The sequence below is a fragment of the Pseudorca crassidens genome, chromosome 7 (assembly GCF_039906515.1).
Source record: "Pseudorca crassidens isolate mPseCra1 chromosome 7, mPseCra1.hap1, whole genome shotgun sequence".
In the NCBI taxonomy this organism is placed as follows: domain Eukaryota; kingdom Metazoa; phylum Chordata; class Mammalia; order Artiodactyla; family Delphinidae; genus Pseudorca; species Pseudorca crassidens.
Window position 1 is genome coordinate 85,230,412 of NC_090302.1, and position 243,793 is coordinate 85,474,204.

Here is a 243,793-nt window from a genome sequence, read left to right on the forward strand (position 1 = left end):
ATGGAACACTCTCACAAAATACATGTTACACAGAATACACATGTCAAAGAACTGAATCCCATGGGACACAGATTGGAAATAGAAATCTATAACAATAAAAAACAAGCAACCCAGTTTTAAAAATGGGCCAAAGACCTTAAAGACACCTCACCAAAGAAGATATGCATTAACGTGTATGCACTACTATACATAAACTAGACAATCAACAAGAACCTACTGTATAGTACAGGGAACTCTACTCAATATTCTATAATAACCTATCTGGGAAAAGAATCTGAAAAAGAATGGATATATATGTATGTATAGCTGAATCACTTTGCTGTACATCTGAAACTAACACAACATTGTAAATCAACTATACTCCAATATAAAATAAAAAATTAAATAAAAAAAAGAAGATATGTAGGTGGCAAATAAGCATATGAAAAGACATCTGCATGATTTGTCATCCGGGAAATGTAAATTAAAACAACGAGATACCACTACACACCTATTAGAATGGCCAAAATTCAAAACACTGACGACACCAGATGCTGGTGAGGATATGGGACAGCAGGAACTCTCATTCACTGCTGCTTCAAACGCAAGATGGTACAGCCACTTTGGAAGACAGTTTAGAAGTTTCTTACAAACCTAACCAGGATACAGCAACCACGTTCTTTAGTATTTACCTCCCCAAATTGTAAACTTAACGTCTACACAAGCAACTGCCTATGGACGTTTCTAGCAACTTTATTCATAATTGCCAAAACTTGGAAGAAACCAAGATGTCCTCAGTAGGTGATGAATAAACAAACTGTGTCACATGCAGACAATGAACTTACTCAGTGCTAAAAAGAAGTGAGCTATCCGGCCATGACGAGACGTGGAGGAAAGTTAAAAACACATTCTTAAGTGAAAGAAGCCAATCTGAAAAGGGTACATACTGTATGATTCCACATATGTGACACTCTGGAAAAGACAAAAACTATGAAGACAGTAAAATGATCGGTGGTTGCCAGGGATTAGGGGTGGGGGAGGGAAGGATGAATATTCAAAGCACAAAGGATTTTTAGGGCAGTGAAACTAGTCTGTATGACACTATAATGGTAGATACATGTCATTATCAATTTGTCCAAACCCACAGAATGTACAACACCAAGAGTGAACGCTAATGTAAGCTATGGGCTTTGGGTGATGATGATGTATCAATACAGGTTCATCAACGTGACAAAGGTACCACTTTGGTGCAGGATGTTGATGATGTTGATAATAGGGGAAATTGTGCATGTGAGGGGCAGGAACTCTATGGGAAATCTCTGTACCTTCCCCTAAACTTTCCCCTCAATTAATCTGCTCTAAAAAATAAAGTCTATTAAAAAAAGTAACCCAGTCAGGCGTGCATTACACATCAGTGGAATCTGGTCCACACACATATTTTGTTTGCTACATTACCTACTTACATTTCCTGTCTGGTACAAAGCTTCATTTAAAAAAGAGAGAGAGAAATTGGCATTGAGAGCTATTATGTGACTTGCACAAGGCCCCATGGTGGTGTTCATGGCACAGTGAGTGGCGGAACCCAGGTCTCCTCAACGCCAGTCTTGCGCTTCTTCTGCAAAGTGCTACCTTACAGAAGCTTCCTTGTCTGTATCCTGAAACCCTCAGAAAGACAGGTGAACAGTTTAGAACAATGTCACAACTAATATTGAGAGGAAAAAATTAGGAGCCTAAAATGTAACCTACTTAAATGTGGCCAAATATAAATAATCTTTAAAGGGATGAAAGAAAAATGCCTTATGGTTTTAAAAGTGTCAAAATTGTTCAAATACATAAAGATGATCACAAGAAGAATTTGCAATCACTAACCAATTCCATAAGGATTTCTGGTCTTTTTTTTTTTTTTTTTTTTTTTTTTTTTTTTTTTGCTGCACTGCGTGGCTTGTGGAATCTTAGTTCCCAGACCAGGGACTGAACCCTCGAGCTAGGCAGTGAAAGCGTGGAGTCCTAACTACTGGACGGCCAGGGAATTCCCTCTGGTCTACTTTTTAACCACACAAATCTATTATTTCTCCTTAAGAACTGGTGTACTTCCACCCAATCCTTACCTTGAAAAAGCAGACATTTCAAAAAATCATGGCTGAATGCAGTATTTGGAAAATGATCTGATTTAGTCAAACATGTATAAGACCCTCAGCTCCCACTTTTCCTCTTTTCACATGGAAGTTCTTGCATTCCATACTGCCTGACAGTAACCTAACGACCCGTTTCCATTTGTGTCCTTTTATCATTTTTAAGTTTGATTCCTTCTTCAATGGCTTTAATCATTTTAAACATTCTTATTTTACAACCTCTATCCAATTGTCCCATTAACTAAAATTCTGGGGAGAGAAGTTATTCCCGACATCGATGAAGTCTAGTGGTTCCTAGTTCTGTTGTACTGGTTCCTTGAGGGTTCTACAGTTTTCAATTATGAGCTCATCTTCAGTGGAGTTTGGGTACCCTTCCTGGGGTGAGATGAAGGCAGGTCTCTCCAGAGGAGTTTACCAGCTCAGGACTACTTTCCTGACGTAGGTGATTCTGGACCAACATAAAGTGTCAATTTTAAACTCAATTCCATGTGAGGAGGAGACCTGATGTTACAAATTCTCAAACACCTTGTGGCAGATCAGTATTTGTCATCAACCCATATTAATGGGTGAGTTTTTATCCAGTCCAACTCTTACTGAAGGTTCAATCTCTTAAAGAGTTTATCTAAAACTGCCCAAAGTCTCAACTCCTGTCCCACTTGAGTATTAAAAATCCCAACCCCTTATATTCCTGAGCCTGACACCCATCCCCAGTGCTGTCAGGATCCACTTGTACCTTAATTTATTCTTGTGGTTGTATCTTTCTTACTTTCTTTCAGGTACAGATGTGCATTTAAATGATGTTATTAGTGTTTCGAATACCTCACAGCTAGAGGGTTTTAGGGTTTCTTGTTCACCATACAGCCAAGTTCAAAATGCCCTTTAGCTTTCACTGCACGGCTTCTGTTAGAGAACAAGGGAACAGCTCAGGCTGGTCAGATTATGTTATACACCTTTCTTGATAACTCTATTACAATACATAAAACTACTATTATAAGTTCAAAGTTTTCCAATGAACTGGAAAATGCTGTTGTGTATTCTTTTCTGGGAGTTTTCCTTATATTTCACAATAAACAGAATTTGTAAATAAATTGAGGAAGCAGCAAACAGTGAATGGGAGAGATTTTTGGTCACACTTGAGATTCTTAAAAAAATACTTCTCTGTGTAGCAGCCATTGATGTCAGCAAGTAACACATGTTCATAACCTCATACCATCCTTTGAAGCAGCACTGATGAATTTCAAAGCTTCTTGTTGCTTTAAGGAACTTTTCTAAGAGAGAAAGGGGAATCAGCTCAAACCTTCTTGGACAGATATTGGAAATTTGGCCCATGCCAATTATCCCCCAATGTCCTTCCAAACTCTAAGAAGATAAGCACAATTATTGTTGATGAACTGTTTAATTAATGTATATATTATTCGGCATACTACTTTAACTAGAATTTATGATACTACAAAGTTGCATTTTATGTGATATACATATGTATACGCACGTGTATCTATAACAGTGCAGTGCTGTGGTGATACCTGCAGTGCATTTATGCCCATTTTATTAGGCTTGGAGCATAATTTTACTCTTTTGAATTTTCACGGAGTTATTGTCGCTGAGCCTTGGCTTTTATGACATATTTTTGTTTACTGCCATAGTTTTTCCTTAGTCAGTAGTACAACCTCCAATTATTGCATTCTTTCCATGAAAAAGCGCTATACGTTTACACCATGGGCTTCATGATGCTCTAGTTTCCTGGAATGCATTTTGGTTAAAAGCAAAAATTGTTTGTATATCAGAACATGATTGTAGGTAATTAATTACACCAAAAGGCAATTAGTCCAGGAAAAAATTTCACTGTGTGCCTAGTACCATGCTTTTTTAGTACTAGCTTTTTGAGATATTCTAAAAGATATAAAACATGGACCTCTAACTCTCAAGGGGCCTACAAGTATTTTAAAAGCTTATATAAATCAAATACCTAATCAAATATTTGCAAAACATTTGATTTTGCAAATCAAATGGACAAAACCCATTTTTAAAAAGATGTATTTAAGACATACTTAAGTCAATTAAAGTGTAATATTTTTTTTTGGTCACGCTCTGCAGCACGCAGGATCTTAGTTCCCCAACCAGCGATTGAACCCATGTTCCCTGCAGTGGAAGTGACGAATTCTAACAAATGGACTGCCACGGAATTCCCCCAAAATGTAAATTTTTCTTTAATGTATGAAAGAATCTAGTTAATATTTGAAAAATTAATTACCTTTGCAAAAAGTTAGGATAGGATGGCGGGTTGGGAATCTATGTTTTTTAAACATGAAGATAGTGAGGTAGACTGGAGAGATGGGAGTGGTGTGGAGGTCTGCAGAAGAGGTGGGAAATGCATTTTCAACTATTGTGTCTTTTTTATTGCATAACCTTGATTAGTAACTACTCTCATTGATTGTGGCTGGAGAGCTCCACTGGGGGGATTTCTTCTAGGAAACTTAAGCAGGAAATTTCAGAAAAACCAAGTAGATCCTTTCTTTAAGAGGATTCTACAGAAATATAAAACGTGGCTACTTCTTAGTCATTATTCCCTGGGTTTGTCTTATTCATCATTATCCTTACCATTCAATAAATAATTAAATCAATGAGTGAACATTAAATTACTAGAAGTACTTCTGAATTCCCAGGAGGTTATAAACCCAGTGTAGTGTTCTTAAGTGGTATTTCCTCAGAAATTTTCATCATCCGACATTTCTTAAAATTAAAAGAAAATGGTAGAAATACTTAAACAACAAATTAAATTAAGCCCATTCTTCTTTTTTTTTTTTTTTTTTTTTTTTTGCAGTACGTGGGCCTCTCACTCTTGTGGTCTCTCCCGTTGTGGAGCACAGGCTCCGGACGCGCAGGCTCAGCGGCCATGGCTCAGGGGTCCAGCCGCTCCGCAGCATGTGGGATCCTCCTGGACCGGGGCACGAACCCGTGTCCCCTGCATCGGCAGGCGGACTCTCAACCACTGCACCACCAGGGAAGCCCAAGCCCATTATTCTTATACAGTTTTTTGAAAAGAATATATTTGGACTTATTAAGTCTAAACGAAAAACATCAATTTTCTATAGGTGTGCAAATTTATGAGAATACAGCACTGAAAGGGTCAAAGATTATTGCTTTATTTGCAAATCTTCAGACTGACAAAACCCTCTGGAAAAATTTATGATGTTTGTCTTTTTTAAAAAGAAATGTTTCTATAAACCCTAACAAACTGCTATGAATAAGGCTGTAAATCACTTCACTGGCTTGAGTAATGGGACTTGTATTTCATGAAATCATGCCAAGAAACCTGGAGGCTTTCATTAATATTGAATTTCCTGTAATATTTAATATCTCTGTGTCCCCCAAAAAGACAAATTTTGATACTGACCCAAAACACTTTTACCATAATTTTTTTCTGAAAGGAAAATAAATAGAAATCAATGATATTGTCTGATGGTTTTAAAGAGGTTCATTAGTTACCAAAAGAGAAAAAAAAGTTAGAAGCAGTAGAAAATAAATAGAACTACCTTCACTAAATCAATGTGGCTGTAGGTTTAGATTTTATCTGTAATTATGATTTGTACATCCAGTTCTAATGGATGAATAATGTTGACTTCCTTCTGGACGACTTTTCTTTCAGTCTTGCTTTAAGTTTGTTTTGACAAAACGGAAACTCTGTTGAATGTTCCACTCTTCCCCTTCCCCATTATATCCAAATGGATATAATCCCAATTATATCGATTTTATGCAAATAGGGAAATGTTGTAGAATCTGGTAGCTATCTGCACTAAAAATCCAATAGCAGGAGCTCTGTGGAGAGAGAAGCGTACGTGTTATATGAATGCTACATTTGCATTTAATAGTAAAATAAGCGACATGTACAGTGCTTAGAGACAGCTCTGTGTACCTCTAGTTAGGAACCTGGCTGACATTCTGGGCCATGAGTTTTATGAGTGCTGCTCAGTGTTACCAATCTTTTGCTTCAGGTAGTGTCTGAACCTAAAAGAAATTGGGCCAGGAATAAAAGAAATCAGGCTAAGGACCAAAGCATCTGTATCCCCAGATGTTTATAATCTCCTGTGGCCTTTCAGACACTGGTCAGTGATTTGTATGTGTTTATTCACATACCTCTTGGGTTTTTTTTTACAAAGGATTTAATGAGGGTTAGCGATGCATTCGATACCACAGGATACAATAAATAAAAATTGGAAAGAAACTGAGTCGGAGGGAAAGTAGGTGTAGACAAGTAGGCAAAATCCATGCCATGGGGTCTTAAACTCTGGGTCCCATACTCCAGTGCAGAGGACCAGGCAGGTAATGTCAAGCCCTAATCTTTAAACCCATGAGCTACAAAAAGGCTGTGAGTCTGGTACAATGGCAGGAGAAGGCGTCGGAGAGGTGCTTCAAACAGCTCACAGCTCAGAAGGAGTTGTGTAATATGCATTTGATATTTTGTTTGTGAATATTCAATTCTGTTACAGAAAACAAGAAAATAAATGAGATGGATGAAACTCACGAGATTTGTTAAGCATGGAGAGGAAGTTAGTAACCTATTAGACCAAGAAGACAGCAGATATTTATGATGCACTATACATACAGGATACACATAAGGCACTCAATATTCATGAGGTCTTAATTCACCACTCATTGGTGGTACCCATTCTGACTCCAAGAAACACAAGTAAAACCCATAGCTACTCAGCAGACTAATTGGCAATCTATAGCTACTGGCGAGGCATACCTGCCCCTCTGTATTTGCTTGAGTTAATATGCTTCTGTTCTCAAGAGTTCTGCCCCTAGCACTCTCCTTTTTAGTCCTTCATCCTGTTCCTAAATGGCCTCATCTACTCTCATGCTTGAAGCTCCTCTGGTGTACACCAAAATTACCCTCGACCATCCCATAGGTACCCAACTCCACCTGCACATTATCTAGATGCCCCATGGGCACCTCAGACTTCATATCTCCCGGACTGACCTCATCTTCTCTTTCCCCAAACAGCTTGTCCGTCTGTATTTCAGCCCACATAGCAGCAATATCTACCTAATCACTCAATCAAAAATTTGGATACTGCCCTGACTCTGTCCTTTTCCTCTAGTACCAAGTCCTGTGATTTCTACCTCATTAAAGTTTCTCATTGTTTTTCTCTACCCACCATCTCCAAGGATGTGCCAGATTAGCACTAATCACACTGGGTATCAAAGAGTCTTCAGAACCAAGACCTAAGTGCCGAGCACAATGGACAGGACTGCAAAGATCTCCCTTGGTTTACCTCTCCGCTCTCCTCCAAGTCCTGGACACAGTGCAAAAGACGCTTCCCCTCTCTACTCTTACCCCTTGACATTTCACTGACTGAATTCGGATTACTTACAGATTCCTGAACGAGCCATTATCTCTCACATCCACGACTCCATCCTCACTGTTTTCCTCTCTCTAGATGTCCTTCTCTCCCACCTCTACAACCCCACAGTCCACCACCCCATCATCCACCATTTTATTCTGTTAACTCTTAGTCTTCTTTTGCATGTTTTAGTGGGACTGTCAACTCCTCCAGAAAACTCCCCTGGAACCCCAGGCTCACCCCTATCATCATCCTCCATCCCTGGCCTTTATCTGAATTAAGTGCCCTCCCTTCGTGTTTCCACAGCAGTCTGTCAGGGCTGCAGAGGAAGGAGATGGCACACTCAAATTAGGATGATTCAAGGAGGTGTGGGAGAGGTGCAGGGGAGCCATAAGGGACGGGGCAGGAACCCCAGGTTAGTAACATGGAGCTGCCACCAACCCTAGGTCTGAAGAGACTAGGGGAGAGAGTGGTTACCAACACCTGGACAGAGAAAGTCACGTAGAAGAGTTTATCTGGTGAGGAGCCTTTGTTTGATAGTGACCAAGGCAAACCTGCAGTGAGAAAAGCATGACAATAATTACCCTGGCCTCATTCTTCTCCCTTCTCCTTGACGCCATGCCACGTTCCCCGCTGGCCAAACCAACCTGCAGCCAGAACATAAGGAAATGAGTTAAAATAATCTTACAGCTCAGCCTGCAGACCTGTAGGGGTGGAGAAGGATAGAAAATACATCTAGAGAAATAAATGGATTATATCTAGCACAACCACACTTTAATAGAATTGTCTCTTTGTTCTTTAGTCTCCATCACTAGACTGAGTTACTCGAGGACCGAGAATGTTTTATTTATCTTTGCATCCTTAGTATCTAATATGTATTAGACAATAAAAGCTTATTCAGCGAATATGGCAAATTGGCCATAACTTGGAGGATTACATTTTCTGATCTTGCCACTTGCTTTCTCACTCTGGAAAATGGAGAACAGAGTGAGCTCTACAATTTTCATTGTCTGACAAAAAAGAAACATCATTTGGTCAGGAGTAATGAGTTCTCTTAGCACTCGGTGCTGAGAGGAATTAGAGTCAATCATGTGACTGTCTACCTAAGAGGCACTCAACTGCATAATGGGCAATATCTTCAACATGGAAAGCACAGGTGCAGAAACATTCTTCATGGGGTCATTTAAAAATATTAGCCCTTGATAAAAGCCAAAGGCATGTTATTAAAAAGTAATCCAAAGGTGAACTGAGCTAGTGTGTTCCACTCTGATTAATCTTAGAACATCTTGCCCAAGAAATGGTTAAGCCTTAGACTTCAAACCTGACCCACTAAAAAACTCCAGTCCTCTCTGGATTCTCTCATCTCTCGTCAGCCAATAGATGAAAAGGATCAACTGAGAAACTCAATGCACTGAGGAGTCATGGATCCATTAGAGGGCAGAAGCCTGGGTCCCTGAATGACTAGGTGGAGTGGAGCCCTTTCTCTAATCTCTGCAAACCTCTGTGCTGAGAGCAAGAAATAAGCCTTAAATGTGTCAAACCTCTGAGATCTGTGGAGTTTTATAGCAGCAGTTATTTTACCCTGACTAGTGCAGTTATAAAATAATGTCCTAAATTCTATACTGGAGTCTGTTTTAAATGTTATCACCATTATTATCATAAGCCATAGTCCATATCATATTCAATTTCTTTTCATGGAAGTCCTTTCCAGCTTGAATCTCATAATATCAGGATTATAGTATTGTCTTCCATAGGAGAAAAGTCTCTCAGAGCTCTTCTTGCTTGGACTATGATAGAAAATATAACACCAACATTCTGATGTATTTTATAATGTAAAAAGCCCTGTTTCATGCATTATCGTTTAGAATCTCCCAGCAACTCTGAGGAATACACTCTATTATTATCCTCATTTTGCAGGTGGTGAAACTGAGACTAAGAAAGATAAAGTGGAGAAAACAATTTACAGAGTTGTTTGAAGATAAAGCAAGAGGATAATTTAGTCTGCCTGGCATTTGGTACATGTTAAGAATTAAGTTTTCTTACATGTTATCTATTGCCTCGTAATAAACCACCCCAAAATAATGACTTAGAACAGCAGCAATCATTTACTCTGCCAGCAGAATTGGGGCTGTGGAGACACAAATAGCTGTGGGTGGGGGTAGGGTGGAACAGCTGGCTTCCTTGGGCTTCTCTCTTTCTGTGGTCTCTCCACATGGTCTCTCCACATGGCAGCCCCAGGGTAACCATGGCAGCTGAAGGCTTCCCGAGTGAGTGGAGAGAACAAGAGCAAGAGAGCAAGCAAGAGAAAAAAAAAGCGAGAGAGAGAAAGAGAACGTTAGGCAGAAGCTCTAACACGTTATGACCCAGCCTCAGAAGGATATCACACTGTGTCACTTCTACTACATTTTCTTAGAATCAAGCCACTACAGACAACTCATATTCACAGGGAGGAGAATTAGACTCTGCTTCTTCATTGAATTTGGGGGCACATTTCCTTCTCTAAAACGTTTTCCTGAATGAGTACAGACATGAAGCTAACAGGTAAGGGACACAGCCAGGGTCATTCACGGCTAGGGTTAAATGGTTCCACCACTATTAGATCCAAATGTGTGACTGCCAAGCCCCTGCTCTTTTTCACTACTCCAGAAAATCTCCTGTGATCAGCATGTCGAATAGGGAAGACATACTAGTCCCCAAACAGAGGCAGTTCTTCTCATTGCCTTGGAAAGCACACTTAAACATGTATTTTGCAGGAAAATATTACCCTTAAAGCAGTCATCCATAAGCACTTTCCAAGTATCTGTGTTTTTAATCTTCCGCCAACAGATGTATTCATTTGCATTTCCCCTAGATGAACCACGTTTTTTTGTTATTTTTGACTGTATATCTCACCTCTCAAGATCCTTTTGTATTAATTCTCAAACCCATCACTAAGGTTGATGCCGCCACCCAATTTGGAATCTTCCCTTGATTCCATGATCATGAATGTGTGCCCTTCCTGTGGGCCATTGAACAAAATGTTCTTTAAGAGGAGGGTCTGACGTAAAATCTGAGGGGCATTCTTTTTTTTTTTTAATCTCCCAAGAATTTCTATTGAACTAAAGAGAGTTTAAACCATCTCATTTTAGAAAATCTGGAAATTTGAACGATGACATGGATCTGAAATCTCAGAGCGTTCACATACCGGTTTTTGTCACTCTCAGCAGTAAGGCAAATTTCCCTATAGGAGCTTTTCTCTGTTTAGGGATCCCCAGCAGTCCCTATGGGGAAACATCCTTTTTGTTCCCCCTGAACCCCAGGGCTTGGTGGGGGCCTGGGGTAAGAAGTAAAGAGAATGGATAAGGGTCTCCAGTGTAGACCAGCACAGTCCACAGGAATATAACTGTAAGCCACATAGGTACCATATTTTCTAGTATCTGCATTTTAAAAAGTAAAAAGCGAAATTAATTTTAATAATATATTTCATTTAACCCAATATGTACAAAATACTATCATTTGAACATGCATTTCATATTAATATAAAAAACATTCAAGGGATTTTTTCATCCTTATTTCCATACCAAGTCTTGGAATCCCATGTGTATTTGACACTTCTTGCACACCTCATTCCGGACTAACCACATTTCAACTCATCAATGGACAATACTGCACTGGACTGCACACATCAACCCTTCGTTTCTGTTGCTGCATTGGGCCTCTGAGACCTCAAATCTTTCTTCTCTGGTTTCATACCTTCTTACAGTTCAGATCTCAGCTCAAAACACCTATCCTGAACAGAAATCCCTTCTAATGCTGTCCATTCCCGCCCGCCCTGTCATTCTCTATCCCGTTACCCTGCAGTATTGTCTCCATGGAACCAATCCCTTCTAAAATGATCTCATTTATTCGTTTACATATTGATTGTCTAGCTTCTCCACCAGAATGTAAGTTTCAAGAGGGCAGGGATTTTTTTTTAAACCTATTATGGTCTCTGTGATTCTCCGGTGCCGAGCACCGTGCCTGGACCACGCGGGGCGCTCAGGACACCTCTGCAGGATGAAGGAATCTCATTTCTCTGGAGCCCCGCCGAAGGGGGCAGCGTAGCAGCGTGTCACAGGTGGGGCGCCCATGTTGCGCGCGGCCGCGCTGGCTGAGCTCCTGGCGCGGGTGTGGGGTGAGTGGGTGTGTGCGGGGGTGTGCGCGGTAGAGCGCGCCAGCGAGCCCAGAGCGCCGAGCGGGGAGGAGCAGCCAGCGCCGCGCAGCACCCGCAGCGCCGGCCCGGCCGGGCAGCTCGGAGGTGGGTGGGCCGTGTCGCCAGCCCGCCCGCGGGGTCCCCATTGGCCGCCTGCCGGCCGCCCTCCGCCCGGAAGGCGGCGAGGAGCCGAGGGGCTGCTCCGGAGCAGGAGCGGGAGAGCCCGGCCGAGCCGACGCCGGACGGACGCGCGGGGTCCGCGCCCCCACTCGCTGCCTCCCTGCGCTCCCGCGGCCGCCCCGCTTGTCCCCGGCGCTGGCGCCTACCGTCGACCAACGACAGCGCCCCGGAGAGACCCGGGCAGCTCCCGGGCGCCCGGGTGAGTGGCCGCTCGCGGCTCCCCGTCTCCTCCCGGGCCCCGCCGCCTGCTTTTGCTTTCACGGCCGCGGCGCGGCGGGGTTGGCCCGGGCAGCGCCCAGGGCAACCGGGAAGGCCGAGGCGGGGTACACTTGACTGAGGGGAAAAGGGGAATGGCAGCCAGGAGATGACCCCAGCCCCGCGGGCCGGGTGGGAACAGGTGGCGCGGGCCGGGCGCTTTGTGTCGGGACGCGGAGACCGGGAGCGGGCGGCCGCGCCTCCCTCGGCCGCTCCCTTCCCTCCCTTGCTCCCCCGGGCGGCCGCACGCCGGGTCGGCCGGGTAACGGAGCTGGAGTCGCCAGGAATGTGCCTCTGGGGACTGTTTGGCTCGTGGGAGGAGAGAAGGTGGCTGAGGCGGCCGGGGAGGTGCGGGAGCCGAGAGGTGGCGCGGGGGCTGCACCGCCGCTCCAGGCAGGAGAGGGATGCTTCCAGCTAGGCGCGTTCGGCCCCGGCGAGGGCTTCATTCTTCCGCTGCGCCCCTGGAGGTGGGGAGCTGGGTGGGCGTGTGTGCAGAGAAAGGGGAGGCGGGGAGGCCAGCCACTTCCGGAGCGGGTTCTGATCCGTGCCGAGCGCCCTGCTTTCGGGGACGCGGACCTTGGGGTGCGGTTGTGCCCGGCCCCACGCGTGCGCCGGCGATGCGGGGCTGGGGGCGTCCCTGGCCCGGGTTTAACAAAGAGTGCTGCTCTCTACCCGGCGGGGTGCGGCAACTCCGGAGAGGTGGTCTTCAGCGAGCGAGTCTTAGCCCTCGGGAGGGGTACTTCGTTTTTGGGTTGTCATTTTATTGTTGTTATTGCCTTTTTTTTTTTTAAAAGGACTGTTGACTGATGCATGAGGGGCCCACGGAGGCGCAGGAGCGGTGGTGATGGTTTGGGAAGCGGAGCTGAAGTGCGCTGGGCTTCCGTGAGGCGTGACAGTTTATCATGACCGTGTTCAGGCAGGAAAACGTGGATGATTACTACGACACCGGCGAGGAACTTGGCAGGTACTGGGGGTGCCGGAAGCGCACGTTTCTGGGTTGTGGGAATGCACAGTACTGCGGGCAGTGGGCGGTAAACAAATGCAGTTTGAATTCAGGCGTCTCCCTCGTCCTTCCAGGAGATGTGCAAATTATAGAGAAAAGAGTTAACTAACCCAGCAAGGACTAGGGACCGGAAATAAACTACCTAAAACAAGGAGCTGGCGGTGGAGAAGCTATTTCAGTGTTAGATTATGATGCAGAGTGTATTGATCAAGACCCCTGGACAAGAATAGATTTAGTTGTCTGCAGTAACGCTTGTCAGCTTTTGCCCTTCTGAGACAGTGAGGCAAAAGCTGAGATATAGTTGAAACTGGAGTTAGCTCCAGTTAACTGTGAGTTAGCCCTTATGTGTACAGAGAGTACAAACTAATTCATAGGCTTTTAAAGGCTTAATACTTTCCCTCTTTTGGAATTTTCAGAATAACATGCACAAGTATCCGTAGGTCACACATGGAGACTTGCCAGATGTTGATGTTGGGTTTGGATTTTGAAACTTCCTTGAACCAGGAGTTTAATTACCCAGTTGGTGTCAGTGGTTGCTTTGGTTTCATTCACGATGTTAAATTTTTAACACGTCCCTAGTTGAGAGTCTAATATGGCTATCTGGGTTCAGAGCATACTTCCATTGCTGCAGGAGCTGTGATTCTGAATGTGAAGCCTTTCAGTGCCAGGTGAACAAAGAATGATTTCTTTGGGGGCCTCTAAGGGCTGGATGGGTTTCCCCTTGACTGGGGATTTGACAGGGTGTGTTATGCTCTGGTCTAACTTGAGCAGAAAACCCAGTTTTCACACCTAAATTTAAATTCAACATAAGAAATTTGACTGCAGTGTATTTGTATCGTGAGTCAAGTAGACAAAAGGATCTTTAAACCAACAAAAAAGTATGTATTTACTTACATGTGTATCAAAATATGTATTTTTCCGTATACACCTGATGTCCTGATTCAGTGCTTCCTGTTTCCCCATGAAAAGGAAATTCAAAACTACCCACACCCTAGATGACCTTGTGAGAATTGTGAAAGTTGAGTTTAACTAAAATTTTTTCAAGTTCAAGTAGTAGTTCAGAACAAAAGCAATTTTTAAAAAGATACTGTATCAAAATATTTCTGTATACATTTAGTATGGCTTCAGAACATCACTGGGAACTTGTGCTTGGGGGAGCTTACTACATATTGGAGATTTACTGAGTGAATAAGTAAGAAGGAAAGCTCTCAAAAATATTTCATGGATATGTTTAATGTTAAGGTTTAAGGGTATGTTGTTGAAATACTTGGTTTAACTAGAATTAACTAGAATTAAGTGACTTTATTCCTGTGGTTTTTAGCAAGATGAGTGGTACGTGGTGTTTTCCTTTGGGAGCAGGGGAAAAAGGCAAAAAAGTATGTTTAAATTCTATTTGTGTAGGGTGGCCTGATTATATGAATTCCCTTATAAAGAAAGATGATTAAAAGTAGGTGAGATGATTGCTTTATAGATTAAGTATGTTGACCTTATTTTCATTAAGATCTTTTGGTAGAATTATGTGTTATGAGAAGGAAAAATAATGAGGCCTCCCTGTGGCTGGCGGGGGAGTTTGTGATCTTTATTTCGTGGGTGGGATGACAGGCTCTCTGCCTCTGCGCTGGAGAGCAGTTTGCTCATTTGTCACTAGATTTTGCTTTGATTTTGGCTCATTCTACATTTCTGTGTATAATTTTCTCCCCACTGTGCAAGACTAATTGACAAATTGTTTATTGAATAATTTAATTTGTGTGACCTGTGAATTTGAAAGAAGTGCTTTGACAAACTGGGAGTTGGGAATTTTTAAAAATAAAGTATCCATGCCGATCTGTCTGATAGGTCTTTTTCTTTTGTTTAAAAATGCAGTAAATGGTTGATTTTTTTATTTCAATGTGTTTTTCGAGTCCTGTGAATTTTATGTCTGCCAGGAAATAGCCACTTCCTGAAAACAGATCCTGGCATAAGATGGACATATAGGAAAGATGCTGCTTCTTGTGTCACTGAGAGAAGATTGGGAGTAGAGGCAGGAGCTTAGTAGTGGCAAATGAAAATGGGCAGATGTTTAACACAAAAGCAAGCTTGTTCTAAGCAGTGAGTTATAAACAAACCAACATCTATGATTTAAAACTTCATCCACATATCTTTAGCAGTAATCTACACAATAACTACTCACTTACTTTATAAATGGTCTAAGACAAAGTCCATAGAGGAGGGAGGATGGGTTTTTAAACAAGTAGGATATAGTATTTTGATTATTACTATTGTTACTTTACTTATAGGAAAACAGAAAGTGTGTGTGTACAAGGGTGAGAGTGTGTGTGTGTGTGTGTGTGTGTGTGTCTATGTATATTAGTGTGTGTACTGCCCAGGTGTACTGTAAAAGCTGTCAACTCTAAAGAACTTTATAAAGTATTATGATTATTTGTAGTAGTGATAGAGCAGACAGACCACTGGACAGATATTCTGGTCCAAAATTGGCCCTAGAACTTGCTAGCTGCATAACCTTGAATAGGTCACTTACCATCTCTGACCCTCAGGATCTTCATCTATAAAACGAGAGACCTAGTGCTTATTTCATGGCTGTTGTGAATACCAAGTAAAAGAATTTTATCAGCCGTCAAGAGTTAAACAAATATAGATATCATCAGCAGGACTGGTTGAGACATGTGAGTATTCCAGGCATGCTAATAACTTGGTTTGCAACTTGATATTCTTTTTTCTGTTTACCAATTTGGGGAAGGGAGGTCCTGTGGGAAAAGGGTCATGGGGGAGACCCATTGCTGACAGCCCTTGGCCTCTCCACTCTGATTCTGAATAATGCAGCTCTGGCCTTGAACTTGCACACCCTTCAAGTAGAAACAAGTCCCTGCAGTGAAAAGGACTGTCATGGTTAGAATATTGTTTGGTGACCTGTGTTGACTTCAGGAGGCCCTTTGGGTTTCACCCTCTATCCCAGGAGGTAGAACGAAGAACTGCTTCTGTCACATGTAGTGGTTTCTGGGAGGGGTTCTTTTAAATGCGGATTTCTCCATGTGCTGTTACACTGGGTCATTTTAATGCCCCAGGTGCCTTAGCATCTCTTATCAGTTGGCACTCGGGGCAGCTGAAGGCCAGCTTGTCCCACCATCGCGCTCCAGTTACATCCCTGGCTGTGGTTCAGCCTAACCTGCGAGCCTTCTTGGCACCTCTGTGAACACCGCCTTCCTGAGAACTGGCCTTCTTTCTCTTACACTGTCTGACCTTATGTGATCTGAAGACCTGGGTCCCACCTCCTGAATAAATCTCTCCACAATGATCTCTCCCTTTCAGAAGCCAAATGACTTGCTCTCTGAAGCACTCCACTGGTCATGACCCCAGACTGCCCCGTCCATGCTCCATCCTTGCTTTGTGTTGTTAATATTCTTGTATGACTCCATGTAGCCGGCTTAAAAGTTCCTTCAGGGTGCGCTGTGGGCTCTTTTCTCCCCTGTGGGTGTGCAATGTGCTGTATCATTCTGGGCAAAAGTTTCATCGATGCCTGAATCGGCAAATGCAGGCCGGCAGGTACAATACTGAGACCAGAATGGGGATTTGAGATGCAAATGCTGATGCGGGTGCTGAGGCCGATGGAGAGGGGGTATGTAGCGTGGGACAGCCCGGCCCCCTCCTTTGGGAAGTGGGGAGACACCTACCTTTGCAGGATGCTATACGAATTAGAGGCAGTGGCTGTAAACATCTCACACATAGTCGCTGCCTCAGATATTATTTATTTATTTTTTTTTTGCGGTACGCGGGCCTCTCCCTGTTGTGGCCTCTCCCGTTGTGGAGCGCAGGCTCCGGACGCACAGGCTCAGCGGCCATGGCTCACGGGCCCAGCCGCTCCGCAGCATGTGGGATCTTCCCGGACCGGGGCACGAACCCGTGTCCCCTGCATCGGCAGGCGCACTCTCAACCACTGCGCCACCAGGGAAGCCCAGATATTAATCTTAATAACCTCTTTTCCCCGTTACAGCATTTACCACAACGCACACTCATTACTTGTTGGATTATCTACTTTCGCCACAGCTTGTCACAGGGTTGTGACCTTGGACTTGCTTGTCATTTTTCATCTCTTATGCCTAATGAGGTGCATGACGTAGGTGCTCAATAAATGCTGACGGATTGAATAAATGGATTAATATTTGTAAGGCACCATGAGTACACACACACATGCACCTATATATGGTTACCTGTAAATGGCCCTCAATGAGTGATGACTCTGGTGGGGGTGAACTTAGGATATTGAAGGCTGCAGCTCAGCAAAATAAAAGCTGTTTTTCCTTTTGCGTTCTGTGGCTAAGGTGCACAGCAGCCAGCATATCCAAGCACAAGATCAGTTTTAAACAAAACAAAGTGGAGCATTAAGTATTCTACATTTGTTTGGATGGTTGCTGGAAGCTAATAATTTAAAGTTAAAACACTCTCATTTTGGCATAAAATCCAGAGGCATTTTAATTGACGTGAGGAATTGTAATAAACCCTGACAGTCTGAGTACATCTTTCTGTTGGTTTACTGTGAACTGCAGGAATCAGTCCTAAGACTGGCAATCCCGTGGGGATGGGAGAGGGAGAGACTTCCCAGCGTGTTTTCTCCTTGGAAGCGGGACTCGCAGGCTCACAAGGTTGACTAGTGAGATCATCCTGTAGGACCTCCCTGAATGTGAGTTTTCTCTTCTCATTTCTGCTTCTGTGTGCCCTCAGCTGTTTCCTCTGATGGGAAAGGCTGCAAAGGTTTAAGAGAGATAAAGTTCAAATATATGTATTAGAGGTAACAATCAGGGATTTTAAAATTTTGTGCATTCTAGCATACGAAGGGAGGGCACGGTGACAGTAGTGAGGGGCAGTTGGGTTGAATGCTTGCTTGCCAGCACTGGGAATGCGCCTCCGGACCACCTGGGGATGTAGAAATTAGGTTCACTGGGACCTGGCGGGACATACCATCAGGAACGTAGGCTATGGAGGCGCTAATTGATGGGGAAGCCAGGGAACGTTGAAGCGGCCTTTTTGGTCCTCCTGTGCCCTTTTACCCTAGGCTTGTGTCTCACCCAGCTGCTTAGGAACCTAAAGGCCCCATAGCGTTGGCAGGCCCCTGCAAAGCTGTGAAAAACACAGTAAGCTTACAGAGATGCGTGGTCAGGTGAATCTCAGTAATTGCAATACAGGGTTGTATCAGAAGAGGTGACATTATCAGACGTATCCTGTGGTCTCCCAGCAAAGTTGTAACCCCAGAAAGGTAGAGACCATTTCCTTCAGGCATTGGGGTGGGGGTGTGTGGATACCTTCAGAGGTGGTGTGGTGGGGGAATGACGGGGGAGCGACAAGGTCAAGATTAGGTGGTCTGACCTCTGGGACACCCTGTAGGGGAATGAATTATGAACTTTCACCCCCAATTCTACAGTTGCAATGTGTACCTAACCTAACCTAATCAGGCATTTTATATGCATGAAATAAAGCATGATTTTAATGGAAACATATTTCTGATCAGGAGACAAAGAATGCCACCTGCTGGTAGAGGGGAGGGGCTTTTGTTGGTGAAGGGTAGCCCGGGACCCTTGGGCACTTAGACCTAGAAGAAGCTGAGCAGTCAGTGAGTCCTTCCTTCTTGTTTCATCCCATCAGTCCTTAGGTCAAGTGGCTTTCTCAAGGTAGCTGGCTACCAGGTAGCAAGAGATGGACCTAGACTCCCGAGCAGGACTGTTTTCATTATATTCTTCACACTACTTAGGATTTGGCAATTCTCATTTTTTTAGAAGCCAGATAATGTTGATATCGAACAGAAGTGATTTGGGCAGGCATCTCGTGCCTATCCATCTTAATACGTGCTTGGAGGGGATGGTCAGGAGTAACTAGTAACCGCTTCATGGTGGGTTTCCATTTTCACCCCATGAAGAGGCTGACGCTTGAGTTCAGAACTCTCGTGGGCACTTGACAACACACGTGACCTTCTTGCCTTTTCCAAATGGCTCGTGCCCCACAGTTATGAATGGTGCTAGTACGTGCCGTAGTCTTACCCAAGTGCCAAAGTGCATAATTTAGCTTTTTAGAAAGTTCACAGAACACTTTCATCGTTATTTAACCTTTGAGTCATGGAATGTATAAGAGTCGTGGCTCTGCCCAGTAGGCCACCCCACTAAAAGACAGTTTCTCATTTCATTAAGTGGCCCTAGTCTGTCTGGTTTAAGGCTGGGGTGTGATTGTTTGAGGCTTTATGTGGAAGGTGATACTTAATTGTTTTGCTTTGGTTTGCTGTGGTAAGTGATCACAACAGAATGCATCAACCCTCGGACTTGAGAGAGATTATGTGGCAGTATAATTATTTATAATATATCCAGTCTATCACTTTGTTTACATTCTAAATTAATTCCTGTAAATGTACAGTTAGGAGAGAGTAGAGGAAAAAATGACTGACCTTTGGTTTTTCTACATCATCTAACACAAATGGGTTTAAAAATAACTCTGTCGGGCTTCCCTGGTGGCGCAGTGGTTGAGAGTCTGCCTGCCGATGCAGGGGACGCGGGTTCGTGCCCCGGTCCGGGAGGATCCCACATGCCGCGGGGCGGCTGAGCCCCTGAGCCATGGCCGCTGAGCCTGCGCGTCTGGAGCCTGTGCTCCGCGGTGGGAGGGGCCACAGCGGTGAGAGGCCCGCGTACCGCAAAAAAAAAAAAAAAAACAAACACAAAACTTTGTCTAACTAGTACATCTTCCTTAGGTAAAACAGAAAGTGTCATATGCCCATTCTAGGTTTAATGTACTAAAAGGATTTTTACAGGGAAGGAGTCTGAAACCTGAAATAGTTGGTCTTATTTTCAATCCCAGTCCAGAACAAAACAAAACCAGTCATGTGCTGGTAACTAATCTCTGGTGATAACTGACAGGTGTGATCCTTAGTGACTCTTGTTTATCGCTTCTGTCTTTTGGAGGTGACGTTGAGAGCTCGTGTGGCTTACAGACCACACTGCCGTCATTTAAGTATAATGTTGCTAACCTCTGAGGCGTGACCACGGGGCTTTCCCCTATGTCCTACCTGTCGGCATTCCAATTGTCAACTGGAGAAATTTTATTCAGTACTATAATGTATTGATACATTCAGAGATGTCAGGAGGGGAAGGAGGTGGGGAGAAAGTTGTTGATTTTTCCCTTTATCAAGCATTCAACTTTGGATGAGGAATGTAATGTTTGAGCAAATGAATGCTGTGAACTGCCGATCTCTGGTGTTTGAAAGGTTTATATTGATGGTGCTTATATTCATAAGCCGGATGGCTTTCAGCTGGGAAATTTAGCTCTGTGTGTGGACTCTTGTGGGACACATTCTATTTTCGGTCAAAACTGTCTGATTACTCTTTCTTAGATATAATGTGATGAATGGGGCTGATTTTCAGATATCTCCAGTACAGTTGATATAGTATGTTTTCACGTATAAGGAATGAGTGAATTTCCATTTTTTTTTCCATTGTTAGTTTTTTCTGTAGTTCATTGTTTTCTACTTTTGAAACCATGCAACCCTTCCCTTTTTAACTTGTAAGAATTGTCAGGATTTTCGAGACCTTACTTTGGTCCTCCATGCCCTTGTCCCTGGCCCCCCAGTGTGGAATTTTCCAGTTGCAAAAGAAGTGTAGGAGAGGTAATCAGTACCTTTTTTTTGGTCCCATCATGAAGAGGGTCAGATTTCCCTCTGAACTGCCTGTCTCTATGTCCGCCTAGCAACTCATACCACCGTCTACGACCAGGCTGTATATGCAGGAGAGTAGGTACGACTCAGGTGATAGGACAAGATAGTGACAGAGGGATACGTTGGCACATAGATGGAGTGGCTTGGGGGAGAAGAGGTCAGTAGTTAGTGCTGATTCTGTTTTAATGTTTCCTCCCTCCTTTGAGAAGTTCTTCTAAATCGTTTTGCCTCCTCTGGGTAGAGCGCAATTTATTTCTTTTTTTTCCATCTGTGGTTTATGGGTAAGTGGCAGAAATATGTGTCTCTGGGAGAGTGATGAAAGACTGCAACCTTTTGAGTGTAATATTTAATAGACTGAGAATTGCAAGCTGCTTCCCTTTACAAAAACAAAGCTATGGGCACTGTAGGTATACGAATACTGTAGAGAATAGACTTTTCACAGCTAACTGCTGAGCTGGAAATGCTGAATTGCACCTGACACCCGGAAGAGCTGTCCTGAGAAATTTGGTAAGCCAAAAAAAGCTAAGAAGTTATTTGTTATCTTAAAAATACTATTTTACTGGTACATAAATCAGTGTAATTGAAGCCAGATCCTGCCAAGGGGTTTCTGATGTACACTTGGAATGTGAATATAGAAAGTTGTCTTTCTAAATGTTGTCCTTGCCCATCAGAGTATCTAGAATCAGCGTGTGAACTGCTGTTTGTAATGCCAGAAACTTCTACCAAAATCCTCAGGAGCTCCCCTGTCTTTGGATAATCACAGGTTTATTTCCTTCCCCTTTCGTGGCCGGCTTACACTTCTCTGCAGACCATAATTGCAGTGGCACCCGTGTGCTCGGGACAAGGCCTGGCTGATGTAAGGCACCTCTGCTCTTGTTTTCTCCCTAATGTCTCTATTTCCACATTGAACAATCGGAGTGGAGGAGAATCCTCACCTGTCATCCCATTTGGTGGAGAACTTATAAAATGACTGCTTGAGACCTTGTTCTAGGAATTTCTTTGCCATGTAATTCAAACTAGCTTTGGAATGGAGGGAAGATATTTACAGTTCCCCGTTTAGAATGGATAAGGTTTGAGCACCTGGCCGATATCCCCCCTCAGGAGCTTCAGGAAGCTGATTCAATTGTTTGGGAGAGGAAGTGAATTAGAACAAGTGGAATATTTTCCAGGGTGAAGCTTTATCGGTCTTGCTTTCCTCCCCACCCCTCCCATGGCACACAGAGATAGGAAAGCTTGGCAAATACGGCAGTGGACAGGCAAGGTAAGTCGAGGTGGTGTAGAAGCATGAAGTCCCTCGGTTTTGCTAAACATGCTTCGGGCACTGAATGAGTGTATCCGGTTTTATTAATGTTACCAATTAATATGGACCGTCCTTTGTAGGCCTGCTCTTCAGAGGCAACATTCTCTTTCATGCAGATAATTAAAAACATTAAAAAAAAAACTTTTGCACCCACAGGGCAAGGTCAGGCAGAGCAACGGCGGAGCAGGACCCCGCGTCCCGGCGGGTCTGGGCTCCCAACATTCCCGAGTCTCTGGCGCCCCTTCCCCGCACCCTCGCCTGACCTCGCGCCCCAATGTGCCCTTTGACCCCATCCAAAAAAGTGTTCTGAACCAAGCCGCCGACGGAGGAGGGGCCCACAGCGACCTGAGGGACCGCTCTGCTGTGCAAACGCTGCGGCGCAGCCGGGCGCCCGCTCGGGGAGGCGGCGGGGAGGCTGCAGGGCCTCGGCCCCTGGCGCAGCCTGCCCTCCGCCCTTCGCCCTTCGCCCTCCACCCGCGGGGCCGGGGTCCTGACCGACCCACGCGCCCAGGCCTGCTGGAGGAGCAACGCGGCGGCGCCGAGGCCGGTGTCCTCGCCGACCCCGAGCCTCCTCCCCTCCGGCCCAGGCTGGGTGGGTGGCAAAAAAAATTTTTTTAATTAAAAAAATTATCTGTATTAGAGACAAGTTTTAACCTGGAGAACTAAAAAGCGAATGCAAAGTGAGCTGGCCTGTTTCGGCCTGCAGGCTTCTGTGGAGCACGTCCACAGCTAGTCGTGCAGATTCTCTCTTTTATTTCCTATATCCCTTAACAATGTGCGGTAAATAACTGGGCACTTGGTATTATTTTACACTTGGCTTGTACACGTGATTCTTGGCTCTCTCTGAATTGTGAGTTTTCTGAGAGTAGAAAACATGGCTTTTTGTGTCTCTTACATGGGGTGGGATTCAGCTAAGCCCACAGGAGGCTTTGTTTATTTGCCTTATGAAGGTACGTGTCCAGAAATTAGAATGTGGTTCAGAGCTTTTGACCCAAATCCCTGACTCCACAGTGCACTAGCTGTTGCCTTGGGAAAGTCACTTGACTTCTGTGAGACTCAGTTTTCTCATCTGTGAAATCGGGATAATAAGCATACCTCCCTCGTAAGGTTGTTGTGAAGACACACGTAATGCGTGTAAGGCACTTGGCCCAGTAGCAGGCACACTCTAAGTGCTGGAGAAGGGGCCGCTGTTTAATAAGACAGATAGCGCAGGAGAGACTGAACATATGCTTCTGGATCCTTGTCACCGGGGTCCTGCCTTTTTCTGTTAGTTCCTCATTTCCCCACCCAGGTTCTGACCTGGTCTCCCAGGGGCAGGGTGGGGGTGACGGCCCTCTTCTCCTCAATTCCATCCTTCCTCCTTCTCTTCTTTTCTCCTCTGTCTCTCTCCCCATCTTTGGCTCAGCCTGCGGGGTGGGCTCATTCTACCAAGTTTGACGTCGTTCATGTGATCTGCCCTTCTAGCTGCCTGTTCTGGCTGGCTCGGGCCCAGGACTCGGTTTATGTGCTGGGCTCCCTGGTGGGTCCGCCCAGTAGCGTGGTCAATGATTTGCAGAGCTCCTGAGAAACAAGTTAGCCAGGAATTTAGCCGTGCATTTGAAAGCGGGCTGCTGGAGATGGGGCTTACAGGGATGCCATTGCCAAAGTGCACCCAGACGCCCCTGGAAGAGGGAGGGAGGAGCTCATGTCAAGGAGGGTCTATTAAGATGGGAAAACATGCTTTCAGGGAAGCCAGGACAACTAAAAGCTGAACAACAGCCGGGAGAGAGCTGCTCGGAAATGCTCAGAGGGACGGTCATCCTGGCGTCATTAAGAGCCTGAGGTATGTCAGCACACAAATTTATGTTTTAACAGGGTGTACTGTAACTTCCCGAAAAGTCAATTTCATTTTTCTAGCTGCTTTTTAAATGAAAAAACTGTCTTAAGCAGCCCAATAAGAGACTAGGAATTTGATCAGATGAACAAATCATTGATTTTTCTTACAGATCTTTATGGAAGAAGGGATCTGAATGAGTGTGTGAGTTCCATTCTGAGATGAACTTGCTGCAGAAGGCAAGACATACGGCAGGTCTGAGCCTCCGTTCAGTTCTGACACGTACTGATTTCAGATGTGAAAATAAGTGTTTGGCCAAGCCAGAATTGCCTGTGCCAAGAAAAGCCTATTAGGTTGGTGGCTGAAAGGCTGAATTGTTAGGATTTACTTAATGGCGAGGTTCTGCCAGCTGCTGGGAGTGAATGCCCACTTAGGCATTTGAGTGCATCCTTGTTCCCTGGACTGGGGGCCCATGTGTTCAAGGAGCATGGCGGTCGCACCAGAGGCCCCTTTAAAGGATGCTTCCTTATTCTTTGGGCCATTGAGCAGAGATATCTGTAGTTTATAAAAGTGACATTAGATGCTCACAAATTTGCAAAGGAAAATGCCCAGAAATTGGGTTTATAAGGTAAATTCAAGAGAAATATCAGGGAGTTGACAATGCTAACTATAAACAGGCAACATAAATAGACCGTTAAACAGAAGTGTCGTGTGAACTGTGATATCCATCCATCACATATTCATTCGTCCAGGGTTGATTGGACTTCTGAATGATAGGGCACTGGCTGGGGTGTCAGGCAGCACCGTTTATCTCAGCAAGTTCCTAACCAAGTAGGGCAGACAGACTTTATACAACCAATGATAATAGAAAACCTAAATAAGGAGTGAGAGGAATTCAGTATGAAAAACTGTTTCTGGAGTTCAGGCGAGAAGAGGCCATTCTGACTTGGAGGGTTCATTCATTTATTCACTCATTCATTCAGATTCTTGTGGGGACAGAAAAACATAAGCAGGTGGGTGCCTGAGCGGATATGTGTGTGCGCACGTGTCTGCCCATTTATTCCCTGGAAGAAATTGGAACTCAGACATGAAGGAGGAGACAAGGGCACTAAGATTTACTGGGAACCCATTTTAGACCAGGGGCTGGAGGGAGGTATTTAATCCACATTTTACAGGTGAGAAAACTGAGGTTCGGAAAGACATTGGCCTTGGATAATGTGTTTAAGATGGTGGAGGCAACCATTGGACACCCAAAATTGCTAAGTCACGACTGGAGATTGGGTGATGGGTGGTAGGGTTTACTCTGTGACCTGTTTCTCTGCCCTGTCATGGAAGCGAGAAGTTTAAAGAACTTTAAAACATCCAGCACAGTGCCTGGCTCATACAATGTGTTCAATATATGTCTCCTTCCTTTTTTTAAAAAAAATTAATTTAATTTATTTATTTATTTATTTTTTACTGGGTTGGGTCTTTGTTGCTATGTGCAGGCTTTCTCTGGTTGCATCGAGCGGGGGCTACTCTTTGTTGGAGTGCGTGGGGTTCTCATTGCAGTGGCTTCTCTTGTTGCAGAGCACGGACTCTAGGTGCGCAGGCTTCAGTAGTTGTGTCACACGGGCTCAGTAGCTGTGGCTCGTGGGCTCTAGAACACAGGCTCAGTAGTTGTGGCTCATGGGCTTAGTTGCTCCGCGGCATATGGGATCTTCCCAGGCCAGGGCTCAAGCCTGTGTCCCCTGCATTGGCAGGAGGATTCTTAACCACTGCACCACCAGCGAAGCCCGATGTTTCCTTCCTTTAAACTGAAAGTTCTCAACCTTGGTACTAGTGACATTTTGGTAGAGATGATTCTTTGTGGTTGTGGGATGTTTAACAGCATCCCTGGCTTCTGCCCTCTGGATGCTAGTAACATCTGCCCCAGCCCATTGAGAACCACTGGGCTACAGTATCAGGACAGGGAAGTGTTAACAAATGGACCTAGGGGTTGGAGCGGGTAGTAGGCAAGGAAGATCCTGCACCCAGTGAGCAAAGAAAGTGCCCCTGAAGGAAGGTATTGACCTTGGGTGTCCAGAGCTTAGGAAGGAAGAGAGCAGGATGCAGATGGTGTGAGCCAGAGGTCTGAGGCAGGTGTTGTCTTAGTCTGGCTTTTATGTACTGTCCCTGGAGTGGGTGTGTCTGCTGTTTCCCAGAGGCGTGGGGTGGCACTGACAATGAGTAAGACCTGGAGAGACTTCCGGATGTCGCTTGTCCAGTGTAGTAGCCACCCATGACCAACATCGGAGTTTCTGCCTTGCCCCATCCTGCTGAGCAGGCTTCTCTGAGTCATGGCTCGGCTGGGTCCCCATCACTGCCAGACTTCAGTCCACCCTCCTGTCTCCTAAGGGGGGCCTTCTGCTGCGATCTCCACGACTCTGTTTTTAACCTGCTGAATAGCTTTGTGTGTGTGTTTTTTTAATGCTGATTTCTATTTTTTAGTCAAAGCTAGATAACTCCTTGCTTTTTATTCGCTTTTCATTCTCTTAGGCCCCAGATCTTGCCTCTCCAGCAGGCTGGATGGCATAGCATGCTGTGTGACTGTGGGGAACCCATATAGCTTAGTTATTGCCTCCAATATCCCCTCTTCCAGCAGGGGGCTTTTAAAGGTGAAAAGTCAGGTCTCAGGATGTGGCAGGAGGTGTGAAGAGTGCCCTCTCCCAGCTCCCTGGGGGAGGGGCACTTATACAGAAGTCACCTGGGGAAGCTTGTCAGTGGTGGAGGGTGTGAAAGGACAGGGGCTGATTTGGAGGGCACGGTGGGGAAGGGAAATGGGTCAAGCAGGGTGCTGGCAACAAATGTGTCCACTCCTCTTCCCTGGTGACACAGTGGCACCTGCCAATGCAGGGAACACGGGTTCGAGCCCTGGTCTGGGAAGATCCCACGTGCCGCAGAGCAACTAAGCCCATGTGCCACAACTACTGAGCCCGCGTGCCACAACTACTGAAGCCCGCACACCTAGAGCCCGTGCTCCGCACCAAGAGAAGCCACCGCATTGAGAACATGCGCACTGCAACGAAGAGTAGCCCCCGCTCGCTGCAACCAGAGAAAGCCCGCACGTGCAGCAACGAAGACCCAACACAGCCAAAAATAAATAAATAAAATTAAAAAAAAAAGAAATGAGTCCACTCCTGATGGTCAAGGTGAAGGACGGCCAAGTACACACAGTCTGGGAAGCTGATACTGTGCCTAGGGCTGAGCTGGGGCCACTGAGGAGGGCCTTCAGCACATATGCCACTTCGGGGAAGACACACCCTGACCTCTCCCTCCTCCTTTCTGCCAGTGCCTCCTCTTACCCCCCCCCCCGCCCCCCAGGGAGCAGGATATGGGGCAGCCTCCAGCTGGGCAGAGAACGGTGAAGAACAGATTGGGGGTGGGGTGGGGAGGGTGGGTGGACAGATGGAGGAGATGGAGAGTAACCAGGAGAGGGGTGTCCACTAGTGACAGCTGTGAAATAGCACTGGGTTTGCCATGGAACTGCTCCCCTCTGTTGGTGCAGGTGATCAGAATCTGTACTCTCAGTGTGCAGGGTCCTCCTCCCTACTCTGAATACTGGATTTATATTCCATTTTTCCCAGGAAGTCACTCCTGACCATCGCCTTTCAAAATGTTCCCTCCTCTTGCAAACTCCTGGATATTTCCTCTTTGGCACAGTCATCCAGCATTTAGACTCTCCATGTTGCATTGCTGGCCGTCCCTGCCTGTGTGTGTGTGTGTGTGTGTGTGTGTATCTGTGTTTATCTTCCCTAGATTGTAAGCCCCTTAAGGTGTCATAGTTCTTTTGTTCCCAGCATCTTGCACAGAGAAAGTATTCCAGAAATGCCTGTTGTCTTAATTGGTCATATTACAATATTCTGAAATGAAGGACTGTACCATAGTTCCTATGAGTTTTAAAGGTGGATAAGTAATCACTAAAAAGTTCCTTAAGATGCATAGTATGTTTTCATCCTTGGAATAGCCCTGGGTAGCGACAGCCCTGTAAAGGTCCAGAGTGGGTCCCAGTTTCAACTGCTAGCTGGAGAGTAGGATATGGACAAAACGGCTATATCCTTTCCATTGTATAATTTCCATTGCAGAAATCCTGATGATTTCCCCCAAATCTATTGGTACTTTTTTTTTTTTTTTTAACCATGTTACCTATTCTCATTGTCTGATTTTAAAGTCTGGGGGAGTCTAGTGGGAATACACTGTGGTTGACCCCCTTTCAGTTACTGAAGGGAAAGGTACTCGAGGCAATAGGCACCAGCGGTTGATGTGCCCATGTCACAGCTAGCGTGGTTCTTAGAGAAAGCAGCACGTGTTTGTGCTGAGTCTGTGAACAGAGCCTCTACAGCACAACTGTTTGCCCTGGAATATTTGCAGTTTAAAAGTGAAAACCACGGGACTTGATGTTAAACCTTTCTGTAGTCGGCAGTCTCTTCAGTAACATCAAGTTTGCTCTCTTTTTTTTTACGATGCTGGAAAACTGGGGCTTCAGAAAGCAAAAAGGAAGTCTGAGTATAGAATTGACTTCTTCCCCAGTAAATTTTAATTGATTCTAGTGCGAGTAGAAAGGTGTATCATGTGTTCTTAAAAGATAGGATTTAATTATGATTTAAAATTAATTCTCTAGAAAGTGCTGGAGTTGCACCCAGAGAGAAAAAACAGAGGGCTCTGGTAGAATCCTGTAAACGGATTGATGGGAAAGTGGGCTCCTGCTGCTGAGGGTTTGGGAGCGTTGCCAGCCTTACGACAAGGTGTCAGTTAGCCTTCCCACTCAGGGAGCAAGTGGAGGGACTGCCAGCTTGGGGGAGCCCTGCTCTGAGGGGGCAGGGACATCTGGAGCCAGAGCAGTTTCCAAGGCGGTGCAGCTCTTGTTTCTCGGGTAGCATTCCTTCTTGTGGTAATAAAGAGGTTACAGGCGAGAAGACAGCTGCTCGAAAGCCAAGGACAGTTGTTGCGAACAGGTATTTAAAAATCAGCCACCGTGGGATGGGAAGAATCAGGATGTTGGAGACAACTGGGGTTCAACTTTATGGCTTGAAGTTTCTTTTTTGACCCTTGAAGGCAGGTGGGAAGTGGTTGTTTTATGCTTCTTTTTCAGATTGGGAAACCAGAGTTTAGAGAAGTTAATCTCAAGGTAGCAGAGTTCAATTCAGTGTGAATTGAAATGTGTGTATGTGTGTATATACTTACATACATATATATATATATACACATATATATAATGTACACATGTATATGTACAGCATACATACATTTATTGTAAATTTTACTAATGTAAAGGATGTGTAACAATTTACAAATAATCACAAAATATCCATATTCATTATTATAAATTCCGTATATATAGCCAGAATGCGTTTGTTAATTTTTGCTGTGGTCAACCTGTGCTTGATGATGTTTTGACAAATGGAGAGGCGTCCCCATCTGCTAATTCTTTTCCCAATAAATTGATTGCCACCCGATCTGGCATGTGATCTACTGTCCAACGATTTCTCACCCTTGTACAAATTATATTCAGTAAATTGAACCCTCTTTCAACTTCAGCACTGCTGATCGCAGTAGTGCTATCTTTTTTGCTTTTGGTGTCATTGCCGGGATTGGGACATTGTTGGATTCTGTATTCTTTAACAGTGGCTATGTGTAACACGCAGCTCACAAAGTTTCTGCAAAATGAGCAGTAGGCTCTCATGAGCAGCACGGACTGGCTGGAGCGCTTCCCCAGCTCCGTGTTTAAGCAGTTGTCTGAGAAGGCAACTGCTTACCTGTCTTACTCACTGCTGAGCCCAGTTCCAAGGCTGGTGCCAGATGTGTGCTTGGAGACTCAGAAAGTGTTGTTCACATGGATGAGTGAGACTTCAAAGCTGGAACCAGCAGCCAGTTCATGGGACTTCAGTTTGCACCCCATGAGGACAAGGTCCTTGCTGGACAGTGAGGGAGCTCAGGAAGGAAGAGGCACCAGAGACCATCTCCACCGTCAGAACTGCCTGACAGAGCCCTGCCTTCTGGTGGGATGTTAGCGCTCGGGCAGTGACACAAAGAAGAGGAGAGAGGACAGCATCTCCTTCTGTGTCCCTTTCTTCCAGCTTTATTAAGTCTGGCACTTTTCTTCCCCATCTTCTAGGGAAGGCAGGGCCTTCTTGTCTACCAGTGTAGGGACTTGCCCTAGTCACCAGTACCCGATGCGGGTAACCAGTTATGGGGAACAAGAGACATATAGATCCCTTTACATCTTCTAAAATGAAATGGGTCACACCTTTCACGCAACACAGACGTCAGAGAGAACATGCAGGGAAAGTCGTGCCCCTCCTTCTGTCTTCCAGCTACCAGCTCCTCAGCTTCTTGGGGATCCTTCCAGGTAGAGCCTGTGCATATTTCAGTCAGTAAGCTTATGCATATTTTCCTGTTTTTACTGAGATCGTATCATGTTATATGCATTGTTCTACACTTGGTTTTTTTCACCTCACAACATATTTTGAAAATCATCCCATTACTGCAGAAAGAGAAAGGCTTCTTTCTGTTCTTTGAGTTTACCGTAATTTATTTAACTCTCTCCCTATCTATGAACTTTTAGGGTTCGTTTCTAATTTTTTATTACAAATAATTCTTCAGTGAATAGTTTTGTATAAAAGGTTGAAATTATCTGTAGGATAAATTCCCAAAAGTGAAATAGCTGGGTCAGAGGGTATGAGCATTTGTCATTCTGGTAGATATCGCCAAGTTGCTCTTCACAGGAGATAAGCCAGTTTACAACCCAACGACCCAAAATTGAGAGAGCTGATTTCTCTACCTTCTTTTAAAACTTCTGAGTGCATTCTATTTTGATAGGTGTGGTTTCATTAATTTTTTTTTTTTTTTTGACCCCGCTGCATGGCTTGCAGGATCTTAGTTCCGCAACCAGCGACTGAACCCAGGCCACAGCAATGAAAGCGCCAAGTCCTAACCACTGAACCGCCAGGGAATTCCCTCATTAATTTTTAAATATGAATGAGTATAAGCTTCTCTTCATGTGTTTAAGAACTATTTGTCTTTGCTGTGAACTTTCAGTTCATACTATTTGCTCATGTTTCAATAACTTTTTAGACCTCTATTAATTTGTAGGAACTCATTATATATTAAAAATTGCTTTATGCCTGTGGCATGATTTAGACATCTTATCTCTAGGTTGTTCTTTGTCTTTTGACTTTGTTTCTGGTCTTTCCCCCCCATGGATATGTTTTTCTGTATTATAGTAAAATATACATAAAATAAAATATACCATTTTAACCATTTTTAAGTGTACAGTTTAGTGGTATTAAGTACATTCACATTGGTTATGCACCACAATCCAGCTCCAGAACATTTTCATCATCCCAAGTGGATATTTTTTTATTTTATTTATTTATTTTTGGCTGCTTTGTGTCTCGTGGCGCACGGGCTTAGTTGCTCCACGGCATGTGGGATCTTCCCGGACCAGGGCTTGAACCCGTGTCCCCTGCACTGGCAGGCGGATTCTTAACCACTGCGCCACCAGGGAAGCCCGGATATTTTTTTAAAGTAGTCAAATTTATCAAAATTTTTTCATCTTTTTTAGGTTTTGTATCACATTTAGAAAGTCTCTGCTCATTTTGAGTTCATTAAAAAATATTTTCTGTAGTTTCTTCTAGTACTTTTATGGTTTAGTACTTATGTTTAAATTCTGTCATCCATGTGGAATTCCTTTGGGTATGAAGTGTGAGGTATGACTCCAAGTGTACTTTTTCCAGATAGGGAGCTCCTTGGTTGCCATTTGGCCATCAAACAGGTTTGAGGACTAGCTAGATTCGGTTCTTGGGAGCTATAGGGAAGCAGCAGAGGAAGCCACTTTGAGCCATCCATGTGAGCGTGGGAGACTTCAAAGTTAAGCCTGACCTAGACTGAGGAAATTGAATTGTAGGAAACTATGAACTCCTAGGTATTTATGTTTGCTATCCTCAAAGAAAAAAATCACAGACATGCTAGTCAGTACTTTGAATTTGCTGAAAGACAGTCTGTTCCCCCTGACAGAGGTGGATAGGATATGTACAGCACACAGGACAGAACTTCTGGCTCTTAGGCAAGGCCATCCTGCAGGACGAGCAGTTTGTACCCTGCCGAAGGCTCTGCAGCAGGCTGAGAAGGGGTGGGGTCAGGACTGTAGTCCAGCTGATGCTCTGGAAGAGGGGGCACGTGTTTCGCAAAGGCTCCAAGTAGGCCAGAGGTGCCCTAACACTAGAACTCAGTGTCCCAGGTCTCTAGACCCACTGGCAAGCACCCTTTTGGATCCTCCCAGGCTCCTCGAGTGGAGGATCAAGGAGCATCCCTCACGTTCCAGGTGGACTGGGCTGTGGTTCGGTGCCCTCACTCTCAGAGTAACTAGGCAGGGCCTGGGGTCATTGGAGCCCCCTGGCTGGTTATCTCAGGCTGCAAGAAGCATAGATATCCTTTCTATATGGTCCATGAGGTGGGATAGAAAGGTTGGGAAGCACAGACTTGACCTCTTGAACTTGCATCTTTCTCAGAAGCCTGCAGGTGGAGCTGGGGTGAGTTTCCTGCCAGAACCACCTCCTCACAGAATTCCAGGGGACACCAGTCACAGACATTCACATCCAAGCTGTATGAATGGTGTGCCCTGCAGTCTCCCCAGGGTCCCATTTTATCCCGTGGAAGCCTGTGGTGGCCCAGTGGAAGCAATTGGGGTGGATGAATGTCTTTCTATATGTGGGGGTGAGTTCCAGGACTTTCTGCATCTCTGTTTTTCACTGTGCTTAACTCAAAAATGAGTTGAATTAATGAACGATGTGATGTCAACTTCCAGAAAAACCTGTGGTATTTCTTTTTTTTGTGTGTGTGTGTGTGTGCGGTATTTCTTTTGCAAAGCAGCCAAAGCAGCAGGTTGGGAACTCTGGTCTACCTCCCCCTTCCCCTGTGAGCTCTCCAAGGCCTGGCACTGGGGCATCTCCGTTTTGCCCAGCTCCTCTCTCTAGACCTGACTCCTACTGGATGCTTGAAAGTTTGAGGAGCTTAATTACCTGTCCCTGTTGCTCCCACCACGGGGTGAGAAGTCAGTTGCTCCGAAGGACACAGCCAGTCAGTTGAGCCACCAATGTACAGAGAGATGCAAGTTTGGTTTTATGTTTTATTTTATTTTTATTTATTTTTAACTTTTAATTTTATCTTGGAGTATAGGCAATTAACAATGTTGTGATAGTTTCAGGTGCACAGCAGAGGGACTCAGCCATATGTATACGTGTATCCATTCTCCCCCAGTAAGTTTGTTTTTAAATATTAAAGTGGAACTCACCTAGAAACAGCAAATATTTAAATTCTTTGTTGGGTTTTGCTCTTTTTCCTGGTTACTACTAGATTTTTTTGTGGGGGGGCCTTTTTTTTCAGATATAGTTTGCATGCAGTAACATTAGACTTTATATTGTACAGCGTTATGAGTTTTAACAAATACATATTGTCATGTAACCGCCACTGCAACCAAGGTACAGTAGTTTTGTAATCCCCTCAAATTTCCTTGTGCCTCTTGTAGTTACCACCCCCACCGTCCCCAGCATCTGACCACTATTTATCAGTTTTCTGTTCCTCTCTAGTCTCTCCTTTTCGAGAATGCTATAGAAATGGAATCATAGCATGTGTACCTTTTAAGTCTGGGTAGCATAATGCATTTGACATTCATCCAAGTTGTTGCTATATCAGTCATCCCTTTGTATTGCTGAGTAGTACCCTGTCCTATGAACATGCCACAGTGTATCCATTCACCAACTGAAGGACATCTGGGGTTTTCCAGTGTTAGCATTTTGACTCCATTTGCTAGTGGGTGGGAAGCTTTCTAGAGGATCACTGTGGTCCTAACCAAGTATGTTTGGTATCTTTTTCGAAGACATTCCCCAAGACACTGCTGTGTAATTGTGCACTGAATGGTCCTTTAAGGTGATGGTAATGGTGGTGTCACTGCCCAAATCTGGTTGACATCTCACCATTCAGCCATCCTTAATTGTTCTCTGCTGTTCTCTGACACGCCTTCTTTGATGTTGAGGCCAATTAGAAATGTTATAAAGGCATTTCTCTGAAAAACTCAGAACCCAAACTAAACCACCTCCATATGCTGTTTTCTGCTTCAAAGGCAGTGAGCAGCTAGTTCGACACAATTCCTTCCCATAAGAACAGAGAAGACTCTTGGCAGTGGGGCCAAGGAGGAGGGGATGGAAAGAACCACCTGAACAGAGCACACTGGTCTCGGGCAGGCTGTGAAAGTGGATGCCTGAAGGGTGGAGGGCCAAAGGCCATGTTAGTTGTCTGTGCTTACTTAGCTGATGGAACAAACAGTCCACAAACATTCTGTGAGACCAAAGCCTAGTAGTAGGCGGCTGCACACTCAAGCGAGGAGAGCTGGGGTCTACATACTTCACTGATACGTTGTTTCATTTGGGGCAACCCTCTGCCTCTCTAGGTCTTGATCTCCCAGTGACTGAAAAAAATCCGAGAAGGGAATTGAGGAAACTCATCTTTTGACCTTGACTTGTGTGCTCTTGAGCATTGTGTGTCCTTGGGTGGGTCACCTACCCTCCAGTTCCTCTTTGCTAGAATGAGGGGCTTGGAGGGGATGGGCCTCCTGGGTCTCTGACACTGATCTCACCCTCTCAGAGCCCAGCACATACTGGCTCTTTGCATCTGCTGGGTCTGCAAGTCCAGAAGCAACAGCTCGGTACCACAGGGAAGCCCCCGCTGCCATCACTGCTCACCAGTCATGGCGGTGGGGGGAACGCTCTGTTGTAGGACAAGCCTGGGCTGGCCAAGCCCCCCTAGCAGAGTGCAGAGAGAGCTTGCTCCCCCTGGGAACTTCCCTGGAAGCTTCTCTGCTGCGTTCTGAATCCAGGCCTATAAGGAAGGTGATCTGGCAAAAGATCCCCAGAGCCTTTGAAAATCCCTTTTATAGATGTGCATGCAATACTGTCTTCCAAAACACAAACTTCATGTTTTCTTTGGGTCATTTCCAAACACTGAGCTTTTTTTTGAGCTGTCACTGGCTGAATTATTGGGACTTACCTCAGGTGGTTATTTCACATCCTCCTCTTCTCGCAAGTGACATTTAAAATACTTCTCCTTTGATAGCACGCGATGTTAAGCCAGGAAAAAATCCAAGGACTGGAAGGGATCTTCTGGCTGAGGTCTTATCTGCAAGTGATCGTTTGTCGACTGGAATGCAGAAACCGCGAGTCCTCCTTTGCTGCTGCGTTCTAGTGACTTTGAAGTGGAAAGTTAGATTTCAGAAGCACTCCCAGTGCGCTGTGCAGGCCACATTATTTCATACTCCTGTATGCATAGGTAGTTTGAATTTATCATATACGTTCATCAACATAGTAAGCCACATTTGTGCAGAGAATGCCGGTGACACTAACACGAACGTGCCGTGTAAGCCTAATATCCAGATGGTTGAACACTGTTCTACATTAATCATTCTTCCGAGTACTTCAGCAATATATGGGCGCTTTATCCATTTAAGCTTATTGTTGGAATGCGATGTCTATTCCCTCTTCCTGGGATGCTCTTCCCCCCAAGAGTCACATGTTAACCCTCACCTGCTTCAGCGTTTGCTCAAGTGTAACTTTCTCAACGAAGCCAAACTTTACCACCCTATTAAAATCACCTCTCACCCCACACTGTACCCCATTTTCTGCCCTACTTCTCCCCCAGCACTTAGCACTTTCTAACATACTACTAACATAACCTTACCTTTTTAAAGTTAAGGATGTTCTTTATTCTGTGACTCTTTGGGCAGAGATCTTTGTCTCTTTTGTCCTAGGCATCTAGAACAGTACCTGCCTGACACATAGTAGGTGCTCAGTAAAAAGTGATGGAGTGAATGCATGCATGAATGGGGGGATGAATGGCATAGTTATTTGGTTATTTGTTTGTTTTAATTTCTTGACCGCAGAGCTGGAGGGAAGGCCCAGGTTGCATTGGAGGAGACCGAGCTTTAACACCACATGGGCTGCAGCCCATATCCCTTTTCCTGCTGGATAACTGACTACATTGAGGCTGCCTGGAGCAAGGAAGCTGCCAGCCCCAGAGGCTTAGGCTGGCCCGGGAGAGCCCAGGAGGAGGGGTCCTGGTCGCCTGCCCCTTAGTGCAGGGCAGATCCCCTCTGTTGCACTGGGATCTGGTCTCCTGCTGTAAGTTTCTTCCTTGTTGCCTCTGGCCCTTTAAATTTGGGGTTTTATGAGAATATCTGGGGTGGTGGAGTATCTGATGTCTCCTTCACTTCTCAGAACTCCTGCTTCCTCATCTGCAAAATAGGATCCTAAGAACTGCCTTAGAGATCTGTGTACATTAAATGAAAGAATGTCCATAGCTTCTTACTGCAGTGCTGTCATTAATTTTTAAGCTCACTGCTCCCTCCCTGCTACCATCCGTATTTAGAATTAAAAAGCACAGCCTAATCTTGCCCTCCTGTTTTCCCCAACAAGAACCTATATGGTTTCTCTAAAATGCAAATCAAAATTACAGTGAGGTATCACCTCATACTGGTCAGAATGGCCATCATCAAAAAATCTACAAACAATAAATGCTGGAGAGTGTGTGGAGAAAAGGGAACTCTCTTGCACTGGTGGTGGGAATATAAATTGATACAGCCACTATGGAGAACAGTATGGAGGGTCCTTAAAAAACTAAAAATAGAACTACCATACAACCCAGCAATCCCACTACTGGGCATATACCCTGAGAAAACCATAATTCAGAGAGAGTCATGTACCACAATATTCATTGCAGCTCTATTTACAATAGCCAAGACGTGGAAGCAACCTAAGTGTCCCTCGACAGATGAATGGATAAAGAAGATGTGGCACATATATACAATGGAATATTGCTCAACCATAAAAAGAAATGAAATTGAGTTATTTGTAGTGAGGTGGATGGACCTAGAGTCTGTCATACAGAGTGAAGTAAGTCAGAAACAGAAAAACAAATACTGTATGCTAACACAAATATATGGAATCTAAAAAAGAAAATGGTTCTGATGAACCTAGGGGCAGGGCAGGAATAAAGATGCAGACGTAGAGAATGGACTTGAGGACACGGGGAGGGGGAAGGGTAAGCTGGGATGAAGTGAGAGTGTGGCATGGACATATACACACTAACAAATGTGAAATAGATAGCCAGTGGGAAGCAGCTACATAGCACAGGGAGATCAGCTCGGTGCTTTGTGACCACCTAGAGGGGTGAGATAGGGAGGGTGGGAGGGAGACACGAGAGGGAGGGGATATGGGGATATATGTATACGTATAGCTGATTCACTTTGTCATAAAGCAGAAACTAACACACCATTGTAAAGCAATTATACTCCAATAAAGGTGTTTTTTTTAAAATATGTATATATATAAGCGCCTTTTCAAAAAAAAAAAAGGAACTTACATGGTTTCTCTTGTGTTCTGTTATTCTTCCATTCAGCATAACTTATGCCATAGCAACATGGCATTTTCCAGAATGTGAGAAATAGCTGAACGTTGAGACTGTCACTTTTGTGCAGTTGTCAGAGATCTAGGAGAAGCAGTTGAGAGCTCTTTTGACTTTGAGCATCAACCTCAGAGACCCTGTGTTACCAACATAGGTTGTGTTATCAGTTCCTGCCTTTAGTCTTTTAAAGGTAGCTTGATTTTCAGTCTGCAAGTTGATTTCAAGTTTGTTTTGTATGTACAATGTACATTCAGCACATTAACAGCCTCGATCTCTCTGAGGGTCAGATAATAGGTCTGCTTTTCTGCACCCATTTTGAAGTTAGCAGAGACAGTTAATAGGCAGCTGCGTGCCCTCCCTTTTAGTTTTAATAACGGACGATAAGTTCTTTCATCCACTGTATTTCTTCGAAAATTCCAGAGCAGTTTTCCTCTATTTGAGGAATATTAATGTGGCTCTTTAAAAAGATAAACATGTTATTTCATTTCTAAACTCGACTTTCCAATGGAATTCTGGCATTCGGGGACAGCCTGGATGAACTGGGTTGGGTGTTGCTACATGAAAAAGATGTGCAGTGGGGAGCCTTCGTGGCCAGTGGGAAAGGACATCCAAGGATATCTCTAAGGGGCCCTTTTGAAGGTCAGGCTCCCTGGAACAAAGATACTCATTGGGCCCAGATCCGTGACCTCTTCATATTCATGCAGATCTCCCCTTCAAATAAGTAATTTCCTTCCCCAGGGGGACAGAGCAGCCGTGAACCAAGGATTAGCATCAGGCCTTTTAAAGATAGAGACCGATGAATTTAAGAAATGCTTACCCTTTAGAAAGTCAAGTAGAGACATAGATATATTTTAAAGTATCTGTCTATCTAACCCTCTCCCTCAAAGGAGACGGAGAGGGAGGGAAGAAAGCCAGAGAGTGCGAGAGAAAGCTAGAGAGAGGTGCATTTGTGGAGGAGATGGGGGAAGGGAGGAGAGGGAGAGAAGAGACAGAACCATTTTTTAGGGAAGATATCGTCTGATAGTTCTGGGTTGCACGCAGTGGGTTTGGTTCCGTGTGCTTCTCGTTTGCACCCCATGATGGATCGTGGCTTGTTCACAAGTCCTCTTGTGCACGGTCCCCTCCGAGTGGAGGGCTGTGCCCCATGCCCTCTGCTGGAGTGCATTACTGGGCCACCAGCCTCCAGCCTGTTGTTCAAAGAAGAAACAATATTTGAAAGCTGGCCTGATTTTTTTTTTTCCCGTTGGGCTTTCCTGCATTTTCTTTACTGAGCATGTAATACGTTGTATTATAATTGGGGAAAACAGAATAAATAGCAAAAAGAAGGGTCATGAGGTGAGACCATCTGAAGGCTTTGTAAGTTGTTAAGAGGGAGAGGTGGGGCGAGGACACAGTCACTGGGCAGCAAAGACTGGTGGGTTTCAGGCCAGTGCAAACCTCTGCAAGATTAGTGACCCAGGACGAGTAGAAAAAAGTCATCACTTCTGTTTAATGCTAAGAAAAAGCCACCCCCTCTCTGGCAGAGGGCATGGAATCCTTCAGGATTTCATACAGGACTAGATATTACGTATAGTTTTAAAAGCTAGTTACCTGAAAATTAAACTGTTATTGTTTTCTCTGACTTACAGGAGAGTTACAGAATATTGGAGTGAGGAAGTGGGGGGGAGGGGCCTGAAAGATGGGTATCAGTTCAGAGCAATCCCCTGGACTCTCTTATTTCTGCAGTTCTCCCCCTGTGCGTCCCGTGGGCATTTGCCCCATGATCTGTTACAGGTAGTGCTGAGAGTGTTCCTGGCTCTTGATTTTCCTTTTTCGAGGCACCATCTCATATTCCAGAACGGGCTTTAGTGCTGTGCTGGGCCTGCTCTCTGTCTGGCCACATGGGCATTAATGACACCCTTTGAGCTCCTCCTATTTTTAAGCCCTTATATGCCATGGATAACTGGGGCCAGAAGTGGCCAGGGTACTGTGGTTTATATCAGGGGTCACAAAAGATGACGTGAAGGACAAGTCTGGCCCAACGCCTTTTTGTCCAGCCCACAGGCTAAGAATGGTTTTCAAATTTTTAAATGATTGGAAAAAGTCAAAAGAAGATAATATTTTGTGACATGTAAGAATTATATGAGATTCACATTTCAATATCCACACATAAAGATTTATTGGAACACAGCCTCACCCATTCTTTTACATTTGGTCTACGGCTGCTCTCATGCTATAGAGTTGCGTCGCTGTGGCAGAGATCTGGAGCCCTTGAAGCTGAAAATACTTACTATCTAGCCGTTTACAGAAAAAGGTTTTCAATCCCTAGTTTACATCATTGGGCTGTGCATGTTGTACTGTTGTCCTGTTGTTTAAATTTTGAGATCTGAAATGTATTAAATTAATCCCACTTACATTATAATGTAACATTTTTGTTTTGACAGCACTTTTCATGCCCCCTATAAAAATCTGAAAATGCCAGACAATGACTCAATGTTGAAACTGTTGAATACACAGAGCCAGGTGTCCATAACTGAACGCTCTGATGCTTTAAGAGAAGAAAACCCTCATCCCTCCTTTTCCAGCCCCTTCTTTTTTCCCAACATGTTATTATGAAAAATTTCAAATATGCAGAGAAGCTGATGGAATATGCAGAGAAATTTACTATGCAGTGAACACTGATATGCCCACCACTGAGATTCTGCATTTGCTTAACATTTTGCTTTATTTCCTCTATCCTATATCTATCCATCAGTGTACCTTATTTTCAATGCATTTTAAAATAAGTTGCATATGTTACTACATTTCAACTATGGGTTACTTTTATTTCCACTGTTGATGAGGCATAACCAGGAGGGTGTGGAATGTTTTCATTCTCAGAATGGAATAAAAGGGAGGTGGTAAAAGCAGATAGGAGCAAACAGGAAGAGATAATGTAATTAAAGCCTGGGTTTAAAAAAAAAATACATGTGTTTGTGTGTGTTTGTATGCGCACACACACATTGTAAAATTGTGTGTGCATATACATGTGTGTGTGTATATGTATGTATGTCTACATATAAAATAAAGGACAAAAATTGTCCCTAAAGTAATGGAATCTTAGGGAAGCTTATTCAGAGGCAGCTGCTGGGAAAGAACTATGTGTAGCTGTGCCCGGACACCAGGACAGTGTTGTGAAATTAAAGATGCCAGAGACAAGGCCATGCTGAGTGTCTAAACTGGGGGCAGATGTGTTTTAAGGAAGGAAACACGTGGCCACCTGGGTAGCCCTGTTTCTAGCCAGGCCACGTGGCACCGCCAGGGCAGCCTCGACTTCCCTGCCCTTCGCTGGCGTGTCCTCTAGAAGCCTGAGCTCTCCTGAAGTTGTAGTTGTGTTGCAGTTCTGCCCGAACCTATTTGGCTGTGCTTTAGGAGAGCATCCGAGGAGTGGGACGAGGCAGGAAAAGTGGTGTCTGTGTGTTCCAGGCGGCTTCAGATGGGTTGAGCGCTACCTTCAGGATCAGAAGCCAGCCAGTCCAGAATGTGCTTGTGTCTACGTGTGCAAGCAGCACTCTGGGGAGCAGAGCCGGGTGCCTGGGGGAAAGTCTGAAGTGCATTAGGCAACCTGCTACCTGAAGGACCAGTGAGGAAACATTATCAGAGAAGCCCTTTAGGACAGGAACAATTAATCTTTAACTAACTCATTATGTCCATTCATTTTCTCACAGGCTTCTCGGCTCCCTGTCCTGACGGCCTATTTAAATGCGTTTGCATAGCGCTTTACAAATTTTAAAGCACTTTTCATGGGTGGTATTAGCCATCACTATGATCATGTGGGGGTTATTATCCCAATTTCTTAGGAGAATTTTTTTTTTTTTCAAATTGATTTGAGTGCTTAGGGAAAATTGTGTAATAAACACTAGAGCCTATTTACCAGTAAATGTATATAGAGCTATACACCACATGTGGCAAAATACAGATGGCTTATTTTGGTAATTGTTTTTTGTTTTTGTTTTAATGCTATAATGCTGTTCCAACTGGTTTGGCTTAGAAGTTTTTTAATTAACAGTTTTTGCCCCTCCCAATCTTTGCTCCCTGAGGGCTCCGGTACGCTGTTGGACATTTAATCGAACCTTCTAAGGCCCTTAACATAATGTTGATCCTCGTGCAGATACTTTGTAATGTTTACTTTAAACTGACTTTGAGTTATTGATAGGATGACTTAGTTTTGATTCCATCTCTGACTCAAGGATCAGCAAAAATAACTTTAGGCACACTCGGTGTTCTTGTCAGTAGATACTATTGTGAACAAGTGAAATACCTTTCTGTTGGTGACCATTATTTCAAAATTATGTTCTTCCTTGTGTTGTATTCTTCCTTGCTTTGTTTTCTATAGTCGATTTGATTTGTGCAAATGTATTTGTTAATATGAAGAATATTTTTTTGGAAGACATGTTATTCAGAAGATTAAGGAGTAAATAAACAGTTCCTGGTTTCAAACAATATTGCAAAGCTATAGTAATCAAAACAGTATGGTACTGACATAAAACAGTTACATAAATCAATGGAATGGAATAGAAAGCCCAGAAATAAACCCACATGTTTATAGTGAATTTTCAACAAAGGAGACAAGACTTTATGAAAGGACAGTCTCTTCAATAAATGGTGTTGGGAAAATAGGATATCCACATGCACAAGGATGAAACTGGACCCCTATCTTACACCATACACAAAATCAACTCAAAATGGGTTAAAGACTTGAATATAACTGCTAGAAGAAAACATAGGGGGTAAGCACCTTGACATCAGTCTTGGCAATTATTTTTTGGATTTGACACCAAAGCAACAATAAACAAGTGGGACTACATCAAACTAAAAAGCTTCTGTACATCAAACGAAATCACTAACAAAATGAAAAGGCAACTTATGGAATGGGAGAAAATACTTGCATATCTAATAAAAGGTTATTATCCAAAATATATAAAGAACTCATATAACTCAATAGCAAAAATACCCAAACAATCTGATTAGAAAATGGGCAGAAGAACTGAATAGACATTTTTCCAAAGAAGACATACAAATGGCTATCAGGTACATGAAAAGATACTCAGCATCACTAATCATCAGGGAAATGCAAATCAAAACCACAATGAGATATCACCTCACACATGTTAGAATGGCTATCATAAAAAAGATAAATGTTGGTGAGGATGTGGAGAAAAGGGAACCCTGCACTGTTGGTAGGAATGTAAATTGGTGCAGCCACTATGGAAAACAGTATGGAGGTTTCTCAAAAATTAAAAAATAGGACCACCATATGATCCAGCAATTCCACTTCTGGGTATATCCAAAGCAGATGAAAACAGGATATCAAAGATATATATGCACCCCCATGTTCATTGCAGCATTATTCATAATAACCCAGATATGGAAACAACCTAAATGTCTCAATGAATAAAGAAGAAGTGGTATAGAATATTATTCAGCCATGAGAAAGAAGGACACCTTGCCATTTGTGACAACATGGACAAACCTTGAGGGCATTATGCTAAATGAAATAAACCAGACACAGAAAGACAAACACTGCATGGTATCACTTATATTATGTGGAATCAAAAAAACTGCCCCCAAAACCCAGTCAAACTCACAGAAAAAGAGATAGAAAAGTGGTTACCAGGGGCTGGGGGCAGAGGAAGATAGGGAGTGGTTGTCAAAAGGGTGCAAACTTTCAGCTACAAGATGAATAAGGTCTGAGGATCTAATGTATAACATGGTGACTATAGTTGATAACACTATATTGCTATTGTATGATTGAAATCCACTAAGGGAGTACACACACACACACACACACACACACAAAAGAATAAATAAAAAATCTTCATCAGCTCTTAGCTGCTGGAAATTGCGTGATGTAAATGATTGGATGACACAGAGACCATATCTCTTTTTCGTGTTCCCTGTGTGTTTCTAGCCCCTGGCTAATCCTCTTGTAATGGCCCCTGTTGTGTTTTCACGTGGTTTACGAACTGCTTTTCCATTAACTCCCCTTTTCTGGGTTTACCTGACTCTGGATTATTGTTTCCTCAACAGCATCAAGCAGAAATCAGCAGAGAGATGCTTGTGAACATGCTGTATCCCCAGTGTTCTTAGATTTATTTTAGTGTTCAATCCTAGGAGCGACATGAAGTTAATTTTTTTGATATTGATTTACATAAAAATTATAAGTCCTAACTTTTGAGCGTGGTTTAAACAAATCCTGTAAATTTGAAACTGGTTCTTCTGTGGGATCAGCATTTTATATTGTAAATTATAGACACTAAGAATAACTTACAAGGAGTTTCAGTTGATCCTAACGTGGAGTTCTCACGTGTTAAGGTCTCCTTTGATGTCAAATATAATGTAATATATTTTTAATGTAATACTGTCTATAAATATGATTTTTTTCTCTAAGCAAGGCTATAGTCTTACCTTAGTTAATTTAGATACATAGTCCTTTAGAATTTTATTTCCCTTTATATCATAACATAATTCACATAATTCAGGATATCTTAGAGTATTTCCAGATCCATAAATTTGCTTCACCAATTCTTTACAAAATTATTAAACTGTTTATTATTTTTAATAAAATAGATGATGATATAGTAAAGATCTTTTGCCTAAGACATACTATTAAGGCAACTTAATATGTTTGTACGTATAGGGAAGAAAAGGGTTGGACATATAAACCAAAGGCCAGTGGTGGTTATCTTTCCGTAGAAAACTGCATTTTGGTGATTTTTGTTTCCCTTTTGCTCATCGGTTTTCTAAAATTTCTACAGTAGATGTTTTACCTAATAAAATGGAACAAAATGATACTTTACTTTTTTTTTTATTATTAATAAAGTCAGTTATACCTGCCCCTCAGCTTTTCTCCCGTCCCAAGTGAGGCAGGACTCACATGAATTTTTTTTTTAAGCTTTATTGAGGTATAATTGACAAAACTTTAAGATATTTAAAGTGGACATCATGGTGATTTGATATACATTGTGAAAGGATCCCTCCCATTTAGTTAGTTCTATCCATCACTTCATGTGTATATGTGTGTGTGTGTATATAATTTTTATATATATATAAATTTTTTAAAGTGAGAACATTTAAATGCTCCTCTCTTAGCACATGTCCATTATACAATACACTGTTATCAATGGCAGTCACCTCAGGGTTCTACCTGGTGTCCTTGACTGCATTCTAGGTTAGGTTACTGCTCAGGTCAGCCCCAGGTGCTGTAGGAGCTCAGGAGTAAGGGTAGTCTGCTGTCACCATGCTGTGGCCTCACTGGCTGAGACATGGGTGTGGAGACAATTTAATTTAATTAAATTGTATTTAGAAAAAATTGATACTGATGAGAGATGAGGTTTTGATGTGTTTTGGAAGTCCTGTTGAGGACATCAGCGTCTCCTGTGATACAGCACTGTCTTACCTCCCCCACTGGACAGGCTGGGGGTCCGGGGAGATGTTCCTGGGTGTGGTAGGGTCTGCGTATATGTGTGTGGTATATGGGATGCATGTGTGTGGGTGTGTGCGTGTGTGTAGTACGTGATGTGTAAGGTGTGTGTCTGTGTGTTCTCGTCAGGAGTAGTGGACGCCATAAAGGATGCGTTCTCACGCTCTGCTAAATGGAGGGAGAAGGGTTTCAGGAAACAGCAGGTGGAATAAAATGTGCAGCTGTAAAGTTAGAAGAAAATGTTGTTGAGGACCAGATTGGTTCTCAGGCCCAAGAAGGAGAAGGGGCATCCTCATAACATCCACCGCTTAAAACTATAAACATCAGATAGAGCCTCAGGCCACCCAGGGGCTGAAATGTGCTCTCATTCACAAAAGCAGTGGCTGCCAGCTTGATCCACAATCCTATAGGAATTACAACTGTTTTACTGGTCCCAAACGCTTTGTAATTCAGCAGATGGCTTGAAGAATTCAGTATCTTCCCATTTTTACTGTAAAGATAAAGGGATTCTAATGAAAGCTAAAGCTACAATCTCAATGTCATTGTTTAAATGAATTCACTAGGACTATAGCTGTGGAATCTTTTTAAAGACATTTTAAGATGTTAATTTCCTATAGAAGTGTAGTATACTAATAACTGAACCAAATAATTACACTAAAGAATGATTTAGGGATCTGCCCTTTTGGAGTACATTTTTTTTAAAAAAAGAATTTTTTCTTTCCTAATTATAAAAGTAATAAATGGTCATTAAAAAAAAAACCCTGAAAGAAAAGAAAAATCACTTATAATCCCCCCCACCCAAAGAGAATCATTGTAAATATTCACTCATTTCCCAATCATAAATGCAGATGTCTGAGGCTGTGTAGGGGTATGTGTATTGGTTTGTTTTGCACGTCTGCAGTTAAAGGCCAATATCTTTCCATTCAACTTAAGATTCTATTATTGTCTCCCTTTAAAAGGCCTTTATCTGAAATCCCCAGTATGTCACAGTTCACACGTCCTGGAGACCTGCTGTTAGAACAAATATTTGAACAGAATTCTTTTAAAATCCTGAAATGTACAAGATACAATATTTAAGCAAGACTGACTTTCTGCCCAGATGTTTTGTTGCTGGCTCATTCTACAGGAATTGCCTATATGACTAAAAATTCATTGTGAGAGATTAAAATAAATAAATAAATAAAAAAACAACAAAACCAACCTTACATCTGATTAATTAAAAATGTTAAATTTACCTATGTTAAAAAAATTAAATTACAAAACAACAATGAATTAGTATAGCTTTATAAACTGTTGGCTTTGTTGTTTTTTGTTTGTTTGTTTTTGTTTTGTTTTGTTTTTTATTGGCTTTGTTGTTTTAATTTTAACAATTTTTAAAATTAGGTGGTTTTGAGTCTTTAGCTGTGATGTCTTTGTACTTGTTAGACAGTAAAGGCCTTTGTACTCTAAACAGTGGGCTAAACACCCTAACTGGATTATATATTGATATATATTTGGAGGCCTTTTATGAAAACTCTTGGTGTTAGCTTAAGTGTCCTAAAAGTGATAAGACTTACATTAAGACAGTTACTGAAGTTCAGGATGTGTAGATTTTATATAGACTTAAGATGTATAGATGTATAGTTTAAGATGTATAGGTTATATGTGCTGGTAAAAGCTAGATGTAACCTTTTCCTGGCTGCTATTAAGTTAGTTTAATAGGAAAAATAATTGTAGTTGATAATAGGCGTATCAGTGTGACCACAGGAACTAATTCTATTATTATACACATTATATGACAATGTAGTGGCTCACTTATCTGTCTCTTTCCTAAACTGTGAGACTCTCAGTGAAACCTGTGTCTTAATCATTTTTTAATTCCTAGGGCTGACATGTACTTGAGATAGAAATAATTGTTGAAATAATGAAAGACCCTCTCTCTGAACTTTCTCTTTACCCAAGTTCATTTGGACTGTGACATACATCCCACAGAAATCTGTTTCAGTTTTCCATGTCGATCTCAACCTCACACAGAAATGAAAGTAATTTGAAAGACTTTCCAGGAGCATTCTCATACTTTCCCACATTTTAATTAAAGTACTCCAGATTTTCAAAAAGAAATAGTAATATTATTATGTGTAAATTATCAGAAGTAGTTAAGTAAAGACAACATCAGGACATTCAAATAGAACATCCTTTTACTAAACATTGAATATTGGTTACTGCTTTTATTCCTCCATCAGCCATTTCTGGTAAATGCTTATATATTCCTGTGTAGTTTATGACCAGCTCAAGTATAAGTGATTCTTCTTCTAACGCTTAAAGAATGATGACAAGAGACAACGAAAGGCAGTAGAGCAAACTGCATGCCACTGGAGGAAACTTGTGACTTTCTGAAAACTTCCTCAAAACACTGTGGTTAACCAATGAAGAAATGCAAAAGGGGAAATGTGAGGTTTATTTTTAAACTGAAGATAGTAGTAAGAAGAGCTAGAACCTCTCAAGAATATATTTTCATTAACTACAATCACACATCACATTCCCACAGGTGCTATCGTGATCTGTAGGGCCATTCCTGTTACTAATGTGATTGATTCATTTTTCTGTTATATATCTATCACATATCTGTGTAGTCCGTATGTATTTATGCTTTTCCTGTTTGTTACAATTGGATTTTGTTGTTTTCAGCAGTTGCTTGTTTCTCAGGTCAGAGAATGTCTTCGCTCATTTTTAAAGTGGTATCGATAACTACACAGAATTAAATGAATTTTTGAAGAAATTGAAATCAGCAGGTTGTTTTAAGGACTACAGCAGTATTTATAAGCCCTTTGCTCTGATAAGAAAGAATCAGGGACTTAGTTAAACTAAAAAAAATAACTTATAGGGTTTGTCAGCAAACTTTTGTACTAATCTGTCCCTTCATAATGATTTAGCTCACTTTAATCCCAGACTAACAATGAAAAATTAATAAGTTGCAAAAATTACTTACTAATAATAATGGGTAGCATTTCCTGAAAACATGAGACAAGTCAAGACAGTGTTAGTGTTTAGCAGTGCTTTCTGCAGATTATCCCACAGTCATCACAACAATCATAAGAGGTTGCTGCTGTTACACCTATTTTACAGATGAGAAAACCGAGGCTTGACAGGTAAAGGGATTTGTCCATGTCACACAGAGAGTAAGGGATAAAGCCAGACTCTGAGCCCAGGTGTGTCTGGCCTCCTAGTCCCAGACCTTGTGCTCCACCCATCATTGCTAACTTTGTCAGCAGTCCAGCATATTAACCTGCAAGCAATGCACATGTCATTGCCTCACCAGACCTACCCTGTGCTGCAGGGGTTGCAGCTAGGTTTTCCTATGCATGTTAATGAGTACTTATCAAGTACCTACCCTGCTGGTTGACTTACATTCAGTGACTTTTTGAAGCCTCGCCAAACCCTATGCAGTTAGAAGGATCATTCCCATTTTAAGGAGGAAGAAACTGGCTTTGTGGCTAAGTCACCAAAAGACAGATGGCCAGTGAGAAGTGAACCCAAGTCTGTCTGAAGTCAAGTGTAACACCCTTGCCGTTGCCCAGGGCTGGCTTCAGAGTCAACGCAGAGCCACTCCTCAAGGCCTTGAAATGATTGGATGCCCTGCACAGGTTTGCTAGCCCTTATCACCACAGAGTTCATTGACAAATACGGGAAATGTTATCAGGATCCTAAATAGATGTTCAAATAACCTGGCGTATTGTTAGCATGTCATTTTATAACTAATTATCCTAATGTGACTGGACAGGTGACAAATCAGAAAATAAATTTTTGTTGCTTCTACCATGAAGCATGTAGACATTTTGTAGGAATTATTTTAATAAATATTTAAAATATGGCATATATTATATAGAACAAGTTAGAGAATGTTAACATAAAAGAGGTTCTTTTTTAAAATTAATTAACTAATTTATTTTTTGGCTGCACTGGGTCTTTGTTGCTGTGTGTGGGCTTTTCTCTAGTTGCAGCAAGCGGAGGCTACTTTTCCTTGCAGTGTGCGGGCTTCTCATTGGGTGGCTTCTCTTGCGGAGCACGGGCTTCAGTAGTTGTGGCCCTCGGGCTCGGTAGTTGTGGCGCACGGGCTTAGTCTGCGGCATGTGGGATCTTCCTGGACCAGGGTTCGAACCCACGCGCCCTGCATTGGCAGGTGGATTCTTAACCACTGCGCCACCAGGGAAGCCCAAAGGAGGTTCTAAAAGTATTATTTAAGGTTGCACATTTATGTGCAAAATATGTAATTCTTGTCTTGATAGTTCTGCTTGTCTAAAACAAATGATCTGATAAGGAACTGATAAGGAACTTAGCCCCGAAGGTGAGGGGGAGGGGCAGGAAACCTTTATAAAAAACAAAATTATGGTGGCCTCCTTAACAGGCATAAGGTTGAATCTTTCTCAATGCTCATCTCTTAAAAATCGCTTTTCATTCAGAAAATTTCCTTTGCTCACCAATTAAATATAACTATTAATCATTTTGAACCCAGTTTCTTTAAAATACACTGTTGTTAATAAATGTTTTCTGGTGGTAGATAAGCGGATTCTGACATAGTTAATAAAAACAACACAATCAGCCTAAATGATTCTAAGGATTATCTTTTCATTTCGTGAGCTTTCTGCGTATTTATCATTTATCCCTATCTGGGTTTTTTTTCCTGCAGTTGCTTTATTAAGCATTGCATTATTTGGTAATACAGATTGTGAGTTGAATGAAGTGGTATAAACTTGGGAAAAATGTAAAGGCCTCACTTAAATATCCAGATTAAATTCAGTATAGTCTTATGTGTTTAGAGTTTGTTTATTGTAACACTGTACCGTAGGTTTAAGGATTGAGGACTTAGAAGATGATTGCAGCCTGAATTAGTGATCTGTCATATTTTAAGCAAACTTGTGATGATATAATAAAGATAGAAGTTGTAAATATATAATCGTCCAGAAGACAGGGGTTCTATCCAAAAAATTATTTCAGATAATGTTTCAGAAGAGGAATATACATGATTAAATATATAAATCTATTGTCTTAGGAAAAATTATACAAGGAACATGATTCATTATCCAAATTTTGAAAAAACAGAAGAAAATTCACCCACAGCTCCACTGTTTCAATAAAACTCTGTCATGATTTTGAGTTAATAAATGCTTGTTGACAATACAGATAAAGCAGTGAGCTCACCAGATTTTCATTTTTAAATATTGCATGTATGAGCAGAGAAAAATTTTATAAATACCTTACTCAAGAATATGTGGTACTTGAGAATCTGAGTGTGTACAGAGGTATGTGTATCCATGTATACATATACGTACACACGTTTCAGGAAATTGTCTAATATTTCTTACAAAACACAATCCACATCTTTATGAAGGTAAGTATTTTTGCATTGTATTTAGTGACCGTATCATTTATTTTTCATAGCAAGATTTGGGTGGTCCCTACAGATGGTGCTCTCCTCCAAGCTCTCCCTGGCAAGGTGGATTCTATATGTTCCACTTCAAACAGGGAAGGCAGGACGACTTGAAAATGTTGAATTTTAAATGAGAGTTTAAGATTGACATAAAGTTAACTTCCCCTCAGGTATCCAAAATGCAGGAAGAAAAAAAGCATTTTTCTCTAGGATGAAATAGAAAAGTGAAGATTTTCATTCAGTCCCTGCCCCACCCCGCTCCCAGCTCCCCCAGGTGGAACTGGCAAAACAGCTCTGCTTTGTGGCAGGTAAACGATTTTCTGCACGTTTGTGGCCCACTCTTGCACCTCGCACACTGTGTGTGTGGGTCTCACACTCCCTAGGTTGCTTTCAGCATCTCACTGCTTGCTTTCAAATCTGCTTCCCATCTGGAAGATATTGTCAGCTACCACTGTACTTCGCAGGCGTGGACAGAACTCCTGAAGAGCAGAGGCTGTCGGACCAGCTGTTGAAGGGCTTACCACCTTTTATTCAGAAAGTCAGAGGCCCCCAGCAGCATGGTCTCCCTGCTTCTCCCCAGAGCAGGCTCCCTGTTGAGATGTTAGGAAGGACTTAGCTTGAGAATGGTTCTTGAACCCACAGCTAAACTATTTATTAATCATCTCAACTCCAGCAGTTACCTGGGATGAATAGATCTTAATGGCTGCTTAATGAAAATATACATAATATAGAGGATTAGACAACCACAAGCAAGAGTCTACGTCATTTATTAGTTTCTTTCCATTTTAGGTGAGTGTGGACCAGACTGAGAAAAATATGCTAGACAGACATCAGTCAGAACATCTAGGATCCAATCCTAGCTTTGCCCCTGCTGGTGACCTTGGGCGAGACGTTCCAGCTGTAAAATAAAGGTGTTTGTGTGATCATCTGACAATTAGGTTTGAGCGACTGCGCATGGTCCTGTAAGATGGACCATTTTGCTGCCTCCCAAAAAAACTATAAAAGAAGAGTTTTGTTTTGGCTTTTTGGTTTGATTTGGTATTTTGTTTTTTTTGCTTTGTTTCTTTTTTTGTTTGTCTTGCAGAACTTACATATCCTCAGTCCTTCCCGCAGCACAGCTGAATAACACACTCCAGCTCTTTGGCTAGGAAATTGATTTTCAGTTAAACAAACTTGAGTTTTCCAGTGGTGAGACTGGGTGTGGTGGGGTGCAGCTGTTTCCAGATGTAGATTTTGTTATTATTCAGGTATGGTGAGGTCAACAGGTCAGGAGACTACTGCCACTGGAAAGGTGGTTTATTACTGACGGTTCCCAAGAGGAGGGGGCACACCACGTTTGGTGGGGGGGCCACCAGGGGAAGCACCGGGTGGTCAGGAGGCAGAAGGACTGAGGGGAAAATGTGGGTAAGAGCCTATATTGTGGTTTCCGCAGAAAGGAATGGGCCAGACTGCCTAGTTTGAGTAGCTTCAGAAGGCCCTGCGGTACAGGAGTGGTCTGAGCTCTCTGATACCTGACCCTGGAGTGAGACTGAGGGATACTGGCCCAGAGTGTGAGGGCCTAATAGCGATGGTCGGGGCGGGGTGGTCTGGGCTCTGGATTGGCTGGTTTGAATATGAAAGGTACACTGGCAGGTGTGTTGTTATCTAAGAACTGCCTAGTCCCGGGAGAGCCGTTCCTTCCTGGGTTGCAAGGTCCTGGAACAGAGCAAAGCATCAGAATATAGAAAATAAAAAGGCATGATTGATGCAGACAGTGTGTTGGTTTGGGATGACAAGAGGCACATCCTTTTTCCCCCTCTTCCACACCCCGCTTCTATGCACCTCGCTTCCTTTCTTCTGCCCTGTTCTCTCTGCCTTCTACCTCATCTCTTTTTGTTTTCCTCGCCCTTCCTTTTACCAGAAGATTCAGACCAAGTCCAAAAACAGCTGCACTGACTAGAGCAATCTGCGTTCTTTTTTACCTTTATAAGTAAAAAATTCACAGGGGGGGTTTAAATACCTGATGTAATGATAATAGCAGTAACAACAACGATAATAAAGCCAAGACCCTCCCTGCCATCTTAGCAGATTTTTACGTAGGAGCCACTGGCTTCCTAGGGAAAAGGCTCCTTTCCTTTTCTAGAGGAGTCCCGTCCAAGAGAGCTCTCTGAATGGAAATCTCTGTATCTGCACTGTGCAGTACGGGAGCCACTGGCCACACATGGCTGTTGAGCATTTGAAAAGTAGCTAGTGAGACTGAGGAGCTGAATTTTTAATTTTAGCTCACCTAAAGTTAAATTTAAATAGCCACCCCAGCTGGTGGCCACAGTGCTGGACAGCACACATGTAAGGACACTCTGCCTGTCGTGTGCCAGGCACTTCACCTGGGGCTCCACCAGATAAGTGCTATTGTACGTTCTGTAGGAAACATTGCGGAAGCACCTAGTCAGTCACTTGCCCAATGTCATACAGCTGGTAAATCGGGATTCACACCCAGGCAGCTTGGCTACAGAGGTCGTGCTTTACCACCACCTCTGCTGAGCCTCCCCTAGCTTTGAGGGGCAGAGTTGCTTTCTAAACATCAGACTTTTTTCTCGTGGGGGCTGAAGTCAGAAGGCTTAGGTTAGAACCCTAGTTCTGCCCCTTAAATAGCTGTGTGATGTGTATGTCACTGAGTATCTGTGAACCTCTGTGTCATCGTATGTAATATAGGAAGGATAATTCTTTCCCCTTGCATTTTTTTTGAGGGGAAGGAGGGTCCTAACATTTTGTTTGCATTTCTCTCTCTCATCATTTTGTGGACTACATTTTTCTTATTGCTGTGTCTGTTCTGCAAAATATAAGCTTGAAAATGTCATCGGTAAAAGGCATTTGGTTATTAAAGAGTTATACTGATTTACATTATTTTTTCCTTTAATACTAAAATGCTGGAATTGCTTCTTTGGTTATACAGGAAAAACTAAACTTACGTATTCAGAATTACCTCGCTTACTCACAGAGGAAAGCATGGCATTGTTCTTATTTGTGTAAGGTTTTCTTTTTAAGTAACTGTCTCTGAGCCAGTTCCCCATATTTGGCTGCCGTCTTGGGGAGCATGGTACTGATTTTCCTCCTGGTGTGCACACTCTGAGGTTCTCCGTTGGAATCTCCCCATCAGGTTTCAGTAGCTGGTTCTGCTTTTCGGAACTTCTGTCAATGCCGCGCCTCCACACGAGGCTATACAGGACACAACTTGTGAGAACTCAGCAGTGAATGTGAATTTAATTTTTATGTGGTTTGTTGGTTTGGGTTATCCTCAGGATTATTAAGAATAGACATCCCTCATAAAAAAAGAATGAAAATTTTGCCATTTGCAACAACACAGATAGACCTGGAGGGTATTATGCTAAATGAGATAAGTCAGACAGAGAAAGACGAACACTATGCTATCACTTATATGTGGAATCTAACAAATACAACAAACTAGTGAAGATAACAAAAAAGAAGCAGACTCACAGATATAGAGAACAAACTAGTGGTTACCAGTGGGGAGAGGGGCAACATAGGGGCAGGAGACTAAGAGGTACAGACTATTATGTATAAAGTAAGCTACAAGGATATATTGTACAACATGGGAATACAGCCAGTATTTTATAATAACTATAAGTGGTGTATAACCTTTAAAAATTGTGAATCGGGGGGCTTCCCTGGTGGCACAGTGGTTGAGAGTCCGCCTGCCGATGCAGGAGACACGGGTTCGTGCCCCGGTCCTGGAAGATCCCACATGCCACAGAGCAACTGAGCCCGTGCTCCACAATGACTGAGCCTGCGCTCTATAGCCCGTAAGCCACAACTACTGAGCCTGCGAGCCACAACTACTGAGCCCACATGCCACAACTACTGAAGCCCACGCACCTAGAGCCTGTGCTCCACAACAAGAGAAGCCACCACAATGAGAAGCCTGTGCACTGCAATGAAGAGTAGAGCCCACTCACCACAACTAGCGAAAGCCCATGTGCAGCAACAAAGACCCAACACAGCCAAAAATGAAAATAAATTAATTAAAAAATTCTGCCCAGAACCCCAACAAATGACTGAAAGAGCCTCCTAGGTTGTTGCATGTGTCAGTACTTTGTTCTGGTTGATGAGTAGTTTTCCATCACAAAAGTAAACTAAAGTTTGCTTAGTCACTGTCCTGTTGGTGGGCACTAGTTCTGGCTGTTGTGACTAAAGCTGCCAGGAACCTTCTTGAGCCAGTCTTTCTGTGGACTTGCGCCTTTGTTTCTCTTGGATGTAGACCTAGTGTGGAATGGATGGCCTATCTCCTTCCAGCTGTAACCTACTGAGATTCAGAAGTAAACCTCTGGGCTTCTGTTTCCATATCTGTGGAATGAAGATTATTAGAGTAAATAAATAATCTTGAAGAAAATAGCTTCCTTCTACATTTCTCTACAATAATAACCAAGAGATGGAGGATTCCCCAGAATGTCAAGTCCTGTCAGCTGTAGGACAGTAACCACAGTAACCTTTGAATATTGGCTCTGCAGACTTGGGGAAAGTGGAAAAACAAGTGAATTTCGTACTTGCCATAAAATGGCTCCTGTAGAATGATTGACATTTGGCCATAAATGTTCCTTAACAGCATAGAAAGTATACAGTGAAATAATAATGAGAAAGTCAGTTTCTACTTGACTAACAATGAGAGTTTCAACAATTATATATAGAATGGATAAACAACAAGGTCCTACTGTATAGCACAGGGAACCGTATTTAATATCCTGTGATAAACCATAATGGAAAGGAATATGAAAAAGAATGTATATATACGTATAACTGAGTCACCTTGCTGTACAGCAGTAATTAACAGAACATGGTAATGCAACTATACTTCAATCAAAAATAAATTTTAAAAAAAGAAAGGCACAGACTGGAAGAAAGTATTACATCATATATAAGTTACAAAGGACTTGTATTCTGAATTTATAAGAACCTTCTACAAATTCAAACAACAATAAAAAGACAATCAGGAAAGAGACTTGAAGAGGTACTACATAGACGAAGTTATCCACATATATGAAAATGTGCTCAAACTCATTCATCCAGACAGTCAGAGGAGAGTCTGAACCCCTGTGTCATCTCAGGGACTTGGGACCAGGAACAAGGATGAGATGCCTCAGCGTCCAGAAGCAGCAATATTCAGGAAGGCAAAGACAGAAAAATATGTGTGTTATATTTTTATATATAATAAAAATAAATAAAAGCCTTTTCAGGGTCGTGCAGAAGAGCCTGGTGCCCAAGGTAGAACTCTTAGAGAGCCTGGGAGGGAGAAGTTGCTCCACCCACAGAGAAGCCAGAGGGGCCGACTCAGGATGGAAGGGTGGATGTTGAAGGGCATTCCTCTCCAGGCCAGAGGACCCCAGCTGGTGGATTCCCCCACCCCCACCCCCATCTGCTGTGGGCAGCAGCCTGAAAGTGTTGCTGGGATACAGTCCAGTTGGGAGGCAGCAATTACAAACCACAGACCCTCCTTCTTAAAAGTGGGTGACATCTTCATGTCCCTTCATTTAGATCCTAGGCCAGGATCTATTGGTCTCACTCTAAAGTTAGTAATGAAGTCCCTAAAGACCCAGTGGCTGAGGGTGTTACTGGGACAGCAGAGCAAAGGGAGGTGGGGAGATAGTCCCCAGGCCTCTGCTGGCAGCTGACGAAGGACAGAGAAGAAGGTGAAGTCCTCCAGAGCTGCAGGGAAACGGGGACAGAGTTCCCTGGGCATCCTTGGGGGCCAGCCCAGCAGGATGTCCCTTGCATCCTGCCATGGGGAAGCAAGCGATCAGCACCCCGCACGCTTCCAAGGCAGCTCAGGTGCCTGATACATCAGCACAGAGAAGCCTTAACGAAACCAGAGGGTGTAGAACCCTGACGGCGGATCTTAAAGATAAGCGTCTGCCTGTACAGTCATCTCCCTGCAGCGATAGACATGCGAGCCTGAAGCTGATGCGGGAGTTTCAGATCCCTCTGTGGGATGACAATCCACAGGCAATCGAGATGAACTGCACTCCAGATAATCTCAGCTGCCAGTAAGCCTGGGGGCTTTGTGATAACCAAGATCAAGTTCTGAGATGACCAGGAGGCCCATGTAACTCTCCCCACAAGCAGCTCACTTTTCAGGCTGCTAGTGACGGAAACGTGATGCTGTCCGGGGTCCACTCTCTGGGCCCCGGCAGGGAGCCCAGGAGCAGGCAGGAGAGCTTGCAGCTGGTGGCCATTCCGAGTGTGGGGACTCGGTCAGATGAGGCTGCCAGACACCGCAGCTCTGGTCAGGGATGCTCAGGGCTTCCTTTCCAACCCTGAGAACGTCCCAGAGGAGAGAAAGGAGGGGAGTGTCGGCCTGAGCGTGGACAGGGACGCTGCCTAAGAAAGAACCTGGCACGCATCAGGGCTTGTGAGACTCTGGGCCCAGCAGACTCATCTTCTTTAGCACCCCCGTAGAAATGGGTGCCAGTAGCATCTCTTTTTGCCAATCACATACAGAAAAATCAACACTACTTTTTTTTGTTCTTTTTAAATTGTGGGAAAATGTACATTCCATAAAATTTACCATTTTAACCATTTTTAAGTGATCGGTTCATTGCCATCAAGTCCATTCACATTGTTGGGCAACCATCACCACCATTCATTCGTCTTCAGAACTTTTTCATCTTCCCAGTGAAAACTCTGTACTCATGAAACACCAACTCCCCATTCCCAACCTTCCTCCTAGCCATTCTACTTTCTGTCTCTGAATCTAAGACTGCTCTTGAGCTCATCCTTGACTTTTTTATTGATACTGCCAACGAAAAAAACTAATCAATAGTTGATCTAAGAAAGAAATGGAAAATTTTATTCAAGCCACCCTGAGGATGCTAACCCAGAAGACAGTCTTTCAGAAATCTCTGAGGACTGCGACCAACCGTTAGAGGTCAAAGCACAGTTATAATAAGTATTTGAGATAAAGGGTTATACATCAAATGACAGTATTGTTGACAGTTTACACAATCCAGGCCTACAAAGCGAGTAGTGGGTCATGGGTCATCTTGGCCTCTTACAGGGTTAAGAACGAAGGTTATCTCCTGAGTAGTTGTGACCCTTGACGAGATTAAGAAGGAATGTTATCTCCTAAGGAGGTCTGGGTAATGCAGATGCACAACACACACTAACAGGGAGGGAGGAGGCCCAAAGAGGCAGAGAAAAATTTTATGTTTAAATTTTTCTCATCTTGCCGTAAACTATGAATTTTATTTCATCAGTACTTAAGTTTCCAGCCAGCCAACTAGGCAAGAAACCAAACAAAACCTCATTCATCAGGTTCTTTGAATATGTTCTTCCTTGATTTTTGTCTGTGACCTAGGAAATTGACACCTACAGAGCAATCTCCGAACCTCCCCCAGCTTTCTGTTCGTCTGCATCTCAATAATCATTACCTAGATGAGATCATCTATTTGTGTGTCCTTCTTTTCCATCTGACTCTGAGCTCCCTGAGAACATGGGCCCTGTCTGATTTGTCCTTGTATCTCCAACACTGAACACTATGTCCAGCACATGGTGCTCAGTATTTATTTATTTATAAATATTCTCCAGGTGAGGGTGACAAGGAGAGGAGGAAGAAAAGGAAGAAGAGAGAGGATGAGGTGTGTAACTTGTGGGCAGAAAGGGGAGGCAGGAAAACATCCCCGTATGTATCTTCCACCAAGTTCTGACATGTTCAAGGGAATAAAAGGAACTGGATCGGGTAAATTTGCTATCGATTAAGTAGACTCTAAGCATTTTGGGGAACTCCTCTGAGAATAGTTGAGAGCTCTATATACTCGTTTCTCAGGAAAATGCCCTCAAATACTCAAACACATAGCCTGCTCACAGACCTGCAGGTCAGAAATCCTGTCCTGAGGCATAAAAAATAGAATTTTTATTTTCATGTAAGTAGTTTAGTTCATAAGGAGCTAGAGATGCATTAAAATTTTACCCTAGGTTTTGCCCTCAATGAGGGCAAGGGAGTCAAAGGAGGATATTCTCAAATGCGGTCACACCGATGCTTTTAAGCGTTCTTGTTGCTGACTACCATTTTGAAAGTGATTATTATTCCCGTCTTGTGCAACGCCTCAAGGCATTTTTTAAAAATATTTATTTATTTATTTTGCAGCACGCGGGATCTTCATTGCTGGGCAGAGCGCGAGGGCTCAGTAGTTGCAGTGCTCCAGCTTAGTTGCCCTGAGGCATGTGGGATCTTAGTTCCCCAGCCAGGGATCAAACCTGTGTCCCCTCCCCTGCATTGGAAGGCGGATTCTTAACCACTGAACCACCAGGGAAGTCCCCCCGCAAGGTCTTTTTTAAGCTCAATAGCAATCATTAATTGAATTAATGATTAAATAATTGTGGAATACTGGAAGCAATAAAAGTAAAATGTAATACCAAAAAAAAAGTCATCTTCATTTCATCTAGAAAATTCAGTTTAAAGAAAAAAATCCTGTCCCTCCAGACATAACAGTGACTAAGCCAGAACACTCCCTCTGACTCAGCGGGCCATTGGGGGGCCCAACCTACCAACTCTGCACACAATCCCCCTCCAACCCCGCACACTGCCTTGACTTAGGGGTGCTCACTTAGCTTCCTCCAGTGGTCCTGTAGTGGGGGCATCCAGGGAGACTCCTGATCTCCATGGCAACCTGGATCCAAGTAAGCAAAGCCCATCAACTGTTCTGGGCTTGCTGACTACTCGGAGGGACAGAGGCAGCTGGTCCCTCCCTGGCTTCCTGCACCACCTCCCCTGGACACCTGGAGCAGGGGGTTTCTGCTTTCAGCTTCAGCTGGTTCTCCAGGAGGTCTTTAAAGAGAAGCCCAGCTGGTGACAAATTCTCTACCAGAACCTGGAGTGCTGTTGTAATGATGCCTCTTTAGATGGGTCAGGGAGCCAAGTGACTTGCTGGAATAGAGGAGGAACTGTGGACCGGCCTCCCAGAGCCGCAGCAAAGCAGATACAGGAGAGCTGTGTGCTCAGGGCAGCCTCACTAGTATAACTTTTAAGGACTTGGGGGTTTACATAGCATCCCTTTTTCTCAGCTAAGTAAGTTCCTTCTTTCTGAACCTCATTGCTCTGAGAAGACCCAGTTTCTGATCTAGCTGTCCCATTCGAGCATTTCCCTAATATAGCATGTGCTTAAGCAGATGTTAAATCAGGAAGCAATTAGATCAGAGCTAAGCCTGGTCTTAACCTTCTAAAGCAATGTATCTGTCCTTCCCTTTAGCCTGTCTCCTGTCTCATGGACACAGGGAGAAGCTGGGACTGATACCCTGGGGTCATCTGGTACTTTCCTTGGGAAATATTAGTAAACAAACAACAAAAACAAAACAAAAAATTTAAGCCCCAAGTTTAAAAAACTAAGCCCTAGAAACACCTTAAAACTTACTGTTAAGCACAAGTATGCAGCGTGCACTATTGTAAAATTACTGGCTAACTAAAAAGTAGGTGAGTTCCATGTCAATATGATGAAGCAGTGCACAGAAAAATTATTATTGAAAGGAATGGAGGTAGTCACGTGCTGCCACTGCGGGAGATACTGTTTTATTCTTAAAAAGACAATTGAGAAAATTAAGTATTGTGAATGAAGGAGCAAGTGCGAATGTGACCATCATAATTACTGCCGAGGAGCAGAGGAAGAGCCATTCATCTCCTTTCTAGTCTTGGTCACTGGGACTCATTGGTGAGGCAGGACCAAAAACAGGAGAAGGCAATTTGGGGTGGACGTTTCATTAACAGCAACTTGTGTGGCCCAGCAGCTGTGAGGGTCGGGCACCGCACCAAGTGCTTTTTCACGTATTATCTCGTTTTAATCCTTGCAGTCCTTGCATATTCATGTTGCGGGTGAGGAGGCTAAGGCAGGGAGCTGGAGGGCTTGCCAGACCTTCCCTGTCAAAGGTGGCAGGGCTGGGTTAAGTGCCCACGTGTGCCCCCACACCCTCTCAGCTACTCACGACGCCCAGCTTGCTCTCTGGCTCACTGATTTACCACCGTATATTGATGGGAAAGCTGCCACACACTGGTCAGCGTTTGGCCCCTGGGGTACCTCGGTGGACAGGACAGCATGACCCCGTGATCTGGTAGGGAGGAGGGTTTGGCGGTGGTGCGGCAGGTAGGGCCACCGTGTTCTCTCGCCGAAACCCAGTGAAGCAACTCCACCGCCCTTCCACAGAGGGCATCCTTGGTCTCTGAGAGGTGAAGTCGTTTGCTCAAGGCCAAGGTATTCGGAACATGATGTGAGGATTCTGGCCCAGGCCTGTGTGGCGCCCAGCCCCTCAGGAGGACGACTTCCAGGCTGAAATGGGGTGCGGTCACCGAGGTAGGGCCCAGAGGCTGGGGGCTTGGGCCTTCTGAGCTGCTTTTCCCGAGGGGCCAGCCCAGAGGTGGAAGCCGGGCGGGCAGAGCTCCTCGGACCTGGTGGTGGAGGTGGATGGAGGACCTTCAGCTTTTCCCGTCTGGCCGGCAGCTGCTCACGCCCTTTATGGGTCAAGGAAAGAGGAAGGTGGAGGCCTGGCCTCTAACCCCATCCTCCCTGAGGCCACTCTGCAGGAAGCCTCCCGGAGGGCCAGCACCTCCCTTCTCGGCCGGGTGGCTTCTCGGAGCTCAGTGTCTGGCTTTGGGAGGCCAGTGGTTTTCAAATCCTCTTTGGTCTCGAGCCCTTTGTTCAAAGCGTGTTACCGGGCAGCCCCACACGTGCCAGGCAGCCCTCTGAGGCACGCGTCGGACTCCTGAGAAGAGTCCAGAAGCCTGGGATCTGCCTTTTCCTCCGTGGCGGGGCCTCGGGAGAATCACCTCTTGTCTTTGTCCTGCCCTCTGTTCACTACATCTGGCCCCTTCCTCATGCTTCTGATGCGCTGTATTCGAGAAGAATATTCGTTTTCCTTCTGTGAGTCAAAGAAGCCTCTTTTGTGAGCTCTAAAGCCATGCAGATTAAGAAATTACAAATTTAAAATAACATTGAGGGACTTCCCTGGTTGCACAGTGGTTAAGACTCTGCCCTCCCAATGCAGGGGGCCTGGGTTCCATCCCTGGTCAGGGAACTAGATCCCACGTGCCTGCCGCAACTCAGAGTTCACATGCCACAACTAAGACCCGGTGCAACCAAATAAAAATAAGTAAATAAATAAATGAATAAATAAATATAAAAAAATAGCGAGTATTCATTGTTGGTTTTTTTTTTTTGGCCATGCTGCACAGCTTGTGGGATCTTAGTTCCCCCACCAGGGGTCAAACCCCGGCCCTTGACAGTGAAAGCACAGAGGCCTAACAACTGGACCGCCAAGGAATTCCCCATGTTCATTGCTCTTATTGACAAACAACTTTAGTCATTAGAGTTTTTTTTCTGTCTCCTACAGAATCCTCCTCTTATTACTTAAACCATTACTTATTGAGAAGTTATCTATTAAGAGAAAAATGTGTTGGGTTTTTAAAAATACCTAATCCTTTAGCCAAGTGGGTCTCTTGGAAGAGCCAGTTATTAATCCTTAGAGCATTTTCCTTCTTTCACTTACCCAACCATGTTCAGTCTTTAATTTTAACTTCAGTGATCAGGATCCTGAGTGAGAGCCCAACGTGGTAACTGGTACTTAGCTCGTCACACGTCCTATCATCTTGCCAGCCTCTTGGAAGCCAAGTGCAGGATACAGGTGATCTGTCTGGCTTCACATCATGGTCACAGAATCTCCCAGGCTGACGTCTTATCTGCACACTGGGTGTCTTGGCCTGTCCATACCGTCCTTGAGGGCTCCTAGGAAGATACTAAACAATATGGGTCGTATCCTTTTGTCATGAGTAAACCAACGGGCAGCATTACAAAATCTGAGAATAAACCCACAGACTAGTGGGAGAAAATAAAACAAGCAAGCCCATAAAATCAAGGGATATATTATAACCGTGAAAAAATCTTAAATAAGTAAAGGAGCTTGGAATCACTTGAATATATGCTCCACATATATAAATGCACACATATATATGTCCACACACATAAACACGTACACAGTAGCAGATAGGCAAGGTGCAAGACGGTCATTGCATGTCGGTGCCCCTCTTGAGGGACATGAACAATTCCTGGTACCAGCTGGTCCCTGGGTGTCTGCTATCTATCCTGCAGAGTCATTGGAGGGAAGGGCTGTGATTAAAGGGGTTCCTGTTGACACGGGCAGCAGTTTTCCTCTGTGGATCCCTCACTTGCCTTGTTGAACAGCCTGCTGGGGCCAAGTGGGGGCTCAGTCAGAGGCTGCTCTGGGCTGCGCCTACCCATGTGGCCTCCCACCTGTGGTCCCCATCCCCTCATTCCCTCTGGTTGGACTCCTGATAGGCAGGTGGGAGAAGGGAGACCAGACCTCCCTGCACCTGGTCACCGTGCCTGGTACCTGGTGGGCCATCTTGGAGGTGCTGTCCATTTCAGTTGTTTAATCAGAATCTGTTACGCTTTCTGTGGATGGGGAAGGTGTACAGATGACTGATTCATGCTCTCTCGCTGCAGGGAGTCCCAAATGTATGTGTGTTTGTGTGCGTTTGTATTCTAGTTGCGCCCTTCCCCAAAATAATACCTAGCATTCATTGAGCTCTTACCATGTGCCTTACAGGTGTGATCTCGTTTACTCCGCTTAACAAGCCTATAAGTTACATGCTAATACTATAACTTATGTATAACATATATATATATGTTAGGTGTAATACATTTTACACGTGAGGAAACTGAGGCAGAGAGAGGTTGTGTGTCATCACTGGTACCCCCCAAGTTCCCAGTGTCCCAGGAAGGCTTCTTCCCATTACTGCATAGTATAGTGTAGTATACAGTAGTGTCTATACCGACGCTGTGCGCTAGAACTTTCTGCAATTATGGAAGTGTTCTGTGCTGTCCATTGTGGTGGCCTAGAGGTTCCTTTTGAACTGAATGGTATTCCACTGAATGTATCTCACATTTTCTTTATCCATTCATCCCCTGATGGATATTTAGGTGCCCTTCCATCTTATCTTTTCTTCCTTTCCCTCCCATTTCCCTCCAAATATAATAGGTAATTAAAATATGTAGACAATTATTGTATTAGATGAGGAGCAGTTTGTGCTTATTTCATATTTTAAGAGCAGCAAGTGCTGAACCTTTATTCTCCCCCCAGCATCACCCCAAGATGTACCAAATGTGTCTGCCAAAAGTGGATTTTTAGTCTAATGAAGCCTCCTATTGACTTTTAATTTCTCTGGGTCATTGACTTTCCATAGAAAAAAGAAATTCCCCTGGTCTGCTTAGGGTATGACCCTGTTCAGATGGTAGTTTGGAGAGGCTCTGCATTGGGGTAATGTTTGGGTATGTTGGGTGACAGTAGTCTTGACCTGTTAAAGAGTTAATTGTTTTTTCCTACAAAAGTGGGGAGGTAAGTGGCCGAGTGTGACATGGTGGCCCCTCGGTGCCATTGGAGACACAGACCCCTGGGTTTCTCCCCTGCCATCCTTAGGGGTCACTGTCATCTGTGAGGTTCCATGGTGGCCACCAAAGCTCCATCCACCATGCCCATGGTTCAGGCAAGAGGATGGGAAGCGTAAAGGGTCCCAGAGGTGCCACCCGAGGCTCTGTCCGCTTATCAGCCAGACTATGTCACACGGTACCCTGGCCCCACCGCCGGAGCATGGGAGGCAAGGCACGTGGCTGCCGTGAATAAAGTTTGATTCTGCTGGGAAGACAGAAGCGGGTGGACATAGGGCAGGCAGCCAGCAGCTCATCTGGTGGCTTCAGCATCCACCCTCTTGGGGTTCAGGCTATGGTACCAAGAATTGGGGGCACAGACCCCTTTCAAATGGCCTGCCCTTGATACTAGAGGCATTTGTCTGCTTCTTTTGCTGCTAGAGCAGGCCAGCTTCCCTTTGTGAGCGCGGGCTCTAAATTCTTCCAAAAATAGAGGAAAAGGGTGTGTTGTATCCCTGTCTGGTTTCTTTGTGCGTCTGGTCACGGAGAAGTGTGGGATAAAGTAGCTGCCTGTGAGGTCTCCTCTGCATGGGTCTGTTTTAAAATTCTTCTGTTTAAATGGGTTTTAAAATGTGAAAGGGGAAAAAAGGGTTGTCCCCTTAAAGAAGTCTCTTTCAGACGATGGTTCATCAGACTGCAGCTTAATAAAGACACTCATTCATAGTGATTAGGTCTTTGTTAGAAAGGATGGGGGAGAGTTTTTGAGGCTGGTTTGCAGAGACTGCGATTGCCCAGATACCCTCGTGGTTTGAGCAGACAGGTAATTTACTCTTCCTCCGCGCTTCACAGGGGGCCTGTGAAGGAAGGGGGCACAGGGAGTGTGGGGATTGTCATAAGTCCTGGCTCCTCGAAGGAGTGAAGTAGGAACAGGGCAGTCAGGGTTCCAGGCCCTACTCTGGAGGGCTCAGCGGGAGTGCTGGGGAGTTTGGGCAGGGTTTCCTTGCTGAGTCGCTGTGAACAGAAGTGGTAGGCTTTGGGCATCCCGGGGCTGGCCTTTGAGGCGATATAGCTGTGGGACCAGAGAAAAGACACCTCTTGGGGAAGCAGGGGAATCTCAAGCCTCGGAACCCTCAGACCAGCTGTATAGAGACAGAAAAGGCAAGTCAGATTCCAGGGGAAAGAAGACAGGCAGGAACTGGCTTCCATACAGTGTATGTACTAGTGTCGGGGGGACAGTCTATGAGTCAGCAATGAGCCCAGGAAAACAGCCGGGTTTCAGACCTGGGTTTGCTACTTACTCTAGGCAAGTGGCTCACTCTTTGCTACTCAGGGTCAGGATTGTGAATGAAATGGCCCCGATGGGCAATACGAATATCCCCTGACCCTATGATCTAGACTTGGGGATGCTGTCAAAGGGGTCAAAGCCAAGATCCCGTGCCAGAGAGGAACTTGATAGGCCGCAAGCTCTCTCCCTTAACCCAGTCACTTCTGTGCGTTTCCTGCAAAGAAAGGAAGTAAAGCAGTTTCCTAAATTCGAGGCAGGCAAGGAGAGAGAAGTAGGAGCAATTAGGCAGAGGGAAGTGAGGAGCACGTAAACTGCTCTAAAACCAGGAGTCATCTTGCTTAAACGGGCTATCACTTTCTTCCTCCCAGCAATTAAGGATACTTACGTGTTCAGCGTAGTTATAGTAAGTTAGGACACGCAAAGTCATGCCGCTGTAACACACAATGCCAATGCCCAGTATGAGTGAGCTGGGGGCTCTGTCTCACACGTCCTGACCACGGGACCAAAGCTCTGCCATCTGAAAAATGACAGTCACATTGGTGAGGGAAGAGGATGTGGCATATTGAGGACTGGCTCTTGAAGCGTTCATCCAAGGCAAGTACTTTGGTGGCCAAAGGAAGTCACATGGCCAAGCCTAACTTGAAGAGCATCGGGGGCGCCCTCCTACCATATCCTGACCGGAAAGGTCCCTGAAATATGTGATGAATAGCACTGCCACAGTAGTTATTTTAATAAAGAGTTACATTTTTACAGAAAAGGGGTCAGGAACTGGGTCATTTGCTAATCCAAGTCCCTACATTATTTATACCTGAAGAAAGCTGAGATTCCCATATAACCTTACCATACCATTTAGCTTAATCTCAAGCACAATGTCCAGAAGGAAATAAATCTTGCCAGGTCTAACCCATAGAATGATAGCTTGTCAGCTGTCCAGATTAGGAGGACGGGTTCAAACCGCGGTCTGCTGTTACTGCCGAGGAAAGACAATTTGCCGTGTATTAAGTTTAAAGGGTGATTTAAAGACGATTCCGCCCAGACGTGATGACTGCTCTGCTTTTTCAGTGGAACCTAAAGCAGGTGCTGACCTCTTAAACTTTTTTACTTCCCTCATGACACATGATGGGATTTGGAGCGAAGGTTGGTAAATGGAGGGAGAGCAACGGTCTCCCTGGAGATTTGCTACTGGTGAATTTCGGGGCACATTCACGTTCTTTGTGAAACGGTCATGTTCTTATTCTGTCGTCTCAACGTTTTTTGTAAGCAAAAGAGACTTTTTATTCTTTATTCACTGGGCCTTTGGGAATTCTCTGCTGATAAATTCCAATTCCTGAGTTTATAATTATGTGTATTTGTGACAGCTTAATAAATCCACATGAATTTGTTAAACACCCACTGTGTGGAGAGAACTATGGGCGTTGCAGTTGGGGCTACAAAGGTAAATAGGATTTCAGGCTACTTGAGTGCTTTTGAATTTAAGGGCCCCGCAGAGAAGGTATAAACTCGTGCCCTAATAATATCTCTTTCCGTTCTGGGGTGCACCGTAATATTCATGGTCGCTAAGGAACCTCTCGGTGACACACCCCCTGGCAGTTTGGCATTGCTGTTCTTCCCTTCCCTTTGAATCAGGACTGGCCCTGTGACTTGTCCTGGCCAACAGAATCCTGCAGAAGGGATGTTGTGACTTCCAAGGCCGGGCCTCGCTCTCTTGGTACACGTCATCCTCACATAAGGGCTCTCTGGGTGACGTCCTGGAGGATGAGAGGCACGTGGAGGGAGGGGCCCAGCTGACGGCCAGCAGGCGCCACCGGACACGTAAGCGAGGCCATCAGCCCCCGCCAATCCCACTGGATTGCAAACAGGTGAATGAGCCCGGATAGCACCATGAGGAGTGGACAACCTGCCCAGTTGAGCCCAGCCCATACTGCAACCATCAGAACCGTGAGCAAGCCAGTTATTGTTATTTGAACTACTAAGCTTGGGGTGGTTTTTGTGCCCAGCGGTTGACCGTTGCCCAGTCCCTGCACTGACCCAGCCAGACCGACCTTCTGGTCATTCTCCAACATGATGTGATTTTTGGCTCCTCCTTGGGCGTGTTGTCCCTTCAGTCTAGAATGCCGCCCCTCACTTCCTTTCTCGGAACTTTCTGTCCTATCTTCAAGATCCAGGTACCTCTCTGAGTTCCCCTGGAGCCCTCGATACACGTGTCTTTTATTGATACTTTCTCTGTTGTCCTGTGGTTCCTTGTTTACAGGTTGGTATCTCCCATTAGATAGATGCTGACCTCCTAGGGGAAGAGGCTGTCCTCTCCTTCACTGACTCCTGGGCCTCTACTCAGATCCTGACACACAGTGGATGTGGCAGTCCATTGGGAGACAAAGTGTGGAGAATAACTCCTTTGTGAGGGTGGGCACTGCACTGGTAGTGGGAACATGGCTGCCGAGTCCTGACTATAACTGGATATCATACAGCAGTGCCTCTCACACTTTAACCATGTGCACGTGATCGCCTGGGATCTTGTTAAAACGCAGGCTCTGATTCAGTAGGTCTGGAGAGGGGCCAAGAGTCTGCATTTTTTTTTTTTTAACATCTTTATTGGAGTGTAATTGCTTTACAATGGCGTGTTAGTTTCTGCTTTATAACAAAGTGAATCAGCTATACATATACATATATCCCCATATCTCCTCTCTCTTGCGTCTCCCTCCCACCCTCCCTATCCCACCCCTCTAGGTGGTCACAAAGCTCCGAGCTGGTCTCCCTGTGCTATGTGGATGCTTCCCACTAGCTATCTATTTTACATTTGCTAGTGTATATATGTCCATGCCACTCTCTCACTTCGTCCCAGCTTACCCTTCCCCCTCCCCATGTCCTCAAGTCCATTCTCTGTGTCTTTATTCCTGTCCTGCCCCTAGGTTCTTCAGAACCCTTCTTTTTTTTTTTAGATTCCATATATGTGTGTTAGCATGCGGTATAAGAGTCTGCATTTCTAACAAGCCCCCGCAGTCCACACTTTGAGTAGCAAGGCCATAAGATAACCCAGGTGCCCAAGAACAACAGTCAGTAGTTACAGAGGTCCTCAGTGGTTCAAAAAAAACAGGGATGAGTCTTTTTTTATTGAAGTACAGTTGATGTACAATATTATATAAGTTACAGGTGTACAGTATAGTGACTCACAAATTTTAAAGGTTTTACTCCATTTATAGCTATTATAGAATGTTGGCTGTATTTCTTGTGTTGTACGATATATCCTTGTAGCTTATTTTATACATAATAGTCTGTACCTCTTAATCCTCTACCCCTCTGTTGCCCCTCCCCACTTCCCTCTCCCCACTGGTAACCACTGGTTTGTTCTTTATATCTGTATCTGTTTCTTTTTGGTTATATCCACTAGTTTGTTATTGATATATTTTTTAGATTCCACATATACGTGATATCATACAGTATTTGTCTTTCTCTGTCTGACTTATTTCGCTTAGCATAAACCTCAAAGTCCATCCATGTTGTTGCAAATGGCAAAATTTCCTTCTTTTTTATGGCTGAGTAGTATTTCATTGTACATTGTACACCACATCTTTATTCATGAATTTGTTGATGGACACTTAATAGGGATGAGCCTTAATAGCAGTGCTGATGGCCGTAGAACACAGAATATGGCAAATAAAGTGAGCTTGATCATTTTGAGGGTGCTCCAATTGAAGAGCAACGGTAGAAGGAGATAAATATTTATTGGGAAAGGAGTGTTCTAAATAAGCTGAGATTTTTAAAGGATCTACCAGAAATAAGGTGGGGAGAATGAACTATATCAGTACTGTTGACTACAGAACTAGCCTAGATTCTGACAGATACTAAATACAGAAACAAAACAAAAAAATTTTGTAGACTGGTGTCCTGAAGAAGAACAAGGATGGGGTAGACACATTAATCGACTTCTTAGAAGGATGAAAGGAAAGCAGTGAACACTGGGGAGCTGGTTATATCAGGCTAACCTTATTTTCTTATTTGAAAAGATGACTGGGCTGCGGGAACAGAGAAGTGTGGTCCTGGCACACAGTGGATTTCAGCAGGGCATTTGACTCCTACCTGGGACACATCCTGTGGTCAATATGGAAAAAGCACGTATGTTTCGAAGTGTACAGTGTGTATGTTTGGAAGTGTACGGTGTGTATGTTTGAAAAGATATTTGTACATTTTGATGACTAGTTGGAAATCAAGACAGCAAGAACGCGGATTGATCAGGTTTACCAATGCAAAGAGAGGTGCCCTAGAATTTGTGCTAGTGTTTCATCTGAAGATATAGTTGGTACTTACGAAATATAGAGTTCCTTCCAAAACAAATTATTAGGAGATTAAAATATACTCTTTCTATTGACACAGCAAGTAAAGGCAAAGTCGAGGGGACTTGAGAAATGCTTGGCGTCCCCCCCCCCCCACCGTGGCTGGTGCCAAGTCAATCTGTAGCTGTTTATTGTCTTGAATATGTACTCAGATTAGCTGTGTAGCAGGCCATCTGCCGTCTCCTCCAGACTCAGTTGATAGGCCCTGGGAAAGGGAAATCCTGCCAAAATGCAAATAACCTACTAAACTGATAATAAAGGGAAGGATAAGGTCTGTGGGGGGATGGGGTAGGAATAAGTGACTGTCTTCTCAGCTCCTCTTTGTCTTTCTTCTGCCTGTATTTCTTCCTGTTAGAGAAAGACCAGGTGTGCCTCAGGAGACCCCGGTCTCAATTGGAGATGCTGGGTCAGACCCGAAGTAATGGGGCAACTAGGAGGCTCAGTTGTAAGACTACGTTCTGCAACCTCCCAAACTAGTCTCTTCGTTTGAACTCAGCAGCTGGCTTGGTTTCCACTGGTCGGCTTGCCGAGGTGGAAGCCCTGGTCAGAGTTGCGCTCTTCCAGGTGAGGGCTGTGGTCTCTGCCCCCAGGGGGCTAGCACCTGGATTCCCCAGGTTGCCTGCCTTCACATTAATTCATGAGCCCAGTCTCTTCTCCCCCCCCGCCCCTGCCCCCAGCTGCCCTGCATAGCGCTCCCACCCAAGCATGATTCAACTGTTCCCAGCAGCAGTCTTGAGCTGATGGGACAGCTGTCATTTACATGCGCCTACTACTTCAGTTTCCAAATACTTTCATATTCACCTTCAGCTCCTTTCAATACTCATAGCCACCCCAGGAAGCTGTCACTAGTCAATTGGAATAGTAATGTTAAAGAAACTAAGGCTCCATCCCAGGAGGAGGTTGTGACCATCTAAGACCTCGTAGCTAAGGAGTAGGAGACCAAAAATGTGAATGCAGATCCTATCCCCAGTTCTGTCACTTTAGGGTGAGTCGTTGAGTAAAGAAGAGTTTGCCAACTCAGATGTCAGCAGGGCCTCTGCTCCTAGCAGCAAATGTGTGAAGCTGACCGGGTACCAGGCAATAGGGAGCAGTGAGGCCTGTGTCCAGCTGGAGAGCACAGGGCCATCCCAAGGGGGCTGCCGTTATTCACCGTGTGATGGTTGTATGTGCGGACTGGGCCAGCACTCCAGCTCTTCCAAGTCTAGGCAATGCTGAGAATTCGTTTTAAAATATTGACGATGGATTCATTTCTTTTCACACTCTGTGGCTCAAACAACAGTCATCCCCACAACCCTCCAGTTTGATCAGTGGATTAAAGTAACATTCCCCGGTGAATGAGGCTTCGCTTCTTTTGAGGGTACTTGCCTTTTAAAAGAGTTTGTTGAAGCAATTTAGTTTCTAATTAATGCAGTCCATGGGGGAGATGTTTTTTCATCCGCGTCACTACCTTCCTGAGCCTGCTTTAAGTCCCTCAGCTTCAACAAATCTTGGCTAAAGAGAGTTTGAAAATGAGATGCAGTATGCATGGCATCACCCCGCAGCTTAACCGTATTGCCCCCATCCAGGGGTCTAAACTCCACAAGGTGGCTGCCCACCAGGGTACAGAAGGGGAGGCTATCTAAACTTACCTTGGGGGATGCACAGAAGTCATTAAAAAAACATTTTCCAAAAATCCTTGGAAAGGGGGAAGGGGACTGTCTAAGCTGTAGTTTATAGTTTGGAACTGTTGCAGAGCAGATCCATTTTTAAATTGCAGTTGTTAATCACCCACGCCCTGTGTTGGAAGGAGGATCTTGCCACAGGAAGGGACTTGGTGTAATCCTGGGCTGAGGTAATGAGCAGACTTAATACTGGGAAAGGAGTTTAGAGGAACATAGAGTCAGCTCCAGAAAGGAAGTGTCAACCTAGCAGGAGTGATTGAAAAAATATGGGGGTTGGGGGGTTCTCTTGATGTAGGGAACGCCTTAGGCCATCTTCATTTTGCATAAGCGGCACCAGTCTGCGTTAGTCTCAGGGGTTCTGGGGGATCTCCTGGGAGCTTTAGAAACCACTGCTACCCAGGCCCAGCCTCCAAGATTAGATTTAACTGGTCCAGGTCTGGTCTAGGCACCTGCATTCTCTACGGCTCCCTGTAACTCTGGTTGAGAACGATTACTCCAGGTTTGGGGGTTTCAGACTTCACAGCATCAAAGAGCCCGGGGGGCTTGTTAACATGGGCATTGCAACGCCTCTCCTGTCCAATGAATAAGAACCTCAGGGAGGCCCTGGACTCTTTATTTTTTAAAGACTCCAGATGATCCTTGACTTAGGTTTTGAGCAGCCCTTTGTAAACCACCCCCTACCTTGTGGGCACCCAAGTACACACACAGAGATGCCATTTGCAACCAATAAATAGAAATACTTTAGTGTCCCACTTTGGCAAGCACTTGAGGTGAAAATAGATCTCCTGAAACAGATGTCAGTTAAGGCACAAAGGCTGTGACTGCCTAACTCCTAACTGCTGGGGAGTGGGGTCAGCGGGGGCAGTGAGGACTGCACCAGGCCGGGCTTCTGGTTAAACTCAGGCGTTCCCTATGAGAGGTCTTCCAGCCCATTGATCTTGTGTCATTTGTAGAAATGGTGGCAAACAGCTGTAAATGCAGGACTGAGAGCTATTTGTCCCCTTGCTTTGTTCTCTTTCAGATTACAGAAAACACTTTTGACCAATAATGTAAACAAAGTTTTACTTATTCTCTTTTGATTCAAAAAATCACCATAAAACACAACTTCAGAAACTCTGAATGTCATGATTTTATAGCTGGCGATATAATATTTGTGTTTCTGGGTCTTAAGTTGTTAGAAGAGCTTATGAAACAAAAGCAGTTTGTTTTTCCCGCATCTGATTCTTACACCCCTCATTTTGAAGTTTGCACTGTGTGTGCAGTGTTGGTCTTTGCATAACTGAGTCACTTGCTAATATAATTTTTGTTGTTCTTTTGTGATAAGAGCAGAATTTCTGTGAGTTGCAGTCCAGGAGACAGAAGGTACAAACACGGCAGATCAAATATCACCTGGGCCTGTATGGACTCCTGACCTCGTTTCCCTCTTGTATCTACAGGATACGCACTTCATTCTGACCGTTTAAGCCTCTCTGTCTACTAGAAACTTCCCTTCTGATTCCAACCTTGTCTAATTATTAACACTCTGAGATACTACTTTTGAGTTGATCAGAAAAGGGGAGAAAACTTGGGTTTAGGACTAATTTTATTACATCTCAAAATGGCTTTGATGGAAATCTGCCGTATGTATCTTTTTATATATCATCAAGTGCTTTGCTTTAACTCCAAGGCTATTACCCTCCAGTTGGGCCATGCTCTTTTCCATTCTTCTTCTTATTTTGTTACGCAAATGAACAGCCAGTTGCACACAGCGTAAATAATACAGGTTTTGTGTGCAGAGCTAGAATTCGTGGGACACCTACAACCAAAGACCTTGCGTGCAGGGAGTGAAAACCCCGCTGAGCATGTCCTCTTCTCAGGAATTTCTTGAAGGAAGGGAATCATCATTTACGGCAGCCACCCTAGGAGATTTTATTCCAAAGACTGAATTTTCTGTTCAAATGTCTGAAATACCTGATTCCCTAGATTTGGGGGACAGAAGAGGGAGAGAAATTACTCAGGAACACATAGGGTGTTGGCTATGCGTCTCAGCGATTTTTTTTTTTTTCATCCTAAGTGTCATTTGCTCAATTTGTTTTCCTTGCTTACATGTGGAACTGACCCCTAAACGTGCTGATAAGAGAAGAATAAGTAAGTAAACACTCCCAAGGTTCGAGGCTGATATAAAAGTCACTTGGTTTCAGTGAACCGGACTGGAACACGAGCCTTTTGTTTGCTGTTGAAAGTTTAGCACTTGAATTTCGGGTTGGGCTGTTCATTTCATTAAGGAAAATGTGGACACCTCATGCCAACTCCTGTTTTCCTTAGTCCCTGAGAATGGAAGGCATTGTGTATTTGGTCCACACACCAAAAAGTGAACAGTGACTTAATTGTGCCCTGGGAACAAAAGCTATTACCTGGGGACAAGATGGGAGACCCCAGGCTTCTGCTCACCCTGCTTCACTCTTTACAAAAGTCAGCGTTGCTGGGAACCCCAGAGCAAATGTTTGCATTGTGGCCACTGTTTGCGTTTGAAACTGTAACCCGTAGAGTGGTTTCTCCTGGTGCTTACAATTGAGAGGAATGTGGCAAAGTGGGGACCAGGCTTATTCGAAGAGATCAGGCATCGGGCCCCAAGTCCCCCGACAAAGACCAGATGTCAAGCAGAAGGGGGAGACCGAAAAGGAAAAAGAGAGAGTTTGGTTCCTCCACTCAATCTGCCTTTTCCTCGCAAAAGCCCCAGTGACACACATTGAAGCTTGCATCAGTCATGTGGCTGCCCATCTGCTTGCCAGCAGTTCAACTTTGGTTAAATCTGTTTAAAAAGCACTTACGCACTGTTCAGTTATAGGCAGGCAACGAGTATGTGCCAGTGTGAGAATTGGGGGGGCATCAGCTTTTCAGGCAGATGGTGGCAGTCCCTTGATTCTTCTGTCACATGCATATGATGACACTGTACCTCCTTGAATGGTGATGTCGGGGTAGGAAGCCTCTTTCCTCCTGAGAGTGCCTAAGGAGTTGGCTTTGCTGTTGGTTAAAGCCAGCACTTTGGTTGATGACCCCGAGTCCCAGGACATTTTGTTTTCTTTTGCCTTTGGAGTATCGGCCAAGACTGAGATTTTGAATGTTTTTTTGGTTCATTGGGGAGAATGTTGACTTGCCAGGGGTTGGGAATAAAGTGTCTCAAGTAAAAAGAGTTGCTTCAGAATTTGAAATTCCTCTTCCCCCAGTGGTTCTCTTGAGTTCTGGTAAATCAAGACCAGTGAATATCACAGCTAATAATAGTGGTAGCAAAAACAAAACTAGAATGTTTTTGACCTTTTATACTATACCATAACATGTATAAGCATTATCACTTATAATCCTTACAATAAGTGGTTCTTATTTTTAGAAATGAAACAAGATGAAAAGCAAGTATTGAGATTGGATCTCAGGACAATGGCTAAATGTGTTATGTTCTCCATGAAATCATGACATCATGGACCTAAGCCAGCATTTCCCAAACTTCGGTGTGTACATGGATCACCTGGGATCTTATTAAAATGCAGATTCCGATTCAGTAGGTGTGGGTGGGGACCGAGAGCTTGCATTCCTAATGAGTGTGATGCTGCAGGTCCGCGGAACACTCTGAGTGGCAAGTTTCTAAGTCAGAGATTGCCAAACCTGGCTGATCGTTGGAATCGCCCGGAGATTCTGGAACACATAGCTTCCCTTCCACCTTTGAGATGCTGATTCTTAAGACCCCAGCCTTACTTTTATAAAATGAGCAAACAGTGGCCCTGAGAGCGGCTGTGATCTATACAAGATCACACGCGAGAATCTAGCCTCCTGGGATCCGGAACACACTTGTTCCTCACACTACCTGTGACTTAACGTTGACTGGTATCACGGGCTGAAATGTGCACCCAAGTTCCCATCTTCTTTCCTTCTTGCCGGATCTGCACAGCTGGCAAACCACCCTGGTTGCCGGGAGGAATGGGCCTCACTTCCCGCCGCATGATCTGAGCTGGTCTTCCTCCCTGGACTGCTTATCGTGTGCTGCACACTTCTCCCAGGTGGCACCACAACTAAGGCTCTGTCTCTGCAAGATGGAAACACTGCTCCCTGAAGAGCTGGTGACACTCGAGTTCTGTCCTTGCACACAGCCGTTTATTAATACGACATCAGGAGGTGATGTGAGGAGGACAGGGGGGCTGGTGCCGGGGCAGTGGGGCTAAGTGGCTCCGAAGGAGGTGTGGTGTGTTTGCAGAGGTGAACAGCGCAGCTGGGGGCTTCTCCGGCATGGCTGCATCATTGCTTCCCATCCCTGACCAGGAAGGCTCAGACTTCTGGAAGTGCTCCCAGCTCTAGCCAGCACCTTATGTAAGCGTCCTGTGGCCTCAGGACCTTCTCTAGTCACTTCTGCACAGCTTCCATCTCCCTAAGTGTCCAGGAACTCAGCAAGCTTATGAAATGGCCCTACAAGATTCACTTCATGCCCCTGATCTCTATGACTCTAACCCAAGCTGACCCTTGATCATTTGGAGTTTTGATGATATTTTCATTACTGAATATTTGTTAGGATTAGTTTTGGCTGCTTGGGTTTGACAGAAAACCCAAAATAATAATGGCTTAAAGAAAATAGGACTTTATTTCTATCTTGTGTAGGAGTCCAGAGCTGCTGTGGCAGCTCTGTAGTATCAAGCACTTTGCCTTCTTTTATGATGTCACTCTGCCAATATGGCTGCACATGCGTCAGCCATCACATCTTCGTTCCATCCAGCAAGAAGAAAGAAGGGCATGCCCTTTCTCATGAAGGACATTCCTTGACGATTGCACCCAATACTTCTGCTCACATCCTGTTCACCAGAATGTAGTTACATGGCCACAGCTAGGTAGTTACATGGCCACAAGGAAGGCTAGGAAATGTAGTCTTTATATCAAGGTGGCCTGATTATCAGCTGAAAATTGATAATTCTAGGACTCAAGACAAAGGAAAGATCAAATATTAGGATAGACAACTGGCCATGCCTCACCAAGGTCTTAAGGTCATTTTCAAACCCAAGTAATGTTTGAATTAGAACCAGATTTTCAGATCGTTGCTTCCAAGCCACTTTATATACCACAGGAGGTTTGAGGTTATGCTGGATCTCTTAGGCATTCCTCCAAGAGGAGCCAGAGCTGGCCATTATACTTTTATTCAATTCATTATGATTTAATAATTTAATTAATTAGGGCTGATGTGGAATGCAGATTTAAGGACAGAGTTGCTGGCAGTAATCAAAGCATTAAGGCAGAAGGCAAGACTCGTAGATTGATAGCATTTCCCCTGATGCCGTCTTCAGCTTGCTAGAACTGCTTGTTCATATGTTTGGAGCTGGGCAAAAAGATTAACTATAACCACGGAAAGAAGAGAAAAATGGACCAAGTCTTAGCACCAGAAGGGATGGTTGTTTTGAGTCAGCATTGGGTGCTTTCTGGGGCATGATAGAACCTGTGAATCTTAAGGAGTGTCTGGGTCCTGAGATCCTTATTTTGTAAAATGAAAGCCCAGATCTAGAAGTACCTGGGATGTCAGTCTTCATGGGGGTTTCAAAGAAGCAGTTTGAGGAGTGGCATCCATATTATTTGAACATTGATAGTTAAATAGATTTCCTCAGATAGTATACGACTGAGTGGGCCATTCTGTGTTTTTTCTAGAATGTTCTGCCTTGTTCTTAGAAAATACCTAGGATAACTTCTGTATAGCCCATAAATGGATGTTAACACCTCACTTCCCCCCCCACCCCTCTTTTTGCCTAACAGCAAACACAAAGTTTTCTCTTTAGAAGAGAATGGCCAAGAGAGGTGGGAAAATAAGAATACATTTCTTAAACCTAATCATTCCAGACAGTTGGAACAAAGCAATCGTCACACAGGTAAAAAGGAGCTCCCCTGACAAGTGGAATCTAGAGCAGAACAGAAGGTGTGGGTAGACCTGGCCAGGCCTTGCAGGGGGAGGCTGTGAATATAGTTACCTCCTGAAACCAAAGTAGGCAAATCACACGTCTTTTACAGATGCTTCCCATGACTTGACGGCTTGCTTTTACCGACTACTCAGGATGTCTGCTTTAGTGTAATGCTCTTTAACATCAGTGTCCGGTGTATTCCAAACTTCAGTGGATTTTGATGGGCTCATTCTTCACAGACATACACATGGAAAATGCGTTTGAATTTGTGCTAAAGGCAGGCTGAGCAGTTGTTTTCTTATACTGAATGCATTGCTGCTTTCCTGTACTAATAACTGTAAGAATTTAAAAACAGCATAATGAGCTCATACATTTGCTCCTGCATTTTCCCCATGTTATATAGGTTATGACTTTTCAGGCAGCATGATACTTGCTTAGAGGAAAGGTTTTATCTAGTAAAATGTGTGTGTGTTCTCCGAGGGAGAAAAGCCAGGACTTGGGCATCTGACAAGCCTTGGCTGCATCTCGACCTCACCCTTCACTAGCTGCCCATCCGTGGCAAATGACCCTGTTTCCCTGGATCTCAGTTTTCATTTTCCTATGATAGAGATGGCCGTGCCTCCTCACAGGAGGATGGCATGAGCTCTAGAGGATGTGAAGGGTCCAGCCCAGTGCCCAGTTCCCTGCAGCTGCTCAGTGAATGGGCGTTTTCTTTCTTTGTTTTGATTTTCTGGACCTATGCCTTCTTTGGAAAAAAAAAAAACCTGCCGGTCAGTGTTTAGAGGAAGAAATAATAATCTGGTTTGTCACTAAAATTTATCTGAGAATCTGCTATGGGACTCAAGGTCCCTGGGGCAAATCCAATAAGCTCTTGCTCTACAGCAGTAGCTCTTGAAGTGTGGTCCTCAGCCCCACAGTATCATCGCCTGGGAAATCATCAGAAATGCAGATTCTCAGGCACCACCGCAGACTTGTCAGTTGGGAACTGGGAGTAGAGCCCAGCAATCTGCGTTTTAACCAGACTTCTGGGTGATTTGAATGTATACTAACCTTTGAGAACCACTCCTCTCTACATCTGGGTTCTCGGACCTTGCTGGACCTGAGAATTCTGAGGTGCATTTTTATTTATTTATTTATTTATTTATTTATTTATTAGATTAATTAATTAATTTACTTTTGGCTGCGTTGGGTCTTTGTTGCTGCGCACAGGCTTTCTCTAGTTCTGGCGAGTGGGGGCTACTCTTCGTTGCAGTGCACAGGCTTCTCATTGCAGTGGCTTCTCTTGTTGCAGAGCATGGGCTCTAGGCACGTGGGCTTCAGTAGTTGTGGCGTGCGGGCTTCAGTAGTTGTGGCTCGCGGGCTCTAGAGCTCAGGCTCAGTAGTTGTGGCGCACAGGTTTAGTTGCTCCATGACATGTGGGATCTTCCCGGACCAGGGCTCGAACCCGTGTCCCCTGCGGTGGCAGGTAGATTCTTAACCACTGCACCACCCCCCACATCCGGCCCCAAGGTGCATTTTTAAATACCTGCGCCTGGGCCCTGATCCCAGAGGTTGTGATGCTGGGAGTCTGGGGTGGAACCCAGACATGGGGACTTTTTAAAGTCTCCCAGGTGATTCCATTGTGTGCCAGGATTAAAAAATTTCTGCTCTAAAGAGTTTCCATCTCATCTTCTCTCTTTCTCCTTCCCTCTTCCCCTCCCCGCCTCCTCTTCTCTCCTCCTTCATCTACTCTTTGGGGTGGGATGCTGGAATTAGGGCAAGAATTGTAACATGAGCTCAGAGGGGCTCACAGGGAGTGGGTGAGATGCTACCCACAGACCACAGAAAATTTCCATTGCCTTTGCCTCATTCCTACAGCCCTCTGCTATGTTTTGATGGAAGTCTTCTGATTTTAAATGTACCACATGCTCGTGTAGAAAGTTTGAAAAAACCTGGGAAACTTTGAAGGAGAAAATGGAAATACCCCATAATCCTATTCCTCCAAGGATCCCATTAAATGTTAACATTTTGCTGTATTAGCCTCCAGTCTTGCACTTATATGTCATGTTTAATATGAAATTAGGATCGTATGTATAGCTGCCTATCTTGCTTTTTTACCTAACATTATATTATGATAATTTTGTATGATATTCTTTGAATTTCAAAGCCAGCATCAAATTGCACTTTGTGGATGTGTTGTAATTGGCTCAGCCATTTCACTCTGGTTAATTCCATTCTTTTTTTTCCAGGATAAGTTCAAATATCCTTGTAAATAAGTCCTTGTTTTTCTGATTATTTCCTTAGGGTAGATTCCTAGAAGTAGACTCACTGAGCCAAAAGTTAAACTTTAAAAGTTCTTGTTACCTAGTTCTAAATTCGTTTCCCAAAAGGGCTGTGCCGTTTTCACTGCTACTCTCTGAAAGTGTTCTGTTTGCTTGTACTTTTGCTAACATTGGTTATTATCTAAACAAACAAAACAAACAAACAAAACTTGTCATTTTGCTGAGGCAGGTGGTCGTGTTCTTGCTGTCTAGCAGCTCTCTGTGGACATGGTCACAGATTTCTAAACACGTGTCTTATCTTCCTCTCGTTCATCTTTTGGATCGTGTTTATCTTTTAACGTCTGACAGCACTGGTTTGGGAATTTTCATCTTATCTTGGGATTTGAGACCATCTGGAATTTCCAACTCTGCTCTCTTATAGCTCCATCCTCACTGTATCTGGGCTTCATCTTCACTGCCTTTGTACCTTTGAACCCATTCATGCCATGCACACCAGCTTACCAGGAAGACACTTAGGACAGTACCCTCAAGAGACCCTTAATAAGTGCTCTGAGATATGACAGCAAAGGGCATACATCAGATTACAGTCAAAGTTAAATTATTGTAGATCATCAACCAAGGTGTAAGTCATCTAATGCAGAAGGACACTGCATCTGCACCCAACACACACACACACACACACACACACACACACACACACACCTTCAAGTGCATTTCTATAGTGCATCATGTAGGGAAGTCTTTTAAGGACCCTCAACTGAAGGAATCAGAGAATTCATTTTCTTGGCCTTCCTTGACAAATGATATTTGCTTGAAGCACCAAATAACTTATACTTGTAGACTTTCCTTTTAAACTGAATGTGCCTTGCTTCAGTGAAGGAAGAGGTCGAGAACATTTCCACTATCCACACTTAACATCGTGCAGCCATCCCAACTTGTAACAATGGCTAAGGCCATGTAGATAAAACCAAGATAACTTGTCTTTAGGTTTGGGACCTCCTAGGAAAGTCTCTGTGCTGGAAGGGTGCTGGTGAAGTCATAAATCATCATTGCTGTAATTCATGAAGCTTCCGGCACCTTCACACCCTAGGTGCTCTACTTTCGGAAATGTAGACAACTACGTGCCAGCTTGAATTCAAGCTTAGAGCATCTGCGGTCTGGGAAGAATAACAGTTAGAGAACCAGCTGATGGTGAATTTCAAGAACTTCGCATTATTTGAGAGGTGGGGAAGTTCAGGAGAGACAAGGGCAGGAAGGATTGAACTCTTCTATTCCAGGGTCAAGGCCACAGGTTTACACATTCTCTTCTATTTGTTTGCAAAGGGATTCCTCTTTTTCAGTTTAGGGAAATCAGATAACTGATGCTGCAGAAACAGACTGATGGCCTTATTTTTATCCCAAAGGATCCTGGATGTCTTCTGTCCTATCCATCCACCCATCCATACATCTACCTACCCACCCATTCAGCCAGCCAGCCAGCCAGCCAGCCACCCATCTACCCACCCATCCATCCATCTACCCACCTACCCATCCATCCATCCACCTACGTACCCATTCAGCCAGCCAGCTACCCACCCAGCCAGCCAGCCACTCAGCCACCCATCTATCCAGCCACCCACCACCCATCCACCCGCTCACCCATCCACCCACTCATCCACCCATACATCCATCCACCCATCTATCTTTCCAATACAAATTTATCGAACACCTACTACTAGAAAGCAGCCACTGTGGTCCATGGTCTTCTGAAGCACTGCAATACTGTACAACACGAGTGTGTGCTGTGTATCCAGAGGCCTAGGAGTGGCCTGGTGTGGACTCACTGGCATATGCAGATTTTTTTTCACTTAAACTGGACATTATGACAAACAAATAGAAAATTAGCCAATAATAAGGCCTAATCTATTCAAAGACAGTAGTTACTGCATGTAAATAGTGATTGAAGGGGCAGGCGGGGAGCAGCTTTAACTGTGGGTAAGAGAACCTCCAGGTTATAGATAGAACTGCCCAGTCTGCTCCTTCTTCCCGACAATTCCTTTTAGTTCCTAATTTAAAAAATAAATAAGTAAGAAGGTCTATGGTTATGTTTAGCTCATTTTACAGGTGTGGTAGGCTTGGATAATGGCCAGCAATGATCTCCTCCTCCTAATCCCTGGAACCTGGTAAAGGGGACTTTGCAGAAATGGCAGTAGGAAACTAACGTGGGGAGTGGGGTGTTCCAGTGCAGAAGCAATCTCAAATATTTTGTCCTCATAAGTATACTTTACTTTTTTATACTACATATCCTAGTTTGGGGTTTGAAAGGTACAGTCTCCATAGCAGATTACACAGGAATGAATTCTATCCTCCATCCCTTTATCTTGGGAGGAATTTTTCGCTCCGAAGTTTAGTTTATTGGATGTTATTGGCACTTACTGTATACAAGGCTAACATAAGAGTAACTACACAGGTTGATACCTGCTCTTGCTTTGCATGACTTTACCACCTGCTCTAAGACTCCCTTCATCTCAGCCCTCCGTGGTGTCCCAGTAGTGATCTGATTGCCCCATAAACGTAGCACATGTATGGCTCTCCCAGGTAGGACTGCAAAGTTAAACTTCTGAAGAGGATTTTGGAAGTTTTAGGGAGAAGCAGTACTCAGTATGGTTCCAACAGTGCGTGAGGACAGGTAATATGAACACATCATCATTATTTCAGTGTGTGGCCTTTATACAACTTGGTGTTGACTCTACTGTAAAATGGAGATGACACAGACCTCTGTGGGATGCTATCCTCACTCCCCCTACTACAAAGTCAGCGGAGAGGTAGAACTACCATATGACCCAGCAATCCCACTACTGGGCATGTACCCTGAGAAAACCATAATTCAAAAAGATACATGCACCCCAATGTTCATTGCAGTGCTATTTACAATAGCCAGGACATGGAAACAACCTAAATGTCCATCAATAGAGGAATTGATAAAGAAGATGTGGTACATATATACAATGGAATATTACTCAGCCATAAAAAGGAATGGAAATTGGTCATTTGTAGAGACGTGGATGGACCTAGAGACTGTCATACAGAGTGAAGTAAGTCAGAAAGAGAAAAACAAATATTGTATATTAATGCATATATATGGAATCTGAAAAAATTGGTATAGACAAAGAAGAAATAGAGACATAGATGTAGAGAACAAATGTATGGATACCAAGAGGGAAAGGGAGGGGTGGGATGAATTGGGAGATTGGGATTGACATATAAACACTATTGATACTATGTATAAAATAGATAACTAATGAGAACCTGCTGTACAGCACAGGGAACTCTACTCAGTGCTCTGTGGTGACCTAAATGGGAAGGAAATCCAAAACAGAGGGGATATATGTATACGTATAGCTGACTCACTTTGCTGTACAGTAGAAACTAATACAACATTGTAAAGCAACTATACACCAATAAATTTTTTTTTTTTTAAAAAAGCAAAGTCAGCAGAGAGGGACTGCATGCCCCAGTCAGAGGTGACCTCTCTGAGTGGTCTCTCTACCCGCTTAGTCTCCTGGACCACTTTTAGACTCATCATCTAAAACCACGATGCAGGCAGTTTCACTCAGCTGTTCAGACCAGCCTCCAAAAACATAGCTTCCTTGCACACCAGCTGTAATCCTTAAATTGCATAGTTTTTGTGCCTTTGTTTCCATTTTTCCTTCTGAGGGGAGGAGTGGGGAATGGCAGTGAGTGGTGGGAGTTACCTTAATCTGTCATTAAAGCTCTTCTGTCTGTAGGCAGATAGACTCAGCTTTGCCAGAGCACAAATCGTGATGATGGAAACAAGCTGTGACTTTTTAAAAAACTTAGATAATTTTTTTTTTTTTTTGGGGGGTACGCGGGCCTCTCACTGTTGTGGCCTCTCCTGTTGCAGAGCCCAGGCTCCGGATGCACAGGGTCAGCGGCCATGGCTCACGGGCCCAGCCACTCCGCGGCATGTGGGATCTTCCTGGACCGGGGCACGAACCCGTGTCCCCTGCATCGGCAAGCGGACTCTCAACCACTGTGCCACCAGGGAAGCCCTTAGCTAATTTTACTTAAACAATATTCTGCAATCAAAATGGATTTAAAATTGTGTAGTTATCCTTATCAATAATAAATAAGCTGATTCCAGGTCCTGTGCTTTCAGTGGTGTTTAAGCCCATTTCCGTTTTGAGATCCACATGTTATTTATGGCTAGGTCAGGGTGGAAATTAGAAGTTGATTCTTCTCCCAATTCCCTCTTGGCCATGTGGACAGTAAGCTGTTGTGGGTCGAAAGCAATGTGCTCACATGACCAGCCTACAAAACAGAGCCAGCCTTAAAACCTGCCTGACTGAACCAGTTTGGAAACTTGGAGAAACTTCCCACAGGGGTAGAGGGTCGTGGCCAGGGAACAAACCAGCAATTCATCTTATGCCCTTCACCTGGAGTAGATCATGTGCCCGGAGGTCATATGTAGTTTTCAACATTTCTTCCGTCTCATTTTCTTTCATTTGAAACTCTGGGCTTAATGTAATAAGAAAATAAGGTAACTGAAATTTTGAACAGGGCCTCACATATAGAGTTCAGTATTCTACCAAAAAATGACTAAACTTTTCAAAAGAAAACTAATTTAGAAGGCCTTCAAAGCTATACACTTAAAACAATCAACTTTATGTTTTCAACGAAGATAGATTTTGTGTTCTGCTGGAATGTGGCCCCTTACCAGGTACGTCCTTCTCCTCTGATTCCCTTCTTAATGAGCTAGAGTATCTAGTGAGATCTGAATGAAGTGTACACAAAGTAAAACTGAAAGAATTGCTACAATCTTGGCAGCTTTTCTGATTGTACCAAATAATTTAAAGCAAAGTGAAGTTGGAGGTATATATGAGTCAGCTCAGGCAGCCATAACAAAATTCCATAGACTGGATGGCTTACACAACAGAGATGTATTTTCTCATAGTTCTGGAGGCTGGAGGTCCAAGAATAGGGTACAGCATGGTTGGATTCTGGTGAGAACTTTCTTCCTGGCTTGAAGATGGCTGCCTTCTCGCTGTGTCTCTTCTTACAAGGGCACTAATCCCATCGTGAGGGCCCCACCCTCATGACCTCATCTAAACCTACTTCTCTCCCAAAGGGTCCAAATTCCACCTCCAAATATCAACATACTGGAAGTTAGGGCTTCAACATATGAATTGGGGGGGACACAAACATTCAACCCTTAATGCGGTGAAATGAGTTAAAACGCTGGACGTGTCATGAAGAAAACAGTAGAGAAACAACAGTCATTAGAGTCTCTGGGACTGTAGCCTTCTGGGGCCCAGTAATGGTGACATTCAGTGACAGTCTTCACTGCTTTTCAGTGTAACGGAAGTATGAGTCCTTAAAATGTAGTCAGGAGTGGCTGGCAAGTTTGTTGAGACTGACATTCTACTTCAGTTGCTTCTCCCTAAATGGGGAGAAAGAGTCCTAGAGATGTAATTCTCAGCCAGGCAAGGGAAGAATAACATTTCATTGTTACAGATTCCCCCCTTTTGTGATATTTTAGGAGAAAAAACTCCCACCAAACTGTGCCTGACACACAGACGGTGCTCAAGAAGTGTTCACTGAGTGAGTGAATGAGTGAATGTATGCATGCAAATAACAATCACCTGGAATTCAGGCAGAGACCCCAGTTTTTCTCAGCATATTTAAACTTGCCATCTGGCAGGAACGCTAAGCACACTGTACATAAATGCCTACGGCAGATTTAGTGAGTCCTGCGTGCTAGGCTTGTTAATTCTTATGACTTTCCCAAGCAAGGGGAAATAATGGATGTCAATACTGTGATCTCTCACAAGTGAGGGAGAAATGAATCAGACCTGTGTTTGAGAAATATGGTGCATAGAGAGGGCAGATGTCAGTGAACATGAAAATCCGGGCCTGCAGGCTTCCCTTTCACTCCTCCCCTGCCATCCTGTCAGCTGCATTAACCTCCCTGTGGATGATGATATAACCATTACCCTGCCTCCTACTTCCTTTGACCCCCTCGTTTCCAGTATCCTCTTCCTCTGCTTCATGGTGTCACCAGAGACTCTACCAATATCTCCATTTCCAAGCAGGCCTTCTCACAGCACCTCCCCCGCTGGCCAGCCCACCCCTTACACCATAGATACTCTTTGGCCTCCTTGGAAACTTGCAGTCATCCACCACTGTTCCATATCCATCACCATTCTTCTCTACTTTAGTCCTTGGGTAGGAGAAGGGGGTAACTGAAATAAATAAGATCATATCCAAAATCAATTTACCGAATAGGGTCAAACTTTTAAAGTTAGCTGAATCATAATCTCTGTGTTTCTCACTGGGGTGGATGTATTTTTGTAGCCTCATGTAGTATGCTGCTTAGAAATCTTGACGTTTGCCTTTTTGGAGCCATAAGACTGTCTACACCAAACAGTGGTTCATGATAGCAGGAATTTGCTAGAGAAGGCTGTACGGAGTCTTAGTAAATGCCTTCAAATGCATAAAAGTTGGTTAAAGCACGCAGGTTGTCCAGTTGACTCCTGTACTCTAAACAGCAATGTACGCTTACAAAGAAGACTATCTTAGGGCACATAAATGAAGAATTGAAAACGTATTCACATAATTTTAAGAAGAATATCCAGAATACCTGGTCTGGGTTGTCAAGAGAATGTTGGTCTCTATTCTTCTTCTAATAAGGTCAGCGGTAATATCTTTATCTTCCAATGGTTAATGTGTTAAATTAGCAATGGTTCACCTCCTAGGGCTTTCACAAGTATCCTTTCCACCTCCCTTCTGTAAATAAAATAATCACGCTATGTCCCAGTTTTATATTATGGCTATAAAATTAGCCTGAAGCGGTGCTGTGTGACACAGTAGCCACCAGCCACTTGTAGCCATAGAGCCCTTGGAGTGTGGCAGTCCCAACTGAGGTGCACTGTGGGTGTCAAGCACACACTGGAGCTCAAGCACCCAAGACAGGGTAAAATAAGTCATAATAATTTTTAATTCTTGATCACATGTTGAAATTATAACGTTTTGATATGTTGAGATAAATAAAATATATTATTAAAGTTAATTATACCTGTTTCTTTTTACTTTTCTTAATGTAGCTACTCAAAAATTTTAAATTGCACATGGGGTTTGCATTTGTGGCTTTTATTATATTTCTGTTGGACAGCTCTGTCTTAAATAAGTCATGTTTTAATTTATAAATGTTTATTGCTTAAAACTTAATTTTATATTTATGTCCTAATTAGGAAGATGACATATTTATTTATAACTATGTAAATATATAAATCTTATATAAATATATAAGATTACATATTTGTAATTCAATTACTGTAGGAAAAAACTATTAGATACATTTCTGGACATATTAATTGACACTGGGACTTAAATAGATTAATGTAAATTGAATTGACCTTAATATAGTTAAATTGCAAGCTTTTAAAGCTTTTTTTATGTGAAATTTTATTCTAAGTATGTTTGCTTAAGAGAGGTTAGAATTCTGGAACTAGTGCAAAGTTCAGTTCCGTTTGCTTTGCCCTGAACCACAAATATTAACTCTTCTGAACCAGTTATATAGTGACATGACACCCAGAATTTTTAAAGTTCATTCAACGTCCTAAAAGTCATTTTCTTCAGTTTGTTTACATATGTCTTTATCATATCCCGTGGACCTAACAATGAAAAACATCTAACATTTTCTTTAATTGGGTTAGTGAATCAAAAATTAACAAGAGAAGCTTGGAATGCCAAGGCCCAAGGCTAAACAAATTAATTCAGCCACCCATTCAGCAAACATTTGCTGAGAGGAAGAGGGAGATGAGGTGTCCTAGCAGGGTTGGAACTCCTCTTCTCCCTCACCATGTAAGGTTCAGGGATTTGTAGACAGACCCAAAGACATAGATTCAAAAGCACACGGTATGTTCTAGTAGCTACAGGTTGCCGAGTTCATCGCTGTCGGGTTTATAGGGACAGAGTTACAGCTAGCTCCCAGGCATGAAGCTTTCCTCAGTGTTCCCTGTCTTCATGGCAGGTAGATGATAATATTTCACATTTACGTTATTAATAATTGAAGAAGAAACAAGGCCAGATCTTTCTCTACTCCCTTTCTATATTAATTTTTTAATGCTTTGTTTACCTACACAGAGCGTGTCTGTGCGTTAGAAAATGTTAATCTTATTTTTCTTGTGCATGATAAATGTTGGTCTTGAATGATCAAAGTCACAATTGTTAGCTTGAGAAATTTGAGGCTTCTTTGACCATAGGTAAACTCGAGTTAGAAACAGCCTCAAACAGCCTCAGTTAGAGTCTTTCCTCCATGGCTGTCCAAGAGATGGACCTATAATTGTCCCAGGGTGAGGTTGCCCCACAGAATGTGACCATCCAGTCACTCCTGAGGCCATGGGGCCAGAAAGATGTCAGAATGATTTTAGTCAAGGACCCAAGGTGTGAAAATTGGCCACTTTTGTTCTCATGCTTTCTGTCTCTTCACCCTGAATATTTCAGTATTTCATAAGTCCAAGTGATTAGCACCTTCCCCACATGCCAAGGTGTTCTGAAGCCATCAGCCTTCATGGGAGATCCACTCAGCAGCCCACGCTCAAGACAGCGTCTCCAGAGCAGGGTGAAAAAGAAATTGCATAAATTTTTCCTTCTCTCATTTCTCTAGTAAGACAGTGTAAGAGCCTTGACATGTGTCTAAGAGATGCAGATGGTTTTAAGCAACAATATTCAATAATAGCACAGGTTTTTCCCACTACCCAAAAGTAGAGCATTCCTATGAAGCCTCTCCCAAGCTGAAATAGCATAAAGTGAAGAGTATCCCCCGCTTTCCAAAAGTTCATTTTATACCACTTTGCTTTTATGAAAAACCTACGTTAGTACCTGTTTTTGCTAACTGCAAGAAATCCAAAGAGTAACAGAAATGTGGTTTTTTTTTCATAAAAGTAAAAATTCTCTTTTCTCCTTAATGCTCTCGTCAGGCAGCTTGTAAGTGGCAAGGCCAGGATTCGAAACCAGGCCCTCTCTTTCCAAAGTTCGAGATACATGATGTCATGCAGATCTGTCTGTCTAGATATTTATTTTAAGTTTTCATTTTGGAAGACTCGAATGGGCTGTTTCTAAATCCTGCTTAAAAGAATTCTTTCCTTCCCTTGTCATCCCCTATTAGAGACTGACCTGAACTTATTAGGGATCTTTGGACATGGACACAGAGGTTTTATTCCCAGCTGTGATATCACTTAAATATTTCCAATTATTAACATTGTATTTGTGTGATAGTATGGAGTGTATAAAACACAATCACATCTTTTTACTTCTTTTTAGTCTTACAACAGTCCTATAAGCTAAGCATCTTTAATCTCAGTTGTGTGTGTGTGTTTTTTAATTTCCCAAATGACCATGCTAAGGCTCAGGAAGGGTACTAAAGTATCAGCGTTCCCACTGTTGCTAGATGGGAGAGTGGGGTCAGCTGCCTCCTGGCTGAGCTCTCTTCCCTCCCCACAATGCATTTCCACTCAGGTTGTTAATACTGTCTGTCACTTTGGAGAGTTAATCTCAAGGTGCAGATGCATAAAATGTGTTTCCAAAGAGAGTCTAGAGAAGTTGATGGAAATATGGATTTGATTTTGAGTTTCAGTCTGGGAAGATCATTAATATAACAGAGATTCAGAAAATGCGTGAAGAAAAAATAGTGTCATAGGATTTCAGGTATACTCAATAATATGTTTTCTTTTAGTTAAGTGAGGAGTATAGCAAGCCAGAGTCTTGATTTCTGCAACCCCTAGAAACAGAGCATCTTAAGGTTGGAAGGAATTTAAGAGACCATCGTCCAACCTCCCACTCATTCTTGGCTGATGGTCTGATTCCTCTTGACAGCTTTTCAGATAGTGACAGTTCTTACGACCAGAAGCAAAACCTCCCTATTGTCCTTGTCCTCCCCCGACTGCCACCTACACTGCCAGCATCTTTCCTACCAAGTGCAAGTGCCCAGCATGAGGCCCAGGCTTGCGCTGAGAGCAGGAGCAATGCACCCCTTCAGCACACTGGGACCAAGTGCATGGTATGGACAGTGAGGTTACACTGTGCTTGTGTCATGTGTGGTCAGATAGAACCATCGTCTGTTTTCTATAAGAACTGCTGTCCCGTGAGGTTCATTTCCTTGAACTTAACTTTAGGGATATCTATTTCTCTTACGAATTTTATTATTCAGCCTGTTGGGATAATTTAGACTCTAGGTTCTGTCAGTAAATACAGCCATTACTTTTAGACTAGTTATTTTAAAATGTGGTAAGTATGCTTTCATCTGATACTCTGAAAAATGTCTAGAACAGCACTAAACTCGAGAGTCTTATGGCCTGCCAAAATCCGCCACATGGTGATTCACCATTTCAGCTACAAAAATGTCATGAAAAATTATGTCACAGGCCCTGCTGAAATCAAAACATTTTCTTGTCTGTAGCATTTCCCATTTCTGCTTGTCTTAGAACCCAGTTGGGACAGTGGGAAAGTTCTTGCTGGTTATGCTATTGATCACTTGCTGTTTTTAATTCATCTGAACGATAACTGATCCTCAGTTTTTGCTGGGTACTAATAACAAGCTAATTGATCTTAGGTAGGGAGTGGGTCCTCTTTTGAACATCAGTTCAGCATCACTCCTTAACATTTGTCCGAGATTACCAGCAATAGAGATTGCTTCTGCCACACTGAGGTTTAACTTTCCCAGACCTGTGGATTGGAATTTCTTTTATTTGTCAAGCCAGACAATCTTTTACCATGTCTTTTCTAAACTCAAGCTTCGGTTCCACTTTACCAGTGTTTTCCCTAAGGGAAGACCATTGACCGTTGACCTCATACATGAAGAAAATGAAAGTTTAAGAGAATTAATTTTGTTTCCTACGTGTCTGTTACACCGTCGACTCTGACCAGCCGTTTGTAGCCCTTTTCTATCCATCGTCTGTTAAGTTTTTGAGGGTTTTTTTCCCCCAAATCTTAGCTCTTTAGGGTTCCTGTTGGGTACATATGAGAGCATGAACCTAACCTCCTCATTTTCCCTTCTTCAGAAATCTGACCTCATGGAGTTTGCAAATTGCATTGGCCTTTCAGGGGCCAGTTACAAATTGCTTAATGACTATGAGCAATTCTTATTTAAAAAATCTTTAGATTGTGCTTCAGTTAGGGGATTTACCCAGTTACCTAAAGTTATAGCCTAAGGCAACTGCTTGGGAAAAGCACTTGGCCCTAAGGAGATCTTAGCCCCAAGGAGACTGGGGGAATTCAGAGAATTGTCAATAGCCCTATGAGAACCGTAATACACCTTTGCTTTTTAAATGAATGTACAAGATCAAATGCACTGATTGCCCCTTTGACAGCTTCTAAGGCAGGTGGGCAGCTCCTGGGGGGCCAGTTGGGACCTAGCACAAGGCTGGAGCCCAGTAAATTTTGGAGAAAAGTAAATGCACATGGACTGCCTAGGGCCAGGAAGTTCCTAAAGCTAATGATGAGACATCTTGTGTGATATTTTAAAATACTGGAACAACTGTTTTTCCATGTCCAGAAGATCAGTGGAAACAATTTAAACAGTTAAGTAGTCAGCATATAAATTTAGGGTGACCTGTAAGGTGATTGAGTCAACATGTATTAATTCCAAAATTGTACTGAATGCAACATGTTGGTCTCTTGGTAATCAGTAGTGGTGTCAGTTTTCAGGAAGGATCCTATATACAAATGTGATATAAACAATATTTTAGAAGTTAATATATTGGTAGATCACTATGAAGGGGATTAAAATTCAGACTCTATAATAGACGATTCTCCTAGTGTTACTTCTTTGTGGTTCTAAATGTCATAAATAGTGGTGTATCTCTCATGGTTGCCTAACAGGTCACAGAGTAGCTAGAAAAATGGGTTCTACTTTTGTGCCATTCACTTGCCTGTTAAGTGGAAAGTTAGTTCCAAATTGTGTATATTGGACTTCTACAGCCACTGTCACCGTGAAGCCACCTAGCCACACTTGAGTCCAGCTGCCCTCCCTTCTCAAGTTGCTCTAGAACCCCCAGAAGTCAGCCCCTAGACCGTAAGGCCTAAACAAGTGGCCTGGAGTGTTGCACATAACCTCTGGTGTGCCCGCCTAGGGCATCACGAGTGTGTTTGTTCCCATTAGATTGTCCGCTGCTCCAGGCCTATAGCCGTGTTTCCTTTGGGCCTCATTACCTGCCCGGAAGTTGTGGATCTTTTTTTTTTTAATATTCTTTTTTTCCTTTTTTTTTTTTAAACCGCACATTTGTTTATTTATTTATTTTTGGCTGTGTTGGGTCTTCGTTTCTGTGCGAGGGCTTTCTCTAGTTGTGGCAAGCGGGGGCCACTCTTCATCGCGGTGCGCGGGCCTTTCACTATCGCGGCCTCTCTTGTTGTGGAGCACAGGCTCCAGACGCACAGGCTCAGTAGTTGTGGCTCACGGGTCTAGTTGCTCCGTGGCATGTGGGATCTTCCCAGACCAGGGCTCGAACCCGTGTCCCCTGCATTAGCAGGCAGATTCTCAACCACTGCGCCACCAGGGAAGCCCGAAGTTGTGGATCTTGAAAGCAAGTAGCCTGGCCCAGGTGTTTCTACGAAACTGCAGATAAGCACAGGCTCTTGATCGGGTGACAAGACAGTGTAGACCTTCCGGGGAGGTGTTCCAGCAGCCTCACTCAGCTCTGTGGAATCCAAGGCCATCAGTGGGGCGGGGGTGGGGTTGCAGAGCCCCTCAGTGCCCCACACTGCAGATGAGGAAGTGGGAGAAGGGTTTCTCACCTGCACCTCTTCAGGGGCCGTTCCAGAAGTTTCCAGCAGACACAGCTTCTGAAGCCCCTGCGCACGATCACTCTGAGTCTCCCTGAATGCAGGTTCCACATTTGCTTAGGAAGCGACATGTCATGAAAAGGCCTTGGGGTTTGAAGCCTCTGCTTCGGGAAGAATCACTTTCATACCTCATACACGTGAATTATTTTTCATTTTCTTTTATGTTTGACCTAAGACCTGCTAAGGGGCACCTGCTCCTCAGAAGTCTCCCTTCCCGGGAGAAGAAACGTCATCCGTGTGTTCGGGCTCTGGGCTGGGCTGTTTACAGCCCTCCCGGCCTCCAGCGATAAGCTTCATGTTTGCTCTGGTCGGGGCGCAGGGGTGAGGTCAGCCCACGTGGCGGGCTTCCAGGGAGTTCTGCTTCCATTGAGGGAATACTCAGCCTTCCCGGGAGCTCTGGTTTCTCTTTAACTTATCATCTTTCAGTTTTATCTGCGTGGCTCTCTCTTCAGGTAACTCCAGCAGTGAATTTCCCTGCCAGCCTCTCCTTGCCTGGCCTGAAGTGACCCCCTCAGTCCTCTACCTGTTTTCTCCTCTCCCCAGACTTCCTCCGGGAGGTGAGTCCCCTCCTGATTCAGAGCCAAGGTGACAGGTCCATAGACATCATGGGAAAGGGCTTGGCCAAGAGCGCTGTGAAAGGACTCCTCCCAGCTAGGCTGATGGCCAGACAGCAATTGGCTGCCTCATTGAGACCTGGGCCTGCGACTTCTGCTGCCCCAGAGAAGGCAAACCCTCAGGAAGCCACTGCCCCAGCTGTATTCAGTGTCCAGAGCCAGACAGGCTCGTGAGCAGTGTCTCCAAAGAGCATCGGTCTATGGCTGCACTAAAAGCCGTGTAATGCCAAGCGTATTTGAATTTCTGTCAAGTCACTCAAGTCCAAACTCTTCACTAATATAGACCCGACTTCCTGGAATAAGATAGAGCTGATTCTTCCCATGACAAAGTGTGACAGAGGGTCCCAAACCTGCTCATGAAAACACGCAGGCAAGTAGTATTTCTACCTAAACTGAGAGGGAAGACATGAAAATAGTCAAACATCTTTGTTCAGCACCTCGAATGCTCCAGAACTGGGCAGAGTACATATGGGAGGGCGGGGGTCATCCCACAGTTCCTATAAGTTACATTTAGTCTATGCAACTCAATACAGTATTTGCGCACTTACAACCCATACCCATCAGATTGCGGAACTGGTCCTTTCTCGTTCCCTGGAGCGTGTTCCCTCATCTTGAACCCTAGCACCTTGCACGAATCTTTCTCTCTGGCTGAGACATAAGGAACTTCAGCTCAGCTCCTCGTTTGTCTTCTCTCTCCCTGTGAAGTTATATGAACCTCCTGCTCCCTTTTTGTTTTTTTCCCCTGAGAACGGCTTGCTGAGTTAAGAACAGATCGTACCTTATGGCCCAGTTACCTTTAGTCCAATAGCTAGAAGGGGATTACATGACAAAGTCAGGATGATCAAATAATGGGATTGGCCCAGGGGGTAGGTTGCTGAGGTTGGAGTGATCAAACAAGGGACGGACCCCTCTGAGTCTCGATGGGACAACCGGAGGGCCCCCTGCAGCTCCAGCTGTCTGGGGCAGGAAGCCCCAGTCGCCAGTCCCCCGATGTGGTCACCATTCATTAAATGGGCGAGCTGACCCTGGAGTGATGCCCTGTCTTTGTAAAGGCATTTGACTCTCCATAAAACTGGATCCACGAGCAATCCTGGTTCCGATGTGGGACTTACTATTTGGAGAAAACATTTGGAGTATTGCTGTTTGTTTTGTCTGGTCCATTGGAGCATTGTTTAGATTGTATTAAATGACACTTTTCCAGTACTTGTTTTCTTCTTTCCTTTCCCTTTTGGCTTTAAAAACAAAACCAAACAGCTCTCAAACACCATGTCTGTGCTCTGAGTTCGGTACCAGGAGTGGTACTGAGCAGAGTGGATAAAGCTCCCCTCAGCCCTCAGCTAGAGCAGGGCACGCACCTGCTCTGCACACCTCCATCACGTAGCACGCGCAGCTCTGTCATAGAGAAATGTATAAAGTCTTGTTAATCCCTGTGGGTTGTAAGTTCCTTAAGTCACAGACCGGATCTGAATCAGGCAAGATGATTAGGCATGAGTAATGCAAACCGAAGGAACTGCACCCAGAACAAGATGTTTTTTCTAGGCTCCTGAAAATCAAGTGCTGGGGGAGGCCATTCAGGACTTACTTTAAGGGCTCCACAGGACCCAGGCTCCTTTCCACCACCACACTCCTCTCAGGGCTGGTGCTCACGGTCCAAGGCGGCGGCGAGGGCTCTACACGTCACCTGTAAATCATCCAGCAGGTATCACTGCGCTCTGCCTTGGAGCTCCCACTCTCCACACCTACTCAGCCTGTTCTCAGTTGCCACGGTAAATACCCAACCCAACTGACAGTCTGAAAGAAAAGGAAAACACAAAATTCCCTGCTGGTCTCCAGTGGCACTGGGCTTCTGTTAGGACCGAGGCCATCATGCGTTTGCCTGTCTCCTGTGAGCAACCCAGACCAGCAGCCAGAAGGAGGCCGGGGAGCCCCAGGTCCGAGGCGGCAGGTGGCCTCCTCTCCCAGGCGTGACTCGGATGGTCCCCACCCTTCTAATAGGCCAGAGCCCCAAAAGGGTCTGGACCCCCATGGACACCTTCATCGAGCTCTGCACTCAGCTCCACCCAGGCCTGTGACTGATATCGTGCCTTAGGAAACACCTCAAAATGCAGCTCTTGGTTGAACAGGAAAAGGAAACGGTGCATTCAGAGTCAGTCCCAGCTCTTTTTTTTTAACCTTTTTATTTTATATTGGAGCGTAGCCGATTAACAGTGTTGTGATAGTTTCAGGTGCACAGCAAAGGGACTCAGTCATACATACACATGTATCCGTTCTCCCCCAAGCTCCTCTCCCATCCGGGCTGCCACATAACACTGAGCAGAGTTCCCCATACTATCTAGTAGGTCCTTGTTGGTCATCCATTTTAAATATAGCAGTGTGTACATGTCAATCCCAAACTCTCTAAATATCCCTTCCCCCATCCTTCCCCCCAGTAACCATAAGTTCCTTCTCTAAGTCTAGTCCCAGCTCTTAAGAAGCTGACCATTAACCGGGAGAGAGGAACAAAGCAAACTTCTATTAGAAAACTGGACTTCACGACAAAAAAGTGGTGAACAGCACCCTCCAACCTGCTGCAGCGCTGAATCCTGTGCCCCGTCTGCTGGGTCCTTCACAACAGAGGCCTGTTGTGACTCTGTTGACCCAGTTTTCCCTAAAAGTGCTTAGCCATGAAACTCTTTCTCCAAGTAGCCTTTTTTTTTTTAATTTTATTGAAGTATAGTTGATTTACAATATTGTGTTAATTTCTGCTGCACAGCAAAGTGACTCAGTTATACATATATATTCTTTTTCATGTTCTTTTCTATAATGGTTTATCACAGGATACTGAATATAGTGTGCTGTGCCATGCAGTAGGACCTTATTGTTTATCCATCCTATATGTAATAGTTTGCATCTGCTAATCCCAGATACGAGCTCCAGAGAACCCACTCTGGGAAATGCTCTTCCAGGTGGATCTCAGACCTTCCCCCTCCAAAGAGGTATCCTGGGGACCAGTGGAGTGAACAAAGGTATCCACTGCTCTCTTTCTGATCTTCCTTATTTCTGAGTCTTCACCTGCTCTGGTTTGCTAATTTCTTAATTATAATGAGGCTGCTCTAGCCACCCGATACTCGGTGTATTTGGTTTCTCTGACCCACTGGCAGCACCACACTTGGGTGGGAAGTGAGACCCTTGCCTGCCCTTGCCATGGGTCCTGGGTCTTGCCCTGTTCTCCTGGACTTCTCTGTGTCCTGTCTTCTGGGAGGATGCTCTCCCCAAGGGGGTGGCCTCTGGTCCGAGCTCCTCTGCCCAGTTTGTGGCTCCCAGCACACCCTCCGGCAGCACTTACGTTCTGCATCTCACTCCTGACTCGCATGTGTTGTCCCGGTTCCTGGGGTGACAGTGCTGCTGTTTATCCCCTTGGCAAACTCTGCTTCTCCCTGTTGGTACCCTGGCAACCTGCTCTGTTTTCTCACTGGTGGGGGAACTGTTGTTCTCCAGATCATGTGCCATTTTAACTGACCCGTGGCAGCAGTTCAAAATAATTTTTGGAGGGTTGTTTTTTTTAATAATAGTGATAAATCACCAGTTTTGTTTTTTTGTAAAAAGTGGTTTCACGGGCTTCCCTGGTGGCACAGTGGTTGAGAGTCCGCCTGCCGATGCAGGGGACACGAGTTCATGCCCCGGTCCGGGAAGATCCCACATGCCGCGGAGCAGCTGGGCCCGTGAGCCATGGCCGCTGAGCCTGCGCGTCCGGAGCCCGTGCCCCGCACGGGAGAGGCCACGATGGTGAGAGGCCCATGTACAGCAAAAAAAAAAAAAAAAAGTGGTTTCGCTTGCTGTCACATGTAGCTAGCTTCTCAAAAGGCAGAAAGAGAGCAGTTTCCAAGTGTGGGCTGCACCGCGGAAACATTCCAAGGGAATTTAACTTGGTGCTGAAGTACCAGGTTCTCATACTGAGTTAGCCGTCATCATATTCTGAAATCTGCACAGCCGGTGGGTTAGGATGGAAGGGGAGGTTTCCACTGAACGAGGACAAAGTGCTTCCTCTTCACCAGAGACCCCTCCAGGTGATGTCACTAGGGGTAGGCCCTGGACGTTCAGAGCAGTCAGGATGGAGATTAGCAGTCATATGTTTACTGGGTCCTGCTGGAGAGTTTGGTTCTTGTGTGTTTCCCAGAGTGGGGACCTGCTTCACCAGAGAGACTGGGAAAGGTAGGTTGGAGATGAGCACAGCTCAGGCAGACATCTGCGAAAGCATTTCAGGGAGATCTTTGGGTTTTGTTGTCATCGGTTTGGGGTTCTGGCACAGAGGTCCCTCGTAAGTGATGCAGCATTTTTCTTGAAAGAGGGGGAATTGCTGCCAAGATGAGAAGCAAAGAACCTGAAAAGTGAGGCCACACGTGCTGATGTAACGAGGGGGCTGTTTGTGGGAGGCCCTACCCCACCCCAGGGGGACCTGCGTTCAGAATGGTCTGGACACTCTCGCTCCTTTCCCAGGCTCTCCCTTTAGGCTCGTCAGCAACACTGGTCACCTTCTGGCACCTCACCTTCTGTACTGAATCCTTTCTTCATGTAGCTTCTGGGATCATCTGTTTAACAAACAAAAATAGTGGCTGTTCCACTTATCCATTGCTGTGGAACAAACACCCCAAAACTTGATAGCTTGAAACAACAATTTTTTATGAGCTCATGCTTCTGTGCGTTGCTTGAGTGTTCTTGCTTGGGGTCTCTCACATGGTAGCACTAAGATGTTGGCTGGGGCTTGAGCCATCTGAAGACTCACCTGGCTGGCCTTTTTTTTTTTTTTTTGAATTTTTAAATTTAATTTAATTTATTTATTTATACAGCAGGTTCTTCTTAGTTATCGATTTTATACATATTAGTGTATACATGTCAATCCCAATCTCCCAATTCATCACACCCCCCCCCCAACTTTCCCCCCTTGGTGTCCATACGTTTGTTCTCTACATCTGTGTCTCTATTTCTGCCCTGCAAACCAGTTCATCTGTACCATTTTTCTAGCTTCCACATATATGCGTTAATATACGATATTTGTTTTTCTCTTTCTGACTTACTTCACTCTGTATGACACTCTCCAGATCCATCCACGTTGCTACAAATGCCCAATTTCGTTCCTTTTTATGGCTGAGTAATATTGCATCGTACATATGTACCACATCTTCTTTATCCATTCGTCTGTCGATGGGCATTTAGGTTGCTTCCATGACCTGGCTATTGTAAATAGTGCTGCAATGAACATTGGGGTGCATGTGTCTTTTTGAATTATGGTTTTCTCTGGGTATATGCCCAGTAGTGGGGTTGCTGGGTCATATGGTAATTCTATTTTTACTTTTTAAGGAACTTCCATACTGTTCTCCATAGTGGCTGTATCAATTTACATTCCCACCAACAGTGCAAGAGGGTTCCCTTTTCTCCACACCCTCTCCAGCGTTTGTTGTTTGCAGATTTTCTGATGATGCCCATTCTGACTGGTGTGAGGCAATACCTCACTGTAGTTCTGATTTGCGTTTCTCTAATGATTAGTGATGTTGAGCATTCTTTCATGTGTTTGTTGGCAGTCTGTATATCTTCTTTGGAGAAATGTCTATTTAGGTCTTCTGCCCATTTCTGGATTGGGTTGTTTGTTTTTTTAATATTGAGCTGCATGAGCTGTTTGTATAATTTGGAGATTAAACCTTTGTCCATTGATTCACTTGCAAATATTTTCTCCCATTCTGAGGGTTGTCTTTTCATCTTATTTGTAGTTTACTTTGCTGGGCAAAAGCTTTTAAGTTTCATTAGGTCCCATTTGTTTATTTTTGTTTTTATTTCCATTACTCTAGGAGGTGGATCAAAAGAGATCCTGTTGTAATTTATGTCAAAGAGTGTTCTTCCTATGTTTTCCTCTAAGACCTTTATCGTGTCCAGTCTTACATTTAGTTCTCTAATCCATTTTGAGTTTATTTTCATGTATGGTGTTAGGGAGTGTTCTAATTTCATTCTTTTACATGTAGCTGTCCAGTTTTTGAAGCACCACTCATTGAAAAGACTGTCTTTTCTCCGTTGTATATTCTTACCTCCTTTATCAAAGATAAGGTAACCATATGTGCATGGGTAATCTCTGGGCTTTCTATCCTGACCCACTGATGTGTATTTTTCTGTCAGTACCATACTGTCTTGATTACTGTAGCTTTGTAGTATAGTCTGAAGTCAGGGAGCCTGATTCCTCCCACTCCGTTTTTCTTTCTCAAGATTACTTTGACTTTTTTGGGTCTTTGGTGTTTCCATACAAATCATGAAATTTTTTGTCCCAGTTCTCTGAAAAATGCTATTGGTAGTTTGATAGGGATTGCAATGAATCTGTAGATTGCTTTGGGTAGTACAGTCATTTTAACAATGTTGATTCTTCCAATCCAAGAACATGGTATATCTCTCCATCTGTGGTATCATCTTTAATTTCTTTCATCAGTGTCTTATAGTTATCTGCATACAGGTCTTTTGTCTCCCTAGGTAGGTTTATTCCTAGGTATTTTACTCTTTTTGTTGCAATGGTAAATGGGAGTGTTTCCTCAATTTCTCTTTCAGATTCTTCATCATTAGTGTATAACAATGCAAGAGATTTCTGTGCATTAATTTTGTATCCTGCTACTTTACCAAATTCATTGATTAGCTCTAGTAGTTTTCTGGTAGCATCTTTAGGATTCTCTATGTATAGTGTCATGTCATCTGCAAACAGTGACAGTTTTATTTCTTCTTTTCTGATTTGGATTCCTTTTATTTCTTTTTCTTCTCTGATTGCTATGTCTAAAACTCCCAAAACTATGTTGAATAATAGTGGTAAGAGTGGACCACCTTGACTTATTCCTGATCTTAGGGTAAATGGTTTCAGTTTTTCACCATTGAGAATGGTGTTGGCTGTGGGTTTGTCATATATGGCCTTTATTATGTTGAGGTAAGTTTCCTCTATGCCTACTTTCTGGAGGGTTTTTATCATAAATCGGTGTTGAATTTTGTCAAAAGCTTTTTCTGCAACTATTGTCGTGATCATATGGTTTTCATCCTTCAATTTGTTAATATGATGTATCACATTGATTGATTTACATATATTGAAGAATCCTTGCATTCCTGGGATAAACCCCACTTGATCATGGTGTATGATCCTTTTAATGTGCTGTTGGATTCTCTTTGCTAGTATTTTGTTGAGGATTTTTGCATCTATGTTCATCAGAGATATTGGCCTGTAGTTTTCTTTCTTTATGACATCTTTGTCTGCTTTTGGTATCAGGGTGATGGTGGCCTCGTAGAATGAGTTTGGGAGTGTTCCTCCCTCTGCTATATTTTGGAAGAGTTTGAGAAGGATGAGTGTTAACTCTTTTCTAAATGCTTGTTAGAATTCACCTGTGAAGCCATCTGATCCTGGACTTTTGTTTGTTGGAAGATTTTTAATCACAGTTTCAATTTCATTACTTGTGACTGCTCTGCTCATATTTTCTATTTCTTCCTGGTCTGTCTTGGAAGTTTATACCTTTCTAAGGATTTGTGCATTTCCTCCAGGTTGTCCATTTTATTGGCATAGAGTTGCTTGTAGTAGTCTCTTAGGGTATTTTGTATCTCAGTGGTGTCTGTTGTAACTTCTCCTTTTCATTTCTAATTTTATTGATTTGAATCCTCTCCCTCCTTTTCTTGATGAGTCTGGCTAATGGTTTATCAATTTTGTTTATCTTCTTGAAGAACCAGCTTTTAGTTTTATTGATCTTTGCTATTGTTTTCTTTGTTTCTATTTCATTTATTTCTGCTCTGATCTTTATGATTTCTTTCCTTCCTCTAACTTTGGGTTTTGTTTGTTCTTCTTTCTCTAGTTCCTTTAGGTGTAAGGTTAGATTGTTTATTAGAGATTTTTCTTGTTTCTTGAGATAGGCTTGTATTGCTATAAACTTCCTTCTTAGAACTGCTTTTGCTGCATCCGATAGGTTTTGGATCATTGTGTTTTCGTTGTAACTGGTCTCTAGGTAATTTTTGATTTCCTCTTTGATTTCTTCAATGATCTCTTCGTTACTTAGTAACATTTTTTGTTTGTTTGTTATTTTCGGTACGCGGGCCTCTCAGTGTTGTGGCCTCTCCCGTTGTGGAGCACAGGCTCCGGACGCACAGGCTTAGCGGCCATGGCTCACGGGCCCATCCGCTCCGCGGCATGTGGGATCGTCCCAGACCGGGGCACGAACCCGTGTCCCGTGCATTGGCAGGCGGACTCTCAACCACTGCACCACCAGGGAAGCCTGAGTAACATATTTTTTAGCGTCCATGTGTTTGTGTTTTTTATGTTGTTTTCCCTGTAATTGATACCTAATCTCATAGCATTGTGGTCAGAAAGATGCTTGATATGATTTCAGTTTTCTTAAATTTACTGAGGCTAGATTTGTGACCCAAGATGTTATCTATCCTGGAGAATGTTCTGTGTGCACTTGAGAAGAAAGTGTAATCTGCTCTTTTTGGATGGAAGGTCCTATTAATATCAATTAAATCTAGCTGGTCTATTGTGTCATTTAAAACTTGTGTTTCCTTATTAAATTTCTGTTCTGATGATCTGTCCATTGGTGTTAAGCGAGGTGTTATAGTCCCCCAGTATTATTGTGTTACTGTCAATTTCCTCTTTTATAGCTGTTAGCAGTTGCCTAATGTATTGAGGTGCTCCTATGTTGGGTACATAATATTTATAATTGTTATATCTTCTTTTTGGATTGATCACTTGATCATTAATTATGGAGTGTCCTTCCTTGTCTCTTGTAACATTCTGTATTTTAAAGTGTATTTTATCTGATATGAGTATTGCTACTCCAGCTTTCTTTTGATTTCCATTTGCATGGAATATCTTTTTCCATCCCCTCACTTTCAGTCTGTATGTGTCCCTAGGTCTGAAGTGGGTCTCTTGTAGACAGCATATATATGGGTCTTGTTTTTGTATCCATTCAGCAAGTCTGTGTCTTTTGGTTGGAGCTTTTAATCCATTCACGTTTAAGGTAATTATTGATATGTATGTTCCTATTACCATTTTCTTAATTGTTTTGGGTTTGTTTTTGCAGGTCCTTTTCTTCTCTTGTGTTTCCCACTTAGAGAAGTTCCTTTAGCATTTGTTGTAGAGCTGGTTTGGTGGTGCTGAATTCTCTTAGCTTTTGCTTGTCTGTAAAGCTTTTGATTTCTCTGTTGAATCTGAATGAGATCCTTGCTGGGTGGAGTAATCTTGGTTGTAGGTTCTTCCCTTTCATCACTTTAAGTATATCATGCCAGTCCCTTCTGGCTTGTAGAGTTTCTGCTGAGAAATCAGCTTTTAATGTTATGGGAGTTCCCTTGTATGTTATTTGTCATTTTTCCCTTGCTGCTTTCAATAATTTTTCTTTGTCTTTAATTGCTGTCAGTTTGACTACTATGTGTCTCAGCATGTTTCTCCTTGAGTTTATCTTGCCTGGGACTCTCTGCGCTTCCTGGACTTGGGTGGCTATTTTCTTTCCCATGTTAAGGCAGTTTTCTACTCCACCTCTTCAAATATTTTCTTGGGTCCTTTCTCTCTCTCTCTTCTCCTTCTGGGACCCCTATAATGTGAATGTTATTGCATTTAATGTTGTCCCAGAGGTCTCTTAGGCTGTCTTCATTTCTTTTCATTCTTTTTTCTCTATTCTGTTCCGTGGCAGTGAATTCCACCAGTCTGTCTTCCAGGTCACTTATCCATTCTTCTACCTCAGTTATTCTGCTGCTGATTGCTTCTAGTGTATTTTTCACTTCTGTTATTGTATTGTTCATCTCTGTTTGTTTGTTCTTTAATTTTTCTAGGTGTTTGTTCTTTAATTCTTCTAGATCTCTGTTAAACATTTCTTGTTTACAAGAAACATTTCACCATCATTATTCTGAATTCTTTTTCTGGAAAGTTGCCCATCTCCACTTCATTTAGTTGTGTTTCTGGGATTTTGTCTTGTTCCTTCATCTGGTACTTAGCCCTCTGCCTTTTATCTTGTCTATCTCTCTGTGAATGTGTTTTTTTTTTCCTCACAGGCTGCAGGATTGTAGTCCTTCTTGCTTCTGATGTCCGTCCTCTGGTGGATAAGTCTATCTAAGAGCCTTGTGCAAGTTTCCTGATGGGAGGGACTGGTGGTGGGTAGAGCTGGGTGTTTCTGTGGTGGACAGAGCTCAGTAAAACTTTAATCTGCTTGTCTGCTGATGGGTGGGGCTGGGTTCCATCCCTGTTGGTTCTTTGGCCTGAGGCGACCCAACACTGGAGCCTAGCCGGCTCTTTGGTGGGGCTAATGGTGGACTGTGGGAGGACTCACGCCAAGGAGTACTTCCCAGAACTTCTGCTGCCAGTGTCCTTGTCCCCATGGTGAGCCACAGCCACCCCTGCCGCCTCTGCAGGCGACCCTCCAACACTAGCAGGTATGTCTGGTTCAGTCTTCTATAGGGTCACTGCTCCTTCCCCTGGGTCCTGATGCACACACTACTTTGTGTGTGCCCTCCAAGAGTGGAGTCTCTGTTTCCCCCAGTCCTATAGAAGTCCTACAATCAAATCCCATTAGCGTTCAAAGTCTGTTTCTCTAGGAATTCCTCCTCCCGTTGCTGGACCTTCAAATTGGGAAGCGTGACGTGGGGCTCAGAACCTTCACTCCAGTGGGTGGACTTCCATGGTATAAGTGTTTTTCAGTTAGTGAGTCACCCACCCAGCAGTTGTGGGATTTTATTTTATTGTGATTGCGCCCCTCCTACCATCTCATTTTGGCTTCTCCTTTGTCTTTGGATGTGGGGTATCTTTTTTGGTGAGTTCCAGTGTCTTCCTGTCAATGATTGTTCAGCAGTTAGTTGTGATTCCAGTGCTCTTGCCAGAGGGAGTGAGTGCACATCCTTCCACTCCGCCATCTTAAACCAATCTCCCGGCTGGCCTTTTAAAGCTAGTGTCAGCCCAGCTGGAGCTATTGACGGGAACACATCCACATGGCCTCTCCAAAGAGCTTGGGCTTCTCCCAGCATGGTGACTCGGTTCCCAGAGGGAGCTCCAAAGAATGTGCATGCTGAGCAACCCAGGCAGAAACCCCAGAATCAACTCTGCCTCATTCTAGTGATCAAGCAACACTCAGATTCCAGGGGACCAAGATGATGGGAGAGGCAGGGCCACACTGCGGAAGAGCACGTGAGATAGAAGATATGGCTGAGGCCTGTTTACAAAATGCAATCTGCTTCCCATCACCTACCCACAGGCTAAAACTTCAGCATACAAACAACTCCACAAGATCCTTTAGGAACCAAGGGGGTAAAAATCAAATAGGTCCCACCCAAAATGAAAATAGCTTTGTTGAGTCCTAATGGGGAAAAAAAATGTAGAGACTTAACACTCAGATTTCAAAGATGTTGGAAAGAAAAATGCCAAGAAGAAATTAGGTGCTGCTTTTCAGCCTCTGAAATACTACCATCTTGGCTTCTTTGAGAAATCTGAAGCTGAGACAGCATACTAATTTTCATTCTTTACATGTGCTTGATGTGCTGCACTCACATGAGTGGCCTTTCATGTTGCCGTTGCCCTTGCACAGATGTGGAAACTGAGGCCGTTGCCCTTGCACAGATGTGGAAACTGAGGCTCAGCCAGTTCCCTGCTTTCCCATGTTGTTGGCAGAGTTGGGGCTGGCATTGCTCCACTCTGGGCAGGGCCATGATTGTGGGGATCCCTCATACCTCCCCCATCACTTCCTCCTCCCTCAGAAATATTATGCAGGCTCTTTCATGCCCCCCTGCCTTGGGTCACGCTCTTCCTGCTCTTGGAAGCGTCCCTCCAACACACACTTTCTTCCTCTCCTGGCTGGAGCCCAGCCTTCAGGACACAGCCTGGGCCTCCTGACCTCACCCTCTCGCCTGGAGTGGCCCTGAGTGGCTATGTCCTGTTTGTGGCCCTTTCCATATTATAGCGTTACATGCTTCTCCCTCCCTTTTTCTATAAACCCTTTGGGGTTTGTATCCCCTGCCATAAACGTGAATTATTATCAAATGTTAACTCATCCTTGAAAAATCTTTTCTGTCACCTCACCTCTTATATAAGACCTGTAATTTCAGTATTCTAGCAGGATTTGAGTCAATGCCACTCTCAGAATGCAGTTCTTCAAGAAAAATAGATGACCCATAAACCAGCACTAAAATTTTGCCACGGGCTTGATATATGAATTCAAAAGTAAAAATTATTTTGTGTTAATTAAAAACCTTTTTGCAAATCTTGGGAGGAAGGGAGAGATGGAACTGATCAGCTGTTTGATTTAATCCAGATCTGTTTCCAGCATTAATGTGGGGAAGTCACAATCATAAATAGTTACCAAAAATAATTTTAACTGTCATATGCACTGGGTAGATACATATTTAAAATCAAAGAAAAAATTACACCCTGTTTTAGTCACTCTTTTTGAATCCGCACCCACCTTCCTTGGTGGGAGCTCATTCAAATGTAGTGTCTGGATCAAGGTCGATGATGAAAATGTCAGGCCCTAGGGTAGGTACCAACCCATAATGTAGAAAAAATTGTCACTCCAGCCAGTTTGCTCTTCATTCTAAATGCAGCATTTTCTCTAACATTGTGTGTCCATCCAGTCTTTCCCCAAGTGAGAGCAAAACTGCCACAGAGAGATAAATTTGAAAACAAAACCTGGGGACTTCCCTGGTGGCGCAGTGGTTAAGAATTCGCCTGCCAGTGCAGGGGACACAGGTTCGATCCCTGGTCCAGGAATATCCCACATGCCGCAGAGCAACTAAGTGCCACAACTACTGAGCCTGCGCTCTAGGGCCCATGTGCCACAACTATGGAGCCCACGTGCTGCAACTACTGAAGCCCATACGCCTACAGCTTGTGTGCCACAAAAAGAGAAGCCACCGCAATAAGAAGCCCACGCATCACAACAAAGGGTAGCACCCACTCGCACACAGCAAACGAAGACCCAACCCAGCCAAAATAAAATAAGATAAAATAAAATAAAATCCTTACTGGATTAAACAAACTTCAACAGGTTTATTTATGTATGTATGTATGTATTATTTTTGGCTGCATGGGGTCTTAGTTGTGGCACGTGGGATCTTCATTGTGGTATGCAGGCTCTTTCGTTGCAGCACGTGGGCTCTTTGTTGCAGCGCACGGGCTTCTCTCTAGTTGTGGCATGCGGGTTTTCTCTCTCTAGTTGAGGCATGCGGGTTTTCTCTCTCTAGTTGAGGTGCACTGGCTCAGTTGCCCTGCAGCATGTTGGATCTTAGTTTCCTGACCAGGGATCGTACCTGCGTCCCCTGCATTGGAAGGCTTTACCACTGGACCACTAGGGAAGTCCCACAATAAGTTTATTTATTTATTTTTTTTGTGGTATGCGGGCCTCTCACTGTTGTGGCCTCTCCCGTTGCAGAGCACAGTCTCCGGACGCGCAGGCTCAGCGGCCATGGCCCACGGGCCCAGCCGCTCCGTGGCATGTGGGATCTTCCCGGACCGGGGCATGAACCTGTGTCACCTGCATCGGCAGGCAGACTCTCAACCACTGCGCCACCAGGGAAGCCCAATAAGTTTATTTTTAATGAGCAGTGAAATATACACAAATGCTTCCCCAACTGTGTGTGATCCTTGTGTGCTGACCTTGAGAATGAAGCTTCTGTGGTTCTTTCTTATTGTTAGTATCATGCTTCCTAAGCACACATACAAACAGGGTTCTCTTTTTATTGAAGAGCCCCTCTGAGCATGTTAAAGCCATGGTTTCAGCTAATTAAAACACTGTCTGAGTTTTCAGTGGGGAGCAGGAGGCTGCATTGCCCAAACTTACTTAACCACAAGGCCCCTCTCTTTGCCTTGCCCTCACAAAACTCTTTCCTGAATGATACTCCAGTCCTGTCTGTGACTTTACGGGAGTGGCTTGTATCTCAGACAAACTGGACACAAGCCCAGCACAGCAACTGTGCTCAGTGAATAGAGCTTTGGAGGCAAATGCACTTGAGTTTGAATTCATTTCTCAATTATGCAATTTACTTGCTGAATGATTTGGGGCAATTTTTAAAATCTCTTTGAGGCTTGGTTTTCTCATTGATAGAAGAGACAGTGATAATGTGAATCTCATAGTTGTGGTTATTAATAAGATAATACGTGTAAAATGCCTTGCATAGCATCCTGGATACAGTTCACTGAGTGACTACAAGGGTACTGTTTAAATTACATATATTGGTAAATTAGACAAAAAAATCACATTGGAAATTAGGTTAGGTGTTTTTATATGAAGCTTTGCTCCTTTTAGCTAAAGTTTTTCTCTCTTTTTTTTTTTTGAGTTTATTTTTGTGTATGGTGTTAGGGAGTGTTCTAATTTCATTATTTTACATGTAGCTGTCCAGTTTACCAAGCACCACTTATTGAAGAGACTGTCTTTTCTCCATTGTATATCCTTGCCTCCTTTGTCATAGATTAGTTGACCATAGGTGTGTGGGTTTTTCTCTGGGCATTCTATCCTGTTCCATTGATCTATATTTCTGTTTTTGTGCCAGTACCATACTGTCTTGATTACTGTAGCTTTGTAGTATAATCTGAAGCCAGGGAGTCTGATTCCTCCAGCTCCATTTTTTTCCCTCAAGACTGCTTTGGCTATTCAGGGTATTTTGTGTCTCCATACAAATTTTAAGATTTTTTGTTCTAGCTCTGTAAAAAATGCCATTGGTAATTTAATAGGGATTGCATTTAATCTGTAGATGGTTTTGGGTAGTATAGTCATTTTCACAATATTAATTCTTCCAATCCAAGAACATGGTATATCTCTCCATCTGTGGTATCATCTTTAATTTCTTTAATCAGTGTCTTATAGTTTTCTGCATACAGGTCTTTTGTCTCCCTAGGTAGGTTTATTCCTAGGTATTTTATTCTTTTTGTTGCAGTGGTAAATGGGAGTGTTTCCTTAATTTCTCTTTCAGATTTTTCATCATTAGTGTATAACAATGCAAGAGATTTCTGTGCATTAATTTTGTATCCTGCAACTTTACCAAATTGATTGATTAGCTCTAGTAGTTTTCTGGTAGCATCTTTAGGATTCTCTATGTATAGTATGTCATCTGCAAACAGTGAGAGTTTTACTTCTTCTTTTCCAATTTGTATTCCCTTTATTTCTTTTTCTTCCCTGACTGCCGTGGCTAGGACTTCCAAAACTATGTTGAATAATAGTAGTGAGAGTGGACATCCTTGTCTTGTTCCTGATCATAGAGGAAATGCTTTCAGTTTTTCACCATTGAGAATGATGTTTGCTCTGGATTTGTCATATATGGCCTTTATTATGTTGAAGTAGGTTCCCTCTATGCCCACTTTCTGGAGAGTTTTTATCATAAATGGGTGTTGAATTTTGTAAAAAGCTTTTACTGCATCTATTGAGATGATCATATGGTTTTTATTCTTCAATCTGTTAATATGGTGTATCACATTGATTGATTTTCATATATTGAAGAATCCTTTCATCCCTGGGATAAATCCCACTTGATCATGGTGTATGATCCTTTTAATGTGTTGTTGGATTCTGTTTGTTAGTATTTTGTTGAGGTTTTTTGCATCTATATTCATCAGTGATAATGGTCTGTAGTTTTCTTTTTTTTGTAGTATCTTTGTCTGGTTTTGTTATCAGGGTGATGGTGGCCTCATAGAATGAGTTTGGAAGTTTTCCTTCCTCTGCAATTTCTTGGAAGAGTTTGAGAAGGCTGGGTATTAGCTCTTCTCTAAATGTTTGATAGAATTCACCTGTGAAGCCATCTGGTCCTGGACTTTTGTTTGTTGGAAGATTTTTAATCACAGTTTCAATTTCATTACTTTTGATTGGTCTGTTCATATTTTCTATTTCTTCCTGGTTCAGTCTTGGAAGGTTATACCTTTCTAAGAATGTGTCCATTTCTTCCAGGTTGTCCATTTTATTGCATTGAGTTGCTTGTAGTAGTCTCTTAGGATGCTTTGTATTTCTGCAGTCTGTTGTAACTTCTCCTTTTTCATTTCTAATTTTAATGATTTGAGTCCTTTCCCTCTTTTTCTTGATTTGTCTAGCTAATGGTTTATCAATTTTGTTTATCTCCTCAGAGAACCAGCTTTTGGTTTTATTGATCTTTACTATTGTTTTCTTTGTTTCTATTTCATTTATTTTTGCTCTGATCTTTATGATTTCTTTCCTTCAACTAACTTTGGGTTTTGTTTGTTCTTCTTTCTCTAGTTCCTTTAGGTGTAATGTTAGATCGTTTATTTGAGATGTTTGTTGTTTCTTGAGGTAGGATTGTATTGCTATCAACTTCCCTCTTAGAACTGCTTTTGCTGCATCCCATAGGTTTTGGATCTTCGTGTTTTCATTGTCATTTGTCTCTAGGTATTTTTTGATTTCCTCTTGGATTTCTTGGTTATTTAGTAACATATTGTTTAGCCTCCATGTGTTTGTGTTTTTTACGGTTTTTTTCCCTGTAATTGATACCTAATCTCATAGCATTGTGGTCAGAAAAGATTCTTGATAATGATTTCAATTTTCTTAAATTTACTGAGGCTTGATTTGTGACCTAAGATGTGATCTATCCTGGAGAATGTTCTGTGTGCACTTGAGAAGAAAGTGTAATCTGCTGTTTTTGGATGGAACGTCCTACAAATATCAATTAAATCTATCTGCTTTATTGTGTCATTTAAAGCTTGTGTTTCCTTATTAATTTTCTGTTTGGATGATCTGTCCATTGGTGTTAAGAGAGGTGTTAAAGTCCCCCAGTATTATTGTGTTACTGTCGATTTCCTCTTTTATAGCTGTTAGCAGTTGCCTAATGTATTGAGGTGCTCCTATGTTGGGTGCATAATATTTATAATTGTTATATCTTCTTTTTGGGTTGATCACCTGATCATTAATTATGGAGTGTCCTTCCTTGTCTCTTGTAAGATTCTGTACTTTAAAGTGTATTTTATCTGATATGAGTATTGCTACTCCAGCTTTCTTTTGATTTCCAATTGCATGGAATATCTTTTTCCATCCCCTCACTTTCAATCTGTATGTGTCCCTAGGTCTGAAGTGGGTCTCTTGTAGACAGCATATATATGGGTCTTATTTTTGTATCCATTCAGCAAGCCTGTGTCTTTTGGTTGGAGCATTTAATCCATTCATGTTTAAGGTACTTATTGATATGTATGTTCTATTACCATTTTCTTAATTGTTTTGGGTTTGTTTTTGCAGGTCCTTTTCTTCTTTTGTGTTTCCCCCTTAGAGAAGTTCCTTTAGCATTTGTTGTAGAGCTGGTTTGGTGGTGCTGAATTCTCTTAGTTTTTGCTTGTCTGTAAAGCTTTTGATTTCTCTGTTGAATCTGAATGAGATCCTTGCTGGGTAGAGTAATCTTGGTTGTAGGTTCTTCCCTTTCATCACTTTAAGTATATTATGCCAGTCCCTTCTGGGTTGTAGAGTGTCTGCTGAGAAATCAGCTGTTAACCTTATGGGAGTTCCCTTGTATGTTTTTTGTTGTTCTTCCCTTGCTGCTTTCAATAATTTTTCTTTCTTTTCTTTTTTTTCAAGATGTTGGGGGTAGGAGTTTAGTCATTTATTTATTTATTTTTGCTGTGTTGGGTCTTCGTTTCTGTGTGAGGGCTTTCTCTAGTTGTAGCAAGCGGGGGCCACTCTTCGTTGTGGTGCGCAGGCCTCTCAGTATCGCGGCCTCTCTTGTTGCAGAGCACAGGCTCCAGACGCACAGGCTCAGTAGTTGGGGCTCACGGGCCTAGTTGCTCCGTGGCATGTGGGATCTTCCCAGACCAGGGCTCAAACCCGTGTCCCCTGCATTAGCAGGCAGATTCTCAACCACTGCACCACCAGGGAAGCCCAATAATTTTTCTTTGTCTTTAATTTTTGCCAATTTGATTACTATGTGTCTCCGTGTGTTTCTCCTTGGGTTTATCTTGCCTGGGACTCTCTGCGCTTCCTGGACTTGGGTGGATATTTCCTTTCCCATGTTAGGGAAGTTTTTGAGTATAATCTCTTGAAATATTTTCTCAGGTCCTTTCTCTCTCTCTTCTCCTTCTGGGACTCCTATAATGCAAACGTTGTTGCGTTTAATGTTGTCCCAGAGGTCTCTTAGGCTGTCTTCATTTCTTTTCATTCTTTTCTCTTTATTCTGTTCTGCAGCAGTGAATTCCACCATTCTGTCTTCCAGGTCACTTATCCGTTCTTCTGCCTCAGTTATTCTGCTATTGATTCCTTCTAGTGTATTTTTCATTTCAGTTATTGTATTGTTCATCTCTGTTTGTTTGTTCTTTAATTTTTCTAGATTTTTGTTAAACATTTCTTGCATCTTCTCGATCTTTGCCTCCATTCTTTTTCCGAGGTGCTGTATCATCTTCACTATTATTATTCTGAATTCTTTTTCTGGAAGATTGCCTATCTCCATTTCATTTAGTTGTTTTTCTGGGGTTTTATCTTGTTCCTACATCTGGCACATAGCCCTCTGCCTTTTCACCTTGTCTATCTTTCTGTGAACGTGGTTTTTGTTCCACAGGATGCAGGATTGTAGTTTTTCTTGCTTCTGCTGTCTGCCCTCTAAGTTTTTCTCTTTTTAATAAAATCTGTGATTATGTATAAAACATATTTTTTTAAGTAGGTAATTCTTTAATGCAAGGGTGGGTCTCCTTCTTTTTATACTCATTTGACCAGTAGAGCTTAATAAATGTTTATTACATTGAAGTGAAAGTTTTCATTTTAAAATGAGTGTGGCTGTCTGTACCTAGTGCAGCAAACTGTCAGTTATTAAATGACGGAATGTTAGTCGAGTTTTTTAAAATGACACACAGTTAATTCTCATTGTGGTATGTTCTATAAATTCATCACAAACACTGAATTAATGGATACTGAACCATTGGTTCTGGAGGACATACAGGGTTAGGTACCGGTGAGCCTCTGGTCACATTTTCATCCACAGATCAATGCATAACCTTGTTTGATGTGTGTTTCTTTTTAAAGGTACCTTATTTAATATATATCGTTGATTCACTAACAGTGAACTCACAGCCAGCACCGCTTATCTAGCACACGTTTTCTCTGTAAGGTGCACCATAGCGTCCATGCTTCTGGACGGCACTTCAAAGCCATGTTTAGGGACCATTTTAAATAGTGAAACCACAAACAAAAAACACAAAATTCAATTTCAAAAAAAACCCAAAACAAAACAAAAAACCATGGCACTAAACAGACTGTAAAGTGGACACTGTTTACAGTGTGAGAGCTGAAAAAGGAAGGCAGAGTGTGGCCTTGCCCGAGCTCAGCTGGGAGCATGCACATCTGGCTATTCAAATCCACAAATGACCACAAAAGTACTGCGAGTATTGATTTTTTCGTTTAAAAATAAATTTTAGGGAGTAAGTGAATTCACAAATATGGATCCCACAAAAATTGAGGGTAGCCTGTACTCTGTTTTGTCAAGTTTAAATGATAATATACAGTGAGTTTTTGCTTTCTAGTGAGGAAGGTACATTCCCCATCCACGGAACCGTCACCACAGCCTGTGTGGGCGTCCTTCACTGAGGAGCCTCGTGTGTTTGTCACGGGAGAGGGGCTGGAGCGACAAGCAGTCCCCCAAGTGGGCAGCAGTGGTGGCCTGGCTTCTCTGTGCGTGCTTACTCTCCTCCTGCCCAGAGCTCACCCTGGAAGCTGGAGCAGGATGTTGCTCTGGGAGCCCACAATTTAAAAGCCCTTGCCACAAAAATCCCAAGCAAATTGTCTTTCAATTGGGGGGGGCTGTTGGAGAAGAGGACTTTCCCCCAGTGTGGCCAAATGCAGGGAGGAATGTGGGCGCGAGGGAGACGGGGGCCAGGCGCCCAGGCAGGGGAGGATGGCAGCAGCAGTTACCAACGGCCCAACTGGAGTTAGGCCTCGCCAAGCAAATCACTGTGTTAGAGAAGAATGTCTTCTCTGAGGAGTCTGTCCTCAGCCTGCTGGTCGCCTGAGGCGGTGGCCCTGTGGAAATGCCCGACGAGCATCACCGTTTCACACCAAGCCCCTCCCTGTGGGCCTTGCATGTGGCTCAGCTGGGACTCCATCCTCGTCCCAGGCGCTGAGTGCAGCCAGCTTCAGGGACCAGGAGTCCTGAGCAGCTCCTCTCCCTCGGGGTGGGGCAGTGAGAAGAAGGGGGACAGGACGCTGTGTTGGAAGGCTGGAGCCAGCCTCCAGATTTAGCAGCAGTTTTACATACTTTAACAGAGTATCGCCCTGCTGTGTGTGTGTTTTGTGTTGCTTTTCCATTTAGGGGTCTCTTCCCCCAGGCAGTCCTGAGAGGTGACATTTTGGGGGTAAATACTGCAGCGCTTTGAGATTTGAGCAACCGTGAGCTAATGACAATAACTCCAGTTTGGGGGACTTCCCTGATGGCGCAGTGGTTAAGGATCTGCCTGCCAATGCAGGGGCACGGGTTCGAGTCCTGGTCCTGGAAGATCCCACAGGCCACGGAGCAACTAAGCCTGTGTGCCACAACTACTGAGCCTGCACTCTAGAGCCCGTGAGCCACAACTACTGAGCCTGCGTGCCACAACTACTGAAGCCCACATGCCTAGAGCCCGTGCTCCACAGCAAGAGAAGCCACCACAGTGAGAAGCACATGCACTGCAAAGAAGAGTAGCCCCCGCTCGCCGCAACTAGAGAAAGCCTGCATGCAGCAATGAAGACCCAATGCAGCCAAAAAGTAAATTAAAAAAAAAACAAAAAATCCTCCAGTTTTGGAAGAAAATGGCTCACAGTTACTGAAGATTTTACTATTGCCAGGAACTGTTCTAACCACTTGACCCATCTTAGCTCATTTATCCCTGCTCCCTCCATCCCAACATCCCTCCCAGGTAGGCACGCTACTGTACCCACTTTACAGGTAAGGAAAGTGAGGCAGAGTGGTTAAGTAGGTTAAGTAAGCCCACAGGTACGCAGCTACTAGGCATTCAAATACAGGCAGTGTGAGCCCCTCGCGGCTCCACGGCTCTATGGAATTACAGTGAGGCAGCTTCAGTTTAGCACCTCTGGTTTTTAGGGTTATAGATTCGGAATTCAAGAGCAGGACATCAGCATTGTGCATGGGCTCCTGGCGGGGCTCTGCACCAAGGGCCTCGGGGATAGAAGATGCACCCGACAGCCCTCGGTCCTGAAGGGATTACGGTCTTGGGAGGGGTGGAAATGGGCAAGAAACAGGAAACAGCAGGTACCACAGAGGGGTATGAGGTTCCCTGTGGACTCAGGGGTGGAGCACTGGTTGGAGCAAGGGAGTGGGGAGGCAGATTGTTCAAGAATTGGCAATAAATAAGGAGAAGTGTCTTTAAAGAGACAGCATTGAGATAAGTCTAAAAGGTGTTTTCCAAAATTGTTCTACACCCTCGTCTGACCCTCTGCAGCCAGGGTTATTCAGAGCACTAGCGTGCTGCCGTGGGGCACTAGAATCACATCCTCTCCTGCGCGGGGGCCTTTCCCACCTGCTGGCCCCTCCTCTCCCACCAGCACCCCTCATGTGGGGACCCTGAAGTGTGAGTGGGGGATCAATGATTTGGTGAGGGGATGGGTTCCAGATGTTTTCGCCGCAAACCTGGGCAACATGGTCAGCTTAGATCTGTGCACACACTACTGGCCTCGACACATAGGACGTTCAGAACCATGCCTGAACCCAGCCCTTAGGGTTGGGAGGCCTGATGCTCTCACTTCCCATAATTAAAAGCATCAAAGGTCAACGTGAAGGGTTTTCCTGGTGGCACAGTGGTTAAGAATCCGCCTGCCAGTGCAGGGGACACGGCTTCGAGCCCTGGTCCGGGAAGATCCCATATGCCGCGGAGCAACTAAGCCCGTGGGCCACAACTACTGAGCCTGTGCTCTAGAGCCCGCGAGCCACAACTTCTGAGCCCGGGTGCCTAGAGCCCGCGCTCCGCAACAGGAGAAGCCACTGCAATGAGAAGCCCGCACACCTCAATGAAGAGTAGCCCCCGCTCGCCACAACTAGAGAAAGCCTGCGCGCAGCAACGAAGACCCAACGCAGCCATAAATAAATAATTTTTTTTTAAAGTTTAGCTTAAAAAAAAAAAGAATGTCCAAAACTTTAAAAAAAAAAGGTCAGCATGGAACATTTGGCAGTGAAAACACATTCGGAATAGTCTTTGAGTTTAGGCTTGCATTCAGCAGGCTTTTGGCTCTTTGCTTTTGTTTTTTAAAGCAGTGATTCAAACCACTGAGTTTGCCTTGAGTCTGCCTTTACAGCCCCCGAGACAAGTGACTGTGACTGCAAGATATGTGCAAGGCCCAGCTCCTGGAAGCATGGGTTGCTATGGGTTGGGGGTCCTGGGCTGGCCCGGGGCCCCTTGAGAGCACTCAGTGGGGACATGGTACTGTCTTTGAGAGGAGAGCGGATACACGCACCACTTCACTGGCCTCTGTAAAGCAGTAACTAACTTTGTTTTGTATTCAGGCTGTTTCTCCTCTTTCCTCCATAAGCCCCATCTCTGCTGCTCACCTCCCACCCCACCCCCCCACCAGAGAGAAAGCCCAGTTCTTCACTCCCCAAAGAAATCAGGAAATGGTTGTAATAAAGTCATAACAGATCCCATGACTCTTTAAGGCTGTGAGTTTACGGGCAATAGGTGCTCAGGTTCCGATGTGATTTATTCTTCAGCTTCTCGGCTATCCTGCTGCAGGGGGAAAGATGGTGTTAATAAGCTGTCATGCAAAAAAATTGACGCTGCTGTAAAAATAATCCTTCATTATGTATTTTCTCTTCACTGGCCTCCCGCTGCCAAAGTAAATGAGTAACGTTTTAAAGTATCGATTCTTTAACATCAAAATATTAACCTTAATTTGATTTTTCTATCTCCCTTTTGTCTTCATGTGAGGAGAATAAAGCTAGCTAGAAATAACTGTGATAATTCTCCACATAGCAGTTCCCTAGAAGGTGCCAAGAAATATACAGGTCCTGTGATGGGTGGATGGGCCCTGGGCACTAGGGTGTTAGGGAGGAAGTGAAGGTGCCGCCATTGACACAGGAAGCATCCTTCCATTACTTTCAGGGTAGCCTACTTGCTTCTCAAGATTTCAGCTGCTTACATAGTCACTTTACTATATTTTGTCAAGCTCTGTTATTATATTCTTTTATATGTGGATAGGAGACTCTGGTTGCTTGCTGTCGAATTTAGGATGCTTTCCTCTGCAAGAAATAAAAAACCCAAATCAAACTGGTTTTAGTGGTAAAGGGAATTTTATTGGCTTACATTGCTGAAAAATCTAAAGGCAGATAACTTCAGGCTAAGGTTGATCCAGCCATTCCACAGTGTTACTGCAGTGTTACTGGTTTCTTTCCTTTTACCAGCTTTGCCTCTACTTTAGATCAAGAGTGGTCATAAGATGACTGGCAGCAGTTTTGGGGGGTCAAAGTGTCTCAGAAAAAATCTTTGTCTCACATTCTCCAAAAGGTCTCATTTAGGTCATGTGACTTATCGGTCCCTGAAGTGTGAACAAAATATACACAGGCAGACTCAGAGACATCACAGGTTCGGTTCCAGACCACGGCAATGCAGCAAATATTACAATAAAGTGAGTCACAGGCATTTTTTGGTTTCCCAATGCATATAAAAGTTATGTTTATACTATGAGTTTGTTAGGTGTGCAATAGCATTTTATCTAAAACAAAACAATGTAGGTACCTTAGTTAAAAAATAATTTATTGCCAAGAAATGCTAACAATCATCTGAGCCTTCAGCGAGTTGTAATCTTTTTTCAGGGATAACATCAAAGGTCACTGATCACAGATAACTATAACAAATATAACAATAATCAAAAAGTTTGAAATATTGCAAGAATTACCAAAATGTGACACAGACACAAAGTGAGCAAATGCTGTTGGAAAAATGGAGCCAACAGACTTACTCAATACTGGGTTACCAGAAACCTTCAAATTGTAAAAATATCTGTGAAGCACGATAAAATGAGGTATACCTGTATTGTTTGTTGTTGTTTTGAGCGTTTCAGTTGACAAATATTGGTGCTAGAAATATGTCATTGAAGGCAGGGCCCTATATATTTTTCTGTTGGTCCCAATCCCTTGCTTTCCTAGACATACAGGATAAGAACAAGGAAATGAGGTCAGACAGGAGGGAGCTCCTTCCTGTGGCCCCTGAATCTGAAATGGGGGAGATGGAGGAGAGCAGAGAAACGGGGGCATATTACCAATTAATAACATTTAATTCAAGAAAATAAATTTTTGTTCTTTGCAACAATGTTCATAAAGAGACAGGCTTAATGGAACTGAAATACAGAAGAAATTTCTCTGGTGAATTTGTTAATTTCCCACAATTTGGACTTTCCTATTTGTAATCCTGTTGTCCTCCCCCCGCCGCCTCCCCCCCCCCCCCACACCACCACCGGCATGGGGCCACATCCTTGCCTAAACCTGGGTTTTAGTGAACAATAAAGGATGTATAAATGACCTGGGACCTCTTCTGCCTTCTCTCTTCAGTGGGCAGTTTGCAGTTGTGAAGAAATGCCGTGAGAAAAGCACCGGTCTACAGTATGCCGCCAAATTCATCAAGAAGAGGAGGACCAAATCCAGCCGGCGGGGCGTGAGCCGAGAGGATATCGAGAGGGAGGTCAGCATCCTGAAGGAGATCCAGCACCCCAACGTCATCACCCTGCACGAGGTTTATGAGAACAAGACGGATGTCATCCTGATCCTGGAACTGTGAGTGCTGTGGCTGGGCGGGGAGGAGGGTGGGCTGCAGGCTTCCCGGCAGCTGGACAGCGCAGTGACCAGCCCCGGAGCCTCGTCAGGGATTGACTTGGCTTTGCCAAGTTCGAGAACTGCAGTGGGTGGTGCGCTGTGAGGCCGGCTGCAGTTATCTGGAGTAATTCTGCAGCAGCTTCCGTTGATGGGGTCCCACTTGATCTGCAGGCGGGTCCCCAATCTTGGGGTTCTTCCTCGTTTGTCTTGAGGTCGTCTGCGTTTTGAGTTTCATGTTAAGCTTTAGGCTTACGTTCTTCCCTCCTGTCATGCTGTTCCTCTGCCTCCCCTGTTTTCCTACTTCTCTTTTTCTCTTTCTTTCTCTATTCTCTTCCCTCTGTCTTACCACACCCCATTTTTAACTGTTGGAACTGTCAACACTCATATGAAAGGGTAAAAGTGAACCAGAATCACTCAGGGTGAGTGATTGTTTTTAAAGCATTTTGCTGATTTTCTCAGGCACACCCTGCCCATCGATGTTATTGTGGGAAACTGTAGCGTGATGTTCTGTGACGCGTCCCCCTGTCCCTGGCCCTCTGCCTGAGGGCCCCACTCCTGGTCATGAGTCCAGCAACATGGGCTGGCAGGAGAGGAGAGGAAGTCGTCAAAAACACGCAACTGGGAGTGTCTCTGGGCTGTTTGGATGGAGGACACACATTAGTACCCTGAGGGCAGAGGGAGGGATGGATGGAGCAATCCTGGGTGGTTCTTAGTGAACCACCCATTTCCTGGAGCCTCGAATTAAGATGTGTCCTTCTGCCAGCCCAGCAGCTCCCCCTATGTGCAGATCTCTTAGGGCTAAGAGGTGATTTTTGAGACCAGGGGAGATGGAAGTGAAGGGAGGTATACAGAGGAAGCCCAGCCTTGGGGGCACTGCACTATGGGGACCTGCGCTTTGCTGTCACAAGGGCCTGGGATGCCCACTGCCTCTTGCCTCACCATTGGGATCTGGGCACATACCTTTATGCGTCTGAGCAACAACCTTCTTAACTATAAATTGGGGTCAATGATACCTACCTCAAAAGGGTTTTGAGGAGATAAATGAGATGAGAACGTAAACATGTCTGGCTCATGGATGTGTTTAATACATGTTTCTGGGAAGTTCTCAACCTCTGCACTAGTGACATATTGGGCTGCATAATCCTTTGTTCAGGGGGCCATCCTGTGTGTTGTAGGATGTTTAGCAACATCTCTGGCTTCTACCCACCAGATAGCATCCTCTTCCCTAGCTGTCACAGCTAAAAATGCCTCCAGACACTTCCACATATCCCCTGGGGGGCAGATTCTTTTCTCCCCCTACCTGCCTCCCCATCTCCCCACCCCCTCCTTGAGAACCACTGCTTTAAAGGAAGAGCAGGGTTTTAAGGGCACGGAGGATTAAGGGGGCCTGCTCAGGGTTCAGCAGAGAAAAGACAGGAATCAGAGTGTAATCCTTTCTATGGCTTTATATGGTGACTTGGAAACCAGACAGAACCAAGATCAAAATCCAGGGCAAATCCTTTACCATCTATCTCTAAGCCTAAATTTCCTCCCTTAAGGCTGTTGTCAGAGACCATGAATGCAAAGTTCCTGGGAAAGAAATTATGTAGATCACAACTGTTTTGCGTTTTCAGAGAATTACCAGGTCACGCGTAGTAAGTCAAGAATATAATTTGCTCCCTTTGTATATCAGAATGTACAAATGATGCCGGGGAGTTACTGCCACCTGCATGTGTATATTCTGGATTCAGCTTCTGTTGACTGACTCCCAGTTCGTAGGTATTTTCCACTAGGTGCATTTATCCTGTGCATAGAATGGATAACATACAGATTTTTTTTACCACTTGATTTAAATTTTTTTAAATTATTATACAGTAAATTTGATGTTGGGGGAGGGTTGTGTAATTCTATGAAAGTTGACACATGTATAGATTTGTGTAACCACCACCCAAATCAGGATTCAGAATAGTCCCATTGCCCCCAAAACTCCCTTGTACTCTCCCCTTCTAGTCACACCCACCTTCTTCCCTCTACTCTCTGGCAATCACTGAGCCATTCTCTATTACTGTAGTTTTGTCTTTTCAAAAATTATATAAGTAGGATTATAAAGTATTCAGTCTTTTGAGACCGACTTCTTTCACTCAACATAATGCTTTTGAGATTTGTGCATGAGTTGTTTGCTCCTTTTTATTGCTGAATAGTATTCCCTTGTGTGGTGTTTGTTTATCTACTCACCCATCGAAGGACATTTGGGTTGTTTCTAATATTTGGTGATCGTGCATACAGCTACCATAAACAGTCATGTGTGTGAACATAAGTTTTCATTTCTTTGGGGTAAATAACACTGAGTGGGTTTGCTGGGCCATGTGGTAAGTGTACATCTAACTCTACAAGCAGTTGCCAAACTGTGTTCTAAAGTGGCTTCACCACTTTACAGCCCTTCCAGCAATGAATGAGCGTTCCAGTTGCTCCATCAACCCTTTGTATTGTCAATATTTGTGTCTAATTGTAGCCATTCTGTTAGGTGGATAGTGGCACACAGCTTTACACAGTTCATTATGTGGAGACCTTGAATAAAAGTTGAGGGGCTTCCCTGGTGGCGCAGCGGTTGAGAGTCCGCCTGCCGATGCAGGGGACACGGGTTCGTGCCCCGGTCTGGGAAGATCCCACATGCCGCGGAGCGGCTGGGCCCGTGAGCCATGGCCGCTGAGCCTGCGCGTCCTGAGCCTGTGCTCTGCAACGGGAGAGGCCACAACAGTGAGAGGCCCGCGTACTGCAAAAAAAAAAAAAAAAAAAAAAAAAAAGTTAGCTCACAAAGAGCAGCTCTTAGGTGGAAGAAGCAGGAGGAATCTTAGAAGATGGCCCCTCCCCCACAGGGTCAGATGCATGTTTGTCTTCCCTGGGTATTTGCTCCTTACAGATTCCAGCATTCCCTGTGAGCTGATTGTCCTAGCCTTTTCACCCACCGGGCATGTGGGGAGTAGTGATGGTTACTTTTATGTGTCAATTGATTGTGCCACAGGGTGTCCCAACATTTGGTTAAACATTATTCTGGGTTGTGTCTTGAGGGTGTTTCTGGATGAGGTTAACATTTGAATCGTAGACTTAGTAAAGCAGATTGCCCTCCCCAATGGGGGTGGGCCTCATCTAATCAGTTGAGGTTCCACATGGAACATAAAAGCTCACCTTACCCTGAATAAAAAGGAATTCCTCCTACCTGATGGCCTTCAAGCAGGGACATTGGCTTTTTCCTATCTTCAGACTGAAACTGATACATTGGCCCTACTGGGTCACCAGCTGGGTTCAGTGGACTCCCCTTGCAGGTCTTGGGACTTGTCAGCCTCCATGATTGCATGCGCCAGTTTCTTAAAATAAATCTCTTTCTCTCTTTATATCTGTACATCCTTTTGGTTTTGTTTCTCTGGAGAACCCTGACTCATACAGTGGTACCAAAGGCTAAGGAGGGAAAGTGCACCCTTGTTTTCACATCACAAGTCTGTCCCATTTTATATCTATATTTACTTTGCCATGAAGAGGTGTTTTCATTTTTAATAGACTATTCAAAATATTAGGTCTGTCCAGGAGAAAGAGTCATCTTTGCCTTTGAGAAAATTATTGTTGTTGTAAATTCTAACAGCTTTAAAGGAAGATTTAGTCATCAGTGACATATTCCATCTCTTCTTTCCTTTCTTAAGAATGCTGGGATACAGTGGTGGTTAAGGAGAGAATAAAATGTAAGAATTTGTCAGAAAATAGCCCTATGACCTAATAGTGGCCCCTTGTCTGTATCCTCTGGTTCAGAAATCTTTAAGTGGATATATTTTTTTGATTTTTTTGCTTTGGGATGAACTCCATGGCAATAGAGCTTCCTTCAGGCTTACTAATGAAGCTTGCTCCCTTGTTGAAACTTCCCTCATTGAAGCCTGTTTCCACGTGGATGTGTGAGTTCTCACTCCCACATCTGGCCCTGTCCTTACCACTGAGACAGAGACCCCAAACTGCCACTCCATGCAGTATTTCATGAGCTGCCCCTAATGATCTGGGCGAGATACAGAAATGATATCTTTTCCGTTCTTTGTACAGAAGCTACTTGGTGTCTGTGTTAAAGGCACAGTTGTCAAATCCTACTCCAGGATTTGACTTAAAATTTCTGTAAACCCTGAAAGTAGTTTTTAAGAATGATATTTCCCCCACATGCTTCTCTGGAAAAGAATCTTTCCACACCTTATCTGCTATTGCAGCTCAGCAGAGCGTATACACAAAGGAAACAAACCTGATGTCTCAAAATCACAATTCCATGTCCTCCACATCCCATCGTTCCATCATGAAGTCATACAAAAATCTCTTTGTTCTGTTACAGCTCACCCGTGCATTGTCACATGGGCAAGCCACTACAAAACTTTGATCTTCAGTGCATGAGTCATTTCATAGCTTGCCCTGTTACCTGGTGAAAAGTGAAGCCAAACAGAGTCAGTGCTAATCAGAGACACTGGCTTCTAGAATTCTGTTCCTAAACTTGCTGCTCAGAAACAGCTAAGTATTTCAAGCTGTGGATAATTTAGGTTCCCTCTGCCCAGACATGGGTCAAACCCAAATGCCTTTAGGGGCTGGACAGGGGATGTAAGTGAGTGAAGTTGGTCTACACAAAGCCTCAGAATCAGGGAGGCATCAGGGAATGGTGGGGACTGTGGCTAACTGAACCCTCAGCCACTCTTCAGTTGATTGTTGCCATGTGGGATTTTGGATCCAGTGTTGCCAGACCCTGCAATCTTTTTCAAGAAAAGTCTGGTATCTAGGTTTTTAATTTTGGCAGTTCATAGTATTCATGAGCAGACAAAATAAAACCTTCCTGAAGGTCACATGTGGCCTTCACAGAACTCCAGATTCTAGCCTGTTTTATGTAAGCAATAAGTATTAGCAGCATGTGATAAATACAGTCAGAGACAGCCCCAAAAGGCTAGCAATTCTGTTGGAAAGGCAAGATACACACTTAGCATTACAAAATGATTTTTTAAATGTCCAGTGTGGTTTAACAGTGGTTCTCAAACTTTGGCGTGCTTCAGAATCTCCTGAAGGCTTGTTAAAATACACATTACTTGGCTGCACTTCCAGAGTTTCTGAATCAGTATGTCTAGGGTAAGGCCCAAGAATTGACATTTTAAACAAATTCCCAGGTGATGCCGATGCTGCTGGTCTAGGGTTCACCTTTTGAGAAGCTGTAGTAGGTTGAATTGTGTCTCCCCCAAAATGATAGGTTGAAGTCCCAACTCCCTTTATCACAAAGTGTCCCCTTATTTGGCAATAGGGTCGTTGCAGATGTCATTAGTTAAGATGAGGTCACACTGGAGTAGAGCGGGCTCCTTATCCCACATGACCTTATAAGAAGAAGGCCATGTGGAGACAGAGACCTGGGGAGAAGGCCCTGTGGAGATGGAGGATTGAAGTGATGCAATAGTAGCATCTACAGGCTACTAGGAGAGAGGCCTGGAACAGATTCCCGTTGGAGCCCTCAGAAGGAACCACAGCCCACACCTTGCTTTCAGACTTCTGGCCTCCAGAGCTGTGAGACAATGAATTTCTGTTGTTTTTAGCCACCCATTGTGTGGTACTTTGTTACAGGAGCCTTAGCAAACCAATACAGAAGCACTAGAATAGAAAACTACCCGTTGCTGGACTGCGAGCCCACTCATGTGTTAACCAAAAACTCTGCGAGCCAGTTCACAACAAAATAAAACACCTAATCATGGTAGTTCTTCCATCAGGCAACCAAGAAACAGTGGGATGCGTGACCCTTCCTCCCTGCAGGAAGCTTGCGCAGAGGAGGGCTGGAGTGGGGTAGGTGATTCTGGGTCTACCTTACGTCAGGAATGGACATCACCCTGTCATGGCCTGCTTCAGGAGGGTCACCTGAGCTTTGGATGACCTGTCTGAAAGGTTACCCTGTTAAGATTTATAAAGTAAACGTCCTAGAATTGCCATGTAAACTTGGCATAGTGGATTGTTCCAAAGAAATCAAGCCAGTTTGGATCTCCAACCTTAAATTTTCCCCTTTATTTGTTCTGCTTGGAATTTAAAGCAGGTCTTTAAGTTAGAGTAGTCTCTCCCCTCTCTCTCTCTCTCTCTCTCTCTCTCTCTCTCGCTCTCTCTCTCTCTCTCTCTCTCTCTCTTTCTCTTTCTCTTTCTCGTAGGAAATTCAGTTTAATTAGTGCAGTATGCAGTGGTTGTAGCCAGGTGCAGGACATGGAATTAATGCACTCTATTTTTATTTATTTAATAAAGTAAATTTTATTACTTTTTTACTGTGGTAGAAAACACATAACATAAAATTGACCATCTTAACCATTTTTAAGTATACAGTTCAGTAGCATAACGTATTCACCTGTGCAACATATCTCCAGAACTTGTTCATCTTGCAAAATGGAAACTCTATACCAATGGAAGAACAACTCTCCTTTTCAGCTCTCTTTCTGACTTTGTCTAAGTTAATAATTTCTGGAATTCAGTTTGTTCATTGCAAACAACTGCCGAGTTGTATTCAGATATTTGTGTAATATTAGATCACTTTATGCGGGATCATTGTTAAGTTGGCTCACTCTCTCGTAGCCAAACGGAGATGCAGACTCATAAGAATATAAATATGATTGTTTCATTGTACATCAGCACAGTGGATGTATGTGGATAGGTTCATGCTTCACTGACAGCAAATCCAGAATTGCGAGGGCCTTTCAAGAAGCAAATGCAGTGATTAAAGTGATGGTTTCAGGGTACCTTAAAAGTGGCAAAGTTGTACTAAGCTGAACACAGTTATAGGGACATAAGTGATGCTGGTAAATGAGGCGTATCTGACGCCAGGGGCCTTTCAGTCTCCCACCCCCATTCTCTGCTGCTCTCCTGGTCCTCACAAGACACAAAAACACATTAAGATTGCTTAAATGCTTTCCTTCCTTCCTTCCTTCCTTTCTTTCTTTCTCCCTCTCTCTCTTTCTTTCTTTCTTTCCTTTTCTTTCTTTCTTTCTTTCTTTCCTTCTTTCTTTCTTTCTTTCTTTCTTTCCTTCTTTCTTTCTTTCTTTCTTTCTTTCTTTCTTTCTTTCCTTCTTTCTTTCTTTCTTTCTTTCTTTCTTTCCTTCCTTCCTTCCTTCCTTTCTTTCTTTCTCCCTCTCTCTCTTTCTTTCTTTCTTTCTTTCTTTCTTTCCTTTTCTTTCTTTCTTTCTTTCTTTCCTTCTTTCTTTCTTTCCTTCTTTCTTTCTTTCTTTCTTTCTTTCTTTCTTTCCTTCTTTCTTTCTTTCCTTCTCTCTTTCTTTCTTTCTTTCTTTCTTTCCTTCCTTCCTTCCCTTCTTTCTTTCTTTCTTTCTTTCTTTCTTTCTTTCTTTCCTTCCTTCCTTCCTTCCTTCCTTTCTTTCTTTCTCCCTCTCTCTCTTTCTTTCTTTCTTTCTTTCTTTCTTTCCTTTTCTTTCTTTCTTTCCTTCTTTCTTTCTCCCTCTCTCTCTTTCTTTCTTTCTTTCTTTCTTTCTTTCTTTCCTTTTCTTTCTTTCTTTCTTTCTTTCTTTCTTTCTTTCCTTCTTTCTTTCTTTCCTTCTTTCTTTCTTTCTTTCTTTCCTTCTTTCTTTCTTTCCTTCTTTCTTTCTTTCTTTCTTTCTTTCTTTCCTTCTTTCTTTCTTTCTTTCCTTCTTTCTTTCCTTCTTTCTTTCTTTCTTTCTTTCTTTCTTTCTTTCTTTCTTTCTTTCTTTCTTTCCTTTTCTTTCTTTCTTTCTTTCCTTCTTTCCTTCTTTCTTTCTTTCTTTCCTTCTTTCTTTCTTTCTTTCTTTCTTTCCTTCTTTCTTTCTTTCCTTCCTTCCTTCCTTCCTTCCTTCCTTCCTTCCTTCTTTGTTTTTCCTTTTTGCTGCTACATTTGTTCTCTCTTCTCTGAGCTCCAGCCAGCTCTTTTTGACTTTCTGAACTTTTGTTTTTATTCACAAAGGTAACTTCAAGAGCTGTTCTGGGTTACACTTTTGGCTTCTGGATCCTCAGATACCTACTATTAGGCAAGAACAGAGAACTGAAATGCATTTGGCAACAGTCACAACAGAATTAAATTTGTGTAGCATAGGTTATTTTCCACTCAGGCATTCTCTCGAGAAATAAAACCCTGTATGTATGTCTTCCCCCATGCTCTTACTTCTTGCTAATTCGGTTGAAGGTGTTTCCTTGGCGTTTATTAAATGGGCATTTTTATTCACTTAAGTGGATTATTTGATTTCCAGATGGTCTTAGAAAAATTGGGACAATGAAAATCATAAAAACAAATCACACGTAGTATCTGTGAGCTCATAGATGTGCAGTTTTTATCATATATTCATAATTTTAATATCTGGCTCGATTTACTCTGTGCTGTATACATAAGTTATAGATAGTGAGTATTTGAAATCTTTGCTTATCTCCAAGAAAGGTGTATAATTGTTAAGGTTTGGTAAACTGGGGTAACACTGCTGCCTGCCAGCCTCAGAGACTTCCATAGCTGCAGTGATGGGCTATTAATCCCTCCTCAGGGACCACAGATTCTACTTTATGATGCTCTGGGGTACTCCAAGCCCCTGGGAACTGTTCACACTTCCTCTTGGAATCTCACAGCCGTGTCACAGATCTCATTCTTCTTCCTGTCTTGGTTAACCATTCTCCTAATCAACACTTCAAGAGCATGCAACAGGTTACTCTGTAGAATTGTGGCTTCAAATGACCCCTCAGGCGTTCTGGTTTCCCCTCTTGCTCTGCTCCCTCTCCTTGCCTCTCTGGTTTCGTCCGTCCGAGGTGGGGGCCATCCTGGACACGATCACAGCCTCGCTGCACTGCTCAGCTTCTTTTCTGCCCCCAGAGCCCAGGTCCCTCCCAGGTCGAGGGCTGCTGGTTTGGTGGTCCACGTTCAGTCCAGACCTTCTGCCTGGCTTGCCTCACGCTACTCATACAGCACCCATGTCTAGGCACACTGCGCCCAGAATTCTGGGGTGTGGTTGGGATCAGCTTCGGGAACAAGAAGCTGGGGGGGACTCCCCCCGAGCCAGTGCCACAGAAGAGAGAGCATCCAGATCACAGGTCATGGGTGGGATTCCCTTATTAGGCTAGTATTTAGAGTAGATCAGTAACAATCTCTCCAGAACATCGATGACTCCCTGGGAGCCTCCCTTCTGCCTCTCGTCATTGAAAAATGTTGTTTAAAGAACAAACAGAAGGTCGAGACCTTCAAGATGGCGGAGGAGTAACACGTGGAGATCACCTTCCTCCCCACAAATACATCAGAAATACATCTACATGTGGAACAACTCCTACAGAACACCTACTGAACGCTGGCAGAAGAGCTCAGACCTCCCAAAAGGCAAGAAACTCCCTACGTACCTGGGTAGGGCAAAAGAAAAAAGAATAAACAGAGACAAAAGGATAGGGACGGGACCTGCACCAGTGGGAGGCAGCTGTGAAGGAGGAAAGGTTTCCACACAATAGAAGCCCCTTCGCGGGTGGAGACTGCGGGTGGCGGAGGGGGGAGCTTCAGAGCCGCGGAGGTGAGCGCCACCACCGGGGTGCGGAGGGCAAAGCGGAGAGATTCCCGCACGGAGGATCGGTATTGACCAGCACTCACCATCCGATAGGCTTGTCTCCCCACCCGCCGGGGCGGGCGGGGCTGCGAGCTGAGGCTTGGGCTTCAGAGGTCAGATCCCAGGGAGAGGACTGGGGTTGGCTGCCTGAACACAGCCTGGAGGGGGCTAGTGCGCCACAGCAAGCTAAGAGGGAGTCCGGGAAAAAGTCTGGACCTGCCTAAGAGTCAAGATATCATTGTTTCGGGGTGCGCGAGGAGAGGGAATTCAGAGCACCACCTAAACGAGCTCCTGAGACGGGCACAAGCCGCGGCTATCAGCGTGTACAACCAGAGACGGGCATGAGACACTAAGGCTGCTGCTGCTGCCACCAAGAAGCCTGTGTGCAAGCACAGGTGACTATCCACACCTCCTCTCCTGGGAGTCTTTGCAGCCCACCACTGCCAGGGTCCCGTGATCCAGGGACAGCTTCCCCGGGAGAACACATGGTGCGCCTCAGGTGCAACGTCCTGCCGGCCTCTGCCGCCGCAGGCTCTCCCCTCATCCGTACCCCTCCCTCCCCCCGGCCTGAGTGAGCCAGAGCCCCACTCAGCTACTTCTTTAACCCCGTCCTATCTGAGCGACAAACAGATGCCCTCAGGCGACCTACACGCGGAGGTGGGGCCAAATCCAAAGCTGAACCCCTGGGAGCTGTGCGAACAAAGAAGAGAAAGGGAAATCTCTCCCAGCAGCCTCAAGAGCAGCAGATTAAATCTCCACAATCAACTTGATGTACCCTGCATCTGTGGAATACCTGAATAGACAACGAATCATCCCAAATTGAGGAGGTGGACTTTGGGAGCAACTGTAGACTTGGGGTTCGCTTTCTGCACCCAATTTATTTCTGGTTTTATGTTTATCTTAGTTTAGTATTTAGAGTTTATTATCCTTGGTAGATTTGTCTATTCATTTGGTTGCTCTCTTCCTTTTTTTTTTTAATATAGATATATATATATATTTTTCTTTTCTCTCTTTTTGTGAGTGTGTATATGTATGCTTCTTTGTGTGATTTTGTCCATATAGCTTTGCTTATGCCATTTATCCTCAGGTTCTATCTGCCCATTTGTTTGTTTTTTTCTTTGTTTGTTTGTTTTTGCAGTATGCGGGCCTCTCACTGTCGTGGACTCTCCCATTGCAGAGCACAGGCTCCAGATGCGCAGGCTCAGCGGCCATGGCTCACGGGCGCAGCCGCTCCGCGGCATGTGGGATCTTCCTGGACCGGGGCACAAACCCGTGTCCCCTGCATTGGCAGGTGGACTCTCAACCACTGTGCCACCAGGGAAGCCCTTTTTTTTTTTTTTTTTAGTATAATTTTTAGCACTTGTTATCATTAGTGGATTTGTTTTTTAGTTTGGGTGCTCTCCTTTCTTTTTTTAAATTACTTTTTAATTTTTTAATAATTTTTAAATTTTTATTTTATTAACTTTATTTTATTTTATTTTATTCTTTCGTTTTTTTCTCCATTTTCTTCTGAGCCATGTGGCTGACAGGGTCTTGCTGCTCCAGCCAGGTGTCAGGCCTGTGCCTCTGAGGTGGGAGAGCCGAGTTTGGCACCAGAAACCTCCCAGTTCCATGTAATATAAAACGGCAAAACCTCTCCCAGAGATCTCCATCTCAATGCTAAGACCCAGCTCCACTCAATGACCAGCAAGCTCCAGTGTTGGACACCCTATGCCAAACAACTAGCAAGACACTAGGAACACTAAAGCACCCATTAGCACAGAGACTGACCAAAATCATAATAAGGTCACAGTTACCCCCAAACCCAACACTGGACGTGGTCCTGCCCACCACAAAGACAGGATCCAGCCTCATTCACCAAAAAGCGGGCACCAGTCCCCTCCACCAGGAAGCCTACACAACCCACTGAACCAACCTTACCCACTGAGGGTAGACACCAAAAACAATGGGAACTACGAACCTGCAGCCTGTGAAAAGGAGACCCCAAACACAGTAAGTTATGCAAAATGAGAAGACACAGAAACACACAGCAGATGAAGGAGCAAGGTAAAAACCCACAAGACCAAACAAATGAAGAGGAAATAGGCAGTCTACCTGAAAAAGAATTCAGATTAATGATAGTAAAGATGATCCAAAATCTTGGAAATAGAATGGAGAAAATATAAGAAATGTTTAACAAGGACCTAGAAGAACTAAAGAGCAAACAAACAATGATGAACAACACAATAAATGCAATTAAAAGTTCTCTAGAAGGAATCAATAGCAGAATAACTGAGGCAGAAGAACGGATAAGTGACCTGGAAGATAAAATAGTGGAAATAACTACCATAGGGCAGAATAAAGAAAAAAGAATGAAAAGAATTGAGGACAGTCTCAGAGACCTCTGGGACAACATAAAATGCACCAACATTCGAATTATAGGGGTACCAGAAAAAGAAGAACAAAGAAAGGGACTGAGAAAATACTTGAAGAGATTATAGTTGTAAACTTCCCTAATATGGGAAAGGAAATAATCAAGTCCAGGAAGCACAGAGTCCCATACAGGATAAATCCAAGGAGAAACATGCCAAGACACATATTAATCAAACTAGCAAAAATTAAATACAAAGAAAAAATATTAAAAGCAGCAAGGGAAGAACAAAAAATAACATAAAAGGGAGTCCCTAAAAGGTTAACAGCTGATCTTTCAGCAGAAACTCTGCAAGCCAGAGGGAGTGGCAGGACATATTTAAAGTGATGAAAGGGAAAAACCTACAACCCAGATTACTCTGCCCAGCAAGGATCTCATTCAGATTCTATGGAGAAATCAAAAGCTTTACAGACAAGCAAAAGCTAAGAGAATTCAGCACCACCAAACCAGCTTTACAACAAATGCTAAAGAAACTTCTCTAGGAATAAAACACAAGACAAGGAAAAGACCTACAGTAACAAACCGAAAACAATTAAGAAAATGGTAATAGGAACATACATATTGATAACTAACTTAAATGTAAATGGATTAAATACTCCAACCAAAAGACATAGACTGGCTGAATGGATACAAAAACAAGACCTGTATATGTCGTGTCTACACGAGACCTACTTCAGACCTAGTGACACATACAGACTGAAAGTGAGAGGATGGAAAAAGATATTCCATGTAAATGGAAATCAAAGGAAAGCTGGAGTAGCAATTCTCATATCAGACAAAATAGACTTTAATATAAAGACTATTAGAAGAGACAAAAAAGGATACTACATAATAATCAAGGGATCAATCCAAGAAGAAGATATAACAATTGTAAATATTTATGTACCCAACATAGGAGCACCTCAATACATAAGGCAAATGCTAACAGCCATAAAAGGGAAAACCAACAGTAACAGAATCAAAGTAGGGGACTTTAACACCCCACTTTTACCAGTGAACAGATCATCCAAAATGAAAATAAATAAGGAAACACAAGCTTTAAATGATACATTAAACAAGATGGACTTAATTGATATTTAAAAAAATTCCATCCAAAAACAACACAATAAACTTTCTTCCCAAGTGCTCATGGAACATTCTCCAGGATAGATCATATCCTGGGTCACAAATCAAGCCGTGGTAAATTTAAGAAAACTGAAATTGTATCAAGTATCTTTTCTGACCACAACACTATGAGACTAGATATCAATTACAGGGAAAAAAATTTGTAAAAAATATAAACACATAGAGGCTAAACAACACTATTAAATAACCGAGAACACTGAAGAAATCAAAGACGAAATCAAAAAATACCTAGAAACAAATGACAATGAAGACCCAAAACCTATGGGATGCAGCAAAAGCAGTTCTAAGAGGGAAGTTTATAGCAACACAGTCCTACCTCAAGAAACAAGAAACATCTCAAATAAAAATCTAACCTTACAGCTAAAGCAATTAGAGAAAGAAGAACATGAAAACCCCATAGTTAGAAGAGGGAAAGAAATCATAAAGATCAGGTCAGAAATAAGTGAAAAAGACATGAAGGAAACAATAGCAAAGACCAGTAAAACTAAAAGCTAGTTATTTGAGAAGATAAACAAAATTGATAAACCATTAGCCAGAATCATCAAGGAAAAAAGGGAGAAGACTCAAATCAATAGAGTTAGAAATGAAAAAGGAGAAATAACAACTGACATGGCAGAAATACAAAGGATCATGAGAGATTACTACAAGCAACTATATGCCAATAAAATGGACAACATGGAAGAAATGGACACATTCTTAGAAAAGCACAACCTTCCAAGACTGAACCAGGAAGAAGTAGAAAATACAGACCAATCACAAGCACTGAAATTCAGACTGTGATTAAAAATCTTCCAACAAACAAAAGCCCAGGACCAGATGGCTTCACAGGTGAATTCTATGAAACATTCAGAAAAGAGCTAACACCTATCCTTCTCAAACTCTTCCAAAATATAGCAGAGGGAGGAACACTCCCAAAATCATTCTATGAGGCCACCATCACCCTGATACCAAAACCAGACAAATATATCACAAAGAAAGAAAACTGCAGGCCAACATCACTGATGAACATAGATGCAAAAATCCTCAACAAAATACTAGCAAAGAGAATCCAACAGCACATTAAAAGGATTATACACCATGATCAAGTGGGGTTTATCCCAGGAATGCAAGGATTCTTCAGTATATGCAAATCAATCAATGTGATAAACCATGTTAAATTGAAGGAGAAAAACCATATGATCTCAATAGATACAGAGAAAGCTTTCGACAAAATTCAACACCCATTTATGATAAAAACCCTCCAGAAAGTAGGCATAGAGGGAACTTTCCTCAACATAATAAAGGCCATATATGACAAACCCACAGCCAACATCGTCCTCAATGGTGAAAAACTGAAAGCATTTCCACTAAGATCAGGAACAAGACAAGGTTGCCCACTCTCACCACTCTTATTCAACATTGTTTTGGAAGTTTTAGCCACAGCAATCAGAGAAGAAAAGGAAATAAAAGGAATCCAAATCGGAGAAGAAGAAGTAAAGCTGTCATAGTTTGCCGATGACATGATACTATACATAGAGACTCCTAAAGATACTACCAGAAAACTACTAGAGCTAATCAGTGAATTTGGTGAAGTTGCAGGATACAAAATTCATGCACAGAAATCTCTTGCACTCCTATACACTAATGAATAAAATACCTAGGAATAAACCTACCTAAGGAGACAAAACACCTGTATGCAGAAAACTATAAGACACTGATTAAAGAAATTAAAGATGATACAAACAGATGGAGAGATATACCATGTTCTTGGATTGGAAGAATGAACATTCTGAAAATGTACTACCCAAAGCAATCTACAGATTCAATGCAATCCCTATCAAACTACCAATGGCATTTTTCACAGAACTAGAAAAAAACATTTCACAATTTGTATGGAAATACAAAAGACCCAAATAGCCAAAACAGTCTTGAGAAAGAAAAACGGAGCTGGAGGAATCAGGGTCCCAGACTTCAGACTATACTACAAAGCTACAGTAATCAAGACAGTATGGTACTGGCACAAAAACAGAAATATAGATCAATGGAACAGGGTAGAAAGTCCAGAGATAAACCCACGCACATATGATCACCTTATTTTTGATAAGGGAGGCAAGAATATACAATGGAGAAAAGACAGTCTCTTCAATAAGTGGTGCTGGGAAAACTGGACAGCTCCATGTAAAAGAATGAAATTAGAATACTCCCTAACACTATACACAAAAATAAATTCAAAATGGCTTAAAGACCTAAATGTAAGGCCTGACACTATAAAACTCTTAGAGGAAAACATAGGCAGAACACTCTATGACATAAATCAGCAAGATCCTTTCTGACCCACCTCCTAGAGAAATGGAGATAAAAACAAAAATAAACAAATGGGAACTAATGAAACTTAAAAGGTTTTTTACAGCAAAGGAAACCATAAACAAGATAAAAAGACAACCCTCAGAATGGGAGAAAATATTTGCAAGTGAAGCAACTGACAAAAGGTTAATCTCCAAAATTTACAAGCAGCTCATGCAGCTCAATATCAAAAAAACAAACAACCTAATCCAAAAATGGGCAGAAGACCTAAATAGACATTTCTCCAAAGAAGATATACAGATTGCCAACGAACAAATGAAAGGATGCTCAACATCACTAATCATTAGAGAAATGCAAATCAAAACTACAACGAGGTATCACCTCACGTCAGTCAGAATGGCCATCATCAAAAAATCTTCAAACAATAAAGGCTGGAGAGGGTGTGGAGAAATGGGAACCCTCTTGCACTGTTGGTGGGAATGTCGATTGATACAGCCACTGTGGAGAACAGTATGGTGGTTCCTTAAAAAACTAAAAATAGAACTACCATACCACCCAGCAATCCTGGCATATACCCTGCGAAAACCATAATTCAAAAAGAGTCAAGTACCACAATGTTCATTGCAGCTCTATTTACAATAGCTAGGACATGGAAGCAACCTAAGTGTCCATTGACAGATGAATGGATAAAGAAGATGTGGAACATATATACAATGGAGTATTACTCAGCCATAAAAAGAAACGAAATTGAGTTATTTGTTGTGAGGTGGATGGACCTAGAGTCTGTCCTGCAGACTGAAGTAAGTCAGAAAGAGAAAAACAAATACCGTATGCTAACACATATATATGGAATCTATAAAAAAAAAAGAAAAAGAAAAAGGTTCTGAATAACCTAGGGGCAGGACAGAAATAAAGACGCAGATGTAGAGAATGGACTTGAGGACACGGAGAGGGGGAAGGGTAAGCTGGGATGAAGTAAGAGAGTGGCATGGACGTATAAATACACTACCAAATGTAAAATAGATAGCTAGTGGGAAGCAGCTGCATAGCCCATGGAGATCAGCTCGGTACTTTGTGACCACCTAGAGGGGTGGGATAGGGAGGGTGGGAGGGAGATGAAAGAGGGAGGAGATATGGGGATATATATATACATATAGCTGATTCAGTTTGTTATACAGCAGAAACTAACACAACATTGTAAAGCAATTATACTCCAATAAAGATGTTTAAAAAAAAAGAACAAACAGAAATAGTTCTAAAAACAACCTTATATTGCTTTTTTCCCTTGTCTTTCCAAGTAACTGAATATTACCTCACTTTCTTATGTTTCTTTCTTTTGTTTTTAATCATGTGTCTAACTTGTTTTCATTATGGTCAAAATCACTCTAAGGCAGAGGAGGAACCTCAGCAGTTGGTATTTGCTTGTTCCATCCTGAAATGTCAGTTTCATTTCCAGCCTCTAAACGAATGTAGTTACCAGTCGTGGCTACAGTGAAACGTGAATGCTGCTATATTGATGAAATTACGTGTAAGTGAAACATGGGCTAAAGGACCTCGTTCTCCCTAGATGACAGAATATTTTCCCCCAATATTTTGATGATAAAATTCAAGTACAATTGATTGTTTCAGAAACACAGGGTAGAATGTTCACTTGTTTTTAGTCATGTGCAGTCGGTGTGGATCTTTCTATATAAACTTCCTTGAGAGAGAGGATAAAGGACAAGAGAGGCTTTCCTTGGAGAAGAAAGAGAAGCTGCACTTCACTGAGTCTTTGGGTCAGTCAGTCTCTGCGGGGCCCCTGCCTTATGTTTTCTCATTTAGTCCTTGGGCACAAGCCCAGGAGGGTGGTATTGTCACCACCCTCCAGATTTGGAAAGCTGTGCCTATCCAATCCTGATAGAGGGATGGGGGATTCTAACTCTCAGACAGCTTCTCAGGGAGGGAAATTTTTTGTTTGAGTCCTGAAGTTCTGCTGAGCCCCTGTAGGACTTAGCCGACAAGGCTAAGCCGTCATCTTTGAGGGTTGCGGGGAGGGTGAATGAAATAAAAGACCATCTTGGAGCAGGGAGGGTGTTCCCGGTCTGCCCCCTCACCCTGTTCCTCATCTAGGGCTGCAGTCACCTTGACCATGACCTTCAAGGGCAGTGATGCTCACATTCCAGTGGCTCTTGAGCCGTATTTGCTCCTCTCAATTTCAAAGCAGTGACTTAGCAGCTTTTGAAAGCCAGTCTGGACCTTGAGAACCTTTCTGTTTCTCTCTTTGTTTCTGTTTCTCCGACAGTCATGTTGTTCTTACCCCCTCATTTCTTTGTATTTCCACGATGTTGGGAGAGAGCAGAAAACGTCCTAGTGTCCCCATGGGAATGAAGGTGTCCAGGGCGGCTTTGTGAGGGCCCTGGTGTGTGTATTTGCCCCCCTCAATGTGTTTCTTTGAGGGCAAGAGCATATCCTGCTTTGGGTCCCACAGCACTTAAGACTGTTCTTGGCCCAATAAATGTATGCAAAGTCCAGATAGAGTCAGAAGAACATCACGATATGATGGAAGGGGTCACGTGTGGCTCAAGAGCCAGCTGACTACTGACGGAGACATTTTTCTTTGTGAGTTGCTGACTGACTTGCTTGGGCTTCAGATAACGTAGTACTCTTTTTTTTTTTTTTTTTTTGCGGTACGCGGGCCTCTCACTGTTGTGGCCTCTCCCGTTGCGGAGCACAGGCTCCGGACGCGCAGGCTCAGCGGCCATGGCTCACGGGCCCAGCCACTCCGCGGCATGTGGGATCTTCCCGGACCGGGGCACGAACCCGTGTCCCCTGCATCGGCCGGCAGACTCTCAACCACTGCGCCACCAGGGAAGCCCAAACGTAGTACTCTTGACTAAGTTTCTTAGAGGGTAAGGAATAAAACCTTGAACCTGAGGGTTTGAGTCAGTCTGGATTCTACCAGAAAGCAGATGGCACACCCAAGCAGGGATATTTGAAGAGCATTTAATAAAAAGACAATTAATAAAGGTGTGTCCAAGGGTTAAAGAAAACAAGTACTGGGAAAGCACCCTGGAACTAGTGAGAGCAAGGTGCTCCCACCACCCTTAGATCTGAAGGGGAGGAGAGGGAGTGACTTAGGAAAGGATAACTTCCTGGAGAGAAGAACCACCTGACCTGAGCTGAGCGCTCAGTAGAGGGACTCGGCCCTTCCTTGGCAACCTGGCAGCGGAAACAGGGTTGATCTCACTCTCCTTCCCTGTTGATGCTGCCTATTGACCAAACCAAACCTGAAGCCAATTGACAAGGGAACCTTTTCATTCAGTCTCAGTGAGCAGCCTCCCTGCACCCAGAAGTGGATGGAGAAGAGTAGAACGTGGACCTGGAGAGGTAAATAGAAAATAATCTTGCTCTGGGTTTAGAGGGGTTTTCTTCTTGATTCTCTAATCCTTTTGACACTAAGTAGTTACAGTCCGAACTTCCTGGCACCCCCTCATGAAATCTGTCCAGACCTGAAAAATACCAGTTTGTCACTGGATGGTTAGGGTCCATTTGATCTCATGCCCTCTTTTTTCAAAGGCTGTGTACCCATCACACATTCGTAAAAAGGAAGTACTTTTTTTGAAGCATGACTCCCTTTTGTTTTCCCCGTTTTTCACTTTATTAAAAACTCTATTGGGGCTTCCCTGGTGGCGCAGTGATTGAGAGTCCGCCTGCCGATGCAGGGGACGCGGGTTCGTGCCCCGGTCCGGGAAGATCCCACATGCCGCGGAGCGGCTGGGCCCGTGAGCCATGGCCGCTGAGCCTTCGCATCCGGAGCCCGTGCTCCGCAAAGGGAGAGGCCACAACAGTGAGAGGCCCGCGTACCGCAAAACAAACAAACAACAACAACAAAAAAAACAACTCTATTGGAGTGATGAGGTGGAGACATGGAGGGCAAGGCTCGAAGTCCTGGCTCTTTGACAGGCGGTAGTTCTCCTTTGCCAGGGTAACTCACCCAGCAGGAGAGTTGTGTTCATCCTGCCTCTCTTACCCCTTGAGTGCTGTGTCCCTCTCTGAAGGGACAGGAGTTGTCTTCATGCTCCTTGTCATCCATGTGTCTAATGGCGGCAGTGGGAAGTATTTCCGTGGAGATGGGAAGCACTCTGTATCTTCTTTCCTGTGATTCTCATTCCCTCTTCAGATCACTTTAATCTACCTTCCATTTCTCTACTTGCCACTGAAAGGACTCTTGCAGAAGCTTTCTAATTCGCAAAATTCTTTAATCTATATACAACCCATGATACTCAACTATCACCTTCCAATATATTGATATCCCTACAGCTATATCTCTCAGTCTCTCTGCAGCCCCACAATTGCTTCTCCAGTTGCCTGTTCAATGTCTACCCAAATGGATCTCCCCAAACTTAACATGTCCTAACTGAACTCATAATCTTGCACTCCCCAATTTACTTCTCCCCTCTCCTTCTCTAGCTCAGTTCGTGGCATCACCACAGTCCTGGTTGCCCAGCCTGGAAACCTTGGCACCACCCTTGCCACTTCCTTCTCCCCTCACTCCCCACTGACCTACACAGCCAATCTTTCATTACATCCTGTGGGGGCTGCTTCTGAAAGAGCTCCTGAATCCCTCTCTTTGTTACCATGCTCATACTTTTTCCCTGGTCCAGGATCTCATTAACTCTCTCCTGAGTTATTACAACATCCTCTAGTTTCTCTTCTGTCCACCTCACCCCCAGATTTATTATACAACAGCTACTTCTCTTGCTTAAAAATCTTTGATGTGAATAAGCATGTGAAAAGATGCTCAATATGTTCATCATTAGGTATTCCTACAAAGCAAAACCACAGTGAGACCACGTCACATCCAGTAGGATGGCCATAATAAAAAAAACACAGACAATATCAAATGTTGGTGGGGTTTTGGAGAAATTGGAACATTCTCCAAAACATAAACATTGCAATGTAATTAAAATGTAATGTAACATAATTACATTGCTAGTGAGAATATAAAGTGGTTCCGCTACTTGGAAAACAATTTAGCCATTCCTCAAAATGTTCAACATAGAGTTACCATATGACTCAACATTTCCACTCCTCAGATTGTACCCAAGAAAAATGGAAATATATGTTCATACAAAAACTTATTCATGAAGTATGTAGCAGCATTATTCACAAGAGCCAAAAAAGTTAAAACAACCCAAATGTCTATCAACTGATAAATGGATAAACAAAAATCTATACAATGGACTGTTATTTGGCAATAAAGAAGGCAGAGGTACTAATACATGCTGCTGTGGATGAATCTTCGAAACATTAAGCTGAGTGACAACAGCCAGGCTCAAAAGACCAGATATCATATGGTTGATGAATATGAAATGTCCAGAATAGGCAAATCTGTAGAGACAGAATGTAGATTAGTGGTTGCCTCAAGAACGTGGGGTATCAGTGGCAGGGAATGAGGAGTGGCTACTAATGGGCATGAAGTGTCTTTTGGGACCATATGAATGTTCTAAAATTAGATTGTAGTGATAACTTCTCAGCTCTGTGAATATAGTAAAAACCATTGAATTGTAGACTTTTTCTTTTTTTTGCGGTACGTGGGCCTCTCACTGCTGGGGCCTCTCCCGTTGCGGAGCACAGACTCCGGACGCGCAGGCTCAGCGGCCATGGCTCACGGACCCAGCCGCTCTGCGGCATGTGGGATCCTCCCGGACCGGGGCACGAACCCGTGTCCCCTGCATCAGCAGGTGGACTCTCAACCACTGCGCCACCAGGGAAGCCCGAATTGTAGACTTTAAAAGAGTCAATTATATAGGAAGTCATATCTCAAGAAAGCTTTAGAAGATATCTTTGATGGCTCCCTCCTGCCTGCAGAATCCATAGAATGGTGTAGGATCTTTGAACCCATGTCCAGTCCCCTCCTTATATCCAGCCACTTCCCCTGCACTCGTTTGCCTGTGCCCCTGATGCATGATTCACAGAGAATCTCTTTCTTTTTCAGATTCTGCCAGGCTTCTAGGCGCCCCCAACCTGTGTTTATGCTGCCCCCTCTGCCTCTCACTCCATACCTTGTCCACCTGGAGAATTCCTACCCATCTGTCAAAGCTCAGCTCACACATCACCCTCTCTCTTTGGCTTTCCTGTCTGCCCCAGTTAGATTTAATTGCTTTCTTCTGTGTGTTTTCGTCGCCTTTGAGAAGTGTGTTGATTATAGTACTTACCATACTATATTTTTTATATATTTGTATATACTTTTATATATATTTTTTGTGTTGTTCCCCTGTAATGGATTGTGAGCTTTCCGGGAGATATGCTAGTGTTTTATTTACTTGTCTTTCCATCTCAAGCCCCTAGAAGAGGGCATAAATACTAGTGCACAGGCAGTGCCCGGTAAAAGCGGCTGAAGTTGAATTCAGTTAAGGAGACTAGCAGGGAGATGCTGATGAACAGCGATGAGTGGCTTTTCTAGCGTTACGACAGTGGGGATGAAAAGAATTAACAAAGCCAAAAGCTGTGCTTCATTTGTGACCTGTGGAAGTTGCCCTCTCTCCTGAGAATAGAGCAGTTTGTCACCTTAGCTAATTTCTATCTTGGGCCTGAATAGGACCATATGTTTAAGCTGGGTGCATGGGATGAGTAAAGAGTAGGATAGAAGGATAGTTGATGGGATTCCGAGGGTCAGGAATTGAGAACCTACAATATGCCTGACATTGTGACGCCAATGACAATCAGAGGTAGGTGGCTAAAATTAAAGCTGCTGATTGTCATTGGCATCTGGTATAATAATCCCATCACATGGCAGGTACTCAATAAACATTTATGCAAATGAAAAAAAGAAAGCTTTTCAGACCATCAAAAGTCACCCTTGCCCATTATAGCATTCTGCATAGAGCTTGCCCTTCTCAAACCGGGGCATGGTCCTAGGCTGACCATGCTGTTGGAAAAGAGATCCAAATCCCATCTTCATCTTTCTTCGAGGTCTCCGGTTGAGGGGGTGACTCTCTGCTCTCAGCCTCCTCTTCCAAGGAGCAGGTTTCAGGCTTCCCTTTCCTTCCCTCCGTTTACCAACCAAGGTGGCCAGTAGGAGGCGCTCAGCTCCACGCCACTCCTCTACCCATGACTCCCCACCTTCTGCCGGTGGCCATGTTTTTGGCGTTCTCAGGGGGAAGCCAAGGTAGGGCATGACCTGAGAGCCTCCCACCTGCTGAGTGACTATCAACTCCCTCATCTTTTCCACCTCCTCCTACTCCAACTCTTATTCCTCTTCCTCAAATCCATCCTCAAACTCAAGGGAAAGACCACTTTGCTCTATACCTATTTAAAATCACAGCTTTCCACATCGCGGGTAGCCTGGCCCACACCGTGCGTACTTCCGATTGGCCGGTGCCACCTATGTGATAGGCCATTGGTCTTTCATCCTGTGAGTTCCAGGTCGTTAGCAATAGTCAGCAGCTTTCGTCTGAGCCCTTCGGGATGGATTGTCATAGAGAATGAAGCTGATCAAGGAGTAGTTGGAGGAGATGGATCCCTGTGCTTCCCCAGATAATAGCCTTGCCTTGTTTGCAACTAGACGAGCCAGAATGATTTTGGAAACAGCCTCCATCTCTGGCTGTTCCAGTGTGGTTTACTTCCCACTGGCCTTCTGTTCTCGCACCAGTTACAATGACCCAGGCTGAAGAGGTGTCTGGCTGCCCGACTTTTCCATTTGCCCCTCTTTTTTTTTTTTTTTTTTTTCTTGCGGTACACGGGCCTCTCACTGTTGTGGCCTCTCCCGTTGCGGAGCACAGGCTCCGGACGCGCAGGCTCAGCGGCCATGGCTCACGGGCCCAGCCGCTCCGCGGCATGTGGGATCTTCCCGGACCGGGGCACGAACCCGTGTCCCCTGCATCGGCAGGCGGACTCCCAACCACTGCGCCACCAGGGAAGCCCTTGCCCCACTTTTGATTGACCTCTGGAGCCATTAAAGTAGAAAGAGGCTTGTCAGATGCTGTGGTCAGTCTTGCTGTTGAGTTTCTCGTGTCGCTTTACGTGAGTACCTTCTTTTGTTGAAGAAATCTGCATGGACATATTGAAAGGAGGGACCAGTCTGTCTTTCAGCGCCTTCTTTACTAGCCCCCAGCCTACAGCAGTACTGCTCATCCCTCGTCATGTGACACTGGTTTGGGGTAAACCGATGAGGCTGTTCGTGGCTGGAGGTGACCATCCTTTAGGTTCAGATGGGCACCTCTGGGCCCCATCCAGACACCTGAAGGCTGGGACCCCTCTACTTCTGTTCCTCTGTACCCCTCCTGTGGTAACCCAGTTGGCAGGCTCGGCCACTGAACTCTGGGACACCATGCCCAGGAGGCTACATGTGGCCTTTCTAGCGAGCTTCTTGCCTGAACCACCTCAGCTGGGATTCCTGCATTCCTGGGCCACCTGTGTCCGGTCTTCCTGCATCTCCTGACCTCCCTAAGCTCCTCAGGGCTGAGCAGTCTTTGTGTGTATCATGTCGCCTCATGTGTATCGCCCTCACTGTCGGCGTGGCATTTCCTGAGGATCCTCCAGACTCTGTCTCTCTCTTGAAATGTAGGGCTGGGACTGTGTGCTCTCCTCAGGATGTGGACGGATGGGCAACCACTTGTCTTCAGGTTTTAAATCCACCGTGCATTCCCAGCACAAGTGGCCGAGGATCTCCTCTGACGCTGGTTCCCTTCCTTGCGTGCTAGCATCTGCTTTTTCTCATCTGAACTTTTTATAATTTCACCCGGAGCCGACACTTTTGACTCTCCCTCTCCATCCTCCCTTTCTTCTTCCCCACCACCCCCATTAGAACAGAGGCCCGGGTGCCCCCAGATCTGGGGCTGCACCTCACCCTAATTCAGAAATGCAAGGTTCTCCAGACGGCATGCTGGGCTCCCAACACGGCCCTTTCTCGCACACTATTCCCTCTCTCCAAGGGCATCCTTCGGTCTCATGGAATTATCGGGAAAGCATGCTGAGCCATTGCTCTACAGAGGTTTTTGTTCTTGCTGTCTTATACCTTTTTCCCTCCTAAACGGATATACTCCATCATTTTTTGTTTCTGGGAGGTTTCTGGAAACTTGAAACTGATTTTATCTATTTGGCATATTTTTATGTTCCCTCCCCCATCCCTTTCTCCTTCCCGTGTCCCTTTACTCCCTAGCCAGTATGGGGGAAAAATGCAAGTAGGGGATCAGAAAATGAGGATGTGCTCAGGGTTGGGGGTGGGAGGGCTGTGGCTTACATGAATCTACTGTAGGTGTGATGAGCACCTAAATAAGACATCCTGCGGCATGATGTGTCACCCCACTGCCTGAGCAGCAGGCCCTGACACCCGAAAAACAGACATCAAGGTTTTCTTCTCCAGAGACCTGCAGTAACAAACCACGTCTCTGAACCGGTACCATATTTTCAAGAGTCGTGATGATTTTGATCTAGTCAGTGGCAGAGGGCAAGTAGATTCTGATTCCCGAAAGAGGAAGAAAGAAACAAAACTGGTTTGGGTTTGTTGGCTTGTTTTGCAAATGCCTCATTATATTCCACATAGAGCTTCTTCAATTTAAAAAAAATAATGAGGGATTTTTTTTAGTACCATGTCCAGCTGAGAACTGAAGCCTCCTGTTTGAAAGTCTGCCTCAGCAAACTGCGGCTCTCTCCTTCGACCTTGAACTTGAGCCTGTGGTCATTTAAGTGAGGGGGTTGGATAATCGTACCCGGGACCACTCGGACTGGAGCACAGTCGCTCATTATACTTTGTCCACAACTACTGCCACCTTCTTAACAGCTGAGTGATGTGGCCTGGCCCTGTGCATCGTGCCTGCTGTATTGATAAATCATGATGCATTTTCTGTTTACCAGTCCAGCATCCTATTTCCATCCTGGATACTGAAAGAAAGTCATAATTCTGCTCTTTCATTCATGAATGAAAGTGACTGCTTTAAAATCTTCATCTCTTCACAGAAGTCATACTTTAACCCAGCTTCACAGATTAGTCCTTCCTGACAATAGAAGACCAGATTTTTGAGGCAAGGGACCTTTTGGGGACCCCAGCTTATTTCCAAATGTATGTCTTTGTACAAGACTGGAATCTTCCTTTTCTTGCCACAGCTGGCAGAGCCAACAAGTTTGGTGCCTCTTGCACAAAGTGTACACCCCTAAAAGCACACAGACCAACTCGCTGTGTACACCCCTAAAAGCACACAGACCAACCATTTCAGGGTTTCTTGCCAGTTACTTCAGTCAGTCATTCTTGAATCATGGAGGTGCCGTGTCCACCGGGATGCAAAGAAACTGAAATGAAATTGTTAATTCTTGAAGAGTTAGAAGACCAGGCAGAGCTGCCCAGGTGTGGTGGTTGCATGGTGGGCTGGAGGGTGGGTTGGGAGTGGAGATGTGAAATGAGCTGGAGCTTGTGTGAAAGTTTCCGAGCACCAAAGCAGAAGGGTTTTTGATGTTTCATGAGCAACTACTTTATGCCATACTCTGCTAAGTGCTTTTCATAGAATCTCATTTAATGAAGAAGCCGCAAAAGTCATCAGCCTCTTTAGAAAGCTCAGCGTTAGGAGCAAACCCCCTAAGATAAGGAAGTAAAACATTTCCCCTATCCCCGGAAGGGAACTCAAGCAGCTGTATTTTCTCTGAATAGTAATTGATATTACTGAGGACTTCTTATGTGTCAGGCATTGAGCTAATTAAGCACACAAAAGCCCAAGGAGGTAGTGTTCTGAGGCCCCATTCTGGGTGTCTTTTGCTGCATAACGAACCACCCCAAAGCTTAACGGCCTAAAATGGCAACAGTCATTTGTTTTGATCATGACCCTCTGATGTGGGCAGGGATCAATGGCGCCAGCTCCTCGCTGCTCCCTGTAGCATCAGCAGGTGACTACTTGGGGCTGGAGGACCCCCTTCTAAGACAGCTCTCTCACTTGACGGGCCAGGTGGTACTGACCGTCAGCTCGGAGTTCAGCCGGGGGTGTTGGCTCTGCTCCACGTGTGCCTGCCTCTCCGCAGAGCGGCTTGGGCTCTCCCACAGCATGGCAACTGGGTTCCAAGGGCAAGAATTCCAAACGGGATGTAGAAACTGTCAGCGTCTTATGACTGACACAACATCACTTCTTTCATCTTCTATCGGTCAAGCACAGAGCATGCTCAGGTTTGAGGCGAGGAGACCGAGGCCACAGCTCTCAGTGGGTAGTGGCAAAAAACGGGCAGCCACCTTTATCATCCACGAGCCCAGAAAGGTTAAGTGCCTTGTCCTGGATCACACAGCTAGCACGTTGACAGGTCCCCTGTGCTCTGCGTCTTCTAGATCCTATGACACTCCCCGAGGTGCCCAGAGCACCTGACGGACCTCAGTCCAGATATCTGTACCTTTTCCTGCCATGAACTGGGCCTGTAGTGTCAATGCCCAGTGAAGCAGATTCTAGAAACATTCCTAAATCACTTCACCTTTGTTTGGAATTGACTTTAAGAACATCCCTGGAGGAATCCTAGGCCTGAGAAGAAAAGACCCAGGGGTACGTGAGAACCATTTTTAGATACGGGAAAGCTGGTTGTGTAGGTCACGGCGTGGCATCTTGTATTGTATTCTGCATCTTGTATTGTTCGTGAGCAGAGCTTGTCAGACTACAGCCGGCGGGCCAAAGCCTGCCACCTGGTTTATGTGTAGCCCTCGAGAAAAAAAATAGTTTGACATTTTTAAATGGTTGAAGAGAAAAGCAAGAAGAATATGTAACAGAGTGAGATAGTTGCAGCAGAGACTGTATAGCACACAAAGCCTCTTACAGAAAAAGTTAGTGGACCTTTGTTCTAGAAGGCAGAGTCAGCACTGTGTTAGCAGAGCTAGATTTCAGGTCCACGTAAGAATTTTCTATCTAGAGCTGTCCACGTGCAGGAACAGCAGCTCTCAGCTGAAGGCCACGCAGGCAGAGGGCTGTGCCTAGGATGCTGCTGTCAGTGGTGTGCTGGTAAATGTGTACCGACCGGCTCTCCAGGGAAGAAAAACCCTGATGTGTAATGTTTGTCTGTTTCTTTGGATCCCACCGTGGTCACAGCTGAAAACCGTGGTCAGTTTTCAGTTCTGACACGATGTCACGAAAGGTGGAGTTGGGAAGAGATGCACATAATCGGCTGCAGGAGTGTTCCAGTTTACCACTGTGATGGGTTCAGGGGATCGATGCTCTATAATGCTGCCCTCAAGTAGCTCCCAATGCGGAGAGCTGCAGGTGTGCAGGGAGGAACAGTAGTGCTGGGAAACCTTTGACATTCCATCTGCCTCTCTGGGCAGCCATCGTTAGCATCTGCAAACGCAAAAAGATTACGTACCGTGCCCTGGATTACACAGCTGCTAAACTCCACCTGCCATTTCCTGCCTCACATTTGGTTTAGAAAATCTTGATTTCTACAAAGAGTGATAGGTTGGACTGCATGCAAGTCGAGAACTTCCGTTTAAGAAAACATCACTTTAAGCAAAGGTAAAATGTAAATGACAGATTGGAAGAAAACATGTGGAATCTTAAGAGATCCAGGCCTAATGTCGAAAGGATGTAAAAAACACCTATCAATCAATTAAAATTAAAAAGACAGTCCAATAGAAAAATGGGCAAAGGGTGTGGACATACAGTGTATACCTACTCAGATACGAAGGGGCTTCCCTGGTGGCGCAGTGGTTGAGAGTCCGCCTGCCGATGCAGGGGACACGTGTTCGTGTCCCGGTTTGGGAAGATCCCACATGCCGCGGAGCGGCTGGGCCCGTGAGCCATGGCCGCTGAGCCTGCGCGTCCGGAGCCTGTGCTCCGCAGGGGGAGAGGCCACAACAGCGAGAGGCCCGCGTACCGCAAAAAAAAAAAAACAAAACAAAAAAAAACGAAAGGCTGATAAACGTAAGAAAGATGATTAGCCTTTCAATATGAAAGAACATCAGCCTCACTACTAAGCAGAGAAATAATGGGATAATAGTGGGATTCATTTATTTCATCCATCAAATTGGCCCAAAGTAATAATACCAAGCAAGTGAGGCTGTGATCAGAGCACATTCGTTGACTGCAGCTGGAAGAACGTAAGTTAAAACGTCCATATACAAAACTAAAGTTCCTTCTATCTCCCCTCCTCCCCAACCTTGGCCCTCTCCCTCCCTCCCTCCCCCACCTCCCCAAAAGTAAAGATGGTCCGAATTCAACTTAATGGTTTTTCAACTTTATGATGGTGCCAAAGCAGTAAGCACTCAGTAGAAACCATACTTCGAAGTTTGAATTTTGATCTTTTCCCAGGGCTGGTGATACGTGGTACAGTCCTCTCCCATGATGCCGGGCAGCTCCCAGTCAGCCACACGAAGGGAGAGGACAGACACTCTACAGGGTACCGCGTTGCCAGCATGTATTGCATATTGTGTTTTATGTTTCAGATCCCATCATGTCTACAAAGTAACCGCTGACCCAGAAATTCCAAATCGGGCCTAGAAAAAAACCTCACATTTTCAGAGGAGGCAGGGACACAAAAAGGTCATCCGCCTTGTAGTTTGCGGTCGTGAAAAATGGGAAACAACCTAAAGCCCCTCGGTCGGGGAATAGCTAAGTATACCCTGATCTAGATATCCCTACGAGCGCCAGGCAGCAGTGAAAAAGAGGACACAGGAGCTCTGTACCAACGGGCATTGCTGAGGTGAGATAGCAAATTCTAGAACGGCTCAGGCAGTCGAGTACCATTTATGTTCTTAAAATGTAGGTGAAAGAATGCTGCGTAGTCCGTAGAACATCCCTAGAAAGTTCCAGGGGCCTATAGACCATAATAGTGTACACAGGTGCTCCTTGACGGATGTTGGGGTTATGTCCTGATAAACCCATTATAAGTTGGAAATGCATGTGATACACCCGACCTCCCGAGCACTGTAGCTTAGCCTGGCCTCCCCTGAACATGCTCAGAGCACTTGCATCAGCCTACAGTTGGGCAGTTGTCTTGAGTTTAAGTTCAAGAGTAATTACCTTCCTCTTCTTCTCACCAGAAGCAGGAGACACAGATGGACATTTTGTAGACATGGTGGGATTTGAAACACAAAATATAATCCACAGTGAATGCTGGCAACATGGTACCTTATAGAGTATTGGTCATTTCCCCTCGTGATCGCATGGTTGCTGCAGCCCGGCAACACGGGAGAGGAGTGTACCAGGTATCACCAGCCCCGGGAAAAGATCAAAGTGCAAATTTCATTTCTACCAAATGCTTATGGCTTTTGCACCATCAGGAAGTTGGAAAATCGTAAGTCAAACTGGCACCATCTGTACTTTTGTGGAGGGTGTAGGGAGGGAGAGGGCCAGGACTGGGGAGAAGGGGAGATAGAAGGAACTTTAGTTTTATATGTGGGTGTTTTAATTTTTCTTAAGGAGAATATATTTATGTATTTCTTGTATAATATTTTCAAGAGACCAAATTAAAGTTCGGTGCTCCCCACATGGAAGGGCTGCTGTGAGGGAATATGCCGTCTCCTTGGCTAAGCCCACATCTACCAGGTTGGCCATGCGGGGACCACTTGGGAGGAGTGTGTGAGTGGTGCTGACTTTGGCCCATGAGCTTGAACTTCCCTTGAGGACTCTCTCTCTCTCACCTCCGTCCAGGCCTCAATGTTCTCTTAACACTTTTGCCTAAGCGAGGAAAAGCTTTTGTCCTTAATTTCCTGTTGCAAGATTGAGGCTGGCCAGGAGCGAGGGCACCAGAGTCACATTAGATGGACCCTATTGGGTTGAGGTTACCAGCACTGCCTTCTGCCCGCCCCTCCCACCTTCCCCCTCAGGGCTCTCATCCCTGCGCCCCTCGGCTGCTCTCAGGCACATCTAGACTCCTCTATGTCTAGACCTAAGGAAACTGGGCCGAGGCACCCTTCCAACTTACCTATTTCATGTCTAGGAACCCACCTCTTCCCCAGATTTTTGGCCCCAGGTATGTCCACCCATTTCAGGAAAACTCTTCTGTTTAACCATAGGCGAATGTGTGGTCTCATTGTACCGTTAGCATGACAGCCACATCAGAAGCCCACACCGTACGATGGCAGCTGGACAAGAGATACACAGAGAGTAGCTTCGAGGGTTTTCCTCGCCTGTAGTTAAGAGGAGTGAAGGCCCAGGATGGCTGCATGGAATATTGACCCGCTGACCATGTAGCAGACACACTCATCCTACATCATATTATCCCCATTCATCCCCAGAGGTAATAATGAACAGTAGGTGTTACTATTCCTATTCTACAAGCAAAGGAACTGTGCCTCAGAAAGTAACTTAACCTATCTGAGGTCAGAGTCCAGACTGAAACCCAGAATGCCTGCCTCCAATGCTTTGTAACCTGAGCCATATTTTTCCTTTAGGGATTTCATTCTAGAAGTCTTCAGAAGTCTTCTCCCTGCTTTTTGCATAACCTCCCAGAGTGAAATGAAAGATCACTTCCCCCATGAATTTTGAGTGCCAGGCATTCTTTTCCTTGAGAATCCCCAGAACTCCTTTTAAGTTGTCGCTTAAATTTGAAGTGAAAACAGACAGAAAATGTGTTTACAGATACGGCTTGCACTAATTCAAGAGGAGGCATGAAGGTTAGGACTCCTTTGATATTATTTATGTGATTTGAGGCAACAGTATATAATCAAAGAATGCTATTCGCAGACTCCTAATCTACTTTGACCTTAAATTCACACCTATTTCATGGATGCAAAAAGGAAGGTATCACATTGCGTCTTTCCTTTGGATTCTCCAGCTTCAGTTTTGCATTCCTCAAAGTCCTCAGTAACCCAGGAAATTTAGAGGGTGAGAGGTGAGAATGTGAAAACCCTTCAGGACTTCCCCTAGATTAACAAGAAAGAGTGTTCAGCAGTTGGTGATGACAATGGAGCATTGGGTTTTAATTTGGGGTTTATTTAGAGGCAGAGCCGAGAAGTGGTTGGGTACTTCCCCTCACACCTTCACAGCACGGTCCACCAGGAGAGTTAGGTTTCAAAGAAGACGCATCTCAAAGTGTTGGGGAAATTACTTCAGGATGGGATCAGATATGCATTTTTCTCCCACATTTTCTGACGTGAATTTAAAAGTTTTTATAATAGTGCATGGATGAACCCTTCCTTCACAGGAGAATCTGAAAGCAAGACTAACAAAAAACATCAGTAGATTCTAATTATCGTCTCTCTCTGTTGCATCCTCTCCTTTTCCTGAGTTGCTTTAGACATCCCGTATGTAATACTTTGTTTGCAGCCTGTGAGCAATTACTACCTGTTATGGTTTGAATTGTGCCCCATGCCCCCAGAAAAAAGAAGATACGGTGAAGCTCTAACCCCCAGTACCTCAGAATGTGACCTTATTTGAAAATAAGGCCTTAGCGGATGTAATCGGGTTAAAATGAGGCCACTAGGGTGGGCCCTTATCCAACCTGACTGGTGTCCTTATATAAAGGGTAAAATTTAGCCATAAACACAGACATGCACAGAGGGAAGATGATGTGAAGAGACACAGAGAGAAGGAAGTCCATGTGCAGGTATAGGATTTGAGGGATGTATCAACAACCAAGGAAAGCCCAAGGTTGCTGGCAAACCACTAAAAGCTGGGAAGAATCAAGGAAGATTCCCCTACAGGCTTCAGAGGGAGCAAGGCAGTGCCGACACCTTGATTTCCAACTTGTAGCTTCCAGAACTGTGAGACCGTAGATTTGTTATCTGAAGCCATACAGTTTGTTCGTGTAGTCCTAGTAAACTAACACAGCTACCTGTACCTAACCCTTATAAAATACACATGTAGGATAAATAAGATTGAGAATTTCTGTTCATCTGTTATAGTCAACGTGGCATTATATTTTCCAAAGATGGCTGCAAGATCAGCCCCTGTCCTACGTGTCTGTCTAGACCCTTGAAATTCCCCCATCAAGAGATGAATTCTAGGGCTTCCCTGGTGGCACAGTGGTTAAGAATCCACCTGCCAATGCAGGGGACACGGGTTCGATCCCTGGTCCAGGAAGATCCCACATGCTGCAGAGCAACTAAGCCCGTGCACCACAACTACTGAGCCTGCGCTCTAGAGCCCACGTGCCACAACTATGGAAGCCCATGCACCTAGAGCTGGTACTCTGCGACAAGAGAAGCCACCGCGATGAGAAGCCCGCACACCGCGGTGAAGAGTAGCCCCTGCTCACCAGAACTAGAGAAAGCCCGTGCACAGCAACAAAGACACAGCGCAGCCAAAAATAAAATAAATACATTTTTAAAAAAAAGAGATGAATTCTAAATCCCCTCCCCTTGAACCTGGATGGGCTGTGACTCCCTTTTGATGTTCTATGACTTCTGAGGCAGCTTCCACCCTGTTTCCTAGAACACTTGCCCTGGAGCCCTGAACTGCCATGTAAATAGTCCACTTGTCTCGAGTCCTCCATGCTGTGAGGAAGCCCATACTACCCCAAATGGAGAGACCACATGGAGACACAAGACTACATGGAGAGAGATACCCAGACAGCCCCTAGATGCTCCAGCAACCCTACGGTTTTGGCTTCAGCCACTATCTGATTGCACCCCCATGACAGACACTGAGCCAGAGCTGCCCAGTCCAACCCTTCCTGGATTCCTGACCCATCAAAGCTTTAAGAGATCACAAAATAATTGACATATTTAAAGCCACTAAGTTCTGGGGAGATTTGTTACACAGCAGTAGATGTCTGGGACAGTTAGTGTACTCTGTGCTTTGCATTAGGTGTTTTCATTTTAATTTAAAAAATGGATTGAATTTTTACTTCTGACTAAATAGTTTTATATTTAGTGAAGACAGACTATAACCACAAAATCTCAATGATTTAATCTAATAGTATTTATTTCTCACTCACTCAAAGTCCAATGTGGATGTTACAGGTTGGGTGGCTCTCCTACAAGCATTGACTCAGGGATCCATATTCCTTCTACCTAATGTCTTTGCTGTCCCCGGTCCTCCTTGGGGTCCTCTGCTGGGTCATCTGTTTTCAGGTAGCCAAAGCGAAAGGGTAGAAAGAGAGTGGAAGATCATGTGAGATGTTTCAGAGGCTGGGTCTGAAAGTGGCACACGTCATTCTGGTCCACGTTGCACTGGCTAGAACTAGTCTCTGACTCAAGGGAGCTGGGAAGTGCAGATTAGCTGTGCACCCAGGAGGAAAAGGTAAGTGTAATGGGAGCATAGCTCTGCTACATTCGCACGCTGGCTGATAGAATCTTATATTATCAGAACTGGAAGGGACATGAGAGATCGGCTTCTCCAAGTGTGGTCCACCAGCATCAGGACCACCTGAGGGACTTGTTAAAATGCAGATTCTGGGGCCCCACCTGCTGAGTCAGAACCTCAGGAAGTGGGTTCTAGCCAGTTGATTTTTGCCAAATCCCCCCCAGTTCTTGTTATGTACACTAAGGTTAGAGAGTCGCTTACCAGTTCAACCCTGTCACTGTACAGATAGCAAAGTTGAGGTCCAGAGACAGGACATGACCTCCATACTTTCCTTCCAGCTACTCACAACCTGAGGCCAGAGCTGGAGTTGGGGACCTGTGTGCTGAGGCCCATCCAGTCCTCTTGCCACGCCCCTCCCAGGGTTCTGCATCACAGCTGGCCAGGACCCCGATGGTGTGCCCTGGCAGAGCGTACTCGGTTACTGAATTGTAGCCTTGGCCCCCAATTCAACAACCACACATACTTGCTCTGAGACACCAACAGGGAAATCCAGCCCAGTGTGGTAGAATCACAGTGTTTTCCTTGAAAAGTCTCATCAGTTTATAACCCAGAGTCCCCTGCAGTTTAGATTATGACCAGATCTAGTCCAGAATCAAGTCCTGTTATATCTTGGACATTCCTAGCAAGAGTCGGGGACCCGGAATAGTGTTTTAATATCGAAATTGGAATCCTATAATAATTTCTCTTATGTCACTCTGCAGGCCTACCTTATCTTTAAAGCTGTAATGTGTCCTAATGACATTCTGATATAGCTAGCTTGTAGGGGAGGCCTTGGTGGTAATGAAAGGCATGGAGAGGAGAGGGAAACTTCATATTTTCCAGAGCTCTTGATGAAAACAGCCAATGCTTATTAGCATGCATTCCACACAATTTCCATGATGATGCTATAATTTAAAACACTGACTGAAAGACCTAATAAAGGAGGTGAAACTAGCTTTCTAAATTTGCTGAACAAATTGCTCATCTCTCCCTCCATCAATCTTCCTTCTCTTGAGCAAAATGTAAAATTTGGAACAAAGAGTGAAGATACTAGGGTTTTGACTGATCTTTTTGTTAACAGTATTCTGCTGTGTGGCAGCTGCATTGTAAGCATTCGAGTTCTGATTCTAAGCATGTATGTGAAAGTTCCCATGAAAAAAAATCTTCAAGTCACTGTCTACCTTCTGAGTTTGGGGGACAAACGGGGGTAAATTAACAAAGGATACTTATCACGCTCCCCATCCTTTGCTGAAATTACTTAGTTTCAATTACTTTGATTAATCACTGAAGATTTTGTAAGCAGCTAAAACATCTGCCTTCCCATATTGGCGTGAAGGAGAATGAGAATCTAGATAAGACCTTCAGGGCATCAGGAAACCGGTGATGGTTCCAGGCCCAGTGAGATGGGGGGTGTCCTTACCCTCCTGATGTCTAGCTGAACGATTTGGCTCCCAGCACAAGCTCATCGCACAAGCGATGGTGTGGACCTCATCGTGAACAGCACGGGATTTGCCCAGGGCCTGCGAGCAGGGTAGATGGAGAAAATCAGAGATGACGCCTGCCTCCTTCCCCTCAGTTGTGATCAGGCACTGCCACTTTGCAGTCTGGCCCCTCACTCCAGGGGCTCCAGGGTTGTTCCCAGTTATCACTTCTCTTGTCAGGAAGCACTGTTGGAGTTAAGTTACTCGGGACAGGAAGACTGGACAGGGCACGAGGTGGCCAGCCTGTAGAAAGGCAAACCTGATCTTTGACTGAACTGAGTAAACAGACCCAGTCAAGATGGTGAGTGTTCTGGTCAGCTATTGCTGCATAACAAACTACCCCCAAATTTAGTGGAGGGTAGGGTGGGTTCTCTGGGAAGCAGACTCTGAGCTGGAGAAGAGCATGCAGGATGTTCCTTAAGAACTACTCTTAGAATGTTCCTTAAGAACTACTCTTAGAATCAAGTCTTCCAAGGGAGAAGAAGCAGTAGGAGTGGGCAGAGAAAGTCATGCTGCCTTGTAGCTCACTGACAGCCCCGGCTGGCCCAACAGAGTCCTGGAGCCAGAATGACTCTTGAGAGTTGCCCCACATTAGGCTGAGATGACCTGGCTTTTATATCAAGGGTGCGCAAACTGGCATGTCTTACAAATCAGGTGGCCACCTCTCTTTGTAAATAAAGTTTTACTGGAACACAGTTCCACCTCTTCGTTTACGTACGATCTAAGGCTGCTTTCACGCTGCTTGCGTAGAGCTGAGTAGTTGTGACAGAAGCTGCATGGCCCAGGAAGCCTAAACTATTTAATATCTTGCCATTTCTAGAAGTGAGTCGACCTCAGCTTTATGTTTCCACAGAAGTCATTGGCTGTGGGCTTCCAGGGAAAGGACAAGACCTTGGGCAGTGGCTGTGCAGCAGAGGTGAGCCCTGCTGGATGAGGGCTGAGGGCTGTGCTGCTTCCACGCCCAGCACTGGGGACAGCAGGTCCTTCCTCAAGGGGAATGTGTGCTGTGCTCATGGTGTCCACCACAGTGGATTAAAATGACCGTTGCATTAGGTGGGTCAGGAACTCTGGAAGGGCTCAGATGGACAGTCTGACCTCCATGGCCTCATCTGGGCTGGAGGGTTCACTGCGAAGATTCCCTCCTCATTCAGTGCTCCTTTGTCTCTTTCTCTCTTTGTGGGGCATCTCATCTGGGGGTTCTCCATGCCACGGTGTGGTTTCAGGATCATCACACTTCTTACAGGAGGGACTCAAGAGGCAGGATGTGGAAGCCCTGGGCCCATGAAAGAGCATACCGGAGATGACACAGCATCACTCTGCTGAGTCTTATTGGCCAAAGCTATGATGGGGCCCATCCAGATTCAAGGGGATGGAGCCCCAGATGCAAGGTCACAGCACAGAGCAGGGGCGGGAAGTGCTGTTGCACCGTCTTTGGAAAATCCACAGTGCCTCAGTTGGCCGGGTCTCGGAGCTGTTTGAGCACATCCTTCCCACCTCCACAGTCGCCATCATCACGAGGGGGGCTTGAAATGACCATGGTGGGAATAGGACACCTCGGGGATGGGCTTTGCCCCAGCCCAACCCCAGAGAGCCGGTTGTTAAGTATGGCCCAGCACACCATGGCTGCCGTGGTCGGGGCAGCGGGGGTTACGATTTGAAGCAAGGCAAGAAGAAAGACAGCAGTACTGATTGATTGCCGAGGCACTCAACATATCCTGGGACATCAGAACAACTCTAGGGGGTGTCTCTTATTTCACAAAAAAGGAATCCCAGGTGTGGCGAGATTGGGTAACTGGGCAGGATTCGAACCGGGCTCTCCTCACCCTCCGCCAGGTCTCAGGAAGATGAAATAGGCTCCTTGTCACGGGCCTGAGGGAAGCTCAGGTTGGGCGAGAGGGAGGAGAGCCAGCCAGAGAAGGAAGGGGAGCAAAGGCCTGGCCGGGGCAGCCGTGAGGTTCCTGGGAAGGACTCAGGCCTCCACCTCGGGCCCAGCTGTGTGGGCACTGGAAGATTCGCCCCAACTCCTAGCAACCAAACCCCAGCCCTTTCTTATTGTCAGGAAACTTATCAATGTTTTAAAGGCACAAGCAGGCTGTGTGAGCAAGGGGGAGTGGGGAAGCCACTGAAGGGGAGGCAAAGAGAGGAAAGGCCGACACCATATTTACAGGAGCATCTGTAATGCTCCCCTGACCGGAAGTACAGTGGTTAAGCCAGACCAATGGACTTGAAAGGGGGAGAGGGGAGAAGCAGGGCAGGAAGGGGACTTTCATGATGGAGCCCGCCCTTAGGCAGGTGGCATGGATTCTTCCTTTATAACAGTACCGGTTCCACTGACTGGGCCTCAGCCTAAAGCTAGACCTGCTTGCCACGGGCTTTACGTGTATTTATTATCATTAGTCCTCAAAACCCTCAGAGGAATGGGTCCTATGATTCCCATTTGATAAGAAAACGAGGCTCAGCAAGAAGGAGTAACCTTCTGGCCACAGAATCAAGGTTGGCGTTGGATGTGCCAGCCCTGGACCATCTCCCCACCGTGCGGCCGCGATGCCACAGTTTACCTAAGGAATGGCCGCGCGGGCCAGAGAGCAGAGAAGCAAACGGATGATAGAGCGTCTTTCTCAGCGTTAGTTGGTTCACAACTTCCCATTTTTTCCTTCTTTCTGTTCCCTAGCGTTGAAAGATTCCCTCTCCCTGTTTTGTTGGTTTTAAGAGGAATAAAGAAGACAAAATGTGCGACGCAAAGGGCTGCACGGAGTTGGTCAGGGAGCCAGTGCAGGGGCGCAAGGCCGAGGGCGGTGAGGCTGGGACGGTGCGTTGGTGGAGGGGCGTTGCTGCATCAGCTGCAGGCCTCTGCCCCCCAGGCAAGGCTCAGGCTCTGTGGCAGAAACGCTCTTGGGCCCCGGGAGGTGGAGGAGTCCCTTCGCCCTCCCCTCCGGATAAACATCCTGAATTTAAATATCAGAGGGAGGCCTTGCAGCGGGAGGATGCAATTAAGGCTTCCGAAAACTGATCCTCAGTTTTTCGTGTGCTAAGAATCACCTGGGGTGCTTGTTTAAAATGCTGCCTTCCTGGTCCCCACTCTTAGAAACTCATGCAGCAGGTTGGACGTGAGGCCCAGGGTCCGCATATTGAAAACACCCCAAGCAATTCTGGTGCCAGGAGATCCTGAGCCAGGCTAAGAAAAACACCCACTTGGAGGGTGATGGTGCAGGATCTGAAACTCTTCTTTTACAAAAATAGCTTTTTTGTCATTATAATTTCATCTCAAGGACACCAGTTTTCTTATTCTGGATGTAGATGTGGTAGGTATGTTTATGGAGCTGTCTTGCTGAAAGAAAGATTATGCACATATGGTTATGTGCATAATTGCAGTTAATTATTATGTTGTGAACATATGGTTAAACTCGATAAAGATTAACTTATAAAAACTCTTATTAAAAGTTCCCTGTTATTTGCCATGAATCAGTACCATGGATTTTTTTAGGGGAGTGTGTTCATTTATCCACTTAATTAAAAGTTTTTTCATTCTTGCTGCGTGGCTGGCCCTGTGCAAGGATGGGGAGACTGCGCGCAGTGGGCCAGCAGCCGGGAGCTGACCGCTGCCCTCTAGGGCTTTACAGTCTGGCCAGGGAGACAGATTCATCAAATCCCCAACAACCACGGGCATTTCGATTTTGTGTATGTTTATTCTTATTTGTTAAGGTGTTTGTTAAGTTCATTACTAAATGTGATTTTTATAAACGTAGAAGTATTTACATATATACAAATACAAAGCATACAAACAAAAAATCCTTGTCAGGCCATATATTGTGATTTGTGTTTTAAAAAAAATTGGCTAATACAGAGATTTTGAATTTTCCAGGTGTCTCTCTTTGGGCTAGGAAGATATAGTCTATAAATTCTATACAAAGTTGGATTGTAGTTTTTTTTTAATCAGTGAGTTAAGACTTCCTCTCTAAACATGTTTAATTAAGATGTCTGAAGGATGCATTAATTTTTTTCCCCATCACATTTCTACTCTCTCCCCTATTTGTGAACCTAGCACATTAGGAAAGCAGTACCCAAGTGCTTTCAAGCACAAATGGACCTGAATGCAGAATTCTTATCCAACAGGGAGAAGCACAGAGAATTCTGATTCCTTGCTTAGCAGTTTCAGCATGTCCTCAATGCTATTTTCTTGCCAGACACTTGAGCGTGCAAATCATCTATGAGAGAACAAATCAATATGAGACAGAACTGTCATCAATAACGTCTGCCTCTTGATTTTCAGTGTTGCAGGTGGTGAACTCTTTGACTTCTTAGCTGAAAAGGAATCTCTGACTGAAGAGGAAGCAACTGAATTTCTCAAACAAATTCTTAATGGTGTTTACTACCTGCATTCCCTTCAGATTGCCCACTTTGATCTCAAGGTATGTTGCTTGGTGTGAATCAGATAAAAGCTTACACGTACCACAGCATTCGCTGTCTGCTAAGAAAAACTGAGGGCGTCCCAAAGAGATACACATTTTTTTCCTAGAGGGGTTTAACCAATGAAATTATCAATATAAATCAGCAAGTGTATAATGCGTGCCTACTACAGGAATTCCTAACCAATGTGTGAGATAGAGGCTTAAGATTAATGATTACATTTGAGAATTCTTGGGGAAGAATCAAGGGGTCTTACCAGCCAGGTCTCTAAGAAAGGGGGCTGCTGTTGGTTATGGGGTATTTTCAACCTAGAGTACCCATTGGCTGCCCAGTTTCCCTCCCCTTCTGGCTACAAGGCATATATGATGGAAGGTGTCTTGATCTCTACTCTCCCTCTTGATGCAAAGCCTTCTGGGCTGACTCAGTCTCTGGCAATCAATCAAACCAAACTCTGAGACTGGCTAATTGTGGTCTTTGCTTGGCTGGAGGCAAGGCATTATCGGACATAAAAAGGCACATCCTACTCCCATCCATCACAGAGGTGATGGTCTCTCTGAGAGGGGAAGATATACATATGAGCAACAGAAGTGGCAATGTAAGATTCAGGTACAATCCGAGGCAGCGAGAAGATTATCACAAAAAGTGTGGGGTTGATTGCCAAGTGAGTGATTCAGACCATTGGAGCTAGGATAGATGTAAGAGAAGGGAAGATTTTCTCCATACTTACTGTAGCAGAGCCGTCAAGACCCCATCTGGATCCCCCAACACTCACTAACACACACCCCAAAGACTGCTGCTGGGAGCTGGAAATGCCAAAGAGTAAATGCCTACTGAAGCAGCTCTTAGCAGTGCAGCTGGGGAGAAGGTGGATAAATACCCCAACTCCCTCGTGCTTCAGTTGAAAAATTCTGAGTGCTGCCCATTCTCCCCAAGTCCTCCAAAGGGATTGTGCTCCAGTCACTCCTACCTTGATAAGACACTTTGTATCAGCTTCCTTCCTTCTGTTTCCTGTCTCCCCATTCCTCTACCAAGTATTCCCTGGAGTCGCCTCCTACATCAGCTGCTTGCATCCAAATCCATGTCACAGGTCTGCTCCTGGGAGAATCTAAACCAAGACATTTATTTTTCCTAGTGTTCTCTTGCAACTACTCTTTCATCCCTACGTTTTGGTTGTTTTTTCAGGGAAGAGGAAGAACTACCTGCCATCTTGTCTTCAGCATAACATATGATAGGGTTTTTTTTAATTGTGGAAAAATAAACATAATATAAAATTTACCATTTTAACCATTTCAAAGTATGCAGTTAAGTGACATTAAGTATATTCACATTGTTGTACAACCGTCACAGCCATCTATTTCTGGAAATTATTGATCTTCCCAAACTGAAACTATGTACCCATTAAACACTAACTCCCCAACCCTCCTACCCCCAGCTGCTAGCATCCACTATTCTACTTTCTGTCACTATGATTTTGCGTATTCTAGGTATTTCATGTAAGTGGAATCACGCACTATTTCTCCTTTTGTGACTGACTTATTTCAGTTCACATAGTGTCTTCAGGGTTCATGCATATTGTAGCGCATGTCAGAATTTCCTTTCTTTCTCAGGCTGAATGGTATTCCATTGTATGGATAGACCACGTTTTGTTTATCCATTCATCTGATGGGCATCATGTTATTTCCACCTATGAACATTGCTGTACTATTTTTCTTTTTTTTAAAGCCTGAAAACATAATGCTTTTGGATAGAAATGTTCCCAAACCTCGGATCAAGATCATCGACTTTGGGTTGGCCCATAAAATTGACTTTGGAAATGAATTCAAGAACATATTTGGGACACCAGAGTTTGTTGGTAAGTTTTCTTATTCCTGTGGTCATTCATTTCTCATAAACATTATGCTGGCAAAATTCACCCTGCTGCAGCATCATTTCCCTGGTACATGTTTCTGGTTTATACATGAAGATTAGAATCTGTTGGTTCACTTTCTTCCCTAACTAAATGTGCGTTCATTTCCTCTTAGCTCCTGAGATAGTCAACTATGAACCTCTTGGTCTTGAGGCAGACATGTGGTAAGGAGCATGTTCTTGATGTTGTCACCTTTCTGATTTATTTTACTATTCTTCTGATGTTGTTTTTCTTTTTATTTTGTGTCTAGGAGTATTGGGGTAATAACCTATATTCTGTAAGTACCCAAATCCACAGCTCATGTTCTTTTCCTTTTTCTTTGAGACCGTATGTTTTACTGACCATTCTATGTGTCGTGTTGATCAGTTCAGCTTATGTATGCTTTTTTTTTTTTTTTTTTTTTTTGCGGTACGTGGGCCTCTCACTGTTGTGCCTCTCCTGTTGCGGAGCACAGGCTCCGGACGCGCAGGCTCAGCGGCCATGGGTCACGGGCCCAGCCGCTCCGCGGCATGTGGGATCTTCCCGGACTGGGGCACGAACCCGTGTCCCCTGCATCGGCAGGCGGACTCTCAACCACTGCGCCACCAGGGAAGCCCTATGCTTTTTAAACATATTCATTTTACACCTCCACAACATGTTTAGTTTATACTAATGAAACATTTTCTCCTAATTTGAAATGAGTCATCAGAAACTGCAGCATAATCACTGAAAGAAAGCATGGCTGTCTATTACTGCTGAGAAAATAGGAAAGGCTTTCTTTTTCTTTTTTTTAAACTACTAAATGCTGTTCTAAATTAACTGTCCTTTGCATTAAGCTGAAGCTTTTGTGCATGACAATTAAATGGCCTATAAAATGTAACTGAATTCTAAAGTGACCGCTCAAGCACCAGATTATAATGTTATTCCTCACTCCCTTTATCAGATATTGTAGGAACAGAATGACAACACAAGAGGGACTTACTCACGTTCTGTGCCCTGTTTTATTAACAGCCTAAGTGGGGCATCCCCATTTCTTGGAGACACTAAACAAGAAACGTTAGCGAACGTATCTGCTGTCAACTACGAATTTGAGGAAGAATACTTCAGTAATACCAGTGCCCTAGCCAAAGATTTCATAAGAAGACTCCTCGTCAAGGATCCAAAGTGAGTGTCCATTATACCCGAAAGGTGCCCAGCTGTGGCCTCAGCTAGACGAGAGCACCTGTCCTGTGCACATGGCCACGTTTATGTGACCCTGGTTGTTTCCTCCTGGCAAAGAGAAGCATGCTGTGTGAAACGCTTCAGAAAATGCAGGCAGGGCCCTTTGTACCTGCTCAGTCAGCCCCTGCGGGCACAGTGAAATAATCACACAAAGTCTGATGTTGTTTTCGGCTCCGTGAAGCAGACCCCGAACTGCATTTTCCAGAGCATCTCCTTGGTAGGCCCAGCCGGCATGGAAACAACCTTAGTGTTTGCTTCTATGGTCACCGCATTTTTTTTCTTCCCCCCCCCCCCAAAGGAAGAGAATGACAATTCAAGATAGTTTGCAGCATCCCTGGATCAAGGTAAGTTGCATATTGCGATTGGTTTGGGGATTATAGGGCGACCTGGAATTCGTTTGTCCTAGGGTATCACTAGGCACTATGGGTTCTAACCACGGTCACGTCTGGAGTCTTGTGTTTGCTGTTGGTGCTATACTTTAAGAGAGCTGACAGCTGAGAGAATCCTCATGATGACAGAGGTAGAAAGGAGCGAGCTACCACAGTGCAGGACTGTGATGAGGAACTGAAGGGCAGGTCCACTCAACAGCCTCGAGTTTGATTGTGGGATATTAGCCCAAACAATATTTTTGAAAATTCTTGAATTAACTTCCAACATTTAAGTATCATATCAAATCTGGATTTCCAGCTTCTCTTGAAAAATCTGAAGATCTATCAACACTGAGCCCTCATTCTGCAAGGCTGCCAGAAACTCTGCCCAGTTGCCTTTGTACCAGGCCAGCAGCCACCCCCGATGTATATACACTTTTACACTGTTTGCCTGGCGCCTGTCAGCATTTGGGTTAAAGAACGGAAGTTGTTTCAGCTAGACCAGAAAGGACTAAGGGTGGGGAAGCATGGCAGTTACAGAATAAAATCATGGAACCATTGTGGTGCAGTAACTTGCGTTGCAGAAGTAGGTTTGGGGCAGCTGGAGACCTCTGTCTGTGCCAGCTCCCAGCACTTGCCTGGGCTTCCCTAGAAGGCAACGGTGTCTCCTTCCTTCAGAGGTAGAGTTGCATGGCCTCCTGAAAAAATGCAGTAGGAGGGATTTTAATGCTGTAAGATAGACCGAATTTGCTAACATCTGAGGTCCCAACCAGCTCTAAATGACTTGATGATGTTAAGTTCACATGCCTCGCAATGTGGCCTCACCGTGAATCATGCCATTCCCAGATTCTCTTATGGAAAGTTGTAATTCAGCTTGTCCAAGCTCAACTTTTCAACTTTCCCTCAAGATCCAGCCTTCATGGATTTGCTCAAACCCTTAGCCACAAGAGTTTAGCCTCTGGAGACTAGGTTCCTGGATCAGGCCTATCATCCCAACTCGTTTTGTTACTTTAGCAAGGTGAATATGTAAGCGTCCCAAATAATGAGAGGATTTCAAAAGTTGTCATGTAACGCATTTCTATAATTTGAGAGCTCTAAATTGTCTTTCTTGGATTTTCATTTTAGCCTAAAGATACCCAACAAGCACTTAGTAGAAAAGCATCGGCAGTAAACATGGAGAAATTCAAGAAGTTCGCAGCCCGGAAAAAATGGAAAGTAAGATTGTTTGATTTGAAGGGATGAACTAATTCTGTGTCCCCTGTGGCTCTCCCTCTGTTCAGGGCTCACTTCTTCTGATACTGGCAGTGCAGAACTGCATCCTTTTTAAAAATTCACTCTGTAGTCATCTGCACTGTTGCCCTATTTTCAAAGACAATCAAAAATACTATTTCAGTCCTATTAACTCATCTTTTCACATGTAATTTTGCATTTTTTTAAATTAAAACCATTCCCAAGGCAAATTTTTAAATCAGTACAATAAAATTATAGTGCAGTCTTTTTCTAAAGGGAACAAGCCACATTTTAAATAGATTTGTTTCTTGTGGTAGGCACCATAGCATTATGATTATACCAGAACTTGTGTAAATGGTTCTCTAAATCCAGCCTTGGTCTGTGAGTGGTTGGGATGGGGGTGGGGTGTGACCATGAGCGTCTGCGATGTGATCCCTTCTCAGTGCGGATGGTTTCTGCAGGGGCTGAGTAGGATGTGGCTCTAAAGGGCATTCCAGCCAAACTTGAACAAATGAAAATTCAGGGTTAAGAAGGGGACAGGATGGCTTCCTGTGCACAGGGTCATGTCAAGCCCAGAGGAAGCAGGTACTTGCCATGTCTCCTCATCACTGGGCCAGAAGTGTACCTCATTGTACTCATCAGGTTGGGGATGGCTTGATAGAGATGAGGAGGACCACAGCCATGGGTTACTCAAGACTTGACTCTTAGTCTCAAAGAAGCCTTGAAAATAAGGCTTAAAATGTAGAGTGAACCACCATAAGTTTCTCCTTCTCTCCCTCTCTTTCATTCATGTACAGACACGCACACACACACACATTCTTTACCTGTTGCTTCTGCCTTTGAGAGTAAGTGCAGAGGTGTTTGTCCTATAGGCTAAAGAGTCCCCAACCTGCTCATTTCCAACAACTGGATGAGTTTTGAGAGTCACACTGTCTGCCATTACCAACTTGCCTGGGCACCGAGGACACAGGGCAAGACCCTTGCATACCATGCTTCTCTGAGGGGAGACGTGCAAGGGCTTTGTTAGGGTAAGATCCCATTCCTCAAAGAGTAGAGAGTGAATATGGAGAGAGAAGGGATGCATCCAGTTCTGCAGCTTAATAACGAAATGCAGGAGAATCTCTCTCTATTGTTGTCTTGATTTATAAGACCTTTAGAAATTTCTTTAAGCAAATATGATCCGGGCTTCCCTGGTGGCGCAGTGGTTGAGAGTCTGCCTGCCGATGCAGGGGATATGGGTTCGTGCCCTGGTCCAGGAAGATCCCACATGCCGCGGAGCGGCTGGGCCTGTGAGCCATGGCCGCTGAGCCTGCGCGTCCGGAGCCTGTGCTCCGCAACGGGAGAGGCCACAACAGTGAGAGGCCCTCGTACCATAAAAAATAAAAAAAAATATCCAACCTGCTTGTGGGATCGCCCACCCCTGAAGAATAATACACGCTGTCAGCCTTGAATGCTATCTCAAAGGCTTTGTCATTTGCACTAATTTGAGTATTGTTATGTAAGCTCTCTCTCCTCCTCTCCCCCTGCATTTTTTTCACTCTCTCTCTCTCTCTTTTTTTTTTTAAAGCAATCTGTTCGCTTGATATCACTGTGCCAAAGATTATCCAGGTCATTCTTGTCCAGAAGTAACATGAGTGTTGCCAGAAGCGATGATACTCTGGTAAGCAAACCTTTTCCCCAGATAGGTTTGTTCTTAGCACTGTGTATTTACCGTGTTTAGGTTGTTTAATTTGTTCAGCAACCCAGAAAACCTGAAGTCTTGGAAACATCAGGCCTGTTCTTCCTCCTCTTGAGTGGGGGAGTTGGGGTGGCTGATTGGATCTACTCTGTTACTGTTTTGTCCTTTTTCCTCTTTGTTTTGATTGGCTATACCTACTAGCTCTAACACTACCACCTTCCCACCCTCCTCTCACCCCCAACACGGTTTGATAAAAGAGAGGCTTGCCAGTAGAAGAGGAAAGATCATATTCTAATTTTCATGAACTGAAACGAGAGCCCTCTGTTTCCACCAACCTTGGAGAATCTTAGACTGTACTAGTACAAAAGGGGCAGACAACCCTCCTTCTGAACACATACACACACACACACACACACAAACACACCAGAAAATCAGGGGAAATGCAGTGGAATTTGCTGATATAGTTCGTGGTAGACCAGAAGGCTAAACCCACTCACTTTGTTGATGTTGTATTGATTTCTAAAGGCTCTTGAGAACAACTCCACGACTTTTTTCCCTTAATCCAAACTGAAACCTAATCACAGATTAACTCTTCAGATATGACTGGACACATCAGAATTCAACGAGACTTTCCCCAACAGTCAGACAACGGGGCTTTGTGAATCCTGGAGGTAAAGGGGACTCCAGAAAAGGCAGAAAGGGTGGTTCTGTGGGAACCAGCCTGCTCCTGTAACTGAATAGTCAGTGTTTCCTGAGTGGAATCCGGGAACTCCAAGGGCAGGATCACACATCAGCAGACACCAGCTCTTTTTTTACTCCCTGAAGCCAGTAGTTTTACTCAAGTTCCAGATCTAACCTTATAGCCTGAAAAGAGATAGGAAATTTTAAAAAGAAATAAAGAAGTAGGAGAGAAGCAAGTTAGGAGGAGAAGGGAGAGAAAGAGGAGGAAAGCTGGACTGGGGAATTGTTTGAGGGTGGCCGTGGAACCAGGACAAGATATAAACTATTAATCTAAGTAAGGTGATGAGAACAATGAAATCTTACAAATTAAAATTGCCCTGAATAATCAGTTGGGAGACAGTTTGTTGCAATGAAGAGTTTAGGGTAAGAGAGGGACAGGGCTTGTGTAGAAGCTCCAGGTGGGAAGACCCCCCTCCCCAGCCCTCAGGGTCTCTCTCTCATCATCTCAGTGTCCTGCTGATCGTGAGGCTGTGTTACAACAACGTGCTTATTCCTCCCATTCTCCCATTTCTTGTCACTCTCACTTTCAGTCAAATGTCTCTTAGTCTTCAACTCGGATTGTGATAGAAAAGCAAAACCAGTGGTGTTCTTAAACATGTACTCTGTGCAGATATTATTATGTCTCTCATGAAGCTTGTTTGGATTCAGATTTATAGAGAAGAGAAAGCAGAGTTCAGAGAAACGCCTTCTCCATTCCACCCCCCATAGGCAGAGGTTCAGCCTCTGTAGGTACGCTTTTCCAGATTTGAAATTTTAGTAGCAGTACCTCTGTAAGTCCAAAACTTTTGTTTGGGACTTTTCTAGCTTATTTTTTGTTTGTTTTAATTTACCATATTGTGCAAATTTCTTATTATTTATATTTAAGAAAATACTTTAACAAAGTAGCAAAAATTTAACAAACTTACTGTTCCACAGTATCTAGTTATTTTCTCTTTGTAAATGAAATGCCTCCATTTTCCCATTTCTGGCCTTTATTTTTACATTTCTCCCCTTTTCATACCTTTTTTTAAAAATAATTGTGACCAGCTTTCAGATAATTTTGCTATGTTATAGAATACCTAGAGAATGAAGAATTTCTAGTGCTCAAAAAATGACAATCTGTAATTGCAAAAATTACAAAGTAAGACTTTCTTATTCAAAGATATCATTTCCTTGGTTCTATGGTTTTTAGAATCTGAGTTACACCTGAAATTTTCTACAGTGGTTTCTGGGACTATATGTTTTTAAAGATTCCTAAGGTAAACACAAAGTGTAGTTTGTCATCAATCGTTGTTCTAAATCTGAATCTTAAGAGATGTTTGCTCTCTGGGTAATAATGCAGGCAGCATAAAGACACTGATAAATAGTAGGTGAAGGGGCAAAAAATGACCTCCTGCTTCCCTTCATGACCAGGTGGATTTTGGGATTAAATGGCTTACTTTCCCCTGAACACTCCTTTTAATAAATGAGCATTGGTTTCTCTGATGTTGGTAAAAGGAGCAGCATGACCAACAGTCTAACACTTTTTCCCTCTTCCATGTCTCTCTCAAGGATGAGGAAGACTCCTTCGTGATGAAAGCTATCATCCACGCCATCAACGATGACAACGTCCCAGGCCTGCAGCACCTCCTGGGCTCCTTGTCCAACTATGACGTTAACCAACCCAACAAGGTCTGATGCTGTCCTGCCAGGGGTAGTGGGGGTCGGGGGGTCATGGTGATTGGGCACCTCCAAGTCCAAGGTGGAAAGACCCCATCTGCTCTTCATTCTCCCTTACTGTTGTAAGCTCCATACTGTGGGGAAAATCACTTCTGCTTAGAAAGTGAGCTGAGTTAGGAATAAGGTCTTTTTGCATTGAGGGCCTTTCTACACGCACCTAGCACTCGCCTCTAACCATGAAAATTTAAATGTGCTCATCGTGCAAATGAAAATGTCACTTTGGATTGTGAATCCAAAAGAGGAAGATGTTGTGTCCTTCTGACTGTCTTCCGTTCCTGTCACGCAGGACAGGAATGTGTCCTGTGTCTGTGGAGACACAGGAAGGTATCTGGGGCAGCAGGGCTAGTTTGGGCTTTTCCTTTCCTACCAAACCTGAAAAATAGGTATTTTTTTTTCTTGCCTTTTCCAGCATGGGACACCACCGTTACTTATTGCTGCTGGCTGTGGGAATATTCAAATACTACAGTTGCTCATTAAAAGAGGCTCAAGAATCGATGTCCAGGATAAGGTCATAATTCTGTTTTATTGCAAAGGAATTAATTTTTTAAGTATTTCCAGATGTCTCTAATCGAAAGGTAATAGAGAAAAATAACACATATGCCCTACTTCGTTTCTCAGTTTCCTATAAAGGAAGATGAACTACTTGAATAGCCTGTTCCTGTCTAACATGTTACAGAGAAAAAGGCAAACATTCATCTTCCTCGTGGCTCAGTTGCCCTGCATCAGCCCTTCTTTGTGTCCTGCCCCAGATGGACTCCTTACTGATCATATTTACTCAGCGGTGTTATTTGATGTCACATTGAAAATGTTTTAATTATCCAATTAATCTCATCAGAAATGTATTTGCCCGCACATTAATTAGGGCAACAGAGTAAGGAGGATATGCTTTGAGGTGTAGACCACATTGGAAGTGTAGACACAAGTGATGATCAGCTAAGCGTCATTACAACGGGTCTGTCATCAGCTTCCATAGACTTTCAACTGAGCTGTAAAGGGACTAGATCTGGCCCTTGACAATATAGGGAATTCTAACCAGAAGTTGAAATGAAGGTTTTAGGAAAAGAAAAACAACTTTTTATTTCGAAATAATTCTAGATTTACCAAAAAAAACTATGCAGAGATAGTATAGAGAGCTCCCTTATCCCTTTCACCCAGCTTCCTGGAATGTTAACGTCTTACATAACCTTGGTCCCTTTGTCAAACTGAAAAGCGAAATGGGGTTTTATTCCTCTTGGGAGTTGCTCCTTTGGAGGTTGTCATCACATAGGAAGGGAAATATAGCAACTGAGTGATGTTTGCATTCAGATCCAGTCTGGGAATGTGACTCTGCCTTGGTTTTTGTACAGGGTGGATCCAATGCCATCTACTGGGCCTCTCGGCATGGCCACGTAGATACCTTGAAATTTCTCAATGAGAACAAATGCCCTTTGGATGTTAAAGACAAGGTAAGGCCACTTCTCTTCTTAAGGAAAGTAATAAAAGGCATGCCTTCTGCATCATGACCCAAAGAACAAGGATTCAGGACCAAAATCTTCCTACAGAGAATTTAAGTAGAAGTTTCTTTTTGCTGGTGGCTTAGTCTAATATTAAAATCAGGGGGATTCCCTGGTGGCGCAGTGGTTGAGAGTCCGCCTGCCGATGCAGGGGACGCGGGTTCATGCCCCAGTCCGGGAGGATCCCGCATGCCGCGGAGCGGCTGGGCCCGTGAGCCATGGCCGCTGAGCCTGTGTGTCCGGAGCCTGTGCTCCGCAACGGGAGAGGCCACAACAGTGAGAGGCCCGCGTACCGCAAAAAAAAAAAATTTTTTTTAATATAAATAAATAAAATCTGATTTTACTTGAAATCTGCCAAGGGTTTTCCATGTTATATAAGCAGTGAACTATCTTCCCCATAACATGAAAACTCAGTTCAGCCAGAAAGACAACCAGAAAGTGACCTGAGTCCTGGTCCTCTTCTTGACCTGCCATGTGCACATCTCTACCATTCTCTTCCTCTTTGATGTGACTGACTGACGGTGCTGACCTTACGATCACTGGCACTAGAAGGGTTAATGAGACAATGCAAGTAAAGTAAGGCTTTTGGGGTAAAGATGTTATCAAAATGATTGGTTTAGGAAGATACCTTACTTTCACGTACCCATGTTTCATTCAGTCCACACAGCGGCCCTGTGAATTCATTGCAGGGCTGGGACCTGAACTTAAGATTCCTATTTTCTCATCTGTTATGTATTCCATTATGCAACCCCTCTCTGATTCTACTACCAGTAGACTGAGTTGTCATGTTCAGTCAGGGCTGCCACATACAGTTGTATGTATTGTGCACTGCACCATATCTAAGGGAGGACATTTACATTAAAGACATACATTTATTTTTTTTCATTATTATTTTTTAAATATTTATCTATTTATTTTTGGCTGCATCGGGTCTTTGTTGCAGCACTTGAGATCTTTCGTTGTAGTGCACGGGCTCTTTGTTGTGGCCCGTGGGTTCTGGAGCACGTGGGCTCTGTAGTTGTGGCTCGCATACTCGGTAGTTGCGGCGTGCAGGCTTAGTTGCCCCATGGCATGTGGGACCTTAGTTTCCTGACCAGGGATCAAACCTGCATCCCCTGCATTGGAAGGCAGATTCTTAATCATTGGACCACCAGGGAAGTCCCGACATACATTTATTATAACAGTTTTCTGCCGGGTGGCAACAAGTATCTCATTCTGTTATGTTTTTAGATCAGTTTATTCTGACAGTTTCATGGCAGATATAAAAAAAAATCTTAAGGAAGTTGCATCTATGACTAATTCATAGAATGTTATTGTATGGGCTAATGGTAATGTTTTTTAAAATCTCTGAGAATGTAAGAAATGACATTCTAAACATAGACAAAATGAAATCAGAAACTTGGTATTAAATAAAACCCTGTGTTTAAAGAACTTAATATTAAAAAAGGAATTTTGTGTTTTGAAAAAAAATCACATAGCTGGAAGCGTCAGTATATAATGAGAATTGAGACCAGCTATCACAAAAAAGGGAACGCACTCTTACTTAGGGAGGGAGGGTTATCACACACAGGATGAGCCAGGTGTGTGGATTTAACGCTAGCTGCATAGTGGGTGCCCCACCCCAGGGTCCTTGGCCCAGTCACCAAAGGGGCATCTGGCCTGAGAGGGGCAGGTACCACCTCAGGGGAGGAGGTGGAGCCAGGCATGGGTGGGAGTGGGACGGCTCCCAGGGGGCTCTGAATCTTTGGCTGTGTCTTTTGCAGTCTGGAGAGACAGCCCTTCATGTGGCAGCTCGCTATGGCCATGCCGATGTGGTTCAGTTACTGTGCAGCTTTGGCTCAAATCCCAACTTCCAGGACAAGGTGGGTCATGGTACCTGATGTCCTCACTTCTTTCTGCTTTTTGCACGGGTATACAGGCAGCCAGGTGATGTGTCTGGGTCTTACGGAGTTTTATCCAAGTTAGGTTTTCTGCTTAGATTACAGAGGGCAGGGACTCGAACAAAAGCACTAACATTCGTTCATCCGTTCATTAATCCTCTGGACAACCCTATAATTCTCATTTTACAGATGAGGAAACTGAGGCAGAGAGAGGTTCAAGAACTTGCCCAAGGTAACACAGCTCAACGGTGGTGGAGCCGGTGCTCAAGCCCACCCGGTCTGGTTCCAGAGTCTGTGTTCGTAACCACTACAGTACAGCCGCCCCTCATAGACAGATACATGTGTCTAATGATGTCAATCATGAATATGTAGACCTCACGACCAACCATTTTTGTTAAAGCTTGGTTGTCTTGGCCCCTTCTTTGCCAGAGCAGTAATCAATTTATGTGACTCATCTTTATGCTATATACACGACAGGAATCTTGAGGCATCAAGATTATTCGAAGAGTTCCTGCTCAGAGAAGTGCTGTCCCATGGTTAGTAGTCTCCAATGAAGTAAAGGACAGACAGCACTTTTACGAGACAGATGATATAAATCCACCCAGGCGGAGGCTCTATTGTTCAGAAGAGCTGAGCCATGGTTCCAGTGGGCTCCGCAAAGTCAGTTGTCAGTAAAATGCTGAGAAAGCTGAATTCGAATTAAGGAAAGCCGTCAGACCCATGCCCGTTATTTCACACTAATGTTTTGCTCCAATAGCTACGAGCTCTTTCAATCCGCTGCCTTGAGTTTGCTGCCAGGTTTGGCCAGGACTCTCACCATGCCTGTACTTTCTTTCATAGTCTTGCATTCTCCTCCTCTATGTACTTGTCTCCTTGGCCAGGAAGAAGAAACACCCCTGCACTGTGCTGCCTGGCACGGCTATTACTCTGTGGCCAAAGTCCTTTGCGAAGCCGGCTGCAATGTGAACATTAAGAATCGAGAAGGAGAGACCCCCCTCCTGACAGCCTCCGCCAGGGGCTACCACGACATTGTGGAGTGTCTGGCTGAGCACGGAGCCGACCTTAATGCATCCGACAAGGTGCTTAGTGGGTCAATATATCCCACTTGCTGAAAAGTGATCTGGGGGGCTGGAGGGACCACAAGACTTCTCAGTGACTTTACCCTAAAATAACAAACTTGAGTGCAACAAGTTATATTATCCTTTCTCCTCTCCAAAGATTCTGTGATTCTAGATTCTGTTTAATAATTAATGTTCATTTGTGGGGTGTAACAAAATTTATGAATTGGTCAGATGACTCAGGTCTCTATTTTTAGCCTTTTTAGCTTTGCAGCAGGTACAGTGATGATCACAGAGCCCAAGACAAATCCTCACTTAGGACTGAAATTGGCAACACACTATTAATTTGTAGATAGACAAAGAAATAGGTGGTTTATTTACTTCCATCACCTGCTATTTTGTAGAAAAACAATAAACTATTCTTATTCGTTTGGCAGTCTCAATTCCAGGCCAGGTTTTCCTTTTTTAATTAAGCACATTCAGCGTAATCTGTTCTTATAGTGAACTCGTACTTACAATGAGGCTGTGATGTTGCTGTGTATAGTTAGATCTGGCACACTGTGGTTAATTTAGGAACTGCCACTTGTGGAGTATTTTCTGGGTACAGAGAAGTAGCTCTCAAGTGGGGTGACCTTGCCCCCAGGAGACATTGGTAGTGGCTGGAGACATATTTTGGTCGTCACAGCCCGGGTGGGGCATCTAGAAGATAAAGACCAGGGGTGCTGCTGAACAGCCTACAATTCCCAGGACAGGTCCCAAATGTCAGTAGTGCTGACACTGAGCAAACCCTAGAACAAGTACGTTACAGAGATGTTTCCACACTCCCTCTACCCAGCTCCTACAACTCAACACGCTTCTTCACCGGGGGTTCTAGAGCAGGTGAATTCCCGGACTGATGCTCATATCCATGACAGCAAGTCGCCTTGCTCTCTCAGTTTCTCCTGGTGTCAAATAAAATAATAAACTTTCTACTTAGGAAGTCAGTAAACATTGCTGAGCAAGTGTTTTGAAAAGTGTTTTTCAAATACTTGATAAAAGAGGCCATTGGAGTACCAAACATAACTGAAGTCCTATAAATTCAGAGACAAAAAGGAGTGTGGAGTCTTCCTACCCGAATGTACTGGCCAAGCCTAGGTTGATTAAGCTGACGTTCAGCTTGGTCTGGGATTATTCAGAGTGAGATGTATGGGGCCTCGCCCCGACCCCACCAGGAGTAAAGTTCACGGTTTTAATCCTCCTTCAGGCTTTGCAGTAATGGTCCCATTGCCAGTTAAACCTGGCCCAGTGCAGCTGGAAAGGGAAGCGTCCAGGCCCACGTGCCCAAGCGAAAGCGCTCACGGCCCTGGTGTTTGTTGCAGGACGGACACATAGCTCTGCATCTTGCTGTGAGACGATGTCAGATGGAGGTCATCCAGGCTCTCATCAGCCAGGGCTCTTCTGTCGATTTCCAAGACAGGCATGGCAACACCCCCCTCCACGTGGCCTGCAAAGATGGCAACGTGCCGATTGTGGTGGCCCTCTGTGAAGCCAACTGCAATTTGGATCTCTCCAACAAGGTAAAGCTGGAAGGAAGATCCCTGCAGAGTCCGTCTGTGTCTGTCTGTCCACGTGTTTCCGGGTTTGGGCAAGTTTCTCTCTGCATCTTTTCATTGTTCGAAGTCAGTATTGCTTATGTGAACCTGTTCCTTTCTATAGGGCTCTCCACTTTAAGTATATTTTACATCTGACTTTTGAATAATTTCCTAGAGTAACAGAAAATTACATTAATAAGTACTTCCTGCTAAGCCCGGCTTACCATTTATGGGCATCGAGAAAGAGAGAGAGTGTGTGTGCGTGTGTGTGTGCCTGCGTGCGCACGCATGCGCGTCCCCTCCTGTAATAAGAGAACATGGTACAAATTCGGGCATCTTCCTGGAGCACTGAGTCTTCAGGAAAACACCTAATGAGTTCTGATGTGATTGAAATTCCTGGGGCCAGATTTCTCCAGTTTCCCCCACTGAGAGTTTTATGGTCAAAAGTTCATAACATCTTTTTTGTGCTTAATAAGTTTGGTAAGACCAAGGGGATACTATCATTTGGTGAATGATAAAGAAATAAAAATCCCCATATGCTGACTCCTAGAAATTAGCTAAAACCTTCTCTTTTCCCTGAATACCATCTAGATTTTCATTACCAAATATGATAGAACAGTTGGATATTCATGTGGTTTCAGCCCTGCAACTGTATGAAAGGCAAGCACTATTCTGTTACGATTATGTTAAAAACAAAGTCCAAGTAGAATTAATTTTTTAATTGCAGGAAATGTTTGTTTATAAATGGTAGACATGATACCAGCAGAATTTTATTATGATTTGTTTGAGGTAAAAAGAATTAATATCTGAAACAACTGGAAAATGATGCTTCTATCAAAAAAAAAATAGTCCTCTTGCATATTATGTGATTAATTCTAATGGGAATTGAAATTGGTAATCTTCATATTCTGGAAATATGAAAAGACAATATACTAGGTCTTAACCATTAGCTGCTGGTTGCTTTCTCAGTTTATCCTATTCTAACCTTGCCAAGTCAGTTATATAAGTGGCTTAAGGAGGAAACTAAATGTAATATTAAGCAGCATCAAGACCTAGGCTTTCCTTCCAGGAGTCTTTAAATGAATAAAAAGCAGCTTTAGGAACCTCGTGGCACTCATTTGAATACCTTTGACTTGGCCATTGTACACCACGACTTTGTGGGTCTCACGCCTTCTTCAGAAGGGTTGGTGTCAGCTTGTTTTCCTGTTCATTTTTTTCGCTGTTTATTTTAGGAAAGATGCTGGGGGCTGTAGGGGAGCTTAAAAGATGCACAGAAAAGTAAGAGAAAGGCATTATTTCTCCAGAAAGCACATCTGGCTTTACATGGTCTCACCCCGGTAACCGGTTGTCAGCGTGGAGGTGGCACAGTGACGGCCCATATCCCACAGGCAGACTGTCACTCCTTTCCCATGCTGTGTCCTGCCTTTTCCTTACCTGGACTCAATTCCCCCGGAGATGAAAATGTTCATTCAGATCCTACCCCTGTCAGCAGTATGTGACAGGAACTTGTCACTATTTTTGACGCTCATTGCAGTGAAACAGACATGTCTTTTTCTGCATTCTTCTCATGTGAAAATCCGGAGAGTGGCTATTTACTCGGCCACATCGGGAAATGCAGGAGAGGAGAGGAACTAGATGATGCAGAGTGCACGGCCCTTAACCCTTTGTTCCTTTCTGGATTGGCTCTTCTTATCAGCGAAAGTAGAAAAAGCATGTCGATACACACGTGTGTGTGCACGCACACACACACAGATGCGCACACACATCCAGGAGCCTGCAAGAGAATTCCGTGCCTGCCAAGCACTGATGAATGCCCTTCTGTGACAACACTGTGCCAGGCGCGGGTGGGGAGCAGGGCTAGGCAGGGTATGGATGGCAGGGAATGGTTCTTGCCCTCAGGCTGCTTTTGGACAGACACACAGACATTTCAATATAACAACATCTCATATTGCAGTCACTGCTGTGATAGAGGTACAGGTGCTCCAGAAACATGGACATCTGGACATTAAAAAAACCGGGAAAAGCTTTTCAGAGGTGATCATTTTAAATGAGTTAGGACTTGGACAGATGAAGAAGAGGGGAAAGCATATTTCAAGAAGTGGAGGGAGGCAGCAAGAAAGAGGCACTGAATCCAGATGGTGAAAGACCTTGAGTGTAATGCTAAGGAGTTTGGGTTTTGTTCTGTCAATCATTGGGGGCCATCAAAAGTGTAAACTCTCCTAGTCCATTTTATTCATCACACGTCTCTTCATTGACCTTCTTCCCTTCTCTAAAACTATGCATCCTGTAACCAAGACTATCTTCCTTACACAGAAATCCAAACTCTTCATCCAGGTCTTCCAAACCTCCTCCTTTCCTTCGCACTTTAACTCTAGGGTATTTGAAAGCTTCGTATCTGCTTTCTAAATCACTCTAGAAGCTAACAGTAAACAAAACATAAATTTGCACATACGTTGCAGCGTTATTTATAATCGCAAGAAGTGGAACCACCTTAAGTGTCCATCCTCAGCAGGCTGGCTAAATGAGTGATGATATAGCCGTATATTGAATATTATTCAGGTATCTGAAAGAATGTAATAGATTTCCTTATAGACATGAAAAATTATTCACAACCCATTGTTAGGTGAAAAATGCAAGGGACAGAATAGAAGGTGGAGTGTGATTAATGTCTTGGCTTTTCAGATTATTTCTCTCCATTTATGGATTCATAGAGAAAAGCCTGGAAGGTTTGAGTAGGGCTAGTTCTGAGTAGGGGAACTTGGGGGAGGGGGAGGGGGAGGGAGGCTTCATTTTTCTCCCATAGATCCTTCTGTGTTGTTTGGATTTTCTACCTGAGCATGTGTTAACTTTCTAGCAGAAACCTGTATTTGCACATAAACAGTATAAAGCAGAGATACCCACACTTGCTCAATTCATATCTTCCATAGTGTCTTAGTAATCTTTTTCATGGCTCCCCCGGAGCAAAAGAAATACCTAAAGTTCCGTTTGTTAAGTCGTTCAATCCAAACAACCTAGTATGTATGTCCTAACAACTTAGTAGCTGTGGGAATAAATGATCCACATAAATTGAAAGAAAACTATTTTTATTTCATTCTTAATTAACCCCAGTTGTATATTAATGGGATGTGTATGCTTGTTGGGCACCTCATAACTCCTCAAACCTTGGACTCAGAGTGGACACCACCACCCTTATATCCTATTCTGCGTGGATTTTCTCAAGATATTTGCCTCTTATCACAGCAGCAACCAGCCCCCTGCTGTGCATACATGATGTCATTGAAAGGAAGGCAGTACCAGCTGCTTTGAGACTTTGAACTACCTGGAGCTGGTAGTTTCCCTGGTGTCTGAACCTGCTGGTTCCATCAAAAATTTTAAATGTTCCTCAGCACCCCATGAATTCACTGTAGTGCCTCCAGATGCCTTGGGGTTGGGAACCCATAGGCATAAAAAATGGTGGGTATGGCCTTGGAATTTCACCTCATTAGAGTGTCTTCAGTGGCTGTGCTTCCATGCCTTTTCCCTTCGCTGTATCTAAATTTGAACTGTGGTGCGGATCTTTCCGGAACTTTGGGGCCCTTGAGCCCTGACTCATGCCTCCTTTCTGCTGGCGCAGCAGGAGACTTAATTTAGTTATCTTATGATAAGCCTCCCACTCTTTCATCCTTTTAAGTTTTATTTTAAAGTTACTCTTTTAACTGAGAAATACTTGAAAATGTTTTGCTTGGCTTGCCTCCCCAAGGAGATGGCAAGTTTCTGGCGAAGGGAGACCTCGCCTCCTATTTCTTCTTGGAGGATCCCAGATCCCCCAGTGATGGCCCTGTGAGGTCACTCCATAAACGTCTTCCTCAGCAGCAGCCGTGAGGACTCTCCTGGGTCTTTCTTGTCTCTTCCAGTATGGACGGACGCCTCTGCACCTTGCAGCCAACAACGGGATTCTGGACGTGGTCCGCTACCTCTGTCTGACAGGCGCCAACGTGGAGGCGCTGACTTCGGTGAGTAGCCCTCTGGCAGGAGAAAGCAATTGCAAACCCCTCAGGCCTCGAGGGCACAAGGGGAAAGGTATTGCTTGCCAGCTGCACTCCAGAGCAGACAGGCTGCCGTTAAGCTTCAGCTCCTCCACTGCAGTTACGTAAACATTTGCCCACACAAACCCGGGGTAAGATCCCGAGAACGCCTCATCCTCTTCTTCCACCAGGTCTGCACTGCCAGGAACACCTGCTGTTTCCCACTGGCCTTTTCGTTTCCTGCGTTACGCAACAGGCCTTTGTGTTTTCCATTAGGTTGTGTGTTTATCTTTTCTAAAAGTGCCCCCTCCTTCCAGGGAGGGAGGAGGAAGGCCCCCCCAGCGTCGGGGGAACAGGTGACAAGAGCTGTTCTTTTTTAAAAAAGTCCGGCTTTGCTCTTAAGCCCACAACATATTTTAAAATGAGATTTCTTTAAATCTCGTTTCTTTAAATGTCTCACTCCCGACATTCCCCGTTCCAGACCTGGTACCTCCCTGCAGAAGAAACCCTTTGTTTCACATTTCAAGAAATACCGAAGAGGAAAAATATGTCCGCTAAGAGATAAGGTTGCTGTTTTTACCGCTGCGGTGAAACATTATCATTTGAGTTGTCTCTGGCCCAACAGTGGATTGAGTCTCCATTTGCTCATGTGGGTGATTCCTAAAACTCACTAGGACTTTGCTGACATAAAGTGTTTCTCTAAGGAGACCCATGTGAGTCTTGAAATATGGTGGCCAACCTTGGGAAAATCAGGGCTCTGAGGCTGGAGAGTCATACAGGGGTTGGCAAACTATGGACCACAGGCCAAATTCAGCCTGCTGCCTGCTTCTTTTAATAAAGTTTTACTGGGACACAGCCACGCCCATTGTTTACACATTGTCTGTGCCCATTTTCACTCTACAAGGGCAGACGAGCGATTGCAACAGAGACCCTATGGTCCTCAGAGCCCCAAATATCTGCTGCCTGGCCCTTGACAGAAAATGGGTACTGGCTCTTGGCCTAGGACATTGCCTCCCTGGCTGCGCTAATGTGACAGGGATGTGATTCCCTCCCCACAAGCAGTGGGTCTGTTCTCTGCAGTGTTGAGCCCCGAGCTGGGCTCTTCTGCAGGCCCAGTGCTTACCAGCGCTCTACTTGGGGTTGTCCCTTCTTAGGGCACCTCCTCGTCCATCACAAACCCACCTACCGCCGTGCAATGACCTGATGAGCCATTATCAAACCCTGACCATCCATGCCTTGGCACTCGGTCCAGCTACTCCACGATAGAGCACTGATGTACATTTTGATGGGGAGAAGTACTTTTTTGTTACAGATGTTGCCTCATAAAAAATAAACTGTCGGGCTTCCCTGGTGGCGCAGTGGTTGAGACTCCGCCTGCCGATGCAGGGGACACGGGTTCGTGTCCCGGTCTGGGAAGACCCCACATGCCGCGGAGCGGCTGGGCCCGTGAGCCATGGCCGCTGGGCCTGCGCGTCCGGAGCCTGTGCTCCGCAACGGGAGAGGCCACAACAGTGAGAGGCCCACGTACCACAAAAAAAAAAAAAAAAAAGTAAACTGTCGAGGACGGCTGTGAAGATGCCAGCAGCTGCTCCTGCCTACCCGGCAGTGTGGGCCGGGACCTCTCAAATGTGTGACCTTCGGCCTCTGCTGGGTCCTTGGGCTGCCCCCTGACCACTGTGAGCCCGCGGTCATCTCCCCATGCCTTTGGCCTCCCCTCAAGAGGCCCTCGGGTGTAACTCTGCTCCCCACCCTTCCCAGCTCACTGCAGACGCTTCTCCCTGGTCCCTACGAGTCCACCACGGGGCCTCAGTCATTTATTCATTCAGCAGATACTGAGCATACACTGCGCACCAGGCACAGAACAGCGAACACAGAGGGGCCAAGTCAGGCAAGCTGCCCCTCCCTCGGGAAACTTCTAGTCTAATGGGAGAGAGTCAGACCCAGGGGTCACAGCTACTGGATGGGACCCGTGAGAATTAAGAGCCAGAGTCCCCAGGGACGTTTCCAGGAGTGTCAGGACCACTCCTTAGAGAGAGTGGAGAGAGAGAGAAGGAAGGGCCCAGGCCGGCGGAGCTGGAAGGACAGTGAGCTGGAGCGTAGCCTGGACTGGCCCGGCCAAGGTGGGGCTGGATGTGCATGGCCCCCCAGCGGGCATGGTGGAGACGGGGGTCTCCTAGGGCGGGGAAGCCACGTGGGCTCCACGCAGGGTGTGGGTCATCACAGAGGCGCCGTGCTGCGGGCTGAGGCCGGCTCCACGGAAGGACAGCTTGCTGCCTGTGTCGTACTAGACTTCGTAGTAGCCACATCTGACAAGGAAAAAGAAACAGGAAATTAATTTCACTGATATTTTCATATGTTAAAAGTAACATATAAAGTAATGTATTTTGCCCAATAACATGCAAAATATTATCATTTTGACTTGTAATCAGTATTTATAAATTATTGAGATACTTCCAGTTCTTTGATTGAAGTCTTGGAAATCTGGGTACATTTTATACCCACAGCACATCTTAGCTCGGCCACGTTTCCAGCCCCGCGGAGCCGCGTGTGGCCTGGGCTGCTGCCTTATTGGACGGCACAGCCCAACCCTCTTCGTGAGCCAGCTTTTCCCCTCTGCCTGACCGCAGGGTTCTTCCCGTCGGGCACCACCTCCCTCGACCCTACAGCTCCTCTAGCTGTTACCCTGCCTCTCCCAGTCTGTTCTCAGCCGGGATAACTGAGAAGAGTCTTCTGAAGGTCCGGTCCTCTTTTCCCTTCCCTCCCACCTCTCCTCCTCCCGCCACAGTCTGTCCTCGACTCCCGGAATTCCCTCGACTCTGCAGAAGCCCCAGTCACCTCGCCTTCAAAATTTTTTTATTGTAAAATAAAACATTTTTTTTAAGGAAAGGACATAAGCAAAAGTAAAACTTGGTGGATTTGACAAACACCTTTGTAACCCCACTAAGGTCAAGAGGTAGAATTTTCGAGGCCACCCCAGAAACCCCCGGTGGCCTGTCCCAGCCGCAGCTCACCCCCGCCCCTGCCCCCAGTGGAAGCCCCACTCTGACTTTTGTTGTACTATTATCACCTCCTTCCTTACCTTTCTTTGTTGTCTTGCTCACCTGAGTGCCAGCAGTCATGTCTAGTTATCTCTCCAGGACACGACACTTCCTTGACACTCTTTCTGGCCTTGGGTAAGAAAATCCTACTGGCCCCTGCTTCCCCTCCCATCTCTGCTGCCCTCCTCCAGCTCCAAGGCTTCTTGCTGCTGTTCCACGCCCCCTGGCCGGCTGCCCTCCCGCTCTCTGCCCCCTGCTCCTCTCACTAGCCCCAGGGCTGCAGCTGCACTTAGGAACTCAGGTCCACGTCCGGGTCTCCGGCCCCACTTGTTCCCTGAGCACTGCGCTGGGACCCAGCCTGGTGAACACCACCTGTGGAAGGCCCCCCGCCTCCACGCTGCATCCTCTCCCTCCAGGTCTGCTCTCCTCCCTCAGTGTCTGCCCTTTGCAAAAGCCTTCTGCGTACATCCAATCGTCCGGTCCAGGAAATGTGGATGCTCTCTTCCCTGGCGTCACACTGGTGGCCACATCCTGGATTCTTCTCGAACTCACAGCTCTTCGTCCTCTGCCTCCACTTGGTTAAAATCTCAGTGTATTTCCCCCAGGACCAGCTCTGCCTCGGAACTGGTCCCTCACCTGTAGCCTCATGGCCCTCCTGACAGTTCTGACCCAGCACCACATTTATCATTCTGGAAAAGCCAGTCTGCAGTGGGTTCCAGTTGCAAATCATCCCGGGGCTCCGTTGCCCTCAGGATGTGCCCTCCATGGCCTGGTCCCTGCCCACTGCCCACCTCACCCTTCACCTTGCACCCCCTTGGCTATACCATACTGAGTAGGACTCTTTGCAGGTCCGGGGACCTCGCTCATTCCACCTCAGCCAGTTGGTACATGCTGTTCCTTCCCTCTGGAACCTCCTCTGTTTCCAGCCCCACCCCTTGCACATAGTGCCCCCACGTACACACACATACCCCTGCCATGAGGCAATAAGACATGCTTCTGCCTTCACAGGGAGAGCCTTTCAGTGCCTAGGAGGCACCCAGGCACATAGTAGTGCGTGATGTTGGTGTCAGGAAGATTCCGGAACACTAACTCTTTGTCGTCTTGCAGTATCCAACTGGAGCCCCAGGACGCCTCCTCTTTCCCAGTCCCCTTCAGTGGGTGTGATTTGCCCCCTTTCTTGCTCTGTTGGAATTGACTGCTGATTCTCCCATGAGGCTGTGAGCCCTTGGCCATGATCACGTGTAACTTGTCCTGGTCTCCTAACTGGTGTCCCTGCTCCCATCCTGCCCTGTCCACAGTCTGTTCCTCACACAGCAGCCTGCCTGACCCTGTGCAGACATACGTCAGATCATGTCCCTCATCTGTTCAGACCTTCCTTCAGCGTAAAAGTCCTTGTGATGGGGACGTCCCTAAAGATCTGCATTGCCTCCCTGTCCCCCATCTCTTCCTCCTCCTCCCCTTGCTCCGCCTGCACCAGTCACACGAGCTTCCTTGATATTCTTCAAACACGAGAGTCATCCTGCTGCCTCAGGGCCTTTGCACTTGCTGTTCTTTGCAAGACTTCCTCAGGTATCCAAATGTCTTGCTCACTCACCTCCTTCAGGTTTTGACTCAAATAGAACCTTCTCGGGCTTCCCTGGTGGCGCAGTGGTTGAGACTCCGCCTGTCGATGCAGGGGACACGGGTTCGTGCCCCGGTCCGGGAAGATCCCACATGCCACGGAGCAGCTGGGCCCGTGAGCCATGGCTGCTGAGCCTGCACGTCCAGAGCCTGTGCTCCGCAACGCGAGAGATCACAATAGTGAGAGGCCCGCGTACCACAAAAAAAAAAAAAAAAAAAAAAAAAAATATATATATATATATATATATATATATATATATATATATAAAACCTTCTCAGTGAGACCTCCCAGACCACTGTGTGTGACAAGCAGGGCAGTGAGTGCTAGGATCGCTCGTGGGCCAGCTGCAGACCTGGCACCTTGCTCAGGGGTGCATGGTAGCACAGAGCCAGAATGAAGAGATCCGGCTCCTACCCTTTTCCCTCTTGGACAGAAAGTCAGGGAGTTTGGGGACACTCTCAGCTCTTTTTTTTTTTTTTTCTTTGATGATTACTGCTGCTTGCTTTTTCTGCGCCTGGTACTTTGTTGGTTCTTTCCATTTGGTTTTCTCTAATCTGCTCAAGAACTTATGCAGTCAAGGTGTCATTTCTCATGCCGTAGATGAAGAAACCCAGGCTTCGGGAGGCCGAGTGACTGACCACACAGCGGGGGAGGGGCAGAATCCGGACTTAAACCTGGGTCCTTCTCACTCCAAAGTTCAAACTCTTTCCACTACACTGGCAGACATTGCTTTTGGAAGCCCAAACAGTGTCCTTTAGAGCGACACGTTTTGCAAACTGTGAAGTGCTGTGCAAACGTAAGGAATTGTTATTGATGGCTGTTTTCCTGACATTTGAGAGACTTAACAGTGGAGAGTAACTTGGCCAGTGAACATCCTCTGTCTGTGTGCTATGCAGATCTGAGGTCTTCAAGAGAAATTCATGGCCAGTCACACCAGAGGACAGAAAATTTAAGTCGAAGCTCAGATTGCTTCCAACTAAGGCAACGGTCCCAAAACTTCGCTGCACAATAGAATCACGTGGGAGGGCTTTCGAACCCTAATGTCCAGATCGCACCCCAGAGAGGTAGAAGCAGAGCATACGGGTGGGAGCCCGGCAGCAGGAGTTCTTAAAGACCCTGGTGATTCCAACGTGCTGTGAGATTTGGGAACTAAGGCCTGTTCTTATCACATCAGGAAGGATCTAGACAGTTTGGCATGCATCCCTGGTTTGGATGTGGTGTCTGACAAATTACCTAATTCACCCCAAAGCAAACTAGAAGCTTTCGTCTGCCCGTTGGAGCCATTTCAGGACTTGAGGGGGGGCAGAGAGAGGCGGGTGGCATGACCGTAAAGCACGCCTCCTCCGGAGTGCCCACCTGAGCTTCGACCACAGCCTACGGCTGTGGTTCTCAGTTGGGCAGCTTCACCCCCCAGGGGACGTTTGGCAATGTCCAGAAACACGGGGTTGTCACAGCTGGTGGAAGAGGGATGCTACTGGTGTCTAGTGATGGAGGCCAAGGTGCTGCTAGCCATCCCACAGCGCACGGGACAGCCTTCCACAGCAGAGAATCAGCCTGGCCACAATGTCAGTAGAGGCTGAGAAAAGCTGATCTGACGGCAGGGATTGTGACCTGGGTTGAGAGATTGGCAGGTGTGCTGTCCGTCAGATCCGGGCATTCCCCCAGCCTCCCCGGGGAAGAGAACTTTAACTGTCACTGGTGAACACTGAGAGATGGGCCAAAGGCCCCTTAAGTCTTCTTATTAAAAAAAATACTGCTTTTATTTCTTTTGAAGTTGCCTCCCATCTTTTCTACTTTTAAATTTGTCATAATTCCTAAAACCGCAGCAGAAAGATCCCTCAGCCTCCGTTCCCTCCTTGGTAGTGCGTGAACAGCCGGCGTTCCTGCCGCCCTGGAGTGGCTCTGAGGTTACTGCACACGACGCACTGAGATTATTAAAAGGCGCTCAATAAATGTTAGCCATGATCGTGCATGTTCACGGCCTGGAAACAGAAAGGAATTCGTTCAGTGTGAAACTACAGCCCTGTGAAAATTCTCTAATTAAAAAGCAAACACCAAAGTGCTGTGGACCCTTAAGGATTTCCTCCTTTTATGTTCACCGAAAATCTTCAGATAAAAATTGTAAAACTCAGCCTTTCCTTTGAAATGCACAGTAATTAACAGTAACTAGCTTGATATGAGTGCTACAGATTGTCTATGGAAGGATTTTTTTTTTTTGCGGTACGCGGGCCTCTCACTGTTGTGGCCTCTCCGTTGTGGAGCACAGGCTCCGGACGCGCAGGCTCAGCGGCCATGGCTCACGGGCCCAGCCGCTCCGCGGCATGTGGGATCTTCCTGGACCGGGGCACGAACCCGTGTCCCCTGCATTGGCAGGTGGACTGTCAACCACTGCGCCACCAGGGAAGCCCTATGGAAGGATTTTAAAACGTTAGCTTCCACTAACTAGAATTCGCCAGCAAATGGCAGTCTTTATCGTTGGCCTAACTGAAGAGAGGAGGCTCAGGACACAGGGTAATCTGCCCACTAACGGGGTGCCCGGTTTGATTAAAGCCTGTGGGCCTGAGACATCTCGCCATTGGACCTCAAAGCACCGATGCACGTTTTTTTCTACCTCTTATCTTCCTTTTTTGGACAATCAAGTGAAATAAGGATTCCACAGAAAGGGAAAAAATCCAGGACATGGTCTTTTGTTCACCTTATTTGCTTCTGATGCCTGTTACACTGTTTCTGCCTCAGATGGCAGTACTGGTGTATGGAACACACAGCGCTCTGTCGTGAAGGAAAATACTAATCGTTTTTCTCCAACAGGATGGAAAGACAGCAGAAGATCTTGCTAAATCGGAACAGCATGAACAGGTAGCAGGTCTCCTCACAAGACTCCGAAAGGTGAGAAATTGTGTCTGAAGTGCTCTGTTTTTATGTGGAAGATTCTGTTTTTTCCCTTGTAAACTATGAGGATGAACAAAAGAGGCTTTGGACACACAAGTGGTACCAAAAGGCACTGGTCCTGTGCTGTGGTTTGCATATCGATTTGCATGAACACATTGGCTACCTCTCTGATTTCTTCTTCTGTATCGAGACTTGGAAATCATTGGCCTCTTTGCAGTCGCTATGCCTGGTTTCCCTCCTACCCGCTTTGTAATACCTGCCCCCTCCCCACCGTGAAGTAGAGGGGAAATGAGAAAGCTGACTCTGCTTCTTTCTTTCTTAATGTTTCGAGCTCCAAGATATCACTTGTGCTCCAGTTTATCAAACCTTGTTGCTCTAAGGTTTGAGGAAACATGACAAAAATAAGTAAATGCAGGTGTACCTTTCCAGCCCACATCATAGCAGTATGTACTGAGAGACTTCAAAATAGTCAAACCCTTTAAGCTAGGGATTCTATGTCTGTGACTCTCTCCTGAAGAAATGGAAGAAACGCAGAGAAAAAAAGTTCTATGCACAAAGATGTCCATTGCAGTATTATTTATAATACAGTAATAAAAATTGGAAACATTGAATGACCAACAATGAAGTCTAGTAAATTGACAGACAGCTATAAAAGAGAGTGGTTTGGGGCCGTTAAAATGTTTTTGAAGAGGTTTTAGTAACAGGAGTTTATTGCTTAGGATGTTCCTGGGCTTCAAAGCAGAAGATAAATTATGTGCACATTGTAATCTCAGCTATGTCTTTTTAAAATGCATGGAAAGAAAAGGGTAACAGTGGTGTCTTTGGATTTTGGTTTTTTAATTAACACTCTTCTTTAAACATTACTGTATTTTTTCCAAATTTCCTATAATAATCATGGAATAATTTTTCAAAAGACAAACTTTATAGGAATAAAAAAAATTGCTCAGTTACGTGCTCATTGAAAAGGTATTGTCCAGAATAAGCTTGGGTATCCTACAAAGATCCTGCCATATAAATTGAAAAGTGCCTGGGGGAGGGATTATAATGTCTTATAATCACAGTAACTTTCACAGCTACTGAAAGTTTGAATTTTCATAGTGGTCCCCTGGTCTCCTGGTCCTGGTTGAGGGGGGGAGTGAGAAGGGACACATCCGTAGGTTGGAATGATTTCTTCCCCAGTGCTCGGAGTTGACCTGGGGAAGATAATTCATTTTCACACCTTTGTGCTTTGGATCCTGTGAACTGATAAACACTGAGATCCCCCAGGCCACTGCAGGGGTTCAGTCTCCCCTTTGATCTAGAGGTTCTACAGAGAGATCCCTCCTTATTCACACGTTCTTACAGGAAAGACTTAAATTAACTCTGGGCTTCGAATTCTACTCTGTACCACCACGGACTGTCTTATTGTGAGGGAGAATTTGAACTAGAAAAACAAGGGAAAACTTTTTGTTTACAGGCAAAACAAGGGGGGTGCAGGGGAGCCTATGAGTCTGTCAGCAAATCAATAATGAACTTTCACATAAAATCTCCTAATCTTAAAATTCACTTTATTTGAAGCTATTTTCAGCCAAATGAAACACACCCTCAGGCCACCGGTTTGCAACCTCTGACTTTTGCTGGATTTTATAGCAGGGAGCCCCACATTGGAGTGTGTGTGGAGTCTTAACGTTCATAGACAAAGTGTCACAATATAAGAGCTGTTTTAAACTGATTCCCCATTATAGTATTCATCCATAGAGGAAAGAAACTGAAACGAAATCTGGTCCACAGGCTGGATGCGCACACGTTTTTACAGTTAATTATTTAGCCTCTAGTATGGACCACTGGTAGAAAGCAACACTTTATCAGGCTTAACACCTTAGCAGGTCTATACACATGCTGAGTCAGGTATTCTCAGGTTTCCCAAATTCCACAGACGGGGATTTTAGCCCACCTGCCACTCCCGGCACCATCGTCCTGATCGTAGCCCCAGCATTGTCCTTGTGGGTGTTTTGTGGGCTCAGCTGGCACGCGGGGAGCCCCCTCACAAGTGTAGCACTCTGGACAATCCCATTGCCGCATACTTTCCTGGAGTGCTGTTCACCATCTCAGAAACTCTTGTTATACGGCAGTGACGCCAGGGGAAGTTGCAGTCTATTCATCTTTAAGCAAAAATCAACTGCAAACCACGATCTCCAGTGGTCTGAGGGTCACCCTTGGCCGAGGGACGAGGCTTCTCCTTGGACTGTGCTGTGTTTTACTGCCCATCTACCCCTCAGGAAGATCCTTCCTTTTATTTAAAAACAGATTGCTACGCTGGGTGCAAACCCAGATGTCTATTATGGCAGATTGGAAACAACGGATAAATGCCCAGAAAAAAAGACAGGAAGGAGAGTACCTAACACGGTAGCTGAGGTTGGGTGGATTGGATGGGTGTAATATGTTTCGACTGCTTTTATAATTAGGAACGTATAGAGGAGGTGCCGCTCCACGCATCTCAGGGAAGGGTGGCTGTTTCCAGACCAGAATTTTGAATTCCGGGTGGCGTGGGTTCTTGCCTGGTCCCAGTTTGGCTTTCCCTTTTTTTTTTTTTCTTCCATTAATTTGCACTTTGTTTTTTGGTGTCTAGATTTTTTTTAAGAGGAAATATGACAACCTTTAGTAGTTTACCATTATCCTGTGGTTTTTGTAAGGAGACAAAGAAAGTCATTTCAATGCCTGTGAATAGAGTACGTCATCCCTGTTAGAGCCCACAACCTACCTAAAAGTTCACCTCTCATCTTTGCTTTGAGAGGCAAAATATGGGGTAAAGGCTGAGAGCACAGACTCAGGAGTCCCCACGCTGCCACCTAGCTGGATGAACTAGCCACCAGTTTAACAGCCCTGGGCCTCACTTTCCCTGTCTGTTAAATGGGCTGAATATAGTGCTGTTCACGGGATGGTGATGAGGGTCGGATGGGTGACGTAAATGATGTCCTTAGAGCATTGCCTGCACACAGTAAGCACCATGTGTTTGCCACAGTCGGCATCCTTGCTTGCATCCTGTGGACCACTCTCTGAGTCTCGGGGAAACATGGAGGTTTCCGTGGAGGCTCCTCTTGTGACCCACCCCCCCCCAGGAGCAGATGTTGAGGCTCCTCTTGTGACCCACCCCCCCAGGAGCAGATGTTGGGGCGTCAGCAATGGCAAATGTGGCAGGGTACACTTGAGAGTCACTTTTAGTAACAGCCACCATTTACTCCTCGGTATGTGTGGCAGCACAGTAATTTTACATCCCTGCGATGGGGATGTTCCTGCAGGAAACCTGGACTCCACAAGGTTAAGCAATGTACTAATTAGTGCAGAGCAGAGATCCAGACCCAAACAGAAATATCTGCTTTCAGGGCTCGATCAGGGGCTCAGGGCTTCTTCGGTGCTGATTCCTCACCAGCCAGGGATGGTCCTTTCCCCCAGTGAGCTCACGTGCTCTGTGGCAGGCATGGGTCGCCTTCCGCGGGGTCACCCAGAGCCCCATTGCCTTCAGCAGAGTTTTCCCCAGCTCTGTGTTCAGCGAGACGTGCGTTTTCGCTTGCCTTTGTCATTCCCTCAAACGGCTCTAGACCTCAGCTTTCTGAGTCTCCAGAAAGGGAGAAGTTGGCTGCCAAGCATTTCTAACCACCCTCTATCTTTTTTTTTTTTTTTAAATAAATCCCCAAATAAATAACTGCTTGGGATTTGGGGACACCCAGCACTGGAACCTGATTCTTGAAAATGATCGCGATATCCCAGTGCATCCCTGGAGAACGCATCGCAGAGGACTTGTGGGCGGTTGCCTCAAGGAGCAGGCTCTACCTGCAGAGAAAGCCAAGAAAGTAGATTTATGTGCAATCATAACCTGGACCATCTGCAGGAAGAGACTGTCCACAACCCGGTACAATGGGTGAGGGGAACGGGAAGAGGGTAATTTATACTTAGGGGCATCTTATCACCATTTCCTTTCAATGTCATTGTCTCCCCCGTATTTGCCACTGTTTCTCACCAGAGTGTTAACAGCAGCAGCATTTGGGGTGGGTGGAACTTCCTGTCCTTGGAGGATGCGAGGACCCCCAAGCGTCCAATGTCTAAGGTATTCCCTCCCCCATTCATTGTGGAAACCAAAAAACCTGCCTCTGCACCTTTCCTAACACCCCTTAGGGTGTTGCCACCCTCAGTCCTACCCACCCCACGTGGATCCTAAGCACAGTCATGGGGAGAAATCTGCATCTGGGACAGCAGGGAGGTTGGCCTTAAATTGCCTTGCTATGCCATTTGGTTTCTAAGGGCCAAATTAGCAACAGAAATGTTCCCTGTGTTTTCACCTTTAATCAGTTGGCAAGTCTAGGGACGTATTTTTAAACATTTGTTAGGGGTAAGCCATGGAGCTTTCCCTTCTGGAAATAGAACCAAAGTCATCTTGTTCTTCTGCCTGATCTAGGTGTTGGTACGTTCCCAGGGTTTCATCTGTTCACTCTTAACCCCCTCCCAGTGGGTAGTGTCATCTTTGCCTTTGACTTCAACTGTTGACATGTACTGAGGACTTTCCAACCCTCCCTCCATCCCTCATCTCCTTCTAGAAGCCCACACCTGCGTGTCCATAGATCTTTTTTTTTTTTTAATTTATTTATTTGTGGCTATATTGGGTCTTCTTTGCTGCACGCAGGCTTTCTCTAGTTGCGGTGAGCAGGGGCTACTCTTTGTTGCAGTGCGCGGGCTTCTCATTCCTGTGGCTTCTCTTGTTGCGGAGCAGGGGCTCTAGGCGTGCAGGCTTCAGTAGTTGTGGCACGCAGGCTCAGTAGTTGTGGCTCACGGGCCCTAGAGCACAGTCTTAGTACTTGTGGCACATGGGCTTAGTTGCTCTGCCGCATGTGGGATCTTCCCGGACCAGGGCTCGAACCCTTGTCCCCTGCATTGGCAGGTGGGTTCTTAACCACTGCACCACCAGGGAAGCCCATGTCCATAGATCTTCTGATCTCCATCTGATGATTCACAAACTTGATGTGTTTAAAAGTCTATTCTTCATCTTCCTCTCTAGTCTGTTCTTCCCTAGTGAATGCATGACTCTTTCCAATCACGTAAATCAGAAATTTGGAAAAAAAGAAAAAAAAAGTCATCGTGTTGACCAGCTTGGGACAGCAGAGGGTGGGCCGGAGGAAACTGAGAGAAAATTTTGATCCTTTGAGCAGGGGGCTGACTTCGGGGAAGTGAGACCCTTGCAGCCAGCACATCTGGGCAGGTGCGGGGAGAGGGCGGCCGAGCTGGGGCTTGTGAGGGTAGGAAGAACACAGTCCATCTTCCTCTCTGATCCAGTTCAGCAGGAGATGATTTGGGGGTAGTGGCATGTTGGGGCCCCAGGTACTGTCTGGGAGAGCCCCCCATACACATCTCTCCCCAACTGCGTGTCCAGTGCCTTCCACATTCGGGGCTTGAAATCAGCCGTGGTGGTGGTATTTCCACCACAGGAATCAGCAAACACTACAGATCAGGCCTTTCCCACCCCCACCCCAAGCCCCCTGCAATGAGCTGGTTTTCCAGCACACCATTGCTACGGGGTCTCTGGAGGCTCCCACAATTCCACCTTGCATTGTAGGCACCATCTTCTTATAAAGAGGAGCTGCACCCTCTACTGTCCCCGGTGCTCACCCCCACTACTAAACAAAGTCCCCTCCGGCCCTCCAAACCTGCCCAAGAACTGTGTTGTTACTTAGCCAAACCACTTCTTCTCCTAGAGAAAGGAGGGGTGCGTGTTGTGACAGGCGGGGAGGGCTTGCACTTAGATTTTGCATTGGCATCCATTTTTACTATCACTGCAAGGTCCATTCTCATCTGATTTTAAAATACTACTTTCAAGGGGGTTTGGGGAGTTGGCTTATTTTTATTTTGTTTGATTGTCCTTCTAATCAGCTTTTCTGTAAACTGATATTAAAAGTAGTTGCTTTTCCTAAGCCTGAGACTAGACAGTGAAGAAACATGCCCAGGAATATTTTGAAAAATAGGACAAAGTTGGGAGTTTGCCCAGAATTTAAAATTCACCACAAGTAAACTGCATTTGCATAATTAAGAGTTGCTGCTCCCATCCTGCTGGGTCTAATTGCATCCTGCCACGTGTGGAAAGCCATGTCATCTCTCCATGCTCTTATCTGGCTTTCCCAGATTGGAGATGGTCCTCCCTGTCAATCTGCTGACGTTTAGTTACCTTTGCAGATGAGAAAGTGAAAGCTAAATTGCCAGGGGGCAAAAGGTGCTGGAAGAAAGGAAACTAGAAACCCAAATTAACCAGGCCTTCAAAAAGCAATGCAGTTTCCAAATAATACTCGTTTAAAAGATAGTCACAGTATCTACTATAGGCCAAGAACTGTTCTAGGCCCCAAAGAGACCACAGCGAACAAAAGAGGCAAGACCAGCCAATAAACAAATAAGAAAATGCCAGATAGGTCAGGGGGTGGCAAACAATGGTCATAGAGCCAAAACCAGCCCATCGCCTGTTTTTGTAAATATAGTTTTATGGGAGCACAGCTACACCCCTCCATTTACTCCTGTCTCTGGCTGGTTTCTAGACACGCATGTGGCAGTCACAACAGAGACCACCTGGTGCTTTACAGAAAGGTTTGCTGCCCCCTGGTGTAAGTGTAGGGGATTCAAATGGGCTGAAATGAGAGAAAGTAAGGGGATGGCAGGTGGTGGCTGCTTTCCACTTACTGGTGTGGGGATGCCTCTCTGATGGTGACATTTAAACCAACACCCAAAGCCATGAAAGAGGAGCCAACCGGAGGAAGGGCTGGGAGAAGGCAGAGGGAATGAGTGAAAAGGGCCTGAGGCGGTAAAGAGTCAGGTGCGTTCTAGGAAATAGATCAGAAAGGAGGGGCTGATGGGATTAGCAGCAGAGTCTGAGTGCGGTCTTTGGGGCAGAAAATGATGCCCGAGGAGATCTGATCTGAAAGATAGGCCCAGCTTTACAGATCTTGGTAAGGTGATTGGGTATTGGTCCAAGTGCGTTAAGTAAGTAGGTTAGGAATTTCCCTCTGCTCAGACCGGGAGACCAGATAGAAGGTGGTCTTGGCAGCCAGGTGAGATAGGACAGCTGCTTGGACCAGAGCTGTCCAGGCTCGGTTACTTTGGGAGCTTTGGGCAAGAATACAAACGGGAGCTCGCTTTCCTGTGTAAATATTTAAAGTATATAGTTAAAGCTAACGGGGAAACATGTGCTCTAGCCTCCCACTCTCACAGACGCACCTTTGTGAGCACCTGGAAGCCCAGGTTCTGGTTTAGGATTCTGATTCCTCGGGGTTCACTGCTGCTTCCCCCCAGCTTCCCAGCCCGCTTGCAAGAGGCCCCACCACGTCCCAGCCACATCCGCCAGCCTTTGGGGGAGAGGGGGACAGGACACGAGAATATTTCAATGCATGAGCCAAGACTTGGGTAACAAAGAACCCTCCACTCCCTCGGGCACTGTCCCTGCTCATGCTTCCCCGGCCCAGCCAGTGAGGACCTGACCAGCCCAGGCACAGGGAGGGTCTTAGAGCTTCTGTTAAATATAGACCACGGATGGACTTCAGCGCTCCCCCTCCAAAGAAATCGATATCCTACCACCTTCTAGAGCTAGCCAAGAGCACACTCCGTACCTTCCTCTGCCCCCGTCCGCATCAAAACCATAGTCTGCCTCGGAGAGCACACACTCAGGCTGATGCAAGCTGCCTTCCCGGGGACCCCGGTCTGGATGCGTCCCTGCTGCGACATCTAGTGGTGAAAAGTGGAAACGCATCACCCACCAGGAGGGAAGAGATTTCAGAAACTTCTGTCTCAGGTTGCTACATCAAATTCAGTTGTGTTCAGATTCTCCAAAGTTCTTAGTGAGCACGAAGAGGGGTCATCCCCGAGGACGAGGTTAAATTTCCTTAGACAGGAAATCTCGAGTATATCTTGCTTTTCCTTGCCTTTCAAGGTAATGGTGGATTCTGTCAGTCTTGATGCAGAGCAGTTTCCTGGCTCATCTTCCCAAGGGCAAGGTGAAGGGTGAATGAGTCCATCCCAGCCCAGGCCAGCAGGTCCTGGTGGAAGGGGAAAGGAAGGGCCAGGAGATGTGCAAAGGCCCTGGGAAGAGGGCAGGAACGTGGGATGGCTTGCAACCCCTGTAACCCCTTTCTTTGGCCTGCGAATTATTTTTCTCATCTGCCCGCCATTCACCTCCACTTGAAAGGTGAGAATGCACGTGTGTTCGTATGATCGTCTGGAATTGAGGACATTGTAAAAGCCGAGCTGTCAGTCCAGTGAAGCGGTATTTTCTTGGACCAAAGATTTCCTGAGGACAGTTATTATTGGGGAAACAACATGTGAGCTAGTGATGGGTTCTGAGATGAGCACAGCCCCTCCAGATGAAGGCTCAATCTGCAATTTCATAAAAAAAAAAAAAAAAAAACTTGAAGCCTCCCTGGGGCTCCCCGAGGACGTGGAGCCTGTTAACACGGGCCAGCAATCCAACTCATTTGCTTAGGAAAAATGAGGTGCCGAAATGTGCCCTTTGTCCATGCAAATCCAGAGCAGGGGGGCCCCTTCTCATTCTACTTGCCTTTATCGTAGCAATGACTTATAAATCTTACTTTAAATCGGGACCCTGCACTAACTGGGAAGTGTCTTCTGAGTGGGACAAACTGGAAATGGCCCTCCTTGGATATTCACAGTGCTTGTAACTCAAGACATCCCCACTTTGAGATTCTGCTCTCGATCTGCAAATCCTTGTTTACCGCTCCCTGCTCCCCAGTCCCCTTCTGAGAAACCCACCACCTCCCTTTCACTGACAGCAGTGGTAGAAAAGAGACCTGGTGGTGAGTTCTGTCTTCGCCTTGGGCAAGTGTCTTGGCCCCTCTGAGCCTTGGTTTCCACATCTGAAACAGAGAACGACCACATTAACCACAAAGGTTTCTTTGAGGTTTAATAAGGGATGTGAGTGAAAAGACAGCATAAGCTGGAAGATACAAATGTGGAAGTGACTCCTGCAGACAGGAAATGCATCTGTCACAACTCCTCCGTTCATGAAAGAATAATTCATGACCCTTCCAGGGGTACTGCAGTGGGCGTGTAGCAGGGGAAAGAGACTGGCTCAACCCCAACTTCAGCAAAGACAAGTGGGGATTTATAGCCAAGGAGCAAGGGTGGGGGGAGGTCAGTGGGTGGAAAATTGCTAAGAGGAAACCCAAAGGCTGGGAGGCTTCTTGCTGGATTGAGTGCTTTAGATTCTCTTATGAGATGGTCAGCCGGTTGTGGCCACAAGAGGAGACAGAGGGGAGGCTCAGGGCAAAACATAGCTTTTTATATCATAGGTCCCAGAGAGACGGGGGTTAGAGCGTTGCCACAGAGCTCAGACTCAAGCCAGGGGCAAGCTGCGAGCCCCCGTGGCAAGTGCCTTTGCTAGGGATCAAGGTGGGTACATGAGGAAAGGCAGGGGGAGCGGGGGGCAGTGTCACTGGTGCGTTTGAATGTCACGGGGTCACCCTTGGGAGGGTAGGAAGGGGAACTTGTGGCTGAGGCCACCTTGCAGACGGGTGCACCTGGGCCGGCACTCACAGCCTGTTTGCGGGGATGTTGAGGCAGCGGGAAAATAGGAAGTTTTAAAGGTTATAATAGTCATCAGGATTCTTGCTGAAGGCGCGCCAGGGTGATCAGGTATCAAGGTTGGGCATGAAGAATTTGCTCAGATATCAGGGGTGGGGGATTTTCTGTAAACGTGACCCTGCAGGATTCTTGTTTAACCTGGACTAACCAGACCAAGGTCACAGCCCACTGTCGCTGGCTTCTCGTCCCTCTTTGCCCCTATTTCTGGGGCTGACCCGGGAAGCAGACAAACAGATTGCCAGCCACTGCCGGCCCGCCACTGCCCTGCGTGGAGTGGGGAGGAGTGAGCGGGGCTCTCAGGCTCAGGCGGCCCTGAGCAAAGTGGAGACATACCGTCTGTCAGCTGCGTAGGGCAAGCCCATCTTGGTTCAGAGCTGCTGCTGGAAGCACGCAGGGTAGCACCTGTGTCCATCGGGTCCCTCGGTGCATGTCTGCTCAGAGAGGAAGGGCCTGCGGAGACTCGTGCAGAAAGGGCAGAAGTGCCCCCACTCCTTCACACGGGACAAACATGTTGGCCAAACTCACAGTGCCAGGACTAGGAAGGCACGAAACAGAAGAGAGCAGCGAGCGATTCACTGCGCAGTGCGTCCAGACCTAATGACAGGACTGAAGCAGTGCCTTTGCACTGTGTCGGGAGAAGCAGATACTGGCTTCACACAAAGGGGCTGGGCGTGTTAGGTGGCTGTGGGTCATGAAATAGGTGGAGAAGTTTTTAATTTATTCGGTGAGGTACTCCTAGCAGAAGGGGATGCTTCCAGTTCAGACACTCAGCGTGAGGTGGGTGGAGGTGTAGCGGGTCCTGACTTAGAGGGAAGATAATGGGCTGGTTTCGGAGATTAAATTAGAATGAGAGATGGTAGATTTCTTTCAGGGGGTCATGGGCTCATCGGCAGCAGTAGATGGCATGGGGGAGAATGCCAGCACCCGATTTCTTCATGCCTGCTCAGCAACACCCCAGTGAGTCACTGTCTCAGGATAGAACTTTTCAGCTTCTGTGCTGACTTGGGTAATAATTCAGGGAAATTGCGGGCAAGATATCCCAGCTTTTTCCACCCAATGCAGTGCTTGAGGTTAGAAAAAGAAACCAGATCACTGTCCTAACCATGGTTTCCAATCCTAGCCGACCCAATACTTTATAATGTACATATTGTGTTGCCCCTTTACTCTCCCAAAATAAAATTCAAAGGTAACAATGTACCTACACAGGTAATTTTAAAAGATCAATAGAGGGACTTCCCTGGTGGTCCAGTGGTTAAGACTCACGTGCTCCCGATGCACGGGGCCCAGGTTCGACCCCTGGTCGGGGAACTAGATCCCGCGTGCCACAACTAAGAGCCCGTGTGCCACAACTGAAGATCCCACATGCCACAACTAAGACCTGGCACAGCCAAATAAATAAATATTTTAAAAATACAAATAAAATAAAAGATCAATAGAGTGCCCTAACTATAATATAACAAAGACATCGAAGGAATATATATAGTATAATAGAATGTGTATGTAAATGGGGAGCACAGGCAAAGAGGAGACATTGTGAAATTGGCAGATACTTGGACCCATCTGCAGAATCACCGAATGTAACACCTACAGATGCCACGGATGTGGGAGGGATGGCAACTCAAATACAGCAGCAACAGGCTGACGTTTCAGAAGTGGGGATCACAGCTCCTGAAAGATTAGGAAAAAAACCCATGTATATGTAATTCCACCAGCGTATAAAATAGTTGCGTTCTTGGGAAAGTCACTATGTATTAAACCAAGCCCTCCCAAAACCCTCTGGGAGGGTCATAGGTAAAATGCAATTAAGTCCTAAGCTCAGATGATCATAAACAAGGTTTTTCTCTTATATAAATGCTCAGCAGACACTCAGAAGTCAGGCCGACTCAAGAGAATGCTTACCGCTCAGGACACTGTATGTACACGTCAGTACCCCTAGCACCCACCTACCCACCGCCAGCAGTATCCCCCGACGCTGAGAACTAAAGCTGCTACCGTCCATTTCCAAAATGCCAGCTAGGGGACAGTGTTGCCCCTGCTGAGAAAGAGGGGTCAGAGTTTACCAAGAGAAAATGGGGGTAGGAACTCAGGAGAGCCGTGTTTGTTACTGAGCACGCTCCCGTCCTTGGTCGTTGGTGGAAAAAGTAACGGTGGCTCAGCTGGAAGAGATCAGCAGTAAATCAGCACCTCCCAGGATTTGGGTCTGGAAGCAGTGGTCCGGCCAGGTCTGAGGTCACACTGAAAGGGAAAGGCAGACACTTGCCTCCGAAATGCTCTTGCGTGGGTCACCCCCTGAGTACATCATTGACACAACACCTCTTTATCGGGCATCCTACCTGTGCCAGGTGCTGGGGATACCGTCTCTCCCCTCAAGGTCTGGCCCTTGAGTCTAAAGGAGAAGAGTGTCACATGATTACCCTACAGCCTAGTGGGGTGACGATGGAGAGCCACACGTGCGCTTGAGCCTGCCTGTGAGGAAACCTCCTGGAGAGGCCACAGCAAGATAGGTCTCCTGGCATGCGTGGAAGTTAACAAGCTAAAACAAAGGGGATCATCGTGGGTAGGGGAGAAGGGCTCGACTTCAGGCTGCAAGCCACAGCTCTGACAGGCTGTTATTACTGGGTTAGGAGCTGGGAAGCGGGCCGGGTGTGTGAGTCTGGGATGGAGCCAGGGTGGCGTGATCAATGCCCCCCCCCGCCACGTAGCCCTTGAGGTGGGTTCTCTGGGGGCACAGAGCACCTCAGCAACACCATCCCTTCAAAAGCACCCATGTTGTATTTGATGTCACACTGTTCGCATGTCTGTGTCCCCCCAAAACTGCAGATCTGGGGCGGGTGTAGACCTTCCCATTCCAGCACACGGGAGGTCCTCCATAAATGTTTGATGATGAATGTGTGAATTATCCAGGGCTGCGGAGACTCCTGCTTCTCCCCTGTAGGGCTGAGAAAGAAGAAAGCGGAAAGGTTGTCATGGCCCCCAGGCCCCTCCCCAGCATTTAGCTTTGTACCACGTGATGCCCTTCTTCTCATCATCTCGTACCTTCAGAGCGTCGTAAAGGAACAAGACCCCTCCACACAGAAGGAGGAGGTGACCTGACCAGTCTAACGGGGCTGACCCCGTTTCACTTTTAAATGGACCACTTGGCAGGAGTTGCTCCATCCAATTCATTGTGTATCAAAATGCAGTGGAGGAAGGCAAATCCACTGAGACAGAGCACATCGGTGGTTGCCAACAGCCGGGCAGAGAGGGGCCTGGGAATTGGCTGCTCATGGGCACAGAGTTTCCTTGTGGGGGGATGAAAACACTCTGGGACCAGATAGCAGTGATGGTTGCACAACATTGTACACGCACCAAAAGCCTCTGAATGGTTCATTTTAAAATGGTGAATTGTATGTTTATTTTACAGTTAAATTTTTTTAATGCAGTGGGAATAGAACAGACTATATCTGCCACCTGGGTAGAAATTGCAGGTTGGGGTACAAACTTCCAGTTATAAGTTAAATAAGTCTTGGGGATGTAACGTACAGCATGGTGACTGTACCGCACATCTGAAAGTTGATGAGAATAGATCTTTAAAATTCTCATCACAAGGAAAAAAATTGTTGCTATGTGTGGTGATGGATGGTAACTAGACTTACTGTGGTGATAATTTCACAATATATACAGATATCAAATCATTTACATTGTACACCTGAAACTAATATAACGTTATAGGTCACTTATAACCTCAGTTTTTTTAAAAAGGCAAAGAAAACTCGCAGACCGGAAGGATGCAGCAGCGGTCCTGAACCGTGGGAATCAGCGTGTGCCTTTTGCTCCGGGGCTGCACGTCTCCTGTGACTAACAGTCCCTCTCTCATCTATATTCAGGACACGCACCGAGGACTCTTCATCCAGCAACTGAGACCCACACAGAACCTGCAGTCGAGAATCAAGCTGAAGCTATTCGGCCACTCGGGGTCTGGGAAGACCACCCTGGTGGAATCTCTCAAGTGTGGGCTGCTGAGGAGCTTCTTCCGAAGACGCCGGCCCCGGCTGTCCTCCACCAACTCCACCCGGTTCCCACCCTCACCCCTGGCCTCCAAGCCGGCAGGTAGGCACCCCACCAGCCCCTGTCTCTCCACTGGGTACTTCCAAGGTCAAGGACTGGGAGGAGGTGTGGCTTTGTTTGGAGCACTTGGCCTGAGGCTGACCGGTTCCCGCCGCCTTGGTGGCTTCCAGGTGTGGTCCTCCTGGCTCTTGGCCAGTGAGTGCACCCTGCCCTGGTGCTAGCGAGGAAAGGGCCTACTGAAATCACGGTCCGCAATCACGAACGTGCAAAATGGCACAGTCGTGTTCTGCTCGGGGACTCTGCCCTTGAAGACACAAAGAGCTTGTTTGGACTGACATAGGTTCAAGGTTGCACGGATGGAATATCAGCCCGCAGGACGGGTCCTCACCCCTTATGCTTTCTTCTTGGAATGCTGCGGGCACATCCAGGAATGCGAGAGCACAGAGCCACAAAGCTGGGTGCACGGGGAAGCCCGTCCTCGTGTATCTGGAAGTGGGGTGGTGGCTTTGAAAGGCTCCTTTATGGCTTTTCGGTCAGCCCGTCTGTTCACCTGGACCCTAGTTGGGAAGACGATTTTGCCGTCTGCCTCCACCTCCCACAGATGCGATTATCAACGGGTTCACACCCGGAACTCCAGGGTGGCCTGTCCCTCCCCAGGGAGAAACACCTGCAGCGAGCAAGAGGAAGTGGTGCAGTCTGGGGTGTCATTTTTCCTAAACCCACCCTTTTAGAGTGAGGAAATGAAGGTTTTCAAAGGTAAGAATAGAGACCTTCAGAGAATTTCCTAAACAATGTCAGTGTTGAAGCTCTGTGCCCCAGACTCACTTTCTGTACATATTACGAAGGTGTCATATCTGTTCCCTAGGATGAAAACAAATGTTTTAAAGTTTGTGTTTCTATGTAATTTCTGTCTCCGTGAGGAAGGATGTCTGGGCAGCATTAGCTGGAGTGAGGGACAGCTGACCGAGATCTGCACGCCCCTTTCCACTTCTCCCCTCCGAACACAGCAATAGAATTGAAACTAGGGGAAGAAGTGTAACCAAAATGGATACACGATTAGAATGATTACAATATTGCTAACACGTGTTGCTAATGCGTACTGAGTACTAACTACGTGCCAGGAGCTGGGCAGAATGTGGTATGTGTGACCCTCATTTAATCCACGTGACAGACTTATTGGCATTTTTACCACCCTTCTGCTGAAGCCTTGAGGGGTCAAGTAGACTGCCCGGAGTCACACAGCTGGTGATTCAGGAAGTGTCTGGCTTCTGAGCCAGGGCTTATTCATGATACTTATAACTCCGTCTGCCTTGGGGCATATATGTGCTCATGTTTTCCATTTTCCACTGTAATTTTGCTCAATTTCAGTATGTAAGATAGGTCTACCCCTTCTCAGAAGTCGATAGTTTTCCAGGTTTCATGATTAAGTTGAGCCTCTAATGTGTGGGCCAGACCAGTATTGCTTCAAGGTTCAAAGTGAGCTTCTCTAGCAGTTCCTCGTGTCACCCCTAGAGGGAACCAGCTCTCTCCTGCTGTGGGTTAAGGTCACTCCAGTCTGACTCTGGCGGGGCGGGGGGCGGCAGGGGGCCAGAGAGACAGAGACAAAGAGCAGAGACAGAGAAAGACAAAGAGATGAGAGCTATCCAGATCTGTGACCTGGAATTTTTATAAGTCGTATTGGATATGAATTTATACCTCGGGAGCCCATGGGCTAACCTGAAGCAGCCACATATCAAGTGACATCTGGGTTCCCCCGGAGGGAGAACGGCTCAACCCTCACCCCTCAGAAGTAATGTCTCCATTCATCTTCCTTCTGGTCAATTTCCCACATCTGGAAGAATCCAGAAGTAGATTCTTGATAAAATGCAGCTCAGGATGGCTGCATTATCAGCAAATCTCACTGTGTCCTTCAGCCAGGGCTTAGAGAGACTTGGGTCATGGGGCTGCCTGACACAAGATTCTCTCGAGGACAACAGGTGCTCTGGACCAGGAGAACCTCCCCCACTACACTCAGCAGAGAGAAAAGTAACTCGAGGCGCTGGGAAATAAGGTCAGAGGTCAGCAGCCTGGTGAGCTGCAGCGTTGTGTAGTGTGAGGGGAAGGAGAAACATTGAATTAGCTTCCAACGTTTAAAAGTCAAGATGTCTGGACTTCCCTGATGGCACAGTGGTTAAGAACCCGCCTGCCAATGCAGGGGACACGGGTTCGAGCCCTGGTCCGGGAAGATCCCACATGCCGCGGAGCAACTAAGCCCTTATGCCACAACTACTGAGCCTGCGCTCTAGACCCCGTGAGCCACAACTACGGAGCCCTCGAGCCTAGAGCCCGTGTTCCTCAACAAGAGAAGCCACTGCAATGAGAAGCCCGCGTGCAGCAACGAAGACCCAATGCAGCCAAAAATAAATAAATAAATAAAATCAAGAGGTCTCACCTAAAAAGTTGGCTATTTGGTTTCTTGTAACAAGTTGGTAGCTCTGGCCACACTGGATTCACATTTCCGCCTGGAGCCGGTTAGTGGAGAGGAGCGGCTACCCCATGTAGAGGGGCCCTGGCTCTGCCTTTCACCCTGTCTCACACAGCGCCCTAACTCCAGGCGGGAGAGCTCAGGAGCAGACCCCTCCACGCCCGTGTCCGAAGGTTTGCCCTGTGGCAGAAATGACATTTCAGGAGTGCATTGGAGTGTGTGACCCCTGGACTAAGGTCACACCTAGTTCATCCCAGAGCTGTCTGGCCAGAGCCAGGCAGCCTCCCGCAGGGCCTGGGCAAGGACGGAAGAGGCCCGCGCTGCTTCATGCCCAGGTGGCCGGTCTGCTCCAAGGGGGTGGGTGAAGTTTCTATCCAGACAACCCCTGCAGGTGACAAGATTCGTCCTCAGTTAATTCTAGTCCTGCCTGACGCTGGGAAGAGCCAGGAGGCTGTGTCTGCAGGAGGCTCCGGAGCAGGCCCTCCTCCTGCCCTGCCCTGCCCAGCGGGAGGCGAGCACACCCTGGGCTGAGGGAGCGCAACCGCCTGCAGGGCCTGGACCCCGCCAGTCCTCGACTGGGCCTGGCCCTAACAAAACAGCAGAAGGGAGTCCTGGGAAAAGCAGCGTAGCGCAAATAGGAAGCGGCAGGAGGGCCACCTGCGGGAGACCCAGCCAGAGGCATCTGGCAGGTCCTAGGGGCCTCGTGTGCCGTAGGAGAATGGACGGAGCAGCGTTTCTGTTAGGCACTTGAGGAGAGCCTACTCCGGAGTGTGGCCTCCAGGGAAGGAAGTCCGTCTCCAGAAACAGCAGCATTGTCCCTTCACAGTGGCATTGCTAGTGCCTGGGAGCCATGCTCTGCTGTGTCCCAGGCCAGAGCTCTGGATGCCCCTGACCTCTGCTAGAATGGTCAGGCCTTCTTCCTTTCCCTGGGAGAGGTGCCCACGTGGGCACATTTCCATCACTCAGGCAGCAGGAAGGTCATTTGCCTTTAGAAACTTGGCTTTGCATTGCACTGGAGGCTAAAGGCTGAGCCACCAGCCAGGAGACAGGATGGGGTGGTGTGGGGACCTGGGGGCAGCCGCTCACTGCACGTGGCTACCACGCACACACTGCCTTTGTGGCCACAGCTGCTGCACTGTGGTTCTGTGGTAGGAAGGAAACCCCCGGTGCCAGTAGAGGAGCACGCAGCCAGGAAGATCACTGCAGGAGGCTGTTGCCTGCTCACCAGAGAGGAGCGTTTGCAGGAAGTCTCTTCTGACCTGGGTGCAAAAGCGGCTTCTCCCTCGGGGCCTGCCACTTTTTACCACTAGGGGTCAGTGGTTAGCAAAAAAGATTTCCTCCTATGATTTTAATGTTTCCCTGTGAAATTGTTATTTTAATAATACCGTATACAAACTCTGTCCTAACCTTTCATCCTCCCAACAAAAACTGTCCGTGAGGTGCCGGAGCGCCTGTCATTTACCGAATCCATTCTGGTCTCCCTCAGCAAGCCCCAGCCCACAGTGCCACTAAGACAAAGCTTATTCCCAATAGGGGTCGTCCCCAGGTTTCCACACACAGGGAAATGGACAAACCCATTCTTGTGAAGTCGCATGGCTTTTCTCAGACTTGGACTAAAAATCTCTAAAGAAATACACTAAAATGTCCATCACATTGGCCTAGAGAGTTGAGTCATTTTGTTTTCTAATTTGCACTTCTGTTTGCCAAGTTTTCTACTTTTATAACCCGGGGCAGTGGGGAGCTCCAGTTTTCTCCTCCTCCCTGCCAACCCCTTGGATATTCCCATTGTCCTGTCCTCAGTCTGAAGTCTTTGGTCTTTGAACAAGGGTTACCTTTGTGTTTGGATCACCAAGTTTAAAAGTCAGGTGGCTCAGGTGAAATGGTCATTTCTTTAGTCTCTTGCAGTGACTGTCACTATTAACTCTGAACCAAAGGTACGAACTATATGGTGCGATTCGGTTCACTGAGCCCCTCCCTGATGCACTCATGGAGCCTCCCCCTGTGCCCACCCAAGTTCTAGCCCTGAAGCGGAGAGGCCAGGTCTGCCTTCACAGTGCTGTCGGGGGTCTGTTGCGAGAGACGGGCAAAAGCCAGAAGGAGGTCAGGACCAAGGGCACACAGGGCACCGCTCCTGGCCGAGGGGACCCAAATGTGTTATTCAGCTGATTCCCCTGCCCCACAAAGTTCTACCATTATTATTTATGTAAAATTTTAAAAACTGATTCTTTTTATTTACTAAAAGACATAGGTTTGAAAGTGAAATCGCTAATGTCCTTACCATAAATGGAAAACCCATATCACTACTACCCATAAATAAAAATAAATGCAATGAACAGCAATATGATTAAAATCTAGCTATATACTGTTGCCCACTCCCTCTTTTTTTTTTTTCTAGAAAGAGGAAGAACATGCTTCCATCTTTTTCTTTTTCTTTTTTTTTTAATTGGGGTATAGTTTTTTACACTCCCTCTTATTAAAAGGGAAGATTAGCAAGGATTGAAGACATGCTAAAAACTTAATGTCACGCATTGAGACTTGCTACTAGAGCAATTTAAAGACCTTCAAGGGGATTTTATAAAGGAATGGGCTTCTCACTGTGTGATTCAGCGTTACTTAATGCCATGCATTTTGCATTCAACCTAACAATCTCGTGTACCAGAGTGGTACTCATCTCATCTGTATCAGTCAGGGTCCTGGTGGAGATTTAATGAAAGTTCAAAGTCACAGGCACAATTCACAAGAACATACAAGAGACGGTGAAGCATCCGGAGGCTAGGAACAGAGGGGAGCCATTAGTTACCACCCCTGAGGCTGAAAAGGCAAGAGGAGGAAGTCAGGATCCTGGGAAAGCTGGAGCTCCAGGGGAGAAGCCTCCAGGGCATCTAGGGTCAGAGACACAACTGCTATCAGAAAAGCAGCAGGCAGTGAGGAGGGAAAATATATACCTCGACCTTTCTCTCCTCCCAGCCTCTACTGTGCCTCCCATAGGTGGACCCTCACCGGAGGCGAATGGCAAGCAAGCCTAGGAGATGCAGTCCATGGGGTTAGCCTCTCGGGACACAGAGCAGCGCAGGAAAGGATGCGGGAGGTGAAGCAAACAATCAACACAGTGTCCCTGGGAAACATTGCTGCCCAGCATAGGCGAGAGGCACACGCACAAAGCAGGCTGAAGCAGGGGTGGGGCAAGGGCAGAGGGCAAAGTCTGGGAAGGAGGGCAGGGGGCAAGGTCTAACGTGCTTGCTCTCTGGCCTGCAGTGTCCGTGAGCATCAACAACCTGTACCCGGGCTGTGAGAATGTGAACGTCAGGAGCCGCAGCATGATGTTCGAGCCGGGCCTCACCAAGGGGATGCTAGAGGTGTTCGGGGCCCCGTCCCACCACCCGCACTGCTCCGCCGATGACCAGTCCACAAAGGCCATCGACATCCAGAACGCCTATTTGAACGGTATGGCTCTCCCACCCCAAATGGGAAGGACCTCGAGCTTCCCCCGGGGAGCCTGGCCCAGCGGGCGTCCATCACAGCCGCACAAAGGTTGGAAGAAGGGCCAGCACAGAGTGATGTTGGGAGTGACCCAGGACTGAAGCAGGGCCGGTTAACAGCCCCAAAAAGTAAAACTAAACCCCCTGGTGTCCCCAGCACCTGGCAAAGCACTGGGCACACAGAGGTGCTTAATAAATGACTTGAGTACATTAGTACATTTTTTAAAGTACTGCCGAACTTCCACTTGGATGGGAAATCTCATAAAATACGGTCCCACTAGCTTTTTGACATACTCGAGTGCGAAACACAAGGGCTGCTCCCCCGGAGCTCCCAGGGCCCCCAGCTGGGCCCAAGGCACTGGAACACAAGCCTCTTCGAGACACGGTCCGGAGCAGGGATAGAGCAGTTTCTCTGAGGCTGAGTTCCCACGGCTGTGAGGATTTTATGAGCTCGTGTTTATTGAAGGTCCTAGTATGATGTCTAGCAGGGAGAGGCTCTCAAAAAGTGGAAATTGGGAGCATCTTCATGAAGGCCCTTTTATTATACTAAACCCAGTGAAAAATAGAATACTCAGGGTGTTTACCTAAAGCAGTGGTTCTTAGACTCCAGCGTAGGCACAAATCCCCTGGAGGGCACGTGAAAACACAGACTTGCCAGCCCGCCCTCGAGCGTCTGATTCATCCCATCTGGGGAGTTTCTTGGTGATGCTGCTGCTGGGCCAGGGACCCTAATGAAATAGAATAAAAGTCCGTGTGCATTCTGCTGTCTTAAAAGCTGAGTGTTCTCTGAGCTGCCAGGAGCAAAGCTGGCCCCGCAGCATAGGGAGAGCACCCATCACCCCTACCCTCATCCTTCGTCCTCCCCTGGCATTATCCCCATCCCACGTCCCTCGCAGTGCTCCCCAAGCTCAAAGGGCCTATTTCTGTGTTCCAGAACTATTCACACTAAGGCCTTAGCTGCCAGACTTAGAGGGCCATGCTCCCCAGGAGCGCCTGTGCTCTAGAAAAGCCCTATGGATCTTCCAAAATGACTCTCAACTGCAGAATTTCTGGCACAGGATAAGCACCAAGGGGAAAAATTAGGGAAAGGGAGCCTGAAATCCTATAACATAAGTGGTCCTGCCTGGCTTCCCAGAGGCCAGTGGGTGGGTGGTCACTGACCTGGTGGGATGTGGCAGCAGAGAGGTGACTGTGTCCATGTGTCTGCACAGTCATCAGGAGGTTCCGGGTGCCTAGGAACTCCAGGTCAGAATCTCACCCGTGAGACTTGCGGGAAAAGCAGCCGTCCCCAGAGCTCCTGTGTGGGAGAGTGGGAGAGTAGCTGCCCCCCTACCCACACCCACAGCCTTCCTCCCCCCGCCCCTTCGGCCACCTCCCCAGCAGAGGTGGCCTCTTGGACCCAATTTCCTCACAGCTCCTCTTACATCCTTCCTGTGCAAAGCCACTCATCAATTACTGCACCTTACACCTGTGCACGGCACCCTGCTCCCTTCTGACCGACCAAAACAGGTCTCTCACTCACCTGTGGAAGGTGAATTTAGTGACCGTTTAACCAAAATTAAGGTTACATTTCATAGTGAATATACCAATATTTGGGGGTGAAAAACATAATATATGTGTCCACGTACACCTTTCCATGTATGCTTATAGGCGTGCATATACACACGTGTGTGGGGTGTTGTGTGTGTGTGTGTGTGTGTGTGTGTGTGTGTGTGTGTGTGTGTACCACTCTGCGGTATTATAAGTAGATGTGCTAGAGATAGACATACAGATACAATAATGAAGGCATTAAGGAAAATTGATAAGCAGATACAGATATAAGTAGGTTTATGGATATAGATATTATAAAAGGCATGGATGTAAAAACAGACATAGACATAAGAAATAGGGAAATGTAAATATTCCGTATGTAGATCTATACTTAAGTAGATGCATAAATAAATAGATGAATGTCACTGTCCCTACTGGTCATCCCTAAAGTGCTGAGAAAAACTGTGATTGAAATTTGGTGGTGGTGTTTCACAATCATAATCTTTCTTTTTCTTTTTCTCTGTAGGCGTTGGCGATTTCAGTGTGTGGGAGTTCTCTGGAAATCCTGTATACTTCTGCTGTTATGACTATTTTGCTGCAAATGATCCCACGTCCATCCATGTCATCGTTTTCAGTCTAGAAGAACCCTACGAGATCCAGCTGAATCAAGTGGTTTTCTGGCTCAGTTTTCTGAAGTCTCTTGTCCCGGTTGAAGAACCCATAGGTAAGCCGAGGTGCCCCTCAGGGAGGGCGTGCCCTTCCTGCTGACCTCGCACCCTGGTCACGCCCGGATCCAACAGCTTGTGGCCAACAGCTGCGGGCACCCTTGTTCCTCCTTCCTATCAGGAGATTTCAACTCTGGAAGTTTCCTAGGGCTCAGCTGTTTTTTTTTGTTCTGCAAGGAGTTGTTTCACGATTTCATATTTCTGCCACAAAGACTCAATTCTGAGCAATTCCTTGAGAGCCATTTCTTGCTTTCTTTCTATATTTTAGGGCTGTGGTCATTTTTGTTAGGTGCAAAGTGGAATACCTCTTTGACAGCTACTGTGCCTTACCTAATGGGTACATAATTAATAGAATGAGCTCTCCTTCGTTCTGTATTTCCATCAAAAATGAAAGAAAAGGGGGCTTCCCTGGTGGCGCAGTGGTTGGGAGTCTGCCTGCCGATGCAGGGGACACGGGTTCATGCCCCGGTCCGGGAAGATCCCACATGCCGTGGAGCGGCTGGGCCCTTGAGCCATGGCCGCTGAGCCTGCGCGTCCAGAGCCTGTGCTCCGCAGCGGGAGAGGACACAACAGTGAGAGGCCCACGTACCGCAAAAAAAAAAAAAAAAAGAAAGAAAGAAAGAAGGAAAAGGAACTGTGTTAACTGAATGCATTATCTTAGCCTTATCCCTAAAGGAAAAGACAGCATGGACAGACTTATTTTCTTCTTTTCATACAAAAAAAGCAGCAGCCTTCCCTGATGAAATGCAAAACTCAGCAGTCATTTCGTTTTTGAAAAACTTACAATAATAAAATAAATTGGGCTAATTCCCCTCAGAGTACCTCCAATTTTGCCTCTTTTTTTTTTTGCGGTACGCAGGCCTCTCACTGTTGTGGCCTCTCCCGTTGCAGAGCACAGGCTCCGGACGCGCAGTCTCAGCGGCCGTGGCCCACGGGCCCAGCCGCTCCGCGGCATGTGGGATCTTCCCGGACCGGGGCACGAACCCATGTCCCCTGCATCGGCAGGCGGACTCTCAACCACTGCGCCATCAGGGAAGCCCTTGCCTCTTTCTTTCTCATTCTTTTTCATGTTTTCGTTTTAAACATGCCCATAAGTGAGAGGCTCTCTGCCTGTGTGAACTGCAGGAGTCTCCCTTCTGAGCCATTTCTGTGCTGGTGCTGCATTCAGCGGGCTTGCTCTCGTCTCGTAAAGGGTGTCCCCCTGGTCATCTCCTCACCATGCAAACAAGGCCTATTTGGAGGAAGATCTGAGAAGCTGCCTTATGCCCTGTGGTCGCTTCTACTCCACTTCTGAGCAATCTTCCCGGAGGCCCAGGAAATAGGCTCATTCCATTCTGGGCCAGGCCTAGGCCTTCCAGAGGTCACTCCTAGCAGCAGGCCTGGGGCCCTCGGGTCTGCGGGCAAAGTTGCATGTCCATCTGGCGAGACGGCCCAGGCCTCAGGCAGAGCACGCAACCTCAGCTGGGCAGGATGGAGGACCCACCTGTGAAACGGCTTGCTCTCTGCCCTCAGCCTTTGGCGGCAAGCTGAAGAACCCACTCCGAGTTGTCCTGGTGGCCACCCATGCCGACATCATGAACATTCCTCGTCCAGCTGGAGGCGAGTTCGGATATGACAAAGACACCTCGTTGCTGAAAGAGGTCAGGAACAGGTAAGTCGGCTGCTGCATCTTCAGGGGTGATACAGCCAAAGTCATGTGACCCAGGGAAAGGAATTAAAGAACTGAAAGGCCTCTTTGGCTTGGTCGAATTTCTTTTACCAAATACACATAATAACAAATCGAACAGAAGTAAAGGGCACATAATAAAAATCAGCAGCCTTCTCACTTCTGTCCTCGCCCCCGAGTACCCCTGCCCAGAGGTAACTCCTTTTAGTTGCTGGATGTATTGTTTTTCAGCTCTAGGGAGGAATAATTGACAAGTGAAATTGTAAGATATTTAAATGGTATGAAGCGGCGATTTGATGTGTGTGTACAATGTGAAGGGATTCTCTCCATCTCATTAATTAACGTATCCGTCACCTCACCCATTTATCTTTTTTTTTTGGTGAGAACATCCATCAGTATTTCTCAGAATGTAACTTGCAACCTGCTAGTGGATCATGAAATTCATTTAGGAGGTCTGGAGTGGAGGGGAGGGGAGAAGGACGTGATGGAAAGTATGAGAGTACATTTTGTATCAAGTATTTTTGGAGAACTTCTTTTTCACTTATAAATATGGATGTGCACAGAATCACAATGTAAACGTATCTATTTTTACTTAGTGTCTATCCCCAAAACAGTTTGAACCTGCCGTTCTATTTAATATGCTGGTAATGTGAATTCTTGGTTTATCAACTGACAACACTTCTCTGTTATCTTCCTGATGTGAGAAATAGGGCTTCTACTAATATTTTAGATCTAAGGTGTTATTTCATACTCATCCCTCTGTTCTCACTCCATCAACCTGCAGAAGCACCTCTTCTTCTGCCTTGTAAAGTGAGTGCATTAGGCCTCCCCTTTCCTGCATCGGGGGAAGCTGTTTCCCCCGTTTTGTGGAAGCTGGGGCGCCTGTCTGCACCCGGAGCAGGCGGTGTCCCCAGGCCTCCACCCCAGGGTGACGTTACAGAGTCCAGCCAACAGCAGGTGTGGGGTGTCTCTACAAGGCCACCAGAACTTCCTTGCCTCCCATCAACCTTTTGGGCCAGCAGGAGCCTGGCCCTCTGTGGAAACACCCAGTGAGACTGTGTCACTCTGAGGAGGTCACTGCTCTTTCCTTAGGTTTGGGAACGATCTTCACATTTCAAATAAGCTGTTCGTTCTGGATGCCGGGGCTTCTGGGTCTAAGGACATGAAGGTACTTCGAAATCACCTGCAAGAAATACGGAGCCAGATTGTTTCGGTGAGTATACCTGGGGAGGGCTGGACCCAACCTTCCCCTGGACCATCCAGTGACCCAGGAGTTGGGCCTCTTTGTGTGGCCCTCTGGGTTTGATCTGGTTTTCATGGGACCCAGTACGCGGTGTCTGCATGGCCATGTTTTTATCCTGTTACCCTGGGGTAAGGAAGGAAGAGTAGAGAAACAAGGAGAGATGGCCATGAGATGAAGCGTTGTTATGGGCAAGGTTAGAGTATATGAAATTCTGACAGTTTGGGTTGTTTGTGTAAAAGTAAAATTGTTTGTTAGAAATTACAAAAGCAATGCAAAAGTGACTTATTGTGAAATATTTGGGAAATGCAGAAAAGTAAGAAAACAGTCACCAACAAAATTCACTGAAGAGCATAACATAATAGCTGTCCAAATGGAATAAGGTGGTGTTCTTGGATGGCAAGACTTTATTACTAAGTGTTTCATTTTCCCAAGTTATATAAACTTCATACAGTTCCAGTCAGCATCTGAATGGGGTTGAGGAGATTGGGTTTTTGTCTTAAAATTTCAATAGAAGAATAAATGAAACATGTTATAAAGGCTCTGTAATCAATAAACCAATAAATAACTGGAATAGATTAGTGAGTGTCGAAGTAAATCAGAACATCTGCAGAAATTTAATAGACAACATAGATGTTATTTAAAGTTAATGGAGAAAATGTTTATTTAATAAATGATCTGGCACACCTGGCTGTTTGCCTAGAAGGAAGTGAGGTTGAACTCCTGCTTACTACATAGCGCAAAAATAGACTGTAGGCAGATTAAAGCTTTTAAATGTAAAAAATAAAGTAATATCTTGATGGAAATGCAAGATCATTTATTTTTAAAATAACTTAGAAGTGCTTTGAGAAACCTTTTCAGCCAAGTTAGAAAACCTCAGAAGTTTTCAAAGAAAATACACCAATATTTTGTCAAATACATTTGACAACATAGAAGATTTTTCTGGCCAATAAATTCCATAAACAAAGTTAAAAGGTGAGATAGATTGGGGAAAAAATATTCTCAATGCACCTGGCGTATAAAAGGTTGCTATCCATAATATTCAAAAAGCTGTCTGAAATGGGTAAGACATGGGCAAATATCCCAATGGAAAACTCCTAAAACAAAATGCTCCAGGGACTGTTCCTGCTTCGAAGCTCGAGTGTAACAAGGAGGACATGGCTCTCGCTCCCCTGCATGGCAGGTGCCGTCTTTAGTAATAACTCACCGTTTGCCTGATAGAAGTGCTGTGCTTACAATACCAGGCTCCAGTTCTAGACATGCTTTTGGAATTTTCAGGAACCCTCTCCTCTCTCGTGAAGCTTGACCCTCGCTTTCTAAAGGGGGGTACGCTACGGCAGAGTCAGTGGGCAGGGTAAAGCCTAGAGGGCTTTGGAGAACCTGGTCACGGAAACCAGTGGGTGGCGATCGGGAACAGTGATCTGTGGCTGGCTCAGCGCCTGCTCACCAGGTGGGATGAGGGCCTGTGCTCCCTGAAGAGTCTTGAGCTGGGGTGTGGCATGATGTCTGCTTCACATCCCGCACACCCCCAACTTCTGTGGTCAGGCAGATGAAGCTCACCAAACAAACTGCCTTTATCCCTGGGAATATTGTTCGTTGAATAGCGAGTGGAATTTAGGGGGTGTAAAAGATGAGATTCGAGAAGGGACTGCCTGATTAATGATGCAGTGCAGTGTATGGCTCGTGGCGTTTTTAACTAGGAAAGTGTGCTGATTATGAGTCTGTAACATAGACTGATTTATTTAACCAAGTTAAGAGCTTAAAAACTCATTTCAAGCCAATTACCAAGAATTACTCAAATTTGAAATATTTCAACAGTAATCCCCATGAATACCTAATTTACTGGTAAAAAGCCATCTAATATTGATAATGATACTCTCTTTTCCTGTCTCTTTGTTCATAAAGCGGCCATCACCTGGCTGAAACCCTCACTCCAAGAGAGGGAGGGAGGAAAACATTAGGACTTCGTGAACGTTAGTTAATTGAGTCCACAATGCCAAAGCCATTTTTTGTGAATCCTTGCCATCTATTTAAGACGAGCAGTGGAAATGAAAGCCTCTATAAAATTTTATATTTGTTAAATAGATTCTGCTTAAAGGCAACACTGAAAAAACAAAACTGCCCCAGTACTTAACCAAAAATCACTGGCGCATCCGAAGAATTACATGCAACAGTGCAGATGTGAGCGGCATCGTTTTGTACCGGCTCCTCCTGAGTCCCCACAGCTGTGCGTTGACCTGCCTGTACTGCATGTTCTAGGTCTGCCCTCCAATGACTCACCTGTGTGAGAAAATCATCTCCACCCTGCCCTCCTGGAGGAAGCTCAACGGGCCCAACCAGCTGATGTCATTGCAGCAGTTTGTGTACGACGTGCAGGACCAGCTGAACCCCCTGGCCAGCGAGGTGGACCTCCGGCGCATCGCCCAGCAGCTCCACAGTGCCGGCGAGGTGAGGGCTCCAGCCCTGGCAAGGGTCTGGGAGGGGGCCCTGGGATGCATTTCCAGTGTCTGAGTGGGCTGAGCAGTGGGCTGAGCTGCGGAGGCCGAGTGGCAACTGCCCACTACCCATGATGTTTCCAGACGTGCGACTATCACAGGAAGGCTCCAGTGATTCCCCGAACTGCAGTTCTTTGCTCTCCTGTTCACCTTAAGAGCTGTTGTTTCGTCTTGCTTTGGTTGGTTTGTTTTCCGGCTTCTCTTAGTTTGGGAGCACAGTTCCTGCTACACTGGGTGACGGGGCCTCTCCTCTCTCTCCCTGGGGCAGCTGATGCTTAGCTGTGATTCCTGCAGCCTTCAGGATGGCTGCTCTCCATGGAGTGTATCAGCTCCAAACAGACCTCTTGGGCTCACAGACAATCAAGAAATAGTAGTGACGTATCTTCAGGGAGAGAACGTGTGGAGACACTAAGACACGGCAAGCAGTGATCCCCAGAAATGACCAAGAGATAGGAATCTCTCTTCCTGGTTCAGCTCTGGGGTGCAGTTTGGGAACCCTGTTCTAATTGCTTCATATGCTGCCTGTTCCTCTCAACGGGGCATAGCCTTCACGTTCTTCCATCATGTGAAATCAGGAGACAGTGTAAGCTAGTATGGGCTAAGACAGTTCTGATTATGAAAAACCAGAAGCAGTTCCAGGAATTTTGCAAACCAGAAGCTTCCCTGCCCAGTCTCAGGTGTCATGTGTGGCCCTTGGCCATGGATTACATAGGTTTGAAATTCTACTTGAATCAAGAAGCCAGCGACCCTAAAAACTAGAGCCTCAAGCAGTGATTGTGTCAGTCTTTAAATTCCAATGAAACTATGGGCTAATCTACTGGCCCCTCCAGCAGTACTTTTTTTTTTTTTTTTTGGTAACATCTTTATTGGAGTATAATTGCTTTACAATGCTGTGTTATTTTCTGCTTTATAACAGAGTGAATCAGCTATATGTATACATATACCCCCATATCCCCTCCCTCTTGCATCTCCCTCCCGCCCTCCCTATACCACCCCTCTAGGTGGTCACAAAGCACGGAGCTAATCTCCCTGTGGTATGCGGCTGCTTCCCACTAGCTATCTATTTTACATTTGGTAGTGTATATATATGTCCATGCCACTCGTCCTAGCTTACCCTTCCCCCTCCCCATGTCCTCAAGTCCATTCTCTACGTCTGCGTCTTTATTGCTGTCCTGCCCCTAGGTTCTTCAGAATGATTTTCTTTTTTTTTTTTTAGATTCCATATATGTGTGTTAGCATACGGTATTTGTTTTTCTCTTTCTGACTTACTTCACTCTGTATGACAGACTCTAGGTCCATCCACCTCACTACAAATAACTCAATTTCGTTTCTTTTTATGGCTGAGTAATATTCCATTGTATATATGTGCCACATATTCTTTATCCATTCATCTGTCGATGGACACTTAGGTTGCTCCCATGTCCTGGCTATTGTAAATAGAGCTGCAGTGAACATTGTGGTACATGACTCTTTTTGAATTTTGGTTTTCTCAAGGTATATGCCCAGTAATGAGATTCCTGGGTCGTGTGGTAGTTTATTTTCAGTTTTTTAAGGAACCTCCATACTGTTCTCCATAGTGGTTGTATAAATCTATATTCCCACAAACGGTGCAAGAGGGTTCCCTTTTCTCCACACCCTCTCCAGCATTTATTGATTGTAGATTTTTTGATGATGACCATTCTGACTGGTGTGAGGTGATACCTCATTGTGGTTTTGATTTGCATTTCTCTAATGACTAGTGATGTTAAGCATCCTTTCATGTGTTTGTGGGCAATCTGTATATCTTCTTTAGAGAAATGTCTATTTAGTTCTTCTGCCCATTTTTGGATTGGGTTGTTTGTTTTTTTGATATTGAGCTGCATGAGCTGCTTGTACATTTTGGAGATTAATCCTGTGTCAGTGGCTTCATTTGCAAATATTCTCTCCCATTCTGAGGGTTGTCTTTTCGTCTTGTTTATGTTTTCCTTTGCTGTGCAAAAGCTTTTAAGATTCATTAGGTCCCATTTGTTTATTTTTGGTTTTATTTCCATTTCTCTAGGAGGTGTGTCAAAAAGGATCTTGCTGTGATTTATGTCATAGAGTGTTCTGCCTATGTTTTCCTCTAAGAGTTTGATAGTGTCTGCCTTACATTTAGGTCTTTAATACACTTTGAGTTTATTTTTGTGTATGGTGTTAGGGAGTGATCTAATTTCATTCTTTTACATGTAGCTGTCCAGTTTTCCCAGCACTACTTATTGAAGAGGCTGTCTTTTCTCCATTATATATTCTTGCCTCCTTTATCAAAAATAAGGTGACCATATGTGCGTGGGTTTATCTCTGGGCTTTCTATCCTATTCCATTGATCTATATTTCTGTTTTTGTGCTAGTACCATACTGTCTTGATTACTGTAGCTTTGTAGTATAGTCTGAAGTCAGGGACCCTGATTCCTCCAGCTCCGTTTTTCTTTCTCAGGATTGCATTGGCTATTCAGGGTCTTTTGTGTTTCCAAAGAAATTGTGAAATTATTTGTTCTAGTTCTGTGAAAAATGTCATTGGTAGTTTGATAGGCATTGCATTGAATCTGTAGATTGCTTTGGGTAGTATAGTCATTTTCACAATGTTGATTCTTCCAATCCAAGAACATGGTATATCATCTTTTTTCTTTCATCAGTGTCTTATAGTTTTCTGCATACAGGTCTTTTGTCTCCTTAGGTAGGTTTATTCCTAGGTATTTCATTCCTTAGTATATAGGAATGCAAGAGATTTCTGTGCATTAACTTTGTATCCTGCTACTTTACCAAATTCGTTGATTAGCTCTAGTAGTTTTCTGGTAGCATCTTTAGGATTCTCTGTGTATACTGTCATATCATCCTCAAACAGTGACAGCTTTACTTCTTCTTTTCTGTCTTGGATTCCTTTTACTTCTTTTTCTTCTCTGATTGCTGTGGCTAAAACTTCCAAAATTATGTTGAATAATAGTGGTGAGAGTGGACAACCTTGTCTTTTTCCTGAGCTTAGAGGAAATGGTTTCAGTTTTTCACCATTGAGAACAATGTTGGCTGTGGGTTTGTCATATATGGCTTTTATTATGTTGAGCTAAGTTCCCTCTGTGCCTACTTTCTGAAGGGTTTTTTATCATAAATGGGTGTTGAATTTTGTCAAAAGCTTTTTCTGCATCTACTGAGATGATCATATTTTTTTTCTCCTTCAGTTTGTTAATATGGTTTATCACATTGATTGATTTGCATATATTGAAGAATCCTTGCCTTCCTGGGGTAAACCCCACTTGATCATGGTGTATGATCCTTTTAATGTGCTGTTGGATTCTCTTTGCTAGTATTTTGTTGAGGATTTTTGCATCTATGTTCATCAGTGATAATTGGCCTGTAGTTTTCTTTCTTTGTGACATCTTGGTCTGGTTTAGGTATCAGGGTGATGGTGGCCTCGTAGAATGAGTTTGGGAGTGTTCTTCCCTCTGCTATATTTTGAAAGAGTTTGAGAAGGATAGGTGTTAGCTCTTCTCTAAATGTTTGATAGAATTCGCCTCTGAAGCCATCTGGTCCTGGGCTTTTGTTTGTTGGAAGATTTTTAATCACAGTCTCAATGTCAGTGTTTGTGATTGGTCTGTTCATATTTTCTATTTCTTCCTGGTTCAGTCTCAGAAAGTTGTTCATTTCTAAGAATTTGTCCATTTCTTCCAGGTTGCCCATTTTATTGGCATATAGTTGCTTGTAGTAATCTCTCATGATCCTTTGTATTTCTGCAGTGTCAGTTGTTACTTCTCCTTTTTCATTTCTAATTCTATTGATTTGAGTCTTCTCCTCTTTTTTCTTGATGAATCTGCCTAAAGGTTTATCAAGTTTGTTTATCTTCTCAAAGAACCAGCTTTTAGTTTTACTGATCTTTGCTATCATTTCCTTCATTTCTTTTTCATTTATTTCTGATCTGATCTTTATGATTTCTTTCCTTCTTCTAACTTTGGGGTTTTTTGTTCTTCTTTCTCTAATTGCTTTAGGTGTAAGGTTAGCTTGTTAATTTAAGATGTTTCTTGTTTCTTGAGGTAGGATTGTATTTCTATAAACCTCCCTCTTAGAACTGCTTTTCCTGCATCCCATAGGTTTTGGATCATCCTGTTTTCATTGTCATTTGTTCCTAGGTATTTTTTGATTTCCTCTTTGATTTCATCAGTGATCTCTTCGTTAATTAGCAGTGTATTGTTTAGCCTTCATGTGTTTGTATTCTTTACAGATTTTTTCCTGTAATTGATATCATTGTGGTCGGAAGACATACTTGACATGATTTCAATTTTCTTAAATTTACCAAGGCTTGATTTGTGACCTAAGATATGATCTATCCTGGAGAATGTTCCATGAGCACTTGAGAAGAAAGTGTATTCTCTTGTTTTTGGGTAGAATGTCCTATAAATATCAATTAAGTCCATCTTGTTTAATGTATCATTTAAAGCTTGTGTTTCCTTACTTATTTTCATTTTGGACTATCTGTCCGTTGGTGAGAGTGGAATGTTAAAGTCCCCTACTATGATAGTGTTACTGTCGATTTCCCCTTTATGGCTGTTAGCATTTGCCTTATGTATTGAGGTGCTCCTATGTTGGGTGCATAAATATTTACAGTTGTTATATCTTCTTCTTGGATTGATCCCTTGATCATTATGCAGTGTCCTTCTTTGTCTCTTGTAATAGTCTTTATATTAAAGTCTATTTTGTCTGATATGAGAATTGCTACTCCAGCTTTCTTTTGATTTCCATTTTCATGGAATAGCTTTTTCCATCCCCTCACTTTCAGTCTGTATGTGTCACTAGGTCTGAAGTGGGTCTCTTGTAGACAGCATATATACGGGTCTTGTTTTTGTATCCATTCAGCCAGTCTGTGTCTTTTGGTTGGAGCATTTAATCCATTTACATTTAAGGTAATTATCGATATGTATGTTCCTATTACCATTTTCTTAATTGTTTTGGGTTTGTTATTGCAGGTCTTTTCCTTCTCTTGTGTTTCCTGTCTAGAGAAGTTCCTTTAGTATTTGTTGTAAAGCTGGTTTGGTGGTGCTGAATTCTTTTAGCTTTTGCTTGTCTCTAAAGGTTTTAATTTCTCTGTCGAATCTGAATGAGATCCTTGCTGGGTAGAGTAAACTTGGTTGTAGGTTTTTCCCTTTCATCACTTTAAATATGTCCTGCCACTCCCTCTGGCTTGCAGAGTTTCTGCTGAAAGATCAGCTGTTAACCTTTTGGCAATTTCTTTGTATGTTATTTGTTGTTTTTCCCTTGCTGCTTTTAATATTTTTTCTTTGTATTTAATTTTTGACAGTTTGATTAATATGTGTCTTGGAGTGTTTCTCCTTGGGTTTATCCTGTTTGGGTCGCTCTGTGCTTCCTGGACTTGATTAACTATTTCCTTTCCCATATTAGGGAAGTTTTCAACTATAATCTCTTCAAATATTTTCTCAGTCCCTTTCTTTTTCTCTTCTTTTTCTGGGACCCCTATAATTCAAATGTTGGTGTGTTTAATGTTGTCCCAGAGGTCTCTGAGTCTGTCCTCAGTTCTTTTCTTTTTTTTTTTTCTTTATTCTGCTCTGCGGTAGTTATCGCCAGTATTTATCTTCCAGGTCACTTATCCGTTCTTCTGCCTCAGTTATTCTGCTACTGATCCCTTCTAGAGAATTTTGAATTTCACTTATTGTGTTGTTCATCATCGTTTGTTTGCTCTTTAGTTCTTCTAGGTCCTTGTTCAACGTTTCTTGCATTTTCTCCATTCTATTTCCAAGATTTTGGATCATCTTTACTATCATTACTCTGAATTCTTTTTCAGGTAGACTGCCTATTCCCTCTTCATTTGTTTGATCTGGTGGGTTTTTACCTTGCTCCTTCATCTGCTGTGTGTTTCTCTGTCTTCTCATTTTTCTTAACTTATTGTGTTTGGGGTCCCCTTTTCGCAGGCTGCAGGTTCATAGTTCCTGTTGTTTTTGGTGTCTGCCCCCAGTGGCTAAGGTTGGTTCAGTGGGTTGTGTAGGCTTCCTGGTGGAGGGGACTAGTCCCTGTGTTCTGGTGGATGAGGCTGGATCTTGTCTTTCTGGTGGGCAGGTCCACTTCTGGTGGTGTGTTTTGGGGTGTTTGTGGACTTATTATGATTTTAGGCAGCCTCTCTGCTGATGGGTGGGTTTGTGTTCCTGTCTTGCTAGTTGTTTGTCAGAGGGTATCCAGCCCTGGAGCTTGCTGGTCATTGAGTGGAGCTGGGTCTTAGCGTTGAGATGGAGATCTCTGGGAGAGCTTTCGCCGGTTGATATTATGTGGAGCTGGGAGGTCTCTGGTGCACCAATGTCCTGAACTCGGCTCTCCCACCTCAGAGGCACAGGCCTGACACCCAGTCCAGAGCACCAAGTCAGCCACACGGCTCAGAAGAAAAGGCACAAAAAAAAGAAAGAAAGGAAGGAAGGGAGAGAGGGAGAGAGCGAGGGAGGAAGGAAGGAAAATAAAGTCATTAAAATAAAAAAATTTATTAAAAATTTTAAAACAATTTTAAGTAATATTCAAAAAAAGAAAGAAAGAAGAGAGCAACCAAAAAATCAAATCCACCAATGATAACAAGCACTAAAAACTATACTAAAAAAGAAAAGAATAGACGGAACCCTTAGGACAAATGGTAAAAGCAAAGCTGTACAGACAAAATCACACAAAGAAGCATACACATACACACTCACAAAAAAAGAAAAAGGAAAAAATATATATATATATAAAAAGAAAAGGAAGAGAGCAACCAAATCAATAAATAAGTCTACCAATGATAATAAACTCTAAATACTAAACTACAATAAACATAAAACCAAAAACAAATTAGATGCAGAAACCAAACCCCAAGTCTACAGTTGCTCCCAAAGTCCACCGCCTCAATTTTGGGATGATTCGTTGTCTATTCAGGTATTCCAGAGATGCAGGGTACATCAAGTTGATTGTGGAGATTTAATCCGCTGCTTCTGAGGTTGCTGGGAGAGATTTCCCTTTCTCTTTGTTCGCACAGCTCCTGGGGTTCAGCTTTGGGTTTGGCCCTGCCTCTGCGTGTAGGTCGCCTGAGGGTGTCTGTTCTTTGCTCAGACTGGCCAGGGTTAAAGTAGCAGCTGATTAGGGGTCTCTGGCTCACTCAGGCCAGGGGGAGGGAGGGGTACAGAATACGGGGCAATCCTGCGGTGGGCAGAGGCCGGCGTGACGTTGCAACAGCCTGCGGCGCACCATGTGTTCTCCCGGGGAAGTTGTCCCTGGATCACGGAACCCTGGCGGTGGCGGGCTGCACAGGCTCCGGGGAGGGGAGGTGTGGATAGTGTCCTGTGCTTGCACACAGGTTTCTTGCTGGCTGCAGCATCAGCCTTAGTGTCTCATGCCCGTCTCTGGGGTCCGCGCGGATAGCCGCGGCTCGCTCCCGTCTCTGGAGCTCGTTTAGGCGGTGCTTTGAATCCTCTCTCCTCATGCACCCCAAAACAATGGTCTCTTGACTCTTAGGCATGTCCAGACTTTTTCCCGGACTCCCTCCCGGCTAGCTGTGGCGCACTAGCCCCCTTCAGGCTGCGTTCACTCAGCCAACCCCAGTCCTCTCCCTGGGGTCTGACCTCCGAAGCCCGAGCCTCAGCTCCCAGCCCCCACCTGTCCCAGCGGATGAGCAGACAAGCCTCTCAGGCTGGTGAGTGCCGGTCGGCCCCGATCCTCTGTGCGGGAATCTCTCCACTTTGCCCTCTGCACCCCTCTTGCTGTGCTTCTCCGTGACTCCGAAGCTTCCCCCCTGCCCACCCCCTGTCTCCTCCAGTGAAGGGGCTTCCTAGTGTGTGGAAACTTTCCCTCCTTCACAGCTCCATCCCTGAGGTGCAGGTCCTGTCCCTATTCTTTTGTCTCTGTTTTTTTTCTTTTGCCCTACCCAGGTACATGGGGGAGTTTCTTGCCTTTTGGGAGGTCTGAGGTCTTCTGCCAGCGTTCAGTAGGTGTTCTGTAGGAGTTGTTCCACATGTAGATGTATTTCTGATGTATCTGTGGGGAGGAGGGTGATCTCCATGTCTTACTCCTCCGCCATCTTGAAGGTCTCTCCAGCAGTACTTTAAATGATTGAATCCAAGGGTGGGGATAAGCAAGGGATCAAACCTTACCTTGTAATATAGTGCTAGATATAAAAATATATATTGTAACCATAATAATAAACTCACTCTTTTTAATACAGTATTCTCTTGCCTTGTGGCATTTGCCAGTAATTTTCTAGCTCATAGTGATTAATCCACATTATTTGACAACACATCCCTCCTTGCCCTTGAGACGTTAATAAGTAAATGAAGGCAGAATAAAAAAGAAGGGAAGTCTAAATCAGGTGGCCCCCATTCTCATCGGCCTCCAGCCCCTCCTCCAGTACTATTCCTGCCCTCTAGTAAGTAATCTAAGGATCTTTTCAGATTTCATCAGTTGTCCTGTCTTTTTTCGGCTCAGGATTCCACACGGCACTCAGTCATCTGTCTCCTTAGTCTCCTCCAATACGGGACAGTTTATCAGTCTGTCTTTTGTGACCCGGAGGAGATAGTTGTGTCTAGGACTGAATTGCAGGCAGTATTCCACCAAATGCCTTACCAAAAATTAAGTAGATACTGCTCTACATTCCAGAAATGTACACTCGAAGTCTCAATTTTGAACAGAATCATATCTACAAGGCATCTCAAAGATTTAAACCAGACTGTGGGGAGAAAAGTACTTCTGGTGCAAACAGGTCCAGGGTCTCAGTCTCCACGTGAGCACAGAGTCCACCTTGGATCACCATTCTTTGTAGAACTAGCCCAGAGTAGGGAGGGAAGGGAGGGAGGGGTAAGTGTTCTGTAAAGGGGAAAGTTGCCACTTTTTTCTTTCTGACTTCTGCTTTTTAAAGAAATGAATGTGACAGGAAAAGCTTAAGTCCCTTTTGGCCACCTCTCGCCACTTTCCTCTCTCCCCACTCCAGGGCCAACCACTGTCATGGTAGCGTATCTTTCTAGACCTTTTTTATATGTGTGTGTGTTAAAAATTTACCTAACAGTCTAATATTGTAACATTCTGAATCTTTTTTGAAAAATTTCAAGCATTCAGAGAACTTAGAAGACTAGTACAATATCTCCTCGTGTCCTCGACACCTAATTTAACCAGTTGTCTACATTTTGCTACCTTTGCTTTATCTCTTTCTCTTCTATTTCTTTATTTGCTTTGCAAACATCATGACCTTTCACCCCTAAAGAATTTAGCTTGTACCTCCTAAGGAAAAGGACATTCTCCCACATAACCACAATATAATTGATTATCACTTCCTGGAAACATAACATTGATATAATACTATTGTTGAATTTATAGTCCTCATTCAAGTGTTTGCCACTTGTCCCAGTAATTTCATTTATAGCTAATTTTATTCATTTGTGTATTTATCTGGGGACTCAGAATCCAGTCAAAACTCACCCATTGCATTTGGCTCCCCTCTCTCTCCCTCTCTCTCTCTCTCTCTCTCTGTCTTTTATTACATTGACCTTTTATAAGGGTCAAAGGTAGTCTTTTCAGAATCTCCCTTCTGACATTGCCAAGCTGGTTTTTTGGCTCAGTATTGATTTTTGAGATCTGTCCATATGAATGTGCTGAGTCATTCCTTACAATATCTGCACAGATTTCATCCCTGCTCAGGCCCTTTAGTGCTCTGAGCAGCTGAAGCATCTGGCCATTTAGGTTCCTATGAGTGACTTCCCGTTGTCCCCTCTGGCAGATCAACATCATGCAGAGTGAAACCGTCCAGGACGTGCTGCTCCTAGACCCCCGCTGGCTCTGCTCCAACGTTCTGGGGAAGCTGCTCTCCGTCGAGACCCCACGGGCCCTGCACCATTACCGGGGCCGCTACACCATGGAGGACGTCCAGCGCCTGGTGCCCGACAGCGACGTGGAGGAGCTGCTGCAGATTCTCGATGCCATGGATATCTGCGCCCGGGACCTGAGCAGCGGTACCATGGTGGACATCCCCGCCCTGATCAAGACTGACAACCTGCACCGGTCCTGGACGGATGAGGAGGACGAGGTGCGGGTCTACGGCGGCGTGCGCGTCGTCCCCGTGGAGCACCTCACGCCCTTCCCGTGCGGCATCTTTCACAAGGTGCAGGTGAACCTGTGCAGGTGGATCCACCAGCAGAGCGCAGAGGGAGACGCGGACATCCGCCTGTGGGTGAACGGCTGCAAGATTGCCAACCGTGGGGCCGAGCTGCTGGTGCTTCTGGTCAACCACGGCCAGGGCATCGAGGTCCAGGTTCGCGGTCTGGAGACGGAAAAGATCAAGTGCTGCCTCCTGCTGGACTCGGTGTGCAGCACCATCGAGAACGTCATGGCCACCACGCTGCCCGGGCTGCTGACGGTGAAGCACTACCTGAGCCCCCAGCAGCTGAGAGAGCACCACGAGCCCGTCATGATCTACCAGCCGCGAGACTTCTTCCGGGCACAGACCCTCAAGGAGACCTCGCTGACTAACACCATGGGCGGGTACAGGGAGAGCTTCAGCAGCATCATGTGCTTCGGCTGTCACGACGTCTATTCGCAGGCCAGCCTGGGCATGGACATCCATGCGTCAGATCTGAACCTCCTGACCCGGAGGAAACTCAGTCGCCTGCTGGACCCACCTGATCCCATGGGGAAGGACTGGTGCCTTCTCGCCATGAACTTGGGTCTCCCCGACCTTGTGGCAAAGTACAACACCAATAACGGGTCTCCCAAGGAGTTCCTCCCGAGCCCGGTCCACGCCCTGCTCCGGGAATGGACCTCCTACCCCGAGAGCACGGTCGGCATCCTCATGTCCAAACTGAGGGAGCTGGGGCGCCGGGATGCGGCGGACTTCCTACTGAAGGCGTCCTCTGTGTTCAAAATCAACCTCGACGGCAACGGCCAGGAGGCCTACGCCTCAAGCTGCAACAGTGGCACGTCTTATAATTCCATTAGCTCGGTCGTGTCCCGGTGAGGGCAGCCTTTGGCTTGGGCAGGGTCTCTTCCAACTGCAGAGGCAAGGGGGACACAGCCCATCTTTCCCACTGCAGATTCTGGTGCGTCCTTTCCTACGCCCACATCCCGAAGGACGCCACCCTCCCTTCCGCTTCACCTATTTCTCTGCTACTACCTCCCTCCTCTCACACATTGCGTTGTGTGTGAAGGGTCTTTCTAGTTTAAGAGCAGACCCTATCCTTTCCTTTGGCCATTTGAAAAGCTAGCCTCCCTCCATCTCTCATCCTCTAGTACCTTGCTTCTTACTGATAATTTTACTGGAATTCCTAACTTTTCAATGAAATTTTTTTAAACTATTATATTGATTGTCCTTTTTTAAAAAAAAAGTGCACATTTATCCAAAATGTGTATTTCTTATACTTTTTTCTTTGTTATACCATGTCCTCAGCTTATCTCTTTTATATTTGTAGGAAAAACTCCCATGTAAGGAATCCCACTGTATGATTTATAAACAGACAATATGTGAGTGCCTTTTGCAGAAGAGGGTGTGTTTGAAATCATCCAAGTCAGCCCGGAGCTGTCGCGAAAGAAACGCTCCCTCTCTGTCTCTTGCTGTATGCTGATCATCGCCAGAGGTGCTGCACCCGAGGTTTTTTTTTTTTTTTTTTTTTTTTGGCAATTTTTGTGTTTCCTTTGACAAGGAAAGGGGAGAAAGAAACCTCCTCTAGAGCAATTTCATGGCCAGTGTTGTTGCTACGATAAGACATGTTTGTGTTTGCTTTTGTTTCAACGTCCGTGTGAACATCCACGTGGAACCTGCAGACTGTCACGCTTCATCATCCCCTGTCATCTCAGGTAGAAGGCTGACACTGTTTTAGGGAGCCAAGACCTGTGTGAGAATTCAGAAGACCCCCGACTCATGATCTGTGGCAGTTTGTTGTCATTTGTGCATAGCAGATGGTTCTCCACATTTAGATCCTGGTTTGATAACTTCCTGTACTTGAAGTCTCAAAAAGAAAATAAAGGAAGCAAGTTTTCTTGCAGTGATTTTAAATTGTGATAGAGTTTTAAATCGAAATAAGGGAACATGTCCTAATTCTTCTGTCCTGAGAAGCATGTAATTTTAATGTTATATCATATGTATATATATATATGCAGTATGTATATACATATATATTAATACAGGTATTTTTACTTAATCTATAAGATGTAGTAAAAAAAGGTTTTCTTTTCTTTTTAGTTCTTTTTTTTTCTTTTCCTTTTTTTTTTTTTTAATAAATAAACTGTTGCTTGTTGCATTAGTTTGTTGGCGTTTAATTCAAAAGGGATTCTTTTTCTTTGTTTTGTTTTCATTTGCCAGTACCCCACCTCGTGGGACAAACCAGTCCAGAAAGTGATTAAACCTAAACTCTCAGGGGTGGAAATCAACCCAGTTTATTAGGTACTTAATTATTACTAAAGTTGGGAATGGTGTGGGGAAGCAGAAAGAACTCAGGTGATTTCACATGTATTTCTTTTTAATTTTTTTATTTTTATTTTTATTTATTTTTGGCTGCGTTGGGTCTTTGTTGCTTAGTGCAGGCTTTCTGTAGTTGCAGCAAGCGGGGGCTACTCTTCGTTGCGGTGCACAGGCTTTTCATTGTGGTGGCTTCTCTTGTTGCGGAGCACGGGCTCTAGGTATGCGGCTTCAGTAGTTGTGGCACACGGGCTTCAGTAGTTGTGGCACGCAGGCTCTAGAGGGCAGGCTCAGTAGTTGTAGTGCACGAGCTTAGTTGCTCCGAGGCATGTGGGATCTTCCCAGACCAGGGCTCGAACCCGTGTCCCCTGCATTGGCAGGAGGATTCTTAACCTCTGCACCACCAAGGAAGCCCCGCACGTGTATTTTTGCTTTAAGGAAAAGAGGCCCCTTCCATTTTCCTTGGGTGAACCCCCAAACCAAATTGGATCATTCAGGCTCAGCAATGGGGGAACAGAGGAAGCTTTCTATTCCTATACAAAGGTGGAGGGAGCTCCTGCAGAACAAGAGAAAACTTGCTACAAAAGATACATACCTTCCCGCCCATCTTTACTTAGACCACACTGCTGCAGGCCATCAACTAGAAACCCTAGTTTTGACCTGCATGGTAGCTGTAAGTGACAAAAGCTCTAATGACAAAACCCATTTTTAGTAAAATCTCAAGACTGGTTTAAAAAAAAATGGGCAAAGAAAAAAGATTGGAATGAAAAAGACTACAGTGATGTGGGTGATTTTCTCTACGGTTGTGGGAGTAGAATTCATTTCTGTTTTGCCTAAATGGTCTGTAATAAACATGACTTACTTTTATAAGGAGAAAAGAAATATTAATGGAGTAAAATTAAAAGCTACACGTAAATATGCGTCAAAAGGATGACACTGACATTGAAATCGTGATTGCCTTAGAGGAGTAGAACCTGCTTTTCGTGAGTCAACTCCCTCCTGAACGTCAGCTTCATCTCTCCTGCTTCAGAAGTGCTTCATATCACGGTATCTGGCACCAGGACCTAGGACCCAGGAGGCAAGGGCTGCCTCTGGCAGCCTCAGTAAGTAAAATCCCTAAGAAGGATTCTGACTGCTCCAGTCTGGATCATGGAGCCATCCCAGTGGTTGGGAGAGAGAGAGTCACAAGATTGGCCTGGCCCTGGGCACCCTAGGACAGTGTTGGGAAAGGAGCAGTTTCGCCCAAGAAGGGAGTTCTGTTAACAGGAGAAAGGGGCAGAGGGAGGATGCTGTGCAAATGAAGCAGAGGACTGCAGGAGTCTTTATACTTTTGTTTTAAGCAGGTGCCTGTCCATAAGCTTATGGGGCCACCTAAGCTCCTGAAATGTTGAAGCCATACTTCGGAATCATTACTACACAAATTTGCAGTTTAAGTTCCACTGAGCTCACTGCCCTGCCCTGGGAATTGCTGTGGGGTCATTCCGGGCGGCATCTCGGAGTCTTCAGTGCCGTGAACTCTGGTTAGGCTGAAACTGCCTGGCAAAGCCCCAGCATATGTAGCCGGCTCTGCCTCCTGCAGAAGGGGAGAAGCCAGGCCATTCATAGCTCACTTCCCGCAGCCACAGTGGGAATCAAAAGGTACAGGTTCTTAGGAGCCAGAAGCAGCCTTTCATGGACCCTTTTTCTTAGAGTTGCTGTGAAATGCACTCGGGCAACATGTTCCTCATCCCCTGGGGGCTGTGGCTACCCTGGGGTGCCTGAGGTTCCCCTATGGACAAGAGCATCCCAGGGACCCAAAGCCTCCCTGGCATGGGCTGGAGGGCCCTTCCGAGAATTCTGATTGTTTCCAGAAGCTGGATCCCACACCTTCGGAAATGAATCGGAACTCTGGGTGGTCTTTTTTTTTACAATTAAAACCACAGGATTTCCTGAAACCATAAAACTACATTTGGCCCTATCAGTGTCCAGAGTCTACACCAGTCTTAGCAAACCCTGATGGTGTGACCCCAGAAAAGCCACTCCAAAATGAAAGGCTGGGCCTGGCTACACCTGCCTCAACAGCAGCTAGATGCCAGCCAGGCTGTAAAACCGAAGGGTAGCTCTGAGCTGAAAAGCTTCATTAAGAGTAAAAGGATAGTTGCAGTTTCTCAACGTGAAAAAAGTTCTGGGGGTGGATAGTGGTGACGGTTGCACACCAATGTCAATGTATTTACTGCCACTGCACTATGCAGTTACAAGTGGTTAAAATGAAAAAAAAATTATGTTATATTTATTTTAGCACAGTTTTTTAAGAACAAGAGAAAAAAGAGAAAGCTGGAACCTAAAACTATCCAGGTAACCGTAAAGCTTGCTGAGTAATATACAGTACTACCCATGTGTTCACAGCAGCCCAGCAAAGCCTGTGCCCCCCACTATGGGGGGGGAATGATTGCTTTTAAGAAGGATTGATTAATGAAGGATTGCTTTTAAGAAGATTTGATATTTTTTTTATTTTAAAAGAACCTGTAAAATGGTTATCATGGGAGGAAGAAGTGAGAATTTTGTTTGGCTTCTTTTCTTTTTTTGTTTATTCTGTGTTTTGGGGTTTTTTGTTTGTTTTTCGTTCAAATTCATACCTTGGATGGCACCAATAGTCTTTTAAGGACTTTGGATTCTTTTTGCTTTTTTGGTTTTTTTGGCTATGTTGGGTCTTTGTTGCTGTGCGTGGGCTTTCTCTAGTTGCAGCGAGCAGGGACTACTCTTTGTTGCGTGTGTGGGCTTCTCATTGTGGTGGCTTCTCTTGTTGCAGAGCACGGGCTCCAGGTGCACGGGCTTCAGTAGTTGTGGCTCATGGGCTCAGTAGTTGTGGCTCACAGGCACAGTAGTTGTGGCTCGTGGGCTCTAGAGAGCAGGCTCAGTAGTTGTGGCGCACAGGCTTAGTTGCTCCGTGGCATGTGGGATCTTCCCGGACCAGGGCTTGAACCCGTGTCCCCTGCATTGGCAGGCGGATTCTTAACCACTGTACCACCAGGGAAGCCCCAGGACTTTGGATTCTTGGCGACTTAGGCCACACCATTTATGAGGGCAACATGCTCTGATTCATCATTCCCCAGACGTTTGCTGAGCACCTATTGCCTATCATGGGTGCCAGCTCCACGCTCACAGCAGGGACTCAGAGCTTGGTGGGCTGGAACCTGCTCCCCTAACCAGCCTTGGGGCTCAACTCGACTGTCCGAGGAATTTGCTCTCAGGGGGCTATTTTCAGGGACTGTGACTGTACTTTGGATGGCCACCTGAGGTTGAGGTCACTTTTATCATTGCAACCAAGGGTCACATGCTGGTGAGAGGACTCAGCAGCTGCCAGGCAGGGGCCACGTCAGGGACAGAAACTTCTGTCCCCACTGAACGCCTGGTCAGGGAGGTGCCCCTGAAAGGGGACTGAAGGAGCAGTCAGCCCCCTTCCATCTGCAGCTCTGGAAATGCATGTGGCGGAGCAGGAAATGACCCCAGGAAACAGCGGCTAGTCCTGGCTGAAACGCCCAGCCTCAGAAGGTTGCCCGTGACTCTTGTTCACAAGGCAATTCTTTGACCAGAAGAATCGAAGAAGTGTGTGGGAGTGGGGAGGAGGGACAGGAAAGAAGCTTCACAGGTACCTACAGTAGAGGCTTCCCTGAGCTCGGACTCTGATGCCCGTCACTAGGGGCTGACGCTTGGTGAGGGTGGCCTGGCCAGGCGCCAAAGGCTGTGACTCCAGCCTGTGGGGTTCCTGTCAGCAGTACAGCAAAAGGACCGGGACAAGCTTCTGGTGAATAATGTGTCTTGTCCCATCGAAATCACAGAATTTTACAATGAAAAGAGACCTTATAGATGATGTGATTCAACCACGCTCTTTGGAGGCTGGAAGGAAAGAGTTTAAGAGATTTAGACCAAACAGCATGGTTCAATTATTACAATTTAAATGTCAGGCCCTCTGACCACAACTGGGGCCCTTTATACTCCTCTGCTAAGTATTTATATTGTAATGTAGTGGGTGTGTTGTGAGTGCATGTGTATGTGTGTATACTGTGTGTGTGTGCACAAGTGTGCACCAGTGTATTGCGTAAGTATGTGTGTGGCGTGTGCATGTGCCCACGCATACATGTAACTGTGTATGTGCATGTGTGTAAGTGTGTATATACATGTATACGTTTGTGTATGAGTGTATGCATGTGTGTATAAGTGTGTGTGTGTATTGTGTATAAGTGTGTGTATGCATATGTGATGCATGAGGTAAGGGATTCCCTGGCCATAAAGACTTGCTCTTCTGGCCAAGAGCCTGGATTGCCACTGATTCAGCCATGAGTGCCCATTTCCCACAACCGGGGTGACTAACAGAGCATCACGAGAATTTTCTTCCCCCCACCCCATGCCATCCTCCAGTGTGAGCCCTATGGGGTTCTGCACAGCCCTCAGGTTACATCACAGCCAGAGTCAGTGATGAGCTTCCTGTCTTCCGAGAAGGGAAGGCCAGTCACCCTAGAGGGAGGCCAGGGCTGTTTCCTCTAAATCACGTGATTCTGTGACCAGTACTCGCATGGGAAGGAGAAGTCAGGCATTTATTACTGACAGTCCATGCTCCCACCTCTGTGCTGAAAGGCAGCAAGCCAGGTCCTTCCTTGCCAGCCCTACCCGGGGCTCAACAGCGCCCCTTTGGCTTTCGGGGCAATTGCAATGCAATGAAAGGTTTTTTTTCCTTTCACCTTTTTCCTAGACATACAATATTTTAATGGAACTGAAACCATACAAAATGTACACTTTTATATGCTGCTTTTTAAAAAATTGAAGTATACTGACGTATAATATCCTATTAGTTTCTGGTGTACTTGCTTATTTTAATGTAACATGATGGCTCTTTTTCAATGTTACTAGAAGCTCTTCAGAAGCGTTAGTTTTAATGGCTCATAATACTCAAATAGTGTCATATCCCGATTGAACTAACTGTTCCTTACCATGAAATACTCAAACATTTTCCCCCATTATAAATAAAATTGGGATAAACATCTTCTGGTACTTTTTTCCCCCTACATTCTGGATTAGACATGAAACATTTGGGGGTGGGGGTGGGGTGTGGTCACATGACAATTAAAAATCCAAGGACAGAAGCATTCATTGCTGAGCAAAAAATTGCATTTGTGTTGCTCTCTTTCCTGGGAAAATAGAAATCTAATGTCTAGATTTCTATTTTCCCAGAAAAACGTTATTTTATCTACCAACCTTATGATGCTTTCTTACTACATTTTTTTTGCTGCTTATAACAGCTTTTATAATATCATTCTTTTAGCAAGAATGGAAAGAAAATTCAATCTTTCCACCATCATGAGAGACGAAAATGATTAGTTAATAATTATAGTTATTGATTGTTTAGAAAACTCTCAGCTTCAAAACTCATTTTTAGTTAATGCCATATAAACTTTGAGAATTGTTTTCAAATCTGGGGAACCTCTATCAAGTATATATATATACACATATGAGCTGTAGGATTTTCTGACATGTTGACTTTTCTCATTTAGTAACTTATTTTATATGTTCGTACAATTGTAAACACTCATTAACCAGTTGTCATGGTGGACATACTTCTCTGTCTGGTTTGATGTCCTGAGTTTCTGTGCAGGCTTCTGTCAGTGGAGAGGCACTTCCTGGTGCTCTGGTCTCTTCTATTTGTGTGGCCCCCCTGCCATCCCGCTCAGGGGTCCCAGTTCTCCAGCCGACAGACATTGCTGACCCTGGGAGCCAGCCGTCCAGCTGGGTCTCTGTCCAGCATGTTGGGAAACTACTGGACGAACTTATCAGTCAAAACAGGCTGTAGACAGTGAAGATCCCCACTAAAGACCCTTTCATGCAGAGAACACCCAGCCCCAGGGCAAACATGCAAATCCGGTTATTTTGCAGAAGGTTCTAATTTGTCAATTTAGCTGACTGCTTTCGCCTCATGACATTTCACTTATCTTTCCATAAACCGGACAAAGGCAGACTTGATTTGATTCTCATTCATCATTTTGGCAAGAATGCCATCCTGCAAATGAGAAATGAAAGTGAATTTTACTTCTCTCTGTCCCCAAAAGCTATAGCCTGAAGCTGTTTTCCCATAATAAGTAGCTTTTCGTTTTACTGACTCTTGAACCCTGCATTATTGTGTCAGTGGTTCCACTTTGAGAATTTCATGCACTAGTAAAATGTCATAAAGGTCATGGGGGCCTGACACTTTGTTTTGCAAAGTAAGACCACTTAGAAACAGCAACAGCTACCAAATGATGTTATCAGTCATTGCAAAAAAAGTTTTTAAACATTGTAATGTCGAAAAAAAGCAAAGAAAGGAAGGTAAGTTAGAGTCTTAGAACAAAGGACATTTCTTTCCATTGAATAATCTAATCTTAGGGGGAAAAAAATCATCCAGTGGTCCTTATTTTCTCCTTATGTCACAAGACTAGTGACCAGTTGGTCATGGGCAGTGTGGCTTTTGTTGTTTTGTTTGTCCAGAAGCCTTGGCTCTTTGCTATGTATAGAAGTGCAGGGAGAGCCCCACAGGACCCTTCTTGTGAAATATTTCAAGGCCATGTTGATTCCATCCCCTGAAAACTATAAAACTCACCTACTGTTCTCCAGGCAAGGCCAGGCTTTAGGAAGCATGGAAATTCTGGCTGCTCTGGAAAGAAGGTCACAGGATCTTAGCATTAGGAGAAACCTGGAAGTCAGGCGGTTTGGCCAGGGCATGACCCCGCCAGGAATGGCAAGGGGTCAGTCGGTCTCTGCTCCAACAGCCCCAGGGCTGGAGAATTACAAAAGCAGGTTTTGATTCATAAGTGCACTGACACTTGCCATCCTTGTTCTGTCTTCCAGGTTACATAGAAATCTTGATTGTCATCCAAAATAGCCACTTAGGGTTTCCCTGGTGGCGCAGTGGTTGAGAGTCTGCCTGCCGATGCAGGGGACACGGGTTCGTGCCCCGGTCCGGGAAGATCCCACATGCCGCGGAGCAGCTGGGCCCGTGAGCCATGGCCGCTGAGCCTGCGCGTCTGGAGCCTGTGCTCCGCAACGGGTGAGGCCACAACAGTGAGAGGCCAGCATACTGCAAAAAAAAAAAAAAAATTATTAACAATACCTTACACACTGTTAGTTGTCTGTACCAAGGTAATGATGATGGTTTCCTGAATTGTAGAATATCTGAATTGAAAGCTTTGTAAACGGAAAGAACAGAGAATCTTACTCATCACCCAGTCTTACAAAGTGTTACGTCTTAACCCACTGCAGTCACCCGTGCACTGACAGTGCACCCTGAGGGGAATTCAGGATAGAAAAATACAGGATGAAGCAGTCTGCATGTTGGATATATGGCCCCTACATAGTTAAGATGCATATCTAAGGAAGAATTTCAATGATCCCAGATTCTTTCCATATATAGAAAAAGCACTAACATCACTAACTTGAGGTATCTGGCTTTTGTGATTAGCAGTAAACTTTTACCAAGATGGATGCTTGACCACCTGTATTTCCCAGCCAAAAAAACTGAGAGACTGTCACCTGGGCTATAGTCCTCAGTAAGGTCCCTGAATAAAACTGAAACTCATTGCTCTTACGTTATGTGTGTTTTTCAGTTGACCGTTTCAAGTAACTTGTTTTTGTTGTCCTTGTTGCTGATAGAGAGAAATCAAGTAGAGGGATTATTTTAATTACGAGATGATATACTTGTAATTTTCTGGTCATCTGAATGCAGATAATAATAATACTAACATGTAAGTGTGTTTTCCTTCTTAAGAATTCAAAGACATTTCCTGTACTTATTTGACTATTAATGTATTCATGAAGATCTTTCTTCATATATAGTATAGAAGAAAACTTCTCCTGCCCTGGTTGAATTATCACAGATTATTAGCTGGGGGGAAGAAAAAACAGAAAAAATGTAGACATAAATGTGAATATTTCCACTTCATTTTCTCATTTTTAAAATGACCAGAATGAGAGCAATTTTATGAATGGATGTACTTTTCAAATCAGAAAAACATGAAAATCTAAGGCAATTGGAAGTCATCGTTTAGTTCTGCTGCCCACATTTTCCACGCAGTATGAAACCTTACTTACTAATCAAACACCTACTGACAAAGTCATTGAGATCATGGATGGATTCAATGGTGTATTAGACATGAACATGACTTTGAGGAGCTCAGCCTAGCAAAGACGGCCAAAAAATTCTAAAACCCTGTAGCAGGCACTCTCATAGCTTTTAAGGTCCACGGGCTATGGAAGCACAGAGAGGAAATCCATTTACTGGCATTTGCTAGGGGGTTTGAGGGGAGAGCAGGATTTCACCACACATTTAAAGAAGTGAAATGGGAAGGAAGAGCATTGCAGGTGAACAGAACAGCTTGGACAAAGGCACAGAGGCACAGGAGGGCTCCTCATAGGAACATCTAGTAGTCAGGGCAGTATTCCTGGAGGGTACCATTCATGGCAGAGACTGAGAGATGAGCCTGGAAAGGCCATTTAGGGCCAGTTATGAGGGCGCAGGAAGGTGATGATGATGGAGATGGTGCACCAGAATAAGATACAAGGAACAAAAGAGCCCAGCGATGACACTGTGAAGAACCGAGTAGCTCAACAGCCACAGAAAATCAATCAGAAACCAGCTGCTATCACTTTATACCATGCCAAATAAAACACTTCCTGCCCGGATCCTATAAAGGTTGGAAGGAAGTTGCCGGCTCCAGTAACATCACAAGTGGTCATGTGAGCACTTCTTCCACTTCCTGTTAAATTGCCTGGAAAGGATTTCTTCTTCCATTAATGGATCTTTCTGGTGCTACTCAGAAGATGTGAACTCTTTGAAACTATAATGTATATTGTATAAAACAATAAAGTGTGAATTTTAAAATCTCACTCTTAAGAATCCCATACCACATCCAGTGTTTTTGGTCTATGGTCAGTGGTCCCTGGAGCTGCGTCAGACACCATCCTGACAACTTACACAGCCAAGGAGAGGCAGACAAATCCTGGTGTCATCATCTGGAGAGAACTACTTGTGCTGAATGGCCCAAAGAAAATGTCTAGACTGGAAAATATGTCCCTTTCACAATCCACCCAAATTTAGTTAACCTCTCTGGATGTTGTTAGTGCCTGATCTTCTTTGGCCAAAGTATTTAAATGTACCTATATAACTGACTGCAGCTGGAAACTAACAATGGATACGTATAATAGTTAAGTGGATGAATCATCAAGGCTGCAGAATGTGTTACAAGACACTTACACAGCATTCTGGCTATTTTAAAGCAGGCATGTAAACACTGGCAAGCAATGTACCATAGAAAACTATCTTTGCCTCAAGTAGATATCTTGGACAAAATTGAGAAGAGATTACTTTGATGAAGTCTTTTTTTTAATTTTTTAACGTTTTCACTGGAGTATAATTGCTTTACAGTGGTGTGTTACTTTCTGCTTTATAACAAAGTGAATCAGTTACACATATACATATATCCCCATATCTCTTCCCTATTGGGTCTCCCTCCCTCCCACCCTCCCTATCCCACACTACTAGCTGGTCACAAAGCATGGAGCTGATCTCCCTGTGCTATGCGACTGCTTCCCGATAGCTATCTATTTTACATTTGGTAGTGTATATATGTCCATATATACGCTACCATTCTCTCACTTTATCCCAGCTTACCCTTCCCCCTCCCCACGTCCTCAAGTCCATTCTCTAGTAGGTCTGCATCTTTATTCCTGTCTTGCCCCTAGGTTCTTCATAACCTTTTTTTTTTTTTTTAGATTCCATATATACGTGTTAGCCTACGGTATTTGATTTTCTCTCTCTGACTTATTTCACTCCGTATGACAGATTCTAAATCCATCCACCTCACTACAAATAACTCAATTTCGTTCCTTTTTATGGCTGAGTAATATTCCATTGTATATATGTGCCACATCTTCTTTATCTATTCATCTGTCGATGGACACTTAGGTTGCTCCCAATCCTGGCTATTGTAAATAGAGCTGCGATGAACATTGTGGTACATGACCCTTTTTGAATTATGGTTTTCTCAGGGTATATGCCCAATAGTGGGATTGCTGGGTCATATGGTAGTTCTATTTTAGTTTTTTAAGGAACCTCCATATTGTTCTCCATAGTGGCTATCAATTTACATTCTCACCGACAGTGTTGAGGGCTCCCTTTTCTCCACACCCTCTCCAGCATTTATTGTTTGTAGATTTTTTGATGATGGCCATTCTGACCAGTGTGAGATGATATCGCATTGTAGTTTTGATTTGCATTTCTCGAATGATTAGTGATCTTGAGCATTCTTTCATGTGTTTGTTGGCAATTTGTGTATCTTCTTTGGAGAAATGTCTATTTGGGTCTTCTGCCCATTTTTGGATTGCGTTTTTTGTTTTTTTGATATTGAGCTGCATGGGCTGCTTGTACATTTTGGAGATTAATCCTTTGTCAGTTGCTTCATTTGCAAATATTCTCTCCCATTCTGAGGGTTGTCATTTCGTCTTATTTATGGTTCCCATTGCTGTGCAAAAGCTTTTAAGTTTCATTAGGTCCCATTTGTTTACTTTTGTTTTTATTTCCATTTCTCTAGGAGGTGGGTCAAAAAAGATCTTGCTGTGATTTATGTCATAGAGTGTTCTGCCTACGTTTTCCTCTAAGAGTTTGATAGTGTCTGGCCTTACATTTAGGTCTTTAATCCATTTTGAGTTTATTTTTATGTATGGTGTTAAGGAGTGTTCTAATTTCATTCTTTTACATGTAGCTGTCCAGTTGTCCCAGCACCATTTATTGAAGAGGCTGTCTTTTGTCCATTGTATATTCTTGCCACCTTTATCAAAGATAAGATGACCATATGTGCATGGGTTTATCTCTGGGCTTTCTATCCTATTCCATTGATCTATATTTCTGTTTTTGTGCCAGTACCATACTGTCTTGATTACTGTAGCTTTGTAGTATAGTCTGAAGTCAGGGACCCTGATTCCTCCAGCTCCGTTTTTCTTTCTCAAGATTACTTTGGCTATTCGGGGTCTTTTGTGTTACCATACAAATTGTGAAATTTTTGTTCTAGTTCTGTGAAAAATGCCAGTGGTAGTTTGATAGGGATTGCATTGAATCTGTAGATTACTTTGGTTAGTATAGTCATTTTCACAATGTTGAATCTTCCAATCCAAGAACATGGTATATCTCTCTATCTATTTGTATCATCTTTAATTTCTTTCATCAGTGCCTTATAATTTTCTGCATACAGGTCTTTTGTCACGTTAGATAGGTTTATTCCTAGGTATCTTATTCTTTTTCTTGCAGTGGTAAATGGGAGTGTTTTCTTAATTTCACTTTCGGATTTTTCATCATTAGTGCATAGGAATGCAAGAGATTTCTGTGCATTAATTTTGTATCCTGCTACTTTACCAAATTCATAGATTAGCTCTAGTAGTTTTCTGGTAACGTCTTTAGGATTCTGTATGTATATAGTATCATGTCATATGCAAACAGTGACAGCTTTACTTCTTCTTTTCCGATTTGGATTCCTATTATATCTTTTTATTCTCTGATTGCTGTGGCTAAAACTTCCAAAACTATGTTGAATAATAGTGGTGAGAGTGGGCAACCTTGTCTTGTTCCTGATCTTAGTGGAAATGGTTTCACTTTTTCACCATTGAGGAGATGTTCGCTGTGGGTTTGTCATCTATGGCTTTTATTACGTTGAGGTAAGTTCCCTCTATGCCTACTTTCCAGAGGGTTTTTATCATAAATGGGTGTTGAATTTTGTCGAAAGCTTTCTCTGCATCTACTGAGATGATCATATGTTTTTTCTCCTTCAATTTGTTAATATGGTGTATCACGTTGATTGATTTGCGTATATTGAAGAATCCTTGCATTCCTGGGATAAACCCCACTTGATCATGGTGTATGATCCATTTAATATGCTGTTGGATTCTGTTTGCTAGTATTTTGTTGAGGATTTTTGCATCTATGTTCATCAGTGATATTGGCCTGTAGTTTTCTTTGTTTGTGACATCTTTGTTTGGTTTTGGTATCAGGGTGATGGTGGCCTCTTAGAATGCGTTTGGGAGTGTTCCTTCCTCTGCTATATTTTGGAAGAGTTTGAGAAAGATAGGTGTTAGCTCTTCTCTAAATGTTTGATAGAATTCGCCTGTGAAGCCATCTGGTCCTGGGCTTTTGTTTGTTGGAAGGTTTTTAATCAAAGTTTCAATTTCAGCACTTGTGATTTTTCTGTTCATATTTTCTATTTCTTCCTGGTTCAGTCTCAGAAAGTTGTTCATTTCTAAGATTTTGTCCATTTCTTCCACATTGTCCATTTTATTGGCATATAGCTGCTTGTAATAATCTCTCATGATCCTTTGTATTTCTGCAGTGTCAGTTTTTACTTCTCCTTTTTCATTTCTAATTCTATTGATTTGAGTCTTCTCCCTTTTTTTCTTAATGAATCTGGCTAGTGGTTTATTAATTTTGTTTATCTTCTCAAAGAACCAGCTTTTACTTTTATTGATCTTTGCTATTGTTTCCTTCATTTCTTTTTCATTTATTTCTGATCTGATCTTTATGATTTCTTTCCTTCTTCTAACTTTGGGGGTTTTTTGTTCTTCTTTCTCTAATTGCTTTAGGTGTAAGGTTAGGTTGTTTATTTGAGATGTTTCTTTTTTCTTAAGGTAGGATTGTATTGCTATAAACTTCCTTCTTAGAACTGCTTTTGCTGCATCCCATAGGTTTTGGGTCGTCATGTTTTCATTGTCTTTGTTTCTAGATATTTTTTGATTTCCTCTTTGATTTGTTCAGTGATCTCTTGGTTATTAAGTAGTGTATTATTTAGCCTCCATGTGTTTGTATTTTTCACAGATTTTTTCCTGTAATTGATATCTAGTCTCATAGTGCTGTGGTCAGAAAAGATACTTGATACGATTTCAATTTTCTTAAATTTACTGAGGCTTGATTTCTGACCCAAGATATAATCTATCCTGGAGAATGTTCCATGAGCACTTGAGAAGAAAGTGTATTGTCTTGTTTTTGGCTGGAATGTCCTATAAATATCAATTAAGTCCATCTTGTTTAATGTATCATTTAAAGCTTGTGTTTCCTTATTTATTTTCATTTTGGATGATCTGTCCATTGGTGAAAGTGGGGTGTTAAAGTCCCCTACTATGACTGTATTACTGTCGATTTCTCCTTTTATGGCTGTTAGTATTTGCCTTATGTATTGAGGTGCACCTATGTTAGGTGCATAAATATATACAATTCTTATATCTTCTTCTTGGATTGATCCCTTGATCATTATGTAGTGTCCTTCTTTGTCTCTTGTAATATTCTTTGTTTTAAAGTCTATTTTGTCTGATATGGGAATTGCTACTCCAGCTTTCTTTTGATTTCCATTTGCATGGACTATCTTTTTCCATCCCCTCACTTTCAGTCTGTATGTGTCACTAGGTCTGAAGTGGGTCTCTTGTAGACAGCATATATATGGGTCTTGTTTTTGTATCTATTCAGCCAGTCTGTCTTTTGGTGGGAGCATTTAATCCATTTACATTTAACGTAATTATCAATATGTATGTTCCTATTACCATTTTCTTAATTGTTTTGGGTTTGTTATTGTAGGTCTTTTCCTTCTCTTGTGTTTCTTGCCTAGAGAAGTTCCTTTAGCATTTGTTGTAAAGGTGGTTTGGTGTTGATGAATTCTCTTAGCTTTTGCTTGTCTCTAAAGGTTTTAAATTTCTCCAACAAATCTGAATAAGATCCTTGCTGGGTAGAGTAATCTTGGTTGTAGGTTTTTCCTGTTCATCACTTTAAATATGTCCTGCCACTCCCTTCTGGCTTGCAGAGTTTCTGCTGAAAGATCAGCTGCTAACCTTATTGGGATTCCCTTGTATATTATTTGTTGCTTTTCCCTTGCTGCTTTTAATATTTTTTCTTTATGTTTAATTTTTGATAGTTTGATTAATATGTGTCTTGCCATGTTTCTCCTTGGATTTATCCTGTATGGGACTCTCTGTGCTTCCTGGATTTGATTAACTATTTCCTTACCCATATTAGGGAAGTTTTCAACTATAATCCATTCAAATATTTTCTCAGTCCCTTTCTTTTTCTCATCTTCTTCTGGAACCCCTATAATCCGATTGTTGGTGTGTTTAATATTGTCCCAGAGGTCTCTGAGACTGTCCTCAATTCTTTTCTTTCTTTTTTCTTTATTCTGTTCTGCAATATTTTATCTTCCAGGTCACTTATCCATTCTTCTGCCTCAGTTATTCTGCTATTGTTTCCTTCTAGAGAATTTTTAATTTCATTTATTGTTTTGTTCATGATTGTTTGTTTGCTCTTTATTTCTTCTAGGTCCTTGTTAAACATTTCTTGTATTTCCTCCGTTATATTTCCAAGATTTTGGATCACCGTTACTCTCATTATTCTGAATTCTTTTTCAGGTAGACTGCCTATTTCTTCTTCATTTGTTAGGTCTGGTGGGTTTTTACCTTCTCCTTCATCTGCTGTGTGTTTCTTTGTCTTCTCATTTTGCTTAACTTACTCTGTTTCGTGTCTCCTTTTCATAGGCTGCAGCTTCGTATTTCCTGGTTTTTTGGTGTCTTCCCCCAGTGGCTAAGGTTGATTCAGTGGGTTGTATAGGCTTCCTGGTGGAGGGGACTGGTGCCTGTGTTCTGGTGGATGAGGCTGGATCTTGTCTCTCTGGTAGGCAGGTCCACATCTGGTGGTGTGTTTTGGGATGTCTGTGACCTTATGATTTCAGGCAGCCTCTCTACTAATGGGTGCGGTTGTGTTCCTGTCTTGCTAGTTGTCTGTCAGAGGGTGTCCAGCACTGTAGCTTGCTGGTTGTTGAGTGGAGCTGGGTCCTGGCGTTGAGATGGAGATCTCTGGGAGATTTTTGCCTTTTGATATTACGTGGAGCTGGGAGGCCTCCGGTGGACCAATGTCCTGAATTTGGCTCTCCCACCTCAGAGGCACAGCCCTGACATCTGGTTGGAGCAGCAAGAGCCTGTCATCCACACGGCTCAGAATAAAAGGGAGAAAAAAAGAAAGAAAAAAAGAAAAAGATAAAATAAGAAAAAATTAAAAAGTTATTGAAATAAAAAACAAAAAATAATTATCAAAAAAAATTTTTAAGTAATTTAAAAAAAGAAAGAACAATCAAACCAAAAAACACATCCACCAATGATAACAAATGCTGAAAACTATACTAAAAAAAAATTTAAAAATATAAAAACGGACAGAGAGAACCCTAGGACAAATGGTAAAAGCAAAGCTATACAGACAAAATAACACACTGAAGCATACACATACACACTCACAAAAAGAGAAAAAGGAAAAAATATATATATATACCGTTGTTCCAAAGTCCACCTCCTCAATTTGGGATGATTCGTTGTCTACTCAGGTATTCCACAGATGCAGGGTACATCAAGTTGATTGTGGAGATTTAATCCACTGCTCCTGAGGCTGCTGGGAGAAATTTCCCTTTCTCTTCTTTGTTCGCACAGCTCCACGGGTTCAGCTTTGGATTTGGACCCGCCTCTGTGTGTAGGTCGCCTGAGGGCGTCTGTTCTTTGCTCAGACAGGACGGGGTTAAAGGAGCAGCTGATTCGGGGGCTCTGGCTCACTCAGGCCGGGGGGAAAGAGGGGTACAGAGTGAGGGGCGAGCCTGAGGCGGCAGAGGCCAGCGTTACGTTGCACCAGCCTGAGGCGTGCCATGCGTTCTCCCGGGGAAGTTGTCCCTGGATCCCGGGACCCTGGCAGTGGCGGGCTGCACAGGCTCCTGGGAGGGGCGGTGTGGATAGTGACCTGTGCTCGCACACAGGCCCCTTGGTGGCGGCAGCAGCAGCCTTAGTGTCTCATGCCCGTCTCTGGGGTCCGCGCTAATAGCCGCAGCTTGCGCCCCTCTCTGGAGCTCCTTTAAGCAGCGCTCTTAATCCCCTCTCCTCGGGCACCAGGAAGCAAAGAGGCAAGAAAACGTCTCTTGCCTCTTCGGCAGGTCCAGACTTTGTCCCGGACTCCCTCCCGGCTAGCTATGGCGCACTAGCCCCCTTAGGCTGTGTTCACGCCACCAACCCCAGTCCTCTCCCTACGCTCCGACCGAAGCCCGAGCCTCAGCTCCCAGCCCCTGCCTGCCCCGGCGGGTGAGCAGACAAGCCTCTCGGGCTGGTGAGTGCTGGTCAGCACCGATCCTCCGTGCGGGAATCTCTCCACTTTGCCCTCCGCACCCCTGTCACTGCGCTCTCCTCCGTGACCCCGAAGCTTCCCCCTCCGCCACCTGCAGTCTCCGCCCGCGAAGGGGCTTCCTAGCGTGTGGAAACCTTTCCTCCTTCACAGCTCCCTCCCACTGGTGCAGGCTCCGTCTCTATTTTTTTGTCTCTGTTTTTTCTTTTGCCCTACCCAGGTACGTGGGGAGTCTCTTGCCTTTTGGGAGGTCTGAGGTCTTCTGCCAGCATTCAGTAGGTGTTCTGTAGGAGTTGTTCCACAGGTAGATGTATTTCTGATGTATTTTGGGGGAGGAAGGTGATCGAGGTGAAGTCTTTAAGTCATTAACAGCTTTTACCTTTCTTAGTTGGTCAAATAGAGATTTAACTTAAATTGCTAAGGTGTTTAGTTCAAGATACTTTATCTCTTCTCTGCTGCTCCTAATTCAGAAGGGATTTATTGCCCCAATCTTGTATCTTTGTAGCCTTCATTCCAAATGGTTTAAGACTTTCTGTAAAACCCAACAACTTTCCTATGCTTTTTCTTTTTTTTTTTTTTTTTTTTTTTTGCAGTACGCGGGCCTCTCACTGCTGTGGCCTCTCCCATTGTGGAGCACAGGCTCCGGATGTGCAGGCTCAACAGCCATGGTCCACGGGCCCAACTGCTCCACGGCATGTGGGATCTTCCCGGACCGGGGCACGAACCCGTGTCCCTTGCATTGGCAGGCGGACTCTCAACCACTGCGCCACCAGGGAAGCCCTCCTATGCTTTTTCAATGAAGGAGCCAACACAGTAACGGGAGAAAAGCTGTGTAGCTGGCACTTCTATCTCATTTGATGTTGCTTTAGAATAAAGGACAGAAAAAATGATAAAAGCCCATAAGATCCCAGCAGAGGGGCCAGATGACAGCATTTGCTAAGCCACATTTGTTCATCAAATCTATAAAGGAGGTATAGTCAGTGGAGGAATGGGAAGGTAAAAGGATTACTAACATGATTCTGTCAAGTTGTAATCACACTGCTGCCTTCAGAATGCACTGGGATAGGTGGAATTAACTCCACTCCAGAAGTGAAGAACTGAATGCGGTAAAGGAAGACACTATTTTTTGGTTTGGGCCCAGAAATGTTCAATGGGAAATGGTGATTGGAAAGGTAGCATCTAAGGCTACCATTCTGGTGCTGTAGCTGATATTCTTATTGATTAAGATGCCATTTCAATCTTCATAGCTCTCATTCTCAACATCACAAATTGGAAGGAGCTTTGGACTGAGGCAGAAGCCATGGTGGGTAGACCCAGATATGTTACCAACTCAAGACAAGAAATATATGGTCATTCATGGAAGCTCTTTGGATTCCTTGCTCGGAAAGTACAAACAGTCATATCTGCCCTAATGACTGACCCCCTCCCTGGGTGGTTGGGAAGTTCACGTGGGCTGACCTAGGGTGTGCACCCGGTGAAACAGTGCTATAAACACCAGTGTACCCCTAGCACTTGGGCCACCATTCCTTCTCTGCCCTCACTGAGCCTCCAAATGACTGCACCTCTCAGACTTCTCTCCCTGCAGCCACCTGCCCACAGGCCCCCTGAGGATGCAGAAGAATGAGGGAAGAGAAGGAGGGACCCAGTTCTTCTCTGTTTATATTTCTCTTAGCCAAGGCACAGGGTTACCGAAGAGTTTTTTCCTGTTGGAAAGGCAATAAAAATTAATTTTAAATAATGATTTCTATTTAGGCATTTAAAGAGAGATATGGTTAATAATTTACTAGTCTAAGATGAAAAAAGAACTAAACTAGACATCTCTGAACTTTTCACTTCCTAATCTATTTTCAACTAACATCAACAAATAATGTTGAATTCAATTAGACATTAGCAGTTTAAATGAATATCAAACATCAAATTTCTAGACACTAACCATTTTTTTTTAAATCTAATCTGAGGGAAAAAAATTATATCTACTCAAAAAAATTTGGAGTACTAGACCAGATAACTACCCTAAATAAATGGTTGACTGAAACCATACATTTTTTAAAGAAAGATTTCCCCAGAGGGATAAACACTGTAAGTCTTTGAAAGTGTTTATTTTGTATGGAATGGCTTGGGGCATATAGTTTAGTAGAGACAAGGTCCCTCCCAGCAGAGCAGAGAAACAAACTCTCCATACAGAAAAGTGGTGACAATGTGATTCAGTTTTATATATATATAATTTTTTCAGATTCTTTTCCATTATAGGTTATTACAAGATATTGAATATAGTTCCCTGTGCTATACAGTAAATCCTTGTTGTTTATCTATTTTATGTATAATGGTGTGTATTTGTTAATCCCATACTCCAAATTTATCTCTCCCCCCAATTTCCCCTTTGGTAACCGTAAGTATGTTTTCTATGTCTGTGAGTCTGTTCTGTTTTGTAAATAAGATTATTTGTATTATATTTTAGATTCCACATGTAAGTGTTGTAATATTTGTCTTTGTCTGACTTATTTCGCTTAGTATGATAATCTCTAAGCCCATCCATGTTGTGGCAAATGGCAATATTTCATTCTTTTTTATGGCTGAGAATATACCATTGCATATACATACCACATCTTCTTTATCCTTTCATCTGTTGATGGACACTTACGTTGCTTCCATGGCTTGGCTGTTGTAAATAGTGCTGCTATGAACATGGGGGTACATATATCTTTTCAAATTAGAGTTTTCATTTTTTCCAGATATATGCCTAAGAGTGGGATTCCTGGATCATATGGTAGCTCCATTTTTAGTTTTTCAGTCTCCGTACTGTTCTCCACAGTGGCTGAACCAATTTACATTCCCATCAACAAAGTAGGAGGGTTCCCTTTTCTCCACACCCTCTCCAGCATTTATTATTTGTAAATGAGGGCCAAAAAATGCTATTTAAACCCCATGTCAGCTGAGTATTTTAGAATAATTTAAAGAAGAAGAAAGTAAGGCCAGATTGGTAAATAGGCTTCTCAACAGCTCATCCTGAGTTCAGACAGCTTTGCTCTGCTGGAGTGGCAGCCCCGTGGCTTTCAGTGAAACCAAGCTGCAGGCACTGGTGAAGGGGAGGAGTTGAAGGTCAACCTTTCCTTTCCCAGCTGCTTTTCAGAGGGAGGCCTACTGTCTCCCCCTTTTTTCTAAGCATCAACAAGCACAGATATTTAGTAGTCCTATTTTGGGCACAGCTCTAGGATCAATAGAAAGATTCTTGGATACTTTATGCAGATGCGCTTTTTTTTTCCCCAGAGAAAAGGAAGAAATCTGCCCAATATCTTGATACAGGTTTCTATACTTTAAAATGTAACATTTTTTGCTTTGATCTCTGACATTTTTATGCTAACAAAGTTTCTTTTGAGGTTGTACAATTTACATAGAGTAAAATTCACACATCTTAAATGTAGAGCTCCTTAAGTTTTGACAAATGCATACACCCATGGAATTATGCCCAGATCGAGATATAGGAATTCCCATAGTCCTAGAAAGTTCCCTCAGGTCCCCTTCCAGTCAATACTTCCCCTTGAGGTAACCACTGTTCTGATATCACTACAGATTCATTTCCCCTGTTCTTGGACTTCATATAATAGAATTATATAATATGTCCTTTTACATAGGCCTTCTTTTGCTTGACATAGTGTGTTTGAGATTCATCTATATTGTTGCATGTAAAAGGAATTTGTTCTTTTTTTAACTGTTGAGTCTGAATATACTACAGTGTGTTTATCCATTCTCCTGTGGATGGACACCTGTTCATCTGTTTCTGCTTTGGAGCGATTATCAGTAAAACTACTATGAACAGTCTCACTTGGGTAAATATTGATACCTAAAGCTGGAATTGCAGAGTCAGTGGATAGGTGTATGGCTAATGTTATGAGGAACTAGTGAATACCTTCCCAGAGGGGTTTTTTCCATTTTACACTCCCACTAGCAATGTGTGAGAGTTCCACTTCTTCCATATCCTCACCAACAATAAGTATTGCACTCCTTTTGAACTGTATCCTTTCTGCTGGGTATGAAATATCATCTCACTGTAATCGCATACAATTTTTAAGAAAACTTAAGCCATCCTAGCCCCCCTCAAAGGACCTCCTAAATTCTAATAAGGCAAGTAAAGTTATCTGTAACATACAGGTCAAACATATGAGACCATGGATTTTATTTTAAGTTCTGTGGGTATAGTCTTAGGACATGTAGGCCTGATTTTATCAGTTGGGGGGGTATAGTTTAATAATGTTAACTGTACCTTGGCTTTTAACATATAGGCTTACTTACCGCTATAGTTTATGGTTCATTTCACTAATTTGGTAACCTGGCTCATAGGAAGTAAAGAGGTAAGTAGGGATTGTCCGTGAATCAAATTCTTGCATAAATGTTTTCTGAATTAAGCAAGACCTCTGGAAGGATTTTTTGACCTCACAATAAAACAGTATTATATTAGCCCTACTATAGAAGCTAATGCTTTACTTCATCTTCACAACAATCCTATGAAAAATATATAATTTGTATCCTCATTTCCTCAGTGAGAAAACTGAGGCTTAGGGGAGTTACATAAGCTGCCTACCGCCCCACAGCTAGAATGGCTGCTCTGCCCCAGCCCTGACTCCGAGCCCACATACTGAGTCTCTCTGTACACCACTCTCACACTGCAGAGAAGTGTTCAAGACAGACGTGAAGAAAGAACACAGGCTGCCTTCACAGAGGTATTTCAAGATAAGCAGGCGGTGCCTAACTGTTTAGAGATATGAAAAGGTGCTTCTAAGTAGAGCAAAATCAATAGAGGGCAAATTCAAGATCTACTGATATACGCTTCTTTGCTTGAAATAGCTGTTTATGTCTCAGTTTTAGGAATATTGCTTAGCTTTCCAGCTGCTAGAGGTGGCCTGGCCATCTTTATGAAAGATGACTAATCCCACCCTACAACGGCAACTCCCTTCCACACATTCCACACA

The 243,793-nt window shown here is 44.7% G+C and overlaps 1 protein-coding gene, 2 long non-coding RNA genes and 1 other non-coding gene across 9 annotated transcripts; 3 read left to right on the forward strand and 1 right to left on the reverse strand.

Annotated features, from left to right (window-relative positions):
* Window positions 1-11,718: 11,718 nt before the first annotated feature.
* DAPK1 (death associated protein kinase 1) lies at window positions 11,719-222,491 on the forward strand. 6 transcript variants are annotated; one of them, XM_067744791.1, is made up of 27 exons: window positions 11,719-12,006; window positions 12,857-13,026; window positions 116,947-117,168; window positions 156,483-156,621; window positions 158,342-158,471; window positions 158,641-158,689; window positions 158,776-158,802; window positions 159,516-159,668; window positions 160,024-160,069; window positions 161,219-161,308; window positions 162,891-162,983; window positions 165,273-165,392; window positions 165,850-165,948; window positions 166,787-166,885; window positions 168,697-168,795; window positions 169,695-169,892; window positions 171,230-171,427; window positions 175,336-175,434; window positions 182,914-182,991; window positions 196,464-196,686; window positions 202,364-202,552; window positions 204,644-204,841; window positions 206,355-206,493; window positions 207,601-207,721; window positions 210,008-210,196; window positions 219,980-221,208; window positions 221,664-222,491. In XM_067744791.1, the coding sequence occupies exons 2-27, from the start codon at window positions 12,965-12,967 to the stop codon at window positions 221,695-221,697; spliced, it is 4,323 nt and encodes a 1,440-aa protein (XP_067600892.1). In that variant the 5' UTR covers window positions 11,719-12,006; window positions 12,857-12,964; the 3' UTR covers window positions 221,698-222,491. The 6 variants fall into 6 exon arrangements, with proteins under 6 accessions (XP_067600892.1, XP_067600898.1, XP_067600896.1 ...); XM_067744795.1 differs by lacking the exon at window positions 11,719-12,006 and adding an exon at window positions 12,284-12,389; XM_067744793.1 differs by lacking the exon at window positions 11,719-12,006 and adding an exon at window positions 12,392-12,529.
* Window positions 20,914-27,241, forward strand: LOC137228005 (uncharacterized). The gene is made up of 3 exons (XR_010945105.1): window positions 20,914-21,256; window positions 23,776-23,871; window positions 26,719-27,241. It is a non-coding gene; the product is annotated as an uncharacterized lncRNA (long non-coding RNA).
* Window positions 186,134-190,693, reverse strand: LOC137228004 (uncharacterized). The gene is made up of 3 exons (XR_010945104.1): window positions 190,611-190,693; window positions 190,222-190,349; window positions 186,134-186,804 (listed from the first exon to the last, which is right to left on the reverse strand). It is a non-coding gene; the product is annotated as an uncharacterized lncRNA (long non-coding RNA).
* On the forward strand, window positions 193,832-193,905 carry TRNAR-CCG (transfer RNA arginine (anticodon CCG)). Its single transcript has one exon. It is a non-coding gene; the product is annotated as a tRNA-Arg (tRNA).
* Window positions 222,492-243,793: the final 21,302 nt, after the last annotated feature.

Coding starts and splice junctions, on each gene's coding strand:
- DAPK1 (XM_067744791.1), top strand. CDS start 12,965: ATGACCGTGTTCAGGCAGGAAAACGTGGATGATTACTACGACACCGGC. Junction 156,622..158,341: donor TTGCCCACTTTGATCTCAAG/GTATGTTGCTTG, acceptor TTTTTTTTAAAG/CCTGAAAACATAATGCTTTT. Junction 161,309..162,890: donor CAGCCCGGAAAAAATGGAAA/GTAAGATTGTTT, acceptor TTTTTTTTAAAG/CAATCTGTTCGCTTGATATC.